This window comes from Ursus arctos, unplaced genomic scaffold (genome assembly GCF_023065955.2).
Source record: "Ursus arctos isolate Adak ecotype North America unplaced genomic scaffold, UrsArc2.0 scaffold_11, whole genome shotgun sequence".
In the NCBI taxonomy this organism is placed as follows: domain Eukaryota; kingdom Metazoa; phylum Chordata; class Mammalia; order Carnivora; family Ursidae; genus Ursus; species Ursus arctos.
Window position 1 is genome coordinate 34,798,197 of NW_026622775.1, and position 288,358 is coordinate 35,086,554.

General features: G+C 43.1%; 1 protein-coding gene across 1 annotated transcript; it reads right to left on the reverse strand.

The window, feature by feature from the left end:
- Positions 1-31,922: 31,922 nt before the first annotated feature.
- On the reverse strand, positions 31,923-193,538 carry ZNF827 (zinc finger protein 827). The gene is made up of 15 exons (XM_026499427.4): positions 192,950-193,538; positions 161,956-162,999; positions 152,748-152,920; positions 146,505-146,985; positions 130,634-130,867; positions 104,678-104,917; positions 102,300-102,357; positions 85,653-85,756; positions 48,329-48,466; positions 46,691-46,862; positions 45,450-45,616; positions 36,758-36,949; positions 36,295-36,472; positions 34,252-34,284; positions 31,923-32,771 (listed from the first exon to the last, which is right to left on the reverse strand). Exons 1-14 carry the CDS (start codon positions 192,990-192,992, stop codon positions 34,269-34,271), a joined length of 3,240 nt encoding a protein of 1,079 aa, XP_026355212.1. The 5' UTR covers positions 192,993-193,538; the 3' UTR covers positions 31,923-32,771; positions 34,252-34,268.
- Between the last annotated feature and the right edge of the window lie 94,820 nt (positions 193,539-288,358).

The following is a 288,358-nucleotide window of genomic DNA, read 5'->3' on the forward strand; positions in this document are numbered from 1 at the left end:
GACCCCACCCAAGCTCAACCACGACAGACCTACGCCACGTCACATCATAGTACAATTCGCAAATATTAGACCCAAGGATACAGTATTGAAAGCGGCCAGGGCAGAGAAATTTCTCACGTACCAAAGCAAAGGTATCAGAATTACGTCAGACCTGTCTACACAGACCTGGAATGAGAGAAAGGGTTGGGGAAGGGGCAATTTTAAAGCTCTTTCAGAGAAAAACATGCTGCCAAGGATCCTTTATCCAGCAAGGCTGTCATTCAGAATTGATGGAGAAATAAAGACGTTCCAGAATCGCCAGTCATTAACCAATTTCGTAACCACGAAAACAGCCCTACAGGAGATATTAAGGGGGGTTCTATAAAGGTAAAAAGGCCCCAAGAGTGATAGCAGAAAGTCACAACCGATACAAACAAAGACTTTACTGGCAACATGGCATCATTAAAATCATATCTCTCAATAATCACTATCAATGTAAATGGCTTGAATGCTCCCATAAATGCCACAGGGTTGCAGATTGGATAAAAAGAAATGACCCATCCATTTGCTGCCTACAAGAGACTCATTTTGAACCCAAAGATACACTCAGACTGTCAGTAAAGGGATGGAGTACCATCTTTCATGCAAATGGACCTCAAAAGAACGCTGGGGTGGCAATTCTCATATCAGATAGATTGGATTTTAAACTAAGGACTATAGTTAGAGACACAGAAGGGCACTATATTATTCTTAAAGGATGTATCCAACAAGTAGATATGACAATTATAAATATATATGCCCCCAACAGGGGAGCAGCAAGATTCACAAGCCAACTCTTAACCAGAATAAAGAACATATAGATAAAAATACATTAATAGTAGGGGACCTCAACACCCCACTATCAGAAATAGACAGAACACCATGGCAAAAACTAAGCAAAGAATCAAAGGCTTTGAATGCCATACTCGACGAGTTGGACCTCATAGATATATATAGAACACTACACCCCAAAACCAAAGAATACTCATTCTATTCTAATGCCCATGGAACATTCTCAAGAATAGACCATGTTCTGGGACACAAAACAGGTCTCAACCGATACCAAAAGATTGAAATTATCCCCTGCATATTCTCAGACCACAACGCTCTGAAATTGGAACTCAACTACAAGGAAAAATTTGGAAGAAACTCAAACACTTGGAGACTAAGAACCATCCTGCTTAGGAATGACTCGATAAACCAGGAAATCAAAAATCAATTTAAACAATTTATGGAGACCAATGAGAATGAAAACACAATGGTCCAAAACCTATGGGATATTGCAAAGGCAGTCCTAAGGGGGAAATACATAGCCATCCAAGCCTCACTCAAAAGAATAGAAAAATCTAAAATGCAGTTTTTATATTCTCACCTCAAGAAGCTGGAACAGCAACAGAGGGACAGGCCTAATCCACTCACGAGGAAGCAGCTGGCCAAGATTAGAGAAGAAATCAATGAATTAGAAACCAGAAGTACAGTAGAGCAGATCAACAGGACTAGAAGCTGGTTCTTTGAGAGAATCAATAAAATTGACAGACCACTGGCAAGACTTATCCAAAAGAAAAGAGAAAGGACCCAAATTATTAAAATTATGAATGAAAAAGGAGAGGTCACTATCAACACCAATGAAATTGGAAGGATTATTAGAAACTATTATCAACAGCTATATGCCAAAAAACTAAGCAATCTGGAAGAGATGGAGGCCTTCCTGGAAACCTATAAACTACCAAGACTGAAACAGGAAGAAATTGATTTCTTAAACAGGCCAATTAATTATGAAAAGATTGAGTCAGTGATAAACAACCTTCCAAATAACAAAACTCCAGGCCCGGATGGTTTTCCTGGGGAATTCTACCAAACATTCAAAGAAGAAATAATACCTATTCTCCTAAAGCTATTTCAAAAAATAGAAACAGAAGGAAAGCTACCAAACTCATTCGATGAGGCCAATATTACCTTGATCCCCAAACCAGGCAAAGACCCCCTCAAAAAGGAGAATTACAGACCGATGAGAATTACAGACCGTCCTAATGAATATGGACGCCAAAATCCTCAACAAGATCCTTGCTAATAGAATCCAACAGTACATTAAAAGGATTATCCATCATGACCAAGTGGGATTCATACCTGGGATGCAAGCATGGTTCAACATTCACAAATCGATCAGCGTGATACATCATATCAACAAGACAAGACTCAGGAACCATATGATCCTCTCAATTGATGCAGAAAAAGCATGTGATAAAATACAGCATCCTTTCCTGATTAAAACCCTTCAGAGTGTAGGAATAGAGGGTACATTTCTCAATCTCATAAAAGCCATCTATGAAAAGCCTACAGCAAATATTATTCTCAATGGGGAAAAGCTGGAAGCCTTTCCCTTAAGATCAGGAACACGACAAGGATGCCCACTCTCGCCACTATTATTCAACATAGTACTAGAAGTCCTTGCAACAGCAGTCAGACAACAAAAAGGGATCAAAGGTATCCAAATCAGCAGAGAAGAAGTCAAACTGTCTCCCTTCGCAGATGACATGATACTCTATATGGAAAACCCAAAAGAATCCACTCCCAAACTATTAGAAGTTATAGAGCAATTCAGTAAGGTGGCGGGATACAAAATCAATGCTCAGAAATGTTGCATTTCTATACACGAATAACGAGACTGAAGAAAGAGAAATTAGGGAATCCATCCCATTTACAATAGCACCAAAAACCATACGTTACCTTGGAATTAACCAGAGACGTAAAGGACCTATGTTCTAGAAACTATAAATCACTCTTGAAAGACATTGAGGAAGACATAAAAAGATGGAAAAATATTCCATGCTCATGGATCGGAAGAATTAACATAGTTAAAATGTCCATGCTACCCAGAGCAATCTACACTTTCAATGCTAACCCGATCAAAATACCGAGGACATTTTTCAAAGAACTGGAACAAATAGTCCTTAAATTTGTATGGAAACATAAAAGGCCCCGAATCTCCAAGGAACTGTTGAAAAGGAAAAGCAAAGCTGGGGGCATCACAATGCCGGATTTTGAGCTGTACTACAAAGCTGTGATCACAAAGACAGCATGGTACTGGCACAAAAACAGACACATAGACCAATGGAACAGAATAGAGAACCCAGAAATGGACCCTCAGCTCTTTGGGCAACTAATCTTTGATAAAGCAGGAAAAAACATCCGGTGGGAAAAAGAAAGTCTCTTCAATAAATGGTGCTGGGAAAATTGGACAGCTACATGTAAAAGAATGAAACTTGACCACTATCTCACACCATACACAAAAATAAACTCCAAATGGATGAAAGACCTCGATGTGAGACAGGAATCCATCAAAATTCTAGAGGAGAACATAGGCAGCAACCTCTACGACATTGGCCAAAGCAACCTTTTTCATGACACATCCCCAAAGGCAAGAGAAACAAAAGATAAAATGAACTTATGGGACTTCATCAAGATTAAAAGCTTCTGCACAGCCAAGGAAACAGTCAAAAAAACTAAGAGGCAGCCCACGGAATGGGAGAATATATTTGCAAATGACACTACAGATAAAGGACTGGTATCCAAGATCTACAAAGAACTTCTCAAACTTCTCAAACGAGAAACAAATAAACAAATCAAAAAATGGGCAGAAGATATGAACAGACACTTTCCCAATGAAGACATACAAATGGCTAACAGACACATGAAAAAATGTTCAAAATCATTAGCCATCAGGGAAATTAAAATCAAAACCACACTGAGATACCACCTTACGCCAGTTAGAATGGCAAAAATAGACAAGGCAAGAAACAACAATTGTTGGAGAGGATGTGGAGAAAGGGGATCCCTCCTACATTGTTGGTGGGAATGCAAGTTGGTACAGCCACTCTGGAAAACAGTGTGGAGGTCCCTTAAAAAGTTAAAAATTGAGTTACCCTATGATCCAGCCATTGCACTACTGGGTGTTTACCCCAAAGATACAGACGTAGTGAAGAGAAGGGCCATATGCACCCCAATGTTCATAGCAGCATTGTTCACAATAGCTAAATCATGGAAGGAGCCGAGATGTCCTTCAACAGATGACTGGATTAAGAAGTTGTGGTCCATATATACAATGGAATCTTACTCAGCTATCAGAAAGAATGAATTCTCAACATTTGCTGCAACATGGACGGCACTGGAGGAGATAATGCTAAGTGAAATAAGTCAAGCAGAGAAAGACAATTATCATATGATTTCTCTCATCTATGGAACATAAGAACTAGGATGATCGGTAGGGGAAGAAAGGGATAAAGAAAGGGGGGGAAATCAGAAGGGGGAATGAAACATGAGAGACTATGGACTATGAGAAACAAACTGAGGGCCTCAGAGGGGAGGGGGGTGGGGGATTGGGATAGACTGGTGATGGGTAGTAAGGAGGGCACGTATTGCATGGTGCACTGGGTGTTATATGCAACTAATGAAGCATCGAACTTTACATCGGAATCCGGGGATGTACTGTATGGTGACTAACACAATATAATAAAAAATCATTAAAAAAAAAAAAGAAGTTGTGGTCCATATATACAATGGAATATTACTCAGCTATCAGAAAGAACAAATTCTCAACATTTGCTGCAACATGGATGGCACTGGAGGAGATAATGCTAAGTGAAATAAGTCAAGCAGAGAAAGACAACTATCATATGATTTCTCTCATCTATGGAACATAAGAACTAGGATGATCGGTAGGGGAAGAAAGGGATAAAGAAGGGGGGGGTAATCAGAAGGGGGAATGAAACATGAAAGACTATAGACTCTGAGAAACAAACTGAGGGCCTCAGAGGGGAGGGGGGTGGGGGAATGGAATAGACCGGTGATGGGTAGTAAGGAGGGCACGTATTGCATGGTGCACTGGGTGTTATATGCAACTAATGAATCATCAAACTTTACATCGGAAACCTGGGATGTACTGTATGGTGACTAACATAATATAATAAAAAATCATTAAATAAAAAAAAAACTATGGAAGCAAGAAGAGAAGAGCATGAAATACTTAAAGTATTGAGAGAAAAAAAACCCCACCAACCTAGAGTTCTGTACTCTGTGAAATTATCTTTCCAAAGTGAAGAAGAAATAAATACTTTCTCAGACAAACAAAAAGTGAGGTAATCTATTGCCAGTAGATCTGCCTTGCAAGAAATGTTAAAAGTTCTATACAGAGAAGGAAAAGAATAGGTCAGAAACTCAGATCTATAAAAAGAAAGGAAAAACACTGAAGAAGGTATAGGTATAGGTAAAGTAGAAATTTTAGTTTTCTCATTTTTAATCTAACAGATAATATTTCATTCAAAATGATAATAGTAAAATGTATTCAACATGTAAGCTTATGAATGTGTCTTATGTATGTACAGTTGACCTTTGAACAATGTGAGGGTTATGGGCATTGACCTCCTGCACAGTAGAAAATCCACATATAACTATGACCCCCCCAAAACTTAACTACTAATAGCCTACTGTTGACTGGAAGCCTTACTGATAACATAAACAGCTAATTAACACATATTTTGTATGTTATATGTATTATATACTATTCTTCCAATTAAATAAGCCAGAGAAAAGAAAATGTTATTAAGAAAATCATAAGGAAAATCATACATCTATAATACTGTACTATAAAAAATTCACGTATAGACATATAGATCAATGGAACAGAATAGAGAGCCCAGAAATAGACCCCACATAAATGTAGGTGATGTCTCTTTGACAGAGGAACAAAGGCAATAAAATGGAGAAAAGGGTCATTTCAACAAATTTTGTTGGAACAACTGGACATCCACATGCCAAAAAAAAAAAAAATCTAGACATAGACCTTACACCCTTCATAAAAATTAACTCAAGATGGATCATGGACCTAAATGTAAATGCAAAAGTGTAAAGCTCCTAGAATACAACATAGGAAAAACCTAGATGACCTTGGCTGTGGTAATGACTTTTTAGATACTACACCAAAGACATGATCCATGAAAGAAATAATAGATAAGCTTGACTTTATTAAAATTAAAAATTTCTGCTCTGCAAAAGACAATGTCAAGAGAATGAGAAGCCACAGATTGGGAGAAAATATCTGCAAAAGATACTTTTGATAAGGAACTGTTATTCTAAACATACAAAGAAGTCTTAAAACTCAACAACAAGAAACAAAAAAAACTGACTAACAAATAAACCAAAGACTTTAACAAACACCTCACCAAGGAAGATATAAATATGGCAAATAATTGGGGCACCTGAGTGGCTCAGTCGATTAAGCATCCAACTCATGATTTCAGCTGAGGTCTTAATCCCAGGGTCATGAGTTCAAGCCCCACACTGGACTCTGCACTGGGCTTGGAGCCTCCTTAAAATGGATAGATAGATAGATAGATAGATAGATAGATAGATATAGACATTTTTTAGTAGGCAAATGGATAAATGGACTGTGGTACATCCAGACAATGCAAGATTTATTCAGCACTAAAAAGAAATGAGCTCTCAAGCCATGGAAAGACATGGAGGAATGTGAAGTGCACATTACTAAATGAAAGAAGCCAATCTGAAAAGGCTACATACTATACGATTCCAACTACCTGACATTCTGGAAAAGGCAAAACCGTGGATACAGTAAAAAGATCAGAGGTTGCCAGGGGCTGGGAAGGAAGAGGGATGAATAGGCAGAGCACAGAGGATTTTTAGGGCAGTGAAAATACTCTGTAGGACACTATAATGATGGACACATGTCATTATACATGCGTCCAAGCGTATAGATTGTACACCACCAAGAGTAAATGGTAATGCAGACGGTGATCGTGATATGTCAGTGTAGCTTCGTCAGTTGTAACAAATGTCCCACTCGGTGGGGGAATGGTGATAATGGGAGGCTATGCCTGTGTGGGGGCAGGAGTATATAGGAACTTGATGTATCTTTCTCTCAATGTTGCTGTGAACCTAAAATTGCTCTAAAAAAATAAAATCTTTTTTTTTAAAAAGAGCAGCATTTGAAAGGCTAACTATTTTAAGTTGGGAAAGGGGACATAGATAATTATTTTTAGCTGAATTAAAACTCAAGAAAATTAACAAAGACTGAAACACAGCCTCTACTTTAGGCTTACTTCAGCAAAACCTAATCGAGAAAGCCAAAGGACGTGTAAAACTGAATTATTTTGATAACATTTTTAAATTATAGGCTTATATAATTTCAGTGTCCCCTTAGCTGTTATCAATATGGTCTTCTTTTTAAAATAAAATTGAAATGTGTACCATAAAAAAATTACCTCCACCCTCAAAAGCTCCAAATTATTTACTATGAATTAACTTTTAGCCAGTTTCATTTTACCTCTTACTTTTCTGTTCGTCAAATTCTAAAACGAAATAAGGCATGTGTGTACAATTTGTTTGTATGGTATAATTGGGAGTGTAAGAGATTTTATTCTAACACTGGGTTTAATCATGGTTTTCCCTCTTTATATGCATGCAGGACTATTTCCTCAAATAAGCAGTTCTTTTAAAAATTCACCTGATGTCAAGCACAGTGTGGTAAGTCCACTATTTCTCAGCTGTCATTTACATGGAGAGAGCTTAAATCATTGTACCCTGTGCTTTTCATAAAAAACAAACCAGAGGGGGTTGGATTTACTGTTTAAAATTCTTATTTATTCATCATTTATTTATGAGTTCTTATTTTGAGTGTAGCTTTCTTTTAGGTGATGGGGATACAAAGATAAACAACGAAGGTTATAAATTGTTAACTGATGATGTTGTATCTTCAGAGTCACCAACTTCTCCTCTTTCCCATGTGAGACAATAACTATATATATTATATTGACTGTTTAAAAACAAAAACAGCTTTTCTCAGATTTTAAACTTTCAAATAATACAGAGGAATAGAGACAAAGGTAAAAATTATCTGAAATCCTTTCCCTCCCCCCAGGGATAATCACCATGAACATTTTAGTGAACTTCTTTAGACATGTCTCGCTACACTTATGCACACACGTGCACACACACACACACACACACACACACACAGAATGCATTGATGGGATCTACCGTCCTCGGATCTGCTTTAATCACTGAATATTTTCATGGACATATTCTTTCAGTGTTAACAATAATAGTTATCATTTTAATGGATATGTAAGATTCCATTGACTGGATATATCACAATTTAAAAATATCCCATGTTGCCAGGCATTTAGGTTTTTCAAATTGGCAACTATCATAAACAATGCAGTGATGAATACATTTAAATATAAATTTTTGCAATTGTACAATTATCTCCTCAGGGTACTTTCTCATAAGTAGACGTCTTGGATCAGGAGTTATGCTTATTTTAAATTTTGATATACAGCCAAATTGCCTTCTAGAAAACTGGCCTCATGCACCAACGGTCCTCAACAGTGCCTGTTTTCCTATATTTTCTCTAACACTGGCTTTAAAAAATAATTTTAATATTTCCCAATTGGATAGATGAAGATATTTTAATTTCCTTTTAATTTTAATTTCTTTGATTATTAGTGAGTTTGAGCATCTTCTATTAGTTATTCACAGTTCTTTTGTGATTACCGTCAATTCTCATCATTTGAGGAAGTTATGTTCTCTAAAGTCCCTACTAACACTGAATTACTGGACCATTGCTCCTAGGAGAAATGTAGGGCTGGGTTCCTGTGAGCCTCTGGTCACAACGTTTTCATCAACTGTAAATTTGTGTTTATGTGTGTTTCTGTTCGAAGAGAACCTTATTTCATAAGAATGGTTGATTCATTAATGCTGCACTCACAGCCAGCAGCACTCTAACTCATGCCTAAATGAAGTTTATCGAACAAGCGTGTTTTTTCCATAAGGCACATCAAAGTCTTCTTGAGCTCAGAATCATCACGGAGAATGTCAGCAGTACACTGGGGGCCATTTTAAACAGTGAAATCACTAACAAAACACATAAAAATGCAGAAAATGTGGCACTAACTAGGCCTCCAGAAGGACATTTGTTTAAAGATGAGACCTGAAACAAGAAGGCAGAGTGTCCTTTTGTTTGACCTTGGCTGAGAATATGCATGTCAGGTGACTCAAACTGTTCTCTGTTCTCTGAATGTCCTTGAATGCCTCAAAAGTGCTGCATATATTGACTCTGGTGTTACAAATAAATTTTATTGAGTAGGAAAACTGCAAAATCTGGAATCCATGAATAATGAAGATTGACTATATTCATTTTCCTTGCCCATATTTCTATTAGGGTGTTTAACTTTACTGCATTGATTTGTATATGCTATTTCCATATTAGAATAGTCCTCTTTTGCCTATCCTATTTTAGCAATATTTTCCCCAATTTTGTCTTTCTATTTTACTGTTAGTGTCTGTTATTACAATGGCTTTTGACAGCAGTATCAAAAACTGCCTTTTGAATGAAGAAGCACAACACTGGAAAAGGAAATTTTATTAAATATCTATTGTTGCGAAGGTAGTTGGTATTTATTTTTATCTTTCTTTTTCATAGGCACACCAAATTCTGTTTGGTGATTTTTCTCCAGCACCTCCAAATTATGAAAAATCATGTAAGTCCTGTCCCAAACTATCACTTTATATCATATTCTGCCTTCATTTTAATTATGGTCTTTATCTGATATTTTCCTCCCTTCCAGAGTCTGAGGCCATTTAAGGTCTTTGGCATTTCTGCTTCTTTCCTCCTGTCATGCACCTTGTTGCTTTGTTGTACCTTCCTAAACACTAAGGATGGCAGGATGCAGAAATAAAAGGAGGGAGAAATCCCAGAGAGACATTTGCCAGCAGAGGCTCTGAAAAAAAAAGGATACGTGTGAGAAGACTGTGGTGGTAGCAGAAGTCGGGTGGGGCTGGGGGTTAGTATGGTTGTGAGTGTTTGGAAATACTGATTAAAAGTGATTTAGGAATATCAGTAAATTTCATGTATTCATCCCATGGTAGAGTCTACCAGAAGCACTTATACATTGCCTGTCTCTACTAGGTATGAGAATTAAAAAGCCAGTATCTAAGAACCTGATGAACTACAATCAACTAAAGAAAGACTTTCTGAAGCATGTAAGAATCTTTTTGCTTGTCACCCAACAGTGGATCCCTGGGGTAGTGTCAGTAAGTGTGTGCAGTGTGGCAGTGAGGACGGTGGTGTGTGTATGTTGGTGTGAAGGTGAGCCCAAATTACAGTCAAGTGACAAACAGAAAAGCGGACCGTTCTGCTGACCATTCTTTCTTAAAGCATCATGAACATTCCCGTATAGATCTCTCCAGCTGTTGTGGAAGCAAGCCTCGAAGAGGCTTGCGGGAATTGGGAATTTCTCTTGTACTGCCCAAATTTTCATCCGCAGTAGCCGTGATTTGCTGGATTCTGCCTCTTGCAAAAAAGGCAATGAATTCTCAGATTGTCCTTCCTTTCTGGGTGCCCACTGTCCTGGGCTCACTCTCCTCAGATGCTTGTTCTGCCACCCGATATCTACCATCTCTGCTCCCCCTCACATGGCCCTCCAGAGCAGGGGCTTTGTCTCCCCTGGTCAGACTTTCTCAAAATCCAGTAATTTTTTTAACAGGGTGCTAAAATGGAATTCTTTTTATGTCTTAAGAGTTCTGGCAGAGATTCCTAAACAATGAGTTGAAAAAAAGGAATAAAAACTAGTTTCTGCAAGCACTCCACTGACTTCACGTCATTTAATATGCTATCTTCTTACTTTTGTTTAAGATTTATCTTTAAATGGACTCAAAAAAAATCCCAGCCTCACCCTAAGTAATTATATTTGTGACACCATGGATTTGGTATTCTAGTTGTGTGTATTAGGAAAAAAAACCAAAAAACCCCTGACCGTTAAAATAAGAAGCGTTACTTGAGTACCACCTAACATTATCACAAGAACCACCGGTTATATACACGTATCACTTTGGAAAATGCTAGTCTATGGGCACCAACTAGCTAATCTGACAAAGTTAGCTAATGGGGCAGGGTTGGACAGCCCACCTGGGTTCCCAGGTAACTGGTCCACTGAATGATGGCCTTTCAGGAATTGTGCACTTTTCCTGATGTTTCTGCTTTAGGAATTGATAACTTACCTACAGTGCATGGCAAGCGTGAGAAGGCAGGGCTGTAGCAGGGAGTTCTTTGGGGGCATTTGGAGTTGGGCAGTCTACTAAAAGATATATTGTGCAGGGGGCCAGGGACCTCCCTTCACTGTCGGGTTGCTGCATCCTTCTAGGAAGGGTAGATGATTTCCTGAAAGTATATTTACTGCTAGCTGGGCCTCCTGGGAGTTGCTTGGGAGAATCATTAACTATTGCTAAATAAATAAATCCCTCTTGCTGCATGGAGCTGTACTGGCGCCAAGCCGGTCCACTGCCAGGGGCTGCAGCTGTTCTGGGGAACAGTTGCCTTTCTCTTTGAGGTACTTCCCCAACCCCCTCCCCTAAAGTGATTTTCCTATCCTCACAGTAGCCTCTTCTCAGTCAACAATTCCTGACAAATTAGCGGCATTACATCCTACTCTTGTTTTTACGGTACAATAACAGGCTGAAAATACCCCCCCCCCCCCCCCGCCCCCAGCTCCCACAATGAATGTAGGGCACTTGTTTGGGAAAACTTGGGCCTGAAGTTCTAACCAAAAAAATAATAATAAATCATGACCTTTAATTTATTAGACAAGGCAAAATCTTAATTATTTTTAGAGGTGCTATATTTGGGGGGGAGGGGAGAACAAGCACTGAGATGTAAAATGCATAAATTCCCCCATCAGCAACAAGCAGGGATTGAATGACATTTTCAGCGACCAGTAAGGATTAGAGGGTTGAAATTTTCAACCATCATTAACACCATTCTCACTTTTTAAAGTATTTGCCTGGTGTCTAATGCCTTGGTAACCATCTTCTTAACATCGCTATTTCTGGGTCCTATCTTCAAGATACTCACGTTGTAAAACTGGAAAGCAGAGAAATGCACACCCTGGAATTCCTGCCTAAAGGAACAGTAGGGAAGGCAGGGGGAAGAATCTTACCACTAATGGATGATTAGGCAAGGCCCTTCGAGAAGCAGTGGTCGTTCTTTGTGATTCCACACAGTTCCTGCATTTTTTTCTCTCTCCTGCTAATGGGCTGGCCTTCCCGACAGAGGCACCATATATGTAAGAGGAAGGCTAACGGAGATGGAAGAAAATGCAGGGACAGTCCCAACTCCTGCTCAAGAATGAGGTCTCTTGGCTCCCAGTTGCGCGCACAGCAACCCGTGCGGACGGGCGAGGGCTAACGACCGGCCGTTTCTCTCCAGCTTCAGGAACAGGGTAATTCCGCGAGCAAGCCTGGCTCATCTGAAGACTCAGAAGGTGATCGGTACTCCGATTATAGTCTGGAAGGACCGTTGTCGTCACTTAGCTGAGTCGGAAAACCAAGTCCCAAAGGTGGAGGCCTGCAGTTTGCTTAATTAACGACTCTGAGGTAGGCGAGGGCCCGGCAATATCGAGACCTTCACAGGCTGGCTTTCTGGGACACCTTCCCGGGCTTCAAACACCCCTCCGCCCTCCATTTTTCTCTCGTAAATTGGAAGCGGGAACAAACGTTATCGTTACAGTCATTACTGGTTTTTTTAAAAGGAAGTACTTGGGAGTCCCACTTCTCCGCAAGCCCCACAGAAACGGTGCTGCGGCCCCGACAGCTGTGGCTCCGGCGTGGAGGAGCCAGCCCCTTCCATGTGGGAGTCCCGGGCGGGGAGGGCGGCAGGGGCGTGAGAAAGGCTTGTTTGTATTCAGAGCACTAGCCCCAACAAGGCGCAGCCTTCCGCGGCCCGCCTTGGCTCCGCGCGGGGCGCCGCGGGGCGACATACGCGCCCGCGCCGACACATGCGCCCGCGCCGTCGGGCGGATGAGGGCTACGCGAGGCGCGGCCGGCCGGGAGCTGGGGGCGGGGAGATCGCGGCCTTTCACGCCCCGGCTCTCCCCGGAGGAGCCTCGCGGCCCCGAAGCCCCGCCCACGGCCCGCCCTTCTGTCGGCCGCGGGCTTCCTCTGCCCCTCCCTCTGCCCCCTCCTCCCTCCACGCCCCGCCCCTCCGCAGCCCCCGGCGCCCGTCCGCTGCCCGCCCTGCCGTGCGGAGCGCGCTGGAGGCGGGGCTCTGGCGCGGCGACCGTGGAGGCGGCCCGGAGACCCGGCGCGCGGGAACGAACCTGGCGCGCGGGAACGAACTCGCCGCTGTCCCGGGTAGCAAAGGGCCCCAAAGGCTGGTGTCCTTTGAGGGCCGGCGGAACTGTGTGGTTACGAAAGGAGCTGCCTCCTACCCCTTCCTCCCCACCTCGCGCCCCGCCCTCTGGCCCCAGCTCCATTTACTTCCACTTACCCACACCGTCTTCTCCTGATTCCTGCTGAATAGAAAAGGTAATTCATTAAAAGTCGTACCACCACAAACCCTCCCCCCCGCCCCCAGACTCCTAGTGGTTATTTTTGTTCTTTAGCCCAGGTTAAGCTAAACACATTCCCGGGAAGCCATCTGGTCTGGTTCCCGGGATCCCTTCGTATGGTTTCCATTGAGCTCGCCAAACCGTGCGTTGAAAATGCAGCCTTGGAGCCGCTCAAGAACCTCCAGGATTTTTGCCTTTGCCAGCCTCGTTTAGAGAATCTCAGGCAGAGGGAGGAAAAAGCCTGTTTAAGTTCTGAGTCCAGTACCCTATGGTCCTGGTCTTACGCTGTAATTAATATGCTTTACTACTCCAGGGAAATACAATTCTCCATCTTAACTGGTATCATTCATTCATTCATTCATTCATCCATTCTTTCAGTATTTGCTATATGCGAAGCACTGCTTATTAGAATTCTGTTTTAGTTCTAAAACTCTTATTTTAACAGCTTTACAAAATAACCTGGCCACAGAAATTGAGTTCCACCAGCAACATTTGCGTGGTTGGGCCTACACCTTTTCCTTTGTTGTCTCCCACTCCTCTACCCACCACAGACAAAAACCAAATATTAGCTTGTGGGAAAATATTCCCTTACACATAAATTGGGGTTTGTGGTCCAAGAGAAAAGGAAACAGTCCGGTTCATAAAATCACAGTGTTATAATTGCAAAGTTCCTTAGAATTCATCAAAAATAAGCCTGTTGGTTTATTGAGAAGACTCAGAAGGTGGAGAGCCTCAGAGGAGGACACTGGGCTTTCACTGTGGCCTAATTTGAGGAGGAGCCCGAGACATAAGTGCCTTATCATATCCTGCAAAAAGGACTTTGATCAAACTCAGTTCAGTTATAGTACGTCCTCTCTCTCCTGCTCTTCCCCCTGCAGTTTTCCCTCCCTGCTCTGCTCTGGGTCTCCCCTGGGGGGGGGGGGGGGTTGGGTACAGCCCTTTCTTGCTTCCCCTAACCTAGGCTTCACTCCCTTCTTGCTCTTTTTCTTCCCTTCCCCTCCCCCCAGCCCTGGCCATGAGATTTTATTTGGGTTTTTAAAATGAAACCAGGTGCTGCCTAAAACAAAAGCAAAGTAATAACGAGGAAAGACTATCCAACGCCTAAGGAATGTGCTGAGTTTTATGACTCAGGCTGTCCTGGCAAAGAACTCCGACTTACATGGAGAGGTGGGTGGCACAGAGCTCGGACCATACATGGCAGCCCCGGCCTCCCCAGATAGGCACAGTCAAGGCAGCCTGTGACTCATTTTCATAAAACCAGAGACTCGTGTTCCTTGTGGGACAAGACTTCCCGGAGGCTAGAGCCAAAGGATCTTCAACTTTACCCCATGGGGCCGGTTCAGCCTGACCTAGCAGGGGCCACCTTGAAGTTTGCAGGGCAAGGGAGCCGGGGCTGAAGGCCCCCCTGGGGAAAGAAACAGGCTTGCTGGACTTGGGCAAGGGTTTTGGTGCACTGAGGTGATGAGTAAGGCATGTGCTGCAAAGTGACCTGAGAATTAGCTTGTATTGTACTGCAGACAATGGCTTGGGAACTCCAGGTGACGGGATTGTCACCCTGCCTTGGGGGAGGGGAATGTGGCCGAGCGGCTGGGAGCCCCAGGGGTGTTTGCTGTCTTTGCAGTAGGGAGTGGTGAAGCAGGAAAAGCTGGTCCGATTTGGCGCCCTTTGTGGGTGCCATTGCCAACGCAATCAGGAGTAAGAGCAGGAGTGGGGGGCTGGACATAAACCCCCGAGAGACACCCAGGCAGCACCCGTCGGCACATTCTGGGAATTCTTCGCACATGAGCATAGTAATGGGGTGAGGTGTGCATTTTTTCTGTTACTAAGAGGCCGAGAGCGCTCTGGAGAAGGTCTCTGCCGGCAGAGGTGGTGGGAGGGGTCTGAGCTTGGGTGACAAGGATGTGTTTGTGCTCCCTTCATTACACAGGCCTGGGTGCAAGGGGACTGAGAGCGCTCCTTCTGGCTTCCGCCACCTCAGAGAAGGCTGTCACTTTGTGAATGAGAATGAGTCTTGACTGGCACAAATGAGATCTCCGTGCAGCAGCCTCTTGGAACGGGGCCTTGTTTTTCCTTTTCTTCTTTCTTTTTTTTCCCCTTTCCATGGAATACCCGTTGAAAAGCTACAGTGACTATTCCATAATTGCAGGAAAAGCTCTGCTCCACTTTTTCATTACAGTCTACTTACCTGGAAAAAGAAAGTCTTTTAAGGACCATGACTTCATAAATATTTATAGTGTGAACAGCCGTCACTCTGGTTCTGCAGGAGAATGGGCTCATTCAGTTTTATTTATGATGTGACACTCGGGTGAGTGACATCCGTCATCTGGGTCGGTCCTCCGCTCTGTTCCACTGAAGCATGTTTATGGAGTGATTATGCCTCCAAGTATTTGCTATATTTAGTCCCTCTCCTCCCCTAACCCCCTCTTAGCCCTTTCAACTCCCCAAACCAGCCAAAAGCCAAACTTGTGGTCCAGGGAAGTTTTGAACCCTGACGACAAGGCACAGGGGCTTGAACAAATGCTGCAGAAGCTGGGAGGCAATTAGAGCGGGCACGATGGCCGTTATTATCGCATTCATACACTAAGGTGCTTGTGTCGGGCCTGCGTCTAGCAGGTGAGGGCTCTCAGCTGGCCACGAAGGGTTTGACAGGTGATGGGCACAAGCCTGAGTGACGGATGCAGACGGATCCTTCGGAAACTTTCCTTCCTAGGACGCTTTCTCTGAACACGCTCTCACAGCCCTCAAATCTGTCACTGTGCACCCTAGGGCTCTGGGGGCAGGGGACGGTAGGAGCTCTGTGACCTCTGCTGGGTCAAGGTTTCTGGTGTAACCCGAGGCTCTCCCCGCTCAGCCACACCTGGTCCCTGGCTGGGGGGTGGCAGCTGCCCTTCCTGGGCTGGGGAGGAGGGAGGGCCACCTTTGGCTTCTAGCTTTACAGCTGCACATGCCCCGACCTAGGCATTCCAGGCTGGCCCCAGGCCCGCTCCCGGGCTCAGTGCTCGCCTGTGATCAGCTTGGCCACCTATTGTTTATCCTGGGAAGGGCCAGGGCTTGGCACAGAGGCCTGAAGTGTTGCCAGCATTTTATTTTTAGAGACAGGAAAATGTTTGCTTTCTGGCAGCTGCTTTTTTTTTTTTTTTTTTTTTTGCATACACCGGGATGGCGTAAAAAAGTTCAAGTGGGAGATCGCAAGCCTTAAACTCATGGCGTATGACATAGGCGATAGTCCCATGAACCTCTCGACAGAAGCCTTTGTGCAGCGAAGACCTTTCATCAGCAGGCCTCTAGCTCAGAGTGAGTCCTCCCGCTGCACTGGGGCAGCAAGAGGCCTCTCATCCGCAGACCCCACGGCCCGGACCTCTGATGAGTCCCTTCGCGGTACGCTCAGCTGGTCTGAGATCTTGCAGTTCTTACCTCCGTTCATTTCCTTCTCTACCAATTCATAATGTAGCCCAGCTCGGTAGACAGCATAAGAAGAACCAGCAGCCTGCTGAATCTGATGTTTGTCACCCCTCCCCAGACCCACTGTCATTGTCATTGTGATGACTGGTGCAAAGCAGTGCACTTCCATGGCACGAAGTGCATTGCCGTGCTCAGAGAGCGCATTTCCAAGTCTTGTTGGAATTATTACTTGCCTCAACGTGGTCTCTCTTAAAACATATTTTTGTAGGTCCTGTGATACTAGCTACTGACAATTTATCTGAAAGCATCTTGTAAACTGTCATGACATACGATGCAAAGGTAAAATGGAACAAAAAACCAGAAACAGACTCATAAATATAGAGAACGAACTGGTGGTTGCCAGAGGGGACGGGGTGGGGGGATGGGTGAAATAGGTGAAGAGAATTAAGAGGTGCAGACTTCCAGATATAAAATAAAGAAGTCATGGAGATGAAAAGTACAGCACAGGGAATAGAGTCAGTAATACTGTAATAACATTGTGTGGTGACAGATGGTGACAGAGCACTGGGTAACGTATAGCGTTGCCCGATCGCGATGTTGTACACTTGAAACTGACAAAACAATGTACGTACATTATACTTCTGTAATAAAGTTCTTAAAAAGTAAAGAATTGAATTGTGTTTTCCACCTTCCTTTCTCCCCAACCTTTACAAAAATTACTTTTGCTTCACTGAAGTATAGTTGACACACAATGTTACGTTAGCTGCAAGTGTACAGCACAGCGAGCTGACGAGTCTGTGTGTTACGCTGTGTTCATGACAAGTGTAGTTACCATCTGCCACCATACAAGGCTATACAGTACCATTGACTCTATTCCCTGTGCTCCCCGTGATGTATTCATTCCGTAACTGCAAACCTGTACCTCCCATCCCACCCATTTTGCTCGTCTCTCCCCGCCCCACCATGGCAACTACCACAAAAATAACCTTTTAATTACAAAAATAAAACACAAATACATCCAGGGCACCTGGCTGGCTCAGCTGGTAGAACATGCCACTCTTGATCTTGGGGTCGTGAGTTCGAGTGCCGTGGTAGGCGTAGAGCTTACTTAAAAAAAAAAAAACAAACCCTGAATACATTCTTAATTTGCCACTCGATTACCTTTTATATTCATATTTCTTTTTGCTGGAGTATATCCTTTGGTAGGTTTGCTCTCTGTCTTTTCTCTGCTAGCAAGTGTCTGTGGATAATAGATTTTGAGAGCTTTAGTGTCTGAGAATATATTTTGATCTCTTTCTTGAGCGTGAGTTTGACTTGTTATACGACTCTGAGTTTGAATTTATTTTTCCTGAACATTTCTAAGGTGTCGTTCCATTATTTTCTTGAAACTTCTACGGTTGATCTGAATTTTACTCCTTCATAGGTCATCTATCTGTATCCTGTTTTACCTTTTAGGACTTTTTCACGTTGATGTTCTGGAGTTTTATTATATCTCTAGGTGTCAGTTTATTTTTAAAGGTTCTCCTGTTTGGGGACTGATAGGCTCTTTCGGTCAGAGAGCTCCAGTCTTTCTTTAGTTCTAGGATGTGGGGCAGTAAGGAAAAAACCAGAAAAGTTGCAGGGATCTCTATACTAAAGTGCTAAGGACGGGGGGAGAGGGACTGGATGGCCCGCGTGTTGGAAGGGGAATTTTAAGGGGTTCCAGAGAGAGGGAGAAGAGTAAGGTGAAGAAAATATCCTCAGAAGATTTTTAAGATTTTGCATGTACATCAAGAATATATTCCCCTCTTTGGTGTTTTATGGAGAGGCTAAAACTTGAATTGCTGTTTCTGCTTTTTCCATGGCACTGAACCTGAAGATTGCCTTGGATTCATTAGTTATAGAAACAATTATTAGTTATTATTAATTATTAAGCAAGTATCTTTCTTTCTCTCTCTCTCTCTCTCTCTCCCCCCCCCCCTCTCTTAACTTGTCCTACCCTCTCCAGCCCACAGGTTCTTCTTTTACACGATGAGGAAGTGGAATTAGGTGCTCTGAAGTCCTGCCATTTCTCTGACTCTCATTCCCTCTCTCTTCCTCATCTTTCAATTACCTACTTTAAACCTTTTTTAACGGCTAATAGCTTATAAGAGGCATAGACAAATAGTTCATTCCCTCATCTCTGTAATCTATTAGTCACTAAATGAGCTGTCATGAGTAGATCGTAGATTTGGACAGAGAAGACAGCACATGACCAAGCTTATAGCAGGTTAGGACTCTTGTGTAAGGTCTGGCGTGTGAAGCTCTGCCAGCCTCCCCAGAAGCTACTGCTCTAGCCTGAGGAATTCGTTCCGTGGATTCTCTTGGTCCACCCATTGGAGTTGGTAAGTGGCATAGAGGAGAGATCAGGGAAAGGCTCAACTTACAACAGCATCTCTGAGCAAACAAGGACAGAAGATGCCAACACAATTAGTCTTCTTGAAACCTATTCATTGAATCAGTTTGCGTTTTATCATGTGCCTGTCTTACCTCTTAGTACTAAAAATTGTGATTAAACTTTTAAAAGTATGAAGAATATAGGCGTCATCATTGAGGGTCCAAATTCTAGGAGATTTGGATTGCCGGACGGCTGTTTCTTCCACTTCTAAATAGACACATGAAAGTGTTTGATATGAAGAGACGGTAAACATATGTAGCCTGTATACTCTGAGTTACTCCCTCTCTGAGCTAAACGGTAATTAGGGCTTGAGCAACTGCAGCCCCACCACCCCTGACAAAGACTGAGCTCCGCATTGATAGACGTGGCTATTCTCATTAGAATTTGAGACATGCCTAAGTAGGAATGCAGCGTATCATATTAATACCATTTCGGTGTGGGCGTGGCCCTTTTCAGATGACTCCATACATCACGATTGAACGTTGGCACGTGGGTGCCTGATGGTCTTGGGTAGGATGGGAGAGGATGACGGGCATGAACTCTTAAAGTGCTGAGACTGTCAAGGTCAAGGTCCGCCGGCCCTCGCTGTTCTGGACGGAGGAGTTTGTTCCATAGATTCTCGAGGTGCACCCATTGGAGTTCATGTGGGACACAGAGGAGAGAGCTTTGGAAAAGGGAAACCCAGAACTGATGTTGAACTGACAATAGCATCTCTGAAGGCAGAAGAGCCACACAACACTAAGTTCAGGAATCCTATGAAAATATAGGGCAGCGGCGAAAGCGGTTCCCTTGCATCCTCAGGGAACTGGGTGTTTCTTCAAGTTGCCATCAGCATTTCTTCTCTGCTGGAAGGCAAGGTTTTCTCTACGTTGTGCGTATCCAGTGCTCTGCCCATCTCCAGAGAGGGTATGTGCTTTCCAAATTATAGATATCCCTGCCCTTCTGCAAAAAGTGTGACAGTCTGAGGTTTTTAAGACTGCGTTTTATGGGAAAAGAACCATGTATTTACTTTATAATCGTGATGCGGTACGGTATTCTCAATTTTTGGCTCATCTGTAATGGATCGTGTCTCCTAACTCCTTACATTTCCCGTGCTCTCCGTCATCTTCTGTCTAGTCTTCACGTTCAACAGTTAGCGCTCTACATGCTCTCCGTCATCTTCTGTCTAGTCTTCACGTTCAACAGTTAGCGCTCTACATGCTCTCCGTCATCTTCTGTCTAGTCTTCACGTTCAACAGTTAGCGCTCTACATGCTCTCCGTCATCTTCTGTCTAGTCTTCACGTTCAACAGTTAGCGCTCTACATGCTCTCCGTCATCTTCTGTCTAGTCTTCACGTTCAACAGTTAGCGCTCTACATGCTCTCCGTCATCTTCTGTCTAGTCTTCACGTTCAACAGTTAGCGCTCTACATGCTCTCCGTCATCTTCTGTCTAGTCTTCACGTTCAACAGTTAGCGCTCTACATGCTCTCCGTCATCTTCTGTCTAGTCTTCACGTTCAACAGTTAGCGCTCTACATGCTCTCCGTCATCTTCTGTCTAGTCTTCACGTTCAACAGTTAGCGCTCTACATGCTCTCCGTCATCTTCTGTCTAGTCTTTACGTTCAACAGTTAGCACTCTATACATTTGTATGCAAATACTTCTCTGGAATTTCAGGAAAGCATCCATTTTTAAAGGGAGAGATTCTGGAAGAATATCCACCCCTTGTTTTGAAAATGTAGGTTTTCACATAACAACATTAGTAAAAGCAGGCCTACCTCGCAAGAAACACATGACAAGTACCTAGCAGATGTCATTACTGCAAAGCATTCCCCTCCAAACCCTTAAATTTTCACTTCCTCTGGACTTGCTGCTTTTAATGGAAAAGTCCGCCATGGTGACACATACCCTGTGCTTCTCAAAGTGTGGTCTGCGAGGCCCTGCCAGATGGTCTCCTTCAGAATAAATACTTTTAATATGATAATGTTTGTATTTGTGTTTCTGGCATGAATTAATAATTTTCTCATGATATTTAATAAAAAACAGATTATTTCATTTCTACCTCATAAAATCCAGTACCTTTCTTCCCATTATGTCTGATGAGGGTGATTTTTCTCCTGTTGGGGGGAATGACAGCAAGAAGGGGTAGAATAATTGAGCTGTAGTTCTTTTTTCCCAGCCAAAGCAGTGTACAGCCTAGAAGGATTTGAGATCCGTTGCTCTCCACAAAGGTCGGGTTTGCAAAACCTTAGAAAGGGACAGTTAGTCAGGGCTCCAACATAAACAACCTCTCTTAAGCTTCAAGATTTACCCCCTGGGTCTAATATTCTGGAATTTGGTGACTAAGTCTGTGCTCTCTGGCCACATCCATCATGGTTTTTTTTAGAGACCTATCATATTCCCTTCTAAGCCTTCATCTTTCCGCACTGAAATCCGTATTTTATAATTCTAGCCACAGTAGAGGGGGGCTGGGGAGCGGCTTTCCATCTCTTGACCATCTTTTTTGCATTTCTCTCGACTGTTGTATTTAGAAGAAGCGCTACTAACTTTTATCCGTGCAGCCCATTTCCCGCGGTTGTCTTTGGCTCACAGAAACTGGTCCAGGCAGACCCAGCAATAGGGGGCATGGTGTGAAGACAGACTTCGTGCACTTCAAAAGATGAGTTATATCAAACGTGATATGGAAAATTGTGGAGTGTCGCTGGGGTTTGTAATGTCAGCAGCTTATGAAGGCCTGTGACGTAGGGAAAGGGGAAAGGGTAGATTTCCTTGAGAGAGAAGGGAAGATTGGGCCTCTTTTGGCAAGGGCCAGGCATACATGATTTTTTTCTCTCACTACCAAACTTAATATAAGAACAGTCTTTTCCTCTAGTCACCAGATCCTCACCATCAATTCATTCTTTTACCTACAGGAATTCGGTTTCCATCCCCAACCTATCACTGAAACCACATCCTCAAAGATCACTGAGGACCATCACATTGGTAAAGACTAAAATCCACCTTCACCTTACTCATCCCTCTGTCCAATGTCATGTCAAAGTCTCTCTAACCTTCACTTCTCTGACAATGCTGCCTTTGTCTATGACGTCTCTGCTGCTTTCTTCTAAGTCTCCTGAGTTGCTTCCTCCTACTTCTCCACTAAGTTGGCATCTCCCAACATCCTGTCTTTGGCGCCTCGGCCATTGTTTTGTTGGTGCCATTGCTACCCCGATGCTATCCCCCTGTCCACTGGCCCCACCTCTCATCTTTGTGTCCACAAGTCTGATCATGAACTTTCTTCTGAGCTCTGGAATAAATTGTTTACAGTCTTTCCTACGCAAAAATGTCCCATTCAGACAGGAAGCTATTGCAAGACACCTGGACCAGCACGTTAAGAGTGGAAAGACAGGATTGATTCGGGAAATTCTTGGCAGATAAACCCAACTCTGATGGGTGGGCTGACCAAAGAAAGCGAGGAAGAGAAAAGAGGAGAAGAGAGAAAAGGGGGCAAAGTGGAGCCCAGGTGTTACAGTTTGGGTCATTTGGAGGATGGTGTGCCCTTATTGAGCTAAGGAATACGTGGTTAAGGGTCGGGAGCAGGTCTGAGGGAGAGGATGATGGCTTCCCTTTAGGACATTCTGAACATATCACATCTCTCTGCCTTTTTTGTCTTTCAAGTCTTCCTTTGGTAGCGCTGCTAGAATCATCTTCCTAAAACAAGGGTCAGATCATGCCATTCTCCTCAAATTTTTTTTCTTAGCGCTTATTAACTATGGAGTGGTTTCGACAGTCCGTCTCCTTGACAAGGGGTTGAAGCCGTGCACAAGCTGGCTCTGTTTGGTTTCATTACAATCTTCTAGCACGACAGAACCCACCATGCAATTTCTCACCTTCTTGCCTTTTCTCAAGCTGTTCTCTCAATCTGGAATGCCCTCCCCACTTCTTCTGCCTAGAAAATTCCACTCATCGTTTAGATTGCAGTTTGCATGGGATTACATCCCTCAGAAAGCCTCTTCTCGCCCTGGGTGGAATTAGTAACTCTTTATTCAGTTTTTTCCACAGCAATGTATGTGTATTTTTCCTGGCGTTAGAATGCATTTGCTCAAACCTGCGTTTCTTCTATGGGTTGATAGACTCCTCAAAGCTGGGAAATGTATCTTCTATGTCTCTCTTTCATACCAGCTGCTTGCACATGACTTCCCACATATTTGTTGCTCATTAAATAATGAATGTGAAGCAGAGGAACTGGTCGAGGTTAGAATGCAGGGGAGTTTAGTGGAGGGGAGAAGTGATGGGTAGGATAGACTTGGACTTGCTTTAGAATCTGGCCAACTGGGATGGGCACAGTCTGTAGGAAGAATACGTGCGGGGAATAATAATGAGGGAGGCAATGGATTCGGGGTAATGTGAGGGGCTCATATTTAAAGACAGGATCTTGTGACACAAAGTCATGCATGTATACAATTTAGCCCTACTCGCAGGCAGACAAGCCAGTTGTAAAGTCCCTCATCAGCGGGAAATTATTATTCTGCCCATTTAAAAAGATACATGGTCTCTTTGTGTAACCAAGACTCCCACGTATTTAGCTCTTGTGTCTGCTAGGTCTATTGTCTGATGCCGTAAAGAGATGGGACCTTGACTGATAGTATGGTGATGACCCATTGCTGTGCCCATTTATTTAATTGTAGAAAAGATGGGCTAGGGGATATTCTGATTAATGGGATTTCTTTGACCCTTAATTATTCTTTTCATATGTTACTCTTTCATCAACCTGTATTTATTTTCAGCAGCAAAAAGGAAAAATGAAAAAAAAATCATCTTTTAATAATGTGAATCCCAGAATAATAAAATTCATGGCCTTCCTTCTGGACGCTCTCACACAAATACATTTCTATTACGTTTATATCTATATTATGTATATACTGTATGCATTCTTTATATATATTTTCTATGTATCTACGTAGCTATCCAGTGGTCTGGTCCACGCTTAGCCCAATCCTCCATTCGCAAAAGGACCGCTGGTTGTGGGTTAGAGATTGAAAGAAACAGAGATGACCCATATCCTATTTCTACCCTCAATCATCTGTTTTCCATGAGGACAGATACTTCCCTGTTGAGTGCCAGATGCTTGGGAGATGTATGTACAAAAGATAAATGAACGAAGACAACGCCAGGCAAACCAAATGTAATCATTTTATTCCTGAGGTCTGGCTACTGACCCCTTCGTTAGACCCCATTCATGGCAAGTTGGTACCTGTGAGAATTACCAGGATGCCTTCTGCTTGGACTTGAGGCTGGCTTCAGAAGGCTGAGGGAGGACTCCTCTCCTCTGGCCTCATTTGGGCTCTCATGTGGCTTCCCCAGGTCAAGGAGGCTCTCTGAGATGGGAGGCAGCCAGGGTCCTTGTCAAGTGGCTTCCCCCAATGGAGTCCTAAAAGAGCTCAATTTCATCACAGAAATCAAAAAGCAAACCCCAGAGGGCAGACTCTATCATGTAGAGCCTTCACCTCTTCTAATGTCCACCTCTTCCATTCCATAGCATCATGACCCAACACTGTCCTTGGCTCTACCAACTCCAACCAGGGGGAAAGAGAAGAGCTTTGAGCTAACTCAGTAGGTTGGATATGTAGCCAACATTAGTTTAGAGGCCAATGTGATGGCAACATTCTTGCCAAATATGATAATTTCATTGGATACCTATTGCTCCCCATCTCACAAACTCACCTTCTTAAGCCAGCCTCTGCTGTAGTAACCCGCTCTGGTCAGGTATCATTGACAGCACCTGAGCTTAGCCTCACCCTGCAGCTCTCGAGTTCTGAACCATTGGCTTCTTTGTCACCTTTGTGGCTGCCTATGGGAACCTACAGCCATTCTAAACCATGGCCAACCTGGAAGTGCAAGGCAGCTAACACGCTGGGGCTACTCTAGCCCCTTCTTTCTTCCATCCCTCTGTCTGTAGATTCTGAGATACATTTACACAGCTTCTCGTGAGAGTTTCTGGAGGGATTCCATCCCACTGGTTCACAGCAGTGACCAGCTGGCCGATACCCCTGGGGTTGACTTTCCCTCCTTTCTTGGGTCACTCTTTCTAGTATCCCATTTTGTTTCTGGAATTGCTTCCCAAAATAAATCTCAAGGTTCTGCTTTTTAGGGGGACCTAGAAAATAGATTGGTGGGGGGAGACTACAAGTGCGGATCAAACCCATTGCATGGAGAATGTTGTAACAGACGTTCTGTTTGGAGTGGGACACAAGAGGACAGGGGCTTGTTGGTCCTTTATAATACACACTGAAAAGTCTGTGGACCACTAATTAGGAATTTCAGTTAAAATAAGAGCACACTGAAACCAAGTGATGGCATCCCCAGTCTAGAAATCTTTAAGATCAGAAACACACTAATCATTCTGGGGTGGTTTGTGTGGAGTCCTACATTCAGGCCAGAGGATGGCTAGATAAATTTCCCTGGTCCTAGACCAGTGTTTTCTCTTGGCTTTAATCGTCTGCTGATGGGGATAGTTATTTCCCTGTCTCTGTAAACACGTGGAGCCTCTCCATCCAGAAGTCCCTGGGAGCTTTCATAATGTGTTTAGAGTTTTGGGGCTGAACGTTTCTTGGGTTTTTGTTGTTGTTGTTTGTTTTGCTTTGTCTTGTTTTTAGAGAGAGACAGGGGCAGAGGGAGAGAACGAATCTCAAGCAGGCTTCATGCCTACCCGGGAGCCCGACATGGGGCTCCATCTCACCACCCTGAGATCACGACTGAGCTGAAATCAAGAGTCAGACACTTAACCGACTGAGCCGCCCAGGCGCCCCCAGGGGCTGAGAATCTTTTTAAACAAGTGGCAGAATAAGCATATTTCGTTATATTCTTTCATTGCGTGAAAACTAAAATATCTTTTTACTTGTCTCAAGCAACCGTTTGCTGTTCTACAGAAAACATTTGAAACGAGGCGGCAGAGAGCTCAGCAGTCACAGTCTTGCTAGTCACCTGCAGGAGGCTGGAAAGAGCCAGTGGGCAGAAGGAGGGGGCGACATTAGAGGAATGGAGACCAGCCCTTTCCATCCCCATCTGGTTACCTCTAACTCATCTCACCGGATTCAGTCCCCACAGTTTGGTAAAATACGTTGAAGCCACCCTCGAGATGACTGCCGGCGATCCAAGCGTGACTTTGGATCTTTGGAAGAGGAGACTTTTAGACTTCCCAAACTCTGACGTGGGCAGAAAAATATTTTTAGCCATTTTTTTTTCCTCCATTGAGTCTGTTGTGGTTTGAAAACGCTGAGATGTCGTTTTTGCTATAACTGCCTTGCAAGGATTCTGCTTTGTGACCACTTTTGTTTCCAAAGCTGACTTTTGCTTGCTTAGAAAGAGTGACCGAATCATCGTGTATTCTGTGTTATCTGTTGGCGGGGGAAGGGGTCTTACAGCTCATTTAGTTCAACCTGTAGCTCCTGAGTCAGGCCTCAAAGTCAGGTGGTCCGATTCCACGGCAATGGCCTTCAGGGCTGGAAAAGACTGTAATGCAGACAGTCTCACTAACCAGGGTAGAAAGCCACCTGTTAGGGAGTGGCACAGGGGAAAAGCAGTTTGAGGTGTGGATTGAGGTGGACTCTGCTCTGGGTCGATAATTCTATTGAAAACTAAGAACTAATTAACGAATACTTATCCTAACTCTTACCAAAACAGAATTCCGAAGGGATACAGCAGTTGACTTTCTTCTTCCCCTTTGCGGCTCCGACCAACGTGAGCAACACTTGCATTTCCTGTTTTATAGACCCAGCTATCAAGAAAGAATTATGAATGGGAGATCTGCTACCTCATAAAGAGGTCTTGATTGAGAACCTGAGACCGTTCAGACCGGGACAGGGAAAGAATGGGTCCCTCAGTCCCCGCAGTCACCACACTTTATTTACCCCAGGGGCTGCTTTATGGATACCTGCTTTGTTAGTTAATGGCAGTTATTTGCAAAATAAACCTCACTTTGTGTAGGACTTTTCTGTTTTGAGACAGTGGTATAAGTAAGAATGTTGGCTGGGGTCTCTGGAATATTTGTGGTTGATGGCTCTTTAGAATGGAGTCCAAATCCCCAAGGGCATTCTTTTGTCCCGTGATTTTGCTTACAGGTTCTTAGGCACCTTCGGGAAGGATTCCAGTTTTACATTCCGTCTTCTGCAAGCACAATGTAGTCGCCCAGCTGCTAGCCTCTTCCTTCCCTCCCTCCCCTTTTATAGGCCTAGAGCTCCTCTTGGGTCTCCTTCCTCCCTGCAGACTGATAGCCGTGGGGGGACTTGAGTTCTGCTTCAGCAACTAACGAGATGTGCCTTCTCCTTCAAATTGTTCACAAGCCCCACGTCACCTTCAGCAGGCAGGAGTTCTAATATGGTGCTTCTGTGGGGAAGGAGGTACCTGTGCTCATCAAACCCTGATATTTCTCCCCGTGCCCCTGTGACCAGCACTGGGCCTCTGTTAAATCATCAGGGAGTTTTTGGTGGCCAAGGAAAGGAGCCAATCAGCCATGGGCCAATGTGAGGTAGGTGTGGGATCTAAGAAAAAAAAAAATACGTATACAAAATGAAAAGCTACTCTGGCCTGAAGTGCTAGCAAAAGGCAAGGAAGTCTGACTTAATGTTTTCAGTAAATATCAGCCGCCCCCAAACAAAACTGGTATTGAATCAAATGCGAGAACTTGATTCAATCACCTAAAAATAGCTATTGGATGAAAAAGTGAAGCGGAAAATAGTGTCTGTTTAGTGAGTGGTCATTTTCAAAGTGGTTTCTCCTACATCATCTCATTTTATGAAAAGTAAATTTGATCTTTTTTAGTGTTAGAGTGAAGCAGTTCATAATTTCTTACAAGGGGCAGAAGACATTATATTTATAAGCATGCAAGCTGTGAACTAGATAGAACATTCTTTTTTGCTACTTTATATTTTGTATCAACCATCGCAGATTCATAGGGAAGATCTCTAAGGAACAGAACTTGAAAATGGATTTTTAAAAATTATTGCTTGAACTTAGTGTGCTTTTCGTCTTTTGTTTTGGCCTCAGTTTCTTTCTCTGGTACCTTGCTTTGAATGGCAAATCATTACTTGCATTTGGATAGATTATTATTTAGCTTGCAAAATAGACCATTTCCCCCCTCATTAAAATCTCATAGTTGCCAAACTTCATTAGGATAAATGGAATTATTCATCTGTTTCCCCCCTGCCCTTTGGCTATGGGGTCAGTAAAATGATGTTAAGCAGGAGAGGGTAAGGCTGGTGAACACTTGAAAATGTCACTAAGTAATTTCAGGAAGGAGCCGGTCTGCAACTGTACTGTATGATGGATATGCTCTCAGCCTTAATGGCTATTAATGACTTACATAATGACAGTTCGCAGTATAACCGTGGCTGTTCAAACTTGCATTTTGCAATAGCTATAACTAGTACTGGACATTTCCTAAACTTATTTAAAATGCTCTGAGAAGTTAAGATGGGAACAAAGCAAAACAAAACCCTGAGACTAACAAGTGGTCAAGGATGGCAACCAAGGCGGGGGCGGGGGGGGGGGGGTAGAAAAAAAAAGAAAAAAAAAGAAACGAAGAGTATAGCCAACCTTTTTTTTTGTTTTAATTAGAGTATATTATACTTCCAAACTGGATACACTAGAAATTGGCAATGCAACATAAGATGCAAAGAAATATACCAGTTACTGTCAAAATGACCCTGTACAGCCTTGTAATGCAAAAAGCTTTATACAATACAAATTTTCAGTAATGTACACAAACCTTGACAGTATGATCATCTGAACATAATATGAGGAGTTAAAAAAAGGATAGAAGCAAGAAAGTGCTGAGAACTCTAGCAGTACTATATGGACAAATAAGCTAGCTCTCATTGAAGAATGCATAGTGAAAACAGAATTGAAGTTAGTTGGCAGGTGAATTTCTCAAAGACGTTAGTGTTTTACACGGAAAGGATATCTATGGAATAATCCTTCCCTGAGTATTGAACTGCAAACCAAATTCAGGGGTATATATTATCTCGGTGGAGTCTGAAAAATGCTGTAGATTTTTCTTTATTAATAACAATAATAATAATATAAAAAGTCAAACAAACTCCAAACACACCTTTTCTCACTCAGAAAACTTTTATAATTTACCAGAAAGATTGATGACTCTTTCCAAAGTGCTAAAAAAGTTGCCCAATTACATTAAGCATAACTAAGTCATTCAAATACAAGTTCAGTGGCAAGCAGTGAAATGCATGGCATTTGAGCAGTAAACATCTCCTTCCAACACCCCTCTCAATCTTGCGAGTTTCAACCGAGGACCTCATATTGCACAAGTGGCATGCTGTAAAACCTGCAGTCCTAACTGTCAGGGCCACCCGTTCAGGTTTTTAACCTGCTGGTGCTTCCATGCGATTCGCCTGTTCTGCCAGCCTCCATGGGATCACCGTGGCCCTCTTCTGTCATCACTGAACTTGTAATTTTGAAAGCACATTATTAGCCAAGTGGCACATTCTCCATTATATGGGGATAAAGACAGGACTTTTTAAAAAAACCAACCCACCCATAAGCCCAGTATTCTTGGAGTGTATTGTCCGTAACTGTCTATAGTGTCTTTTATCGAGACATTGACGAGGCGAGGTTGAACGACGCTTCTAACATAGCCAAGAACAAATGTCTCTGCCGGAGGATGACCGAGGGTTCAGGAGCTTCCTGCCCTAGCTGGCTCAGCCTCCCTGCCCCTGGGGACATCTCCTTAGTGTAAACAGGTTTGCCAGGGCTGGAGGACTGGCAAAGGGAAGTGTAGCACACCTGCTAGGTCTGGGGGAAGAAGGGCGGGTATGGGGGTGGGGGCGTCCATGGTGTGGACAGACGGTACAGTCTTCTTGGCTTCCTGTAGAGCTGTACCAAGTTCGAGGGGGCTTTCAGTGAAGGAAACTGACTAGAGGAGGAAAATTAGGGATGCTTTTATTTTCCCCTGGTGAAACAGATGAAAAGAAAAATCCCAACTCTAGGATAACACATGATGGAAAACAGCAACGCAGTAAGAAAGCATTCCTCTCGTACACCAGTTCTTCAACAGATAAATAATATATAAACTTTTATATTCCAAACTTTCTGTTATTATACAAAGCACATTTCTTCCTGCCCTTTCGGCCTGTTTCATACTGGAAATTCTGTTGTCTTACAAATACAAGCAATTAAGGTATTCGGCCAAAGATTTCTTTTCCTTTTCTTTTTACATCACCCATTACTTTTTTCAGATTTGCAAAGGGCTATGCAACCAATCCACATCTGCTTCTTGCTGCAATAAAGTGCTGCACATAAGTTGCCATTTTAATGACCACAAAATAAAAGCTTTAAATAAGTATAAAGTTAGCCTCCTAGCAGGTTATATCTACCAGGCGTTAACAAAATGGAATACAGAATTATTAATAACATGGAGAATACCGCTATAGCCAGACGATCTGCAAACACAGGGGAAACTTCTCAGGGGCATGAATTGAACCATAAGACTAAACAGCACCTTTTTGTTGGGTCGTTATATGTCAAAGAGGTTCTGACAAAATTTTCAAACATACAGTCTACTCATTCCATATAAAAGGTACATTTTCTTCCTTTTATTTTACTTTTTTTTTTTTGCAGATGAGAAACAAAAATTAGTGCAAGACCAAAGCACTGTGCAAAACTGCCGTTTTTTTTTTTTTTTTTTTTTTTTTTTAGTCTGAGCATTTATACCCAGAATTTATCCAAACCCCTTTAATCTCCTTGGCTGGATTTATCAACCATAATATTTTTCACTCATACGATTTTTTTTTCCTGCAAATGAATGGTAACCACTGAACTAATACATCATATATATATATATATATATGTGTGTGTGTGTGTGTGTGTATATATATATATATATAATCTGCCCTTAAAAAAATGATGCACTGTGTGTGTGCACCATACACATTGTATACGTACGGACACACACACACACACTTCAGTTTTGTGATATTGGCTGCAGTGCCGCGAGAGATTTCTTCCAGAGTGGACTCCCGGTTCTCGCGTCTTCACAACCAAGAAGACGTGAGCACAAGGTCTCTGGCACCCGGTCGGAAATCTCAAGCAGCACTGTGGGTGTCTACCAGTCCTTCATCGACTAAGCACCAGGCCCTACCACTCTGTAGCCATAAAATAGAGAGGGAAAGGTGATGAAGGAGCTCGGGGAGAGACTGTAATGGATGAACGACCCGGGAGGGAAAAGAACGTTCATCAGTGTTGAAGAAGCCAGTACGAAGAAATGTGCAACAGAAATGGCATGGCACACGACACACGGCTTTCTCTGTCCGAATCCACGACACCCGCACACCCCATTCACCCGACAGAAAATAAAACGCACCAGTATATAAGCGTCCAAGTGCTGACTGCTATTAAGGACACTCTCTTTAGGGCTTAACGAGACAAAATTCCTTCCAGATAAAAGTACGGAGAGGGGCTGAGAGTGGGAGGGGTGGCTGGGGAGGCATGCCTCTGAAGGTAGAAGTATGCGGTAGGTCACCTCTCTGAAGATTGGGTAAAGCAGCTTTCAGGTCAATGCGATAGGTATACACACAGAGCCAATTCTCTATTCCTTACTAAAGATATACAGTACACGTGGTTCAGACCCGGGGGTCTGTAGGTTTTGCAGCAACATACACCTGCTGGGGTTGTGTTTAAGTTTTGTGGGTTTCTGTTTTTTGTCTTTGTCTTTGTCTCTTTGTTTTTGGTACAGAACACGGCTGCCCTCAGACAGTCTCCGCTCGTTCTCTTAGTCCGAGATAGGCGAGGAAGGAGTGTTTGGGGGAGGGGATGCTGGGAGGCGCAGTCTGAGGTCGGGGAGGGTGGAATGTGAGATCCAAGTGGTTCTTGGGGTACAACATGGTCAAGGGAATGAGATGGGCAAAATCCGAGTTCCGGTACTTGTCAAAGCGCAAAGGGGAGCCGTCGAAGGCCAGAGCCTTGAGTGCCAGGTTGGGCTCCGAGCTGCTGCCGTGCGCAGCCGACAGGGCCACGGTCTGCAGAGCCTGGGACGCGGACATGACCGACAGGGGAGACAAGAGATTCCGGGAGCTCCCGACGACGAGCAGCGGGGCCCCGGGGCCGCCTGGTTCCTTGGGGGCCGGACACAGACCCTTCTTGTCCTCCTCGGGGCAGTCCCCACTCTGGTGCTTCTTGACGTGGCGGCTGAAGACGAAAGGGTGTGTGGTCTTGAACAGGCACTCTTCGCAGCTGAAGGTCTGGCGGGGCGCGTGCTTCAGCTTCTTGTGCAGGTTGAGATTGTCCTTGCGCTTGCAGCTGTAGCTGCACTGGTCACAGTGGAAGGGCCGCTCCCCGGTGTGCACGCGCACGTGCTCGATGAGCTTGTTGGCCGTCTTGGACAGGTAGCCGCACTGGTCGCACTTGTAGTGGTTGCCGAGGCGGTGCTCCCGGGTGTGCGTCTCCAGCTCCAGCTGGTTGGCCTTCACCGTCTGGCAGATCCGGCACTTGTACTCCATCTTGTAGTGGGTCTTGAGGTGGCACTCCATGGCAGCGGGGCGGTTGGTGGAATAAATGCAGAATGGGCACCTGCCGGGGGGAAGCAGGGACGGGGAGGCTCAGCCGGACAGGCTCGGCGGCGGCCCCGCTTCTACCCTCCTCACCGGCCTCCCCTCGCTCCCCGCCCCCGCCCCTCCAAACTCGGAAGGCCTGCCCCTGCCCAGCCCAGCCCTGCCGCCTCTCCCTCTCCGGGGGGTTAAGATGACCCTCTTGGCTCTCCCTGCAGACAGAGCCGGCCCGCTGAGGGGGGGCTCCGGCAAGCTGCGCTCGGCCTCCTGGGGGTCTCCTGACTGGATGAGCGGGCACCAGCCCACAGGAAGGGGAGCAGAGAAAGTGCAAGGACTCAGTAAGCCGTTGCTCCCCTCCGTCCTCCCCGCCCGTTCCCCTCGCAGCCCTCCCCGCTCCCCGCCCGACACAGCAGAGGTCTAAACCATGACCGCCCCTCTAGATGGGAGCAACACAAAGAATCGACTTTTCATGCACCACACCAAGCACACGCAGAAAGGCTAAGAGTTTTGAAGAACAGCTTATAGGGGGAGAGCTACCTCCAGCAAACAGAAAGTCGTAGGGGTCAGAATCGTGCTTATTAAAGGGTGGTTAGGATGAGAAGGCCTGTGTGTGTCTCTCTGTGTGAGTGTGTGTGTGTGTGTGTGTGTGTGTGTGTGTACATAGATCTGTACTCGTAAATCCTGTCTCCTACAGCCCTGCTTCTCCATCAGGGGAGGCAGATGAGGACCAGCCCGGGGCTGGGGAGAGGGAAGCCCACCCACCAGCCCATCACTAATGAGGGGTAAGGAGGGAGGGAGGCAACTGTATCTGCACTTCGAAGACATTATGAAAACATTATTCCATCGTGGAAGTAATAGTAATCCAACTGGATCATAAATTCTCGGGGGGGCAGGACCATATCTTATATTTCTTCTGTGTTCTCTGCAGTGCCTGGAAGGCACTGACTCATGACTGGATTGGTCTCTACACAGAATTTTGGCCGATTCTGGTCCCAGCTCCGTCACCTTTATCGGGCCATAGCTGGATATGCCCCGGGACAAAGCCCGGGCCTCTCCGTGGCTCGGTTTCTCCATCCTATGCAGTGAGGCTGTGCCACCCCCCAGCCTCCTGGCTGTCCAGACGGGCTAGGAGGGGCAGTGAGGGCGTGTTTACAAATTCTGCTGAGCTTCTCTTTTGGAAGCTGCAAGGCTCAAGTTGGTGGCTGAAATGATAGCTGTAGCGTGTTTGCTCTCTTTCCAAAAAGAATGCAAATGCAAAAGTGGCTGCCTCAGCTCTCACCTGGCACCTGCAGGGCAGGGCCCAGGAGTGAACTGTCCTCTGAGGGTCTGGAGAGGTGTTCAGCAGAGCCCAACACAACCAAGTGCACCGTGCACTGCTCCTCAGCGCCAAGCTCGCCGTTAGCCTTTGAACCTCAGCTCACAGAAGAGTGCACACGAGAGAAATATAAAGCCCATTCCCAGGTCAGGTGCACACACAACCCCTACGCCAAGCTGGGCCTTACCTAGAGGAGTCTGAAACTCACCACTGTCCTGAGCTACGGCAAAAGAAAAATAATAGTATAATCTTATTTGATCTGCAATATGAACAGGATATAGAGTACAAGCAGTTCCATCACAGAAAAGCAATTTAGACATCGGCAGTCTGTTTCATCTTAAGAACATTTCTGTGACCCACAGCTCAATCTTTCTTTCGCTGCTCAGGCAAAGTGCTAAGGGTTTTCCGTGCTCCCGGTATTTATCGTAAAGACACTCTCTCAGGCAAATTAATTCTCTGCTATGGCAAAGGGAAAACAAAACAAAACAAAACAAAGACTCACTGTATAGCCAGAAGGCATTATCAATTTTTTCAAAGTATTCTTCTACTTGGTCATCCTAGAACATAAACTATTACACAGGGGACCGTTAGCACCGCACCGGAAGTGTCTGGACTGGCAAAAGCATCAGCATTCACTGTGCGTTTTCTCCCCAATGGGTCGGAGGCTTGGGACTCGGTAGGTCCCCAAGGAACGGCTAACTGACAAAGCCGCAACTGGCAGGGGCCGCAGAGTAAACAGGTGTGACTGGGCTACTGGGAAGGGCAATGAGCGCTAGTCCAACCACAGAAATACATGGCTTTTTCTTTTTTTTCTTTTTTTAAACAAGAGTATACAAGTATTTAGAAAGGGACAGTGGGAACAAACCAAATCCAATTTCCAAAGAAGCTCTTGCTGGGCATTTCCCATTTACTGGTTGTCTTGCATTATAATCTCCCCTCCCCCATCCCTGCAGACATCCCCTCCCCCTCCCACTTAAGTGCCCCAAGAGTGAAACAAAATGGAATTTGACAGTAGGTGCTGCTCCCTGACTCCTCTGTTTGCGAAAGTTTTTGAGGAGGGTGCCTCCGACCAGGCAGGAGCCTGGAGGGGTCAACCCCAGACTACCCCCAACACTTGACTCCCCAGGGTCCTTCTGGGTCTCTCCATCCCTTACCCATTCCGGAGAGTCATGCCAACCTCTCTGGCAATTCGTGAGTTTCAAAGATAAAAGTGTTTAAAAACAAGAAGGGTTTTTTTTCCTTGTGTTCAGTAAAATATAAATTTTCATTCTTTTAATGACATGATTATTTCAGCTAAACATGAATAATTATGCCTTGAAACTTGTGTGTCTTTCTGTATTCAACGACATATGCTTCTTCTTTCTCTACTAGATCCTAAGTGCCTTGTGAACAGGGGCTGACTTCAGAATCACCGGGAAGATTAAATTCTGGTGGTGCTAGGACATACATCTGAGGGTAGAAATCACGTTTTCTTCCTCGTTCGCCCTCAAGCGCCTATTATCAAGCAGACACACCGTGCGTGTGGTAATAACTGACGGGTCTCACTTCAGACCAGAGGGCTTCTTGCAAATATTGGTTAATGATGATGCTTGTTGTCTAGGTCTTTGGGGGTCTGTGAGTAACGTGTGACTGGAAATGTCAGATCTCATGAAGGCTAGCCAGGGAGATCCCAATCGTGGTTCCCGGGAAGGAATAAGGCATGTTTGCAGGAAGACACGAGGCATGTGATGTCTGCCTGAAAAACACTGCCTCCTGCCTGTTCAAAAAGGCAAGGATCCAATATTTGGGGGTGGGGTGCGGGTGGGGTTGTCGCGACTCTGGTTTAAAAGATCCAGGGCAAATCCTCTAAAAAAAGAGAGACGGTGAAGGGCTGTGAGAGTGTAATGATTTACACTCGGGGACACTAAGCCTCAAGTCCATAAAATCAAGGCCGACCCAAACTCAAGCAGTCAGTGTAGGGTGAGTCTAGCCCTGCGGGCTGAGCTGCTCCCACACGTCGTCTTGCTTGCCGGGAATCCTGGGACGTTGGTGAAACGGATTCTCCGGCTGCGTCTGCTGACCGCCTGGGGAACAGGTGTGATTCATAGCCAGCTAAAGGTAGCAGAGGAGCCTAACTGACTAGCCCCATCCAAGCTCTCCCGCTCCAGGACCCCAGAACCTTCGGGGGGGGGGGGACGGGGAGGGTGTTTAATAACAACACAGTAAAAGGTTCTGTACTTGCTTTCCTTACTTGAGCCCACCGGTGGGGACAGTGTGGCATTTCTTATGCTCCAGCAGCTGTTCAGGTGTCTTCATGAACTTGTGGCACACGTCGCACTCAAACATCCGGGTGATGAGGTGTATCTGCAGATGGCGCTCAAACATGTTCTTGGTCTTGCAGACAAAGTTGCAAAAAACGCATTCGAACCCTGTAAGGACGGGAGCTGGGTGTACGGGTGTGCGGGGTGGAGGGGCAGGAGGGGGACAGACATCCCCCTGTTTCTCCTCTGCCCCAGCTACACCCTCTTAGGCACTGTTCCCTGCATCTCCGTGGATGCCCACCCAGCCACCCCATATGGGGATGCAAATCAAGCCGAAAGAGATACAAATCTGAGGCGATAGCATTATACTGTTCCCAGGCCTACTGTCTGTTTTCCGACATCACTCCCCTAGAGGGCTTATTTTTAAGCAGGCCGACCCACCTCCTTCCTCACCTTTCTCTGGCTTTTCCTCGCTGTTCACTGAGGGCTGGCTCCCGGGCACAACAGAGATGACCAGCAGGTTGTTCCCACTCTTGTTTTTCTGAGAGCTGTCTGAATCATCCTTGCTGTTGGCCGAATCACTCAGAGCTGAGAGGGAGGATGAAGAGGGGCTATTTGATTCACTGGGGGTCTTCCTGTCTTCTCCTGAAAAAACAAACAAACAAACAAACAAACAACCCCAAAGCCAGGTCTGTTATTCAGGAGATGATAACCCTCGAATAACAACAGTTAGCATTGGGGGGGGGTCTCATGGCTACATCATCATTCAGGGAACACAGGGTGAGGTTCCCAGCTCTCCCAGGGCACCTACTGGGATCCCAGGTCCACACCATCTACAGTGATGACACTCGTGGTACTTGGGAACTCTTCACGCTTTAAACACACTATCTCATTTTATTTTCTCAAAAATGCAATGAGACACAACTGTTATCACTCCGGTTTTACAGATGAGGGAAGGGAGCCACAGTCAGGGTAACTTGGCCTAAGTCACATGCCAGGGTGGTGGAGCAGAGATTTAAGTTGGTCTGGCTCCAGGATCCATGCTCTTCATGGACTGCACTCCCTCAAAACCAGGAGTAAACCACTCAGGAGGTCATTAAAATCCAGTGTCAGGAGACTAATGCTTCCACTCAAGATGAAATGTCAGAGACTAGATTTACCGTTGCTACTGAAACAACTAAAACAAAACCAGACAAAATATATCAAACAATAGTCTTTTTGTTTTTTTCAAAAAATAGTTTTTTACCACACTGGACATCAGGCACTGAAGAGTGATCTCTGAGAGACAGGAAAGAAAAGAGGTGGCCCACTTCCTGCTTGAAAGAGTTTACTTTTCAGGCTGCAGGGATGGGGAACTGCCCATCAGACTCACTGAACCAAGGAGATAGCGCTAAGGGTCTGGGGAGATCAACATGGCTGGACTTGGCGGGGCAGGGTGTCTGAGGGGGAACAGGAGTATAGAGGAAGAGCTCAAAGACCTGCGGGGGGTCCCCCATGAGTATTCGGCAGAGAAGGGATCAGAGCACATGTGTGCAAAAACACCCCAAGGCTGGGAGGGAAAAAAGCCATGTGAAAGGCTGAGAAAACACTGCTGTTTCCACTGGCCAGATTAGAAAGACTCACAATTCCTAGGGCATTGGGTAGGAAACTGAAGATGATCTCTTAGGAGTGGGTAATGATCGGCCCTCATCGGACCACTGCTCCAGACCTGCCTGACAAGTCACAAAAAGAAGACCCAAAGGAGTCAAATTTTCCAAGTAATTAACTGCATCCTAAAACAAAGGTCACGAATTTTTATGGGAATATAAAATATCCAGCACCAGCAAGGCAAATCACAATGTCTGACATCCAAAGAAAGATTGGCAGGCATGCCAAGAAACAAGAAAACACAGCCTAAAATGGGGAGAATAAGTAACCAGTCAAAACTGACCCAGAACTGACACAGTGGTTAGAATCTGCAGATAAGGACATAACGTTATTATAACTATAGTCCATATATTGAAGAAGTTAAATAGAGATATGAAAGATATAAAAAAGATCCAAATCAAATTTCTAGAGATGAAAATTACAACATCTGAGATGAAAACTACACTGGATGGGATTACCAGCAATGTAGACACGGCTGAAGATTAGTGAACCTTGAAGATAATAGTAATAGAAATTATCTGCAATGCAACAGAGGGAAAAAAGAATCATAAAAATGAAAAGAGCATCAGTGGATTGTGGGATGACTTCAGGTAGCTTAATATAAGTTTAATTGGAGGACCTGACAGGGTAGGAAGGGCAGAAAAATCTGAAACGCCAAAATTTTTCCAAACTGGGGAAAACTATAAACCCACACGTCCAAGAAGCAAAATGAACCCCATGCACAAGGAAGATGAAGAAATCTATACCAAGGGATGTCATAATCCAATTGCTCAAAACCAGTGATAAAGGAAAAAAAATCCCTAAAGGCAGGCTGAGGAAAAAGGATACATTCTGTGTAGAGGAACAAAAATAAGGATGACAGCAGATTTCTCACTGGAAACCATACAAGCGAGAAGTAGTGGAGCGCCATCTTTAAAGTGCTGAAAGGAACAGCTGTCAATCTGAGATTTCATACTCTGTGAAAATGGATTTCAAAAATGAAGCTTCCCTCCCCACCCAAAACGTGGAAAGAATTCATCGCCAGCAGACTAGAATTAGGAAAAAATGTTAAAAGAAATTCTTGAGGCAGAAGGAAAATGACACCAAAGGTAAAAATGGATCTATAGAAAAGAATGAAGAGCACAGGAAATGGCAACTCTATGGGTAAATACCTGAGCCTTCTTATTTAAATCTCTTTAAAAGATAAAGTAATTTTGTTAAAAAAGAATAATGTCATAGAGGGTTTATAACATAAATAAATATATGACGGTGATAGCATAAAGGCTGGGAGAGGAGACAGGGGAGTAGGCTATCATGAGGCTCTTACTCTGCATATGAAACGGTAAGAGTGTCACTTGAACGTTTACTGTAATAAATTAACGAGGTACTTTACACACCCCAAATAACTGGGTAACATTGTTCACCGTTTAGGAGACTTGATCTTGTTAAGATGTCAATTCTCCCCAAACGAGCTCAAAGCAACCCCATCGTTTTGGGTTAGGGTAGGAGATACGGGGAGACTGTGCGTCAGTTCCCTTCAAATCGGTCAGTTAAGTAATCTAGTGATTGTAAACTCTAGAAATGAACTGTCTTTATCAGGAGATTAAAAAATAAATCATATATTATATACAGGCATAAAACAGTCCAGACGTAAACAAAGCTGTAATGGTGGTGACAGCCAGTGCGTGAAATTATCAGTGGTATGTTTGTTTTCTTTTATTTGGTTTTTAAAATGTTCTACAGTCACCATAAATTACTCGTCCAATTTTTTTAAAAAATTTAAAAAGAGGAAGGAAAAAATATTTACCCTCTTGCAATGTTTCCAAGTCTTGTTCCTGGCAGAACTGCACTTATGTCCAGGGAAGACAAAGCTTACTTCAGTTCACAATTTTAAAAATCTTGTTCCTAGCAGAACTGAACTTGCTTCCTGGAAAGACACTATGTGACCTCACTCACTGACCCACAAGGAGGGATGGAATATGCCTTTAAAGTATAGACCCCCCACCCTTGGTACAAGGAAGCTAGTGAAAGCTAGCACTATCATTGCCAGTCTCTTATCTAAATCTTTAACCAGGTCAATCACATTTTGAGGACAAACAGAGTATGTTCAGTAGGGGCCCCGAGTCTATTGCTTCACCAGATCCATTCTCTAAGGTGGGTCTTATCCACAGAATCTTGCAAGCGATTATTTTAAATTAGTTCTTACAGTTAAAACCTATCATTTTAGGGGCGCCTGGGTGGCACAGCGGTTAAGCGTCTGCCTTTGGCTCAGGGCGTGATCCCGGCATTACGGGATCGAGCCCCACATCAGCCTCCTCCGCTGTGAGCCTGCTTCTTCCTCTCCCACTCCCCCTGCTTGTGTTCCCTCTCTCGCTGGCTGTCTCTATCTCTGTCGAATAAATAAAAAATCTTTAAAAAAAACAACAACAAAAAAACCTATCATTTTAATTACCATCTTTAACAATAGCTTCCAGTGCCCTCAGGCTTAAGGGAGAGTTGGGGGGAGCTGCCTAAATTAATAAACGTATAAATATACAGGTGCCATGGCAGCTGCTCTGTGATCTGGTGCGGAGAAATAGCCCAGTACGCCCAAGTTGTAATCCCTACCCCACACCGCTTCCTCTGCTCTCAGTCCTCATCTCCCTTTGCTCTGTAGGGAATGAGCCAGGGTGCCCTTGTCAACTGTGTCCATGGCTCACTGTGATCCAAGGGGTCATTCACTTTCGGCAGCACAAAGATTCTTGGTGAAGGACATCCGTGCACAGGTAATGCGACCTCACACATTAGCATAACAAGGAAAAGAGAACTTGAAAAAAACCTAAATATTTCATAATCTAAAATGACACAAAATGATAAATTGAGAACATAAAAATTACCAGTTGTCTTGCTGCCTCAATAAAAACACCATTACCTTTTTTATGTACTTCTTATTTTAAGAAGTAAGCATATCTATTTATCTTCAATAAAAACACCATTACCTTTTTTATGTACTTCTTATTTTTAAGAAGTAAGCATATCTATTTTAAAATTGTTGCCGTTAATTGCATAGTAGTTAAAAATAAGGACTTCAGGCCCAGAATACCTGAGTTTGATTTTTTTTTAAGGTTTTATTTATTTATTTGACAGAGAGAGAGAGAGCACAAGCAGGGAGAGCAGCAGAGGGAGAGAGAGAGAAGCGGACTCTCCGTTGAGCAGGGAGCCCAATGCGGGGCTCAATTCCAGGACCCTGGGGTTAATGACCTGAGCTGAAGGCAGACCCTTAACTGACTGAGCCCCCCAGGCGCCCCTGATTTTTTTTTAAAGATTTTATTTATTTATTTGAGAGAGAGAGAGAGAGAGTGAGCGAGAGAGCACAAGCCGGAGGGGGGAGGGGCAGAGGGAGAGGGAGAAGCAGACTCCCTCCTGAGCAGGGAACCCGCTGTGGGTCGCACGTGAGGCTCGATCCCAGGACCCTGAGGTCATGACCTGAGCTGAAGGCAGACACTTAACCGACTGAGCCACCCAGGCGCCCCCAGAATACCTGAGTTTGAATGTCACCTGTATCATTTAATGGCTGAATGACTTAAGACAGGGATTTAATTGAGTGTCTCAATGATCTCATCTTAAAAATTGGGGTAATAGCAGCAGCCTTATATCTTTATTGTGGGGGTAAAATGGGTTTTTATATATAAAGCACCAAGAACAATGCCTGGCTCACTGCAAGCATTATAGAAGAATGCATCACCATCATCATCATCATCATTTTATTATAAAATATAACATAATACTTATAAATAATAATAACAATCATTACCATTTTGTATTTTCCCATGCTGTTTTATGTACCTGGCACATAGTCAGCTCTCAGAAAATTTATGAAAATAATTATTAATTAATGGTTTTAAATAATAGTATTAGGGGTGCCTGGGTGGCTCAGTCGTTTAAGTGTCTGACTTCTGGTTTCGGCTCAGGGTCATGATCTCAGATCGTGAGATTAAGCCCCGAGTCAGCTCCCTGCCCAGGGTGAGTCTGCTTCCCTCCCTCTCCCACTGTCCCTCTTCCTGCTCATGCGTACATGCTCGCTCCCTCTCTCTCTCAAATAAATAAATAAATCTTTTAAAAAAATGATAGTATCATATCCATGGGGTAGATTTATCCTACACTATTTAAATATTTCCTTAAAATTAAATTTTAAGTGAAAAATAATATTTCAGGGGCGCCTTGGGTGGTGGCTCAGTTGGTTGAGTGGCCGACGCTTGATTTCGGCTCAGGTCATGATCTCAGGGCACTGGGATCGAGCCCTGAGTCAGGCTCTGTGCTCAGCAGGGAGTCTGCTTCAGGATTCTCTCTCCCTCTGCCCTTCCCCCTGCTCGCTCGCATGCTCTGTCTCTCTCCAAAATAAATAAATGAATCTTAAAAAAAGAAAGTTACAAATCATATGTAACTGAAAAAAAAAAAGAAAATTAATATTACATTGCTTGATTTTTTTCCCCGATGGCTAGACTCCCAGAAGGATTACTGAGTTACAGGCATTTTCAAGCCTCTTGGTCTATATACCTAAGTAGTTTTCAAAAGTTCTCCCACTCTGTGAGGTCACGGCCATGAAAGTATCAGCAGCATCCAATGACCATGGCTAACACTGGAAAATACATTCTTAATGCAATCGGTGAAACATAAGCCACTCTTTTGATGGCTAGTGAGGTCGAATATTTTCCCTTATGTCAAGTGGTTAGCTTTTATTTCTTTTATTGTGTATTGACTGCTTATGTCTTTTGTAAATTCTTCACTTAGAGACCTAAAGTGTTTCTTACCAGTTTATGTGAATTTTCTATGCAGTAAATATATCAGCCTTTGTCATTTTACACACACATTTTTCAGACTAGTTTTTCGGTTTTGTTTTCCTTCTCTTTTCCTTTTCTTTGGCAAATAGAAGAAGATATGCATCAAATCTCTTGATTCTTTTCTTTTGCCATTTCTTGAATCACTTAAGCTTTCACAAATCCTTCTCACTCTGGAAGTTTGATAAACATTCTATTTTTCTTCAAGCTTTTCTAGGGCTGATTTGTTAACGGGGATTGTGTAAGTCGTCTGATATTTATTTTGGTGTCGATGTGAGGTAAAGAACTGATGGCTGCATTTCCCAAATAGCTATTCCGATTCCTCAATGCTGTTATTGCAACATTTAAAAATTGCAGCAAAATTTGCACTGAGGACGTCAGGAGCACCAGAGGGAATATTTTTCCCTTGCTGATGTTCTCTGCAGACACGAGGACCCAGGGAGTGGGAGCAGGAGGGTAAGCAGGGGTCACTGGGAAGAAACTACCTAAATAGAGGGCAGCTCCTCGGATACCCACTCAGCACCCTGCTCACAGGTGTGGCCTGGGGAACAGTAGCCAGGAAGGAAGCATAGAAAGCACATGGATTCTGTGGGAGACCAAGCCCATCCTGGAGATCACAACTTCACGGCTATAACAAGAGAGCGCTGCAGATTTCCTAGGGGCTGAAAGGAAAGGCGTCCATTCCTATGACAGGTAAATCAAATCTGAGAACAAGGTCCACAGAATTAGAGAATCTTCTGCCTGTTGGGCATCTCCTGCACCTTCAAAAAGTCAAGGAATGGATGAAGGCCCAGGGGAGTTAAATGAGTTTCTCCATTTGCAGTGCTGTTTATGGTAACACGGGGTCTAGAACTAGGATCTAGAATTCAAAGTGTGCTTCCCTCCACCCCAAGTAACTTCTTCCCCATAGATGATATGCGTAAGTCAGTAGACTCTCAGGGTTCGGTAAGTGCCATGCTGGAATAATTTTCTTGCTCAGCACACACAGATTGTGTAAATGTGTTTGCACACATATACTCGTTCACCAGATGAACATTTACTCCCCACTTACACGGCACACGCACAGGGCCAGGTGCTCAAGGGACAGCAGCACCTTAGATAAGCTTCCTATTCGCAGGGATATGTGGCAGAATACGTATCACATAGCATCTATACTGCTTTGTAGCATAACTTTGTAATTATACAGCTTACTGACTAACAGATTTAGATCAACAAATCTTGGGTCAAATTCAAACACTTCAGAACAACAACTACATGCAAGAAACCCTTGCTGGGAAGACCATTAGCTTCTAAAAGGGGTCCTCTGGCCAAATCTGGCCTCCTGTTTTTGTAAATAAAGTTTTATTGGAACACTGCCAGGCCCGCTTTTTTGTGTATTGTCTGCGCTACTTTCAAATTCCAATTCATTCCAATGAATGTAGTGACAGAAACTGTATGGCTTGAAAGCCTAAAATATTCACTATCTGGCCCTTACATTAAAAAAAAAAAAACAAAAAACTGCTAGTTTCCCTGGCTAAAAAAAAACCTATAAAAAAGGTTATAACCTTATTCCCTAATAGCAGCAGTGTTAAAGGCTTCTACTGTATTAAAAAAGCAACTTCTTTAACGCCTTTCACTCTGGCTCTCTGTGCTAACAAACGAGAATATTCTTCCCAGGTAGACAAGGAGCCCTACCACCTCAGAGGGAACAAGATCTCTGTGTTCCTGGTGGCGGTGAGTGTGTTTGCATTGGTTACTTGTGAATGTGAAGTTTCCATCGATGACAATTAAGTGATTCTACATCCAACTGCTTTCCAGCCACTATGGTTTCTATGGTTTCCTTGAGGTGGGGTGGTGGTAGAGGGGCTGTGGCCCAGGGAGAAGGTTCTTGACTGGGCTTAGGCATACTTAGGGTGGAGAGGGTTAGAAGAATGGGAGAGTCACAGAAAAGAGGAGGAAAAAAAAGAATATCTGAAAAGCCAGTGGAAACGGAGGAGAGGTTGGCCTTTCCCTTCCTTAGCCAGTCCAGAAATGCTGACTTCAGTTTGTCTTTGACATGGGTTTCCCAGCTCCCCTGCTGCCCATGGTGCTTATGTGGTTGGAGCCAGATAACTGACTGTACAAATGGCACCTTCTCGCCCAGCGCAAGGGCTCTCTGCAGACCCCCAAGTCATAGCCGCTCAACTCCTGACAAAAGCAAGCTTTTATTGCTGTTGGCACCACGGAACCAAAGCAGCTGGTTAAAGCACCGAGAGATCCTTCTCGGCCAAGCACGTGGCCAGCACAACTGTCAGGGCGACTCCCCTTACCCAAGCCTTCAAGTACCAACGGCGCGAGTGGCTGAGCCAGCACCCAGGGCCGGCAGTTAGCAACACCAGCTTGTAATCTGTCAGCTCCCCAAACGTGGGGGGCGAGGGGCAGTGGAGGGGCTCCTCCTCATTCTCACTTAAGGACCGCACCTGGTGTGATTTGTAACCTTCGCTTGTGAGACGATGACTGCGTGGCGAAGTCACACTGCTAACGTCATTGCAAGGAAGACGTTACGCAGAATGGCAAGAGCCTCAACTGACAGGCGGGCCCGGGGCCACCTTCTCCCAGGCAAGCCCTTCCTTCGCGGGAAGGAGCGGCCCGTGTCGCCTGGTGAGGAGCATGCTTCCGCCGGCTGGGCAAGCACCCTGGGTGGTTGGGGGACGGAGGAGAGAAGGACCGACAGGGATGGTTACCTGTGTGCTTGGTGCCGATGTGAGCCTTCATCTCTGCCTCCTCCATGGTGACAAAGTCGCAGGCAGTGCAGCAGATGGAAAACATCCACTGCTCCTTGTCCACGTGGAGTGACATGTGGCTGACAAACTGCACATTGAGCTCGGTCTCGAATCCACACACGTGACAGCTGTATGAGGGCACGACAACAACAACAAAAAGAAGGGGAGAGAGAAGAGTGATCCTTTGTGGTCCATGCAGAAAACTGGACTCTTACACACCTTTTTCCTCCCACCAAAAGGTTTTGCATGAGAAAATTCTTCAGCTTTCTGGGATGCCTCTGACATGGTCACCGTGCCAAATGGATTAAGGGCCAGCCTAATGTAACAATCCTATACGTGCTACCGTGATGCTGAATAATCATAAAGTTAATTAAAATTTGTAGATTCCAGATGCCACACATCACCTTACTGATTCCTTTGGGCAAAGAGATGCGGTGCAGCTTTGCCAAGACATTAGCAGTGCTGATACACTGCTAAATTCGGAGCACCCAGCCTACCCCGTGAGCCTCTCCCTGGCTCTGGAAACCTTCTGGGGGGCAATGAAGGCACATGCAGGTCCTTGGGCGGCACTGCAAGCAGGAGCAAGTCCTGTCTGTGACAATTCCTGACAGAAGCCACCCATCCATGGAGACATTTCATGCAAAAGCCAAGTTTCCACCAATCTGTATGGACTGCCTGTTGGGCAAGATGCTGACCCTTGGGATTTTATGGCAACCAAACCAAATACCGATTCACGGTCGAATGTGGAAGGGAAACATAAAATTCCAGGTACTGAAGACAATACGACCAAGGGAAAATACGCAATGCTTTCAGGGCGATTTCCCCAGAGTTTTCAGATTTACTTTTCCTACTCTTCTTCTCCATAGGACAGTTCCCAGGTAGCAGCAAGGTGCTCCGTTACAAAGGTGGAAATTTCCCAGCTGCATACAAACCTAAAAGCTAATAATCCCCGGGGCCCCGCCGCTCTCTGGAGCTGCACTCCAGAGAGTCATCTCCAAGACCATTTCCCTTTCAATTAATTCTATTAGGGCCACCCAGGCCAAGAGAGGAGTCAGCGCAGCCCCTGGGTTCAGTCTAAGCAAAGCAAACACTAAAACGAAGGTTTGTGCCATGACTGAGAAGAGGGGTCTCGTCACATAAGCCCTAGCACACGGGCTAGGGGGTGTTCGAGAAAGTCGGGCACAGTCCCATTCACAGCTCACCTGTAATAATAAGGGTGCTTCTTCCCATCACTGCCTTCAGAGGTGACGGCGCTGACAATGTCCTCTGTGTCCGTACTCACCAGCTTCACCGAATGGACGGTCAGGTGCTGGTTCAGGTTAGCACGGCACTTAGCAGCATAGGGGCACAAGTGGCATTTGTATTTTCTTTCCTCTGCGGGGGAAGCAACAGGAAAAAACCCAGACTGCTCTTAAAACTGAACACCCAACACCTTGCGAGCAACCACTTAAAGCTATCCAGGAAAGGAGGGTTCAAATCTCATTTCAAACGGGGATCGAGGGAACCCCTAGGAATTATAAGTATCTAAAAGTCTTTATCCAGCAGGTCACGGCTGTATTTATTAGCACTTTCAAAGATTAAAGAAGGTTCCAGGGCAACTGGACCATCTGCTTTTTCCTAGACACCCACAGGTCCCTCTTCCTGAGAGGGGAGCCCTACAGGGGCTGAAAGAATATTGTGTATATGCGAGTGTGTGTGTGCACGTGCTCCCCACGTGTCAGCCGAGGGTGGGCGCTTAGCTGGGGAAAGGGGAATAGAACATAGCCTTCCTGGGTCTGGTGTAAGAGAAGCCCCATCATTTTCCCTAAGCTCCGGGCCTAGGTCAGCCAAGAAATCAAAAACTAATGAAATTACAGGGGGGGAAAAATGACTCGTGTGAAATAATTTAATGAGAAATTTTCATTTTACGCAAATAAAATTAAAAATTTCAATTAATTTCTTAATGAAACCCTCTCATAAAACTGACAACGTTTCAGGACTCTTCGCAGAGTGGCATTCTGAATTCATTCGACTCATCAAGCTAATTACAGTAAAAGGAGCAGCTTTGCTTTCCTTGTGCAGATAAAGGTGGCAGACGGTAGCAGAAAAAGCAAAGAGCAACTTCTTTTTCTATCCCTGATTCTTACTCTGTGTTACTGGGCTGGGCTTTAACAAATACCAGTCTTACCTACTTCACAGCAAAGAATGAGGAACGAGGTTTTTCTCCCACAAAATGTAAGGCATCGTCATTATTACTATAGGTGGTCCCCCACATCTGAAATGCTTGCGGCCCAGGGCTTGGTGGGGCTAGGGGAGGAGCGCCACGGTGCCGATAAAATACAGTTCTTTCTCCCGGGGGAGAAGGAAGGGATTTTTGTTGCATTAATTTACTATTTATTCCTCCTTTATCCTTTCTTAATTTGGTTGCCTTCCCTTTCGCAACATGCAGAATCAAGCACATTTCTCAACTATTACATGAAGGTAAAGATAGCAACTGTCTCTCTACCAGCTGCTCTGTCCCTCTGCTGCTCCCATTTACCATGCTAAGATGAGACCAATGAGATGGGGGGCAGCCCCATCCCCTGCACCCTCAAGATGAGAGCGATACGTTTCTTAAGAGCCCTGGAATTTTACTGGATACACCTACGTGTGTATCTTTTCTCACCAATCCTCCTTTCAATATAAATAAGACCTTTCCCAGGGCCTTCCTTGAACGTGCCAGGTGAAGTGGTTCGAAAGGTCAGGACAGAAACATTTCCACCACTTCCGGTTATAATTCTCTTAGAGAAACTCAACTTCTTGAGAGGAGAGGAGCTGGAGATCCAGAGTGCAGAAGGCATCGGAGTGAGCTCCTGACTCACCTGTGTGCAGCGAGAGATGTCGGGACAACGTCTGCTGTCGGCCAAACACTTTCCCACACACATCGCAGGGGAAAAGCTGGTCATTGAATTTCCAGGATGGCAATCCGTTTCCTGCCTCTAGTACTATCTTTTCTGTGTCTGGGCCAAAAGAGCAAAGCATCATGAGGGGTAAGCAAGGCATCGTGAACAAATTTCATTTTAGGCAATATTCATCAGGACTTTGGCAGAGCCTTCCTTCTGAAGAATGTGGGTGGTAACTGCCAGTAAGTCCCAGTAACCTCTGGTCTTCACTTTCATTTCCTGTTTCTAAGAAGGCTATTCTTGAAAGTTGTGGTGGCAAATGGATTCCAATTCTAGTCAAGTCTCCAGTGTTTTCTCTCTTTGTCACCAAAGGTCAGCCAACCAAACCCTCCAGGAGGTTGGTAGCATGGTTTAGCACGGTGCGCAGTATACAGTCGGTACTCAATATTTGCTAAGTGAGTGAATGCTTGAGTGGCATGTTAAAACACCAGACGTGCACACTCTTGCCACAAGACAGTAAATACAGAGTGCCAAATCTCGGATTCTGATGGGAAAACGAATAGTTCGCTCCCTTGAAGGAAATACACTTCCACTGCCCTTTATGAAGAGAAGTTTTGCCCTAGGTTCTGGATCGTGCAAAATCCTTAATGAGGAACCTAACGTTACACAGACTGGGTGATGACACCTGCATCCCACTTGCTATGTTTGTGTCCCCCCCAGTTCACAGGTTGAGACCCCAGTGCCCAAGGTGAGGGTATGAGGAGGTCACGCCCTGGGAGTTGACTGGGTGGGGAGGGTGAGCCTCATGAAGGGACTAGTGCTCTTAAAAGGAGACCCCCAGAGAACTCTCTTGCCCCTTTTGCCATGTGAAGACACAGCGAGCAGTAGCCAGTCTGCAACGTGGAGGAGGGCCCTTACTCGACCCTGCTGGAACCCTGATCTCAGACTTCCGGCCTGTGAACAATACATTCCTACTGTTGCTATAAGCTGGGCTGTCCGTGGTATTTTGGTATAGGGGCCTCAGTGGACTCAGACACTACTCCACATAAAACTCTCCGGGCAGGAGGGCACAACTAGGATTTCCCCGAAGGTCTCAGCCTATTAGGAAAGTGATGAGTGCTGCCAGTTATCTGCACATACTTCACAGCCACGACTGAGATGTGTGGACACGAATATACCCTCCTGTCATCTTAAAATGTTTGTATGTTCTCATCATCATCCACAGGATTCCCTCCGATTGTCTCATTTGTGTTTCTCCTCACTGAACTGTAATGGGCTGCACAACGTAACTTCTACAGTAATAGAAGGAGACGGGTGACAGAGAGAACACCAAAAAGGAGTGAAGGGGACACGCTGACGAGGACCCTTGTCTGGGCCACTGAGACGCCTTGAAAGGCCTCCCTCTGAAGAACAAGACAATTTACCGAGTTGCTAGCTTGTCTTTACCTCAGTACATGATGGCGGGTCTTCTGAAAGCGCACTAGCTGCTGCTTTATAGAACTGGTGGTAATTACTACGTGGTGGTAATTAAATGGTAGAAAGAACTTTTCGTAAGATCCATGCCAATGAAACTGCCCAGACCACCGGACAGAGACCTCAGAAGAGACAACTCTATTTCCCACAATTTGGTTAAAACTGCTTCCCAGATACAGGCTTCCACCTGCATCGGGGTGAGTGGGCGGGATCAGGTTTTGTTTGAACGCAGATTTGCCCGATAGTATAATCTAAGGACAAGCAGAAACAAACACCAGTGTGTCTAGGGGGGAGGGGTGTGGGGGATGATGGCGGAATCGCAGTCCTGTTTGCTCTGAGGCACCTGCCAGCAATCCCAACGCTGATAAGGCACATTTATTGATTTATCTGTGTTTGTTAAAACACAGCTCTTTGGGCCTCAGGGACAACAGCCACTCTTATTAAAGCAGGGCCCTGAGACTAAAAATGGGGGGGGAGGGGGAGGAGTTGGGGGGAGGGGAGGCAAAAAGGGAGGTACTAGCCATTGAGCTGTTGAGGACACGAAAACCACTCTCAGATGTCTGTCCTTGAGCCCAAGCAAGCAGTGGCCATTTCAGCCATGCGGCGATGAGAGGGTATTTTAGTCGTTCCTTTTAAGTGTGTAATCAAAATGGTGCTTCAAAGGAGGGCACCAGTCATAATTATAAGGAGAGGTCAAGAGGGTACAGGGTCTTCCAATAACATTCACAACAAGAATGAATTAATTGGGTCACATACCAAACAAGTTGATGCAATTAAAACTAAAGAAGTCTCCTAATAATTCTTTCAAGTATTAGTCACACACTTGAGAACTTGAAGCATCATAAGAAGGCCAATTCCCTCCACGGGCCTTAGAAAACTATTAAAACTATGAATATTTGCTGCAGCTCAGGCAGGAAGGACACGCTCCAGTCACAGGGGAGCAGCCAGAGGCATCGGGACCCGAGCCTTGTCTACACCAGCTCCTGTCCCCGCCTGCTGTCTGCGTTTCCAGCAGCCAGCCGTTTTCACTTCACAGGCCGGAACAAGGAACCGTAGGCCCTCTGCAGCTCGCCCACAACACGACTTGGAAATCGCAGCCAGGTGAGGCTCCAGGGAGTGGAGGGCAGTGCGAAGGGGAGCGTTATTTTGACAAAACAAGCACCAAGGTAACGGGCCTGCAGCTCTCCTCATGCACCTGCAAGGAAGCTGCCAGGGAGCTCGGCGGATGCGGCGTTCTTCCACGTGTCCTGGAAACGGGGCCACTCAAAAGCCACGTGAGAAACTGCACACGCTTTTTGGATTCCTCCCTCCCTCTCTTTTGCCACATCCAGTCAGTCACCAAAAACTGTCCATCTGGTTCTAGATGGAGATCTGAATGTGATGGGCACCTAGCAAGGACAAGCTTGGGAACGTCCACGGTCTGCCTTTTCGAAGCGGGACTGGCCCGCAGTACCCCTGAGAGCTGGCAGCTGGGGCCGCAGACTCTCGAGGGGCGTGCCAGAACACCGTAGCATGTTCTGGCTCTTGTTCTTGATGGTTGACCATTAACAGAAATATTTCCCCATACCGGGGTGCCTGGGTGGCTCAGCTGGTGGGGTGTCTGCGTTCAGCTCAGGTCATGATCCTGGGGGCCTGGGATTGAGCCCCGTGTTGGGCTCCCTGCTCAGTGGGGAGCCTGCTTCTCCCTCTCCCTCTGACCCTCCCTCCTGCTCCTGCTCTCACTGGCGCTCTCTCTCTCTCTCAAATGAATAATAAAAAAAAATCTTTAAAAAAGATATTTTACAATACTTAAATTGTGAGCTTATTGATAAATTTATAAAAACTGATACATAGTCCTGTACTAGTCTGTATGAATCAGCAATAATGACTGTAACCCTACAGTAAGGAGACCACTGTGGGGACAGCAGCCCTGAGTATCTTAATTCATAGACGCAGACACCCGCTTCAGCACTGTCCTGGGACCCGAACGAGTTGGCCTGGCTATCACTGGGGTCACAGGCTACAAGTTTAACAAAAAGATTTCATATTCTGGTGTGTGTGTGTATGTGTACAACATTGTGGAAGCTAAGACTGATATACTTTATGTAAAGTTTTTCTATTATTTGATTTTTAAAAAACTTAGGAAACAAACTAACGAAAGATCTCAAAGATCTTTCTGGGATCTCAATTCTGCCTGAACTGAGTCATCACCTCTCACCAGGATTGCTGTTAAAGCCTCCTGAACAGCCCCTCTACATCCCAGTAGCCCGCCCTCACTGGTTCCAGAATGGTCTTTCAGAGGCACAAATCTGATGTGTCTTGTCCTGTATTCCAACGGCCCCTCCAGGCCAGGCTCCTTCGAGTGCCTTCTGAGGACTGTCACAGTCCTTCACAATCCTCTAACCACCTCCCACCTCCCGCTCCCCACTTCACCCCCAGCCACCCAAATGCTCAGCAGACTGAGCTGCTTGTCCTTTTGGAAAACAAACCAGTCCCTCTGAAGCCGGCAGTGCTTTCGAATCCGTTGTACCGGCACCAGAAGCCCCACCCCACACCAGCACTTCCGCCGGCCCAGTCGGGCTCATTGTCAAGCCCTGTCCAGATTTCATCTCCTCGGTAAAGCCTTCCCCAGGTCCCAGGCAGAACGACTCATTTCCCCTTCTCTGTCCCAAAGCCCTTTTATGAATACTTTCATTGCACCTCTTTACCTGTTATATTATTTATGTATCTTCCATATTACATGTATCTTTTTCACGTACAGCAGCCAGTGAGTCCAACAAGCAGCGGTGCTCGATAAATGCGTTCTCTGGCCCCCCTTCCCTGTTAGAGTGTGAGTCATCAAGCGGAAGGGGTTCTCCGTGATTGACTTCTGCGTCCTCAGCATCAGCACAGTGCCTGATACACGACAAGTGTGTAGTACAGATGTGCTGACTACAGGAATGACTGGATGAAAGCATCTAAGTGAGGCAGGGAATGAACACTATTCTTCTTTTATAGTGGGAATGACTGAGGCCTGGAGACGGCGTTGGTTAAGGTTTATGGCCAATTCAGGGTGAAAATAAGGCTACCTGCCTTCCAAATAGGTGTTTTAACTCAACCCAAGAACTGTGATTTAAGGATTTTATTAGTGAAAATATCTGCGGGTCTGAGCCATACCCCAAAGGTTCTATATCCTTCCTTCCTCCCAATAACAACAAGCCAGGAGATTATTCTTTTCAAGACAAACTCTCTGGCTGACTTGGTTGATCAGTTAACCCAGCAGCCCAGCACCCCACGAGGAACTCTTCCCATTCATTGTCAGTAGCAACAAGTATCAGCCAGCTGAGCACATTTCCACCTCAACTGTCTTCTTCTGTTCTGCTCAAAAACAAAACTTAGTTTCTTTTAGACGCATAGAGAATTTGCATTATAAAACTTTTTATTGAAGTATAACACTTAAAAGAAAATTCCACATAATAGTAACTGCTTTTAAACAGTTCATAGTCACGAAACAGTTTGGAATATAAGTATTATTTTGAAACATTTTTGCTTTTCTTCACCTTTATTCCCATATCCCTTAGCATTTGTTTCATTATTTTAAGTAGCTGTGAATAATGATTTTCTTCATTTCTCTTAGAGCAAAATACTCCTCTAATGATATCTTTTGTACAGAGAGTCTCTGAGGATTCCTACAAAGAGTTTTACTTACCTTCATTGTCTTAGCCTCTGATTCCTAGTATATCCATTAATTGTTTCCACGAATTCGTGACTACTCAGTTTTATCTGATCAGCTGTGTCTCTCTCTACTTTCCCACCTGTGGCTTTTGTCTTGAATGTCATTTGGGACTTTCCCTCTTTCCTAAACTGGTTTCTGTTTTACATGAAGTAAATATGTATATAGGAACAAGCACTTTTATCCCCATGGTACAGTTGGAAAAACAGGAGCTGACGGAAAGGAGAGTCACCATCTTAGCAGTCCCAAAACGAGGCTCTCACAGTTTGCAGTGAACTGTGGCCCCTCATTCATAATGAGGCCTAATGACCAAGAGACAGTATGCCAAACTGTGCCTCTTATGACCTAGTGATCCAAGGGGACACGTTTCATTTCATGCATGGGTCCTGGGACGAGAACAGCAAGTGCTTCTCGAAAAATTTCCATGAAATTAATCCAGCTGGTAGAATCTGGGAGGGAGCCTGAGAGACTCGAAGGAACATTAGATCGAGGACAGGGCTTAGACTCCTTCGAAACCATCTCTTTCATTTCCATGAGGAAAACACCAAGGCATAAATTCCAGGCCCTCTCCCACAACTTGTACAAGGCTCAGTACCAGAACCAAGGTTTTCATAGTAACCAAGGCTCCGTCCTGCCCCAAACCTTAGTTCAGAGAGGAGTCTTAAGGATCTTCTCCTTCTGTGTTCTCTTCTTTCTTATAAGGAAACTGAGGCCTCGAGAAGTCAATTACCCCAGGTAACCTGGCTCATGACTCTGGGAGAGCAGAGACTTCAGACCCGCAGGCTCACTGAAGCTCCTCCAAGCCCTTTGGGATCAATGCCAAAGTCTACAACAAACAAGGAAGGGATTTTTCTTCTCCTCCTGTTCTTTGGCTCTGAGTTTAATATTCTTGGTTACAAGTGGACATGTGCGGATTTAGCAACAATTCACAGACACTAGGATTTCTTTCCATTTTTCTTCTTGAAAGTGTCAGCCTAGAATATTTCCAGCCACAGAAAAGTTAGAAACTGTAGTATGTCGAGTCAGAATAAAGAAGGAACAAGAGGGAGATGGGAAAATCCTAAAAGCCAGCTCCCTCTGAGGTAAACTAGTTATTACTGAAGAATATTCCCTTGGGCCTTTCATTGACACTTGGGGAGCATTTTTGGTAAACAAACAAACAAACAAGCAACCCCCACCCCCCACCCCTGGCAAACCATACCAAAAAAAGGACAAGCAGGGCAAAGGAAAGGACTTGAGTTTGCTTCTTTTCCATTTGAACACCATCTAGCCCCTGACTGGTGAACTGTTTGGCTTTGGTGGTGTGCTTTGCTGTGTGAGATCTCTGTATCTCCTGCCAAAACAATCTTCTCAAAGAACCATCTACCAACCTGACTTTGGCAAGAGAAATGCAGAGAGGAGAAGGCTTTATTTGGTTAAAGCCGTAAGCAGAAGATTGGCCAAAATGTGACCTCAGCGCATAAAGAACTGTCCAGATTGACTAAATCTGCATTGGCTGCTGCATGAGGAAGAGGCTCTGGGGCCGCCTGCGTTTTCCATTATGACAGATGGTATTTTGATCATTTCTTTCTTTCATTGTCAAGCCTGGAGTTTCAAGGCCAATCTCAACTGAAATTCTGAAATCCTGTGCATTTAGAGTCAGAATCCTGGATAGGTGATTATCTGGTTAGATCCTGGCCCTATGGGCTCCATCCTTTGCTTTCATGGGCTCTGCAGGCCTCTGCTTAAAACAAGTCACCGCCTTCTGAGGACTGCTTGTGAATTAAGGAGTCGGCTGTGGTGAAGGACTCTGGGGGAGTTGACACCTTTGCTCCAGTGCTTCCAGTTCTTCTATAGCCTTAATTTTTTTTATTTTTAAAGGTAACTTGGCAGGTCCTACCAGATCTATTAGGTTCCCTAGGGTCACCTCTGTGCAGGTCTTGGTGTAACCAAATCCCCTTTAAGGACCCCTGCAAACACTCTCCCAAAGCATGGGATTTTCTGCCGGTCAAGACGTCAATTCAGTGAACAGCTAGGGCAGCAGAATTTAGTGATCGTTTGGGTCAATCTGTGACCAATTAAAAACACCGGATGGTGATTCTTAGGCATAAGAGTTCACAGGCTCGATCTTCTGTAGGCTTATTTCAAACTTTACTGCTTAACAAACTTAGGAGAGTCCACGTACAGGCCCCAGGAAGATGAAGCCCATCAAGCATCCCTCCAAAACCTTCCATGAAATAAACCCAGCTGGTAGAATTTGGGAGGGAGTTCTAGCAAACTCTACTCAACAGAACATTAGATCAAGCAGAGGACACAGATTCCTTCGACTCCAACTCTTCCATTTCCATGAGGAAAAAACCAAGGCATAAATTCCAGGCCCTCTCCCACCCCAGGGTACCCCACAACTTGTACCGGAATCAAGGCTGAAAACCAGAATCAAGACTTCCACAATTATGAAGGCTCCATGCTGCCCCAAACCTTAGTTCAGGGAAGAACCTTAAGGATTCTCTTCTCCAAAGTTCTCTTCTTACATTTAAGGAAACTGAAGCCCAAAGTACTTAAGCAATTGCCCCACAGTCTCATTCAGGCTCCTTTCAGCCTTGAGGAATCAATGCCAAAGTCTACAACCATGAACGGTTTGTAAAACTGGTTCTTAGTAAACATCCTGGGATCAACCCAGAAAAGTGGGATGAAATTTTTCCTTAGTGCCGGGCAACAGTTAGCCTCAACTAAATCCTTACCAGTTGACTTGTAATCTCTCTTTTTTTTTTAATTTTTTAAAAAGATTTTATTTATTTATTTGACAGAGATAGAGACAGCCACCGAGAGAGGGAACACAGGCAGGGGGAGTGGGAGAGGAAGAAGCAGGCTCATAGCTGAGGAGCCTGATGTGGGGCTCGATCCCATAACGCCAGGATCACGCCCTGAGCCGAAGGCAGACGCCTAACCGCTGTGCCACCCAGGCGGCCCGGCTTGTAATCTCTTAAGCTGGTAAAGAATCATAAATGCTTTCTACATCTGTTGGTATGTTTGTTTGGTTTTGTTTGTTTGTTTTCTGTGCAGGGTATTTTAAGTCAATAGAAGAAAACTGGACCTCGAATACTCTGGTGACTGACAATGGCTAGGACTTGGTACCCCTAATTCCACTGAGGCTAATCATACAGAAGTTGAGCACTTCAGGAAACTTCTCTAAGCATCCAAACATGGAGCATCACAGCCAGCCTCTGTCACCTCTGTCTAAGTTAACCTTAAAAAAAATGCTTTGGGAATTTGGCTGCTGCTGCTACATTTTCCCCTTACTTGTACTTCCAAGATCAGTGGGTCCTCAACAAGTGCTTACTGAATACATAAGACAGTCACATCACCAAGATCACAACTGTTGAACTAAATGGCAACCTGATTCTACGTTGCAACATGAAAGCAAACTGACAATATTGATTCAGGAGTCACATCTAAAGGACTTTGGTTATTATCTTGCCAAATACACAGATCAGTGATCATCTCTCTTCTTAATGATGACAGTAGGACTTAAAGTATCAGCAGATGTCCTCAGAATGTCCTAATGTTGGGGACATGTATAAATCTTTGCTAGAAAACCATCAGGCCTGGGAGCTATGTCCTTCTTGTGGCTTTGTGACAGACACTGCTGACTGTTTACATAATATTTAACAGAGCTACAATTATTTTATTTTTCGGGTGGTTATGTGCCCAGTTAAAAACATGCTCTTCCCTTCCCAGCCTCCACTGCAGTTACAGGCTAGCCATGAAACACAGTGCGGGCCAATGAGATATAGGTAGGCGTTCTTGGGGAGAGAGTCTCTGACATTCCCCCACTCCCTGAAAAAATGACAGTCTTGTAAAAAGGCCATTCACCCTGGGCTCTTTGTCCTCAGATATATGGCGGTACAGCAGCCCTCTTTCAACCATGAAGATGAACACCATCTAATAAGGGCTGGTAGAGCAGAAAACTAGAAGGAGGCTAGGTCCTCAAATAGCTACACCAGCCCTATCCTGTCTATTTCTGAATTCCTTCTTACGTGGAAAAAACAGACCCCCATTTGGTTAAGTCACTGTGGTTAAGCTGAACATAATTCTAACAGATAAAGGCTTAAATTGTATAACCAGTTTCATCCCATTCTGGCAGTTTATCTCCAATATGCAAAACAATATCAGAGTCTGTTAAAAGTATATTAAGGAGATAATGCATAATTAACACAATAGTTTACATTTATGGAGGATTTACCATTGTGTGAGCTACTGTACTATGCAGTTTACACATATTACATTGAACCTTATAACCACACTATGCATTAGTTACTGGTATTACCATTCCCATTTTACCAAAAAAAAAAAAAAAAAAAAAGGAATAGCAGGCTTAAGGAGGTTGAACAATGAATTCAAGGTCACCCAGCTAGTAAGGGACAGACTATCGCAAACCCAAGTCTGTCTGATTCCAAAGCCCATATCCTTGATCGTTCATTACATTATACTATTCTTTACTGTGAGATCAAAGAAGAAAATGCAAGCGTTCTGATTTCTTTTACCAGAGACAAATCTGTTGCGGTTTTGACTTGTTCTACTTTAAATTTTCCTGTATTCACCGACCACCAAGAAGAAGCATCTGTGACCACATAAATTTAAAGGGGGCTTTACTGGGGCAACCCCAATGCTTCTACCCAGGACCTAAATGGACAGAGTGGTGGACTCAAAGCTTTGGCCTCATTTCTCTTGCCCACTTCCTCCCTCTGCTTCCTAGCTCTTGACTGCTGGCGGCTTGCTGCCTATCAAACTCTGAGCGCCAATTAAGTACATTTTAATTACCAAATTCCTTTTAGGTCAACTTTCACTTGCCCCAGAATAAGACCCTATATTGACTCTTCCAACTTTCCCCAGGAAAGGAAAAAACAGGCACTCAAGTGTGGAGCTACCCCACCGAGTACTGGGAGATGGGAAATCTGAGTTTTCTTCTATGAATTATTAGCAAGTATGGGCACATATGAGAACATCTTGGGAAAAAAACATTATCATTGTCTGGGCAAACAGAATTGGGCAAAAAGAGGGATCTTTTTTCTTTAGTGTTCCACTAGATGCTTAATATGTATTTACTGAATAGATGTGGGGATGAATAAACTAAAGGAAAACAGCAGAATATGATAAAATATGAAAATTCAGACTTCGAAAGTACCTCCTAAGGTACGAAGATTTTAACGTCCACTCACTCCTAAAATTATATGGTGCGCTATGCAACACACCTCTAGAGTATTTTAAAAATATTTAGTTGTTTCTTTTAAAATTCAAGTCACAGCCATTTCCCAATATTATTCAAGTAAGCCTCCAGGGATTCCGCACTTCTCTTCACTAAGATTGGAATCCACTGGTATTCTCAATTATTCTAGTCCTCTTTTCTTAGGGACAAGCCTTGATCATATCATCCATTCCTTTAAAGATCTCTAAATGTGCTTAAAGCCCTTACCAGCCCCCAGACACTGCAATATTCCTGTGTGACTGCATCCAGTTTCAAATTCTCAGTCTTCTTCTCTCTCTGCTCCTAATCTATTCAACTCTGTATTCACAGAAAATATAACTCTTCTATTTTGCCTTTCTCTTGACCTTGGGCTTCAGCACATTATAAAATTTATGTTAGTTGATGTCAGCTTTACCATCTTAAGGCAACACTGATCACAAATATTTTTCTCCTTGACCCAGATACGCTATCTATTTGATTAAACAGAGTTTTGTGTTTTCATACGGTGGAGATGTCTGTTTGTTGGTTTATTTAATGATTTTCCCCCCAGGCAGGGATCATAGACAGGATCAGGAAATACCTTGTTAGGTAGGAGAGGAGGGAAAGGATGGTTAGTATTTTCCTATGAAAGTATGCCATACTGACTGGCAGCACTGGTAATTTGTTACCAAGAATAATAAGTAACACAGTTGGCAAATATTTTACTTTTAAAATAACTATATCAGGCAATCTCCATAATAATATTATTGTTAAGAGGTGGAAAATCTCTGGCTAAGGTTTACTTAGCACTTACTTCGTTCCAGGCACGGTGCTAAGGCTAGGTCCTTTGCTTGCATTATTTCATTTAATCTTCACAACAATACATTGAGATTGGTCTCATTATTATCTTCATTTTATAGATGAGAGAAATCAAAGCTCAGAACCATTAAGGAATCAGCCTGTTCTCACAGAGCTGCTAAGAGGTAGAGCCAGGAGCTGAACCCAGGATACTCAAGCTAGAAGAACACGGGCTCTCCGGCTTCCCTTATGCTGCAGTAACCCTCTGGGTGTGTTCGTGGGGTGTGTCACTTCTTTTTGTGAAGGATCTTTAGTCTCTGTATCAAAGTAGAAAAAGGCTGACAAAGGCTGGCTTGGAGATCTTCATAGGCTGATGACCTTGGTTTGGGGCAAGTCCTACGGAGGCCATGGTCATGTGTTTCATTTTTCTCTTTCCTAGGTGGCAAGTGTCACTGCATTCTATGGTCTCAGAAGAAAACACAGTCTTATCAGCTGCCTTGAACACAAATGTTCCTGCTGAACACACTATGGAAGGCTTAACATAAATTTAATCCTATTCCAAACAGATATCCTATCGACAAGGGGTCTGAAGAATTGAACTCGTATATGAAAGTTAGGGCATTACCATTATCAACAGAAATAAATGGAAAATCTAAGCCACTTCTATTTAATCATTTCAGGATAGAAAGAATAAAAAATGGATTTTTGGCTCACAAACCAGACATGTAAATATCTATTGGCCTGAAAATATGTGAAGAAACAGATAATACTCAATGATACAACTCCAAAGTAGTTCAGCAAAAGGAGAAATCTATTTTTTTTTTAAAAATAGTATCTTCCATTTCGATTTGAAATTTGAATGGAAATCAAATAAATTAAATAGAAGATATCAATTGTAGTATTTCAGCTATGAATCAAACCATTAAAAAAAATCAAATAATACATTTGGACAAACAGTGGCAGTCCCTTCCACCGTACTGAAAATGCAATATATTCTAGCTATGTGCCCTATATTACTGTAGGTGGTATATATGTACTTTACTTACATCTTCTGACTTGGTCAACTTTGAAAGCATCTCTACTTCTCTACCTTTACACAGATCTTAAATAGAGTAGACAATAAATATTTGTTGATTTGATTAAGATTGCACTAAGTATAGGCAAAAGAGGGACCATATGCATTGATGCATGACAGATGTACATTCATATAATCACGTGCAAAGAGACAAAACCGAGACATCCCCATCTCTGTGGTGCCTCTTCCCACCCCATAACAGAAAGCCACCACCCTCTAACTTTGATGATGAAAGTTCAACCTTTTTTGGAGACTTCCCCTCAGCAGAATCTTTGCCTCACCTTCTGTGGACTAGGGAGAACCAAACAGGAGGCACACGATGCCTTCTAGTTTCGAGAGAGCCCGAGGTGCGGGTCAGCTCATTGCCTAACGTCACACAGTAAAATCCTGACTGGCAGTGAACCAGTCTTAGCCTAGTGCCCTCTTCACCTCCTCCCCCTGCTTGCCCACAGGCTGAAGTTCAGGTTCTTAATCACACCACAGACCGAAGGCTTTGCATAACTAATCATTCCCCAAACTGTACACTGTATGATAGAACATGTCCTATAGTGGAGAACAGATGTCACCATGAGAATCTTATTTTCTGCTTTTTCCCAATTTTGGCATGTGCACATTTGTAACCTTAACGTGGCATGAACAGAGATCCTTGCATTTCATATTAATATGGGGACTCACAAATGCTCCTTGAGTTGGAATGCTGCCACATTCTGATGAACAGCGTATGGCTGTTTTTCCAGCGTATGAATTTGCCTCAAGGTCCTGTTGGTGTGTTCGGAGCTGAAAATGTGGTCACATTCTAATCTTACAGGAGATAATGTCAGGTGAAACTCCTAGAGATATCTCCCTTTCTCACTTAAAAAGCACACACATACCCGACACCGTAAAGGCCAATGGAAAAGCTCTTTACTTATCAAGACCAAAGCCACAGAGCTATTTCTACTGTTAAGGAGACCGTAACATCCTCAGCAGAACAGAGCACTGAATCACACCACATCCCCAGTACTTGCCTGGCAGGTGATCCGGGGGAAAAAGTGAGTTTCCAAAGGGAAGGTTTTCAGACAGGCACACCTATTCTTCCGAAGTGAAGGTTTAACCCAAATGGCAAACCACGATGCCTAGACTAGGGCTGTTAAGCACACACGTGTGCCTGCCAAAAGATCAGGCACCACCAGCTGCTTACGGGGAGTGACCGTGTCTGCCGCTGCTTCCCTCGCTGCATTACTTAGAGATAACATGACCCCCTCACTAAGGCACCATGACAGGCGTTAAGTATGCCCTTTGAACCCATTTTTGTCCTCAGGGACAGAATGTGGAAGTGCTGAATCACGATTTGATTAGGTTCATGTATGCGGGGCAACGGGCACGTTTAAAAGAAGAGAAGTAGAAGCAGCTGTCATTTTTCGGAAATTCTTTGTACCTGTTCAGCTAGAGTAGGACGTCTTATACCAGGGGCTCCTCAACTAAGGCTTCCAACTGCCTTTCCATTTGGAGCCAGTCAACTAACACATCATATAAGAATGTGTAAAAGAGAATGGGTTGTCGATTCCGGGCACCCATATATGTGGCCTAGTAGTTACACAATCTTGTCTCCATATGGAGATAAAATGGCCTACTGAATGTAGTAATACGCTCCAACGTGACTCCATTGAACCACGTCTTTGGGCCTTGATGTGCCCTATCGAAAAGATGCTAACATTCTCTATATCCTGTTAAATGGGGAAGGACGTAACCATTTGATTCCACAGGGTGGAAAAACTTGCCATTTGCAGCCATACTTCATTTCCCATTTTAATTGTCAGCTTGAAAGGAGGCTTTTTAATCTTTCAAGTGGAGGGCTGCTTGAGAATAAATGTTCCAAAAATAAATATCAATACACACAGATATGTTTTCACTTGTCTGTATATACAATATCTCTGGAAGGATGCCATGAAAACTGGTAACACTGGTTGAGTGGCAGATAAGGGGGAGGGTGGGGGAGGGAAGGGTGGAGAGGGAGGGTGGTAGGAGCCAGGAGCAGTGCACTGGAGGTGGAAAGAAGGGTGGGAGGGACACTTCATTTCATCACTTGCCAATTGAATTTCTAACTAACCCTAAAGATTTGGTATCATCTCTCCATTTACCCTCTTAACACTTGTGCAGGAAATATGGCAACAGCACCAATAATGAAATCTACTGAGAGTCAACGATGTGCCAGGCGCTCTGTAACGTACCTGATGTACGTTATATCATTGCTTTTCTGAGCAACCTATATGGTAGGTGCTGTCCCCTTTTCATAGATCCTGAACCAAACCACACACGCTGATCAGAAGTGGACATGCGGGGGGTGTCCTTCCAAGGACAGCCCTGAGTTATACAATTCTGGGACTACATTTGCAATAATGATTAATCAATGGAATCCTAGTACGATCTCATATTCCAAAACAAACACTGAGGTGTTCAAGAGTCTCCCACAAACAAATCATATGTGGTTCAAGTCAGAGTAGGAGTCTCCGTGTTGGAGAAAAGAGACTCTAGAGAACAGAGTAAGTACAGATCTTGCTCTTAAAGGCAAACTCACTGCCTTCACGTAAAATTATTTTCAAAAGCTTTATGTTGACCTTTACAGACACTCCCTTTACTGCTCTTATATAATAATAGCCAGAGGATTATCTTTCTATCAAGTTACAGCTGTTCACCTGGTCACTCCTATGAGTCTTATGCTTTGTTCAAGTTGGCCAAGGAAAGATTTGTGAAGTCCCTGAACTTTTGGGAGGTAATTCGTAGCCCCCCTACTCACAAATGCCTGCCTTAGAGGAAATGGACTTTGTCCCCTTTCCATTGGAGCTTGTTCACCAACGTAAGGCAACAGTCTCATTCCCATGGGCTCCTATGCCTTTGTTTCCAGTATTCATTTATTTTCAAAAGAAAGAGGGAAGGAGTGGAACCCCAGTTTTTCTGTTCGGAGGAATTAATACTCTGAGACCTGTTTCTTCAAGTTATGAATAATTTTTCAGCTTATACTATAATATGTTGAGTTTTAAGAGATCAAAGCTTCTGTGGTAGAAATGGAAATGATTTCTCTGAAAATTCCCACTGTACTGTTGTTAAACCCACACGACTTGTGAGTGCTTACTAGTCAGCCTACTAAATATTTTGGCACTAAAGAATTTCGGTCTAAATAATTTTCATGTTCATATGACACTATGAAATTGTTTTCTTTATCATTTTCTGTTGGTAAAATAATAATAATTGCTATAGAGTAACCAAGATCCTTCTTCCCTGAATTTAAGATGAAATGGATACAGGATAAGCCTGTTAAGTTTTATGTTGTGAGGACCAATGGGACTTTGAGAAGAAAATCAAGACAAAGGTTTGTGTACTGGAGTTTGGTTGCTCACACTAACTTCACATTCACCCCAGAGTATGTTACGGCCTGTAGAAAATACATCCTGCCCTCAATACAACCATAGACATGATTTGCATTTCTATCACTTCGTACAGAAGTAAAATGGTGACGTGCTGTCAAAATTTACACTAGTAAAAAGTATGCAATGAGACCTAACAATGAACATGGGTGTTTTAGGGCCAAACTATACTATCATCAATCTAGGATTTTCTCTGATACACACACACACACACACACACACACACACACACACGCATGTTTGCAGCTTTAAAGATATTCTAACCTTATTTTTAGTCATTTACTTATTAGAGCTGAAGAGACAATGTCAGGGAAGGATATCTGCTACAAGATGTTGAAATATAGAAGTGCAGAAAGTAAGACAACTACAGCTATTTGCAGATCTTCTGAGTTTCAGTGTTTTTACTGTGAGTTCTTAAATTCCTTTACTGCGGAGTAAAGAAAACGATCAAGTGTAGTGAACTTTGTTGGATCAAACCAGAGATCTCTGACATCTGCTGAGATATCAACAAATGAGAGGCAAGGTTCTCTACTGACAAAGCAGCTGGAGCGTTAGTTGTCTACACTGACTAGCTTGTCCACTGATACGGTTTCATTGTAAGAAGCTGGCAACCCACTGGTTCATGAGTTAGCTGAAGTCTACATCAATCCCAGTTTAACCTGATATTCATTTCAAATCAAATCCCACTTTCTTTTTTATTGAAGTATAGTGGGCATACAACGTTACTTTAGTTTCAGGTACACGGCATAGAGATCCCACAACTCTGTAAGTTATGCTATCCTCACAAGCATAGCTCCCTTCTGTCACCATGCAGTGCTATTACAATACCACTGACTATGTTCTCTATGCTGGGCCTTTTGTCCCCACGACTTATTCATTCCAAAACTGGAAGGCTGGATCTCCCACTGCCTGCCCTTCACCCACTTTGTCCACCCCCTTCTCTCCCTCCCCTCTGGCAACCGGCTGTTTGTTCTCTATAGTTATAGGTCTGATTTTGCTTTTTGTTTGTTTGTTTGTTTATTCATTTGTTTTGTCAAATTCCACATTTTGATACTTTATTGGGTGTGAGGGTTAAAACTCAAAATTAGATCAAAGCAACCCATATTTATTGAGATTTTAAAACCAAATGAAATTAACATATTTATGTGCAAAAAATAAATTAAGGCTCAAATCAGCTGATATGAAACTGGTCAGGTGCAGGAACCCCCACAATAATAACAATGTTCAGAGCTCTTAGTCTAAGGTGCTATGTTAAGGACTGTTCTGAGTGTTTTCCATGTAGTACTTCAGTAATCTTTATTATAACCCTATGAGTTAGATATTATCATCATTAGCAATTTACAAAAGGAGGAAGTCAAGGCACAGAGAGTGGAAGAAAACTTGCTTAAAATCAACTCAGCGAGCAAGTGGCAGAGCTAAGATTTGAACTCTGGTGGTTTAGCTCCTGCCCTAGCACTGCCTCACATGTGATTTTGGATTAATGTAACAGAGTGAGAAAACAGGCCATGGTAGACACCATCGTAGTCTCTGACCTCTATCCTCACCAAAGGCCATCTGGAATTATTAAGCAGTCTTTGGGTTCCTTGCCTTGAATTAACCTAAGACAAGATATGTGAGGCAGAGACAGCTAGCCGTCCTCCAACACCCATGGGTTTCTTCTTTCTTTAATAAAGGCACATCTGAGTCTTAGCTGGACACGGGCCCTCCATAACAAAACATTGTCCGTCTCCCTAACAGGTGGCCGTAGCCACGTGACCAAGTTCTGGACAAGAGGATGAGAAGTGATGTGCATACCTCCAGACCTTGCTCATGCCCTCGACTTCCTTCTTGCTTCCCTGCTACTTAGGATGTGGATGGGATGGGGGGCACTGGTGCTGTCATATTGGACCACGAGATGGAAACCGTGTGCCAAGGATGGCAGAAGAAGATAGAAGGAAAGCGCCCGAGCACCCTGAAGCCACCAGAGGAACCCCGCGCTGTTTATACTCTGGCTGCTCTAGAAGAGAAAGAGAAACTTCTACTGACTTCAAGCCACTGATACTCTGGCGTTTTTACAGCCAAAACTTTATCCTAACGAATCTTGAATCATTTAAAGGATGTTCAGTTCGTTTACAGGGTGTAGGGCTCTCACTCTATAATGCGTATTTACTGTTTCCTGAGATTTTAATGATAATTCATGAGCAAGACTCTGTCCTGTTTAAGGCTTGTTTTTCAGACCTCTGTTCTACAGAAATAGTGTCAAAATGGACCAGTTGTTAATTACGAACCAAGCGCAAGAGTTAACAGAGCTATTACATAACCACACTGTCGCTTAGAAACTTGAAAATTTCTCTAGAAACACATGTTTACACACAGTCGAAGTGGTATCATTTAATTCGTCTATCTGGTCTACGCGTTTTAGCTTTCAGCACACCCTTGGTACACATCTGTCAACACCTAAGGCAGCCTCTCTGCCTCAGCGCTACTGGTATTTTGGACCAGATAATTCTTTGTTGTAGTCCGTTCCACGCATTGTAGGATATTTAGTAGCTCCGCTGGCTTCTATCAACTACAGCCAGTGGCATCTCTCCCCCTAGTCCTGACAATGAAACATATCACAGACACGGTGGAATGTCCCCGAGGAGGCAAACTCACCCCCCCGTTGAGAACCCTACAGTTCATGTATCCCAGGTGGCAGCTTTTGGGAAAGCAGAGGTTGTGACTATTTAAATTCTAGTGGGGATGCAGACAGGTGGATCCTTAATATACTTTTCCATGATAGTGGTGCCCTGGTGATTACCAGGGGCAAGGAGAACAAGCTGATTCTTTATTTTTTAAATGAAGAAGTTCACCAAGCTTTCAATAAGAAAATTTGCAGGGCAGTAAAAAAGTCATAGGCATAATTCCAAGCACATTTAACTATTAGTCCAACTTCCTCTATCCAAGGTTAAGATGGAAATAATGGTCTGTGTGAAGTAAAAAAGAAAAGAAAAGAAAAAACCCTGCGTATGAATAGAACTCTTTTATAGAAAGTCTAATGATAGTAGAAAATCTGACCCTTCAGAATTGAGAGCCTTGCCCTATTCAACTTTCAGTTCCTTTTAGCCTTTATATGTTGCCAGCACCGTCTTTTCAGACATTTCGATATTCTGTATGTGTAATAAGTGAGAAGGATTTGCAGGTATTTTCAAACATGTAGGCTTTTTTAGCCCCACCAGTCAAGTTCTTCTACCTTGATACCTCTCACAATACGTAGTATTGAGTCTATCTTGGCGAATGGAACTGTTCTATGTTCCATGGGATCTGCTCATTCAAAGCGAATAGTATCTTCAAAATCTCTGTCCTATTAGAAAGAGTGGGGGAAGAAGTGTACTCTGAAATGATACATCAGGCCTGTCACCTGTCCTGAGATGTAACTGTGGGGGTGAGGTGAGGGAAAAGCTGTCACCTTGCATTTCGTTTGGATCACTACACTCATCAGGAAGGTCCCCAGCACCTTTGGTATAATTACTGATTGTCAGGGTGTGGGAAGCCAATCAATTTGATGTTCATTTTCATCAACAAAGCAGAAGTAATGCCCCAAGGGTGGGATGAACATGACATTATGTTTTAATTGAGAGAATTCTCTCTTTGCTGATTTCTGGAGTGGGTGGAATCCAAGACATATCTTCTTTTCTCTTTGAGTATTACATATGCTTTTAAAAGCTTAGCTCATTGCTGCAATCCATCATTTCCAGCAACCAAAAACCTCCATTACTTCAATCCAAGCATTTTACCCTTCATGGAGGTGGGGGGGGGGTGGATGGCAGGAAGGGTGATCTATTCAGAGGAAGAGATTATTTCAAAAATGGAAATTAAAGGCAACACACTGGGGAGAGAGGGTTATTTATCCTTATCTAACACACTGAATAAGAATGTAGGCTGAGCATCGTCATGGCTACCTATATCCAAGAAGGTGCAAAACCAAAGACTAGTTTCAGGTATTAAGGATTCTAATAGTTCAATTAAAGGCAGAACTTTAAAAATTTCTTCTATCTTTTTCCTCCCACTTGAGTTCACTTTGCCATTACTTTAAGATTTTGAAAAGCCATTCAGAGACATTTGTTCTTCAACGAAATTCACTCAAATGTAAAACATCATTACTTTCCCTTTCTTACCTGGATACAAAGCTAAATATTACCAGACCACACTGGGAAAGGGTTTGGTTTCTTTTGTTTTCTTTGTTTTTAGTACAGTAGGGCACAGCTTCAAAGTCTGGTTCTGGAGTGATCCAATTATTTCAATATAAATGGGAATTTGTATTGGTGCCTGGCACAAACCAGCCTGCTGAGTCAAAACAAAAGATGGTAGTTCTTGGATTTGCCAGAAGGGAACTCAAAGGTGGGAGAAGACTCCAGGTATCCTTATCCATTAGCCCAGTGATATCCAATGTCTGATTGTAACCCACTGGCAGATCATGAAATGAACTTAGGGGTCTCAACCAGCATTAAAAAAAAAAGGTGAAACAAATTGGATAGATTAGAAAATATTAGATATGGTAAACGTGTGAAGATTGTTTCATTTATCTTTATCTATCAATCAACCAACCTCTCTCTGTATATTTTACATTGTCATTTAGCACATACAAACACATACTCCTATATAAACATGAAATTTACTCTGGGTTTTTGTCAAAAGAGCTTGAAAGATATACCAACTCAGTACATCATTCCATTTACTTTATTATGATAAAGTTTCTTAAGAGTCCAACTCTATCAAAACCAGTACATAAAACAACAACAAGTATCCTTTTCCTAGTGCAGACTTAACTTTTTCTTCCAGAAATTTCTTTAATCCCACCTACCTCAGCAATTAAAAAAAAAAAAATAGCCCAAGCTTGTTACCACGGCAAGAGGGTAAGAAAATCACTTCTTTGCTAGCAAACGGTGTACCAGAATCACCTCCTAGTTCTTCATTTACACAAACCAAGAGTCATGTTGGAATCCAGCTGTTGCAAAAGGTTTTGGAAAGTGTTATCTTTCCAAAAGAAAGATAATCTGGGAGGAGTTAATATCATCATCTCTAGAATGTCAACCACACTATCTAACCTGTGAGACATCTTCTCTGCCTGCCTTCTGAGAGGTTTTTCCAACTGATGAAAGGATTCCTTATGAATCAGTGTATATGACTCCCCAAGACTCTAAAAATGTAATAGAGTCATTTAGCTCGAGCCAGTAATGATTTCCCAAAGGTCTAACTGCAGGTTTATCTCAGTTCCCCAATAAAACAAAAATGACTTCAATGCATTCAGTGTGCTAAGCACACAGGAACATCCTGGTTGGGCTCATTATGCATACCAAAAAAAAAAAAAATCCAATTTCTCAAATAGATGCAGTTTTCCTTAAATTCATTTCTTTCTGCTCTAAATTGTTGTAATATATGGTGTGTGACCCTGAAGAGCAGCCACCATTGCTAGGGAACAATTAGTTGACTTAAGAACTTCTGTTTTTTTAACTATAAAATCTCTTCAGTGGAAATTTCTGTTTAAAATTGCAAAGCCCTTTTAGAGATATTTGACCAGTGTGCTTTCACATGCAACAAGAAAATGAACACACACACACACACACACACACACACACACACACACACAAGTGAAAACAGATATCGCTGGACCACTGGTAAAGGTTTGTCTCTCCACTCTCACCCCTTACCACAGTGAATTCTGAAGCTTGCATCATCCTGGAGGAAAGCGTAATTCACACTCACTCTCTAGCTCAGTATTAAGTAGCCAACCTCACAGCTTGCCAGCAAGGAGTGGACTATTTCTTTTATCATTGAAACATACTATCTCACTCCCTATCTCAGCAAACTGCCTCTGAATGGTAACAGGTCTAGACTAGAGAATCACCTACTCTATTCTGGTGGCAAAAAACAAAAATGACTTAAAAATGTAGCAGCTGAAAAATACATTTGTATAATACAAGTCTTGAAAAGTCTACGAAGAAGCTACATTTCCTCAGATATTATGGATGACGAATATTTTTTTAAAGGGATTTCAACATCCGAGGATTACGTGGGCTGTGGCACATACGCTGAAAGGTGATCTTGAACCCGAATCCATCAGTGATGGTGGCGATCTTACTTAGTAACCAGGTTTTTGATAATTTAGCACTTGGTGGTCTTTCTCAGTATGGAGGGCAAAGAAATTCCTTATTCAGTACTATTTCCATGAAAGGGGCAAAGGCGAATCTCCCACTCCAAAAGATTCATAGTATGTGCTAGCAAACATGAGTCCTTCTGATTGTCAGTAATGCATGTATGTAACAAATATTTAGGAATTCTGTTGTAAATAATGAATTTTATTGTCGTACACAATATAATTGGGTACAACATTTGTAAAATGCCATCATTAGTGGTTTTAGGATTGTAAATCACCTCTTCATTGCCAGAACTGGCAACACACACATATACAACAGCCTCTAGGCACGCTTTGTAAGCATCTGTTAGAGTAATTTGCAGTTTTATTGGCGAATTCATAGTTCCCTGACAAAGCTCTTTACAAATAACACGGGAGCAATTCTTGTGTGAAGCTAAAGTCACTCTTCTCATGAAGGCATTCTCTTTTCTACAATGAATTCTAAATAATGAATTTGTCTTGTTGTTTTCAAAAATTTCTGATCTCAAATTCTGTAACTTTCTGAGCCTTTTTATTAGGTTGAGTTTTGTAGACTTTTTCCATAAATATTCAGTTAAATACCTAGGTAACCATTTATAAATAATTGAGAAAGAAAATCAAAATTTCAACTACACATAATGACAATATAATCTCTTTTAAAAGAACTTAACAGTAAGAAAAATTAAATGAGACAAATATTGGACAACACTTACCATCACTAATTATTAAAGTGATATGCACAGATTCCATCCACTATAAAAATAATACTCAGCAAATTAAATTAACTTTCTTTGCCTCTCTTATCTTTATGCAGGGCCTCTCTATTTCCATTAAGCCTTTCAGGGGACTTTATTCTGGCTTTAAAGATTAAACAAGAAAGAGTCAGATTAACTTTTTAAAATGGAAGTCAGATTATGCCATTTGCTCAAAACATTCCATTGGTTCCTGGCATAGCTGCAGTAAAAGCCCAAGCCCTGTTCTTCACCATGAAGCCCTCCAAGCTATTCTCCTTTCCTTCCCTTCCAGCCTCCCCTCTCTTCTGGCTGTCACTTCCTCGTGCCAAATGCCTCAGGCCTTGTAGTTACTCCTCCCTTTGCCCAGGACACCCTACCTCACATGGTGTATGGTGTAACAAGACTGGCCCCAGGTATCTGCTTGATACCTTTTCTCTCTCTTAGCTTTCTCCACCACCCTACCTTAGTGACCTTCCCCCGCACTTGCTTAGTTTTCCCATGATGTGATTATACATTACATATAAATATATAGAACATGTTTTCAGGATGTTATTATATATATGTGAGTGTACGTATTATATACGGTCTGTATAATTAGTAGCGTATTGTCTGCTTCTCTCTGTCAAGTGTAAACCCCATAAGGACAGAAACTTTGTTTTGTTCACTGCTATTCCCCAAGACCTAAAAAGTACCTGGATTATAATATCTGCTCAATAAGTATATGTTGGATGAGTGAATGAATTTTCTTTTCATCCCAGTGGTACATACACCTCATCATGGCTTCTCACACTGTTCATCAGATATTTAATGATATGCCGATACTTTTATTTTAATTTATTATTATTATTATTATTTTAAGTAGGCTCCATGCAGGGGATTGAACTCGTGACCCTGAGATCAAGACCTGAGCTAAGATCAAGACTCAGACGCTTAGCTGACTGAGCCCCCAGGTGCCCCTAACTCAGATCCTTTTATACTTAATCCTCATTTCATAACATCTCAGTGTCCAACCCGGAAGGAGTACAATGCAAACAACAGCAAGGGAGAGTCAGTGAACCTGTTTGTAGCCACTGAGGGCGTCCTTGTAACTGACCTCTTCTATTTAGGAAATGAAAAAGATGCAACGGAAATGTGAATGCTCATTATTTTTTGGATAGAACTACGGCAAATAGCCTCCAGAGCAGCCATCACTGTATTAATTATACCTAAATGAATGACATTTGTGAGACCAGCGGTGCGATGCAAGCGTGCAGCGGAGTGTCCCCTGAAACACTATTTCCACGGCCAAGTTAAATGAGATGGTGTTCAGTCCTTCTCTAACAGTGGGTGCCCTAAGGTAAATTTAATTCATTCATCTTCCTTCTAAGGTTCAAAATAAGCAACCATCCTGAAGCTTCAACCGTTCCCTAAGTGAACTGAGTAAGGACCCAAACTGAAATTTATATTTAAACGAGTGTGGTCATATTTGTATCTCACATGAGGTTTCACAGCTCTTTGTTAGTAACTTGTAGGATATTTAACAGAAAATTTTGGAAATGACTCTGCCAACATTTGTTCATGGTAACACAAGATGTTTAGGAGCCCAGGACAAAAGACCCATCTTGCGTGTGACCATAATAATTATTACTGTGTAACTTAAAGCATGGTGAACCTTATCTCTGCACCTTAACACCTTACTCCCTCTAATAAACTAGTCTTCTTTCTTTATAAAAGCGTTCCATGGTCATGATAGAAAACAGGAAGAACAGACACAAGTGGGGAAAAAAAAAAAAAAAAAGAAACACAACCACAGATCCATCACCACTCAAAACAACTGCTATGAACATTTTGGTGAACTTTCGTTTTTATTCCTTTTTCATGTCCAAATGCCTTTTTAAAAAAACATTAATTACTATGAAAGGCATGTAATTCAAGGCAAGTCTTAGTATGACACCAGTGATGATATTTTTAAAATACCACATTTTCGAGTGATAAAAGTAACAGTTGGGAGATAGACCGGAGTGCTTTAAAAATTAACATTTTTCATAAAAATGAAAACCAATTTGGCCAAAAATAGTGTCAAAAATAACTTTCACATACCGAAAGCATGCCTACATGTTAAAAGCATTTGCAAGAGTACACATTTTTTTTTTTTCTGAGTAAAATTTTCCCCTGCTTTTCTTTTGGCAAGTACCTACACGGTACATACAAAATTCGTGAGCAAGAAAATAATTGGTATGAGTCATTTTGCCTGAAAGACAAAATAGTTACCTAAAATCCATATAACCAATTAATTTCTGCCGCCATACTCTAGCAAAGACTGGCAGCCAGAGTTTGGACCTAATCTTTTTTTGTAAATCATTCTCCTTTTGGGCTAGCTGACGCCCTAATTATTCTGTTTCCCCAGCCTTTCTCTCATTTCTAGAATACGGCGGATTTCCCAGATAACCTCACCACTGCCTTTCCTGGGACCCACCCATTCATGAATCTTTCAATCGAACGTCCCTGAGCCTAATTCCATTCAAGTTAAAAGAGAAGCAACTGATTGAGTGACTCATTCCTGGATACTTAAGGCAGGAACTAGATTCTGCAGATGGATGAGTCATTTTGACTGGAAAGCCTGGATGGGAAAAAGTACCCGAGCCTGCGTGTAACAGAAGATGGGGAAATCGTGAAGGTAGTAGGTGCCAATAAACACAAGACATGAAAACAGTATGCCTTAGCCTGCGGTACTTTGGTATCTTAAGATGGGTTCTACTTTCCAAACACCGCTTACGAGGTTTTTTTCCCTGACATTTTCATCTCTTCTAGCTGAAAATATTTCCATTCACATTTGTTGCTTTTAGGTAAGTCTACCATTTTTTTTCTGGGGTCACATTTAAATATGGTTCTGTGGAAGTTGATCTCCTTGTCCAAAGCTCCAAGCCTATATCCTCATGACAGAAACTTCCAGAAAGATCTGGTGTCAAGCATCAGCACAAGAATGTATGAGATAATTTCTCCTTTTTCAAAATGAAGGGAGCTTATTGATATTTTCTGATTATAAAAATAATTCATGCTTTTTGTAAAATGGAAGTCCATAAAATATAAGTAAAAATCCCTGGAAATCCTAAGTAAATGGAGACAGCAGTTAATATTTCTATATCCATCCTTCCTGATTTTTTCCCGATATGCACACATTTTATAAACGATGGGATCATACCATTCAAGGGGATTCGTCACCTGCTTTATATTCTCATGAGCTGTACGAAACAGTGACTTAACTGGCTGGGGTTGCTCACTGAAGGAAGATGGCTAAGAATCACTGCTTTGTCTCTATTTTTACTGGTTCATTTAATTTACAGATTATTCATTAGGGCTCAAGTCATCATATGTGTAAAATGATAGATTCTAAAAAAAATGATTTGAACACATACTTTACTTTTTTAATTTTGAGAAGTTATAAAAGTAATGCAAATTAATGGTAAAAAAAAATAGAACAAAGGATATATACTGAAAAATAAACGAATACCTCTTCCTTACTATCTCTTCCTTACTATCTCTGTCCTCCCAATCCCAGTCCTTCTCACTCCTTGATGGTAATCACTGTTAACAGCTTATCTGTTGAGAGATTAACTATGCACATGCAAGCATATTATGTGCACATAAATACATCGCTTGTTTTTTTTTTTTAACACAAACGGGATCATGTTACACAGGCTGTCTGCAGCCAGTTTGTGTGTGTGTGTGTGTGTGTGTGTGTGTGTGTGTGTGTGTGTGTGGTTGTTTTGTAAATCTAACATTATCTCTTGGACATCTTTTTTTAAATAAATTCCTACAGATTCCCTTCATCCTTTTTTAACGGCTGTGGAGTTTTCCATGCAATGTCCCATGGCTCATTTCATCCCCTCCCTACCTATGGACACTGAGTTTGTTTCAAATCTCTATGTAGCAAAGCACATCTCTGTTCATATACCTCAGGTCCTTGTCCATATACTTTAGCGTTCCTTGTTCAAGTCTATTTGTAGATTGAATTCCTAGAGCATCAGGTTCGAAGCTCACGAAATAACATGGAGCATCACAGTTCTCTGTAACTTAGAGAACTCAGTTCTTATTTACGTGTTTAAGAGTATTTGATGGAAGTCTTGCCACATGTAAGTCCCAATAATGGCTCACAATAGAAAAAAGGGAAGGAAAAGACTGAGACGAGATAGAACGCAGAAGCCCTGAGAGCACAGGTGGCTGAGGGCAAGAATGGCTATGCATGTGAGTTCATTTCCAGCTCTAGTAGGGCTGACTCTGTTGTCTTTTATAGAGGCGAGGAGAGAGGTGTAAGACGAGGGAGCTGTGTAGCCTGAGAGCTGTAGAAAACGGCTTCTCTCTTCACGCGTAAGAAGCGATTGAGGAAGTGTCAGAAGACTTGTGGAACATGTTTCCCAAGCAAGAGGAAAAAGCCATGTATAATTTTTTAATGATTTGAAAGGAAAAAAAAAAGATGTTTTCATTTCCAGGGAGATTAGACCTGAATTCAAATCTGTCTCACACAAAGTTTCTCTTTAGTATTTTTTTTCAAGATGTTATTTATTTATTAGAGAGAGGGAGTGCACGCACATGAGGGGTGCGGGAGCAGAGGGAGAAGCAGACTCCCCCGCTGAGTGGAGAGCCCGATGTGAGGCTCAATCCTGGGACACCGGGATCATGACTGAGCCACCCAGGAACCCCTCCTTTGTATTTATGAGACTCCTATGTGAACTTCTGCCCTATTTGGATCAAAATGTAACATTGTCCTTTAATAAAATAATTTACATTAAAAGAGAAGCTCGTTTGATAAAGCAGTTGGCTCATGGATGGGAAAAAAATTCTGTATGAAACAATTCCAAGCTTTTTAATATGAGATTAATGACCTAGGGGATTTTATGCCTGGGAAGTTTATTATTACATGTGAAAATCAGTGTAATAATAACCGTAATTCAACTACTGGCCTTTCACATCAAACCGTCTAAAGTTTTCTCGTACTTGCATTTTCTACTCTCTGCCTCCGGAAACGCGGCCCTAGAGTTTCTTTGCTGGTCGGCAGTTAGATCTATATCTAAGGTGAAAAAAATGAACACAACAGCCCAGCAACCTTTCTCTTGTCAAGTTAAACCATTTAATTCTAAAAAAGAGAGTGACATCATGGTAGTGTGCTACTCACATTAGATAGAGAGACCAACTATATTTGGAAAGGGCTTTACTGCACATCTTATATTTATAAAGGGATCCATTTTTATCTGTAGTCAAAAACAGATCTGTGTTATAATCAAAGCCTTATCAGATCCCTCGTGAGAACTTTTAACACTAGTTCTTACAAACAACATGGTTTTTCAACAATATGCTTTCGTCCCAAGATTTAATGAGCAACTATATTAGGTGCTAGCTTCTGGGAGATAAAATGATCAACAAGACAGTCTACGCCCGCCAAAGAGTTTGCAGTTAATCAAGAAGGTGATGAGTAAAAGGGAATTCTGAATATCCAAGGACCTCCAGGAAGTGGTGGCTAATCCCGTTTTGGAGTGGCAGGGAACGATTTCCAAAGAAAACACAGACTATTAAAAAAACAAAAAACAAAACGCACCCCAAACCAACAGGTAGTGTATAGGAGAATGCATGTGTGAAGTTTAGTCTTTATCCAGAGAGCCATGGGAAGCCAGCAGGGCCAAGGGTGACATGATGAGATCTGCCTTCTAGAAAGATTATGACTGCAGGATGGAGAGAAGGGCCTGGTGGGGGTGACCCTGGACATGCGGAGACCTGCCAGAGGCTGTTGTTGTAATCCAGGGGACCAAGGATGGAGACTTGAATGAAGTTACTGGCAGCTGGGACTGAAAGAAAAGAATGCACTGAGGAGAGAGCTGGGGTGGGGATGGGGTTAGAATCAGCACAGGAGGAAAGGTAACTGAGTGGAAGGCGGGGGGGAGGAAGAGGTAATCATGAAAGACAGGCAGCAAATGTGCCATCCTCGCTGTTCTTCCGTGGTCACCTGGCCTTTACTACTTCAATGCCTGCCTTCCCACTGCCAGCACCTGCATATGGTTCCCAAGGGCTCTCTCTGGCCACTGAAGCCTGCTTTGCCTACCTGTGCAAGAGACCAGAGTATTGGGGAATTGACTCTTGAGAGCAAGTTTGACAGATCAAACACCGACCACATAAACGTCCCAGCTCTCTGACCTCTCAGGAAGGAAAAACCAAGGTGTGCACCCTTCATTGCTTCCCAGAGCTCCCCAGTGAAATTAACCTCCAGCTATTCGCAGCAAGTGACCTGTTTGATGACATTCCCTTTACTGGCTGCCTTCTTTTCCTTGGCTCGTTTCCCCATTCCTCTCCTGGTGTTTCCTGTGTCACTTCCTAAAAAACTACATGCACTCAAATCTTTGTCTCAGGATCTGCTCCTAAGGAAACCCAAACAAATGGTGTCCAACCTTAAGGTTTATGTCATGGTGGGTGATGATGATGCTATCCACTAAGATAGAAAACAGCAGAAGAGAGAGGAGGGCTTTAATCAATTAACCAGTCAACTAATTAATTAGTTTTGGAAGATACAGGGGACAGTGGGGGAAATATTATGCTTAGTTTGGGACCTGTTGAATTGAAAGAGCTTGAGGGACTTTTCAACAGAACTCCAGCAGATGGTACAGGGAACCAAATATCATTAAGCAAATCCAAAGACTGCCCCTACTTTCGTGCTTCTAGTTAACTTTTCTTTCCTGGATGATACACTGAGAACAGAAATGGTAAGTACGCTAAAAAGGAAAGATGCTGCACGAGGGAGAATAGCCAAAAAATGAAGCCCAGGCCTGTCCTTCCTATAACGCCATCAAGAAAGGGCTGTGGTGTGATGTGGGGGTATCTTTCTTACCACGAGAGAAGCACTCATGTGGCCTACAGATGGGAATCCAGAATGGGTTTGTTTAAATGAAAATAGATGGTCTAGTTTGCAATGACTTTTCTTTTTTTCTACCCTGGTTACCGGAGGGCAGTTGCTGCCCTGAAAGGGAATAAACACAAAGAAGAAATTGCATGAAATGAGAATATGTATTTTTGATAGCAAAGGAATGGAAGAACATATTGTATATACAGAAAAGGCCTTGTAGATTGAATTAGCCAGTCCCAAACTGAAGCCAGAGGTTACTACATTCCAATTTTCAAACAAATACTCTTCATCATCCATTACACGTACTTGAGAATTTGGCCTTTTATTCATTCTCAAGGCACCTCAATAGTCTTCGCAAAAGTAAAATCACCACCACAGGCACCGCTGAGGTCTTGTAAATGGTGTGCAGAAAATTTTATGTGAGCACGTACACATTTGCTATGCTCATAGGAAGACACTGGGCCACGGCCAAAGTGGACACAGCCCCCTGGGCTTTTGGATGTTACATTCCCCACAAAGAACAAACATGAAAGTGTTGATGATTATCTTCAGTACCAAGCCACTCAACCCCTGTGCCATCTGGGCAGAGATAAAGAGGCTTAGCCAAACAACCACAGTTGGGTTGTCCCCCCCCTTCCACCGCCCTCCCCTGCTGGTCTTTGTGGCTCTTTACAAAGAGCTCAAGTGAGGCATCCAAGCTGCATACAAGTTTGTCCTTGGCAAAGCTTACCACCCTTAAGAAAAAGCAGGCCAGCATTTAGTGTGTGAACCCCTCAACTCTTGGTCTGCAGAGACCCCTAAACTATTAGTGATAGTTCTGAGAGGGCTAACTTGGACACCAAGCCGACAGCTCCTGATGCAAGCCCTTGCTCTGCAAGACGTTCTGAACGGAGTCCACAGCTCTCTTTCGGAACTCGCCCATGCTCTAAGACCAAAGGAGGCTGGCGAGGGACAGATGGGGCCAGGTGTGAGCACATCTTTTTTAGCCTCAAATAACACTCTCTGGACGAGGAAGACCCAGCACCACGACAACGTCCCCCTGTGGTAAGCAGCTGGACAGACTACAGCTCATCTATGGCAAGCACATCAAAGAAACGCTGTAAGCGGCACAGAGTAGCTTTCCAATCTGAAACACAACGGGAGGCAGATCTCTCAGCCTATATGTCATTTAGTTCAGGGCAGTAAGTTCGTGCTACAAATGGAAATGTCCCTGCAGACTAAAAGGTGGATAACTGAAAGACTGCTGTCCTCATCATCACTGTCGTAGTCTCTGAAGTGAGCGTGCACTCAGATTCATGGGTTGGAGGTGACTGCTTGGCATCTAGACCCACCTATTTGTGAATAAACCAATAAGCCCTAACAAGCAGAAATACTGCCATGGTACATGGCTTGGTGAATTTTCACAAAGTTACATATGCATGCAAATCAGCAGCCAGATAGAGAAACAGAACATCCTAGCTTCCTAGAAACCCTTTCTGCACCCCTTTCCTGGCGCTACCAACCCCTGTAATGAATTACTTATGGTGATTGCCCCTCCCCCAACTCCTAGTGGGGGTGGTGGAATTTTAGGGGTAGAGACTCTTTTTCCCCGGTTTTTCCTCAGTTCCAGCATTCTAGTTTGGGCCCTACAAAGGAAATCAAGGCACCGGGACTGAAGTTCCATATGGCAGAGTTTGTGAAAAAGAGGGGATATGGAAGGAGCTTAGAGGCCTTCTATTCACTTTCTACTGGAAACTGGGCTAGAATTACACCTGATTTTCCTGATTCCCAGTCTAGAACTTTTTCTTCTGCACTGCTGACCAGATCCCCACTACCTTCGGTGTTACCCATTTTACTTCATCAGGAGGTTTTTACAGTTTCCTGACACGATGTCTATGGCTTGGATGATCTATTCAAAATTACTGAAAACAAACATGAACCCTTTCTTTAATTTTCCTAACTGAAAGAAACAGTTTAAGGGACTATGATTACCAGATATCTAAGTATTAAACGAAGGAAGAAAGAAAACAGAGAAATGGAAGAGAAGAGGACAAAATTAGAATTTCATGAATAAACAGTATATTCTTATCTTGTAACTTCTTTGAAATATCTTACTAAGAGGACTACTTTTTATTTCTGGCTAAAAGAGGGCAATCCACCAGTGAGACTTTAAATGCTAAGTGTGGGTCCGTGGGAGCAAACCTGCAGAGACGCGTTCCTTGGCTCCCTGCCAGGGACACCACACCTGACTTAGCAGGTGGCAATGACGGGGCAGAAAGACAATGTACTGTGCAGTTCTGGGTTTGAAATCCAGTACTGCCTCTCACCAACGGCATGACTTTGTACAAGCTATTAAGTCTCTCTGCATAAGGTACAAACTTCCAGTGATAAGATAAGTAATTCATGGGGGATGTAAGATACGGCCTGGCGACTATAGTTAATGATATCGTATTGCTAATTTTTAAGTTGCTACGAGGGTAGATCTTAAAAGTTCTCATCCTGAGAAAAAAAATTTGTAACTATGTATGATGATGGGTATTACCTAAACTTACCGTGTAATCATTTTACAATATATATATATCAAATCATTATGTTGAATACCTTTAACAGAATCTTATATGTCAATCATATCTCAATAAAACTGGGAAAAAAAGTTATTAAATCTCTCTGAACCTCCAGTCACTTATTTGTAAAGGAAGCATAATTCCCATGTCTCAATGAATTGTTTTCAGAATTAAATGGGACGACATAGGTCCTGCACCCTAATAACTACATTTGACTCTTGAACAACATGGGGGTGTTAGGGGTGCTGACCCCATGCAGTCGAAAACCTGCATATCATTTCTGACTCCCGAAAAACTGAACTACTACTGTTTTACTGTTGACTGGTAGCCTTACCAATAGTATAAAGAGTCAACATATATTTTGTATGTTGTATGTACTGTATACTGTATTCTTTTTTTAAAGATTTTATTTATTTATTTGATAGAGACAGCACAAGCAGGGAGAGCAGCAGAGGGAGAGGGAGAAGCAGGCTCCCTGCTAAGCAAGCAGCCCAATGCAGGACTCGATCCCAGGACCCCGGGATCACGATCTGAGCTGAAGGCGGACACTTAACCGACTGAGCCACCCACATGCCCCTGTATACTGTATTCTTACAATAAAGTCAGTTAGAGAAAAGAACATGTTACGAAGAAAATAATAAGGAAAATACATTTATAGTACTGTACTGTATTTACTGGAAAAAAGCTGCATATCAGTGAACTCCTATTAGCTTCCTTCCCTGTGCACAAGGACTTTGTGGAATCAAAAAGGAGCTTAAGCTACAAAACAATACATACCAACAACACTCAATGTTCTATTGTTTATCCGTGACTTAGTCTGAATTTAAAAAGAATCTGCTGTGTTTGAAAAAGGATTAAAGAAAACACTTTGCTATATAATCCACAGTAGCTCCGTCTGTCTGTCTGTCTGTCTCTGAGCTGGTAAGGGTTAACATAAAGGAAGGTGGCCTGCACATCAGCGGTCTGAAAGAGGTCATCCCTACCTGGCCAGTAGCAGGGCAGCCTGACAGTCGGCTGCAAGGGGGAGAGGCGGAGCCGGACACTCAACGCAAGGTATGCTTTATCTAGATCTCAGCCAAGCACATGAGCTGGTACCCCTTGTATTACAGTGATGGGCCCAACAGAGGGCGGAAAATAAATCAAGAATTGGCCTGGTGACAAGGCCAGCTGCTCCAAACCAGTCTTTTTAACTTAACAGTAGATCCTGGTGGGCAGAGCAAGGGACTCGACTTTCCCCATGTTCCTTACGTCTTGTTTCCGTGTTATAAACCACGACGATGACAAAAGGTGCTGTTTTCTTTTTAAGGGGCGCTGGCAAATAATGAGGGTGGGGGTGGACAAATGTAATTGTTGGTACATTTTGCATTGTCTAGCCCTAAGCTCCCTCTGAAATATCAAACAGAAGCATCCGGAGCTCCACACTCTGAGAGAACTCCACAGAGACCCACATTTCCCTTCACACCCGCTCTGGTTGTGTTTTTGTTTTTTGGCTTAATACAGAGCAAACATACTGTGCCTTCAAAATCATAATAAAACAGAATGGAAGCTCCGCATTGTCTGAAAAGGGTGCTGAGATAGAAGTTCTCCTCTTGAGAGCCTTTCCTTCTGGAAGGACGCCAGGCCAACGGGTGAATGGCTGCAGGTCGGACGGTCACACGTCCACTCGCATGCAGAGTAGCCCGCGGTGCCCTGAGGAACAACTGACCCCACGCTCTTTCCTCTATTAATGTAAATCTTCTACAAAGTGAGACAACTACAAATTAGACAAAGTACCTTAGATTTCACACGGCCTCTAACTTCTACCTCCCCCGTAACGGGAAAGCGCTTTTATTTCTTCTGTAAAATCACCATCAGCGCCACCACCACCCAGGGTAACCTCAGTCACCTACTCATGGCTTTAAGGATGTTTGGTCCCCCCACCCGTCCAGCAGAAGGTGACAGCGGCTTTTAACTCATCATTTTCTTAAGGATTCCGGGTGTTACCTCTGTCTAAGACATTCACAGCAAGTAAAAATGTTAGGTCTTGGCACGTGAACATTCTTTGGTTCTCAGGAAAGTCAGTCTAGAAATAGTGGCGGCAACGAAGGCCAGGACACCGTGAAGCTCTGTGTTTATTCTGTTTCTCTGGGATGGTGGCAGCTGTGTGTCTCAGATACCATCTGCCGAAGGCAAATGCCTAGTTAACTGTGCTATTCTCGATTTCTTCACAGTCCACAGTCCTACCCACCTCTCCCCACTTTGCTATCCCCCATACTGCTGCTTCATTCTCCACAGGCCTGAGACACAATCGCAACGTGCGGGTTGGATCCCTTTGGTCTGGAGCTGTGGGGTCTTACAGAGGCCCTCATTCGGTGCACCCCCTCTGCCCCACGGTCTGACTCCACAGGTGTTTAGAAGAGAGTTTCATCCCACTGATCGAAAGTATACTAACACAGACCAATATATGCAGCCGAAGTAATGTTACGGGTCTTCAGCATTTGCAAGGGACTTTTCAGATTGGAACCAGGCATAGGGTCTGTCTTAACTGAGAATCTGAGACAATTCTTTGGGCTGATATTTATCTTCGCATTATCTCTCGAAAGAAGAAGTTTGCTAAGTAAATAGAGAATAGAAATAATATTTTAATGGTAATGCTTAAACTACTGAAGAGAAGATTTCTAAGGTCTCTGAGGCTTTTATTTACACACTAACAACACATTATTTTCTGCCTAGTCACTACCTGTCTCCTTCCTGGCTTCCCCATTTCTGCACAGACACTATTCCTCCCTAATTCAACCTGCTTCTCGCAAAGCTAACCAGTCTCCCAAACCAGTGAACTAGCCCTTTGTCTGCCTCTCCTACCCACCTTTTCCTTTTCTCTTTAACCCAGGCCCTTGTTCATAATAGTGCCTTAGCGTGGGAACATCCCCATTGGACTCTTCGTGCTTGCCACATCTCCAGTGATTTAGCAATCTGCTGCCCGTTAAGTCTTCTGGAATTTTCTGTAAGAATCCATGACTCTTATGCCTTCGAACCTTGAGATCCTCAACTGTAGCTTTAATTTCTTTGCTTCCAGCATGGCATTTAGCAGAGTACTGGAATAACTGTAGGACCACAGTCTCTATCTGAGACCCCTGGGCTCTGATGTATTTGGGGATTCATATTTGTTCTTATTTCAGAGTGCTAATACGGTGCCTAAGACACATTTTACCTAACACTCCAGTGGGCCTTCATAATCAAGCACGTTGATATTTCTGTGACCAAATGGATGAATTTCTCCCTTGGAGTACATATGGGCTATAAATAGCCTCCCATTAGGTTTTGCCACCAAGTAACTTATTTAAAAAATTGTGATTGGAAGAGCTTTTTGGATTTTAGAATTGTGGGAATGGGACTGGGGAGCCGCAGTAGGAATACAATGGCCATTTACTGTTATCCAGACTTGAAAGAAATGTTTTGTTGAAAAGTCTCCATATTGTAGTCTTTTGTTAATTCAGACTGGTCTTCTCCACAGTTAGTCCAAATTATTGAGGCTTTCCTTACAAAACATGTGTTCAGATTATGAGAACTTTGTGATTACAAGGCTGTCCTTGTCATTTTTAATTTTTCTAGTTTTGATTCCATTTCTAAAGTATTTTCACCTTGTCTGTTTAAAAAAATAATCCCTTTTTAGTTGTCCATTTTAGCAAAATCCCAGTTATGCTGACTTCCCGCCCAAAATAAAAGTTAACTTTTAAAGTGTGAGTTTATCTAATTTGTAATACGTCTGTCAAGCAAACCACAGAAACCTCCTCTATATGCAGTTAAACATACACTGATATCACTCTTTGAGGTCGAGTTGTAACTTGACCAATAAACCCTTCTTCAAATATAGGCCAGCCAAACATTAAGGCAGCAATGCAGGGTTTGTATATATATCACGGGACGCTGGCTGTATGGGTCACAGCACTCTGACAGGCAGTTCCTAGGCAGTTATTTTGACATTAGAAAGTCACAATCCATCAACTTAACAGCAGGGTGATAATTTGGGGACTAGGGAGAAGGCTATTCAAAATGACACTGTGGGAAGTAAACAGTAGTTCAAATAGCCCCTGTTTGAGAATGAAGACATCAACCAAGCAAAATTTCTTTCCACCTCTAGAACCAGATATTATGTAATGTGTTTTTGTGTAAGCATGTTATTTATGGTGTTTGAATAGAAAAGCCCTACAAAGCTAAAAAGCAGGTAGGTATCCGGACTCTTTGGGATGAGAAGAAATGGATCTGTCATCACAAGACTAAAGGGTGACAAAGAGTTGCCTTTCCCCCCACTGTTTGTCACAAACCACTTCCAGTGACCTGTGATACCCCAAAAACCAATATTCCATAAGATGCTACTTGGCTCTTTCCGAACTGCAAAATACTCAGATCTCCAGCCATCTGTGACACCGGCCTCCTTGGGGGTGTGGAGGACACTTGGACTTTATTCTTGCAGGGGTTCCTGCTCAACAACCCTGCTATGGGCTTCTCCTGAACACTCATAGCCTTGGTCTCCCACACTATCGTGGACAAGTGAATGGGTGGAGAGGCCACGGAGAGCTTCTGAAATTCTCTCAATGGCCGGAACTAAGGTTACAACAGCAGGAAGTTTCCTGGCCCCTGCACTGGTGTTGGGGGTGGGGGTGGGAGGCTGGTGAGGAGTATGGGATACAGTGCAGTGGTTCTCAAACGTTCTCGTCTCATAATAACTCTGGGAACACACACACAGCCCTGAGGGCTGGCCATGCCGTTGATAAGGGGATAGCAAACACATCTTGCCCTCTACTCTGGAAAGGAGAAATGAAAAAGGAAGAGTGGATAATAAATTAATTATGTATTGATGCTGAGATTGCAAAAAGGAGCATGAGATGGATATATGCAGACACTCTGATTAAGAAGAGAGGCGGAATCCGGGTGGCAAGATTATCTTAATGAGCTGTGCTGCTTCCATGGAAACCAGAGTGGTCTTTGTGGCCACCCACACCCCACCAGGGTCACAACCTTCCCTGCTGGCGATTAGTTCTCGCCACTGCCCTCCTATATCTTCCTGGCTGCCTGCCTGAAATACTAACAGTGTGTAAAGCAAATTATTTTCAGGTTATACTCCGGTATTTCAAAGAGGAGGAAATTTGCTATATGAATGAAACATCAGCAGGTAAAGAACAATAAGCTCCTAAAGCAAAAATGAAGCACTTTATTACTGCCTACACTTAATTTTAATAAACTTTTGTGACTGTTTAAATTGAGTTTCTCCTCTTTTTAAAAGCCTAGCTTCATATGAATAACGTCCACATCTAAGCTGAAAGTACCTGAAAATTTACACATTTCAGAAAAGTAATTTTAAGCAACCAACAGTAGAAGCAAAGTCAATAATGTTTCCATACCTGGCGTGGATATTCTTCCGTGAAGCACAGATTCACTGGGCAGCAGGTCTTTTGAATTAGAGGTGAATGGTGATTGTCTAAATGTATCTTCTGAAAAGAAAGGGCTGGGGTGGGGGGAGGGGGGTGAAGTTTAGTAAATTAAAGTTATTTACATTACCCAGAGCATCTGGCCCCAAATATATATACACAAACACACACAAATGCGGGATAAGGTATTTTCTTTTAAATGGTGTTTAGAGAATGTAAGAAGATTGTGCTTAAAATGGAGAAAGAGAAAATATATAACCTCAGACAAGTGCCATCTGTATATTCTGCTGGTTGGTTTTATATTTAAGGTGACTAGATGAAACATCATCTTTGAAACATTGTTAAACCCACAGTCAGGACAGCTGAGCTGTAAATTTTACTCTTGCACTCTGTGTCCTGCAAGTGTGCTGTGCCCAAATGAAGCCCAACTGCCTGACTCAGAATCAGAAAGGCCTATTCGAGGTTCTTCCCAGAGGGGCGAGACATCTGCCGAGGCTCACCCACATTTTGTCACCTGAGCTCTCAGGACCAATAGCATGCATAAGGACAGCAGGCAGGCCAGAGTCAGGGGCCACTGCCCCCAAGGAGACAACTCACTGGTCCCCACGGAAACCGAGACTGCATCCTAGCAATGTCTTGGTTTGGAAGGGGTTAAGCCGGCTAACTGGGGAGATCTTTATTTCCCATGAAACCGAGCCTCTGACTTGAGTGATTCTATGTTTCCTCAGTGACTCAGCTAGAACTAGAATCAGATGTCAGACACCCAGCCAGGGTTTTGCTCTAAGACCCCCACGACTGCGAACCTTTGCATGTTTTAAATCAGAGGATTTTAACCCAATGACAGCATCCACTGTCCATGTCTCTAAAGTAAACTGTAAATAAGTATTGTGATCACATGTGAGAATACTGCAGTTCTCAGTAAGTCCAACCTGGAGAACAGAAAGCCTAATGTATTTACAACAGAGAAAATTTAATGGAGGGAACTGGGTACACAGGCGGTGGGAGGTCCATAGGGGGCGGTAATGCAGCCCAGAGCCACGAAGAACAGGAGGCAACCACCACACTGAGGCTGGAGGGACAAGAGGGGGCGGTAAATGGAGACCAAGGGCTGGGGACACCTGTGGGAGCTAGAGCCATGGGGGAGGTGCAGCTGCTGCGGCAAATGGAAAGGGAGTGGTCTTCCTTAAGCCCCACCTCCATCTCCCACCAGGGCCTCTGATTGGCCCAACCTTCCCAGAAGCCCGGGAGAGGCAGCCTGCCCGGATCCGGTCCCCTGCAAAACTGCCAATCAGGGGAAGGAAAAGACCCGACGGCATACAAGACTAGGACCACCATGACTGGTGTTGCTTTACTAAACATGCGGCAAGGCTATCGTTACTCTCATTAAATCTTAAAAGGAAATATTAAAATAAAAATGGGAGACATCTATTTATGAAAAAGTAAAACAATTAATATGATTTTATATGACTGTTAGGCTAGATTTAATGCAACTTTGTGTGGCATGCTTTTTAGTTATATCTTAAACATAAAACCATTTAAATAGGCTTAGAGAGCGAATGGGCTATAGGCTAGTAGGTGGTGGGAAATGGGGAAACATATTGTTTTACGCCAAACAGCTCATCACCTGCAAGTGATACAGAATATTCGAAAGGACAAGGCAATGCAGTACGGTGGCTAACAGCACGTGCTCAAAAGTAGGCAGCTCGGAGTTCAAATTCCAGCTGTACGGCGTTTGGCTGTGTGACCTTACACATATGACTTAGCTTCTCTGAGCCTCTGTTTCTTGTCTATAAAGTGGGATGGTCACAGCACGCACAGCTCACAGAGAAGCTGCTGGCACTGAATAAGACGGTGCAAGGAATATGCTTTCCTAGTGCCTGGCAAGCATGAAGTGTTCAATAAATGTGAGCTGTTTTTTTTATTTGTACCTCTAACTCAAAGAGGAGCATAAATGAACCAACTTTTCCTTACAAGTTGACCGAAAGTGTAGAGTTTTCTTGTATAAAATGAATGAAGAGAAAGTCACTCTGATTTTGAAGAGTCGCTGACTTCTGGGTGATGAGGTTAATTTCCAACTCTTCCAGTAAAAAAACTGTTTACGATCAAAGGACTTTAAAGGACATAGAGAACGTGGAGGATTGTGGGCCTAACCCAGAATGTAAGGTTTCTCGATTCCCACCTCGTTAGCCCTGGAGTTTCCATACAAGGAGGCAGAGCTATCCTGGTGTCTGAGCAGACAGTTCAAAAGGGAAACACCAGGGGCTGGTCCCTGGGCACAGAGTAAAGGTCAGGCGATGGGCCTGCATGTTACCATGACTTGGGCTATAGAAAGCACTGGAAATCTGAGAGTTCAGGGAAGCCCAGGAACTGTTTGGTCTGAAATGTGGAGACTTCCCTCTGAGAATCCCAAGAGGGGTCCCCGAAGGGGTATCTCAAAATATCACCCTTCTTGCCACAGAGAAACGTGTATACTTCCCTCATTCCCTTGGTCTGAGAGTAGCCATCTAGTGAGTGCCTGTGACGTATCAGGCCCTGGGAACATAATGGTCAGCCAAACCGGCTACGGCTGCAAATCTCAGGGAGAGGAAAGACCTGTGTGGGGACATGAAGGGGAACTGCATGGAGACTAATGCTGTGGAGGAGAGGGTGCCAATGCAGGTCTTGCCTGGCCAGGAAGGCCAGCCACGGCTTTCCTGCAGAAGCCACAGGTGAGCTGACACCTGAAGGGAGGGTAGGGTGGTCGGGTTCCAAGAGGCTGGGGACACGTCCCCTGCACAGCCAGAGAACACAGCCTGTCTGTGGAGTTGGCAGAAGGCGCACTGAGGAGGGACATGAGGCCAAAGCCTTGGGCAGGCACACTGTGTGCAGGGACCGTGACTTTGTCCCACCAGCCGCGGGAAGCCCTGCTGTACGTTAGGAAAGTGGCGGATGGAATAAGATTCCAGTTCCAGGAATCTCTGATGGGGAGCTTGCAGAAGACAAGTCGATGGCCAGAGTAGCCGTCCACATGGGACACTGCAACGCTGGTGACCGATGCTACAAACCAGCAGCGACACATGCAGATTGAAAACAGTTTAAGAGCTAGGGCAGGTAAAGACCACAGGTACATTTAAAACCAAGCCTCAGGTTTCCAGGTGAACCAGGCCGAGGCTGCCGCGCTACATGCTGGGAAAAGCCTAGGTTTTGCTACGAAGTGGAAGCGGGCTCGCTCTGCATCCTCACGTGTTCTCTGCAACAGCACAGATGTCCATGGATGGGAGGAGAGAAGCCCTTTTATCACCAAGCCACTCAGAAGAAATCGAGTCGAAAGGGAGACAATCACTGAGGGCAACAACACTCCAAATAATTTTCTACCCCGGATGCAGCTTTATCCTGCTTAGAACAGAAAAGGTTTCTTGTGAGGGAGAGGGAGTCACACTGACTACTAAAAGGGCACAAAAGGACGAGCAATGTTACGGGGCAAGGAATCAATGAAGACACTTTCACAAGTCAAGGCAGCAGAAGCCTGGTGTGAGGTCTTATCTAGAAAGAGATGATATTAGGATAACGGAGAGCACGAGTCTCAGGCCACATGCCGCTGCAATGCTCTGCATTCGTATGCGTTCATTCCAGGGGAGTGCAGGGGTTTGGCACACGGTTTGGCATCAGAAAGATCTGAGTCTGAATTCCATAATGGCCATTTAATAGTTAAGTGCCTCCTGGTCAAGTCAACCACCTCTCTAGCCTCAGTTTCATCATGGAAAAAGGCTTAAAAATGCCTTTAAAAAAAGGATAGTACCAAGGGTTAAGTAAGGTATTTCCCGTTCAAGTCTTCAGTACCTAGTACTTAGTACACGCTCAGTAAAACGTAGCAACTGGCGCATACATTGCTACGGAACATCTGGCACTGTTCTAAAGTACTCTGTGTACCTTAACTTCACTTAATCCTCACAAGGGCCTTACTACAATTATTATGACCCCTGTTGCAGGGATGAAGAGACTCAGGCACAGAGAAGTGAAGTGACTGTCCGTGCCCATGAGCTGAGCCCGGATTTGAATACAAGCAAGTTGGCATTGCATTCTGCACTCTTACCCACTAAGCTACACTGGCTCTCCTGTGATCCCTTAATATCCAGGCAGCTCATGGACAGTATGGAACCTTGCAATGAATGAGCAAAAGGAAGAGACAGAGGAAGGAGGGCTGACGGGATGAAAACAGCCATTTCAGGATAACTAAACGTTTTCAATGGAGAAACAGAGCAAGTGAAAATGATTCAGCCTTCACTTCCCTCTAGAAGACAGGCCCTAATTTTCTGAAACTTCTGCAACCCTGAGGTCAATTTGCAATCCTAAACATTCCCCACCGCCAGCACACACTGCTTTTGAGGGCAAGCTCATCTCTGTTATTAAGCCCGAATGAAGAGGTCAGAGTAAGGAGGCCATTAGGTGCTCAGATCTGCTTCAGCACAGATATGAAGCTCCTGGTGGCACTATGGCCACACGGACATCTGTAAATTCATCTTGCAGCCACTGAGATTGCCATCTATGTTTCAGGAAGAGGAAGAGAAAAACCGAACTTGGAGCATGCCCTACATAGCACATGCTTGCTGTCCTCATCTAACAAAATCCCCACCTGCCACAGCATATCTCCCTTCGGCCTCAGGCAGAGACAGGCTACCTGGAGGACTCAGTTAATGCGTATAAATGTTCAGAAGAAGCTGCCCGTGTAGACTCCCCCATTAGTTTTCTTGCCTTTTGCTACTTAGAAAAGACAAAATGATTATCTATTCAAGTTTCTTTTTTTTTTTTAAAGAATTTATTTATTTGACAGAGATAGAGACAGCCAGCGAGAGAGGGAACACAAGCAGGGGGAGTGGGAGAGGAAGAAGCAGGCTCCTAGCGGAGGAGCCTGATGTGGGGCTCGATCCCATAACGCCGGGATCACGCCCTGAGCCGAAGGCAGACGCTTAACCGCTGTGCCACCCAGGCGCCCCTCTATTCAAGTTTCTTTTCTGGATAAAAGTGAAACGAACATTGAATGTGTATTTTCATTTTTCTCTTGCAGAAAATCTAAGGGTTAAAATATGAGGGGGCACCGCTGTCACCGTGGCTGGGCAATTCCAGGCATCAGGCGGCATGAACCGTAGGGTCAACAGCACGGGGCTGCGAGAAGGAAAGATTTACAATAAATAATAAAACAGTTCGTAAAAGATTATGGCTGTAAATAGTGATACATTTTGCTAAGTGCCGATTGTGGCACAAATATTTCCACCTTTAACATCTGAGTGCCAACAGGGAGCTGTGCTTCGCGCAGAACAGAAGCCCATCTACTTAAAAACCACCCCTCCCTGTGCACCAGCATTGAAACCAGCCTGTTACAGGAATTCTCGTGTTGATGACACTAGCAAAATAAAAGAAGGAAAAGGAAAAGAAGAAGGTGGATACAGTATGTAAGAGAAAGTTGGAAAAAGTACTTTATTTTTTAAAGATTTTATTTATTTATCTGAGAGAGAGAAAGAGAGAGCACGAGTGGGGCAGACTGATGGAGAGGGAGAAGCAGACTCCCCGCTGAGCACGGAGCCCATTTTGGCGCAGGGCGGGGTGGGGGTGGGTGGGAGGTGGGTTGGGGGGGCAATCCCAGGACCCTGAGATCATGACCTGAGCCGAAGGCAGACGCTTAACCAACTGAGCCACCCAGGTGCCCCAGGAAAAAGTACTTTAAATAAAGACACAGTTATTTCAAAGGAGCAACGGAGAAGAAATATATTTTTTTTCCTTTCTAAAAGACAATAGTAAGTCTTAGGACTGAACTTGGGAATGGTCAACAGAAAAGAAGGATTAAACAAGAGAAGAGACTTTGCTCTATAGTGAATTTTTACTCAGAACCCATAAGGATCTATATACTTCGGGGTAGAATGAAATTCTGTTAACGTTGGAGTTTCAGACAAATCACGCTGAAGTGATATTCTGACTTCACTTGCATATTCACAAATTTTTCTTTAGTGAATAAAAAAGACGGTGTATTGTCAAGTAAAAATACTTGATTATCTATTCCGCTACGTATCATACAACAGAACAGGGCCTCAGGATTCTTTCCAAGAGCTGCATCAAATACGTCCAAAAGAATCTGGGTTAATTTTTGTTTTGTTTTACTTTAAGGAAATCTTAAGAATAAGTGATGTGACTCAGATACTTCTGAGAAGTTATATATTGGGAAAGGAGAGCCAGAAGTCCCGTTCTGGAGGGAGACCTTCTGTGGGGTCAAGGTCTTCACTCTCTGGCTGCTACCCACTTCCCAGCAGACCCCAGTCCCTCGGCCTCTTCACCAGATGGCCCTGTTTCCAGGGCTTGCCTCTTCTCTAAGGCCCAGTACAATTCAAGTCAGTAAAAGATGAGCTTTCTGTATTGATATATCCTGTTATTTTTAAAGGACTGAAATTCCATATATTAATCTAAAACCATTGTACTGTTTTTTTTTTTAAAAACTCTGACCTCTGAATCACTTCAACCTTGAGACACACCCCAAGAGTGACACACCACATTAACATCTTGAAGTGAGCAGGAAGCACCGGCTGCAAAAACAATCTTCCACGTCTCCAGAAGCCTCCAGAAAAGATAGGCAAGGGAACACAGTGATTCCAAGAATAAATCTTACTCTAGTTCAAGGACTTTCTGCCCGTGTGGAATATGGATGTGACAGACTGAAATGGATACAGGTAACTTTCATATGGAATCTCCATGCGTAGATAACGACACTAAAGGAAATGAGAGCCAACTGGAAATGTTTTCTTTGAGCCAAACCTAGACCTGGCTAACAAACACACAAGACCATCCTTGCCCAAGAACCCAGAACGAAAGGGTTGGTTTTTTTTTAAAGCTTTTCCCACTATCAAATACAAAAGACAGGATTATTCTAAGATAAAGAATAGGGGAACTATTTGGATTAGTTATAACTATCTTCTCAACATTTCCTCAAGTACTTTAAGGTCAGAAGAAACCTTCTGAGAAGCTGGAGTAGCTTGTGTGAAAATATGCCCACAACTGAACAACAGAAAGAACATCACCACGCTTTATTTTTGAAATTTCATTTTTTAAAAAAGGTCAAGTAACATTATTTCATTTTCAACTTAATTTTCATGATTAATGCATGAATTTTTGGGAAGTGCTTATTTTTTATCTCAAATATCACTGGTCTTGATTAATTTCTTTGCTAATAATTTATAATGGAATAAGAGATGCTTAATATGTTTTTATATATTTACATATCTACATGTTTTGTAACATTTATAAATGATTGTATTTGAAATACATTAAATGCTAAGTTCTACAGATCTCTGTGAAAGAATTTTTAGTATTGGGGCACCTGGGTGGCTCAGTTGGTTAAGCAACTGCATTCTGCTCAAGTGATGATCCCCAGGACCTGGGATCAAGCCCCGTGTTGGGGTCCCGGCACTTGGTGGGGAGGCTGCTTCTCCCTCTTCCTCTGCCCCTCTCCCCTACTTGTGCGCTCTCTCTCTCAAATAGATAAATAAAATCTTTTTTAAAAAATCAAAAAAAAATTTTAAAAGCAGTTTTTTTTTAAAAAAAGAATTTTTAATACTTTACAAAACGCTGGTTAGGTCATTTTGCTCAGGTATAACAATTGCTCTATGTCACCTTGGACAGTATGTGGGCCTCCCAACTTCCAGCTTGGGCCCTCAATTTCATTTTGGATGGGAGAATAGCTGCTTCTTCTGAAATGGGCCCAGATATTAATATTTTAGGTATAGCAGTCAGTGCCAATTTTCCTATGAATATTATAGCAGTCCGTTAAAAAAGTAATCATCTATAAGGAAAGAAAACAGTTTTCAATGGTGTTCACCAACACTGCCCTTTTCTTTGCAACACCACAGAAATAAGGACCCCCGATTCTTTGAATGATTTTAATGTATTTATTTTAATAAAAGAATTTGAACATGGGGGTGGGGAAGAGTGCTCACGACTAAAACTGACTGTAAGCCTCTGACCCGAAGACAACTCTGACCATTCAAAACAGCAAGCTCCTGATTCAAGCTTGAAAGGGACACAACAGAGGAGACCACCTGCAACCCCAGTGGGCAGGTCTGGAAACCCCGTCGTTGCTCATGTTGGGTGCACACATTTTCAAAGAAAGAAGGACTATACTGAATCAAACGTGAATTAATCACTATACATTGGCAGGCTTCAGCCAGGACATTTATCTACAAATTGAGGCTGGCACTGCAGACTCAGTGGGTTTCTAAATGGGGCTTGTGGGCAGATGGAGAACCAAGGTCATTCTACTACTCATATGGGCACCAGATTTTCATCTTTAATTTTCAGAGTTGACAAAAAAGCTAAGACGTGTCTTCTTCTCCTAGTCCATTGATATGACCGCATACTTGGCTGGTGCAACTTTCTCAGCAATTAAAGACACTCAGATGTGTTGTTGATTCTGTACGATGTACAATGGCATTGTGGAAAATATTCTTTTTTTTTAGAGATACATATCAAAGCATCTGAGAGTGAACGTTATGATGTCTGAGATGTGATTTAAATATATTTTTTTATTTTTTTTTTTATTTTTATTATTTTTTTTTTTTAAAGATTTTATTTTTATTTATTCGACAGAGAGAGACAGCCAGCGAGAGAGGGAACACAGCAGGGGGAGTGGGAGAGGAAGAAGCAGGCCCCCAGCGGAGGAGCCTGATGTGGGACTCGATCCCGGATCGCCAGGATCACGCCCTGAGCCGAAGGCAGACGCTTTAACGACTGCGCTACCCAGGCGCCCAATGATTTAAATATATTTTTTTAAAGATTTTGCTCACTTATTTGAGAGAAAGTGAAAGAGCACAAGCAGGGGGAGCAGCAAAGGGAGAGGGAGAAGAAGTCTCCCAGCTGAGCAGGGAGCCCAGTGCGGGACTCAATCCCAGGACCCTGGGATCATGACCCAAGCCGAAGGCAGACACTTAACCATCTGAGCCACCCAGGCGCCTGGGACATGATTTAAATTGGAGGGAAGAAAAGGGTCATGAAATAAAGCACGGCAAATGTTTTCTCAGTGGGTGATGGGACCGTAGTGGTTTATTTCATTATTCCTTCTACTTTGTTTTGAAATTTTTCATAAAAAAAAAAAAATCAATAACAACAATCAAACGAAAATTCCAATCCAGACAAACCACCAGAGAAAAATAAATGGCATTAAAAGAAAATATACAAAAGAACAAATACAAATGTTCCCTGTGAACAGAATGCTTGACATCAGTAGGAATCAACAAATAGAAAGATTTTAACTATAAAATAGAATTTATAACCTCCCAATTGGTAAAAAAAAAAAAATTTTTTTTAAATGATAACGCACAAGACCTTTGAAATATTTTCTCTCTCTATCTCTTATTAGCTTCTGGTAGAATTATAGGTTCAACTTTTTTGAAAGTCCATTAGCCCAATCATGCAAAAGCCTCAAAACTGAATGTTTTTTTTAAGTCAATTTATCCCAAGTTTATTTATGTCAGCAACAACTTGGGAAAACAGAACAAAACCAAACCCTTGATATCCAATAATAGAGGACCAATTAAATACATTAGGACACATGCAAACATTGAATACTATGTAAACATTAAAAGAGTAATATTATGTTTACTGATATGGAAAGCAGTTCTTAGGATATCGCTAGGTGAAAAGAGAAGGCTGCAAAACTGTATATATAGTAGGATCCAATTTTTATAGGAAAGTATACGTATACAAACAGACAAAAATTCAGCCAGGAGATACACCACCAACTTGGCAGTGGCCGTCTCTACATAGCAGCATTGATTAGAAATGACTGTTTTTTCTTCTTTATGTTCTCCTATATCCTCCACCAATAAAAGTTCTTTTTACAACTTAAAAAAAGACTTAAGTTTTGCAGTTTAGGACCCTTTATTTTTAAAGAGACTCCTAGTCTTTTAAAGAGGAAGCTGAGGGATGATATAACCCACGGCAGTGTTAAGACCTAGGCAGGCGCAAGTGTATGTAAATTAGGATTCCAACAGGATCAGTCAACTTCAGCTGGAGAAAGGCCAAAAGCTCTGGAAGGGAGAGGCCGCTGCAAATATTATAGAACAACAGAACATCTTACAAAGAAATATTTACTGGTAACGTGTTCTTATTTTCTTCTTTCAAAAGCACAAATGCTTTCTATTTAGGGCTGTCTCAGAGGCGGGCCTGTCTGTACAACCTAACACCAAGTTTTCAAGGAACAATTCCTGTTGCTCCAGCTCGAGCATTCATCCACTGTGGGGCCAGGAAACTTCTCAGGACAAGAAGCACAATGCCAGGCCTTGTGGAGGGCTGCTGCGGCGGGGAGGCCAGGCCCGGGGAGCCGGAGCCAAGCGCAGGCCACGGAAGTAAACCTGCACGTCCGGATCCACGAAATGTCAGCTTGTGAGGGACCGGGATCTCCCTCAGGACTCTGACTTCATAAATAAACAAGGACAATGGGCTTTCTGCTGAGGTGAGCAGAGAACAGATGCACTCAGTCTTCCTTGCAGTTGCAAAGACTCTGTCCTGTGGAAGCTGTACGTAACGCCAGTGAAATGCGGCTGCTCCCTGGCCTGCTGCATCACCCCAGAGGGCTTTTCACCCCTAAACAGAGGTCAACCCTTCTAAGTCTGATATGCTTCTAGTAACAACCATGGAGATGCTCTTGAGAGAAAATCCCAGATAAGAACAGGATTGAGCTAGCACCTAAACCACATATACCTTTGGGCATGTCACCCCTGCCTAACTTGTGAAAGATGGCTAAGGGAGAAAGCTAGATATCTACTCAGAGAGACTAACACATTTATACTTCATCCCTGGCTATTCTGAGTTACACAAACAAGGTGGACCACCACTGCAAGCCGGTAGAAGGAAAGGCGGCAGAGCTCGTGGGAAATGAAGAAAAGGCACAGCCCTCTTTAGATCCTCAAAAGGAGATTTAAACTCATCTCTTTACAATAACACAATACCAAATGGTTCTGGAAGCATATTGTTTCAACTTTAATGTTCGATATAGGCATCACAGATGGAAAGAAAAATGGCAGGGGTGATACTTACAAGACAATGGAGTTCAGGAATAAAACATACTGAGAAAGGTCTGGTGAAATAAGAAGGAAAAAAACCCAAGTGGCAGCAATGGACAAAATAATTTCAGGCTATATGTAAAGCAAAATAAATATATAAATCTACTGTATTCAAGGGTGAGTTTAATTTCTTTGAAAACTGAAAACTCAAAGATAAGTTGAAAAGGATGTATTGCCAATGAAAAGACACTCAAGTTAACATTTGTGTCAGAGCAGCTGTGGACAGTGGTGCAGGTTGTGTACTGCACCAAGGTACCACACATGGGGGGGGCCTACTTAACGTCACAGATATCAAAAATTTATGTATTTACTGTGACAGTATTCCAGTAGGTGGCAGTATCTTGAGGAAAGGTGTCTTAAAATTTGCAATGGCACCATATAGCCCTCTAGGAGCTTTGCCTTCACCAAAAAATGCACCGAATGTTTTAACTGAAGGGACTCCATGAAATTAGTAGCAATTTCCATTTTTTAGAAACGGAATCTCAATGCATTTAATTCTTAAGTCCTAAAATTTAATGGGTAATGAGAAAATGTGGAGAGCTACTCAAAAATCACCAATTTCGTGTGCTCTGTTTCTTGTTTATTTTCTTAATTGCTTTTATCTAACCCAGTGTTCTTTGTAAGTAATCTTTTACTTTTTAAGGTAATAGAGCATAATTCTCTTAGGCCTTCTAAAAAATGAAAAGAGGAAACTGTACAAACTGATGCTTTCCCAAATGTGTGCAATTTCTATTACTGAATCATAAATATTTAAGGACATGCGTCCAAACGATCACACAGGAAAATTCTACATTGGACACTTCCAAGTGCATACGTCTTTTAGTGAGCACTGTAAGTGCCATTATCGAAATCATAACAAAGATTCCGCATTGCGAATTCTGAAAATCGGGCAAATTAAACGTTGGTTGGCACAGCGTGATATGAGTCTACCTTTCTCCGATTGTCCCACTTCTGCTTTTTGTCTTGTAAGAGGAAAAGGACAATTTGGGTAAACACTTCCTTACTTTTGGAATAAAGTAAGCCAGGTGCGAGAAGTTTTTCTTAAGGCCTGCAATCTTATATCCCCATGGACACTGAATTATTAACGGGTAAAAGAGAGAACAAATAACCAAGAGAGGGTTCTTGGCAGCCATTGTTTGACGTTCATGGTGTTACACAACATTGAGCATGTCCAATTCACTGCCAGGAGCTATCTGATTCTTACTCTAGGGTTCCATTTTCCTATTTCGATCTTATCCAGCATCTGGCGGGGTGATGGTCCATGTCAGAAGATGTAGATCTTCTTTTTATTCCATTAAACTTTGGGATCTGGTTATGATATCATGCCTCATATATTTTCATCAACAAATGATCATATTAGCTGGTTATCTATTCCCTGCAGAATCTAGGCTTGTGCTATGAAAGGAAATAAAAAATCAGGATTTTATTAGTCTCTTAAGTGTTCAGTCCTTCTGTTCTCCTGGGTCTGGCTGGACTGTCTCCTCATCTCATTTATCAGGTAGAATGGCATTAAGAACGCTCCGTCCACACACTATCTCAAAGGAGATGCACAGCCTTCTTTACACTTAGATTGAATTTGCTAGACTCTGGGGTTAAGCAGGCAAAAGAACTGCTGTTTTAGCATTTACGGTGAAGTTCCAACTAAAGGACTGATTCAGTGGAGGTGCCCCTAGGAGGGCACAAACAAAGGTGGAAGGGTTAAGGTCAAGGCATCGGTGAGCAGGACCCCACGATCCAATCATTCCAGCTGTTAAGTAGATTGATTTTTTTGCCTGGCTACACGGTGCACTTCCGTAGATTGTTTTTCTCCTTCACTTTTGGGAAGATGATACTAATTTAAGCACCTGAGTCTCAGTTCTTGGGGTGAAAGAAAAAGTGTTCTAAAACAAGTTCTTAAAATGATATCTGGGATTTGCTTTAAAATAATTTAGGGGGAGGAAGAACAAAAGGAGGGGACTTCTCAACAAGGGTCATGAGATGATCGTTGTTCAGACCGAGTGATGGGTACTTTCTCTACTTTTGTGTATGTTTGAAATTTTCCATTGAAAGAGTTTTTTTTACAAATGAGGTAGAGAGCCAATGATCCAGAAACTTGCTAGTTACTTGTTTCAACCTTTAGCTTCACCGAAACCATTCTTTTTAAATTGCTACAAGGAACGCTGTCTAACATCATTTTCTCTCTCCCTGTCTGCCCATCTTATAATAGAGATATTAACAAACAGCAGCATTGTCAATGGAAAGGATCTGACCAGGAGGGAGGTACCAGCAGCCCATATGGGATGGACGGAGAGCTGTACACACATCCCCAAACTTCATGCTCTCTTGGTGCCCAGGCATGGAAATCCGCACCCCGCATCTCCTCTGGTTGGTAAGCACATACTGGAATGCTAAGCTACAGTGTTTCTTCCTAGGCTGCTACATTTTTCCTTAGTTCTTGTGGTTGGAATGAGAGTCAAGACCAAAAAATGACAAACAACTGTGGAGAAAGTCGTGGGTTTATACAGAACAGGAAGAATCAGTTGCTTTCTTCCAGGATTGCACATCTCTTCTCTGCTCTCAGCCCCCTCGATACCCAGACTCTAGGAGCAGGAGATCTCGCTGAGTGGAGGAGCTGAGGCGCCCCCGGCATCTGGAAGAGCCTGACCCCAGCACGGTGCTGCAGCCAGCGTACCAAAGCCCGCCCTTCAGAATTAAACTACCTTTAGTGTACCCAGCAACTCTCAAACATGGCAGATTATGAGCTGGACTGCCACCATTTTGGACAGCCAGCTTCTTCTGGAAAACCTAGAAGAAGATTCTACTAAGTACCTAAAGATCGGAGATAAGGAAATTTGGAGGCTTGATGTCAATCTTTTTGAAAAGTATCGCAAATCCTACCCTAAAACGTAACCCGCCTGAGCTGACCTTGTGCATACAAAATATGAAAGAGTTCCTTCTAAAACAGGAATCAAAAGAGAGAGGGAGCTGGCATTATTTCCCCTGCTGTCCCTGCTATCAGTTAACTGAGGTTAAAGAGGATTTCTTGGCACAAAGCCGCTCGCTCATTCTATTCCACCTGAAGTAATGAGGTGAGAAAGTAAAAAAGAGACCTGTTTGAGGAGAGGCTAATTGAACAAGTTCCTACTCAAAGGAAGAATAAAAACACACCAAGGATTCCATAGAAGGAGAATAAACCCAGAACTCTGTAACACGGCTATATGACCACTGTACCATATTGGGGGCTCATAGCAAGCACCTCTCCCTCTGCTTTGGGCAAAAGATCTGATTTGGATTTCTTCTTACTCATAATCTCCCAGCAAGAGAAGAATTTAAAGATTGCCTCATTTTTGCCAAATGGCTAAAAAAATTTCTCTTCTATCCTATAATTATGCCCTAACTCCAGCCAAGGCAATTTAGGCTATGAGACGCATTTTGCTCATTTGGGGCTGGTTCAAACCTCCTCTTAGTCTTCCCAGAGAACACCTGAAAAGCATAAAATAACATGGCTTCGCAGCATACCTTTCTGTTATATAAATATGATGATGTGATCTTAAAGATCCAGCAGAAAACCACCACAGGGAGTGCTGTCGGTCCCGCCCATACTCCTTCACTGCATTAGCGCGCTCACCAAGAGCGAGCGAGGGAGCGAGTGGCTGGCAGTGCTGGCCGCTAACGGTGAGCAAGAACGGCCTTCACCCTTGGAGCCCCGGCAACTAAGAGGCTCCATATCCCTTGCTGGCGGGGACCCAAACTGGTGAATAGCATGGGGGTCCAAAGAGCTCGCCCCTTGCCTCCTGGCAGAATTTACCCTATGGTGCAATTCATGCTCCAGAATTCTCCGTGGGATTGAGCTGAAGCCAGAATCCAGCGAAAACTACGTTCTTGCTCCACAACTTCCCCGTCCCTCTCCTGCCACCTTCATTGCCCAGCAGAGTCCTCTGAGAGCACTCCCTCAATAAAGCCCCTTACAGGAATCCCTGTCTCAGGCTCTGCTTCTAGGGAACCTGAGCAGTAACACTTCAAGAAACCTACGGGACCAAATTAAAACTAACATTTTATTATTTTTAGTCTGCTGTCTTTCATTGTCTCCCAGTCAGGACAATTTCATGGGTTTAGAGCCATGGACACAAGCACAGATACTAAATAGTCTTTTACATGTGGAAGGTCCACTGGAATCTGTAATCTACGTAACATCTCCTATTCGGGCAACCAACTGAACAGACAAACAGCCCTCCCAGCCCCAAGATCCATTTCCCAAAACAATGCGCAGCCCAGATCGCAAGACCCGTTTTCCATCTGTGTACTTAATAGGCAGAAGCAAGGCTGGTACCACTCTTCCGTTCTGCTACAGCAGGTTTCGTGTTCCTAATACTATCTGAACTTTGTGTGAGGCCAGCTGGCTCCGTTTTAATTACTATTTGACATTTGATATTCCTAGATTCCAATTCATAGAATTAAAAAGAAAAAAACAACTCGGGTTAAGGTTCAGATGAGCACTGTTTACGTGCCTGACGATGCTCTGAGGTTAACTCACACCACCTCAAGAAAGACAAACCTCATTTATCTTCCACTGCAAGAATTAAAAACACAAAACCAGTCAACTGTTCCCATTAGCAAGAATCCAAGTTTGCTCGGGAAAGCATAGTTCCTTGATTTAAAACCTTCTTGGGAGCCCACATCTCATTCTCCCTGTTCCTATTTCATCTGGTGAAGCCCACATCTTAGGTTCACTCAGGAACTGGAGGGTGGTCTGAGGGTGGGGGACGGTCCCTGAAAGCTAGAGCGCCTATCTCTCCCGGGGTTCCTTTTTCGCAATGGTGGGGCATGTGAACCACAGTTCACGTGTGCACGGCCTTCCAGGGGGGGATGAGTGGCGGCATGGGCCGGTCCTCCTCCTTCCACCTGGCAAACGCATGGGCATCCCACCCTGGCTGACCTCCTCCAACTGCCTTTGGCAAACGTACAGCATCCTTATCCACCGCTGTTAATGACAAAGGTTTTCCTGCAGCCTTTTAAAGCATTTTCTCTCACTTTAAAATGTTCTGCCCTCCTAACAAGGCTGTGAGGTGAAAAGCTGGGCTATCCTGGGTGACCAGTGATCAGCCCACACCTGTGGAGCTACTTAGGCACACAGCTGCCGTAAGAACCTTGGTCTCCTGAGCGGGTGATGTCTTCCTGAGGTATGGACCCAGCTCTCGATCCCAGCTGTGCCACCCATTTAAACTCCCAAGTCAAGAAACTTCTGCAAAGAGAATAATCATATGACCTACTTCACGAAACTATTATAAGGAATTAAAAACAAGAACATCTGGAAAATTCTCCAGCCAAGTAACAGCTATTAGATGTTTGATAAATATTAGTGGTCTTTCCCCTTGGCGCTCTTGCTTTCTGTATTGTTTCCACAAAATTTCTAACACAAACTAGGGGCAAAAAGGCATGACTCCTTTGAACCCGGTGGGAGAAAATAGTTTGGGGAACAGTGTGCAACACGTGACTGGAGCCTAATGGCCCACACAGGGGGCGCAATGAGGGGACACCCCCCCCCAATAAAATGGCGTACCTGGTGGTCGTCCGAATGGTGTTTTCTTTTGTGTGATTGTGCTCTTTGCTCACTTTTTCTGTAAGGAGAAAGAATGAAACATCTCTTTTAGGTCATTTGTATTCAATTTGTGTCTCTAAGGCTTAAACAGAAACTCCCTTAACGTTTCTTTTTCTCTTGTGGTTTTCTTTTGGTTTCCTTTTTAAATATTCAAACCCTCCCTGTCTTATTCGTAAAGACAATCATTAAAAGCATATAGACAGCAGCCACAAAAATATTTTAGTAGAAACCAATCAAAGGGAAACAGTCACTGACAAATTTCAAGTGTGTTGTCTGGTTTTAATGAGGCCTTTATAAGTACACATACACACAGAGAGATGTGCGCAGAACCCGTTATTTCTACATCTTTCCCCAGCTGAAAATTTCTGCTTTCCTCTGATTCAGCATGAAAATCGCAGTTGCTGCAACTGTTACGCTTCTGACTTTGATGACAACCTTTAAGCATTCTGTATTGTCAGGCCCCTTTGTGAGAGGGGATATAAAAACAGCCATAAGACCTCTGGGTTCTGCAGTCATCGAGCACTTATTCTGATAAATGTCACCAGGGACAAAAAAATATCATTAGACAAGCAGAGGTAAACCCTCCCTTACTCTGTCTTGAGGTCTGTATCTACCAGCTGTCAGAAATTATTTAATTAGCTTTCAAGAACACAAAAGTTGAACTCTGGCCTTCCCAATCCAGTTCAAATGTGAGGACTCTGTCCTGACTGTCACAGCTCTCAACGGCTTCACCATGCAGAGAAAACCTGGCCCATTCGGCAAGGGTTTCAGATTTCCAGGGCAGGCAAGTAGAAAACTCCTGATCTTAGGGATCTCTGAACAAATTTAAACAGATATTTGGAAAAATGAAAGGCTTACAACATTTGCCCAGGACTTTGTAATGGCGTGCGAGTTGGTGTGGACAGTTGCTTTCTGTCCACTCAACAATGACAATGGGGCTGAATTTGGATTCACAGGCAGTATTCTTCCAGAGAGCAGGAAACCGGGGCTAAAAGACTTGCCTGAGGTCACCCAGGCAGTGAGAGTGCCAGGGTGAGAACACTCAGACACAAAGTTTGTCACTGATAGTAGACAGTGATAACGTACTGTGAGAGACAGAGACTTTCTGAAAAACCACACTGGCCTCACTTTTGCAAATTCTAACTGCTAGGTAATTTTCAAAGTTATATTGTTTTTAGATATGCTTTCAGCCGTTTAAAAAAAAAAAGCATCTTGTAGGATTTGGAGCTTTGGGAAGCTTGCAAAGATCCACGTGTCCTGTGAAGTTTACAGAATTTACTGTTTCCATTACTGCAGGGCTTTGCACAAAGAACAATCCTTGTTTGAGTACTCGGAGGCCACCATTTTTGGGACCAACTGATAGTTTCAAGCTCTGGGCTGTGTCAGCTGGCCAAGAAGAAGGTGAACTATCATGATGGTATGCAGATTCTAGCTTCTTTTCCCTGATATTTTTCTTAGCAGGGAAAGCAAGTGAATACTTAAATAATGAGGCATCTCATGGAGTTTTGAATATGTTACCCGTAACAAAACAGAGTTTATCAAACATTAGTAACAAACTTTACTGATACATGAACTGCTGTATGTAGGCCAATGCTCGGCTGTGGACAAGCTGTGTGTATTTCATATGAATCTGAATCTTATATGTGTATACATCTTTGATGTCAATCATGTTCAGTAATAACAGCATGTTAAATTTATTAAGGACAAACACTCTGCAGCTTGAAAGAGTTAACAACCAAGAGGACCCTCAACCGTTCTATCAAGACACTTAGCTGAGCTGGTAATTCCTACACCTGTGAATTCCAAGTATTCAAAGTAGAAACAATTGGTTTACAGAAAAATGCTCTGCAAGGGGAGAGCTGGAAAGAGTCCTCACATTTTCATCTTCTCCCTTTGCTTGATTTTTTTTTTTTTTGGCAAGATACAGTAAAATCTTAATTCAAACCACACTAATTTGGAATTCAAGGTAATTCAGTCACTGTTGGAGTAAATTGAAGTTTATCTTTTGAACATTAGAGAAAAAAAAAAAAGGCTGTTAATCAGATCAACTGCCTAAGCAAAAGTAGAGGTGAGATGTTTAGCCTAGTCAACAGGGATCATTGGCACAGAATTGAATAGAGTTCTAATTTCAAATGATTCTTAACTATTTATTAAAGAAAGTTTGGCAGGAGTTCCACTTGGCAACATTTTGTTAACTGTTAGTTTGAGTGGCAGGATGCATGTTAAAGTAACAAAATTGATTTCTGTCTGAAAAATCCTATAAGGTGTTTTTACTTTGTTAGAGTGGCTTTCCTTCCAATGATTCCCAATTATTGACGTTTTCCTGCACAGAAACGTACCTGACAGTTGAAAGAGAAGCTCCGAAGCCATCTTCACAGAGATATCCTGACTGAAGAGGCTTCTCTCTGGGGGCACTCTGCCCTCTGGCATCTTCTGTAAGGGTTCAGTTTTCTCTCGCCCGATTAAAGTGCTATAGCCAACATTCCGGCTGGGTGATACCGAGACATGCGAGTCCTGAATGTCAACCTCCATGGGCTCCTCTTTAATCTTCACCATCTGAGTTTCCTTGTAGCTTTCCGCTGTAAGCAGGTGAACGAGGAGAAACCAGAACACCATCGTTTTAAAATTCTGAACCAAACCCAGTTTCTAATCACAGGAAGAACCACGAGGATCATGTCTGGGAGCAGGGGAGAACACCACAGCACAGGGGCACACAGATGGGAAGAAGACTAGTTCAGCCCACCTGGTTTCCTGAAAAGGGAGGGAACTGAAGCCCAGAGAAAGTGACTTGCCCAAGGCCACACCCGAAGCAACAGAACCAGGCCCAGCCAGGTCTCTGAATCTAGCACTTGGCCGGTGACTGGGGTCTCCTGGCCACTCCCCCGTGCACTCCATCCTCTCTATACCGTGCTGCTTCCAGAACTAATGGAGAACGTGGTGAACGTCTGTCCTTGTTTCAGAACTTACTCAATTTCAGCGAATCAAATCACAAGGAACATCTTAATATGACAATTGTCTCCCTCTATTTTTAAAGCTCTGACCAATTTTTTTTCTCTCTCTCTTCTAGGGCACCTAAATTAATAAAGGGTAAACAGGGTCGATTCAACCAAGACATTTATACCTTGCTGGGAGCTAGTAATCCTCAAGACCACCTACGAAGTTAATTGTAGCCCAAGGACCAACGCTTAGAAAAACAGCAATCTTACAGGTTATAATAATGGTTCAATTTACTGACTGTTGTTGCTTTAGGTGTGACTATTCGATGTTTGATCTTTAGTCTGAAACATACATTCGCCTTGCAAAGTCGGACTGTCTTTACGGTCCGTGCGTTCTGTAGAGCTAATGACAGAGCATCTTTGAAACTAGGTGGGGCAATCCGCCCAGCCATTAATTTGGGTCACTTTAAAATGAGCACACTTTCAAATCAATAAGCATTTATTAGTAACTATAGTGTACTCAGCATTCTGGAAAAAAAAAAAAAGAGGACACAGAGAGAATAGTGGGTTGAATCGTGACCCCTCAAAATCTGTCTATGTCTTAATCCCAGGAACATGTGAACATCACCTTATTTGGAAAAAGTATATTTGTAGATGTGATTCAGTTAAGGATCTCAAGATGAGATCCTTCTAGATTATCCAGGTAAGCCCTAAACCCAATGATGTGTCCTTAGAATGGACAGATAAGGACGAGACACAGGGGAAGGGCGCATGGAAGCAGAGAGAGTGCTCTGGACTGAATATGTGTTCTACCCTCTGCCTCAAAATTAAGACGTTGAAACTTTATACCCAATGTGATAGTATTTGGATGTGGGGCCGGTTAGTCATGAGGATGGAGCCATCGTGAATGGATTAGTGCCCCTATAAAAAAGACTCCAGAGAGCTCCCAGACAGCAAAGATTTGGGCTCTTTGATTTTGGACCTGCCAGCCTCCAGATCTGTGAGAAATACATTTTTGTCATTAATAAGCCACCCAGTCAATGGATTCTGTTATAGAAGCCTGACCGGAGCAAGACAAGAAATTGGAGTCATGACGGCCACAAGCTAAGGATTTCCCAGAGCCACCAGAAACTAGGACAGGTAAGGAAACAGGCTCCCCTAGAGACTTCAGATTTCAGGCTACTGGACTCCAGGTTGTGAGGGAATAAATTTCTGTTGTTTTAGGTTACCAAGTTTGTGGTAATTCGTGAAGGATGGATGGATATAGCAATAAGAAGCAGTAGGAAGCAGACAGGACAGATGTGAAAGGGGAATCTCATTGTTGTAAGCTGGGTGGTTAGAGAAAACTACGTTTTCCTTACGAAGCATAAGACAGGGGAGAGCCAAGTACGTGTGTAGTTTATTGAGTTGTAGTAAAGAAGATGGAAGAGCACTTTTAATTAAATGATTGCAATTAATATAGTGTTGTCAATAAAAGCTATATAAGAAGTGGGCTAATTGTTCTTTTCTCCTTCCCGACGTATTACACATGGTTTTCAGGGTAAATGACTTGGTTTTTTTTTTGTCAGCAACTAAACTGCCAAGCAACTGTTATATTTAATTTAGATCCCCTCCCTCTTTCCCTATTCCCTCCAAGCTGTTGTTTCTTCGCGTATCTATGAAGCTCATAAAAACCAAGTTGATTCAGTCACACTAAAAAAAAAAAAAAGAAGAAAAAAAGAAAAGAAAGAAAAAAGAAAAGAATATGAAGCTTTCAAGGTTACATGCCTCGTTTCTTTGCCTTGATTTGTAGTCAACCTGATTGTTTCCGGAGGATGGACTGCACCCCTTGCAACCTCCTAGGGATCTGATGGCCCGACAGCCACCCTGACCTCTAGCTACCTCACCCGTAGGTGCAGTCACAACACACATTCCCTCTTTGTGCTCCCTCAAAGTACGTCATATTTGGAAAATAAACAGTGGGGTCAGTGACACAGGTATGTAATGATGTCTCTCAACCCTGCAAGTCATTCCAAGGCTTGCAGACAAACACAAAAACATACTAGGAAAGGATTCACTTCATTCCACAAAAATCTCAATGATCTGAAGAGCACAGCTAGGAAGAAGCTCCATTATCTTTATGTTTTTCCATCTCCTTTCCCCAGCTTTACCCCTGGGTTAAAAATCATCTGGCTATGTGTACCACTGGCTTGAATGGTATCAGGTTTTGAAAGCTACTTGGGATAATTTCAAGTATGATTTACATGAAGTGCTTTCTGCCCTTTCTTATGACAACTCTTGACCTTTCACAAATGCACAAAACACTGATTACTGATAAAAAAAACCTTTAGCACTTTTAATCTACCTGATAGATTCCAGACTCACAGAGAAGAGTTTTCAAGCTGACATCTCAATGGGCAAGTGAGACATAATATAAGAAATATATAAGAAAATATTTGCCAACTGTTCTCTTGCCTTTTTTTGTTAAAGCGGGGTTTCTTAACCCGAGTCAGCACTGTTGACATTTGGGGCCAGATCCTTCTTTATTTGGGGAGGCTGAGCCGTGCGCTGTAGGAAGGTTAGCAACAGCCCCGGTTTCCACCACGAGATCTCAGTGGCACCCATCCTCCAGGTGTGACAAACATGAACAACTCCAGATGTTGCCAATATCCTCTGGGGGCAAAATCACCCCAACTGACAACCACTGCTGTAAAGTTTTTGCCACACTTCCGTTTTCAAACCCCTTCCCCCAAACTGAATCAGAACCCAAGGCAATGGGCGCCTGGGTGGCTGAGACGTTAAGCGTCTGCCTTCGGCTCAGGGCGTGATCCCAACGTTCCGGGATCGAGCCCCACATCAGGCTCCTCCGCTGGGAGCCTTCTTCTTCCTCTCCCACTCCCCTGGCTTGTGTTTCCTCTCTCGCTGGCTGTCTCTCTCTGTCAAATAAATAAATAAAATCTTAAAAAAAAAACAAAACACCCAAGGCAAATAAGAAAGAAAAGCTCCTCTTAAGTTCTAGCTTAAGGCTCCCCCACGTATTATGCACCATCTCAGCCTGGTGCCTGGACCAGCTGGCCTAGGAGGCAGGAGGAAGGCTGATTTGGGAACAGATCGTAAGTCGCCTACAGATCCCACTGATCCTCTCTCTCCTTTGCCTGAGGTGTCCTGACAAAACAGTGGTTGAATTAATCATTTCACTCACTCTTAGCTTTGACTCCCACACCTAGGGACATGTCTACCCATCCAGGGTCTTTACTCTTTCCCATCACCTTCCCTCTCCACACATATCGAAAATCCTTTTAGAATCTCTTCCTAAAATAATAGGCCAAATACTAATTTTACCCCGAGTGGCCTATACTGCTATTCCAAGAAAAAAACTGGCACATGGAAAAAGATGAGAGACAGTGTTAACAGTAAGGTTTTGCCTGGGAAGTGGGTTGTAGGTGACTGTTTATTGCAATGCTCATTTGTATCTTTTAATTTTTCTATGATCAATACAGATATTCTGTCATTTACTTACATTTTTAAAAACTAAAAAATGACTACATATGCCCATAAAAAGATGATTATTCCCTCTTTTAGAAGCATTTAGAACACTTTTTATGCCTGGTGGCATTGGAAGAGTGGGTTTGCAAATCAGGTAAGTCCGATTCAAACCCTGTTTGACAACCGCAGGTGAAAATCATGAGAATATCATAATACAGTCTTTTCTACTTTCACCAACACAGTACACATAAGTAATTATCATGAGAACTATTTCATTCATCAGTCATTTGGTCATCCCACCATTTTTAAAATGTCTACTGGGTCCTATGTACTAGGACGGAGGAGATGTGGGATGCAGAGGCAAAGACATGGCTCTTGCCCTCAAGCACTTTAAATCTACATGAATGATCAAACAAGTATAGACAGCCCTCTAACAAAAGAGGTAAAATTAAAATACAGTGTGGGAAGAGGAGTCAAGGAAGACCAGGAACCAAAGCACAAAGGTGGAATTGTACTCTGCCTGGGGTGTTTGGGGAATACCACCTGGCTGCTTTGGCTGGAGGGCCAGAATTGAGAGATGGCAATGGCACCTTGAGTAAGCAAGACTCATAGGGTGTAAACATAAAAGCGACTCTACTTCTGTCTTCCACTGTCTCTTTAAGCCTGCCCTGCAGGAAGAGTTCCTTTCCTGTCCCTGGGTGAAAACTTGGGCAGGCCCATAACCTGAGAATTCTTAGAGAATACAAAGCTGTATGGTCCTTGGTCTTGATTCAGAATCCAGAAGGTCCAATCCACGTGTGAGTCTACAGTTCCACCTCCTGGGAGGGGAGTCTTTGCCCCTCCATGGAAGGGTCTACAGGTAGCCTTTTGCGGGGGAGGGGACTGGTTCCTTCTCCCTCTCTTGTTGCCTTCTCCCCAGCACAGAGCTGTCTTTTCAGACCCTAGAAGAGAGCTAGAGGAGCAGGGGGGAGAGAGGGAAGGAGAAAAGATGGAAAGCTCTCTGCTATCCCGTTCTAGAATGGTTTCACCCTGTTTAGGCCAGCAGGAGTTTCTCTCATGGGATTCAAGCGTGGGGTCTTCAGAGACCTGGAACTTTGAAGTGATCTTTCCCCCGAAGTTCCCTTTATGTGGCCGAACTCCCTCTTGTCTGGGGTCCCTTATTCCCTCCACTGCCCTAGGAATCCACTTGTCCACTTCCATCCCCCTTTGTCATTGTGCAACCACCAATCGGCTAGGCCGCCCCACTAGAAGGCATTTAAGGCCATACCCATGCCAGCCCTCCTGCGGAAAAATGGTCTACACTGGGGCTACGGTTGACAGCTGCCTCTGTACTTGATCGTACAAACAGCGCAAGCTCAGCCCCTCACAGCACAGCAGCGTCTCTCACACATGCAGTCCCCAAAGCAGCTCGCCATTTCCCACCCTCTAGCTTTCCCAGGCAGGCATGGGACACCAGAGCACGAGGCTCCGCACCTGAGGAAAACACACGACAAACGCCCCAGGGGGCATCTCTTAAGCCGTGCTCTCTAGATTTGGGGTGAGGCTGGTACCCCTTCTCTCATCCCTGCCACCCTGTAGTGGGGGGATCACAACACAGTTGTCTCCAAGATTCCCTCACCTCCATCTTCAACCGCCTCTCACTTTTATACTCTCAGTTTGGTCAAGAGGTCCAAGAGTTGTGTGTGTGGTAAAATTGACCACTTCAGTCATTTTTAAGTGTCCAGTTCAGTGGCATTAAGTACATTCACCTTGTACCATCATCACCATCCATCTCCAGAATAGTTCATCTTCCCCACTGATGCTCTACCCACTCAACTCTAACTCCCCATTCCCCTTTTTTCCCACAACTCTAACCACCTTTCTATTTTTGGACTCCAGGATAAGAGTTTCCTTCCTTCTTCCCTCCCCCCTCTCCCTCTGCCCTCCCTTTCTTCCCTTCCTTCCTTCTTTCCTTCACTTCCCTCCCTCCCTTCCTTCCTGTTCTTCCTGCCTCCCTCCCCTTCCTTCCCTCCTCCTCTCACTTCCCTGCCACCCCTCCCTTCCTTTCTTTCCTTCTCTCCCCTTCCCTCTCCCTCCTTCCCTCCCTTCCCTTAAAATTCTTCCTGCTGGAACCTTGGTGCTGAAGCCAAATCCTCTACTGAACAATGGCTTAACAAAGAGAGTCATATTAGATTTCAGAGAAAGAAAACCGGAGAGGTAGGTGGGGCAGAATGTGGAACCTTCGGTGGGGGCCCGGAAGCCTCAGGGCATGGGGGGGCGAGCGAGGAGCCAGCACCCAGGAGGTTTGCACAGGGAAGGAGCACGATCAGGTTGCACTTCAGAAGGGCCAACCTGGCAATGACACTTGGAAGGCCTGGGAGGAAGTGGAAATGGGGGCAGTTGTTAGGAGCTTAGGGTGGTAATCCAAGCAAGGAGACGCTGAGGGCCTGAACTAAAGGTCACGGGGATAGAAAAGACACAGGATATTCTAGAGGTTGAATGGCGAGGAACTGGAAGCCACTGGCTAGGAGTCTGAATAAAGAAGGAAGAGACCAATGTGAGAGAAATTACAAAGAAAAATTGTACACGGCCTGGGGTAACGTGATTTAAAAAATCATTCTATGATTCTAAGCCTTGAGATTGGGAGACGCTCTCAATAGGAGCAGGAAAAATAGAAAAGTTGGGTGGTGGAGAAATACAGAGGGACATTTTCAGTTCTATTTTGGCTACGTACTTAGGATTCCTGCAGGAAGTGGAGGTTGGGATGGCTGTGGGCAGTAAGAGGGACGTCACCAGTGACACACAGACCGGAGGTCATCCGACTCCAGAGGACTCGGTGAGATCCAAGGGCAGGTGAGTAGAGAGCAGCAGATGGGGTGGAACTGTTTCCTCTACTCTTAACTCCTCTTAGGGAGGAGGAAGAAAGAGTGAGGAAAAGAGGAGAGGGAGTGGCCCAGCATGGTGAGTTCATGGAAACCAGAGAGAAGGAGAGAGACACCTCAGGTACTTTTTCATGACAGCCTCCTGCTTCTAGCCTCCAGGCTTGTCGGAGACCCACTGTGTTCCTGCCCTGGGGCTCCTGAACCCTTCCGTGATTCCTTCCCTTAGTTTCTGTCCCTTGTGAAGCCCCAGCCCCACCCCCCATCCCTGCATCATCCCTCAGCACCCCTCCAGATGCCTTCACGGTCCTGCGAGACCGCAATATTCCAGGTACTTCAACATGCCATGCTGTTCCTCACCCTATTCCCTTCTGAAACACCCCAGCAACAACCTGTTCAGACTTCAAAAGTTCACTTGGCCCTTGAGTAATGCGGGGGTTAGGGGTGGTGCCCCTCCTCCCCCCACACAGTCAAAAATTCACATGTAACTTTTGACTCCCCAAAAACTTAACAACGGATAGCCTACTGCTGACCGGAAGCCTGACTGATCACATAAGCAAGGAGCATGTGTTTTGTAGGTTATATGGGTCATAAACAGTATTCTTACGATAAAGTGAACTAGGGCAAAGAAAATGTCAGAAAGTCATGAGGAAGAGACATTTAAGGCGCTGTACTGTATTTATCGAAAAAAATCTACACATACTTGGACCCGCATAGAAGTGGACCTGCACAATTGCAACCCGTGCTGTTCGAGGGTCATCTGTATTCGGGTGTTCCCTCTGCGAGCAACATTCCTTTATCTGTGTCCAGTGACCCTTTCTCCCTGCTCTATCCTACCTCTAGACCGTTCAGCCCCTGCAGATCCCGGAGCACGCCGCAATTACTACTCACATGCGCGTTTCCCCTCTGCACCAAATTCTCGGGGGCGAGCGAGATTCTTACTCGTCTTTCATTCCCAAGATGTCGCACAGGGCCTGGCACATTCGATATTCATGTGTATTTGTCACACGCGTCACCTGAAGCACAGCACACAGCCTGTGATGCTATTCTCTGTCTCTTGACTCCTTGGTCTGCCATAGATGCTATGAACTCATACATGCTCTGAACTCAAAAACAAAACAAGAGGGGCGCCGGGGTGGCTCAGTCCGTTAAGCTCCTGCCTTCAGCTCAGGTCATGGTCTCAGGGTCTTGGGATTGAGCCCCATGTCAGGCTCCCTGCGCAGTGGGGAGCCTGCTTCTCCCTCTTTCTCTACCTGCCACTCCCCTTGCGTGTGCTTTCTCTCTATCAAATAAATAAAATCTTTAAAAAAAAAACCCAAAAATCAAAATATGAAAGGATGAAACATTGCCAACGGCACTGAAATAGACAATAAAAATTGACCTTTCTCTCTCCAGGTGGCTCATGGTCATGATCTTGAACTAGCATCTTAGAATAACAAGAAGCTTAAAAGAATGTGCGTAGAAGCAACACCAACTATGCCATGTGGAAACAGTACACTTTTTAGACTGATATTCGTGTCATTAGATAAATTAAAAATCTTTCATCTCCAACGGACCATCCTCAAAGATACAAAACCCCATTCCTGTAGACCGCGGGTTTATTACCAACACTCTGTGAACAACAGCGCAGGGCAAGGGGACCAGGTGGGGTGAAAGGAACAACCAGGAACAAGAAATGAGATCACATGGTGGCATCCTATCGCAGGGCCTGGCACCCGCTGGCGTCTGATAAAGGCGGCCACCCCCTGCCTTTGCGTTCTCTTGTTTGACTTTGCTCTTGCCAAAAGCAAAATGAAATGAGGAGTTGGGCTGGGTTTCCTGGGTGGCTCAGGGAGAGACGGAGACCCAAGCCTCCCTGAGCAGAGGCGAGGATGGAGGCCGAAATGGAAATGTTATTCCACAGAATTCTGAAACCACGAGTCGGACTCTTCCTCCTCGGAGGGGAGCAATGTGGTAGTGAGAAAGCCTTGGCCTGGCGGCCACTCCCTCACCAGGTGACTGCAGCTGGGTCCCCCGCGAAGTGGAGAGAAACCTAGCCCCTTTCTTCGTATGGGAATGCAGAACCCGAGTCTGACACGCTGAAGGGTATTCTTCCTTTCCTCTTTTTCAGCCTACCCCGTCTCTCTAAAGTAGTGATCACACGGAATACAAGCTCATGCATCCTGACACAACTTTCCCTTCTTTAGGGGACTGGGTCGGTATAGGATTCTCCTTGGGAAGTTCTACCTTAAGTTTCATTTTTCTCCACAGCGTGGCCCTTGGTTCATTTCCACAATGCCTAGAGTGCGGTGGACCTCAGCGGGGAGCAACTCCCCGCTCCTGTTCCGAGGAACGAAATCCGAGGTTGCGGCTTTGCCACACCCCAGAGAGAGGCAACACACACTCAGATCGGTTTGCTACTCTCCCTATGGACAACGGCTCATCTGTTCCTGGGGGAAAATGAGGGCAAATGTTCACCGCGAGACCAAACGGTGGGGCAGCAGATTCTTCTCTGCTTCTTCTAACAATATACAAGAACCTTCGAGAACCGTACACTCCAACACAAGAGCCCCACAGTGACCTGCAGTACGTACACACACACACACTTTTAATTCCTAAAACAATTTCAAAGACATTTGATCAGAATTGGCCTTTTGAGTTGGCTCACCAAAACTGTGAGTTATTTCCCCTCTATCGTACATTACCTGGCAACTCAGGAAGGACAAGTCACAGACATCTGAAGACTTAGCTATGCAACTAGAAATCACAGTTCACGAGACCGAGGTAAGCAGGGGGTCAACTTAGAATCAAGTTTTTAAAAACCTACAGGGACGTCGGGGTGGCTCAGTGGGTGAAGCGTCTGCCTTCAGCTCAGGTCATGATCTCGGAGTCCTGGGATTGAGCCTCGCATTGGGCTCCCTGCTCAGCAGGGAGTCTGCTTCTCCCTCTCCCCTGCCCCTGCTCATGCTCTGTCTCTCTCAAATAAATAAATAAATAAATAAATAAATAAATAAGTAAGTAAATTTTAATAATAAAATAAAAACATACAATGAGGAGCACCAGGTGTTCTATCTGAATCTGCAAGGAGCAAATATGCCCTAAAAAATGGAACTTGAACTTTAAAGGTAATAAAGAGTTAGTGAGCCCTGGAAATTCTCTTTCAGGGGTCCAAGAAACATTATTTTCCATCAGAACAAAGTATTGGAGGCTTTATCCTTTGGTCGAGTTTTAAACTTGCCTTTGCATCCTCCAGACCACCAACAATTGCAACAGGTCCTTGCCCGAGATAGCCCAGCTGGGCATTTGCTGGTGTCCTCAGATTGGCCACAAAACTGGGCCCACGGCTGCAGCACAAGTTTTAGACTTGATTCTGGGTCTGACGTTGCCTAGTGTTAGATGACACAGGAGGCTCACGGGACCGAAAGGAGGTCCCTCCATGGTCACACAGAAGATGATCACAAGTCAGAATACGTCCATCACACTAAACAAATTCTGCATTCAATTTCACTTGTGTCCAATGACAATCAAGAGTAAAAAATCCTTCGGTCACCGAGGGCCCCAGGAGATCAGTTTCTCCAACCAGCAGATGATGTAGAGTGGCTCAGTCATTATCTGTTGACCTCTGAGTGTCCCGGTGTTAATGTAAAACCTCTCCCAATCATCCTGTTTTCTTTTCATTTGATGATTTCACTAGAAATTAGCTAAAGAGGCGCATTTAAACTGTATGTCCGCCATTTGGTAACATTCCAAATGATCTCATTTTTTTAAAATTAACCTATTTTTCATCTTATGTCCAGAATATACTTTGGTTGTCTCACATTAAGAAAGAAAGAAAGAAAGAAAGAAAGAAAGAAAGAAAGAAAGAAAGAAAGAAAGAAAGAAAGAGAGAAAAGGGGTCAATTAAAGTATCTGATCTAACCTTAAATCTATTTAACATTATTATCCTTTGCCATTTAATAAAGCTAAGCCCTATCCACCTCATTTGCTGTGATTAATAGGCCTTTATATATCCTTCTATGAACCCGAATGTTGGCTGGGGGTGGCAGGGGGAAGAGGGTGCGTGCTTAGGTTTTAAACAGAATCCCCGCAAGATTCAGTAGAATTCCTGCTGACATGAAAATAACCAAAAAGCAAGGTCCATCTCTGTCAAGTGATCAGTTGGTCACTGCTTTATGCACACAGAGGAGGGAGGACAGAGAGAGTCCCTAATACCCAAAGACAGGAAGGAGCAAGTGAAGAGTTCCATTTCAATAGCTGAGAGTTTTCTAAACAAGTATTTTCCACTAAAAGATGGTAACAGGGTATAAGTATATGCAGACAAGTTTAATGTTTTCCTTGGGTGGTGCTAAATATTACTAAATAATGCCCCAAGGCTATCTCTGTTGAGAAGCCTTGACTTATTACTCTTCCATTGGTTGATGTTTCCAGCAGGCAGGCAAGGGCTGGTGAGCATGGTGCCAAGAGCAGAACATCCCATAACAACAGAGATACTAACCCAGGCACTAACTAACTGGTGAGGGAGTGACATATGGGTAGCGATAGATGGGGTGGGAAGAGAATGAAGGACCCGTACAAGAGAGGGCACTGTTTTATTTCCCTTTGTATCCCTAGGACTTAAAGCAGGGCTTAGAAAATAGTAGGAGCCCAAAAAATATTCGTTGAAAAAATGAATAAGTGAAAGAAAAAACAAATAAGAAAGAAGGAAGACTATAAAGAAGAAATGGAAAGATAGAGGAGAATTAAAGTACTGAGTTCATTTAAGCCCCAAGAAATCTTTATATACTTGGGCCAGAAATCAAATCCCTCATAGCCAATGATAAATGAGCGTTTACTTTTGCTAGGGCACTGTCCCTAGCACCATGCTTGCGGGAATCCTTAGCCCGGGGGTGAGACCATCTGATGGTGGAAAATGGTCCCTCTGGGCTCTTAATTCCCCTTGGTTCTTGGAGACATGAGTGCCTGGGTATCCTCATGATGTATTCTGGCTGTGTTTCAACCTTCTCTTCCAAATGTTTTTGAAATCAAAGCTACTTACAAGCAGCAATAAATGACTCATTCGAATTTCCCTTCCTCTCTCTGTTTCTGTGTCCTCTCCTATGCAGGTGCTGAAGAGCAACAAAACAGCCAAACGGCGGCGGCAGTGGGGGGAGATGGAGGAGGTAACCCCAAATCTGACAATGAGGCCCTAACGCTTGAGACTCACTGTTACCACAGGATGAACACTTTAGCTCTGGATGTCTCCCGGAAAGCCGAGAAAGACTCATATAGGAAGAGCTTTCTAACATAAACAATGTGTTAAGAGAATATATTTTAAACAGCATTAAAATGGGATAAACAGGGCGCAAAGGCTTTAGCACAAGTAACTGAGAAGAGACCACCATCTGTCTCCGTTAAATTATCCTCCTACTCCCCAGTTTTCTTTTTTATTTTCCACAGCTCTTTAAAACAAAGTGGAGGAAAAAAGGTATTCTCTACATATTCAGTCTGTGAGCTAAATAAGCATTGATGAATTCCAACTGAAGACGAGTATCGATATTCAAAGGTACAGAGATGATTCCACTCTCAAAGTTAAGTCCCACAAATCACTCCAATCTCACCTTCCGTTCTCATTAATCCTTTGGCTTTGCTGAGAGCCTCTTTCCCTCTCGACCAGAGCGGCTATGAAACAAACCTTTGGCTACATACATGTGGACCACAGGAAGCCCCCAGTAAGCCTATCTCCATGAATGCGTCCACCCCAAAACACTAGGAAGAATTTCTGGTAGCAATAGGAGGGAACTGTGTGTCTATGTTTAGGTAGGTTTATGGGGATAAGAACGGTAGTAGCAGGAAGTAAGGAAATGAGTTCATAATTCATCGTTTAAACGACAACCCTCACCACCTGATTTTGGCCCTAGGATGAAATGTGGTGGGTCACAACTATATTCTATCACTTCCCCCGTTTCTCCAGCTGGGGAGATAACTGATCCAAGCACATGGCAAGTCACAGGAAACCAGGAAATGTGCTGGAATCCAGCTGCTATCCCAAATTTAGAAAATAGGAAGTAAATCACCTCACAGCACAAACTCAGGATGGTTCAGATTTGGGAAAAATAGATACATGGGTGGCGTAAATAGAATTACGAGGAGAGAAAACCAAGATTCCTTCAGAAAGAATGGCATTGGTCCTCGCATTTGGATAAAGCAAAAATGCCCCTCTCAATCCTTTGTCTTCATATAAGAATAATGGAAGCCTTAAGGGAGAAATAGAAACAAAGCCTAAAGTGAGTAGAAGGAAAGAAATAATAAAGATTAGAGCAGAAATAAATGAAATAGAGACTAAAAAACAATAGAACAGATCAATGAAACCAGGAGCTGGTTTTTTGAAAAGATCAACAAACTGATAAACCTTTAGCCAGACTCACCAAGAAAGAAAGAAGACTCAAATGAAATTAGAAATGAAGGAGAAATAATAACTGACACCACAGAAATACAAAGGATTATAAGGGAATATTATGAATATTATGAAAATTATATGCCAATAAATTGGACAACCTAGAAAAAATGGATAAATTCTTAGAAAGATACAACCTTCTAAAACTGGATCAGGAAGAAAGAGACAATTTGAACAGACTGCTTGCTAGTAATGAAACTGAATCAGTAATCAAAAAACTTCCAACAAACAAAAGTCCAGGACAAGATGGCTTCACCGGTGAATTCTACCAAACATTTAAAGAAGAGTTAATACCTGTTGTTCTCAAACTATTCCAAAATATAGAAGAGGAAAAATGCTTCCAAATTCATTCTACAGGGCCAGCATTTCCCTGATACCAGAACCAGATAAAGACATTACAAAAATAAAACTATAGGCCAATATCTTTGATGAACATAGATGCAAAAATCTTCAAAAAATATTAGCAAACCGATTCCAACAATGCATTCAGAAAACCATTCGCCATGACCAAGTGGGATTTATTTCAAGGATGCAAGGGTGGTTCAATATTTGCAAATTAATCAACATGATACATCAATCACATTAACAGGAGACAAGATAAAAACCATATGATCATCTCAGTAGATATAGCAAAAGCATTTGACAAAGTACAACATCTATTCGTGATCAAAGCTCTCAATAAAACAGGCTTAGAGGGAGCATATCTCAACATAATAAAGGCCATACATGAAAATCCTACAGCTAACATCATACTCGATGGTGGAAAACTGACAGCTTTTCCTTTAAGATCAGGAATAAGACAGAGATGTCCACTCTCACCACTTTTATTCAACACAGTACCAGAAGTCCTAGCCACAGCAATCAGACAACAAAAAGGAATAAAAGGCATTCAAATCGATGAGGAAGAAGTAATACTTTCACTATTTGCAGATGACATGATACTATATACAAAAAACTCTAAAAACGCCACCAAAAAACTACTAGAACTGAAATATGAATTCAGTAAAGTCACAGGATACAAAATTAATATGCAGAAATCCACTGCATTTCTGTACATTAATAATGAAGTAGCAGAGAGAGAAATTAAGAAAACAATCCAATATACAATTGTACCAAAAATAATAAAATACCTAGGAATAAACATAACCAAGGAGGTGAAAGACCTGTACTCCAAAAACTGTAAAACACTGATGAAAGAAATTGAAGATGACAGGAAAAAAAATGGAGAGATATTTCATGCTCATGGATTAGAAGAAGCAATATTGTTAAAATGCCCATATTACCCAAAGCAATCTACAGATTTAAGGCAATTCCTACCAAAATACCAACAATACTTTTCACAGAACTAGAACAAATAATACTAAGATTTGTATAGAACCATAAAAGACCCTGAATAGCCAAAACAATATTGAGAAAGAAGAACAAAGCTGGAGGTATCACAATCCCAGATTTCAAGATATACTACAAAGCTGTAGTAATCAAAACAGTATGGTACCAGCACAAAAACAGACACATAGATCAAAAGAACAGAATAGAGAGCCCCAAAATAAAATAATAATGTCCATGCTTATATGGTCAATTTATCTATAACAAAAGAGGCAAGAATGCACAATGGGAAAAAGACAGTCTCTTCAATAAATAGTGTTGGGAAAACTGAACAGCTACATGCAAAGTAATTAAACTGAATTATTTTTTTACACCATACACAAAAATAAACTCAAAATGGATTAAAGACCTAAATATGAGATCTGAAACCAAAAAACTCCTAGAAGAAAACATACGCAATAATTTCTTTAACATTGGCCATAGAAACATTTTTCTAGATATGTCTACTGAAACAAGGGAAACAAAAGCAAAAGTAAACTACTGGGACTGCACCAAAATAAAAAGCTTTTGCATGGGGAAGGAAACATCAACAAAACAAAAAGGCAACCTACTGAATGGGAGAAAATATTTGCAAATACTATATCCCATGAGGGATTACCACCCAAAATATATAAAGAACTTATACTACTCAACACCGAAAAAATTAATAATCTAATTAAAATGGGCAGAAGACATAAATATTTTTCCAAAGAAGACATACAGATGGCCAACGGACACATGAAAAGATGCTCAACATCACTACTCATCAGGGAAATGCAAATCTAAACCACAGTGAGATAATACCTTCTGTCAAAATGGCTAAAATCAACAACACAAGAAACAACAGATGTTGGTGACAATCTGGAGAAAAAGGAAACCTCTTCCCGCTGTTGGTGGGAACGCAAACTGGTGCAGCCACTCTGGAAAACAGTATGGAGGTTCCTCAAAAGATTAAAAAATAGAATTACCACTACTACTGGGTATCTACCCAAAGGAAATGAAAACACTAATTCAAAAATATATATGCACCCCTATGTTATTTATAATAGCTCATATGTGGAAGCAACCCAAGTGTCCATCCATAGATGAACAGATAAGTAAGATGTGATGTGTGTGTGTACACACACAGACACACACACAGAGACACACAATAGAATATGACTCAGCCATAAAAAAAGAGTGACATCTTCCCATTTGTAACAACATGGATGGACCTAGAGGGTATAATGCTAAGTGAAGTAAGTCAGTAAGAGAAGGATAGATACTATATGGCTTTACTCACCTGTGGAATTTAAGAAGTAAGTGAACTGAAACAAGAAGCCATAGAAGAGAAATAGTTCACCTTACAAAATTTTCCCATTCTTGGGCCATTCTGGACACTTCCCTACCCAATGGAAACAGAGCCCATGGCTCTCAGATTGTGGGTATCTTCTGGTGCTCAGTGCACGGAGAGGCCCAGGCACTACCACTCACGTGAGCCCCTGTTCAGTGGACAGGCTAGCTGGCAGTGGAGAAAGGATTCCCTTCTCCAGAGGTAGATCTGTGATACCACTTTGTACCCAGATAAGCACAGAATCCATGGGGTCTAATCATACATGTGAATGTTCCCTTTCCTTGACATGAATAAGTGAAAGGTGAAAGGTTAATATGGCAATGAAGAGAAAAGCTACTGTGGAATGAGAATGTTTTAGATTTCTCGTTGAGGGAAATAATGGTCGTGGCTCTTCCTGACAAGACTATAACTGTGATAACATATAGCCAAAAAGGCTGGGACAAGAACCATAAAAAGCTAGAGCAGTATAGGAGATCCGAAGGCAGAGATAAGGCACACGGCTTCTACCTGGCAGGGACCTTTGTCCTCTGTGTGAAAAATGGAGTAGAATGTTTGACTGGTTACTCAACTATCTGCATCCACACTGCAGTTGGATCCCTCAGACAATAAAGCTTCTTTGTAGAGTTGTCACCATCGAATAGTATTTATCGTGGTCTCTCTGTGCCACGGTTCGTGTTGCGGATAACACCTGTAGTCATTTATACCAGGAAACCAAAAACAACACAGCAATCAAGAGGGCACACTATCCCAACCTCAAGCACATTTTCTAGGTGTCATTCATTTTTTTTGCTGAGTATTACCAAGGAAGATCTGGAACTCCTCCATATCATCCTACCCTGCCTGCAACCTACCCCCCCCACCCCCGCCACAGGCCTACCCTCAACCCTTAGAGCTGTGATCAAACCCCTCCCTCCCCCAGTTCAGCCAAACAGAAAAGGAATTTATAACGAAGACGGAGCCAATAGAATTCCTTTCAGAGTTCTTGCCTGGTTTCTGGAAACACGTGCCAATACAAATTTTCGCGGCTATATTAATATATGCAGCTATGCAATAGGGAGATGATAATAAAACAAGAGTCCTTTTGAATCCAAGTCCTTCTGAGTCCCAGGCCTTGGTGTGGGAGGTGGAGGAAGCCGGGTCAAGAAAGCAAAAGGATGACCAGAGGGGTGAGGACTCTATGGGGAAAAGGAGGTGCAGAGGCGCTGGCCCTTGGGGATGAGTCAGAAGAGCTCCCACATGAGGTAGGGGAGCAGCAACAGCCATTAGGTGTGTGCCTCCAAGATCTGTAAGCTATGTGTGGAATAATGAAATGAGTAGAAGGGTGCTTACTAGTCAAAAAGTGAGGGTAACACCAGTTATGGGGGGAGAATCCCTCTTCTTGCTGGGAAAAGAATGGTCCTTCCAGACAGCACACAGCTAGGTACTACTCTGTGCTGTCTGAACAGTCAGGTAAATAACACCGCTGTATCTCCGTTGAGTTTAACAAGATCTACACCTTCAAGAAAAGGATTCTTTTTGGTATATAAGCATGTCACATTTTTATCTTATTAAAGTGACCTAGTCCCTGTTTGTATAAGACATAGTTTTCATACTCCATATACCTTCAAGTCTGAGTTTTCAAGAGAGTCTAATTCCTTATTTAAGATTTAATTCCCCCAGTTATGGGTTTTCTGTGTGTGTGTGTGTGTGTGTGTGTGTGTGTGTGTGTACATACATGTACATAGACACATACATATCATATACACACAGATATTCATATACATATCCATCCACATGCATATCCCCAGAGTTGCTTAGGATATATAGGGCATGAGGAAAGTGATGTGGCCATTAGTTGTAAGCCCATTACTAGTCACATTCATTGTAAGTCATTTAAAAAGTTGACATATGGGGCGCCTGGGTGGCTCAGTCAGTTAAGTATCCGATTCTTGATTTTGGCTCAAGTCATGATCTCAGGGTTGTGAGATTGAGCCCCACAGCAGGCTCTGTGCTCAGCGGGGAGTCTGCTTGAGAGTCTTTCTCTCCCTCTCTCTCTCTGACCCTCCCCCAAGCTCGCTCTCTCTCTCTCCCTCTCTCTCTCTCTGACCCTCCCCCCAAGCACTCTCTCTCTCTCTCAAATAAATAAGTAAATATTTAAAAAAAAAAGTTGACACAGATATTCTTTGCCATTAGCTGAACTACAGAATGCTATTGCAAATACAGAAATCAGACGGGTCCATTCCACTAGGAGGCCTGTAGTGAACAAATTCGTTTTCATAGTATTTATGTCTGAAAATTAAATGCTGCTCTCATATAAGAAAAGACAGGCTTTCATTTTATTCTTAAACAAATCTGCATTTTTACTTAATTTCTGGAATTATGGAAAATGTGATGGTGCTCACAAGCAACAAAAGAAAAGAGAGATACGCTGGACTATATCAAAATTAAAACCTTTTGTGCTACAAATAATGCCATTAAGAAAATAAGAAGACAATCAGCAGAACAGGAGAAAATATTTGCAAATCATACATCTGCTACGGGGCTTATATTCAGAATACCTAAGGAACTGTTACAACTCAAGAATAAAAGGACAAATAACTCAAAAACCAGGGAAAGTACGTGAACAGACATTTCTCCAAAGAAGATACACAAATGGCCAATAAGCACATGAAAATCTGCTCAGCACCTTAAGTCATCAGGGAAATGCAAATCAAAACCACAGTGAAATACTAGTTCATACCCAGTATGACGGTTATAATAAAAAAGACAGACAATCATAAGGTTTGGCAAGGATGGGGAAAAGTTAGAACTCTCACACATTGCTGGTGGGGATGTAAAATGGTGCAGCTGCTTTGGCAAACGGCTTGGCAGTTCCTCAAAATGTTAAACATTGAGTTACCATTTGATTCAGCAGTTCCACTCCTAGGTATACACCCAAGAGAAACTAACCATATGTCCACAAAAAAACTTGTACATCAACGTTCACAGCAGCCATACGTTGGGCAACAACCAAATGCTCGTCACCAGACAACTCAATAAACAAAATGTGGTATATATCCACTGTATACCACGTGTGAAGTTAGCATTACATTATTGGTGTATTTATTCCAATAATATCCAGTGGAATATTATTCAACCACAAAAAGGACTAAAGTACTGATACATAGATCAACTTTATTTTTTCATTTTTTAAAAAGATTTTATTTATTTATTTGACAGAGAGAGCGAGCACACAAGCGGTGGGGAGGGGGGCAGAGGCAGAGGGCACAGCAGCCTCCACGACGTGGGGCTCGACCCCAGGACCCTGGGATCACGACCTGAGCTGAAGGCAGACCCTTCACTGACTGAGCCACCCAAGGTGGCCCCAGAGATGAACTTGAAGAACATTATGCTAAATGAAAGAAGCCAGTTACAAAAGACCGTACATTGTATGGTTTCATTCATAGGAAATGTACGAACAGGCAAATCTACAGAGAGAGAGAGATTAGTGGTTGCCTAGGGTGGGGGAGGGTGACGTGGAAATGGGTAAGGAGTGACTGCTAATGGGTGCAGAGTTCTTTTTGGTGTGACGAAAATGTTCTGTGACTAAGATGTGGCAATGGTTGCACAGCTCTGTGAATATCCTGAAAACCATTGAACTGTACGCTTTAAACTGGTAAATTTTATGGCATGTGAATTATCTCTCAATAAAGATGTTTTTAAAAATGAAATGGTGCTTAAAAATCAGTCTAGAAGTCCCCTTGAAAACATAACAAAGTGAAATACATAAATTCTTAGAAAAGTAGTAGACCACTGGATTCAACCAATTTCTCCAGGTGCTCAAAAAAGCTGAAGTGAAAAAAAGAACTTCTCATTTCAGGCTGAGTAGACTATGCCACTTGACATTTTTATGCTCTCAGATTCTTTGGTACCATGCATTTGACAATGTGATAAACAGGCAATATTAATAAAATAAATAAACGAAATGCTTTTCAACAGATACTTCACGATTATTCTTTACATCTTTTCCGTAACTTCGCTACCATGTCCACCTGTTCGCTTTAGGACTGAGTAAGGAAGTAGAACCACCAGGAGCTAGGTGCGATTGGGCCTCCCATGTTCTTTCCACCAATTAATTAGGTAACGTGTAGGTCTGAAGGAGACCAGTGCAAGCTGACATTAATAGAAAACAAAAACACCCACTTTCCGTCCTTGCAGATTATTACTGAAGCCATCCCACTTATCAAGTTTGATAGACTACAATTTTCCAAAGGAGAAATCTCAAATAGAACAGTGAATAGTTATTGCCCTGAGAAACAATTTAGCTAAAATCTCATATTTATCTCCAGGAATTCTTTAGAATAGGACAATCTCTGACATGGTCTTTGATTTGCTGGGGAGGGGGAGAGGAGGAGCTTTTTCCTCTTAAAAACAAAACAAACAAAAGCCAACATCGCCCAGGAATAATCATGAAACTTAACACCAAAGAACACTGAAAAAAGCAGTATTATTCTGAGGCTCACAAGCAACACTATCTTGATTTATTAGATACATGTGCCCTTCCAAAAAAAGGTTCCCAGATACTATTATTTCATAATAAGTTAAAAAGAATCTCTACTGAAGAGATGGTCTTTTTTTTTTTTTAAGATTTTATTTATTTATTCGACAGAGATAGAGACAGCCAGCGAGAGAGGGAACACAAGCAGGGGGGGTGGGAGAGGAAGAAGCAGGCCCATAGCGGAAGAGCCTGATGTGGGGCTCGATCCCATAATGCCAGGATCACGCCCTGAGCCGAAGGCAGACGCCTAACCGCTGTGCCACCCAGGCGCCCCGAAGAGATGGTCTTTTAAAAAGTAACATGTACATTTGATAGAGCACTATTCTCTGTCAGCTTTAACCTAAGGCATTCTTCTCAGATGGACAAAACTTATTTCTTTAATTAACCATTTCCTCAGCACGGTGCTTCTCAAAACAGCTGTCAGGATCACATGGAGGGCTTGCAAAAACACAGACGGCTGGGCCTCCAAGCTCAGAGTTTCAATGAGGTCCAGAGTAGAGTTCAAGAATTTGCATTTCGAACACTTCCCTAACCTCCTCCACCCATGCTGATTCTGACAGTCTGGGGACCACACTTTGAGGAGCCCTGCCTCAGCTCCTACAGAGTTGAGAGGCTAGCTGGGCAAAGTCCTGGCTGGGCAGGTCTTCCCCAAGACTCTACCAGAAAAGAAAGGTCAAAGTCATCCAAAGGCCAAAGCACATTTACATTCAATATTTAAATAACAGCAATTTGCTCCTCAAACGTTTGTGGTTCATACATATCGTTTATCTTCCTGGTTTCATGCCACCCTCATTCTTGCCCACCGAAGATGGGTTTCTGGTTGTTCTTCTCCCTCCCGGCCATCCTATATGACCGCAGCCATGTCCGCCCCACATGCCCTCAGCCCTAGTGGCAGTACAAGTTTCCACTGGTGGATCCCAGCTGCAGCTGAGGCAATCAGGTGGAGTTTGGAATTGGGACTAAGAAATTTCTGTCTGGCTCCTCTTTTGAACAAGAGGCAAACTCAGAAGCTTCAAGAAATTGCCATTTTCCACCATGTGAGCTGGGTAACAGAAAAGGTCCATCTGTAAGCACAGAGAAGCAGGGATGAGGTAGGGAGTGAGAGCTTCCTGGTTTCCACGTGGTCCTCCAGACCCTGGCTTCAGTGAAGGACTCAAGCCCTTCTGCATCCCTGCCCTGGGGTTCCATAAGTTAACCCAAACCTGCACCTTCAACTAAATTCCCCTAGCTTGCCTAAACTGGCTAAAGAGGATTTATTATGTACAACCAAAAGGGCCCTAATTAAAACTGCTAATAAAGTCAATTTTGGGGTCTCTTTCCTCTCTGTTTCAGTTCACTGCAGAGATTAAAGTCACCTTAAACTTCATTTTACCCACGTTTACCTGCTTCTAAATATTTCATAGCTATGGGGTGCCTGGCTGGCTCAGTTGGTGGAACACATGACTCTTGATTTCGGGGTCATGAGTTCGAGCCCCACGTTGGGGGTAGACATTACTTAAAAAGAAAATTTTTATATATGTAATATTTATTATAATATATAATTATTATATATATTTCACAGCTGAAGCACTATCTTCTTACTCAGGAGATTCCCTGAACCCTACATCTCTATGTATTTCAAATCCAGGACTGTTCGGATTTTTCTACATGAGACAATTATAATTTATATTTCTCTCCAAGACTAGACTGGGATAAATGAACATAAATCAGAAATTAATAGAAATCTACTTGGTTTCCTTCCTTGTGCACAGAAGTAAGAAAACCTATAGAGGGTCTCAAATTGAGATCTAATGTGAAGTTTTATCTACCATGTTAGATAAACTTAAGTGCTTAAGTTTTCATTCATGTTTCTGAAATAACTTCAGCTTTTATTTTTGTGGAATTCACATGTTTAAAATGGCATTCTTGACCTGCCGCTTCTAGGTTCAACCGCGTACATGATACATTTTATGTATTCATTCCCACGCAAACATGTGGCTTCCCAAAAGGAGAAGGGGCATTTCTTTATCTCTGTGTGTCTAGATACTCCTCCTACGGAACAACAGAGACAGAACAGATCAAGTTTTGTGTCACCTTTAGCATTGCATCCTGTCCGTGATAACACATCTGTTCCAGAAGTTTGGGAGGTCACTCGATGTTGCAAAACCAGGGTTTCATAGTGACAGGATTCTCTTCATCTGTCTAATGTTACAGATTCTCTGTACTGAACACTTCAGGATTTTGGCCTCCTTGCATCAAGGCTTCTGGGAATTATCTTTGGCAACTCTGCACTTTAGCAGAAAAGTCTGATTGTTTTGGCTGCCTTGTGTCACATAACAACAGGTAGTCACAGACATCCAGCGGTTTCCTCAGAGTGGGTTGCTTTCTTTATGGTAATCAATTTACTTGGCCCAGCTGTCAGGCACTTGACTTCCCAATTAACAACTGGAAGTAGAACTTGAGCCCCAGGAAGGAAGAAAACGCAGATTTTCCCAAACACACAGTTAATGAAAAACTTAGCCTAGCCTCTACCTCATCTGTGTTTTTCCCATAAAATGTAAATGTCAATTTGGAAAACAATATACCTACAGACGTTTCTCCACCCGGGAAAGTTTCACATCATGTTTGACTGGGCCCAGTGACCAACATCCATCGTTAAGGAGTTAACATAAATTAATTTAAAACTGGAAACGAAGCAGCCAAAACTGTTCACCAGTTTCCTCTTATTAATTCAGTGAAAAGACTAAGAAGGCCTAACACTACAGATCACAGCTTCTAATCTCAAGGAAAGAAACAACAAAGAGGAAAAATCCTTTTATTCCACATCTTAGCTATTCGTTTGGTCAAAACTGGAAGAAGAAACAAAATGTGTATAATGCATGAGGCATGCTTTTCTTACTCACCCAACTCTTCCTGGCCGAAAGGATTTTCCTCAATGTGGCAGAAGATTATACATGAAAATTAACAAGGCAGAAAGCAATAGGGACTCGTGTTCATGAGAAGGCCCACAGCCAGGCTTTGGGGTATCAGCTGAGGTGAACCTGAGGCAGCCCTGACTAACTTGCACGGCTGCTTTGGGAGATGAATTACCCCTCTTGTCTATAGAGGGACAGGAACTATCATGGAAATAGGGACTCGAAGACACTGACAAGTCCTTTACGTGGATGTCTTCCAGGACATGAATATTGAAATTGCTAAACTGCATCTTGAGGAAGCATGGGAAGTTTTTCCCTCACATCCTTCTTCCAAGAGCACTGATCCATCCATGATCAGAAACTCTAATATCCACTCTAAACCCAATAAAGGGTAACTCCCTTTTACCTTGGGGCTTAAGAATGAAAACACACCTGTTTTTAAGTCACACGTCTATCTCTAGGACTAACTTGGAAACTTCTTCACGGTTTACCTGACCATAGTCTGCTAGAGTGCAGAAGTATGGAGTTCAAAGCACAAAATGTTTATTGAATGGATTCCATTGCCCTGGACTACTTCCGACTAGACCATACGAATCTAGAGGACAGGGGCTAGGATGCTATTTCTTCGGCCTAAGTCTCTCACACAAAAAAACTTTGGGGAATTTTTTTCAAGGCAAAGAAAATAATTATCTTAGTCTTTCAAACAAGTTTTCATTTTCACACTAGGAAGCAGAGCAGATGCCCTCTGGAAATACGACTATGTCATCCAATCAACTGTTGTGGAACCCCACAGCACATAAACTCAACAAAAGTCAACAGAAACACTTAGAAGGGCCATTGCTGTCCACAAATATCATTAAATGTGCATGGTTGTATGGCCATATTCTATCTGAGGGATCCCATTATTATCTAGGAAATGAGTTCATACTTCAGGGTCCAAAATCACATCAGCTAAAAGGATTAGGACAAAATGTTTTCCTTAAAGAAAATCTTCCCTGAAGTCTCATTTTTTGCATATTATCTTCTGGTACCACCCCATCTCTCTCTGCTCACGGTACTGGTTGCCCAGCAAACTCTGAAACAGAAATAGCACGCACTGGGATCCTACCGACCGGAGTCACTGCTGGAAGAGGGTCATTGCAATGTGAAAGCCTATGCAACGGAAGAAGATTCAGAGAGCTCTGTGACCCCTCTGACTTGATTGGAAGAACAACAGACATATTACTCTAGGTCACTGAGCCCTTTTGCCACAGGAAGGAGGGCTTAAGTATAAGAAAATATGTTGGCCTGAACATCATAGTTTTAAACTTTCAGCTTTCGGCAATCAGCACAGTCTTGCTAGGCCTCCCATCTGCTAAAGAGAAGCTGTACTATCACTGCGAAGTTTAGAAAAACAGGGCTATAATAAGGATGTCATAACTGTACTCTGCTTTATCTATCACAAATCACGTTCCCCTGAAGTTTCAGTGTGCTCTAAATTAACATCAAAGGAAAGAATTCTTAACCCCACCAACTGGCAAATACAGGAATTTCAACTGTTCTGATATAATGGCTCTAAGTAAATCACTATTAATTTCTCACTTTCCAACCTACTGGTCAACCAGAAACACAGTCAGAATTGCGGAGGAAATGACAGGGAAGGAGTGTTCTAATGTGTCTCTCGCTTTCATCCTCTGAGCACAGCAAATTACAAACTGAAAACAGCTTTTGATTCATATTAGCATTTTGCATATAGTTTCTAAAAAATTATCTTTAATGAGCTGAGGCTGGGATATGACTTGGTAAGTGTATTATTATTGATACAACTTTTCTTTCCATGCTCTGAAAAGTCATACTTTTGAATTTAAAAGACACTAAATTTTTACCTGTTCTGAAGGGTCAGACGGGAGACTAGAAAGGAACCCAAAATACATGAATTTCAAATTATAACCTCCTTTCCTACCTCTGACAGGCGGATTGCATTTAGATACTACTAAAAAATTATCCATTCATCGTAAGAACTTAGATTAATTACTGTAATAGACCACTATGAAATTTTCTTTTGGTAAAATCTCTTATTCCTACTCTACTGCTAATTACTACAAGCGCCATCTCAACTGCTTATTAAGTTAGGAAAAATATTTGTGATGGTTCTTAAGGAATACAGCATAAATACACACAAAAAGAAAGGTCCTCCATTAAGAAAGAATAGATATTTTAATCAATTAGCAGAAGTGCTTTGAATGTCATTAGAACACACTTAAGATTATGACCTGCATCTTAGAAAGCAGCAGTGTTTTCCAACAATTTCCAGGAAAAAAAGGCTGTATTTAACAAGACAGGTACACAGACAATATCTGCAAACAAACTCATACACACAACGCAGGAAGGCAAGCCAAGTCAGCCAATCATTCCTGAATTCGCCTCAATAATGTGATATTGCTACCATTAGACTAATTATAACCCATGCAGGAAGCAGCCCAGTTGGCTGCAAATGAAATGATCAGAATGTGAATATTTTAGAATAAATCAAGTACCTGATAGTTTCATGAGAAGTTCAGACGCTGCTTTGACAGACATATCCCGCCTTAGCACATTCCCCTTCCCTTCCTGGGGCTTAAGGGTGTCCTCAGAGATGCTTGGGGCTGGCACTTCCGATTCCGGGCTGAACACATAGCTGGACCGAGGCAAAGAAGCACTTAAGGCCTCCTCTTCCTTGGGCTCCTCTTTCACTTTAAAATTAAGATTCATGGGCTCCTTCTGATTTGCAGCTGTCAAAAGAAGAAAAGCACTGTATATATATACATATACAAAAGGCCACTCCCCCTCTTAGCTGCCCCCGGACTTAACGAAATATGGAATGCACGATCACCGTGCGCTAACAGCAGGAGGGACCACAACCCGATCAAAATAGGCTGGGACCTGCACAGAAAAAAATACAATACAGTCCATGAGCATAGGACTCTGAAGAATGTGGGCTTCTGAATCTTTGGAAGCTATCATATTTTGAGAAGCGCTGCCTCTACAAAGTGGACATTTTCTCTCTGGTCTCCCTAAATGTCTTCTTTCCTCTATATGCCGCTGCCTCCCTGACCTATGAGGCTTCTCCCCCCACTTAATCCTATTACCAAATAATGCTTTCAGGCAATTATTCTGCCATAAAATACTCAATAGAAACATGAGTCAGAGACAATACCCAAAGCAAAAACCTGGGGTGGGGTGGTAAGGTGATGAAGAATTTGCGAGATAGAACCTGACTAGAGATATCCCACTTTGCCTTATTATGAACTGACACTCCTGACCCACGAACACTGGGGCATGCACTTGGAACTGTTTTTCCAGTCACGGTGAATAAATCCGTATCTATAGTTCAAGTCATGTCTGAGTCCATGATGAGCATTTTTTTTTAAAGATTTTATTTTTAAGTCATCGCCACACCCAACGTGGGGCTCGAACTCATAACTCTGAGATCAACGGTCACACGCAGCACTGACTGAGCCAGCCAGGTGCCCCTCACAAAGGGGCATTTTTTAAAAAGAAAATCTTTTATTTTGAAATAACTTTAGATTTACAGAGAAGTTGCAAAGATGGCTCAGGGAATTCCCATGTATTCTTTGCCCAGCGTGCTCCGATGTTCACATCTTACATAAGTATGGTGCGTTTGTCAGAACTAAGAAATTCACATTGCTATGAGCTAAACTCCAGATTTTATTCAGATTTCACCAGTTTTTCCACTCATGTCCTTTTTCCATTTTTAGCATGGTTGGTTGGTGTGGAGTATGTGGTCAGGGCAGAGCTAACTGGCCTATTATGGGATGGCTTCTGTGGCTTGGCTACACCATAGCCTTCACCCACTGAGCTACACGCTCCCTGGGAAAGATCAAGAAGGAGGACAAGCATCCTCAGCCACCACTGACCACTTTCCCAGGCAGTTTGCTCCCCTTTAATGGGCCATGCAGTAGGAACTTTAGGTTGGTTATATTAGATGTGTTTGTCTTTTGAGAAAGAAGATATCACCCTAATACAGAGCAACACTCATGAGAGGGAACCGGAAGCCCATTGCTGCTTAACCAATAGAAGGATGAAAATAAATCTCTTCTAATCTGCTATACCACCACCTACCCTAGCCAGCACACAAGCACAAGGTCCTTTCTCCCTTGTGCCCTCTAAGGGTGTACGTTCTGGAATGACAAGTTCAGACAGACCAGCATATTTAGAAACTGGACCCTGAAGGACTAAGGTGACATTTGGAAGTTTTACCACTGGAAAGATGCAGAGTTGGGACTAGAACCTAGTTCCATGACCTGCCCACCCTGTGCCTCCACCTTACCTACCTCCACCACACCATTCCTCCACTTCTGGTCCCTGTGCTGGGGGGACAACACTTGAATGTAACTTGACCTTCAAGTGCCATCTTCTAAATGAAGTCTGTCCTGACCATCCTGTTCAGAACTGCAATCCCTATCCCATGGTGCTCCCAATCTCTCTTACCTTACTTTTATCTTCTTTTTTTTCCCAAAACACTTACCACCTGATAACTTCTGGTTAAGGACTGAATTGTGCCCACCCTCACCAATTCTTATATTGAAGCTCTAACCCACAACGCGGCTGTGTTTGGAGATAGGGAGGTAATTATGGTTCAATGAGGCCATGAGGGTGGGGCCCTAATCCAATATGACTGAAGTCCTGTAAGAGATACCAGGGATGCAGGTGCACAGAAGAAAGATCATGGGAGGACACAGCAAGAAGGTGGCCATCTTCACGCCAAAAAGAAAAGCCTCAGGAGAAACCAATCCTGCCAACACCTTGATCAAGCTTCCAGCCTCCAGAACTGTGAGAAGTCAGTTTCTTTTGTTCAAGCCACCAAGTCTTTGGTATTTTGTCATGGCATCCCAAGCAAACTAGTTACATACCATATAATTTTCTTATTTATTATATTAACCATTATGGTCTCTTCCCCTAACTGAAAGGTAGGCTTCAAGAAGGCAATGATCTTTAACACTGATGTACCTTGAGTGCCTAGAACAGTGCCCGGCACATAGCAGGCACTCAATATATATCTGTGGAATGAATAAAATATGTTGACTACAAATCAGTGACATCTGATGGTGCTTCACTATTACCCACAGGAAACAAAAACCAGAAATCCCAAAATATTCCACCAAAGGCAATCAGAAGTGCTTTCCCTAGATCTGATCTTTAGACTGGGAATAAGACCTGGAGATAAAAGCTTTGCTATCTGCACCACAGCACTTACTGAGGTGTCTGTGATAATCAGTCACTTGGACTCTGGCATTACTCAAGGAGGAGTCCAGAAAAATTTCAAGAAAAGCGCTTAAAAGCTGGCCCTTTGGGGTGCCCAGCTGACTCAGTCGGTAGAATATGTGACTATTGATCTCGGGGTCATGAGTTCTAGCCCCACATTGGGCACGGAGATTACATTAAAAAAATAAAATAAAATAAAATAAAATAAAATAAAATAAAATAAAATAAAATAAAATAAAATAAAATTTGGCCCTTTGGGGACAGTGCCATCAGAATCTGAACCAAGGAGAACAATGATGATCTCTAGAGCAACCCTCATGTAATTCTGGCCTCAGAAAGGAAGGTAGATCCTAAGAGGACTTTGTTTAGGATACTTCTCCCCTTTCAACCCTTTCCGGGGAGAGGGGGGTTTGGGGGGAGTGCGGGGTGGGGGAGGGTTGCTGGCTACCTCCTAAAGCTTCTCTCACTCTACGTCTTTCTTCCAGAACCCTTTATAAAATCCTTTTCCAAAAGCATCCTAGTTAGTCACAATAAAATAATTAAGTGGTGTGTTTTCTGTTTAGCCTGAAACTTTGATTCTTTGAGAAGGAATAACAGAAAGTTGTGTACTTTTAAAAATGCTTCTGCATCTTTTATTTTAAAACTTTTTAAAATTCCAAGGTGAGGCTAGGAAAGAGATAAGAAATTCTTGAAGCCCTAGAAGCAAATCCCAATTTCTAGAGAGAGCAACCTTATGCTGATGCTCTCTGAAGATGTAAGTAGCTTCTAGAAGTATTCGTCACAATAAATGTTACATAAGATTTAAGAAAAAAAAATTAGCATTGTTAGTACAACCCAGATTTAACAGAACTTCAAATAAGACATTTTAAAAAACCAACAGGCAAGCTAGCATGTTGCTGGATTATAAATCTGCAGGCATTTCATACCTGGTTTTCGTGCTGACAATGTCAAGAATGACATAAAACTACTCAAGTGCTGAGGAAATGTAAATATAGCTAATAACAGATCACCAAAAAACCAGTGGGAAACACTCGTTTGCCCAAGTTTTAATTTCCCAAACACTCTGGGTCTAAATACCAGAAATATTTATACTAAAAACAGTACATAAAGCCTATATTTTAAGATTAATATGTCTGAATAACTGCCATAGTTTTTATCTTACTTTTGTCTTTTTATCCTATTTTTAAAAAACCCATTCTCTTTCTATAGAAAAAGGTAGAATTACAGATGTTTTATTTTTTCTTTGGGGAAACTGCTAAGAAAAAAGGAACCAATTACAATTCACAGCCTGGTCTTTACTTCATTCTTACTAACATAAAGATCTGTGCATATATGGAACTCCATTTGTAAGAGACTTTCCCAGCCCTTACCTGGACTTCTGTTTATGTATCTTCAAGTTTCCAGATACTCCACTTTTAACGCAGGGAGGAAACCCCACTAATCAAGACACCCCTTCTCCGTTTGTTCCAAACATTTTAGGATCTGAGCCACTTTGATCATAAATTACATATATCTGGGCTGCCATTTAAAGGAAACAAATTGGCTTTTTGCAGATTTACACAGGATGCAAGATAAAGGCTCAGATGGCAAAAAATGGGAAAGCCACTGGGATAAAATGATTCCAAGTTTCCAATTCAAATGGGCAGGGATTAATTAACTAATATTTTAAAAAGCCCTCTTTAGAGCAAAGTGTCATCAGTTCACAGTGAGATCCTTTCTAAGTGCTCCCCTCCCCCCAGGTCTATTCTATAAACTTCCTTAATAATAATGCACACACCCAGCATTTGCATAGTTGACAGAAACTGGCCCTTCCATCGATCACAGGAGATAGGTATTACTACTATCTTCATTTTATGAGTGACGGAACTAAGGTCCCAAGAGGTTAACGGACCAACCCCTCCCAATCGCAAAGACAGACTCCACAGTTTCTGGCTGAAAATGCACCCAACCTCTCTCCTTTCTCTCCAAGCACCTTTGAGACGGATGCTACCCTAAGCAGTTGGACTACAGGCTTTGGAAATAAGTGGTATGGAGTGAACCAAGCTTTGTCAGTGAGCGAGGGAAAGATGGGACACAACCTGGAGGTAAAGGGCAGAAAACATCCTTTCTCTGTAGGAAGGAGTTTTGCGACGATCTAAGAAGGTGGAAGAGGAAGAACGGGCCGCACCATGACTGCTTCCTCGGTGTTCCATCCGTTCCCTCTGGTGAAGGAAGAGGACACTTTCCTGGCATTTAATAAGGCAGAGTCCTCTTTCAGCTCAGAATCTAGCAATTTTGTGAATGCTGAAATGCTACATGAAAAAAAGTAGGCCATTAAGAATGTTATTTCCTACCTCATGCTAAAGCAGAGCCAACGACTCTTGGACCTGGAAGGGGCCACAGATTGGTGGTTCTCAAACGGTGTTCTCAGGAATCCTAGGATAAGCTTCCGGGGGCCCAACAAATGTTTGTTTCACATTTAAGTTTTTAAAATTATTTAAGGCAACGGATATTTTATTTAAAAACATGTACCCTCATCTGTGTTCTCATGGAGACAACTAACGTTTACTTGTGTTGACGAATGAATTCACTTGGTTTCACGGCAATGCAGTTCCTCCGTTATCACAGGAGTGGTAGAAATCTAGTAATATGTCATTAGTAAGGAGGTGGCTGGCTATGCACCGATCTTTAAAAAAATTCAGGCCTGTGCACCTGTGTCCATGTACAACTATACAACTGAGATCCTACTCGAGTCAATGTGCATGTGTAAATCAGGCTTTTTCAACCTCAGCACCACTGACGTTCTGGGCAGGATCGTTTGCTCTGGAGGACTGTCCTGTGCATGTACTATGTTGAGCAGAATCCCTGCCTCTACCCACTAGCTGCCAACAGCAGTGCCCCATCATCAGAACAAAAATTCTCTAGACACTGCCAGCTATGCCCTAGGCACACCTCTGGCTGAGAACCGTTACCTTCAGTTAAATGCCAGCGTGGCTTCAATGTATCTGCTTTGGTAAAGCTTCTCATCATGGCTGACAGACAGACAGACGCAGATATATAGGTCTATCTGGGTCTATCATTTAGAAAGCACTTAATAGGGGCCAGGAAGTATGCTAAGTGTTAATTTATTTGAAATAATTTACTTGATCCTCACAACCACCTTACTATTACCCCCACTTTGCAGTTGAGGAATCTGACACTAGAGAGAGTAAATAAATTTCCAAATACCAGTTAATGGAGCAATACCGAAGTAGTTACTATAGGATTACCGGGGGCTTTACTGCATATCGCACGTTCTGAATGCTTCTGGTCTTAAGACAAGGAATGAGGGCAATTGCTAAATGCTGTCGACTTTGAAGAAAAACTTTTCACTATTGTACTCTTCTTTTGAGCAGCTAAATAAATTTAGTTAAAGGCATCTTGAGATTGTAAGGTGAATTGTTACAACTCTACTCTCCTTTGCCACAACGTCCCTGTATAAATGGTATTTCTGGAAATGCAATCAGCAAAATAAATTTAGAAATATACTAGAGGCTGATGCTGCTACACGACCTCCCCCCTCATAACACTAATCCCATGTTTTGTGCTTATGAAATAGCAACTTTGCTCTGATTGCTAGATTTTTTGAATAAATAAATACGATAAATGTGAACCTAAAAAATAAAGCTATATTAAAAAATACACATTCTATGTGTTTTATATATTGAGTCGGCACTTAAGATTTTGTTTGAAAAATGAGTTTATCATTTAAAAAAACTAAGTGAAAACCATTATTGTTTTTACTTTGCTCATTTCACGATAAGTAAACACAGGCTCAGAGAGTGATACGATCTGTTTAAAATCACACAGCTCATTAACGATGGAAACAGAATCAGAGCTCAACTCCCCACATTACAAATAACTACCCATGTTCCCTTGTAAGTATATGTAAGTGTATGATCTGGCAGGACCTGGGGGTTATTTGACAACCCGATGCACTTTAGGTGAGAAAAAACATAAATCGCCTTCTAAAATTATAAGGGAAGCCAAGATGTAATTAAATAATTAATTAGAGTGGAGCGTTGCTTTTAGATGTTAAGCATATTATATTCAAATAGAATGTTTAAAACATTAGCTAAATATTTTTAAATCTTGCTCTCTAATAAGGTAAACTACTTAATTTGCTGTAAGTAGTTTTATAATTAGTGTTTGGTGAAGTTTGAACCATCTCGTATTTCTCATTAATCCCCACCTGGGCTAATCTTTGGCCACATTCGGTATCAATGTCCTCCAATCAGGACCACACAGGTCCCCGATGACAGCTACCACCACTGTACACACAGTGACAAAGGGAAAACAACACAGGGCAGGGTCAAGGGTAATAACAATGAGCGGTACCTCCAGAACTGTAAAATAAATAAATAAGGTTTTCCTCCATGAACTAAACTAGCAAAATCAACACATAATGAGCAAAAGTCGCTATCTGCAGTAATCCGCTTAAGAGACAGGATATCTCCCTTGTCAAAAGCAGGAAGGACAAGTCCTGGAAAACCAATCAAGTCATGAGTAAATGCGAAAGAAAGCTGTATTTGAAATTCATTCTATTAACACGTACAAAGAATGAAATGTATGAACAGCAGTGAAGTGATTTGTATGTATGAACAGCATGAAGTGATTTGAGACTAGAAAAAAGAAAACCTAAAGATTGGATAATATATTTCCGACACTTTTCAGGGAAGTTGGTGACCATCTGCCCCAAATGACATCTCCTCTTGATTGTTACACTTGTCATTTTAAATTACCATGCTGACATTCTGGTGTATACATCAGTTTTTAAATGATTTTTGTCATTGTGGAACACCCTGAGAGCCTGAAGAACTCTTGAGTAGACTATAAAATGGCCACAATGGGGGTCACCTGGCTGGCTCAGCCAGTAGAGCATGCAGCTCTTGATCTTGGGGTGGTGAGTTCAAGCCCCATATTGGGCACAGAACTTACTTAAAAAAAAAAAAAAAGCCATAACAATTCCCCTCCCTGAAGTCCCACCCCTTTGTAATGTGACTTCGAAGCTCCTCCCATCAAGAGGTGGAGTACATTTTCCCACTCCCTGAATCTTGGCTGGAGCTGTGGCTTGCTTTGGTCCACAGAAGGTGGTGGAAATGATGTTGGACCAGTTCTCAGTCTAGCCTCCAGAGGCCTCCTGCACTTCTGCTCTCTCCTTTGGAACCCTGCCTGGCTGTCATGTGAATGAGTCTGGGCTAGCTCACTGAAGATGAGAGACCATGGAGAACAGGGAGAAGTCATCCCTAGCTAAGGCTATCCTAGACCAGTCCGCCCCCAGCCCATGCAGCAACGGACTTTAGATAGATCAGTCAGCCTGGAGAGACCCGAAGGAGTGCTTCTTGGCCCAAAGTGCCAATCCACAAAATCATAAGCTAAGTCAATGGCTATTATTTTGAGCTGCTGAACAGTAGAGTGGTGTGTTACTTAACTAACTGCGTGACAGACTCCAGTTCCTAGACTTGGCCCTCCAAGCTGAGGGCCTAGAATGTGGGACATGAGAAGACACCAAGAGATTCATTGCCATCAAGGCTCCCTTTGAACAGCATGCTTACTTTCCACAGACCACCACTCTGCTCCATTTTCTTTCTTATAGCACTAAGGAGCTGGTCGCAAATTTGCAAGTCTTTTTTAAGTAAAGGAATATCACCACCTCAGAAAACCTGACTTCCAGAATATCACTAATGGAATATCTTTTTTATAATCCATCGTGGAATGCACCGTGGATGGTATAAAGATAAAGATGTTATAAAAGAAACACTATCTGCCCCCCCCAACATACACGCCATAGCAACCTGAAATAGTTCAAGAGACAGATTAATCATACACAAGCAATAGAATGAACTATGCGATAATACAACTACAGCCTGCGTGATAAAGACTCTAAATACCACTGGAATTCATAGGGGGTAAGAGGGTCTGGCAGAAAAGATCAGAATAACAGGAGAAGGTTTTACTGAAGAAGTGGGAACCAAAGAATTCTTTGAAGGATGACCAGCATTTGCATAGGCCAAACAGTAGGAGAGGGTATCACAGGAATGGGCCCCAACATTGCCAGAAATTCCCTACAAAGATACGGAACCACTGTGGGTCAGAGGAGCATGAAAACAGTTCATTTCGTTTTAAGAACATTATTATTCTTTTTTGAAAAGTTCTGATTTCTCCCCATTTTACCTAACAAGAGGAAGCTGCATGGGACTCCACAGTTCAAATGACCAGACCCCTGGAACGACATGAGTGAAGGCAGAGAAACAGCAATGAGAGGGTGTAGATTTGAGCTGGTGAAGACGGTCCACATTGTTCTGGAGAGCAGTGAGGATACGGTTCCTCCGGAGAAAGGAGCCCGACGGGCAGAGCCCGATACAAAAGGTATCAAAAGAGGAGTCCGTTAGAAGGTGTTGGAGAGCCTGGCGGGGGACGCTGGGGTGGAGAAGGTACCAGGGAGGGAGCCAAAGAGCCAGGCTGCCTCGGTGTGAGCTGATGGCTGGGAGAGGCTGCACGCGGAGGGCTGGATTATAGATACATTTTCAAGACACAAAAAATTTAACCAGATTAGTGACCAAATTAGCATGCATTAGAAATGATGCCGTGGTTTGAAGCCAAGGAAAATAAACAGTGAAGCAGACGGAGGTCAAAAGACAGTTCGCTCAACTGAGAAAAAAAATTAAGTAATAGCTAATTAAGTGGTCATGAGCCAAGACTTTGCAGCTCGGCAGAGACGAATCTTTGCTCTCTCCCTTGTAGCCAAAACCTTTGAAGCCTCAACTTCCTCGTCTGTAAAATAGGTTTAATATTATTGACCCCCCTTAGGGCTTTTAAGAGGGTTAAATAAGAAATTACGAAGTTGTGGGCACAGCGCCCGGCTGGCTGTAGACGCATTTGATTAGTAAGTAGAAGTGGTAACAGTCGTAACAAACGGCATTAAGTAGAAGAAAACATACTAATGAGAGAAGGAAGAAAATGACTTGGATTCAGGTTTGCAGAAACACAGACTTTGATAAATCTTCCCAGGGATCTGTCAAGATGAAAAATTATTCTCAGCGCAATTCTAGAATGAGGTATACTCTATCCAACACAGTGAGGAAAAAAGATCTAGATTCCAGTCATGACCCTTTTACAGCTACTCTCGTTGATTCTTGGTCTTTGTCTACATGCTTGTCATGAGGCAATGTATTTGGAAATACGCCATACGCTGTAAAGCCCTACGGAACTGAGTTGGCCTTACTGTTATTACTATTTGCACTAAGTAATTCCTGAAAAGCCGAAAAGAATTAATGCAACTTTCAATGGTGTCTACCATAAAGCATTAGAGAATGGCTCCATCCTGCGGGCTCTAACCCCACACCAGCACAGCGAGGCAAAGAACAGAGCCAAATTCAGTCGCGTTGCCTCCTTATTTTGTGATTAAGGGTACAGGTAGCCCAGGGGAGGAGGAGGGAATGTTGGAACCAGGCCCCCTGGATTAGAAACCCGGTTCCACCACTTATTAACAGCATAAACTTGGGCAAGTTTCTTAACCTCTGTTTCTCAGTTTTCATCTGTAAAATGGGAATCCTAATACTAAATACCTATAGAGCTGTTACGAAGTTCGAGTTAAGTGACACAGAGTAAGCACTGTATCTGTATGAGTGATTGTTAAGGAAAACTAATCCACAATGAGTAGATGTCCCCAAGTCTCCACGGAAATTTCAGTACATGGGTGTATACCTCCAGGCCCCGTTTTCTTGTAATGCCACCTGCTCCTTTTGTGACTCAGATCAGTCCTTGTCTCGGGGAGTAGCAAGTCACTGAAAAACAGGAGTCACACTCTCCCTCTCATATGAATCACCACCGGAGTCAATAAAATCCAGGATTTCTAAAGGGCATTCAGGCTTGCCTACATGGATAAGGCCCTAAATGCTGCTTCTGACACCAGGAATCTCAGTCACATGATCAGTGAGTGCCCATCATGAGAGAAGCAGGGCAGGGTTAAAAGAAGGGCTGGGTGCCTGCCTGGTTCAGTCAGTGGAGTGTGTGACTCTTCATCTCAGGGTGGTAAGTTCGAGCCCCACGTTGGGTGTGGAGATTACTTAAAAAAAGATAAAATCTTAAAAAATAAAAGATATAAAATAAAATAAAATAAAATAAAATAAAATAAAAAGGGCCAACTGAAGGGGTGATGGAAGGTGGTTAAAATAAAACCAGTGGGGAAGGCACGTTTCGGGAAGGGAAGTGGGAGCCCCTGGCTACTGGCATGGAAGTCTTGTGGCATGACTGGCACAAGGCTGGTATTTACTTACAAGAAAGCTCATTGGGAAAGATGTTTCACAGAAAGCCAATCAGAGCCCCCAGGCAATAAGGACCACCTGGTTTACCGTGCATCTCATCCCTCCTTCTCCAGCAGCCAAACAAAGGCTTCACAGGACAGAGCAGCTGCCATTTACAGACCAACTGTATTATAAGTGCGGAGCAGAAAACTGTGTGAGATAGATGGGAGCAGTAGAAGAAAGGCCCGCAGGAGACTGCAAGACAGTACACAAGCATAGTCCCCAACTCACCTGGCTTTGTCCGAGAAAGCCTCTGCTACGTTACGGCAGAGCTCTTAATAAATCAGAAACAGTTCGGCCTGCACCCATTTGTAAGTCACTGCTTTAAAAATGCCATCTCTCCTAGTTAAAATTATTTTGGACTCCATTTTACAAAATTAATATAATGTGGGAGACAGTATGAAATTTTTTTTTTTTTTTTGCCAGTTTCCAAATTAAAAATAGTTGAAATGACTTGTATCTTTTATTTTGGAAAACCAGGGACAAAAAGATATTCCCAGCCTCCAATGGAGGTGCCAAGTTTCTGTCAACTGCTTGGTTACAATGTGGAGAGTTAGAATTAAATTTTCTATCTTGAAAAGTGTAGCTCTGAGGAAGAGGAATGATGTAAAGCCTGTTGCAAGGAACTTTTAATCAGGCATCTAATGATGAAACTCCCAGCTGCTGGATGCTCTGGATGAGTCTTGAGACTCTCTCGTTCTCACTGGAGAACACACTAAGATGCTTCTTCTAATTCTCCCGTCATGAGGCCCCACAAGGAAAAACAAGGGGCTCAGTGGCCATGACTCACCCAGGCCTCTTATTCATGTCAACCTTGACCTATGGTGAATGCCTCAGACTCATCTCACACCACCCACTAGGCCCTTTCCATGGTCTGAAATAGAAAGTAAGGAAGGAGAGCTTTACTGAAAAAACAAAAACAAAATAAAAAAACCACCACAGAACCATAGCTATACTGAAGAAACTGTATCAGGTACCAAGTGCACATTCCACATCGGTGGGCCTCAGTCCCAGCTGCATATGAGAATCATTGGAGGATTTTAAAGAAAATGCCACTGACGAGGTCCCTTCCTAGACCAATGAAATCCTAACTTCTGGGAGTGGGGCTGGGCCCTGGCATTTTTAGAAACTCCCCAGGTAAGTATAATGTGCAGCTGAGTTTACACTTGCTGCTAGTGAAGGGAGAGAAGGCTCAGAAGCAGCAGGAACTTAGGTGCTCCACGGTTGAGTGAGGGCCTCTCCCCTGCATGCCCCAGTCATGCGACCACTGGATCACCTGCTCGGACATTCCACGATTCTGCCTGGGTTTTCCGGGTTCCAAGAAAGATCTATGCAAATATGTAGGGTTACAGTCCTCCATGGCCTGCCTCTGAGGCTGAAACCCTGAGCGAAGTTTACAAAATGATTTTTTCCATCGGCCCAGAAAGCCAGCAGCAGGGGCTTCCCCATCCTCTTCCCTGAATCAATTACGGTGCTAAGCCTGGGAGCCTCGGTTCTAGGGGAGCAACATTAATCCCGAAGGACTATGGAATGTTAAGTGCGGGCTCAGCAGAGTATTCGTTGATAGATCAGAGAAGGGGCTTGATTTCACAATCACATAGACTGGGAAAAACCTTAAAACGGAGACTGGGGGGGAAGGATTTAGAGTCTGTTGAAAACAGCATTCTACCAGCGATTTTTTAATCCCACTGGGTTCCATTAAGTCATCTTGATGCTTAGTTTTAGTTGAAGGAGCAAGAAAGACCTCCCTTAATAACCAAGCAAGAAAGAATCAAGTGTTTTCCATCTCTCTTTGGGAACAAGTAGGTATGTGCACGCTTGAATCTGTCACTGTGCTCCAGTTCTGTAGTGATGTGGCTGGCACAGAGACTCGCAGACTTGGTGCCCACCAACAGCTGCACCCTACAGTCCCAGCAGGTGCACGCACAGAGCCCGGCTCAAAAATTCGCTGCAAGAACAATGGCGCCGTTATGACGCCGAGGGACAAGGCCCGATACTAACCACTACGGCACCGCATCTGATGATGGCAAGAGCTAGAAACTCAGCCACAGCTCCCTGGGATCTGACCTTTGGGTCCCAGGATCGTATTCACAGACACAGCCAGGCGGAGCACCACAGTGACAGCAGCTATCAGTGATAAGGCCCGACCAACCAGAGAATTAGTGGAAATTAAAGAAAAAAAAAAATCCCCCCAGAAAATGTATTCCTTTCCTTTTAATATATCTTCTCCTCCTGTGGGCTGCACAGCCACAGTTACCAAGTTTACATTTACATCCAAATATGCACACACAAAAAAAATTACCCATGCATCTCACTCCCCGGTGACTTTGTAACAGGTTGCTAGGTAACAGTGCATACAAGTCAGGTTTCAGGACCTCTAGTAAGCCAACAGAAAATAGCTGCATGGGCCTTTTGCATAAATAGTGTGCATTTGTTATCTGTTTTCTTACGCCAATTGATCAGTCAGTAAATACTCCCACTGTCAAACTGTAAACAAGTCCCATCAATAACTAACTGAGAAAACAGATCACAGTGTAAGGCTTCTGTGCAGTCTTTCACCCCAACCTACCCAACTGGCTTCTCTTGAGTCTCTCCTGTTTGCAGTGCTGGCTCTCAGCAGGCCTGATCTTAAGCTCCCTGAGATTGGGTTGGGAGCTAATTACAGCCTGAGCCCAGCAGGAGTAGTGTATCATACACCAAGTGTCTTCTCCGAAGACCAATCCTTCCTCATCCCCTCTCCCCTTCCTCCTGATTTAAAAACTTCTTGCAGTCCTGGAGTAAAGGCAGTAACCCCATACTAAGAGCTACTCACCGCCCCCCTCCCACTTAGTCTCCCCTGATCTGTTAAGTAAGGAAACGTCCCATGTTTAAACCACACCAGTTGAACATGCCATTTGCATTCCTTCCCTTGGGAGTGCACTAGAAGAGCCCAGAAAAGGAGCCCTTTTGCTATAATATTGGTGGGAGAGACCATCCAGGAAAAACCAGAGATGTACACCCTGTACCCTCTCCCGCCCCGCCCTACCCCCCTGCCGTCGGAGGTGAAGCCTAAAAGATCAGCAGTGAAAGGAAAACTAGAAGTTTGCATTTCCCCCACATTTTCAAAAATATTTAAAGAGAAAACTCGAAGACTCTACAAAAACATTTTCCCCTAGATTGGGGTGGGAGAAGGCAGGCGGAGGGGTGAGGCAGGGAGGGGCGGAGAGGAGAAGGGAGCCCCCCTCCCCAATTTGCGATTTCTTCAAGGCCACAGACAGAGACACTTGGCTTCCTGTGGCCTGACCAGTTCCAGTGGACGACTCCGCACTCACACTGTGGGCTGGCGGGTTGGAGCGCCTGGCTGTTACATTCCCTGCCCTACCTGACTCCCTGGGTCATTTCTGACACCTCATGTCCTGTCCCCTACCTTTCCTCGTTTCTTCCAACTAGTGTTGCTCGCTCCTGAGGGGCAAAGATCTGGGGTACTGGGGACATTCCAAGACACCTCACTGAAGTGTCACTGAGCAAAGGGACTTCCAAGCGAGTGAAGCTGAACCTCTAATTCACCTGGCAATGACATTTAGTGAAATGCGACTCACAGTCCATTTAAAGGAAGGCGGTGACCAATTATTCTCCATTTAAAAGGGTATTGTCAATCTCCAAAGAGCTGAAATGGCATTTGGAAATCATCGTGGGGACTGCCATCTTCACTGAAAGACAGAACCAACTCTCAGCCGACCTTTCCCCACCCTCCGCATCTCTTTTACAATTTAAAATCATACTTTTAAAAATGTAACAAGTAGCAGCACAATCCCACGTCATGTTTTATCACTCCCAACAGTCAGGAAAAACAGTCCTCCCTCAGTACCGCCACACCCCCTACTCAACTCCACAACTTATTCAAAGAAACTGGGGGGAAAAAAAGGACAAAAATGAAACAAAGCACCATGTATAATCTGATGATGAACATGATGTCAATAATAATACATTTTTATAACATATTTCATCTTCTTTCCAAAAGGCAATGGGGTAGTTGGGAAAGAATTTTTTTTTAAGTTTTTTTTTTTTTTCCCACTTTACATGAGGCACCTAAAGTAGTTAAATTCATAGAGGCAGAAGGTAGACTGGTGGTGACCAGGGACTGTGGGCAGGGCAGAATGGGGAATTATTGTTTAATGGGTATGAGGTTTCAGTTTGGGATGATGAAAAATCTGGAGATGGATGGTGGCATTGGTTACACAACAGGAATGTACTTAATGACAAAGAACTGTATACTTAAAAATGGTTAAAATGGTAAATTTCATGTTAGGCATATTTTATTACAACAAAAATTTTTCTAGTGGAAAAAATAATGTAAAGATAATTTCTATCATTTGCTCAAATTTTAAAACTATAATTCCTAACAGTAGTCTCTGTATATATGTCCTTAAAAACTCTTTCAAATTAAGGCAATAAAGAACTTGAATAATGCAAAATGAGACATTCCGCACGAGCACTTTAAAAGAACAAATGCAGAGACAAGTTAAATATGGCCCAAGGTCACACAAAGAACTGTTACCAACTTGGCTCACCATGTGACCTGTCCCCCACAACAAGAACCCATAAAGGGGAAAAACCAGAAGGAAATCAACAAGTTGTTTCTAGACCCAAACCACAACAATGACTACTTCCAAAGGACTGGAAAAAAAAAAAAGGTCAAGGAGAAAATTTATGAAAGTGCAAATGATTAGAATCTAAAGGGACCTTGAAATCATCTAGTACTACCAGCTCATTTAATAGATGAGAATCCTGGTAGAGAAAGAGAGAGAAAGAGAGAGAGAATACAACCCTATTCAAGTACCTGACAGCTTCATGAGAAAATCAGACGCCATCTTAACAGAGATGTCCTGGCTGAACAATGCTGACGCACTGTTGGCCACATACTCGGAGGGGTCTTTCAGCTTTGTGTGGTTGGCCGGCCTGTCGGCAGCATTCAGAGTAAAGGAGGTTGGCAGGCCGTTATCTTCCTTGGGTTCCTCCTTCACCAGCAAAGGCGAGACGCCAGCCCCACCCTGGCTAGTCCTCTCTGGAGTGTTGGACGTCATCATGGTCCCCACTAGCTCTGTCCCTCCTCCTTCCCTTTGCTGCCCAAGGCAGGCACTGTCACTGAGGTGGGGAGATCCCTTGACATCTGGGTCTGGGATCTCCTCCTTCACCTTGGCTTCTGTCCTCAGGAAGTGCTGATGGCAACGCATGTGGAGTTTCAGGCTGAAGTGGCGTGAGGAAGTGAAAGGGCATAGCTGGCACTGAAAGGTCTCTCCCCGGTCCTGGTGCTGATGAACCTGACGAAGAAGCAAGAAGAATGAGCTCTCCACCATGTGCTTACGGAAAATGCCTCGTTGTATATGCAGGCTATTCATCAACCATTTCCTCACAGTACCAAGGGCTGGCCCAGGAAACAGAAAGACCAGAGGAGCATTTCGTTAGCCTGCGTTAGGTGATGAGGTCTGTCCCTAAACAGAACGCGGGTCTACGTAGGTTAAGAGCCCATGATTAGAGCCACACTCACAATGGAGGACGCTGCCTGCCAATGGAGGCTGTTTTCAGGAGAATCCTCCTAATATTCTAGTCGTCTCATCTCGGTGGGTCTTCAGAGAAAATATAAACCCAGCACAGTGCGAACTTACATAATTACCAGCTGGGGGTCAAAAGACGCAACCTGTCAAGTAACTCCTCTCACAATAAGAATAAGTTGCACGCACCCGATTATTGTCACTCAGAGAATTAGCTCTGTTTTGCAAACGTAATTTCAATTTTCAGAACGCTTCTCTAGGTAATTAAGAATGTGGAAAATGATGTCTCCGGGGTATTCCCGTTTCATAGACGGGGAGACTGAAACCCCAGAGTCAGTGGCTTGACCAAACGTCCATACGAAGCAAGCAAAGTAGAGTGGGAGAAAAACCAAGGTCTGATCCCCGCCAAGTATTCTCGGCAAGGTGAAACCAATGTTTTCCCAAATGTGGTTCCAGTGGGTTCCAGATTCTGATGTCTGCCATGAAAGAATGCAGACTTTTAAATCCAGTTCCAGTCCTGCATGCACAATACCTGTAAAAATTGGAAGAAGCTTTTTCTTCCTGTCCCTACCAAATTTAGTGCTTGAAAAAGTGAGGAAATCATTGCACTGGACTGAGCCAGGCTGCGAGCTGGCAGGTGCTCGTCAGCTTGTAACTTCCACATTCAGCTCTGCCAATGTACTTCAGTGCTGACCTGCTACACCCTGCTATTTCAGGACTGCCCCTCCCTTGCGTAGAAACTGCCAATTGTGTACATTTGGGCCAAATGATTCGGGGAGTTGTGGGATCTGGACAAGCAAGTGATTGGGATTCAAAACCAAAACAGAACTGACACCTCATCTTCCAGTGGTGACCTAAGCGGGATTTGAACCCAGGTCTAAGAAAGGTTAAGGGCTAGTTCCTTAATTCACTGCCCCACCTGGCCCCTCTGCTAGGCTTCCTTTCCAAGAGAGCAAGTTTTACTACAGCTGTTTATGCATTCTGAATGCAATCCAAAAGCATTATTCACCAGCCAAAACATACTTTTAAATAATGTTAAGTGACCAACAAAAGCAAAGAAATTAAAAGTTAATGGTGAGATCCTGTCGCTACAGCACCCCACTGTGGCTTTTTGAAAAAAACAGCCAAGGAGATTCTGGGTCCCCCAAAGCAGGCATTTCTCAGAAATAACCATATAAACTTCAATTCAGTTGCAGCAAGGCCTTGCTCATTAAAAAGGCTTCCCCTCTACCAGGTGGGGAGGGGCTGGGCGTTAGGGACACATTTGTCACTGGTGGTTAACATCACCTCTCTCTGTTCTTTCACAACAGAGGGATTTCACTCTGGAGCTGATCACCTCATTTTGCTTTCTCACAGAATCGTGAAGATACCCCACCATCTCCTCCACCCAATTCCCGCAGGAGCAGGCACCATGGGGGCTCGGGTCACAGCCCCACAGGCCCCTGACAGGTGCTGACTAGAGCGTGCCCAGGACCAGGTGGCAAGGGTCACGAGGCAGAATGCTTCCGTCGTCCCGGGAGCAGTGTGGTGGGGTGGATTCCATTTCAGAAGTGTCCTTACATCTATTGACCGGGACAGGAGAGGAGCTAATCCAAGAACAGAAGTTCCGGAAGCAGCTTCTGGAAGAAGGAAAACGACAGAGAGCGAGCCCAAGTTCTAAAGTCGAAAGGGAGCCCTGGACTGAGAAGAGTCTGGGCGCAAGTATTTTTACGTGGCTTCTTTTCCACCAGATCCTGGCTTTGCTATATTTAGTTGTGGAAACCTCAGTGTCGGTTTAGAGGAAAACAGGGGCCGCGGTGTTGACTCTCGCACCTGTCATTTTATTTGGGCTACACCTTCCCAAAGGGGCGAGATGTCTCACTGGGCCTTTGAGAGAAGGAGTCCCTCTGTCCTCCCGCTGCAGTTTCTTCCCTTCTGTCCTGACAGAAAAGCATTTTCTGTGATCGTTTTTAATCTCTTTAGCCTAAAATTGGCTTTAAAGTCCCTCTAAGTCCGCTAATGTGAAGAAATGCTTGTCTAAAGCATATCATTCTTTCCAGGCCACGGAGAGGCACGCTGACGGACCAGTCATTTTGCACCAGGAGCACCTAAAGGCGCTGTTACATCATGAGGTCCATTCCCTGGTGGCGGTGGGATGAACGTGAGGAAGCCTTGGCACACACCTGCTCCACCCCTTAGGGGACCCGGCCCGGCAGGGAAGGGGCTTCCTCAGACTCCTTAAGTGGCAGGCCCCAGACCAGCAAGACTCAGCACTCTGACCCTTGCCCGGGTTCTTGCCATTGCTTCACCAATGTTCTTTATTTTAGCAGTCCTCACCTTTTCTGTTCAGTCTTGGCTTATGAATTTTGTATTTAATTCCTATATGCTCACTCATCCAGGAAAGTTGTAAAAGACTTAATGGAAATCTAAGATAACCCTGAGGAAGCTGGAGGCATTTACAAGCTCCTTCCTTGGCTGCCCATAAAAACGTTTGCGAGATCTACGGAGGAGGAAGGTCAGGTTTAAAAAATAAAAAAAAATAAAAAATGTACAGTGCCCAGCACTGAGTGGGAACACAGTAAATACTGTCCTTGTTGAACAAATAAAGTAGAATCCCAATTTGTCTTAAATAAGTCCATATTATCAATATGGAAGGATATACGTTAGAATCATAATAATCGTTATTTCTGGGTGATGGGATTCAGGGTCGATTTTATATTCTTGCCATTTACCACTTTTCCTAAATTTTCACCATTAAAGATTTATCACAAAAAAAGGCAATAAAATTTAGAGTCCTTTTTTATCCCACATCATAACTTTATTTCCAAATGTAAACGCTAGCTCCGAGAACTCTTGGATGGTAATGACCGGGCTAGCTACATTTCCTGAGTGTGCTCCTTGCCGGGCCCTGTATTCAGTTGCTTGATGTCCATTATCTCATTTAACCCTTCTAATGACTCCGGACTCCAGGTGACAGATCGGATGACTATCTCCAGGAGTGGAAACGAAGGCTGGGAGAGGTTAAATGATTCGCCCAAAGTCTCACAGCTACTAAAAGTCGTGGAACTGAGATTCTAACTGAGGTCTTTCTGACCGCACGCAGTGTGAGATTTTAATCTATAGGCGACACCTGCCCCCACTTCACAAGCTGGATTCGTTGTGGAAAATCCATTCATATTTTTAGTCTCTCGTGAATGCAGCAGAAGATGTCTATTCGCAAGACCACCGCCACTATCCTCCTATGTAGACCGTGTTCACAAAAATGTCTCAAAACGGAAGTACGTCAAATCAAATCAAAAGCATGAATTGTTTAATTAAAGAAAGAAAACAGCCCATCCGTGAGGTGGAGAAGAGAGAAAAGAAAGCGTACACCATTTGATAAAATTAAACTTGCATGAGCCCTTCTCACACTTCCCTTATCAAAAGCTGGAGTCGTGGCTCAACAGGTGAGGACACCATGAGTTTGAATAAAGTAGTTATTTCACACAACTGCTTTATTGTACTGGTTATTGATTTGTTCTGAAAGCATTCTGAGACCCCGCGACCCGCAAAGCCCTTGCAGCTCTCATCTGTAACACTGTCATGGCCGACCGTCTGTATCATCAAGGCACCCAACTCATCTCCCTGTAGTTTCAGGGTCAGTAGTTCCTGCTATTGAAAACCCAGCTTTTTTTCCATGGATTTATAAATAGGTTGTTTTATGTGACCCTGAGCTGAAACCAAGCTTACAAGGTGTCAGGCTAGATGCAAGTTTTCTGCTCACTGAAGCTTTAAATTTGCCAGACCTGATTTCTAAACACAGCGTAGGACACAGAAACGAAAACAAATTTTAGTTTTAAAGGCATTCCTTTTGAAGTCCCATCCTGCTAATGAAATCCACTTTGCAGGTGTAAAATACGAGATTTTGCTTTGGGAAGAGGTGATAGAGGATGCGGAGGGGAATGGAAAAACTAAGTAGGCTCAGTAAAATCCAACCGACCAGAACTCCTGGTTCAATGGATTCTGAAGATGAAGGGCAAGCTACTCCCAGGAGAAAAAAGCAAATGATAGGATACAAATTACATCGTGGATTTAATTTTTCTTTTTAATCTTCTACGCTTAAAATCAGGAGAGGTTCTGTCTGATCACACTTTTTTAGAGCTGCAATTCTAAATGGAGATCACTGATCTATTCAGATGGATTAGACTACAAGGTTTTGAAAACAAGCAAATACCTTAATTATGTACCTATATTACATTTCTTATGGCAGGAAGTAAAAATGTTATAAACAATGTCAACAGCCAAGCCATATTGAAAATATCAGTGGGAAAATAAAGGTGTTCAAAGACAGTTATCGAAATTAAATAACTACTATTGAACATTTCTGTGTCAGACACTTTGCTAACATTATCTCCTTAGGGGCGCCTGGGTGGCACAGCGGTTAAGCGTCTGCCTTCGGCTCAGGGTGTGATCCCGGCGTGATGGGATCGAGCCCCACATCAGGCTCCTCCGCTATGAGCCTGCTTCTTCCTCTCCCACTCCCCCTGCTTGTGTTCCCTCTCTCACTGGCTGTCTCTATCTCTGTCAAATAAATAAATAAAATCTTAAAAAAAAAAAAAAAAACCATTATCTCCTTAAATAGTCATGACAACTCTTCCAGATAAACATCATTGTTCTTGTTGAACAGAGGAGAAAATTGAGAGCCTAAAGTTCATTTGCTCAAGGCCACTTATCTAGTAAGTTGCACAGTAAGATTTAAATGCAGGTCTATCAAATTCAAGAGCCCATGCTCTTTTGATCTTGTGATTTTCTTCCTTGAATTTCAGAGTAAACCTTTATTAGTAATGGGGTCTGCCAGAAAGATTTCGAGATGACTAAGTTTTCTCCATCTCACATTAAGAGCGAAACGCAGTTGTTTTTAATAAAGACACTGAAAATGATGTCCTTAGATGTTTGTTAAATGTGATCCTGGAAGTTAGGACAGCACACACACACAGACAGCCTCGGGAGGGCCCAGTCTTGTCAGGAATAGGTCCCCCCCAGTCTCACACAGGGCAAAAGCTAGAGCCCAGGTGTCTTTCAAGGTCCTCACACCTCCTAAATGAGCCTCTGGGTGTTCCTGTGGGTTTGTAAGCTGGAGAGCAAAGCAACAGCAGAAGAGGACGGACCCCTCTCTGGGCCTCGGGTCCAGCAGCCCGTCCTGGTCTTTCCCACTTCTTGCTCTTCCCTAAGTCTTCCTCCCAGCACCCCAGACATGCATTGCCATGCAAGGCCAAGGTAGGCTGCCGCTCCCCCAATAGGAAAGGGCTCTACATTACATCTATCATTTGGATACCGAAGCTTCTCTTTGCCTTTAAGTTCTGGGTTGTAGAAAGGATGGGAATAACATTACAGAGGAGACCCTTTGCCACATGCTTCATTGGTGCTGCACACGACCTTGGGACAACGAACAGCTGCATTCCGTCAGCTCCACCGGCGGCCCCTCTTCTGCCTGGAAGCCTCCTGCACTGGACCATGTGCAAGAGCTCGGGCTGTGCCTGCCTCTCTGTGAGGCCCGTCCGCAGGTGGCTTACCTTCATGTGGGATTTGAGATTGTCCTTGCGAGCACACCGGAATGGACAGAGCGGACACTGATGACTTTTTAAACCTGTGTGAATCACCATGTGCCGTTTCCAGTAACTCTTCCTTTTGATAACCAAACCACATATCGGACACTGGAAAGGCTTTCCGCTTTCCTCTTCTGAGGCTTGGAAGAGGGAGAAAGAAAGAAAAATTGAGGAAAACAAAAACGTACACTGCATCCACTTATTCACATGCATTGCTATGTAAAGAGCACTAGAAGTGATGTGGTATTTTCCGTAGGCATTTCCAAGACTTTATCCACGAGGAAGTTTCATCACTGCTTTTCTTCAAGTAGAAACCCACGTTCATCTCATTACTTCCACGTGGGTTCCGTCTTTCAAAAGCTGCCGCGGTCTTGCTCTCAAAGGCCATCCCACCCCCAGGAAGGCGTCTGCAAAGGGGCTTTGCCTGGCCTGGCCTAGTTCAGCCCAGAAAAGCTTGACTTCAGGGGCTTTTGTTTCCTGAAGGAAATCTCCAGACTTGAGGCCATACCTGAATTTCCTAAACTTAGAAAACAGCAAGAAATACAGACAAATCAAATGGGATGCCCTGCACCACACTGAACACCAAACAGCCATCATAAACCTCACAAACCGAGCTCTGATGGAGACGACTTTTAGGATCCCACTGTCGACTTGTTCAGTTACGTCTTGAGCAAACGCTACTGCCCATTTGGCCATCAAGGGGTCTTAAGGTCAGGGGTTTTCACCTGCTTCTTTCTGTCCCTCTGGTTGTCGCGAACGAGACCCACTGCCTTCCTCTGCCCTGGGCCCCAGCACCCGCTTTGGGAAGGGCTACCACAAGGCAGTCACAAACGCTTCAGTTTTTCAGGAAAGCAAACAAACCAACTACTTCCTCCAAGGAAAGCTAAGATAACTGTCTCCTCCTCCACCCCCGCAGGAAAGGGTCTCTGCTGTGACACTGTGTTGCTACATGTCTGGGCTATCCCCTTCTATCGCTCAGTGCCACACCAGCTTCTGTAGTCTGGGGATACGGGAACTAAAGTCGAAGACTCAGACTTTCCTTTCTTCATCATGAAGGATCAGAAATATTTCCAAACTGATTAGATAAGTCATCATACACTCATATAATAGAATATATGAAGCCATTTTCTAAAATGAACTAGATCTAGAGATGCTGACATAGGAACATGTCCAAGATATTAGAATTTGTGGATAAAGCAAGATAGGAACCTCTATGTCTAGGCGGATTCTATTTTTGTTTTCTAAAAAATGAGAATGAGTTGTTGCTAATACAGTGAGATAAAAGGCTGACAGGAAACTTTATAAAGGATGGGTCAAGCTGACAACACCTAAAGCCACTCATTAAGCTTAACATCACTGAAAAGGGGACAGACATCGTGGGCCTTCTGATAAGCCACCTATGAAATATTCCTACAAAAATAATTCAATCAAGCCTCTATGTAGAAGTTTACCAGAAATACAGGTGGTTAAAATAGCAACAACACAGTAAACCCACATGCCCAGGGGACAGAATCAGCCAAATCCAGAATGTTGGAAATTCTACAGAACAGATGACAGTCTCTTCAAGGAAATGGCTCTGGGGAAAGGCACCCGGTTATGGAGACATATCAAACAAATACAAGGTGTGAAGCTGATTTTGATCCTGACTCGAGCAGAGCAATTATAAAAAGACACTTCCTATACGCAACTAATGAATCATCGAACTTTACATCAAAAACCAGGGATGTACTGTATGGTGACTAACATAATATAATAAAAAAATATTATTATAAAAAAAAAAGACACGTCCGAGATAACTGAAGGAATACTGATTGTAACCCAGGCATTCCATAAAATCATGAAACCATCGTTGATCCCGTTTGATGTGATAATAGTTACTGCGTTTTGTTGTGTTTTTTAAAGTTTTTCTCTGCTGGAAATAATATACATGGTAATACTTACAGGCAAATGTATACAAAACCTGGGATTTGCTTGAGCAAAAAAAGACAAGGAGTAGAAAGAAAGGGATGAGTAAATGAAACAAAAGACGATATCCTTTTATTTGTATGAAAATGGTCCGTAAGCACACCCAAGAAACCATTAAGCAGTTACCTCTGGAGAACTGTGGATTAAAAGGAAGGGGTCGGAGAGGGAAACTTCTGTTTTTATTTTATATTCTTCTATACACACTGGATTTTTTAATGCTCACATTACTTTTATCATTTTAAAAGGATATATTCTCATGTGTAAACTTTAAAATCATCTTATTATTTATTCATCGAGTCAACTGAGTCTCTGTATGCAAAGGACCACTTATCATGGATGGAACCAGAAGAGTTCTGGAATACACTTAGGGCATTCCAAAAATTCTGTTTCACTATGACAGGTAAAATAAGCAATACTGGTTACCCTAACCAAGCAACCTGAAAAAGAATCTGCTAAAAATATACCTTCAAGTCTGGAAAGTCTACTTGTGATGTTTTCGTCCCAAGCATTTCCTTTTCTGATTGGGGGATGGGGTGGGATTGACGGTTCTTTCACACTTTGTAGAGGCCTATAAACATGCGCTTTTTTTATTAACCTGCCTTTAGCTTTCCTGGTGTTTTTGTTGATTGCCTCTGCTGACCTGGAATCCTGTCCCTAATCTGGCCTCTCATTTTCTATCCTTCATCGTCATTTCTTCCACTCCAGTATCTTGATCACAAAGACTACACATTGAATCACAGATTTGAGAGAAAAGGCTGAACCAGGCCTCTAGGTGAGATTATTGTCATAAACCAGAGAGGAACAAATGATAATGATGTCTATTTGGGGTTGTAAGAACATCAAAATAGTAAGAAAGACATACACAAACAGGCTGCCACTAATCCCCATTTTCCCAGTATCTATCCGGCCTAATTTTACAGAATTGTCGGGAGAGGACAGAAAAATGGAGATGTCCTCCACTGACCTGAGGTTTCCTGGCACATCACAGGAGGGCAATAAAAAGGCATTAACTGACCAAAGGAACATGGCCAGCGCCCCCTGGACACCCCACTTTGCTGAATATGACCAAAATCTTCCTTATTTGTTCTGATCCCCCCACTCCCTAGTGTGCATTACAGAGCCCACTACATTAAATCGTGCATAGTAGCATTTCATATGAATCTATTTTATTTTGGAGCTATGCTTCCTTTAATTAATACCAAAAGATACACGAATCGTGTACAAATTAAGGTGTCCTTGGATTGACTGGGAAAAAAATTAGAATACTCATAATGAAGAGAAACTAACGGCATGAAATGTGCCGAAGCACCACACTACTATAACTGTTTGAAATTTTTAACTGATCATGGCAGGAAAGGAAGAAGACAGAACCCAAATGATAAAAGTCACCGTAATACAAGGATCGATTTTCAAAGTTGGCCATTAATCTCCCCTGGCAACATCTGCATTTTTATTTATTAAATGTTTTTTGATATTTTAGTAGGATGTCCTCCCTGTCTAACGGAGGAAGTGAGGATATAGTCTAGTTTGTATGCCAAACTATTTTCAAGGAACTGACAGCTGTAAATTTCACTCAAATTTAGAGGCTAAGGAAATACAACCACTTCTTCAGACCAAACCACACATTCTTAAGGCAATAGGTTGCAGACGTTCATTATTTCACCTAGTTTACAACTGTCTGATAAACAATTTCCCCAAAGGTATCACTAGCTGGCTAATATCACCACAAACAAAATTAAATCTCACCAAATGCTAACAGACCCAGTGGCATGGATAGTTACTACTTTGCTTCTTTGGAGAATACACATTCTCCTCACAGACAACAGTATTATTGGAATAAGAGAGATACTAAACGCGTGTAAAACGCCTGTCACACAGTAAATGAAAGCTCCTGGTAGTAGCTGTTGCAATAATAGTAGTGATGATAGGCTCTAGTCGTACCTTCCAAAGCAGGAAACTCAGCAGGACAGCAGATGTAAATTTAAACAACTGACATCACATAAATTCATAGCTCAGGGCCTGGCCCAAAAGGGTGGTTTGTCACAGAAGCCTGGAGAAAATAAAGGAGCAGGTGTCCACTGTGCTACGCGGGTAGGGTCCAGCTCAGCCTAGGCAGAACTCTGATGGCCAAGTTCAGCTCAGCAGGGAAAAGAGAGAGGTGGAAAAGAGAAGGGGAGGAAGCGGGGGAGGAGGGGCTGGCTGGGGCAAGACAAGAGGTCTTTACCCGTGTGTCTGCCGCACCCAGACAGCTCTGGGTGTGATGTACAATTCAATAAATGTGTGTTGGACTGTAATGAGAGTAATCAGAAAGGGCTGGGTCAAGAGAGTATCAAAAAGTGAAATGAGTGCTGGAAATGGAAGAAAAAGGTGCAGGAAGCGGCCAGCAGGTCCCAGTGGACGCAGTGTCAGCCCAAGAGCACATGCTTTTCACCTAGCACGCCAATACATGTCTCAAATGAATGGGTGTGGAGAGATGTTCATGTACTTACATCTCACCTATTTCCAAAATGAATTTGGAGCAGCTGATATTTAAAAAGCATGCAGTATGACTACACCATTAGTAAGGTACACAGTAAATGTTTAAACTATTTACAGTGGACAAGACCTGCACAAGGCAGAGACAATCTTGTGGGAGGTTTGAGGGTGAATTTTAAGAAGCAAGATAGTGAATTCAAAAAATAGAAAAAAAATTATGTTTGTTTTGAGTTAACAGATGAGTTCAAGAATAAGAAAGGAAAAGCAAGGAATCTTAACATAAGGAATCTTGGAGACAATTCCCAACTATCTCAGTTTATAGATGAGGCAGCTGAAGTGAGGTGTAAGCTAGTTAGTAGCAGGGTTGGGATTAGAGCCAATATCTTCACTTCCGGTTTGGTGTTCTACCTGTTGTTACATATAAATCCATAAAGCAATAACAACACATATCACTGGGGGAAAAATCATGGAGGCTTTCATGAACTTGCTTGCTTTAACTCAAGGTAGAAATTTTTAAAACCAATGTAACTGTTTCGTAGGCCTTGATATCAAGCTTTCTCTTATTAGAGCCTATGTGGCAATTTGCAGAAAATCGAGCTAATCTGCAAGTCGTATGCAGGTAGTATCCACATATACCCCTTATCATACACATCAAAGGCATTCAAGATGTCAGGTGACCCTGGGTACGTATAACCCTCATCACCAACTCCACTCCAGGCCTACCAGCCCACTGGTGCACATCCGTGTAGGATGACCCATCCTCCTTCCTAACAATATACATGGAATTAATATCTTTTAAAAGAATTTCATGGGCATGTCTCTCAAATGCTATTTCAGGTTATAAAAAAACATGTTAGCAATGGGTATCACTGGGTTTATCTGTTGTTATTGACCTTGATGTTATTAATGCATATTTTAACAATTGCTAACTATTCGATAAAACTAAGAAGTTTTAGATATCTGGATATCTAGACAAGAGGCAGTCTAAGTTTAAATCGCTGGGGAAATATAATTGAGGTCAGTGACAGATAGTTCTGAATCTTGATTAAAAAGTGAATTTTCTAAACAAGTTCCTGCCTTGTGCTCATTCCCAGATTATGGCTCTAATAACCATAGACCTAATGGGAGTAGAGGACGAGGTTACCTCACTTTCTGGACTTTCTATGGCTTTGCAATAAATTTTAATAGCATCACGTAAATATGAAAGAAAACAGTACCCAGAAAACTTCTCTCTCTATTGACCCAGGAAACAGTCTTAGCCTTCAGCTGTATGACACCAGTTTGCTTCTAAGCATATTTAAATTTTGTTTAGTAAAATAAGTTTCGGAGACCCTCTCTCTAAAACTCTCCTTGTTAGTTCTTTTAACTAGGAGCCTGGCATCCTGGGAATCTTGGTGGCCATTTACAAGAAACTTTGTCTTTAAAATAAAAACCATTTACTTTATTCTGAGAGGCAACAAACAGTAGCTTCAAAGAGAATTGAGTCAATGTGTGACATTTATCTTTATAGCAAACGGACATAATCTTCTCTCTCTCGTGTCCCCTTTCAGAGGAGCAGTGCGGCATGTGCTGGGGCACGGGGTCACATGAAAGAAGCCTCCTCCTCAAGTGTCACGTCTCTCTTGCAGGGGGGAAAGGCTACCGAGGGGTGGACTCTTTAAAGGAATTAAATACACCATGACCTGGCAACAACTGAATCCTGTTCAAAAAAGAGGAATAAGGTCAGACCTAAAAGGCACTTTTTTTTTCCCCATGGTTTGGACTTCCCTTGACCTAAAGAAGGTCAAAGAAATGCTGGTGTCTAAATTACTCAATACAGGATTGGCTTTTCTAGCACGTATCTCTTTGTAACTCCAGAATCCACTTTCTCTGCCCTTTTTGCAACATTTTGGGAAAACAGCTTCAAAATGTAAGCCCTGCATGAAATCAGGACGGTGTGTCGTTATTTTTAAGGATCTTTTTTTGCTGTTATTATTTGTTTATTGAAATGATTAGGCAACAGACACCCTTTCCCTGCTGCAAGAAGCCAGCCTATCTATCTATTTTGAATTCAACAAAGATTTCTTTCTAAGGTAAAGAAAAACAACAATAAAGAGAGAGATGTTTAGAAACAAGGGTGACAGTTCTCACCACATTCTCGTAATGCTTATTCGGTAAAGCCAAATTACATCTGAATCTTGCCCAGGGTTGCCCTGAAACTAACAGTCTAGTGTGTACAAAGGGAAGTGGGGGGAGGGCAGATGGAGAAGACCCACCTCTCCTTCCATTCCTCAGATTCAAAAATCTGTAACAGCCACCAAATCATCTCTCCATGATATGAAGATAAATAACAGAATGAAATAGTCCATCAACTCCTCCTTACTCCATCATCTAGCTAGCGTGCCACGAAGGGACGACATTCGCTTTAACCGAGAGGCGCGCACAGCCGCCCTTTCCCCTATTGCCGACCCACGAGGTCAGACACAGAACGGGAATTATGGTGCGTCCACATGGAGACACGGAACATTTTCCAAGGGACCATGTCAAGAGCCCTCGTGGTGGTCCTCACAGCGATCTTCCCGCTTGTGTGAGCTTGACAAAATGAGTGACTCGTCCGCGGAGCTGCTTCCCCACCTCTTGGCTGGTGCCCAGGGGCATGTGGAGAACAGGGGCCACGGGGACCAGCCGGCCAGCAGGGGGTTGCAGAGACACAATATCCAAGAAGTTCCTTTCTCCCCTCTTTCAATGTGATCATTTTGAACACTCGTCAATTAAAATATTAAGGGTTTTGGCAATAAAAGAAATTCAGGAAAAAGAAAAGGAAAAAACAATTGTGGATAGGTCTCCATGTAAAATTCTGCTGAGGAGCTCGTGGAAATGTTGGCATGGATTAAGTGCACTAAACCATAAAGGGAAGATATCTTTTCCCTTGGGTGTATATCCTACAACAAAACAGGCAGAAAGTCTCCCGTGCACTGGAAGTTCATGGCCTCTCTTACATCTTTACATGCATCGAAGCACTTGAGCGGGAAAAAAACTATACTTCACCGCTATTGCTCGTCACACCCAAGACACTTCACAAAGATAAAGGTGCTACTATCTGCATTCAGGAGCCACAGTTTCGTCAGTTACCTCTTTCCAAGTCTTCAGCCAACTAACACTGATTATTAATTTTATATAAGCTTTCCCAAGTAACTAATGTCCAGATGAATTTACAGTGTAAAAACCATAAATACACCCATTCAATTACCAGATATGGAGAATATTTACAAAATTACATGTTACATACAGCCCTACCTCTCTTTCTGCTGCTACCCCTAAATGAAATTTCTCTAAACGAGGAGTGATTTATTCCATTGCAAAATTACCCAGCTCCCTTTGCTCTTCTCCTGGTATCCTAATTTTAGCCATTTCTCGCTTTTATTTCACCAGATGGCAGGTAAGAAGTGAGGAGACATGAAACTCAGAATTGATAAACATTTCAGGATTTTTATGGACACTTCGGAAACTCTAGAGTTAATGGTTTGGATCACTCAGCGTCATAACAGTTCCAGATAGCCATTCCCCTAGTTCTATTCTTCTGTTTACACAAGTTCTAAAATAATTAGAATTAGCGCATATAGCCCACTCAGCAATTTAAATGGAAATTTGTCAGAAGTGCGTCAAATTGATGCTAGCTGCGATCGTTCAATTATTTGCCATTCTAAGCACTCTTCATCAATGTAGCTGCAAATAATCAGAAGTTGGCTAGACACACACAACGGCAGTGTTTATACTGATGAGGACACACATAGCCTACTTCCTGTTCCAATCTGACAGGATATCCTTGGGAGACATCTGAAGTTCCATACATCCACCCCGGGACCATGAATTTATCATACACACAATTTAAAAACAAACCAGTACAAGAAGTGATGCTTCCACCGTGAGAACTCAAGTGACTAAATTTCTCCCTCAGATGAATAACTTGTGAACGTCAAGGCTCCATAAGACAAGCGACTTCTCCTTTGGAAAGTCTGCCCTCACAAGAAAAACTTATGATTCAAATTTTCCACATGCACATTCCTTCAGAATCTGATTGGATTTGAATTTTTTTAAAAAAGCATTTGCAGGAAATGCTTTGATTATGTCTGAATGACAATATTCTTTAGAGTTCTTCTATGACAAGAAATTACAGAAGAACAGGATAAGTGGGAAAGGCTTAAATTCCACACAAAAAAAATAATAAAAATGCTAACATAAAAGTGTATAGTGTGATAAATTAGGGCCGAGTAGTTACTGTATACAAAAGTCCATTTGTGATGGGAGGCAGCAGGAGGGTGGGCTCTCCCTTGTCCACTGTTTCAAAAGCAGCGGGGGTTTTTTCTCCCCCTATGTTCAGTGATGCCATGCACTCCATGACAAAGATGCTTTGATCTTCTCCCATTAAATATGTCTTGTATGGACCCAGCCTGCACTTGGTAAGGAAAAAAAAAAGATCATTTATATGAAAGGGAGGAGTACTGTACATCTCTAAGATTATTCATTACCTTTCAAAAATGAAGCTATTTGTGAAGTCTTTGTGTAATACATACATGAAAGCCCACTACTCTGCTTACTTAAAGTATTTTCTTGTGCTCCTGCTTTTTTATTCCTGCCTCGGATCCGATGGGGAGCCCAACCGAATAAAGCAGTGAAGAAGACATGGCAATTTACAGTAAAAAGGGAAAAAAAAAAAAAAAAACTTACACGATGGTGGAAATAAAAGATTCCATACCTGAATTGGAGGGTTTAGAAACTCTTCCCTTAGGAACGGGGAGTAACAATAATTCCAAGGACTGTGGCGGTGGTGGCGGAGGTGGTGGCGGGGGTGGCGGGGTGACTTTTTCTTGCTTCTTCTCCGAAGGCGGTGGTGGTAGAGGGTCCTCAGGCACCAGTGATGACTTCTCAGCCAGAAGACTCCCAGCAGCCCTTGCTGCTACCTCTTTCAGAAGGGCAGCCGAGGAGGTCATGGAAGCCAGGGAAAGGAAAGAGCTGGCCGGAGGTGGGTGCTCCTGACCAGGAGTCAAGCTTCTCTCACTGACCTTCTTGGATAAGGCTGCCAAGGTGGAACTGGCAGACTGGGAGCTAAAAGGGGAGGAAAAGGACTCAAATCGCATGGTCTCCTCAGTCCTGGTGAGAGATTTGTCCTGCAGAACGGCATTGGCTGCAGCTTTCAGTTTTAGGATGGCTGAATCCGGGGACAAGCCGCAGGTGGTGGTTGAGTTGGACAACCACTTACCTTGGTTCCATATAAAACGGTTACTTGGAGTGTATTGGTCATTCTGTTCCTGCTTCTCAGCCAACTTCCTGGCAAGAACACTGAGCTGTTGGGCATGGTGGGACGGTGGGGAAAAGGAGATATTCGAGCCCACGTTTACCGGGGACTCCACCCTGCCATTGGCCGTGGTCGTGGCATCGAGTTTGAGGGAGCCGGCCTCCAGCAGCCGCCTCAGGTTGCTGCTCAAGGGCTTTGTGGAGCCTGGGGGGTCATCTTCACACAAAGAAGACACGCCAGGGGAGAGGTGGTCTTGACACTGCAGGGAGTCTCGCAGGACCTCACCGTCAAGTCCCACCAGCTCCAACGTGTGACTGCTGGGGGTCGCACTTCCCAAGGAGGTGTCGGGGGAAGTGGACTGCTCCTGGATCCGGTCCTCCAGAGACAACTTATAGTTCTCCTGGACTTCTCCATAGGATGCTTCTGACGGAGTCTCTGAAGAGTTTCCATACCAGTGCTCTCCTTCACTGAGCTCTCCCTCCGCCTCTTCCAGCCTACTAACATCTGGGGGAATTAAGAAGATCAGGTTTACTCCCCAGTGAGCAACGAGCAAGTCTGAAGACATTCAAATGGAGTTGTTGACATGCTTCCTCTTCCCCTCCCCCACCCCGAGAACCACAAGAAAGACAGCAACAGCCTTACTAGATAATGTCAGGTGCTGAGTCAGACAGACTTGGCATAAGCCTGAAAGAAGGTAAAATACTAAACAGGCAAAGGTAAAAACACACCCACCTACGAAACATATTCATCTTTCTATAATTATTCCAGACAAGTTGAAATGGAGAGGGGGGAGAGAAAAATGCATCTGGTAAAAAAGTAACTACATGAAGAGACTGCTATTCTCAGTGGTGGGGGAAACGGAACGACACTCGCTCCCTTGGAAAAAAAAAAAACAACCAGCATGATATCTTTAGTGTCTCATCAGAATTAGAGAGGAGGCCTGGCAGGGTGGGAAAATGTTGTCTGTGAGGCACAAGACAGTGGGAAGCTGCTTCCCCACTTTCTGATTCCATGACCTCCGGAAAGCCGCTTAGCTGGTTTGATAGAAGATGCAACTGATTTTTTTTGAAAAGTTTATCCAAAAATGTAAATAATACCTACTGTTATATATTGCAACTTCACCCAGTTGTTAGGAAGCTTAAATCATAAGAAGCATGTGGCTGTAATTTGCAGACTGTCAAGTTCTACACAAAAATCAGACCTCATTAGCAGACACTATTCACATTACTGATTTCTTAAAGTGACGACGTCTCCCATGTTATGCACGCTACTTCTTTGAGAGTCGTGGATTCCAATTACCAACATGCCTGCCATCCTGTCACAGGCAATGATTAGGAATTTGTTCCCTTCCTCTACTAAGAGTCCCCTTTAATGATTTTCCATCTATTAATTTATCTATCCACCACTACCACTCTGACTGCCCCCCAAGCACCACTCAGCCGGGACTCCCTGCCATGCCAAGAGCACCCAGGAGCTCTGTCATTTTTTTACCTTTGCTCAAGATAGTCCTTCTATCAGGAATGTCTTTCTCTCCTCCAGAAAACCTGACTGTCTATTTATCCTTCAACTTGCTACCTCAAAAGTTTCTTCCTTGTGATTGTCCCCGGAACTCTCAAAATTAATCTCTCCTTCACATCCACTCATTCACTTATTCAACAAATAATTGTGAAGTCCCTGCAGCATGCCAGGCATTGTTCTAGATCATTCTAGATTGAACCACATTGAACAAAACAAAGGTCCAGCCTTCTTGTAGCTTATATCCAGTGGAGGAAGATAGATGTCACACAAAACTTTAAAAACTAGTAAATCATAGAGTAAGCCAGAGGGTGATAAGTGCTACGGAAAAAGATACACAGCAGGACAAGGAGGTTTGGAGGTAACGGGTAGTTTCAATCTTAAATAGAGTGGTCAGAATGGGGCTTCACGGAGGTGGTGACATCTGAGCAAAGACGGAAGAAATGGGAAGTTGTTCAGGCAGCTACCCCTGGGAGAACGTTCCAGGTACAGGGAGTCTCTGTGAAGTCCCTGATGTGGGGACATGTGTGTTCGTGACACAGCAAGGAGGCCAGTGTGGGCAGAGTGGAACAAGTAAAGGTTAGAGCAGTAGGAGAGGAAGTCAGAGAAATAACATTAGAGAGAGCGAGGGAGGGGGGAGAGAGAGGGTGGCTGGGAGTGTGTGGTGCGGCAATGAGGCTACCAGACCCGCACAACGCTGTAAATTGCTGAAAGGTCTTTTGCATCTGGTGAAATTGGAACTACGGAGGGCTTTGATATGATGCGACTTACATTTTCAAAGGACTCTTCTGGCTGCTATGTGAAAAAGAGGCTGCAGACACAAGGGTGGGGGCAGGGAGACCAGCTACGAGGCTGGAACCCAGGTGAAGGATGACAGTGTGAAGTTCAGCTCAAGGTGACCGCCCACGGTGAGAAGCGGCCAGATTCTGTGCATCTTCTGAATGCAGAGCCCACAATCCCGTGTTTTGCTCCTATTGATTTTATATCACTCTAAATTACCTGTCTACTATCTGCGTATCTTCTAGAAGGTAAGTGGTGGTGTTCCTTGGAGGCAGGGATGGAGTTTTTGGAGGCAGGGATGGAGTTTTATCATCCACATCCCCCACTGTGCCTAGCACAATGCCTGGACCCCAGCAGAGTTCAATGAATGTTTAGGGACTAAGCCCAAACTCCCCATTGTGCCAAGTTTTGCTATATAACATGCTGTTTCTTTTCTGAATAGAAACAGCTAGAACTAGTAATGCATGAGCTACAAGCTAATACATTGATCTTCCCATGGTATTTAGAGAAGAAATGTCACAAATGACAAATTCTCTTTCACTAAGCTAAAGTTCTGCAACTCCTTCCTGAGATTCTTTATTAAATTATCAAGAAAATGTAAAATATCAAACGGAATTTGCTGAAAAAAGGCAGATAGAATTGAATTTTCTCTGTTAAAAACAGTCTGGTTCCTTGTGATTTGCCACATTTCCTTCTTCCCACTCGATTTCAACATTTTTCATCTTTGCTGAAACCGGCAGGACCCTGAGCTACTCATCTCCCCGATGGCTTCTCGAAGAGATGCTTTTTACCAAACACCAAGCAGTCAACATCAATTTCAACAATAGGGCTAATTTTAAGTTCCTTTGGCAAACCACCTTTCCTGATTTCAGTTTAAATATTTCATCCTTTAGAAAAATCACATGGGAATGATCCTGTAAATAGTAAGAAAAGTAAAAGATTAAAAATCACTACAAGAAGAACAGTTGACTTATTTCCTCAAAGAGTCTCTTTCTCTGATCTTTATTGACACTCACTAAATGAACATAGGAAAATAAATGATTCAAAAGTAAATACTTCTAGGTTATATTTTTGTCATATGAGAGTAGCTCCAGATAGTCAAGACTGGTCTAGAACCAACGTGGCAAGTGTCGGAGAACAAGGTACAGAAAACCAGGGTTTTCAGAACCACAAAAAATCATAACCACTTGCCCAGGCTTGTCATTTTACTGAGACTATGAAATACTCTGAGGGGCTCCCTGCTGGGATTTTGACACACAGCTACCTACTGCTAATGCCAGAGCCAAGAACCCAACTCTCACAACACCCGGCCAGTGCTTCTCCGCACAGTCCCACGTCACCATCTGCCAGGTGCCCTCTGCACGGCAACTTCTGGAGAACTTGGAGCAGCTGCCCTCCCATCCCCAGTCAGCCATCCTTCCACTCTTGAAACAGAAAGAAGCAAGAGAATTCTCATAGATACGGACGGTGTTCACTCCTTATCCTGAGATACACCATTAAGAGGTAAGTATCCTTTATTCCCATACTCCAACCTCTCCATTCCCTCCCTGCAACTTCTTTCTTGCAGCGGTCAAAAACTGATTCAAATGCCTCAAGATTTCAGCACTTCTACTGGCAAAGCCCCAAAGGCAAAACTTAATTTCCCAGCCCCTCCACAGCCTCAGCAAGGAAGAAGACTCTCTCGCCAAACGTGCTGAGGTCGTGAGTACATCAAAAACTGAAGTTGCCCATTCAGGCTCTAATCCTATCAAGCAGTGATAAGGAGATCTGAACATTCTTGAATGATACAAACAGCTGATATCCACATGGAGAGCAACTTTCCCAACCTTTCCAAAACGGCAGCCCCAAACAAGCAAACAAAGCATTTCTTAAACAGACCAGTTTCCGTCCTACAAGATCCCTGGATATGTCTCAAATACCCAGTCCTCGGTTCTTTGCAGACACCTCTGAGATCCACTCTCTTCTGGACTGCAAGAAAACTCGGGTACATGAAGCATATTTTTAAACTCCCGATGCTCTATTAGTCGCCTTTCTGAAGACGCTGCTCCTGAAACTGAGTATTACTAGTCAAGTAATCACCCAATAACGCTAACGCGTGGCCTAGGAGCAGCCAGACCAGACACCCGAGGAGAAGCATCTCTGAAATTACTCTGGCATCCCGTGAGGTCAAGCGAAAAGCGGGAGCAGCTTTCAGAGAAATGAATGCCAGAGAAGTGGAGACCTGCAGAGGCCGTAGAACAATCCTAAGAGGCTCACACCAGCACGCTCTCAGTTCACAAAACAGCAGCCACAAGCATTTTCTCCCACAAACACGGATTCTCTTCCCCCTGCTGGGCTGCTCTGTATTTCACGTTGGATCTCAAGCGGGAGATGTCCTTGAAGGCTGCACGGGTCCACTGACGGGGAGCTCCCCGTCAGCGGGGTGGGCAGGAACCTCTGGAACCTTCCACAGGACATTCTGAGGAAAGACGGTCTCGCTGGCGAAGCTCAAAACAAGGCATTCCTGCAATCGAGGGGATTACTTTGTTGGACACCACGAACTTTCAGAACAAGCTGGGCTTGACTTCGGACTCTCTTTCACAATTCGAGAAGCCCCCGGGCAGCGAGACAGCTCCACCTTCCTGTCTGTCACCAGCACGGAATCGTGGCACCTCCTCGCCGAGCCCCCCACACACCGCGCCGTCCCGGAAACGCTTCCTGCGCACCCCGACTGTGCGGTTCACAGCTTTCCCGACTGAGGCTCCCGGGGAAGCCTCTAAGCGGCCAATGTAAATAACTTCCTTCTAAATACATTATTTTTAACCTCCAGAATAGGAAGCTTATTTCCATGGCTAATTTTACAACAACCTATGTCTCTGACAGCCAGGTTCACACTCATTCCTGTCAATTTTACACAACAGTCTGTTTGGGTGTTTTTCACTTTAAATCATAAACTCAAAGAATTAAGAATAGAAATGGTACAATTACAGAATGAAAATATGCTGAATAAATTTTGTTTCCATGTGGTGAATATTTCTCCTTTGGGGAAAACAAAACAAAATTCCACTACCTAACACATTTATTTATAATTCAGTTCTCAAGCAGAAAATCGGTAACTCGATATCCACAACTCTTGCTGCATTTTTTTTTTCAACTCACTTCCTCTTCGGGTTGACAGTTTTAATCAGATGCTTTTAATTGGACAAATACTCAACTCAGAAGATCCTCGATCAGAAAGACAGGGAGTGAAAAAAGGGGGAAAAAATGCAAGACAGAGATACCTATTAATTTTCATGCCTTTGGCTGAGGTTAAAATAAGTGGAGATGGAAATCGAGAAGCCCCGTTTCTAAATCGACCCACCACCCATCCCACCAGTCGGTCTGCTGTGAATCTAACCAGAGGGTTTGAAGAGAACAAGGTGGAAATTCTTAGGACTCGTCTGGGATGGTATTGATTCATGGCCAGTCCTCTGGCAGTCAACACCTTCTCTTGATAACAGGTGTCTTCACTGGTATCTCCCAACTAACCATCAGGCTCATTTTCATCTAAAAATCTTCCAGTGTCCTTCCTTTCCAGCTAACACACATTGATAGCTAAAGATCTATATTTAATTTTAAGGTCATGCATCCCTACCCTATGAATCACTTGTACCTGTAATACCTACCTCAAATCGGACAACCAACTTTTCCACACAATTTTATACAAAAGTGGTGTGTAAAAAAAAGTGGCTTGAGGAGCTCTGTATAGAAACTATGAGCAAAGCCAAAGCTAATAATGGACTTAATTCGACAAACATCTCCTGAGCATTTACTATGTTCAGGGAGCTATTGTCTGCGAGAGGGAGCCCCAGGATGTAGCAGTCTCTTGCCCAACGGCTTGCAATCATCAGGGAGCCAGGGCTGCCCAAGCGTCCGAAGCACAATGGCTGGTTCCATCACAGAGCAACCGAGCAAGAGCTGTGTGTGCATAAATCAATTCCAGTGGTGCAGATGGCTTTGGCAATGGACCTCGAAGGGATGAAGATGACTTTCTCAGATGACCCTGGAAATTCAGGTATTGGAGGGCTTGCTCTTCTCAAACTATCTGGCAGGAAACAGCCCTGTCATGGAGTAAGCTAACATTCAGGTGACATACATTAGCGAAACTAACCTCATGAACTGGTTTTTATATTCTTAATTCTTCACATTTAAAAAACAGACCATCTATTGATTTATTAAAGTGCAGATTTTACCAATTTTCTTAACCATACCCATTCGTTTTGAAATCAGACCATTAGATTATGAATGCCTGAGGCGGGACCATAAGTTGGTCATTTTCATATTCCTGCTCGATGCTCTGCCTAGAGTAGGGGAGGGCCTCTGTGTTGTAGTGACCACCAGGACTGCATGAAGCGACAGGTAAGGCTCTCAGCCCTTGTACTAAACCCAGAGAGGGGCACGATGGAGCTTGGATCTGAGAGGATGTCAACGCACCATCAGGGCTCTCTCTCTTGTTGCTTCTCGTCTCTTCTCGGAGGTTAGCCTCCTCCTCTCAGGCCACCTTCCCCTGGAGGCTGAAAACCTGGCTTCACTCTCGATCACTTACCACCTAGAGAAAGGTCTTTCCCCTTGGATGAGCCTGCTGGAGGTCAGGTTCCGCTCTCTGGACTTAACACTGAAGCCAGAGGGCGGGTTCTACAATTGGCTTAATGTGAGTCACAGAAGAAAGAAGAGGGAAGAGGCACCAGGAAGACAAGGATGACCTCTGTAATGTTAAATAAAGGTTTGGCATGCTGCACATTAGGCTGTTCTGAACCGATCTGATGATTTTAAGCATAAAACATATCCTCATTTAGGCCGGTCTTACCTGCCAATTTTTAAATTGTCCCTCTGAAGCCGGAAAGCCTCAGCATGTTCCCCACACCAGTTTGCCTGACACTAAGAGACCTCTCAGGGGTTTGGGGCTCCAAGGCCACAGTGTGAGTGAAACCCACGGGCGGGCAATTGGCCCCACGGGCCAGAGCCTCAGGGATCACAGCGAAATACCACGATGCCCAGGGTACCCAACTGCTGTCAGCAGGGCCAGAAGGAAAATTTAAGAACAGCTAGTTATTTAAAACTGCCAGGGTGGAGAAGACAACCAGACTCCTGTCACCAGTCCAGCTGGGGAAAAGGTGCCGTGAGGGCACAGGGGAAATGGGAGGAAGTCTGGAGAGGATAAGAGTCCGCAGACTGAGATAGCACCAAGAGGCCCTCCGGGTCAAGACACACATTTTGCGCACAGCAGTATTTTCCAAGTGTTGTTGTAAATGTCCACGAGTAAAACAAAGGTAACACAAATGAACACATCACTCCTTATCTTCAAAGAGAGTTGCCAACGGTATCTCAGCTGGTTTCAGTATTCTTATACGAAGTTGCCAGATCTTCCAGTGACCGAGGAGCTACCCAACCTCCTCCATCAAACTGCCCATCTCTTGGGACTCCTGGGTGGCTCAGTCGGTTAAGCATCTGCCTTTGGCTCAGGTCATGATTCCAGGGTCCTCGGATCAAGCCCCGTATCTGCCCCTTGCTCAGCTGGGAGCCTGTTTCTCCCTCTGCCTCTGCCTGCTGCTCCCCCTGCTTGTGCTCTTTCTCTCTCTGGCAAATAAATAAAGAAAATCTTTAAAAACAAACAAACGAACAAACGAACAAACTGCCATCTCAACACAAATGTTAGCTCCTCCATCCCTATGATTGCTTCGACCAAAAACCCTGCAGCCAGCCTTGACTCTTCGCTTTCCCTACATGCCTCATCAAATTCATCTGCATATCCTGTTGGTTCTCCCTTCCACATGCATCCCAAATCTCGCCACTTCGCACCATGTCTACCATTCCCGCCCCGAGCTACAGCGCTACCAGCCCTCACGAGGACGATGGCAGTAGCCTCCCAGCTAGCCTCCTACTTCCAATTCTTGCCCCACTATGCTCAGCCAGCCTCCAAAATGGCTTCTCACGGTTCTCAGAATGACATCTAAAACCCTTACCTTGCCCTTAGGGTCCTACATAATCTGTATCCCTCTGACCTCATCTCCTACTCCTTGCTAGTAAATAATAAATACATATCAAAATTTCCCCCGAATAGCCACAGGGATGACTCCTTTACTTCCTCAGGTCTCCCCTCCAACAACACTGTTTATTAGAAGAACAGCTCCACGAGAGAGAGGGCTTAATTTTGTTCACGGCTGTACGCTCATCACTTAGAATGGGATGGAGCACAGAGCAGGTGCTCAGTTATTATTTGTCAAATGTATGAATGAGAGAGAAGAATGCGCTTAACAATCAGAAAGGCAGCACTTGTCAGTCTTGGAAATGAGAACGATTTTCAAAATTACAAATGATAATCCTATTTTTCTCATGTGAGTCAAACATGAAATAGGGAAAAGAGCTTGTTTTGCAAACTTTTCCACCAGTCTCCCTAGTGGCCAAAAAAAGAGAAAAACACCCCAGGGGAACCAAGGACCCAAGCTGAAGCCCCCTCCAGGTAAGCCCCAAATTTCTTTGGACTCTTGGCTTAACGTGCCATGTGAATTCCACTTTCTACTCTGTACTATAGCCGGGCTTGTTCTTACTAAATACTACAGGGGTGTATCTCACAAACCCCTGAGGGTTTCTTCTCTGCAGGGATGCAGCACGTTTCTCTGATTTCCACCTGCTCTGGAGAAACATGTCCCCTATGTGGGGAAGCAAGGATCTATGAAAAGTATCTAGCGCAGTGTCAAGAGCTCACTAAAGGCTGGCTACCCTTGTTACTATTCTTACTATCAGAAAACAGAGAGTACTAGTCCTATTGCCCCTACTTCAGACAGAAAGGCTAAATCACAGAGGGTAACTTCCCTGGACCACACCATGGATCTGTAGGAGACCAAGAACTGTAACTCTATTTGCTAAATTTGAATTTTGTGTCTGAATTAGAGATGGAAAAGCCTTGGAGCTTTAGTCCATATGGCTAGTCTCTCGGCAGAGGCTTAGATAGGGCCAGCGATTAGCCCATGGTCCCATGGTTGATTTACGAACATAGACAGGACTTGAGCTCAGATGTCTCACTCCAAAGGCCAGGGCTTCTACTACTACATCATGGTATAATCATCATGAAGTGAACGAGTGAATTCTAGAACCAGCCCTGGAACACAGGAGCCTCCCAACAAACACTGGTTGAATGAATGAACAATCATGCATAAAGCACTAAAAATGTACAGGGTGCTTTATTAGATGCTTTAATATTCACCAGCAAATGTGATCCTCACAATGACTTTATGTGGTAGACCATAGTCTCTTCATTTTACAGACCAGGAAACCAAGATTCCACAGGTTCATGGCTTATCCAATATACACACGTAATGAGAGACAAAGCAAGGTTCAAGCCCAAATCTTCCGGAAATCGAAGAGTACAAGTAGCCTGACAAAAAAGTGATTTTTCAGGTAACCAAAAAGTACCACAGTACCTTCAAGTAATCAACATTTTAAGCTTTATTTTGTTGGGATTTCAAATACATACACTCTCAGAGATGAGTTCCCTCCTTGTAAATGTGTGGCGTTTTGGCTGCCGGAGCTGTAGTAACCATCACCCGGCTTATTAACACTGCGTGCAAACCAAGGATGAAAACCTAGTGTTGAACTGTGTCCCTGTGAAGAGATGGTCAAGTCCAACCCTCGGGACTTGGGACTGTGACCTTATTTGGAAAGATGGTCTTTGCAGATGATCAAGTTAAGATGAGGTCATTAGAGTGGACCCGAATCCCCTATGATGGGTGTCCTTATACAAAGGGGAAATGTGGACACAGAGACAGACACGCACGCAGTGAAGACTGCAGTGACACTGTCACGCCAAGGAAGAGAGAGGCCTGGAACAGATCCTTCCTGTGTCTTCCTTGTGCCTCTGCAGGCAGCCTGACCTGGGACTTCTGGCCTCCAGAGCAGTGAGACAATAAATTTCTGTGTAGCCACCCAGTTCGTAATCCTTTGTTGCAACAGCCCCTGAAAACTAATATACGTAAGCCTGAATGAAGGCCTGAGGCATTTTTTTTTTCTGGATCTGCTCACCTCCGGCTTCTAAACTGTAGCCTTGGTTAGTGCGGTAGTTTCTGTACAAGCAGGCTATTACCGCACAAACTGACCACCCTGCTGCTCGTGTGAAGTCCTCTGAGGCTTCGAGGACTGTGAGCAGACTGTGAAGTTATTTTTACCTACCTCTACATTTTAACCAAATTTTGTTCAAATGAAAGATCTGGAGAAAGACATTAGGGAAGAGAAGGCTTCTAGGACTACAGGTACTTCAAAATCTCCGGACAAAAATACACTCATCACTACGTATGTTGTGGCAAATTAGTAAGAAAGGGATCGTTCAAAATACGGCGTGAATCCACGGGCCAAAAGGCCAACCTGGAGACCAAAACACTCCTGGTTAGTCCACGGATTGATTACTTTGCTCCCTTCACCCTTCCATGCACCTCCATGTTACAAAAAGCATATAGAATGTGTCCCCTCAAGCAATCAGGAGTAAATTTACCATGGCTACCATGGCGTTATCAGAAAAATTGTCTGTTAAGGCTGATAAATCGGTCGATTATCTGCTTCCTTGACTATTATTTCCTCTCGTATAAATGTTTTCATCCCAACATTACCAATACCTGTTATAAGATGAACAATATATTACCAAACCACTGAAATCACCAGGAAATTCTTAATAGATCAAAAAAGAACTTAACTACGAAAAAAGCCCTAATAACATAATAATGCACTCTGTCGTCTATGAACAGCACTCTATAGAGAGATAAATGGCTACTTATTGAAATCTTAGCTTATACATAAAATGATACATTTCTTCCCAGGCACATTTGCCAAGCACTGACATCACGTACCTTGTAATGAAACAGATTATGCTTATAATCATTCTGCCTGCCAAAGGAAAATTTCACACAGTAAGTCCTTTATTTACTAAAAATATATGTCTATACTGGAAGAAAATGGGCCTTTGGGGATGAGAGATTTACCAAAGGAGAGGAGATGGAATTGCTTTTTATTTAGCGCTTAAATACATATAAAACAAAAGCTGCAGAGAAAGCAGCTCCCAACTCCCCTCCCCCCATCCCACCACATTTTCACGAAAGGATACTGGTGTAATGAATTGGGAGAGAACTATTTTTTCTTCTTTTTTTTTTTTTTGGATTAACCACACAAACCCATGACACTGATTACAAGGACAACCCTAACTCAAAGTTAACTTTAAACGCTGATTTAGGCCAACAACTTTAACCTGTACTCTGACCAGGCTTTGTGCCACGGCTGCTATCAAGTGATCAAATGTATTCTTATCCATTGTCTCCTTTTATTTTCCCTGCCCACCTTCTGGCACACACACAAGACATGAATGATGCCAAAGACAATGAAAACAACAAATATCACAACCAACCAACAAACCTGGGGCAATTCCAAGGGTCCCCTGTAGCTAGATGACCGTCACCTCAACAACTGGGAATCCTATGGTTTCACCCACCTAATTCTCTTCGAAGACTCCCAGGGGTGGGAGCTTTGCACGGGCTTGTCCACTTGGGGTTTCACCGAGAAACCTTCCCTAGGTCTTTTACTCGAAAGACCTGGCACTGCTTCCTAGCCACCTATCCCCGTGAGCGATGTTCCGCAGGGGAAAACATCCATGCCACTCCCCCAACAAAGCTCAGATGCTTCCGGAAACACATCAAGTGTTAAGGATGACGTTAGGAAAATGTGCTTTACTGATCCCTGCTTCAATGGAGGCTCATCGAACATTACATCAAAAACTAATGATGTATTATATGTTGGCTAATTGAATTTAAATTTTTAAAAAATGAAAATAAGCATTTATAAAAATAACAAAAAATATAAAAAACAAATGGAGGCTCAACTCCAAGGCAGAGGCTCAAGACAATAAAAATCCCTCTGGCACGCATAGGTACGGCCCCAAAGTGACCAGGAGCGATTCACACCACTCATACTCTTGTTCCTCTTGTTCTGAACCTTTGTTGGGGGGGGGGGGTCTATAAAATGTACTAATTTTGCATTTAAATGTGCACACCACTTCCTTTGCATTTTCTAGGACTTTCAACTATAGGCAGCCCTTGGGCTGCAATGTTTCCTGCGTATTTGAAGAACTTAGTTAACTAACCTTTCTCCACCAAAACCTGGTATTTGTAAAGAAGGATGAAGAGGTGTTGGACCATTTAAAGAAGCTCATTTGAGGAATACAAGTTTGAAAAGCTCTTTGATGTAAATATGCTCAACTAATCAGGCTTTGTTTTTAAATCTACATGTTTTGAAGTTACTTAGAGAAAGCCAAATTCTTTTGGTATTTCCACGTTACCGTCAGCAGTAGTGAATCCAATACAGCAGGGTCGGCAATCTTCTTCTGAGAACGGACTGACAGCAAATATTTTAGGCTTTACAGGGCACATATGGTCTCTGTCCCATATTCTTTGTTTTTTGTTATTGCCATTGCTTATTTTTTGTCTTAACAAAATTGTTTAAAAATGTAAGAACCATTCTTAGCTCAAGGGGCTGCACAAAACAGGTCAGAGTTTGCTGACACCCCCCCCCCCCCCGCTCGAAAGAATAGGTACTTCACTTTTTCTTTATAATAAAAGCAGAATGGTGCTTAAAACAATATTGGAAATTCAGATACATGACAACAAGCTTCCTCATCATCTTAATCCAACCACCTCTGTGAGTCACTGAGCACCTCTGTGCCTCGGTTTCTTCACTATAAAATGAGGGGTAAGAACAGACCAGTGATTTTTAAACCATAGCATCAAGGAACCCGAGAACTCCAGGGAAGGCATGGTAGCATGGATCCAGCCCTACCTCCTGCCTTAGCACACATCTAAGCAGCACAACCTGGCTTTGCTCTCGTCTACATACTGGAGCTCCCCTTAAACTCAAGGGTTCCACTATGGTTTTTTTTTAAGTTGTGAAAAATACTGTATTAAATGATCTCAGGAATCCTCCTGCTGTCAATCTTCTATGAATCCATTATTGGATAATCAATCCTTTTGAAGTCATTTTATTGGGAAGTGTCAGGTAGATAGGAAATTATTTAAAATCCTATGTTGAGGTATTTAAAGAAGAGAAATAAGAACAAGAGAGTTTCTTCTAAAGGGCCACCTGTACTTATTTAGAATGGTGGAAATTCACCAGACAGCCCCACCAGAGGGTTCCCGGTCCCACAGATGAGGGCTCCGGGACAAGCAGAATAGTTTAGCAGTGGAAAGAGCTCAGAGTTCAGATGCAGGGACCTGGATTCCCGTCTGAATTTGGAACTTACCAGCTATATAACTCTTCATGTTTAATTAACAAAAACCAGGGCCTACTAAATACTAACCCACAGAGCGGGTGTTAGGAATACGGAGATGAGCCAGACAGATGTGGAACGTTCTGCTTCCCATCCCTCCATCCCTCATCTGTAAAGCAGGGTAGTAACACCTATTCCCTCTCCCGTACCTTGTGGTCCTGCAGAGATGGCAAAGCATTTGTAAACTGCAAAACACAGACAACGTTAAACTAGCAAACTACAGATCTCTTCCTTTTAAGTACATAAAATAAATGCAACATCAAGAATTCACCAAATTAATAAAATAAGGCCGTGATAGGTTTTGAAGAGCAAAAAAACATTTCTAGAAGCTGAAGCAACATGACAAAACAGAAAAGGCACAAGCTTAGACACCAGACACTCCCACTCTGCTTCCTAATAGACCCACCCAACATCCATCCACGGGCCTATTCTCTCCTTTATAGAATAGGATACCTAAGACCTATTATTTCACGGGGTTATTGCAAAGGTAAATCAGAATTATGTAAGTAAAGCATCTGGCACAGAGTTAGCACTTAGTGAATAGTAGTGTCCCCTTGCCCTCCCTCCCAAGCACCTAGAAATCTCAGATGAGAGAACATGAGGTTTCAAACAGTAGGGCTTACCTCAAAATTGTTGATACTGCTACCCAGCTCTATATCATAATCACCTCAACCAAAGAGGACAGGAAACTTCTGGTTGTTATGACCATGGAATCCAGATGTAGATTATGCCCAGTCATCAGGAAAATCTTACAGTCTTGGCACAGTTTGAGGACAGAGAGCGAGCACCAGCCAATAGCTGAGGGGAGACTCTCCAGTCTGGAATGTGCCACAGACTTCCAACCACAAAAGTTCTCTCTGCACTTCGACTGTGGTATCCCCCTGTGGTGCGGGCCATGGCCTCTGCTCTCCTCGGCAAGTCTCCTCCGGAAGCACATGACTTTCCCGAGGCATCTCTAGGCCGCAGCCATGTGAATGTCTGTGGCACTGTTCATCACCTCCCACCCAGCCCAGCTGTACAGTTTAGGCAAATCATGTTCTCATTTCTGAGAAAGGATGACAACAGATGTTCTCCAAAGTCCCTTCCACCTCTAAAACCCTTTGACTATGGGACCCACTCTGAACTTCATTCGTTCAACTCATTCATTCATTCAACAATGTTAATGGGACGCCGCCTACTTCTTTGATCCTGTGACCCATTCTTAATTTCATTCATTCATTCATTCGTTCAACAATATTTGACCACCTAGTATATACCAGGTACTGTTACATGCAAGAATGTACAAAAATGAATAAGGAAGAGTCCATGCCCTTAGAAAGCTCATGGTCAATGAGGACATAGAGGAATAAGGAATTACAATGTAGCATGGGAGGTATTATGAGAGCCTGATGGGAGCCAGTGGAGATGCCTAATTCTGCCCAGTAGGTGAGACAATAGTCGGGGAGGTGGGGAAGCAGGAAAGGCTCCCCCGAAAACTGAGTGCTAATGGATAAGTAGAAGGTAATCGGGCAAATATGATGGGTTGAAGATATCACAGAAATAGAGAGAAAGAATTCCAAAATAAGGAAATACAAGCATGGTGGTCTGTAAAATAGATAATTCAGTATGAATGAAACAAAGGGTATATACAGCAGGGCAAAAGAAAGGGGGCTCAGATGATGAAGCACCTTCTATACTTTGCTAAGAAGAGCAAACTTTATCCTTTGGGGAGATGTCTAAAGGATCCTAAATAAATGCATGAATGTTTCAGAAAGCCTACTGTGGAAGCAGTGTGAACACGGGGCTACATAGAGGCTAAGGTAGAGGGAAGGGGACAGGACGCTGAGGCAAAAGGAAAAAAAAACAAAGATACGAATCCTTACAGGAGAAAATAGGAGTGTAAACTATAGCAGTAGCAGGGAGTGGGTGTGATGAATTCTAGAGATACATCGACAGCGGACTCAACAGACTTGGTGATCGGTTTGATGCGGGAGGAAAGGCAGAGCACGGCACCTAGGAGCGCACTCAGCTTTCTTGGGTGGGGGGTCAATGGTTGGTGAGGACAGCAGCCCAGAGAGAGAACACAAGAAGCCCAGCAATACTGCCAGCTCCCCAGACCCAAAACCCTTGGCCATCTGTCAGACGCAGCTATGTACTCTCCATGGTAAGGTGTTAGCCCGTGGCACTCAGTGGAGTTCTTCCCTAACAGGGATACCGGGAAGTCACGGTAAGCATCAGGTGTCTTCACTGACCAATGATATTACATATATATATATCTGTCTGTCTGAGAAAAATTTTCTGTTGAAGAATAATATTAACTGCTAAGTTTATTTAAAACATTACTTTTATTTCAAAACGAACAGATATGTTATAGAGCAAAATACATATTTTCATTCCCATTTGCAGACAGAACAAGAGACTTCAAAGAAATCCCAGAGAAGCTGAGAACACTTGTGAGCAAAGGGTTCCCTGTCTTCAGGGCTCTCTGCCTTTTGGGTTCTTCAGTGCAAATATTCACTAAGTGCTGCATTATAACATTATCGAGCAAAGCTGAAGAAAGACAAACACCAAGACCGACATTTCCATGCCTATGTAGACAGCTTAGATACTGGTTCTCGAAGTGTGGTCTGCAGACCTCTAGTGGTCTCTGAGACCTTTTCAGTGTCCTCAAGATCAAAACTGTTTTCATAACAATTCTAAGATGTTATTTGCCCTTTTCACTCTATTGACATTCGCAATGACGATACAAAAGCAACAACGGGTAAAATGCTGGCACCTTAGCTCGAACCAAGGCAGAGGCACCAAACCATCCTAGTAATCACTGTAATCTTCACTGTCACAAAATCATAGTAACACACACACACACACACACACACACACCAAAGTAAGCAACCCTGTCCATTTCACTTAAGAATGTCTTTGATGAAGCAGCAGTAAAAATTATTAATTTTATTAAAGACTGACCCTGAGTAAACATCTTTTTAATATGATACGTAATGAAATGTGTCCATGAAGTACTTCTACCGTTACTGAAGTGTGATGGCTATCTCAAGGAAAAGTAAATCTGTGATTTAGTTGGCAGCTGAACTAGGCACTCTTTTCATGGAACATGACTTTGAATGAAAGAAGAACTGATGACCTATGGTCATTCGAATTTGGGTATCTGGCACACTATTTCTTGGAAACGAACAAAGTAAGGCTGATACTTCAAGAAAACACTGACAGTATTGGTAGCCAAGGATAAAACTCAAGCTTGCAAGCAAGAATTAAAATATTAGCAAACCCATACCCTACACTATGAACTTGACAGTCGCTCAAGACAGAGTGATTTGCACGTGCACGTGCACAGCAGCACTGTTCATCACAGCAAGAAGGAGAAACGAACCATACGTCCACTCTGGTGTGTTTGGTCAGTGTACCACCCGAGAGCAGGGACAAGGAGACCACAGCTACAAGTGTCAGTGTGGTTGTATCTCCCAAAGATAATAGCTGAGTGGAAAACCAAGGTACAGAATGCATCCGTGTGCTACCATTTTTATAAATCCCAAAGACAAGCAAAAACAGGGTAAAGTGAGGGGAACGATCAACAGAAAATTGAGGATAACGGGAACAGGTAGAGGAGAAGAACACCTCAGAGGTTCAACAGTGTCGAAATGTGTTAGATTGGGCAGTCGGTTTACAGATGTCCCTTTCACCACTACACTTCATTATCTGTGTATAAACGTTAGCTGTATGGTTTTTTGTAAATAGCACCTACTTTACGAGCCTCAAAGGGAAGCACTGCATTAGAGCTCTCCTTGCCAAGGAAAACCGAAGAGGTGAGGAAGGAGCAAGAGGCACGAGGCAGCCCTGGCTGAGGGTCTGCAGCCCCGAGCGCTGGCCCCAGAGAAGCCCATCACTGGCAGGTCTCTTCCAGAGACACCTCCAAGGCGGCAGCCAGGCCATTCATCTATTCTGGTTTTCAACAGCCCTCCCTACTTAAAAAGGCTCTTTTTTTCCTTTCAGGCCATCATCCTCCATCTCCTTTGTTATCACACTGAAAGAAACTACTACATTTCACAGTTGATTTTGTATTGTATCCAAACTACAAAATTTAGTAATCGTAATCTCTTATCATCTGGACCAGCTCCTACTACATTTTTCCTACCTCCTATCCTTCCACCACCAATATAACCCTTCTGATTCAGCTAAGTTTCTTCTCTTAGTGTCTCCCACATACTTTTGGCTTATTTCAACCTCTTTTGGCTAATGCCATTTCTTCTGCTTGGAATGTTCTCTCCTCTCTTCTCAAGATCTAAATCCATCCCTTCCTCGAGGACGTTTGAAGTATCACTTCTCTCCAGGAATCTTTTCCCCATCACTCTCACTCTGAGTTTCCTGGAACATTTACACATCTAATTCATATTATATTGTCGTGTGCTCTTGTTAGCATATTGATTTGTGCTTATCCTCCGTGATTGTTTTGTGTCAACATTTGAAAGAACTGTCAGCAGGGACTGCCTTCTCTACAATTTCTACCAGGCAGGTAAATGCTCAAAACTTTTTCTTAATGAATGAGCACCCAGTAGGGACTACAACTCCCAGCGGATCATGTCCTCGCTGAGCTAATGTGACACCATGTATGTTGACATATACCCTTATTCCCTGAAAAGGCTTTCAGTTCAGTATACTGAGAGATGTTTTCCTCTGTTGTAGGAACAGATTTCGACTTTGTGAGAGAAACCGAGCAAAGCAGGCTTTGCTTTATAGAATTCTTTTTCATAATATTAAATGATTTCAGAGTTAAACATGTCTCCTCCCATCCCAGTCCTCTTTACCTGAAGTCCTTAGAAAATCACCCCTGCCAGGTGGTTGAACCAGCTTCTTTGTAAACACAAGATCTTCTGTGTCATTTTTTGCACAGTTGTATTTATTCAATAGTCCCTCATCTTGAAAAAAAATCAGTTATCTTCCCTGTAACTTCTACCTGCTTAGTCCTAGTCCCTGTTTTCCACTCAGCATTTCATAAATCTATGAAAATACCTTTCAAGCCAAAGTTTAATTATTTGTTTCCATCTCTTTCTCTGCCCCCTTGGCTCAAACCCCTTGCAAGTAGGGACCATGCTCTAGTCAACTCCACTCATCCCCAGTCCCTGGTACAGAAGCCCAAAGTTACTGCCGATTGAATGAATGAATGAATGAATCAATCAATCAATCAAGTACCAGTTATCAGACACAAACTACAAATTTAGGAGGAATGGCAATTCAGAGTAAGTTTACTCCCTTTACCACTTGACAAAACTTTATATTTCTGAATGTAGTTACCAGGCATGACTGTTATCTTTCTTCACTCTTAGCTTCAAATTAAGAACTCCCAATTGTCACAATAATTAATTCCTCTGATGATGATTTTGAGAGCCGAGATTCTAGTTGCCTCCCTCCTGGTGAGTAGTTTATCAATTTCCCCCTTTAAATCAGGGCACCCGATCTGGCATTCAATGTACAGATGTGATCTAATCAGTTTACAAGACCAGTGTTGCCACCCTTGTTCTGAATTCAGTACTTGCATTAACTCAGCCAACTCCGCTGAAATGCATCCATTTTTCGAATGAAGGCTGAATTTTAAATGTGGCTTGTTATCTTTCTGCTTGTTGTCTATGAATGTGGTTATCTCTGAGGATGGAAGTTGGGAAAGGGGGCTTTCACATTTTACTTTAAACATTTCTACATAGTTTTCATTATTTATACTAAGCATGCATTATGTCTGCCATTAAAAGCCAATATAGACTCTTAAAAATAAACGAATAAGCAGCATTCATATCTGTGATTTCTATGGTTCCGTTTCATGGATACACTTAAGTCATATTTAAAATACTTGTACTTCTTTTTTTGGTATATATTTTCTCACTTATCAGCAAGTATTTGAGTATCCACTGTGCCTAGCATTTCTCTCTAAATATGATCCAGTGGTCTAGCCAACCCAAACCCCACTTCTAGATTGTGGCATTTCTCTTTTCCTAGCAATGTCAGAAAGCAGCTCACTATAATTTGGTTCCCCTCTTTCTTAAGGTCAGATTAAAACCCAGTACGTTATCCTTTGAGGTTTGCTTTCCCCTAGAAGGGAGAAATCATGTAGCACATTTCAGGAACATTTCCTGAAGCAGAGGGTGTCCCACACTTTGTTTCCTTCCAAATACAGCTGTGTTGCATGCTCTGGAGAGGACTGTTGGGTTAACAAGTAGGGCCAAACAAGCACAGATTAGAAGACAACTATAATTCTAGGCCATTACACGAAAGCAGTGTTCTCCATATGGAGCACGTAATTCAGACCCCAGAAAGTGTCATTGCATGTGACTCTAATTCTCTTACCCTCAGCTTAGTCTGACGTCAAAATAAATCTTTGAGGAAAGAAATATATTATTGGTGGCACAAGTTCTCGTGAATCACAGAGCAACATGCTCCATCAGCACCTAAGGGTTCCTCCCATAGAGCAGGGTCTCTGAGAAGGAGTGCAGGTGGCGAAGGCATGCCCTCAAGTGCGGGGCCCCACGAAGGTTTTGCAGTCCTCAGAGATGCAGCAGGCCTCAGGAGACCAGCAGATGGTCCCTGACAGTGCTGACACTGGTGACCTCAAGCAAGTTTCTTCCTCTCCATGGCTCAGTTTCTACTTCCGTCCAAGTGGTGGGAAAAGGAGTCCTTCCTGCCTGCTTACAGGCAGATGTTATCAGTGAAAATGCTTTGTGAACAATCCAGTGTAACATAAACAGAAGGTGTGGGTAATCTACGATTATCCATTTTACAAGATGGTGCTACTAAGAGAGGTTCAACGACTTGCCCAAAGTCACAAAGCTAGTGAGAAACCCTGGTGATTATGGTGGCAAAGGGTGAGAGAAAAGACTGGGGTCTATGCCCCCTGCTGAGCTCAGGTCCCTCCCTGACCCTCTGGTTTCAACTTGGAGGAGTGGAAGTCAATGAGTTATTTCTAAGGGTTTTTTGTTTTGTTTGTTTTGTGTTTTTTTTTTCTTTTTTAAGATTTTACTTATTTGACAGAGAGAGAGGCAGCAAGAGAGGGAACACAAGCAGGGAGAGAGGTAGGGGGAGAAGCAGGCTCCCCGCTGAGCAGGGAGCCTGATGCGGGGCTCAATCCCAGAGCGCTGAGATCATGACCTGAGCCGAAGGCAGACGCTTAACGACTGAGCCACCCAGGTGCCCCTATTTCTAGGGTTTTAAAAGTCAAGCAAATTATCGTCAATAGGCTGCCCAGGCTCAACATGACATGTCTTTATTTTTGGCACAAATGGCATCAGCCCAGAGTGGGAGACCCAGTAAGCTCAGGGGTCCTCAACACTGGCTATCCATTCAAATAACTCAGGCAGCCTTTTCAGAATGCTCATGCTCAGGATCCATTCTGAGCCATCACATGTAAATTGCTGGGGGGGGGGGTCTGCATTTTTTAATCTCCCAGGTGATTCTAATGTGCAGCCAGGGTTGAGAATCACTGTGCTGCCTAATGGTGATCAGAAACTTACAGGCAGCAATAGTTGTCTTTGGTCGATTACACGGCAGTTAGAGCAATCCTACTGAGATCCTTAGTTGAAATGAATTTACACCTCCCATCCAAGAATGTGCCCGGCATTTCCCGTGCACATACTACGTGCCAGACACGAGCCTGCGTATCAACATGTAGGAACTCAGTTCACGTAAACCTACCGTGTTCCCCCATTGCACGGATGTGAAAACAGGCAGACAACTGCAGTCACTTGCCAAGGTCATGGCCAAAATGTGGTGCAGCCAAGACGGGTCTCATACATCTGGCACCAGGATCTTAATCCCCATCCCCACCCTTTACGGCTTCTTAATACTGCTGTAGAATGAGGTTTGCAATACCTTAGCCTCGACGACAAATTAAAAGCTCACAGGATGTTGGAAAATGTAGAACAGTCTCTAATCCAAATGCCTGCAGGGGCCAGGAGGTAATATACATGAGGGAGGCGGACAGGTGTACATGCAGACGGGGACGTGGCAGCGGAGTGGTAGGAACCGTGGCAGACTGACGAGCACATGCCCGGGGAAGGGAGACAGCCGCCACCGACTACAGCAGATTGCTGCCATGTGGGGAGGTGGGTCCCGTGCTGCTGGCTCTTCCAAGTTTTCAAAAGAAGCTAGAAATTTGGATTTTTATGTGAAACCGCCCATTTCCAAATGCTGTCTCAAGTTTTTAAACATACTGTGTAGGGTAAAACACATCGGTAGGCCACTAGCTCGTAACCTCTGATGCGATCTATCTCACACACACAACACACACACATACACACACACAAAACACACCCTTGAATCATTCATTTAAAATTAATTTAATGTGTTCTCTTGGCCTGGTTCTCTGCAATTAGAAACAGCAGACCCTGCCTTTCCTTCTTTGGTGCAAAATTTAAACTATTACCTAAACAACACATGGAAAAACCAATATAAATTTCCCCTGGGTAATTTTAATCAGTGGACTGACTGTTGAATAAATGAATAAATAAACATTTATTAAATACCTATTCTCTCATTTGAATCTCACTGTAAGTCTGTGAGCAGGGATTTATTGTCCTCACTTTATAGTAAAGCTCAGTCATAATTCATATGATTATTACACAGTTTAGACATAATTCAGGCCAAGTCACAAACACAGAACATATTCCGATAGTAAAAGTCTAGTGTGATATTGTTGGCCTATGAAACAAGTATTAGTCAAGCCCTATTTTAACAGCCTTATAAAAGAACTTTACCATATCATATTATTACTCATCGTTCTAATGAAAGATATGGAAAAAAATGTTTTAACACAGAAATCACGAAAACGTCCTGGGTTAGAAATGCCTGTAGTCTAATCGCCATCTAAGCAAATGGAAACTGATTTCATATACATAATAAGAGCTAGTATTTCTTCAGCTCTTTCTACGCAGGAGGCACTAATTAGGCATGGTTTTATGTGTGTTTATATGATGGATACTTACCAATATTGATGCTGATCTTTATCAACCAAGCTTTACAATAACCCTATGGTAGAGGAACCATTAGCACTACTGAGAGATGAAGAAAGCAAAGACAGGGAAGTTCAGTAATCTCCCCAGGGCACACAGCAAGGTGAGTGCCAGAACTGGGTTCCCAAAAGCCTGGTGCCAGAGTCCACACACTTAACCACTAGGAACTTAAAAAGCATGTGTGTCCTCTGTTTTCAGTTAAGTCATACCATATACAGTAGACATAGTGAAAAGAGGGCAAAGTCACACGATTATTTTCTCCCTCTCCTTACAAACAACAAAAGCTTTTTAAGATACACTACCAGCCAACTGAAGATTCTAGTGCTGTATACCTTCAGAAAAATCTATCACCCTCCACAAGTCCAGTATCCAAAGCTCAGATAAGCAGAGAGCTGCCGATCAGTCATGCAGACGGTCATTTTCCCCTGGCTTTCTCTGGTCCCCTCTGAAAGCCAACTTCTTCAGAGCACTCAGACAACTTAGCCTGGGATACTCCTCTCTCCCACTGCTTGTCTTTTTTCCTCCACACCACACTTCTAATGGGGTCTAACCACTTGTCTGACCGTGCAGAAATTACAAGAGCGAGACACAGAGAGAGAGAGAGAGAGATTATTTTAGGGTCTGCTTTTTCAGGCTCGAGGTTCAGAGAAGGCCCATACATTTCTTCCTTGCTGATTGAGAGAACTTGGCTGAATTTGGACATTCTCAACATCGAAGCGTTAGGACCTCAGCCTTCGTCATTTAAGAACTCTAGAGACAGAACTTCAGTGGTGCAGGTTGTTTTTTAATAAGAAGGGAATGGACGGCTGGAAACAATATCCTTTTTAGGCACACAGAATCTCCTGCATTTAATATAACCCTAGGTCAGTCTGTGAAAAGCAGAGTTGCTAAAGGCCACATGCTGATCTCAGACCGTGGGCGTGTATCACTGTACATTTTATAAAATTAGCTACAGTGCAGCCTTCGTGTGTGTGTGTGTGTGTGTGTGTGTGTGTGTGTATACATGGCAGTGAAGCTAACTTTTATAAAATAAACAGCAATATGCACCCATGCAGCTAAAGATTAGTATCCAGCCAAAGTCTGATTTTACTTTATGAAACTACCTTGTAACTACAGCAATTCTATCCCAAAGGTGGGTCCTCGGGGAATGATAAGAGTCATCTGAGAGGCTCCTGCTTCCGCACCTATTCATACACCATTCTTTGATATCATAAAAATGTAATTTACAGACAGAGGATAGAAATACAAAACTTGCTCCTACACAGAAGAGGGAAAGCAGCTAGTAACTGCAGCCCGCCGAGTACTCTTAGCTCTTTCTGGTCTCTACTTTGCACATTAGTTTCTTATAAAATATGGCAGAAGACATTTCAGCGACCATGAACCATAAAGTATTTTGTACGCTTGGCCCTAGATGGCATGAATTGCTAGCTGCACCTAGCAAGGTAGGGAACAGAAAAGAATACATCAGCAACCGGACACAGCACCTTCATTTATAACCTCTATCTCTAAAATGTGATTCTCGAGTATTTTACCTAAGCCAAAATACAGTAGTAATGAAATCTGATGGGAAAAAAAAAAACACGGTTCACCATAGCTAGGCCCGGTCTGGATTTCCTTCCAGTAAGAGAAAACTCAGAATCTATTCCTTCGCCACGAAGCTCGTGGTCTTGTAAAACCTTATGCTAGAAAGCCTTTAACGCCCCCAAACGTCCTCTTTTGTAGGTCATACCATCATTATCTTGTTCTGCGATCGGTCTGATTAAATTATAGAAAATTACTAATACATCACTCAGAATGGAGAGATCAGTTCCAGCCTGTTGTGTTTGCGTTTCGGTCCTCCTGTCCTAATGCTCCCGCAGATACTTAAAAAAGGATGGAGGAGGGACAGGCAACTTCACACAAGGCAGGCGAAAGGATACCCGAACCTTCTCTCCGGCATAAGCCTGCAGCCCTTCGGCTCTCACAGACGGCGCTGCCGACCAGTCACAGAAACCAATGGAGCTTCCTCGCACAGTGAAGTTTCCATCACACCTTATCACCGTTGCGTCCAAAGATGCCACATGGTGTGCAAGTGACCAGGGTGAGTGATCCTGGGTGAGTTTTTCTCTTCTGTCAAACTGATCCAGACACAGTCTTGAACTCCAAAGACTGGGATCACTAAATAAACTGGTTTACCAACCCAGCCAGGCAGCACACATTTCAAACCCAATCTTCCCTATAGGACCATCTTGACATTAATAGGACTTCTTATATTTTAAGCCACCTTTTGACCTCAAGAGAAGCCTGCCTGGTTGTGCCACCAACACAACACCTTCCCTTGGGTGTTTCCACGGCCTTTGTCCATCTAATTTTATAACACTCGCAAGACAGAGATTTTCCACACCTCCCTTGGACCTCTCGTAATAGAGGCCATTCAAAGGCTCTAAAAACTCAGATGCACAGTCGGCCCTCACGCTGGCCGGAAGCTGTCCAATTTCTACTCCTCCGGCATGATTTATTAACACTTTCTGCCGGAGACTGGTCAACTCACACCAGCTGTGTCATCCCCAGAGCGAGAAGGCAGCACAGAGATAAATTAAAAATCACTTTTTTTATCAGAAACTTTTTTAAGCATTCGGAGGAATGTGATTTTGAACTCTCTTCCTTATTTTAACGGGAAGGCTCAGTGTACCCTACTTGCTATATTAGGAGTACACGGATTTCTTTTAGGAGAACAGATGAACATTATTGCCTAGTATCAACCTAGCCTGCTACGCAGTACTTCAGAATCATTAGCTCTGCCTGACAGGAGCAGTGAAATATTTTATTGCTTCAGACTCAAAAATTTTGCCTGTAGTTCCTGTCATAGTCGGGAGGAAGTGCCTCGTCACTGAAAAAAATTAGTAAGAGTAAGCAGGGGAAAGAGTTAAACCTTCGACCCTTTCTCTTCCAACAGATGTATAAAGACATGGAAAAATATAAATATAAGGGCTCCTGTTGGTTTCCTGTCATTTTGCTTCCCACATTTACTAGAAAGCAAGAGACGGTTTTTAAAGTTTTGTTAATGAAGAACACAATAACCTGTTCTGGTCTTGACCCACAACTGAGTCAACAATGAAAATACTAGAATGGCAAAACAACTGTTCTATTAACGTTTCCTTTGTGCTCCCCCTTGGGAACAGGCATCAGGCAGATTTCCAATGATAAATATAATAGGATCTGAACTCATACATGTTCATGGGTAAGTTGCAGCTAATGAGGAAATCTTAAAAAGTGCGGATGGCGCCAATGGTAAAAGGCTTTACAGATGTAACCAACAGAGGGGAAAGCCCTTCCTGACCCTCTCCCTCCTCAGTTAGTGACCCCAAATGTAACGATGTTCATAAAGTGCTGAGCCCCAGGCCTGGCAAACCCACACAGTATCACTTTCCCCCTCTTCCTCTTTCTTAGACTGATAAACATTTTTAAGCCATGCAGTTTGGGATTCTGCTACAGATAAGCACATGGTATAGTTCAAAGGATCTCTAGGACATTTTTTTGAACATGCTATTGGATCTTCCTGGCGGAAAGAACTTCTAGAAAAGAGCCATCAATAGCAGCAGAATCTTATTTAAATTCCCAGATGATAATATTGCTCTAGGCCAAGAAGTAAAGGCTTTATTTGGGGCAATAATTTTTAAAGCCACTTCTCAAAAAAACAGTTTAGGTTTAACACCCTTTGTTGGAGGTCTCCTCCAAAAACTAGTGCAAAACTTCTTTTTGATTTGTGGCCAGTGGAATCACCACGCAACTCTGTAGGACAGGCCATTTTCTCTTCTACATATGTATGAGGCCCATATAACAAACTCTCTCTCTCTCTCTCTTACTTCAGAGGCCCAGGAGGAAATGACTAGGTAGAATTTTAAATCAGAAATCTAACGCTTAGGTTAGTAGTGTCAGGTTAAAGGCTCTCCCATCCCCAAAGCTAATTCAGTTCTGAACAGTCCCATGGGCGTCTCGTGGAACAGAAGGAGCTAGGAAACCTTAGCAGGCCGAAGCCCAGCCTGGGGAATTGCTAGAACTCCGTGCCAGGGGCTGAGGCGCACCCCAGACTCGGTATCAGATAATACCAAGTGCTAGTCTGGATTTCCAGGACTAATCTACTCGAGGATGGAACTTCCAGGTTCCCTGGTGTCTGTGCCGTAGAGTGGGAGGACTTTGTCCATCCAAACTGTGCCTGGCTAGTATTATATTTTATAACGGAAAAAATAGGTTCCACACATAGAGTCTATTAGTAGCAATGGTTTATGAGAGGGTACAGAGGCAAGGGGGGTGCTACGGGAAAGTAGAAAGCACTCTGAAGTTTCAATAGATTCAGTTTTCACAAGTTTCTTTTTTGTAATCTAATTTGTATTCTACTTCTAATTTTAAATGTGCTTACAGGTTCTCTAGATTCTTAAAGCTCTATCAATAGTGGCTATTAGCCACTTTTGTGTTTACTCAGAAGGGTTCTTTGGTTTCAAAAGCAAGTTTCCCCATCACGTTCCCCTTCCAACCTCTCTCCTCCCCCCCACAAAAAAGTATACACATCTCTCCTTTGTTTTATTAGGGTCAAGTTTAAAATCTAATGCTACATAACTTCTTAATACCCCAAGATGACCTTTCAGGGCAACCATAATTCCCAGAGTGACTTTATTTTAACTTTATACAAAAAGGTTCTCCAGGTTAAGAAAAAAACCCTCCCCCACATATAAATTAACAAAGAATTTAGCATTAAAACTGGGATTTAAGACTACAAGTATATTCCACATTAAATACTAATTTACACTCATTTTACCAAAGTCAATACTTATTACCTCTCCCCACCACTGCGAGTTTCTTTAAGACTCACACAGCACTTAGGAAGCCTTGGGTTACTATGTCTGAATTGCAAAACACACCATTTGCCCAGAAATTGCTCTTAGTCCAAATGCAAATTGCTTACAAAACATGTGTAAACCATGCTTAGAACAGGCAGCACACATTCACAAAAATCCATTCAATGGAAAGGTAAGTGGGAAAGCTTTTGCAAATTAGGCTTCCCTTTAAAACTGGAGGGACATTTACAGTGTTTCCAAAAGGTAATTGCTTCTTACTTCAGTAAAAGTGGCTTTATGTGACTGGAAGGAGTTGATTTTTTTTTTTAAGTGAGTGGATAACAGTATTCAATTAGAGAACAGGGTAGGAGAGCCCACTCTTAAAATATAACTTAATCACCAGGCACCAGCAAGCAGGAGAGGCCCACCGAGCATAGGAGCTAAAATGGAGCCTGAATTTCCTCTCAGACTGAGAGGGTAGTCGCACGAGGTCAGGGTCAAGGTCACCAGCAGGGCAGCCTGCAGCTGCCCGAACGCGCTACACACAACGGGAGGGAAGGCGGTCCATCTCCGTCAGAGCCGAAAACAGATAAATCCCTTCTCCTCTCCTACCCTCCCTCTAACCCCGCCAACATTTTTTTTAAGCAGGGGGAGAAGAGAAGAAAGGAAAATGACCAAATAACCTCACCGCCCTGGTTTTCGCACACAAGCTCATCAGCTCCCAAAGTTGCCATCTAAGGGCAAGTTCGCAGAGAACACTGAAGCCCATTTTGTCCGAGCAGGGCAAGCCTCCCCCGACCCCCCCAGGATTCCTGCCTCCTCTCCCTCCCCCGCCACACGCCCCCGAAAAGAGCTGGGAACTGGCCGGCCGGCCATGTGCACGCACACACTCTTCCACCAACTGCTGCGAGTTTTCTGTGAATCGCAGCGCGGAGCCTCCCAACTCGCCCTCCCCGACTCCACCGCCTTCTCTTTCCTCGCACAAAATTTCCCTACACACGCAGCCGCCTGCGAGTGATTTTATGTGCATATATATTACATATGTGATATTATCCTCAGAACCTCTAGCGGGCAGGCGAAGAAAGGACTGCACAGGGGCATTTTTTTTTTAAAGGAAGGGGAAAAAAGCACAACCCAAGCCCTGTGCGTCGACTCCTGCGTACCGGGAAGGGGAAAGAAAGAGGAATGTTTGCGGAGCGGGCCGCCTGCAAGTGCCCTTGCTCGCCACTTCGGCCGCGGCCCGGGTGACACGGAGCCGCGGGGGCGCTCGGCTCGAGCAACCCGCGCCCCCTGCCCGGCCCCCGGGCAGGCACCGCCGCGGATATTTCGCGAGGGGGAGATCGATCGCGCTGCCTGTCTGCAGCGGAAACGCACAAGCTCACACACAACCCGAGCCCGAGACACCATAACCTTAACCCTTCCCCCACCCTCCGTGAACTTCAGGTGACCGACCACGTCGGCCTGACACCCGGGCGGGCGGGCGCTCCGGCTCCGCTCCCGCCCCCAGCCCGGGTTTTGCAGGATCGGGCTCCAAGCAGCGCCAAACCGCCGGGAGAGGGGAGCAGTGCGGGGGGAGAGAAGAGAAATTGACCCTCGGTCTCCCCCGACCCCTCCCTCCGGCGCCTCCGGCGTCCCCTCCTCCCCGTCACCCCGCCCCACGCCTTCTCCCCTGCCCCCTCCTCCCTGCATTCAAGGAGCCGGGCGGCCCCGGGGGATATTTTTAGTTGCTTCTTTCTCCTTCACTTTTAGCTTTAGCAGCATCTCAGAACACTCAAAGCGGAGAAAGATTGGGGTGGGGGGGGGCGGGAGCTGGAGAGGGAGTGGGGGAAAAGTTAAGAGTCTAGCAAAGAAAAGCCAGAGGGAGGGCGGAGAGGGACCGGGGGCGCGGGTGGAGGAGGGGAAGGGGACCGGGCCGTGCCGGCGGGTGTGTGTCTCCAGTTGGTGTGTGTGGCTGCAGCCGGGGAGGGTTGTGATGCACTTTAGTCCTGGACTCTGCTCAGGCTCGCCGGGGAGGGGGGTCTGAGAGCCCGAGTCTCGCCTGGCTCCGTCTGCTCCGACTGACCCCGCATTTTATTGCGGCCAGGAGCCCTGCTCGTCCCTCCCCTCGGCTCTGCAGGGACCTCGCGCGCCGCGAGCCGCCCTGCCTCCTGCCTCCGCCTCGGCGCAGCTCCCGCACCCCACATCCGCCCGCCGCTGCCCGGCCTCGCCCCCCGCCCGGCCGCCCCGCGCCCCCCGCGCCCCGGCGCGCCCCCTCGCCCGGGCGCCGCGGGAGCAGCCGCCCGGCGGCGCGTGTGTACCGGTGTGTTTGTGTGCGGTGCCCCCACACCCTCCCCAGCCGCTCCCGCCTCGCCCGCCCCCGACTCCCCTCCTCCGCCGCCGCCTCCTCCACCTCCGCCTCCTCCTGCTCCTGCCGCCGCCGCCGCCGCTGCCGCCGGCGGCTCCGGGGCCGACCAACCCCGGCGCAACCTTTAGCCGGAGACGGACCTCTCCCTGGATCCTGTACCCGGCGGGCGGCCGCGCGCCCTCGCCCCGACACCCCCAAACGCCATGTCACGGCCCCCAGCCCTCCGCACGCCCCGACGCCCGCACCCTCAGGCACTGGGATCCACAAGGAATTTTTTTTTTTTAAGATTCCAACCTCTCCCACCTCCCCCCCCACTCCCCGATTTAAAAAAAAAAAAAAAACCCGGCATCCACACTACTCCCCTCCTCCCGTCTCTTGCCCCCTCCCCCCAGCAACCCGGAGTGAGGAGGGGGAGGGGGAGGGAAAAGGGAAAAAAGCCCGATCTCAAGGAAAAAAAGAGGGGGGGGAGAGAGAAAGAAAGAAAAAGAGAGAGAGAATAGAAAGGGCACGGGGCTGATCATCACCAACATGGCTGCCTCAGCATAGACCCAAACGAGGAGTAACCCGGGCTGTGTCTTTGTCAGTTTCACCTCTGTAACCCTAAACTCATGCAGAAAACAACGGAGGACGCTGCGGAGGGGAAAGAGGAGAGGGAGGGCGAGAAAATGGCACGAGAGGAGGTGGAGAAGGGATGACTTACGTGAGGGAAGGCGCTTGGGCTGCTCCTGCTTCCTCCTGGGCATTTTCCCCCTTTTCTCACATTCTCCTCCTTGGTTAATGTGAGATCAAATAAACCCCCGTGGGGGCAGAGAGGCAGACACTGGCAGGAGCGGGGAGGTAGTTGGGGGGCGGGCGGGCGGGCAGGGGGAAACCCCTTCTCTCCGGTGTGTGCAATGGGTTGAAGCTTGTTTCCTGGAGCCAGATGAGGGGTTCTCTTCTTTTCTTTCCTTTCTTTTTTTCCTTTTTTTTTTTTTTTTAATTTTTGGTCGTGCACCTGGCTTGTCCCCGAGCGTAATATTCTTCAATGGAAACGGATCTAATAGGTGTGAGTGTGTGTGTGTCCTATGCTCGCGTGTGTGATGGGAGGTATAAATAAATGAGTGCCGGTGCGGCGGTGTCTATGGCCGCGCTCTGTGTCTCCGAGCCCCTAACACTAATGTCGGGATCAAAGGGCAGCGGCGGCGGCGGCACAGCTCACAGCTCGCTCTCTCGCTCTCTCTCTCTCTTTCTCGCTCTCTCTCCTCTCGCGCTCTCTCTCTCTCTGTCACACACACACTCACACATACACAGAGGCACAGACTGAGGGAAAGAGCGAGAGCTAGACACACACACACACACACACACACACACACACACACACACGCAGAGCAAAGAGGAAGGTGCCCTAAGGCTCCCAGGGCGGACTCAGCCTGGGATTTGCAACCGCTCGGTCTGGAAAGAATGGGGGGCGCGTGTGCGGGGGTGGGATGGAGTTCTTCGAATTTATCCCGCTATTCGCCAAATCTAGGGGGGAAAAAGTTTTCCCCACTCTTTAAACAACGATTAGTTCATTACTCTTGCTGATTTTTTTAAAAAAGAAAACAAGATTTTTCTCTTAACTTTCTTTTGTTTATTAAACTACATTTTGTTCTGTATAAAATTCTTCAGGCTTTTTCACTGCATGAATTACTCTCTCACCGCATCACCCTAAGTTTGTGGAGGTTACAGTTTCCCACACACTCTTCCAAAAACATCCCAATAAAAATAATTTTAAAAAAATAAAATGATAGCATATGGTGAAATCGATAACGAGGTTGATGGAATAAGTGCCCAGTTTTGGAGTGTTCAGTGGAGTTAAAGCTGAAACATGCTGCCGAAATGAAAATTACATCCCCTTGACGAAGGGGGGGAAAAATAAGATTCCGTCACCCCCATGGTTGATTTCACTGCCACATGATTCTCCTACAGTGCACAGAGAGATCTTGACTTCTGAAATTTACTTTTTTTGCTGCTGTCGTGCAGGTATGTGAAGCTTACCCTAAAGCAATTCTAGTTTGCATTATGAACCCAAATATAGCAGTTTTCATCAACTGATACATACTTTCATTACTTTACAAATCACACATCTTTCTTCAAAGAGAGACATAAAGGGGAAAAATAGAAAAGGATGGTCTCACTAGCACAAAAGGTACTTGGTGAAAGAGGACTGTTCTCTTTGTGACTTGCAGTCATTTGGATAAAAGTTCACTCAGAGGTTGTTAATGATTTAAACTCCAAAACCTGCTACTATAATTGAAGTAAAAATGGTCTGAAGAAGAGTTGTTTCATAAAACTCTCTTTGTAAGAGGAAACTTTGAACTTAGCAGAATACATTATATGTCATGAGTCAGATGTAGCTAAAAAATAAAAAAGGTGAATTATTTAACTACATCTTCCCTTTTTAGCTTTTTAAAAACTCTGACTCATCATCTTATTATGTTAAATATTTTCTTACCAATTTTAAAATAGACTTTTTCATCAAAGAAGGTGGAGGCATGGTGGAGATACAGAACGTTAAAATGACACTCTGTAAGCTTACACGGATAGCTAATGCCTCTTGGAGGTTCTAGCCCAATTCTCACAACTTGCGTGGTGTTAACAACAGCCCTGGTGGATAAATCCCTACATCCCCCTTAAAAGTAACAATAAAGCTTTATATTGCATACTTTTATTAGGAAGCTTAAAGAGTGTTGAATCTCCCATAAAATGTTTTTCATTGATAATGAAATATCAGGATGAAACCCTCCTTGCCAACTCCTGGAAAGATCCAGCTTCGGCGTGTGACTAGTAATGCTATCCAAAGCAGGTTTTGAAACACCTGCTTGAATTCAATCTAAAACCAAAACAGAAAGCAGTCAAGTTTAAAATGGAGCATCATTCTTAAACCAATTCTTCCCTGAGTGTTGGCGTAAGTAAACCGGTTATCTGAGTTTCCCTGGGTTATAATTTGAAATGGAACGATTGTCCAACTCAGACCAAACTCAATTTACCATGACTTTGACTATTGTCAGTAGCATTGGACTTGAAATTAATATATGAATGATAAGTCAGAGCCCATCCATTCCAAGTAGACTCATTGCCCTGGGTGTGCAGGATCTTTAAACCTAGCACAGGGTAATCAGAATGGTCACAACACTCTATGCCTGCACCTTCCAAACCTTTGGCTAGGATTCGAAGGACGATTACTCTGCATAGACTCACCACCCCTGTTTTCCTGAATTGCTACCACTCTTTACAATGCTTAGTACACTATAATCGAAAACACACTTTAGGCCTTTCCTCAAAGTAGAGTACATTTCCTTCAACCTTTTAAAGGCATGCAGGCAAACGCTGTCAACTTTTAATTATATAGGTATTCTATCAACAGCCAAAAGCATTTTTAATTGAATTTATTCATACCACTACCACTTTCCAAAAATTATTTGAAGTAGTACACAACAATAGAAAATGGAAATAAGGACAGAACAATTTCTGTTTAAATCTCAGCTTGGTATCTGTCTGCTACAAAGCACTCTTCAAGGGCACTGGCATCTCACCCTAAATGGCTATATGTTCAGAGAACACAAACTAATTTTAATGTTGGACCGATCTACAATATTAGGACGATAAATGGCTGGAAGTTGCTACAGTGGACCTCAAAATCAAATGAATAAATGATTTTGGGAATGTGTGTCTTTGAGATGCACATACTCATGAACCTTTAACTTGGATTACTGTTGACCATAGTCATTACACTGGAATATTCCATTTGGTTCACCCCCACAGTCCAACCTTTTAAAAGAATATTTTATTGGGGCGCCTGGGTGGCTCAGTCGGTTAAGTGTCTGCATTTAGCTCAGCTCATGATCCCAGGGTCCTGGGATGGAGCCTGGCATCAGGCTCTCTGCTCAGCGGGGAGGCTGCTTCTTCCTCTCCCTCTGCCTGCTGCTTGTGCTCTCTCTCTCTCTCTCTCTCTCTCTCTCTCTGTGTCAGATAAATAGATAAAATCTTTAAAAAAAAGAATATTTTATCTTAATAATTATAGTACTCTCTCCACCCCCATCTACATCACCTCTCAAATGTGAGATTAGAATAGATTTTCTCAGAATTGTGCATTTTAAGAAGATGTTTCATAAATGCTCGCTCTCACAGGAGTACATTCTAGCCTAGTCCAAGTATTGCTAGAGAGGGTAGGCAGAGGGAGCACTTCCCTTAGAATAACGTGTGGTCTCTAGAGGGGTCCTCGAGTATTTTCATAATAATACTAAGATGTTATTTGCCCTTTTATCTGTGTTCATATTTATACTGATGATGCAAAAGCAATGGGAATAAAACGCTGGCACCTTAGGAGCTCGATTCAAGGCAATGGCACCAAAATGGATTAGCAGTCATTCTCCACCACCAGGCATTTAGAGGGGGAAAAAAAAAAAGGAAGATTCATTTAAAAGTCTCCTTGATGGAGGAGTAAAATTTACTAATTTTATGAAATCTTGACCCTTGAGTACAGGACTTTTCAATATGCTTTGTGACAACATGGTAGGTACATAGAAAGTACTTCTAGTGCACACCGACGGACATCAGCTGTGGCAGGGAAAATCACTTGTGAGATTGGCTGATATGGCTGCGTTTTTCATGGAATATTATTTTCATTTGAAAGAATGACTGATAGACAAACTGCAGTTACACAGAATGGGGTATTTCTCAAAAGTGAATAAAGTAATCCTGTAACTTCAAGGAAAGCAATGCACGGTATTTTTTGGCAATGATAGTATTTGTACTTACAAGTGAAAATTAGAATTTGAGATAACTTGTATCCATCACTGTGAGTTCACCAGCTTCCTCATACAGGCTTTTCTGATGAGACCCATGGGGAGGTTGATGAATATGACTTTTATACATTGTGTCAACGTTTTGGAGGAACAGCAGAACTCAGTGAACCAGTATTTTCCAAATGACCAATAGGTGATGTTACAAATCTATGGTGTAGTAAAGGATCCGTTCAATGTACAAGGTAGACCAATGGATTTTAGTGTAAGAGTATAAAACGTTCATCAATGTGGTTTCAGATTTGACACCATAAGTAGTTTTTAAGAAATTGCCACTCATCAATTTTTGGTGTAGTGTCAAAGAAGAATATCCACAATTATCTGAAAAGGTTATTAAAATACTCCTCCCTTCCTCCAACTACATATCTGTACGAGGTCTGTTTCTCTTCATGTGTGTCTTTAACCAAAGCAACATATCATAACAGATTGAATGCGGAAGCAGATAGGGGAATCCAGCTCTCTTCTGCTAAGCCAGACATTATAGAGATTTGCAGAAATATAAAACAAGGCTACTCTTCTCACTGAAATGTTGTTTTGAAAAATATGGTTATTTTTTATAATTGTGCAATTTTATGTTGAGTTTATTATTGTTATTATATGTGGATTAATAAGTAAATATTTTCTCAATTCTGCAGTTGTGATACACATCCATGGACATGACCCACAGACGCAAAACTTCTCTGGAGGCCTCGATAACTTTTAAGAATATAAAGGAGTCCTGATTCCAAAGGGTTTGAGAACCTCTGCCCTAGAACTTAATTAAGATGCAGTCGAAGACCTTCTCTGGATGTTCTACCAGAAGGCTAGGGATCCCATTGTAAATATGTTTCAACTTCTCATATAGTGAAACACACTTAGCTTCAGGAGCTGAGAGTTGGTTTTGTGCGCTCCAAGATTGGCTCCTCTGATGAGCTCCCTTACGAGACACAGAAAGGATGTATCAGACAGGGTTTTCCAGATAATATCAATAGGGTATGTATATGTATATATAGATATATATATCATATATATATAGATATATATATCATATGTATATATGATATATATATCATATATATATAGATATATATAGATATATATATATGTATATAAAAGAGGAGATTTATGGGAGGAATCAGTTCATATGGTTATGGAGGCCAAGAAGTCCCATGATCTGCTGTTTGCAAGATGAAAACCAGGAAAGCCAATGGTGCAATTCAGTCCAAGTCCAGAAGGGCTGAGAACCACAGAAACCTATGGGTGAGCGCTGGAAAAGATGGATGTCCCAGCTTAATCAGAGAGACGGAATTCGCCCCTCCTCTGACTTTGTTCTTTTCAGGGGCCCTCAACAATTGGTTAATGTCCACCCTTATTTGTGAGGCTGATTCAAATGGTAATCTCTTTTGGAAAAACCCTCACAGACACACCCAGGAATAACGTTTTACCAGCTCTCTGGGCATCCTTTAGCCCAATGCAAGTAGACACATAAAATCAACCATCACAGGGGAGAATTAGGTATTCAGCAAGTCCTACTGGACTATGTCCAGCCATGTGGACAAGCTGGTTAATCTGAACACGGGGCCCAGGCCTCTTCTGGCCTTAGGCCCTTTAGGAAAGTGAAACCGCTAAGGGTCTCTCTCTTTCCCAGGGCCTAAGCAATCTGCCTCAGGACACTCTTTACCCCCAAAATCCTCCACATTTGACATTTTAAATAATTAGTGGCTGTCCCAAAGCAGAGAAATGGGTCTGGCGTCTCTCCTGGCCTGGACCTCACGTGTTGTAAATCAGTATCTGGTGACGATGACCAGTCATCATTTACAGAGAGAGAGGCATTTGCTGTAATCTGTACTTGTGTTCTTAGGAGGCCAGGGCCTGGCTGGGATCAGCAAGTTTTGTCACAATTCGGAAAAACCATGCTTTAAAAAGCATATGACCTGACAGAGAACCTGGCACAGGAAACACTTCAGAGCATTTTGGGTGTCTTTCGTCCAAATTCATGTACATGGGATCTTTCCCTTAAATATCTTACCAATTGTTTTTCAACTCTGCATCATCTCAGAGTACAAGTCATATTCAGATTAGGTAAATTCCTGATCCCTGGGATCCATGTTTCCCTTACCTGGTCCATCCTGTCAGCTCTAATGATTGGGTTGCTCAGTCCTTCCTTATTCATTCCAAACTTGAACCCCAATTGGGACTAAATCTCTTGTCTCTACAGCCTTATTTGCCAGGATTCTTAGCATCTCTATCAATTTAGCTTCCCTGGGCCCTTTTTTTTAATCTACATGGATGAAAAATCCCCTAAGCAGCTGCTCCCCACTTTCATGCATTTTTCCAACTGATTTGTCTGGTTGCTTAATGTACTTCTTTGCTGCCTGACCCAGTCACCTTCTGACCTGCCTCAAATCATACTGCTGTCTCCTTGCAAGTCCCCTCGTGCCTTGTGGCTCTTCTCCCAGCCCCTCTCTCTGGCTGTGATCAGCTCTGATTCTGTTTCTCTACAATGTCTATCTTTCCCTTTGGCTATTCTGTTCCCCATCCCCTTTACCCACAATAAGGCACCCACTGGGACATCTTGGCAAGGATGTTTACCCAACCCACATGTCAAACAACTTTTGACCACGGCATTGTATGGCATAATACCATCAAAATAACAAAAAGCAAAACTATAACACACCAAGTATCATAATTTTTAGTGACCAGCAAATAAAATGGGAGCAGAAGCCAATCAAAAAGCTTCCTGTGGGTTTCCCGTATATACTCTTTCCTCCATGATTCCTATCTCTTCCGTCTGTAGTCATGCCAGTCTGCCTCCATCCGTTCTTTGCCATATTTCATGTGGTTTGATACCTCACAGAGGATAAGGCCAAGTTACCTTGAGCTCCAAATGTGTCTTTTCCATGGCTGAGGGGTTGGCTATGCCTTTTTTATTGGATTAGAAGTCCTTTCATATATAATAGCACATGATAATGCCATGGGAGTTAGTGACTCTGCTCCCTCTCTTCCATCATTTACCCACATATTTTAATATTTTTAATAAGGAAGGAAAATTTGAACTTCTAATTAAAATCACAGAACTTTATGGACAAAAAGTGCTAAGCAGATCACATGGTTTAGCCCTGATATTTCACAGATGAGGAACAAGAGGGACTGAACTGTTGGATGATGCTGCTAGCTGGGCTCTGACCGGTGACTGTTTGCTATTTCAGAGAACTAGAGCTCAAACATAGGATAATGCAAGAGCATATTTATGCATCCTAATGGATTTAAACAAACCAATTTTGCAAACCAGGACTTAGAAGCATTTGATATAACAACATAAAAAATTAAGGAATTTAAGTATTGTACCTCGTAAATTCAGCATTGGTTTGATATTATTTAACGAGTTTCTGGAAGGTTCTTTTAAATATGAACAAAGGGTAACTATGGGGGCTAGAAAGAAACTTTAAAAAATTACCAAAAAATTTCATAAACCATAAAAATAATTCCTTTGAGAATATAGATACTATTTTTTAATAATTTAATTTTATTTATTTTATTAAATTTTTTATTTTTTTATTTGAGAGAGGAGAGAGAGAATGCGCACGAGTGCAGGAAGGAGCAGAGGGACAAGCAGAGGCCCCGCTGAGCGGGGAGTCAGACGCAGGGCTCCATCCCAGGACCCTGAAATCATGACCCAAGCCGAAGTCAGACGCTTAACCCCACTGAGCCACGCATGCGCCCTGAGAATATGGATACTATTGATTAAAAGCCGGAAACCCTTTAAAAAAAAAAAAAAAGGAGAGAGGAGGTGCTACATCTTCTGAGCAGAACCACTGCAGACATTTCAAAATAAAATGTCTATACCTTCACAAAAAGAGTTTATGAAGCCCAACTTTTGATCCCATTCCAGTGTTAGGCAGCGGTACCCTTAGGCTTGGCCAATTGTCTTACAAAAGTCTTTCAGTGGAGTTTACAGGTACCTTGGAAGAATGTCAATGTATCCGTTCAAATCTATTCCTCTTAAAGCAGAAACCATGAGTCACCCAGCCCCGCTCCCAGACAGCAGGTCAGCAGGGTCATTTTCACGTTGGAAGGATGGGCACTCTTAACAGCAGCTGCTCCTGGAACCTAATCCTTCTTCCATGTTGCATTCAGGATTACATACCTGAGGGACAATGGGGAAAACGGAGCTCTGTGAAATGTTCAGGACAAAAAAAATGATACCTACAAACTGCTCAAAACAACAGGAAGGAACAGAAGGGATAAACTGCAATATACAAGCTCGTCCCAGGATCTGAGCACAACTGGTTCAGCAAGTGTCCTTTCGGTAAACAGACGCTGGTGAAGGGATTAGCAAATTAGTGTGGAGTTACACTCGGATAGAGGAGCTGCTCCATGGACACTCTATTTGTAAAAGCCTCCCAGACCAAGACTCCCTTTGGCATCTGTCTTGTTCCCAAAGAGCACAGAGGACTGGCTGCCATCTAGTTCCTATTGGATGTGCTGAAAAACAGAAAGCGGGCATGGAGGGAATTACTTAATTTCCAAAGGTCATGCCTTTAGAAATTTGCACCCCAGGAGGTTCAGGCTTCATTTGTGCCAGTTCGTTTGTTGTTTTAGAGAAGGTTAGGTGGCTGGCTGGTTTTTTACATATTCTGAGTCCTTGGCGAGTTTGCTTCTTTGTAGGGTGTCCGTGGGAAGTTTTGTTGTGTCTTTTGCATAATATAAGTGGTTTGTTCAGCAATATTTCTGTCTGAATGTCAACACAGTTACATATGGGGTGGGGGGAGAACATACTGTATCAGCAAGGGCTCCCTAATTCATTTTCACATTAACTTTTTAAACCATTTCTACGGCGGGGGAAGCTGAGGCATGGCTTCGGCAAGAAGTTGCTCAAAACCATGTTATTAAACCACTTGCACTTGGAGCAATAGATATTTTAATTCAATGACTAGTATTCTACTTTAGCCCTTAATGATCTCTCTATATCAATCAGGCAAAAGCCTAAGGAACAGATGGGCCATGTATCATGCCCTAGAGGCCTAGAGACTCCCAGCATTTATCTAATAGGGAAGGAGTAAACCCAGATGCCCTGCTTCTCTCCCCAGGAAATGTTGCTTCCAATTGCTTGAAAGAGTGTGAGCTCCCATGGAGATATGAATTGTTACGTTACTAAAAAGAACAAAGTAATTTCTAAAAGTAACCAGAACGTAGATAGGCAGAAATGGACGCTGAATTCCCTGTACATGGTTGGTGGGTGGTTCAACCCTGCCGGTTGGTTCTCTCAGTTCTCCTCCGTCCTCTGTCCTGTTCTGTGCCCCAGGAATTGACCTCAAGTGACTGCATCACCCAAGCTCCCTGGCTTGATCTACAGTTAGGTCCAGCCAACAGAGGATACTCGTAAGAGGAAAAAGAGCGAGGGAGAGGCAGAAGGATAGGGATATTTCTTCTTTCCTCTTTCCCTGCTTTGATGTCTTGGCTGTAATTCTGTCCTTCCATGAATATAGCTTCTGAGCACAACTCAGACTTCACTGGACTTGGGATATACTTTACACCCGTTGTTCCCTCAGTCCTAGAGGTGGTAATAGCCTCCCACCATAAGTAGTCCCTAGATGTCTCACCAGTCCTCATTTATTCCCCATAACCTTACCCATACCTCTGTAAGTACTCCCTTCATTAGGGGTTCTTCGTTTGACCCATATGAGGTGAATTCTGTTCACTGACTAAACCTAGATTGATCAAGCTCTATTCATTAATGAATTAATTAATTAATTCATTCATTCATTTACCAACTGTTTAATAACTACTACTGCATGTAAAACATTGCACAAACCACTGGGAATACCACGCTGAGCAAATAGTAATATTATCTATTTTAGATTTTACAGAATTCCAAGGCTTATTTTAATTAACCCTTCTTTGTTATTTTGCATAAAACTGAAATGATTAAAAAACAAAAACTGAGGGGCGCCTGGGTGGTTTAGTCAGTTAAGCGTCTGCCCTTGGCTCAGGTCCTGATCCCAGGGTCCTGGGATCGAGCCCCACCATGAGCTCTCTGCCTATCGGGGAGTCTGCTTCTCCCTCTCCCTCTCTGCTCATGCTTTCTCTCACTATGTCTCTCTCACTCTGTCAAATAAATAAACAAAATCTTAAAAAAAAAAACTGAGATGATTTTTTTTTTACTTTTAAAGTACAGAAATTCTCCAGGTCAGCTATGTGAGAAGTAGTAGTAATAGACCCAGACCAATATGAGAACAGGAAATGAAGCTATGTGAGAAGTAATAACAGACCCAGACCAATACGAAGCCAATAATTAATAAATACTACAGACTGAATGTTTGTGTCCCTTCAAAATTCAGATGTTGAAACCCTAACCCCCAGTATGATAGTACTTGGGGATGGGGACTTTGGAAAGTAATTAGGTTTGCATGGGTCACGAAGATGGGGCCCCATGATGAGATTAGTGCCTTTATAGGAGGAGATACTGAAGAGCGCTCTCTCTCTCTCTCTTTCTCTCTGAGAAAGGCCCTGTGAGGATACAGGGAGATGGCGGCCATCTAAAAGGCAGAAAGAGTGGCACCTGGCTGACTCAGTCAGTAGAGCATGTGACTCTTAATCTTGAAGTCATGAGTTTGAGACATAGGTTGGGTGTAGAGATTACTTAAAAATCAATCGATCAATCAATCAAAGCCAGGAAGAGACCCTCACCAGAATTTGACCATGCTGACACCCTGAACTCAGACTTTCAGTCACCAGAACTGTGAGTAAATAAATTTCTATTGTTTAAGCCACCCAGTCAATGGTATTTTGTTATGGCCACTCCAGCTGAGCAACATAGCAGATGATAAAAATGTAAAAAAAAAGAGCAAGCAGAATCAGTTGCTTAAAGAAAAGTCTTTGTCCCCAACCCACCAGGATCAAGGACCATCTCAGTCCCATGCTCTTAGCAAATACCAAGTGGGCAAGGTTTCCACCAGGCCCAACATCCTTGCCTCCTCCGTCCTTCTCCCCTTCCCCTGGCAGCATGTTCAGTGCCCACTTGTGCTCTCAGCAGCACTGTTCCTTTCGGCATGTAGAATAACCACTGCACGGCCCATCAAACCCGCCCTCTCCCAGCAGGCCGGGCTCATCATCTTTCTACATTCAAAATAACCGTTTCTGTTTTCTCCCAGTTCCCAGGGCCACCTCATGCTTTCATGCTCCAAAAATGATAGCCAATGGGATAATGAGAGCTGTTTGGTTTTTTTCTCTTTTATTGTCCACAATATTGAAACATATAGCTATAATTCTTTTAATTTAAGAGTTAAGCATTTAAACACAGTAACAATGATATATTAACTACTCAATGCTGATGTCTTGGGCAGTACAAATAGCTTGCTATCATGTTTTTTCAAATAGGAATATCCATAAAGCAGCCAGCGAGTCTAAGATATCATTGAATAAACATGGCCGTCTTTCTGGAATGCTCCTTTCACTCAAATATTTGTTGGGGGGAAATTAAGTAATTTAACATTCAAATAATTTGAGACATACTTTTATTAAGATATCTTTGGATATACCAAGTATCTTGGTTTTCCTTATGGAAAATGGGGGTAATGACTTCAAATTCTTTACCCTATGAGGTTGGTGTGGGATTGCAGTGAAACCGGTGTGTGAGGCGCTAAGCAGTTAACTGCCCCTGACGGCATGGACTATGCCATGAAGTCCAAACTCGGCATAGAGTTTAAGTCAAAATGCAAGGTCTCAAAGAAGTTTTGCCGGAAACCTCTTCCAGCTCTACCCCCTAGACTCCCGTGGGATAAGTTTTCATTTTCTTTGGCTACTAGAGGCAAAGTTTACATATATTACCTCTGCTTTCTGGATTCCCCATGCTTTATCCCAGAGCAATGACTTTAATAGCAGGGATTTTAGGCACTGTGGCATTCATTCAGTTATAAATTTCACTTATAAAACATTTATTGAGGTTTTCATGATTTGATTTGTTTTAAACCAACCTATTCTCCCTCCTCCACCCCCATTGTTGTGCCTGAAACAAAATAAATGACCCAGTATTATTTGGCATTCATCTGACATAAATCATAACCCACATTGGATTACTTTCAAGTCTACATTATAGTCTTAAGGAAAAGTATAGTTCTGAATGAGCACTACCCTTTCCCTTTTAGCACTTCTCTGTGTCCAAAACAAACAGATAGGCAAGCAAAAATTTTTTAAAAATAATAAGAAAGAACAAAGTAAAAAACAAAATATACTTTATAAACTTGGAATTTCTCTGAATTCAGAAAGAGGATTTTTAGACCAAAAATAAATAAAATTGAATTTAAAAAAATGCTCATATATATAAATTTTGATAATGTTTAACCAAATCCTAGTTTGGAATTTTATCCTTGAAAGGACTAAAGTCAGGAGACAAATTTAGTTGTCTCAATGTACTTTGAATAGATGAATGCTTTTTTTTTTTTTAAAGATTTGTTTATTTATTTTAGAGAGAGAGCCAGCATGAGCAGGGGGAGGGGCAGGGAGAGTTGAAGAAGAAGAGAATCTCCAGCAGACTCCCTGCTGAGCACAGAGCTGGAGGCGGGGCTCTATCTCAGGACCCTGAGATCATGACCTGAGCTGAATTCATGAGTCCTACACTTAACCAACTGAGCACCCAGGTGCCCTTAAATGAATGCTTTTAATTACACACTCTTTTTTTTTTTAATGATTTTTTATTATATTATGTTAGTCACCATACAGTACATCCCCGGTTTCCGATGTAAAGTTCGATGTTTCATTAGTTGCATATAACACCCAGTGCACCATGCAATACGTGCCCTCCTTACTACCCATCACCGGTCTATCCCATTCCCCCGCCCCCTCCCCTCTGAAGCCCTCAGTTTGTTTCTCAGAGTCCATAGTCTCTCATGTTTCATTCCCCCTTCTGATTACCCCCCTTTCTTTATCCCTCTCTTTTAAGTACCTATGTCACTCTGCTAGTTACTATGTTGGACAACTGCATTCAACTCACCACGAAATACACTCAATACGTAATAATAACATTGCATGCGTATTATAGCTAGTATCCACCTACACCAAATATGCTTTGGGTGTGCAGTGTGAAAAAAGAACCACAGTCCCTGCTATCACAGAGCAAATATCACAATGACAAGTCATGATCCTTTCTGTAAATCATGTTAATTTTGGTACCTTAGATTTTATCCCGTTAATTTACTTTAAAAACTAACAAAATAATCAAACATATGAACCCTGGAAAAAATAATAAAGGCAGTAATGTCTCATTTCACATGCTTTGGTCAAACAGCTTGTATCTCATTGAAAGCTCTGTAAGTACACAGATCACTGAATTCACTGTGATTCACTTAATACATTTGTGATTAAATAGCTTGTCTCAATGGACAGGGGGGTTGGGGTGGGAGTGGGCGGGCTGCACGCTGTTGAACAGGGCAGCCAGGGCACCTCCTGCTTCTCCACTCCAGGGACTACAGACCCATTGTCATATCTTCCCATCTTCCAGGAGAAGCGGGAAATCTAAACTGATTGAGAAATCTCCAGGTCTGGGGACATATGTATTAAACAAAGTACATCTGTAGATCAGATCTGGGGATTGCCAGTTTGTGATCTCCCCTTTGTCTATACATAACCCCCAATAAGTCCTTGTAATTCATACATTACTCTTATGTATATGAACCAAAAAATAAATGAGGCCCTCAAGTACCATTGTGTGTTACAGATTCATAGATTCTCAATTCTGGAAGTGGGTTAGCACTTCTCAAGGCTAGTTTCTGACTTATCAACCCTAAAAATGGGGCAGACTCGAATCAGACAGGTCTTATTGTGAGACAGCTCCTTCTTAGAGTCCATCAAAATCTGGCATTTCCCTTCACACCACTAGGATGGCCTTTATCCAACAAACAGAAAATAACAAGTGTTGGTGGGATGTGGAGAAATTGGAACCCTTGTGCAATGATAGCATGAATATAGACTAATGGAGCCACTGTGGAAAACAATATGGCATATCTTCAAATAATTGAATTAAAATGATCAGATACTCCAGCATTTCCATTTCTGGATATATATCCGGGACAATTGAAAACAGGGACTCAGCAGATATTTGAACCATCATATTCATAGCAGCATTATTTGCAGTGGCCAAAACGTAGAAACAAAGCCAAACATCCAGTGATGATTGAATGGTGGTGTAGACATACAACGGAATATTCTTCAGCCTTACAAAGGCAGGAAATTCTGGCATGTGCTACAACATGGATGAACCTTAAAGACATTTTGTTAAGTGAAATAAGCCAGAGAGAAAAGGACAGATATTGTACAATTTGACTTATATGAGGGACCTAGAGTAGTCAAATGCATAGAGACAGAAGGTAGAATGGTGAGTGCACAGCATTGTGGGGAGGGGGAATGGAGAGTTTTTGTTTAATGGGCACAGAGGTTCAATTTGGGAAGATGGAAACGTTCAGGAGAGATTGGGTGGTGATGGTTGCACGGATCATGTGAATGTATTTAATTCCACTGAACTGCACACTTAAAATTGGGTGAAGACGGTAAATTTTATGTATGTATATTTTACTACTATAAAAAAATGTGAAAAAGAAACCTAGCATTTCTGCCCTCTGCTCTTTCTTCTGCTGTCTGAAGCCATACTCCAGGTCCGCTCTTTTTCAGGGCTAGGCTCCAAATGTTGGCCGAGAGCAGCCAGTCTTCCTTTCTGCTCTCCCCTGGAGTCCTTCCAGTCTGTCTGGGCCCTGCACACAGGCCCAAACACAGTGCGTGTGCGAAGGTAAGCAGGAAGCTTGCTTCCCCTGCTCTAAATGCAGGCTTTTCGGAGGCCGTCTCCCATGAGTGTGTTAGGTTTATATCATTTTTCTTTGGGCCCTCAGAGCTTGTGTCTCCAGCATCACTAGGATGGCTCACTTACTTGCTTCCAAGGAGAAAGGCAGAGAAAATAAGACCTCCAGGACAGTGATGCCCTTGATCAGGTATCTTCAAAACTGATCTATAAGAAATACTTTCATTTCTTTCTGGATTCTGGAACTGCAGTACGAGTGGATTTGCACTTCCACTGAAAATTCATCCGTAGTTGACAAAGGCACCAAAGGCGGCTTTCTGGTTCGTCTATGGACTTTTCTGTCTGGAAGCTGTGTCCATCAGAAATCAGATGAGGCTCAAAGAAGAGAAGTGCTGAAAAGCTAAGACAAAACTTTCCCCCCCTACTCTGTGCTTTGCCATCACCTCTTCTGACACTTTACTACTGAACAGTAAATGTAGTCTTAAAAGCTTACAAGTTCAATTTCTAAGAAGGGTTCTTCCCACCTTTAGGTATCAAAACAACGAATTGTCCTTCTTCCTGTAAAGCCCTCTCTAGCCCCAAAATACAGGGGTCCTTTTATATTACTCCTCATTTGGTATTTGCCCATGCAGGAGAACATAATAAAAAGTGGCTTCCTGAAGAAATTCTGGCAAAATCCATGAGCCCTTTGACCTCGCCGACTTTGAGGCATCCCGACTGATTTCCTTCTAAGAACGGAGGCAGAAAAAAAAACCTTCCTTGCTCCAATGGCTAGCTTTGCAAAGGACCTTGAAAGATCTGGGGGTATGTGGAGAGCGCCTAGCTTGCCGGCTCAGGCTCCGTTCTACTAGGTCATGTTAAATATGAGAATGCACACTAACGGAGGGGGATGACCTCAGTTGTCTCAACAGGGTGCAGGACAGCAAAGGGGCGATGCAGCAAGTGGCCCAGGACTTCACTATCAACAGCTTTCAGTATCACTGGTATTAGTCCATGAACAGCTATGAGCAGTGCCATAAACTTTATGAGTTTGCAACACGGTGTGACAAGTCCTTCTTGAAATATTGATGGTATTCCTGATGGTGCTGGATATGGACACAAGGTAGGCGAGCCAGCAAGAAAGGTCATTTGTCTCTAAGCCAAAGTCCCTCCGTGGACAGAAGCATTATTCCTTATTAGTATTCACCGCAATAACAAGAATACGCAATCTGACGGCATTTGAATACTGCCAAGTGCTTCCGCATTGTTCTAAGTTATCCGTGCCCCACTGGGGAGCAGGTAGAAAGTCCGAAGGAAAGCAGCAGGCTCAGATGCAGCAGAAGCTGATTTCAGGATGCAGGAGGAATGGGTAACCCATCTGAAGTCACTTGTTTATATTGCTGAAAAGTTGAAAAGTCAATAGAAGTCCCTTGCTTGAAATGGCCAGAAATGTTCCATGTTCCACTCGTGGACTTCAACAAAATTCTAAGCACTGGGGCTTTTTCTTTGCTCCCCCTTTCCCTTTTAGCGACCCCCTCCCCAACTTCTAAGTCCAAGCCAGGACCTGAGATTCTCTCTGGCATATCAGCTCCCTGCCATCCCCATGGAGTGCCCCCACCCAATACCTTACCTCTCTGAACTCATTTTCTGCCTGTCCCTCCACTCTGACTCCTGTGCTCACACAGTCCCGTTCTTCTTCCAGAAGGCCCAGCGCTTTCCTGCTCCGGGGCCCAGGGCTGCATTGTGACTTTTGTGGGCCTGCTCTATCACTGAAAAAAAAATAAATAAATTTTATTTCAACACAGCATTTCTATAAAGATGACTGTTAATGTTATACATGAAATCATTTCCTTTGATCTGAAAGTTCTTTTCTTTCCTTCTGATTTTAAAAGAAATGAAAACATTTTGTGGTCCTCTCGTTTTGTCAAGGCTGATGAAACACTCAACTTTATCAAGACCTTTGCATTGCTGTTCCCACTGTTTGAAATGCTCTTCCCCCAGATGGTCACCCAACATATAATCTCACTGAACTCATGCTTCTACACGAGCAGAATCTTTTGAGAGAGCCTTTTTCTAGTCACCTTATCTACAACAGTGCCCCACCTCAACTCCAGGCAATCATTTTCATCCCTCAACCTGGCTCTACTTTTGGTGTGAGCGTCTCACATCATATTAGACATTTGTTGATGTTTTACTTGCTTGTGGTCTGTTTCTCCCACTAGAATGTAAGTTTCCTGACATGAGGTTCTCTGTCCCCAGGGCCCAGCACGCTGTCAGGCACACCGTAGATGCTCATAAACGTTTGCTCTATGGTGAATGAATTTGATCTGAAGTATTTCTTCTATATTCCAAAATTCCGTCTTCCAATATACAAAGAGAATGAACAGTGAGCATGAATGAAGTAGGAAAATGTCTTCTTGCTCAAATATTTGACCTTACGAAGATCTTGGACAGGCTTGTGGCAATGCTGGGAGGCCCTGGCTCTTCCAATGGGGCCCCCTGCTCTGTGTCCTCTACCACTTTCTACATTTTCCGATCCTAGAACACGCCCCTTTTTTTCTGTGATCAGGCATGGTTGCTGAGGCTTCCCATTCCTCACACCTGATTTTATCTTATTTCGGTAAGAATACTTAGCATGAGAGTTACCCTCTTAATTCTTAAGTGTAAAATACAGTATTACTAACTATAGGTGTAATGTTGTACGACTGATCTCTAGAACTTATTCATCTTGCTTAACTGAGGTGGGTTGAGGAGCAACTCATTTCTATTCCACTCTTTAATTCTATGAATTTGCCTATTTTAGATACCTCATGTGAATTGAATTATGCAGTATTTGTCCTTCTCTAACTGGCTTTTTCCACTCAGCATAATAACTTCAAGTTTCATTCATGTTGTCACATATTGTAGAATTTCCTTCTTTTTAAGACTGGATTCCATCCTAGGTATACACCACATTTTCTTTATCCATTCGTTGATGGACATTACATTGTTTCCACATCTCAGCTCTTGTGAATAATGCTACAATGATCATGGGAGTACAGATATCTTTTCAAGGTCCTGATTTTATTTCTTTTGGATAAACACCCAGAAGTGGGATTGTTGGATCATACAGTAGTTCCATTTTTAATTGTTTGAGGAACCTCCATATTGTTTTCCATGGAGGCTGTGCCACTTTACATGTCCACCAACAGTGTGCAAAAGTTTCAATTTCTTCACATCCTCACCCACACTTGTTACGTTTTTTTGTTTTGCTTTGTTTTTTTTTTTAAGATTTTTATTTATTTATTTGACAGAGATAGAGACAGCCAGCGAGAGAGGGAACACAAGCAGGGGGAGTGGGAGAGGAAGAAGCAGGCTCACAGCAGAAGAGCCCGATGTGGGGCTCGATCCCATAACGCCGGGATCACGCCCTGAGCCGAAGGCAGACGCTTAACCGCTGTGCCACCCAGGTGCCCCTGTTTTGCTTTGTTTTATAATGGCCATCCCAACAGATGGAAGGTGATACCCCCTTGTAGTTTTGATTTGCATTTCCCTCATGCTTAGCGACATTAAGAGACTTTACATATGTCTGTTGGCCATTTCCATGTTTCCTTTGGAGAAATGTCTATTTAAGTTTTTAGCCTATTTTTAATTGAATTATTAGGGTTTTTTTTTTTGCCATTGAGCTTTAGAAGTTCTTTATACATTTTGACTATTAGTCAAATTTCTCCCATTTCTCCCATTCCTCTGGTCATGTTTTTACTCTGTTGCTCCTTTCCCTTGCTGGGCACCTACTGACTTCAAAAGCACATACTTAGTACTCAATAAATGGTTCCTGAATTGAAAGTGAATGAAAAGAGAGAAGAGAAAGATACAGAGGATTCTGCAACAGTGTAAAGAGTTTATGTTTCAACATTGGCTTGCACGGAATGAATGAGGACGGCTTCAACAAAATGCAGAGCCCTTGCCAGGGGACATTTGTCGGATAGTACAACAGAATATTTTAGCGTGCATAAAAAGAGAGTTTATCAATGTAGCGGGCATCTAGAAACAGGTGCCGGGAATGATGCTTGGAGTAGCAGCTCTGACTTTTTGGGTTGCAAAATTCTCTTTTCAGGAGAAAAGAGACTTAATGACTCTTTGAGAAGTCCAGAGATAGGCTTGCTTCAGGCCTTCTTGGAGTCCTGGCTCTACCCGTGTCACTGGGCTGGGTTCCTCTCTCCCCTCAGCTCCTTCCTCCTGATGGGGTGACTTTCATCTTAGCTCTCCCTTGTGGCAAAGTGAAGGCACAGCTCTAACCTCCTTGTCCTCTCAAATCCAACATGCGCAGAAAGACGGTCTCTTTCCCGGAAGTATCCCTTAGGTCTCATTGTGTTGCATTGGCTCTGGTTGGGCCATTTACTTACCTTTGGCCGAGTCACAGCACCTCAGCGGAGCGTGACGGTGCACTCACCGTCTTAGGCCTGGGTCAGCTGCTAGAGTGACTTGTGGGGCTGGGGAGGGTGATGGGACCAAGAGTGAGTGGAGTAGACTCCCCTGATCACAGTTACAAGAAATAGGGTGTATGGACGCTGAGTGGCCAAAAAACAAATGTCCACCGCTCTTGGCTCCAGAAGGAAAGTGTAATGGATTGGTTTGGCATAAAAGGCCTGGACTTGATCTAAGAGGTTGCAGGGAAGTATGCTAAGTATTGGATTCCCTAGGGACAATGAGAAAAGATCATTAGCAAATGTGGAGGAAAATTAGATTTCCTTCCTCACAATTCTTGTGTCCTGTTATGTAAGCAATTCCTATGATTTAAGACATGAGGAGGGAGAGGCTCATTTTGTTGAAACTTTTAAAAAAAAAAAAAGGAAGAATTTTGTTTTAACCCAGCTTCAGCTTCAGCTTGAGCCCTGGTTGTGAGTATGGGTGGGGCGTGAATTACCTTTTCTTCAGGAAAGGGGAAGAGTCTGTCCTCTGGGGATGCTGCTTTATCGGAGGAGTAGGTGGTTTTTCTCCAGCTGCTCTGACTGGACTATCTTAAGTAAGTCATTTCTGGGCCTAAGAGAAGTTGGGTAAATGCCAGATGCCTTTCGGCCTGGGCTTAAGTGTTAGGCAAGAGAACTTGGTAGATGTCTTATTTTATCAGTTTTCAGAGGGGAGACAGTCTCCCCAGCTCCCCTGGTAGCCACAGCCCACTTACAGGAGCAAACCTGCCTTCCTCTCAGCTTACGTTGTTGGGGTCAGAGAAGAGAGAATGTTTGTGTCCCTGAAGTTTTCTGAAAATCCATTGACTCATAGGCCACACCGAACTGAGAGGTCTGCTCACCTGTCTGTGTACTGGAAGTCAGAGCGGCACTTAGGATCAGATCAAACAGACGAACCCTCCGTGTGCTTTCCCTCAGCGCTTCGAGTGGCTGTTCCATGGAGTAGCAAGCGCCACTGAGCCATTATCAGAGTATTTTGCCTCTTTAGAAAAAAAAGAGAAACACAAAACACAATAAATAAGAACATTTAATTCATTTCAGATTGCAAATATCCTATTTCATGGCCATCCTCTTTTTTCCCTAAAAAAAAAAAAAGTGTCCTTTCTATTCCAAACTTAAAATATCATTGTAAAAACAAAAACCTTAGAATTTGGTAAGTATGGGGGTGCCTGGGTGGCCCAGTCGGTTAAGACTCTGACTCTTGATCTCAGCTCAGGTACTGATCTCAGGGTCGTGCGTTCAAGCCCCACGCTGGGTTCCATGCTGGGTGTGGAGCCTACTTTTAAAAAAAGATCTTGAGGACACTTGGGTGGCTCAGTGGGTTAAGTGTCTGCCTTCAGCTCTGGTCATGATCCCAGAATCCTGGGATTGAGTCCCACATCAGGCTCCCTGCTCCACGGGGAGCCCTGTTTCTCCCTCCACCTCTGTCTCTCAGGAATAAGTAAATAAAATCTTTAAACAATTTTTAAAAATAATAATAAATTAAAAAAAAGATCTTGATAAGTATGTTCTTTTTAGAGAGTGGGCGGTGCCAGGTAAGGAGCTGTGTTTTCTGCTGATTTATCTCACAGGGTAAGAGAGCCACATATATGTAAAATACTTGGTAAGCCTTTGGCTCAAGTTATGTAACCAACCAACCAACCAACCCTTTGAAATGATGCTACGTTAGTTCTCTTTGGTTCTGGCCAACTAAAATGCCACAGAATGTCTTCCTTCCTCTGCTTTCTTCCTTCACTTAAAAGAGAGAGTATGCATCTTCAATTAACTGACTAACTTTATGTACTAAATACTGATATCCTCTTATTAGGAGGAAAATATTGTTTAGAATTTTAGACACGGATTTACAGTCTGGTATCATGACGTAAGCGTCTGCTATTAAGCTCTGTGACAAACCTCTGAGACAAACCTTCCTTGTCTTTCACGTTCTTTCCTGTCCTCCGCCTTTACCCCAGCCCTCAGCATCAAAGGAAAGGAAACTAAGGAGACAAAGTGATGGCTCCACACTCCGAAGCAACAGAATGTAAAATCTTGACACCAATCTGCACCAGCCAGCATCTACCCTTCCCTCCTCCCTTGAATGAATGAATGAATGAATGAATGCAAGAGTGAGGGATCTTCCATCCTATCTTCTAATGTTATCCCTCGGAAATACTGCCCTACACAGCTCTCCCAGCAAATCGCTATTCCCACATCCATTAGCCGGATTTCAGTACGACCTATTATCCAACTGCACCTGCCTCCACGTGCCTTTTGCCATATGGGGAGTCCCTTGATCTCTTTTACAGTTTTAATTTACTCCCCCATTTCATCAATTTAACTGAAACCAGGATTTCTGTCATGATGCAATTCTCTTATCAACTTTCTCCACCAAAAGTCACTCTTCTTGCTTATGGGCTGAGAAGAAGGGATCCCCTCCCTGAATTCTGCTAATTGCAGGCAACAGCTCCACTACCTTCTCTTCTGAAGTCTACCATTCATGTATGCCAGCCTCTCTTTATTCTTTCCGCCATCGTTTCTCATATTAGAGAAAACTTCTATCTTCCTCAATGACTTCAGATCTATGTCCCATATACGGCCAACATCCACTGGTGTTCTGGTATTCACATTAATGATACAACAACCCTTCAGTTTCTTGACCTCTTAGACTCTAAAGAAAATAATCTCCACTCTATGGAACCACTGATGTAACCTCATCGTAATCTTAGACTCTGTTTTCATTTAGGACTGCTCTTTTCTAAGCCTTCATGGTAGCTAGCCTCCAAAAATGGCTCCCAATAAGTCTCTCTTCCATGTACACTCAAGCTGCCCTACACACCAAGATGTACAATTTATTTATTCTCCCTTGGAATCTGGGCTGGCAGTAACTTACTTTGGTAACTAGAGTGGGAGGGAAGTGACATCTGTGACCTTTGAACGCAGGCCTTAAGATACTGGAGCTTCTACTTCCTCCCTTTTAGAAATCGGCTAGAAGTCTGATTACTCTGAAACAACCATGCCGTGAGGAAGCTCAAGCTAGCCATATGAGAGCCCATATGGAGAAAGAGAGGCACAGCCTGCTCCCAGCTATTCCAGCCATTCCAGCTGAGGCTCCAGAGGTATCAGTGAGGAAGCCATCTTAGACATTCCCCACCCAAATTAGGAAGTGTGGGAAGCAATATGTTATTATGGTTTAAAGCCACTAAATGTGGGGTGATTTGTTATGCAGGAGTGGACAGCCCAAACCATCTGGAGTTATGAAGTTTCTCTCTAGCCACAGTAGTGCAACTTTCCGGGTCTCCCACAGTTTCATCACAACCGAACATCTCAACCACCAGTCTTCAGAGAGCTCTTTAGAGGTTACAGCCCATCAGCCTGCTACCATATGCAACCTGGATCCCTCTAACATGTTCATATTGTAGATATCCCCTTTCTCTACAAAGTTCCCTTCCTTAAACTCTGGGACATTATTGTTTCCAACTTATCTCTCCTTTCCCCTCATCTACACATTTCTTGAAAGAGTTGTCTGTTTTTCTTGACAGTATTTCCTCATTACCTACTCGCTTTTTGTTTCAATCATTCAACAATCATCACGGAGCACCCACTATGTACACCATTTCAGGGATACAGCCGTGACTGAAATGGATAGTATCTCTCCCCAGTCTTTATGAAAATGACGTTCAGGGGAGGGAGTCACAAGGAGATGGATGATAACAGCAGTGAAAAAAATCAATTTTATAATGTCAGGTGGTGATTCTTGCTTTGGAGAAAAAGTGAAGGAAAGGCAGGGAGGTAGGGAAGCCACCACCCCGAGTCCCGATCTTGGTTTCCTCAGCTTCGTGTGAGCACTGTGTCTTGCTTAGGTTCCCGTCCCTGAGCAAGAGGCCAGTAAATGCCTCCAGGCAGAAGGCTCGGGCTCTATTGGGCTTCTTCTCGTGAGGACAACTGCCAGGTGTGCAATGGCTGATGTTGATTTGTATGTTTTGTCCAGGTTTCTAGTTGTTTTTGGTGGGAGGACTAGTCTGGTACTAGTTACTTCTTCGTGACCGAAAGTGGGAGTCTTCTAGCTCACATTTTAGAGGATGGCTCTGGCTGCTGTTCTCAATTCCTGCTAATGTCTACCCTTGCTGTCCTAGCTGAATTGCCTTCAGATCAGTTCTAGGCACCATATAAGTGGGCTTTTCATAGGCTTCATCCTTCTGGATGTTTCCACAACATTTGATTCTATTGGTTGCCGTCTCCTCCCTGAAATTCTCTCCTCCTTTGGCTGTTAAAATACTCAGGGTTTTGTTTTGTTTTGTTTTATCGCACTTCACTTGCTGTGCTCATTTGAATACACACCATCTTCCCCACTTGACTGCCAGCTCCTGAAAGCAGAGACACGGATCGTTCATCTTTATGTACTGATGCCTAGTGTAGTGCTCTTGACTTCAGCAGGGGCTCAAAAAGTATTTACTGAGTGAGTTTGAAACACGGTAATAAAAAATGCATATAGGAAGCACCCTGGGAGGGGCACAGAACTGATCAGAACTTTCTCCGCATGATCAACAGTCTCGATTTGCCAGGGGTGTTGAACTTTCAGTGCTGAAACTGGGGAAATCCTGGGCAAACAGGATGGTGGGTCACCATAGCATTTTCCAGCCTTGTTCAAGTCACGGACATATTTGTAAAGCATCCTGGAGTGATGGGTGAGACCAGCCTTGGCAGGAGATGGCCTGGGGGGTCAACCCCTCAGCCCCATAGGGACCTTGGGAGGCCCACAGGGATTTACCAAGGGAGCTGTCTTCTAGCCAGGCTGGGAAAGTGTGTCTGTACTCAGCAGTTGGGAAGCCATGCTAATAGCAATCCCAAGAAGGAGGTGGTCCGGTTAGCACGCTGGGTCTGAAGCTGGAAGGCTCGAGTTTGAGTCCCCACTCTGCCACTCATTCCTCGTGTGAGTCTTAGTGAGTCAGCTCACTTCTCAGGGAGCTAAAAGTGCGAAAACAATAATACCTATTTTCTAGACTGATTGTAAAGATTCAAAGGAAATTATGTAGCAAGAGCATTTTGTACACTAAAAATACCACACAAATGTTTCATCTGATTGTTGCTTCTACCACATTATATGCATGTTGAGAGAGAAAGGAGCTGGTTGAAAGGATAGAGCCACAGAAGAACTCTTCAGGACAAAGGTGGAGGGGGGAGGCTGGCACATGAGAAAGGGCACTGTCTTTCCTGAGATAGGAGGGGAGAAAGAAAGGCACCATGAAGAGATGAAAACATACTGAGTTGGGAAGGTTAAATCTAACCACTTTGAACTTCTCAGGAAAGTTAAAAATAGTGTTGTCTGTTCAAACTTAGGTGACACTGGGAGCTGAAGGCCCCTGAAGAAGGTTTGGACTAACTTTCTTTTATTAACACAAGTGCGGTGGTGGGTGCCAGGGGAAGAGACTGCAGCTGTTTGTGGGATCAGTGAATAAGGGGGACCTCCACAGGTGTTCACGTGGGGCTGAGAAGGGAGCAGCGTCTGGGAGGAAAAGCCACAACTGAACATGATCATCTGATTTTCTCTTCCTTCTTTCATTTCCCCGTCTTCCTCATGTCTCCTCTTTACCCCTCAACTGACCACAATATAGCCAGCTTAAAGACGTTAGTCTTATTACTTGTATTTATTGAGTTCAGTATTACTTTAAAAGCTTGGAAGTTGAATGTTCTGTCTTCCTTTCTCTCTCTCTCTCTCAAAAAATTAATAGTGAGAGGGTTTTCATTTCCATGTGGCCAAGAATGATTTTTTCAGTGGATCTTTTGTTACTCTTTTGGGGGGAAAAAAATCTGCCTGCCCTAAGAGTATTCCTAGGGTGCTAAAATACGTGGCATTAATGGCTCTTCTTCAATATCCATTTACTACATAGTGTGTCATTTTCAACTTGTATTTCCTGCACAACTTCCCTTCTGGAGAAGCAAGATCTCTCTTCTGACCTTCTTTGCCTTGATGCTAAGGGCATGCAATGGTTAGATTCTCCCAAGGTTGTCTGCCTTGCAACCTGTCCTGGAGCCAGTGCTATCATATGAGGAGGATTCAGGTTCCACAGCTAGTGAGCTCTACACCCCAGCTCTTACTCTGCTTTGAGTAGTTGTGATTATTCTAATAAATAATGGATTTCCTTAAATTATTGCCTTGGTCCTCATGCTGTAATTTAATTTGTCCTGATCTTGGTGACCATGCCCTCCCTATTTATTTATTTATTTATTTATTTATTTTTAAGATTTTATTTTATTTATTTGACAGAGATAGAGACAGCCAGGGAGAGAGGGAACACAAGTAGGGGGAGTGGGAGAGGAAGAAGCAGGCTCATAGCGGAGGAGCCTGATGTCGGGCTCGATCCCATAACGCTGGGATCACGCCCTGAGCCAAAGGCAGACGCTTAACGACTGCGCCACCCAGGCGCCCCCCCCCTATTTATTTATTATAAATACCCTCACACAAGCACACTTTTCCACATACTTTCTGGAACCATCACGGCCACATCTCTATCTTTGGCTTACAACAAGTGAAGGATTAACCCGCTGCCATTTCTCTGTTTATTGAAGTCTGAGCCAAAAGATCATTTCTAAAGTTGAGTTTACTTATTTGGCTTTGCTGTTTGAAGTTAATTTATGATATGCCCAACTAACTTGTTATCTCCTTACCAGCCCACAATGATTTAATTTTTCATCATGGCAAGGGAATAATACATAAGTATAGAATGGTCTTAGACTTTCAGATGTTATATTTATCTTCTCTATTATGGCTTTAAATATCAACCATCAAGTCAATAAGTCACAATTTGGCATTATTGTTCTATATGCAAATACATCTTCATCCATCTGGGCATTTCTCATGGCTATTGAGTATATTGAGATACTAGGCTATCTGCTGAATTCCATATTTACACAGAAAACAGTCCAAGATATTAATTATATGGGGTTTTGAAATACCCAAACTCAGATGTTTGGATAAAATTTTTCAGTATAATCCATGATTCTCTATCAATAGGAATCTCATTTGGTATCGAAATGAATGACTATCAAAAAGTTAGACTAAACGTTTCTCATTGCAGTGTATTTGGTTAATCACAATACAGCCAGTTTAAAACATTTCTCCTGAGAATTTGAAGATTCATAAACAAATTTATAACAACCTTGCCCCTTCTTCCCATCATTATTTGTTTCAGTCTTCCAACCTTCAAGTGACTCTCCTGCTCTTGGGAAGCACCTGGGATTCCTGCTGGTTATCTTCCTCTCCAACCCAATGCCCGGGTTACAATAGTGTCTATCTGAGGATCCATGGAACACCAGAACTGACGGCTTCTTAATCTCTTGTAGGTCAGTGACCTTGATCTCTATTTCCCCAAATGTTTACCAAGACCATACCTTAGATTTTGTTATCATCAAGAACCCCCCACCTTTGAAACTCCACTATTCTCTTTTTAGACTACACACCCCCTTCCTTGTAGCTTTGGTTCTCTTATTCCATACCTTACAGGGCTCCTTTCTCAGTCTTCTTCACTGTTGCCACTTCCTATATTTCTTAATCTGCTACTGAAAAACAATGCAATCGAGTATAAAATACACCCTTATTTTATATACCACTAGGGAAAATAATGGTGCCAATTAAGCAGTTGCACAATGATTTCCTAGCACTTAGACTTGTTTTTTATTTATTGAAACAGCTTTTATAGTCTTATTTAGGTGTAATTTTTACTATTTATCACTCTTGTGAAAAAGTGTCTGAATTTCCTGAATTATTCTTCAAATCTGAATCCTTGATATCCATGGTTTTCCACACAAAGTTGTCCTCTGTGCTATCCGTAGCCCTGGTGATGTAGCATTTTTTAGGAGAGAACACCCATTATTGTCTATTTTCTGCAAGATTATGACACCCATTCTGCAAGTTTTGATGCTGACACTTTATTGATCTGGCCAGAAAGTCTCAATGGAAGGTTTCTGACAACGATAAGGGTTCATATTTCTTCCTCAGATGGTCTTTAAATGATTTGTTGACGGAAATGTCAAGAGGATGCTGTTGTCCAGTCATGACTCCTGAAATAACAATCGTATCACCACCGTACTTTCTAGCAAGCTCCTCTTTATTATAAAAGTCCACAAAATGCATCGAGAATATACTGGGTGGGTGCTATAGAGCTCATGGAAAGCTATTCCAGATGACATTCAGTGACTGTTACCCCTTTCCTTTCCTCTGCCCTGAGGGGCTTTTGAACCAGGAGAAATCTTCCCTTTAACTTTCTTTGAAAGGACCTCTGATGTCTGTGAATTCCTTTCTCTTAAAGGTCAATCCCGTGCTTAAGCAATGTACCCAACTCAATTAAAATGATACAATATAAATAGCTCTGATTACATTTGCGCAAAGACTGAAACCACCATGTTGTAATTGCAGCCTGACTGACAGCCATTGAAAGACAGCTCCTCATTTAGAAAAGTTAAAATATATATCTAAAGACTTCTGCTTCTAGAGACTTGGAGTAGATTAGACATAATTTTCCCTATTCCGCCTGCTTAGTATGGCTAAAAATCCTAGACACTATAAAACAAACACAGCTGACCTACCCTAAAGAAATGAGGAATTTTTCTAAAAAGAAAGACAACAGTGAAAGAAGGTAGCTTGGAACATCAGGAGGTAAGAAAGAGAATCATAAGCAAAAAAGATGGGTAAATATAATAAGCTTTCCTTCTCTTCTTGAATTTTCTAAATTATGTTCGATGGTTGAAGCAAGAATTATAACTCTCTGATATAATTCTGAATGTGTGCAGAGGAAAGTTTAAGACCATTATATTATAAACAGGGAAGGGAGAAGGGATTTAAAAGGGGTTAAAGTTTTTATACTTCACTTGAACTGGGACAATGATGACTGTCCTAAGTTACGTATATATGGTGTAGTATCTTGAGCAACCATTGAAAAGGCTATACAAAGAGATGCACTCTGAACACTTTAGATAAACCAAAATGGAATTCTAAAAACATATTTAAGTAATCCACAGTAAGGCTCAAAAAAGGAAAAAGAAATAAAAGAGAATGAACAAACAGAAAGCAAAAAATAAAACAGCAGATGTAAGCCCTAACATATCAATAGCCATATTAATGCACATGGTCTAAATATACCAATTAAAAAACAGCAGATGGCAGAGTGGATTAAAAAACATGACCCAACTATATGCTGTCCATAAGAAACTTACTTCAAATATAATAACACAGGCAGGTTGAAAGTAAAAGCATATAAAATATACATATATAATGTAATCATTAATCAAAGGAAAGCATAAGTGGCTATATTTATATTAAATAAAGTAGACTTTAACACAAAGAAAAATTTTCAAAAACAGAGAAGGACATTATATAATGATCAAAGAGTCAATCCACTAAGAAGACATAGCAATTTTAAATGCATATGCACCAAGCAACAGAGTTGCAAAATATACGAAGCAAAAACCAATAGAACAGAAGGGAAAATAGACAAATACTCAATTGTAGTTAAGACTTTAACGCCTCTCTCAACACTTGGTAGAACAACCAGACAGAAATTAGCAAGGGTTTGGTAGAGCTCAACGACGATGTCACAACCAACGAGCTCTAACAAAAACTTATAGAACACGTCCCCCAACAACAGTGGAACACACATTCCTTTCGTATGTCCATAAATTAGATACCAAAGGCAGACCATGTGTTGGGTTTTAAAACAAACCTCAACAAATTTTTAAAAATGGAAATCATATAGTGTGGGTTCTCGACCACAACGGAATCAAATTAGAAATCAATAACAGAATAATAAAAAAAGTCTTCAAATACTTGGAAACTAAACAACATGCTACTAAATAATCTGGGGGTCAAAGAGGAGGTCTCAAGGGAAATTAAAAAAATACATTTAACTGATATAAAATAGAACTTGTTAAAATTTTGGGGACATAGCTAGCACATGCTGAGAGGGAAATGTATAGCACTAAATGTACACTTTATAAAAGAGGAAAATTTTCAAATCAATAATCCAAGCTACTACTTCAAGAACTAGAAAAAGAGCAAAAATAACCTAAAGCAAGCAGAAGGAAGGAAATAACAGAGTACAAATGAATGAAATTGAAAAGAAAAGCAGTGGAGAAAAGTCAAAGAAACAAAGAGTTGGTTTAAAAAAAAAATCCATAAAAGTAACAAGCGTCCAGCAAGACCGACAATGAAAAAAAGAGAAATGACAAAAATCACCAATATATGATTGAAATGGGGTATCGTTACGGACCCTGCAGACACCAAAAGGAGAATAAGGAAATGCTACAAACAACCCCACATATATAAAGTTGATAACTTAGATGAAATAGACCATTTCCACTCAAAAAGCACAAACTACTACAACTTATCCAACATGAAAAAAGATAATTTGAATAGCCCTGTAATTATTTAGAAAGTGTGATTAATAATTCTAAAACTCCCAAAAAAGAAAGCTCCAGGCCCAGATGGTTTCATTGTAGAAGTCTACCAAAAGTTTAAGGAAGAATTAACACCTACTTCACACAGTCTTTTCCAGAAAATGAAAGAGGAGGGACCACTTCACAGTTTCTGAAAGTATTATTATCCTGATACCAAAGCCAGACAAAAACAGTACAAAAATAAAAATACAGAGAAATACCTCTCATGAATGTAGATGCAAAAGTCCATAACAAAACATTAGCAAATAAAATATGGTGATACATAAGAATTATACACCATGACTGTGGTTTATTATAGGGGTGAGGTTGATTCAGTATTTGAAAATAAATCAGTGTAATCCACCACATTCCAAGGCTAAAGAAGAAAAGTTATATGAGCATATTAATTGTGGGAAAAACATTTGACAAAATTCAACACCTGATCATGATAAAAACTCTGAAAAAAATAGAATAGGGTAAATTGCCTCAACTTAATAGGAAATATCTACAACAAAAAAACCCTAAACCCATCTAAAACAAAAAATAGCTAGCGTTATATTTAATAATGAAAGACTGAATTCTTCCTCCCTACGCTGGGAATAAGCCAAAGATGTCTCTCTCACCATTCTTATTCAACACAGTGCTGGAATTTCTAGCCAGTGCAATAAGGGAAGAAAAGCAAATAAAAGGCATAGCAATCAGGAAGGAAGAAATAAAATTACCCAACTGACAAATGTCATAAATGTCTACATAGAAAAATTCCAACAGTATACAAAAAACCTCCTAGAATAAGTGAATTTAGATTCAAGGTACAAGAAAAAGTGAATTAGGATACAACATAAATGTACAAAAATCAATTATGTTTCTATATACTAGGAATGAATACATGGGCACCAAAATTAAAATACAATACCGTATAAAATTGCTTAAAAAATAAATACTTAGGCTTTAATCTAACAAACACCAACAGAACTTATATGACAACAGGCACACAAGGCTTATTACAGGGGGAAAAACCATAAATAATAGAGGAACAGCCTGTGTTTATGGACTGACAGCCTTCCACATTGTAAAGATGTAAATATCCCCCAAACTGACATACAGGTTTAACTCAATTTGTATCACAGTCTCCACAAGTGGGGTGCCTGGGTGGCTCGGTCAGTTAAGCTTCCGCCTTGAGTGCAGGTCATGATCTTAGGGTCCTGGGATCAAGTCCCACATCGGGCTCCCTGCTCAGCAGGGAGTCTGCTTCTCCCTCTACCTTTTCCCCTTGCTTGTGATCTCTCTCTCTCTCTCTCTCTCTCTCTCAAATAAATAAATAAATAAATAAATAAAATCTTTGTAAAAATTCTCCACAAGATTTTTTTTGTAGATAAAGGTAAGATTATTAAAAAATTTTATATGGAAAAACAAAGAAAGTAGAGTAGCTGAAACAATTTTGAAAAAGAAAAACAAAGTGGGATGAATCAGTCTACCCAATTTCAAGAATTTCTACATAGCTACAAAAACAAAGACTGCAGTGTTGGTGTAGGGATAAGCACATAGATGAATGGAACAGAATAGAGATCCTAGAAATAGATCCACAAAACTATGCTCAAATGATTTTTGACAAAGGAGCAAAAGCAATTCAGAGGAGGAACGACAGCCTTTATAATAAAGAGTTCGGGAGCAACCAGGCATCGATAGGTAAAAAACTAAATCTCAAACTCGACTTCACACCTGCTATAAAAATTAACTCAAAATGGATCACAGACTTAGATGTACAAATGGAAATGACAAACCATTTAGAAAGAAACATAAACTCAAATCTTCAAGATTTAGGGCTAGGTGAAGAGTTTTAGACTTGCACCAAAAGCATGATCCATAAGAGTAAAAAGTTGATAAATTGAACGTCATCAAAATGGAAACTTTTGTGCTACAAGAGGCTGTGTTAAGAGGATGAAAGACAAGTTATAGAATAGGATAAAATATTTACAAACCATATCTCCAACAAAGGATTAGTATCTAGAATATATAAAGAGCTCTCAAAACTCAACAGTAAAACCCAAACTATCCAATTGAACATGAGCAGAAGATATGAAGAGATATTTCATTAAGGACGATATACAGACGGCAGTAAGTACATGAAAATATGCTCAACATCTTAAGCTGTTAAGGAAATGAAAATTTTCATCACATTGCAATATCATTCCAAACTTATCAGAATGGCTAATATGAAGAATGGTGACAACATCCAATACTACGGAGGATGCAGAGAAACAGAGTCACTCATATGCTGTTGGTGAGAATGTCAACAGTCTGGCAGTTTCCTAAAATACTACATGCATTATGACAGGAGCTAGCAATTGTACTCTTAGGCATTAATCCCAGAGAGAGACGAACACTTACGTTCACACAAAAAATTCTACATTAATGTTTAGAGCAGCTTTTATGGTAATAGACCCAAACTATAACCTACCCAGATGTCCTTAACTGGGCGAATGGTTAAACAATCAGTGGTATATGCATATCATGGAATTTATTCTGTGTCACAGAATAGAAAGGAACAAAATGTTGATACGTACAGCAACCTGGACAAATAACAGATGGATTATGCTGGTAAAAAAGGCTGATCCCAGAGTTACACACTGTACGATTCCATTTATATAACATTCTTGAACCGACAAAATTATAGAAATGGAGAACAGATTAGTAGTTGCCAGGGATTACGGAGGGGATGGGAACGGGAGAGAACTGGTGTGGCTATGACTGGGCAACACGAAAGACTTCTGCGGTGATGGAAATATGCTCTATCTTGACTGTACCAATGTCAATATCCTGTTGTGATTTTTCTAAGGTGTTATCATTAGGGGAAACTGGGTAAAGGGTACATGGGATTTTTTTCTGTATTATTTCTTAAAACTACATGTGAATCTACAATTAACTAAAAATTTTTAATTAAAAGACGTACGTCTTATATCTGATCAAACACAGTAGCTTGCTCAAGGGCACAGAAAACAAATAGCAGAGCCTGGTGGAACTCCAGCCTTTTGTGTTATCCCCTACGCCATAGTGCTTCTCAAAATATCTACTTAACATTTCTCTCTTCCTCTCTCTTCCTTTCCCCTCTGTTCCTTTCTTTTCCATTCTCTCCTTTCCTCTTCCTTTCCTTTCCTGAACAATTTGGTCATAAAGCTTTCAGGTGGGGCAGAACCGAAGGTGGGGTAAGGGGTGGGGAAGGATTTGCTGTGTTCCAGAATGGGCTATCAGAGCCTGAGTAGGCTGAGGAAGGCACCTGTATGGGGTGGGGGGCAGTCCTGCAGGAAGTGTCTGAGGCTGAGTGGCATGGGGAGGGCATCTGAACCAGGGAGGGAACAGCAGGAGAGCTGGGTGGGGTTATATATGGTGGTTTGGTCAAAAGTAACCAGAAAGCCAGCCTTTTTACTACTGGAAATTGAAGTTAGAGGTATGGAGAAAGAGAAAATTAGAACAAACCCTATGATGTTAGGGTTGGCAGTATGAACTCAGGGTTTTCAATAGGTAGATAGATTTATAAAGAAATAAATGTGTGTCTGAGTCTCTGTATGTTTGTACGTGTGCTTAGATGTGTGTACACAAATCCACTCCCTAGTTCTGTCTTCCGAGAGGGGCTGGAACAGTGACATTGCAATAATACGATCCAGCTCCCAGAATGCAGCTTCTAAATAGTATTCTCCACTAAAAGGAAACAAGGCTCCTTAGAGAAATGACTGATTTCAAGGCTGGTAGGAAAAGTACAAGATGAGTCTGGAACATCTTATTTATGCCAGAAAGCAAGGAAGTGTTTAAAGAATGATAAGAACATGTCAGAAGGACACAAACCAGCCTGAAGGGGATCCCAGGGGCCAAATCTAGACCAGCTAAAGCACATGAATAAATGACAGTCATGGATTATAACCCATTGAATAAAGAAGTCCCAAATCCATTCTGATGTTAACTAATGAATGAATAAACTGCAAGTTTGATGAGCAACAGCCAATTTGCTTATTAATTACATAAGCAAAAGAGTAACGTTAAAGTGGAGCAAACTGGCAGACACCACTTTAATCAGGCGATCAAAGCACACATCATCAGTAGCAGGATGAACCGAATTGTGCCCCACCTGATAAAATGCAATAAGAGGGTAGCATCATTTCATTGATTTTCCTGCCAAAGATGCATAACCTGAATCTAATCATGAGGAAACACCGGACAAACCCGAATTGAGGGACGTAGAGCAAAATGACCTGTAATCTGCTAGGGAGTCAAGGACAGGAAAGGCGAGCAGAGGCGGGGCCCTGTTCCAGACTGAAGGGGACGAAAGAGGCCCCGGCAACTGAGCATAGCCTGTGATTCGGCTCGGGATTCTTGTGCTAAGAAAGATTGATGAAACATTTGGCAAAACTTGACTGAGGTTTGAGGATTTAGGTGGTAGCGGTGTATCAAGCTAATTTCCTAATTTGTGCTTATCTTCCCATTGTGTGGGAGAATTTTCTTGTTTGTAGGAAATACACACTGAAGAATTAGGAGGGCATCAGGTCAGCAACTTACTTAGACATAGTAGGGCTTAGGGGTATAAAGCGTGGGCTTTTTTTCTTTTTTTACTCTATTTCCAGTTTTTCTATAAGTTTGGAATGTTCCAAAATTCAAAAGAACACAAAAACAAAGAAAAAAAATATTGCCAGCTGGTTAAAACCACAGGTATTTAAAATTTGGTACATCGCACGCAGAAATGATCACTCTTCCAACTGCTCCTTTCCTGAGTCTCAATGTTGACAAATGTATTTTCACCTAAGCGCTTACTAACGCTGGAAACCGTGGGATCATTCTTAACCTCTCCCCTCTCTTACTCCCATAGCTAAGCTTTATCTCTTCTGCCTCAGAAATATCTCTCAGTTTTAACCCATCTTCACCACCCTCATCGCCACCATTTTGGCCTCTTTCTCGGGCTCTCACATCACCAACCAGCCTTCCTGCCTCTGGCCTGTCTCCTCCAGAGGCCCGCTGGTAATTATCTTACTGAAAGAGAATCTTTAAGTCATCTCTCTGCTTAGAGTGAGTGTCTGGCTCGCCAGGATGCTCAGGATAAAGTCTAGTGTTAATCAAGTGGTTTTCCAAGCCCTCCTCCATCCTAACCAACCACGAGTCATCTTACCTCCTGTCCCTCCTGAAAAACTACAGCCAGCCACCCAGACTTCTCAACCCCCGCCCTTAACTTCCTGTTTCTGTGCCTGTTGTCCCCACTGCCTAAAACATCTTTAAAGTAAGGGACATAAATTAGAAGGCCCACACGTGGAATCTGGCCTCCAGAATATTTTATCTGGCCAATACAGAGGTTTCTCGAAGGGCAAGTGTGTATCCTTCAGGTGGAGCTTTCCCTGCAGTTCATCATGGAGCCCTCCACATCTGGCAACTTCACACGTTCATTTGAGTTGGATCTTTCAACACCCATCGCTCTTGAAGCCTTTCGTGACTTTTCCCTCATCAAGGCTCTATTCATAACCCTAAAATAGCACCTATCACATTATCTTGAGGTCTCTGCAGCAGACTGCTCAACTCTGAGAGTTTTCAGCAGGAACTGTGGCACCCACCGAAATTCTACCGAGGGAAACACAGACATTGGAAAGCACTGGTTAGGGCTCAGGATGGATTCTCTCCTTACTTGGAACGTTTCCGAGCTTGAACAGTATATTCTGGAACACTCATTTTCGTATGATCCCAGGTCATATATTTTTTAGAGGAAAGTTCCAGAGGGAAAATGGCTTTGAAAGTTTCTTTCATCTTCTTTGGGAAAGCGGTTATCCTAAATGTTTGGACTTGACTGCATATTTTGTTTAATTATGCTTTTTGGTGGGTTGTGAAATAGAAGGAGAGCTTTTCCTACCTTTGGTGCTGGCTAAGTCCATTTGCTTCACGTCTGCAGGCCTTGGGACAGAGAGCAAGCAGATGAAGAGGCATCATCACTATATATGATTATCCCAATCCATCAGGGTAGCAAACACAGTTCTGTTACAATAATTAAAAAGCTTTTTGGTTATGTGAATAAACATTAAACTTTAGCTCAAATAGAAATGAGCAAAAGGATTTGCATGATTCTGCCAATACGGTATGAATGCTTTTTTAATTTTTTTGGTAATTAAAAAAATCGTAATTATGTTCTTCCACCACACATCTTTAGAGGGTTTGACAAATTAAGACGCACAACAAGCAGGCACAGAGAAATGAAGAAACAACAAAAGTGCTCACCAGGTGGATTCCCTGGGTGCATTCAGAGTTCTGTTTGTTCCCATCTGAAATTAGAACTTATAAAAGCCAGTTACCACAGAGATGGCAAACAGATGCCAGACACATGTGGTTCCCTTTGAGAACGATCTTCAGTGGGGTGGTCTCCATGCTTCTGACAGTCGCCTCTGTCCAGCTCCTGGATCCCTTAGATTAAAGCGCGCTCCTTGACTCCTTAATGGCAGTGGGAAAGAGGGAGACGGGCTACAAGAGGAAGAGGCGTCTGAGGGTGTGGCTTCTGTATTAATAATGGAGTGGCACTCAGTTCCTAAATCAGATCCCTTGTCTATCTACCGGAAAGCAACACGTTTCTAAGGCAAATTCTGGTGAGAGTCAAAGCTAGCAAACTCTATTTCTTCATTTTACTGTTCTCTATGGGAACTTCTCAAAATCTAAAAAAAAAAAAGGATTTTAAAAAATCCATGCCATAATTAGGAATGGTGGTGGTAATACCCAACTACGTTTAAGGTAGGACAATCTGTATAGACCTTTTTGTGACAAGTGGGTTCAGCCCCAAAATGTTGAGCTCAAATGAACATAATAAGCCTTGTCTCTTCATTTGGTTCTTTAAAATTACCTGGGCTCTCTCTCTCTAAAATAAATAAGTAAATCTTTTTTAAAAAGGCGGGGAGGGGGGCACCTGGGTGGCACAGTCGGTTGGGCTTCCAACTCTTGGTTTTGGCTCAAGTTGTGATCTCAGGGTGGTGAGATTGAGTCTATAAGGAAGTGTGCTGAAGAGTCTCTCTCCCTCTCCCACTGTCCCTCCCCATGGAGTTCTCGCTCTCAAATAAATAAATCTTTAAAATTACCTGGCCATTTGTGATATATATATAAACTCTCTCTCTCTCTCTCTCTCTCTCTCTCTCTATATATATATATATATATACATATATATATGTATATATATATAGACTCTAGATATCTCTCCCTAGAAGCTATTAGGACCGCTTTAGCTGGGGAACAAGGGAGTAAATAGCATGAGCTGACCAACCTGGCTTACTTCCTTTATGTTCTGTAAGCTTAGTTTCTGAGATGCTGTCATACGCAAGATGCACCTTCAGTCTAATAACCTTTCAAGGGGGAAAACTCTTATTATATTTAACATACATACTGATTGTATGATAAATCCTATGATATTAGAAATTTTGTAAAGTGGCAAGGAAGAGGAGGGAGACGTGTATCCTAAAAGTGGGATAGAAAGATGAAAACTTGGAGAGTTCGTTCTTACCAAACTGGTTCACCTAAAAAAACCCCCCAAAACCTGGCATTTATTTTAGGGATAAAGGAAGTTCTAGACGCGGTGTGCAGGAAGCACATGAAGACTTCACAAGTACCAGGCGGTCACTAGGCACCATGATCTCCAGTGCTGGCGTTGTCTTCTCTCTGCACGTCTCTGCACTTCATCTAACTGCAGATCTCCCCACTTGCCCCTCAACTTCTGCTCCCCCATAGTTTCAGCTTTGACTTTTCAGGGAGCCAAGTTTAAACTCAATTTGACTGTTATACCCATTGCTCAGACTTATTCTTAAAGAGTTCCAATTACAAACTTCTGTCGGAGAAATCTGATTGGCTGAGCTGGTCTTAGGCATTTCCTCTTTGTCCAATCAGATTTGGCCATAGAGTTCGGGTCACCTAAATAAAGCATGGACACACAGACTCACTTCATCAGGGTATGGGCGGAACTATGGTCTCTGAATATGGGAGGGGAGATAATGTTTGTCATTGTGTGAAAAACATGGATGTGTAGGTTAGTTCTCAAATCTATAGATTTTGGAGTTAAATTAAGGGTGGTGGTAAGAACCTTGGCTTATACGTGAAGATAACAAAATTCTTATGTTTCCTGCTTACCTAACTTATTCCTATTGTTTTAAGTTGTGAGAGTCTGTTCTCTAGGCTATAAACTAGGTACTCTACCATCTAAAATGTTAGGGATTTAAAGCTACAGAACATTGGGTTTATGCAATATACAGTTTGTGTGACACCCTTTTTACTTAAGGTTTTAATTTAATGCAATACATACAGTGAAACAGGGCCTTTCTTACATTGCTTGTGGGAGTGCCAAGTGTAATTATCCGTTTAGAAGGCAATTTGGACATGTGTATCAAGACCTTTAATGTGTCCATAACTTCATTCTGAATTTGGTTTGAGGCTTATTTGAGCTGGTTACGTAGTTGGAGCTCAGTGAAAGCTTGTTGAGAGGTTAGCTTACATTTAATTTGCTTTTTACGTCATGTCTTTTCATGCCTTTCTGTTTAACTTGCTGTACTGTTTATGGCATATCAAGCTTATGTTTGAACGAACAGAACAGCATTCTTGAAAGCAGGTTAAAATGTGTGCCCGTAATTTGTACAATGGAACATAGACTGCATGAAAGTGGAGCTTTGTGTCCAAGTTGGCCTCTGAATACAGGTTTATAATGTGAGCTTTGGGATGTGATGACTGAGGTAAACGTGGAGAAAGGGCACTGATGAGAGGTTGAGGTTTTACTATGTCCACTCTTGAGTGAAATTTCACCATCCCAGAATTTTCTTGGTCTGGCTCAACTCAATTCATTGGCAGCCAGAACTCATCACCTTATCCAACGTGCAAGAGGCCCATCTCTTTCCTTCAACACTGGCTCTCTGTCAGCAGTTGGCAAGAAGGCCGTGTAGTGTGGTAGATCCTTCAAGCTATAGGCTTGAGAAATCCTCCCCTTTTCCCATTCACACTCCCACATATTTTATGGTATCTACCTAAACCAAGCTGTGCCTATGGAATTTTTATTTACAAAGTCATCCAAGAGTGAGGTCACAGGTTGGTTCTTCCAGGCCTAGTATAGCAGAAGAACTTCTTCCCTCCACTTTTTTTTTAAAAAATAGAATTAACATAACATTGCCTGAGTTTCAGGTGAACCATGTGATGGTTTGATATATGTATACATTGGGAAATGATCATCAGCATAAATTTAGTTAACATCTATCACTTCATATAGTTACAAATTTGTTTTCTTGTGATGAGAACTATTGAGACTTCGTCTCTTAGTAACTTGCAAATATACGATACGGATTGTTAACTGTAGTCACCATGCTGTACATCGTGTCCCCAGAAGTTATTTACCTTATAACTGGAAGTTTTTCCCTTTTGACTATCTTCCCGCATTTTGCCCGCCCCCTACCCCCTACCTCCTGCATCTGGCAACCACCCGTCTGTCAGCAGAAAGTCTTCTCACCTGGTTCTGGGTGTCATTTTACAGAATTGCACAAAGATGGTCCCTGATCTTGGAGAGAGTTGTCACAACACATTCTGGTTGCACGCATCAAGGTGTAGGACGTTCCTTGTTTACTTTAGGACTGTTGTTTTCAAGACAGCAGTGGGGATTGGTGAATGCCAAAATTCTACTTCCTCCTTTTAGGCAAGTTCAAGTAGACTGCCATCTTTACCTGTTAGATAAAAATCTCACTTGAAATCCCCATACTTCAAGGGTGTGCAGACACAGACATATGCCTGGTAATAGCATTTTTTATCTGACATGTTGAATTTTAGATATTTTTAATGCCATGTTATTCATCACTGAATAGAAGAACTCAGCATTTGACTGTGAAATTATTTAAATAATTTAAAAATTCAGTATTAACTGAACTCAGAGGTTTTTTATTAGGTTTCTGAGATTCCAAAGAAATTGTTAACAACATCTGTCAGGAGAAGTGCCAAGGGCTTCGCCCAGGTTTGCATGATCTATACTAAAGAATATTTTACTAAAGGCTGCTGCAGACTTCACACATCTACTTCTTCCTCATCAAGATTCCCATACCAGTACGTTACAAAAAAGCCAGTTAGATTGAGTTGTGAGGGTGCAGGAGAACTTGTGAGGAGTGAGGAAAAGCAGACAATGATTTTGCCTATATTGGCTGTGAAACAGAAGTTTTGAGTAGACCCCTGCCAAAAATCAGAGTAAAGGCGAGTTGTTGTAGGTCGATTTATTATCAGTATTTAAATTGTAATTCTAACTCATTTCCCACGATTTCCTGCTAAAATTTGCATTTTCTTTTCCTCAAGATTTTTAAGTCATCTCGTGCCCAACATGGGGCTCGAACTCACAACCCCGAGATCAAGAGTCCCATGCTCCACTGACTGAGCCAGCCAGGCGTCCCCAAAATTTGTATTTTCTAAGAATTGATGATAGAGTGACAGGATGAGTCTTCCAGTATCCAGTTAGTTCTACACCTCAGCGTGCAAAGGCCTTTTCTCCCAAGGCTAAGGGGGGAATTGTAGGCTTATCTCCCCATTCCAGACTCTTCAGGGTTCCGGGAAGCCTTGGCCTTGTGTCCCTTTGTCCATGAGCTCCCACAGAACTGCAGACGAATCTGGCCACTGGGTCGTGATGCAGAATTCCGGCCCGCCAGGACGACAGGGAGACTTCCTATTACCTACCTGCTTTTGTTGTCAATTCCTAAGTTCAACAACAAAGGGGACCTTTCCGCTCTGTCCCTGGACCTCATTCCTTCCTGGAAGTGAGAAAGCTGTTGGCAATAGTACACACATTCAGAACAAGGGCAGCCTGCTTTCCTTGAGTCTTATGCTAACCGAAGGTCCAGAAGGGAGCCACAGAACTTTCCCTGGGAATCACTCTGAGGCACTGAGGCAGATTTGAAAACAGACCCTTTTGTTCAAGGTCAGGATAATGAGAGAGATCTGACGCTAGTGCCCAGGTGCACAGGTAAAGTACTGTCACCCCACATTCTGCATTAAGGGTTGTGTGGAAACAAATTGGAATCTCGAATTTCATATGCCACATTTTAAGTCTTGCTAAAAAAAAAAAAGTGCTTTTGGAAAAGGTAAATGTTTTCACTCTTTCTGCCAAGGGCAAGGTGTTTCAGTTTTTCCTTTGTGGAAAGTGCAGCGAGGGACAAAGGAAGGGCCAGTGTTCAGCCTGGACAGTTGTTACACATCTATACTTAAAGCCATTACCCTGTCATCATGCAAAGTCATAACAGAGAACATTGGACTTTTTATCTTAACTGCCTGATAAGCCACAGAAATAATTAAAATTCATATAAAGATATATTGATGTACACAGCTTTATGTTTGTTGCTTGTTTGATCTTAACCATTATCTTACACAATATCTTATATGTGGAAATAAAACAGCTCTTTTGTATGCGACAGTGTTTATCCTCTGGAAGAATTTTAAATTAATGCTTTCCTGAGTTTTATATATTTCAACGGTTTTCTGAGCTTTGTATTTTATTTTGCAGAGGAAAGCTCACCACAGTTCTGCAAAGCATTTCTTTAACTTGCAATTGGCTGTGATTATTCAAAGCTTACTTATTTTTCAGTTAAATGCATTAAATACTATTGTTTCAATGGCCCTTGCTGTGTCAAACTGTTATTTCTGGCATTTCAATATAAGCATCAGGTCAAGAAGAATAGAGAACACCAAATAAATTTCTCAGCAGGAATTCCAGCTTCCTTTCTCCTATATTCATACTTCTGATTTCCAGGAGAAAAAAAGAAACCTTATAGGCAGATAAAATTGTCTGAATTCGGCTATCATTTCTGCTCATGGTTTTAGGAACACTGAACGTATAGTATTCTATACTGTGGGGGGTAGTTCCGTGTAGTCGATGCTGACTATAAACCTTCTTGGTTCATATTAGAGAATAATCTTAAAAGAAAATATGTTATAAGTCCTGAACTTACATACTCTCGGGTCCTTCCTTATATAATGCTTCTACAGGAAAATAAACCACCATGACATCTCATTTCCAGAACTCTCGTTGACTGGTGCTTTCCAAACTTTGATGTCTGGATGTCTTTAAAAATGTTTAATCATCGTAATGCATAAAACAATGTGGAGCAGTCTGACATTGTTTGTCTTTGTGTGGTTGAAAAAAATGCAAAAATAAATTGTTTGTATAGTGCTGAAAATGGAGGTTGGGATTAAATTGACCTAAGGTTAATGATAGGATGAAGATCAACTGTCAAGAAGCAAGAAAATGCTATAGCCTTGGCAATAATTAATGTTGAACAATGACTGGAGTTCAGATTATTGTAATGAGAGATGATATGCTGTTCTAACTGTCCAGAGGTCAATGTTACTTGGTTTCCTATGGTTAGGGGTAAATAAGGAGGACTTCCTAGTAAAAACAATGTAACTGGATACAATGAGCCTGCGGTGACCCCAGGTTCATGGGAGACATTGTTAGTATGTATAAAGAGTTTATAAAATATGTAGCAACCAATGTTTTATGGAATTTGGTGCCTGAATGGAAGGGGCGGGGGAGTCTCTGGAACAAGGGAGCTGTTTATCTAACCAGTAGAAAACAGACCAAGATTGCAGTTTCCAGAGTCCCATATGTTGGCTATTATCCTGTAATTCTAATGAATCTTTTCTTGAATCCTTCATTTTCTGAATGGCACCATTACTTCCCATAATACATCATCAGTTGTCCTTGCTCTGATAATGTATTACATTAATATATCATTAAAGCAACAGATGTATTAGAGTAATACATTATCAGAACAAAGCGCTCTGGTGGTGATGTATTTCACAAAAGATGGCTCCACCCTGGACAGAACAGATCCAGAAGCAGAGTCGGTTCAACAATACAAAAGGTGAGCCCATGGCACATACTCATTGGCACCTAACCTTTGGCTCCCGCTGTGGGTTGTGACCTGAGTGGAATGTGTATTCCTGTTTCGATGGAATCATTGATCTTCAGAAAAATCCTTGGATATGGTGAATCTCATTTCTGAAAAAGAAACAAAAATTGAATGAAAGTCTTCTATGAGAGAGGATCATTTGTAGGTGATGAATTGTCCAACGCTGCTTTGTTTCTGGGAAGTCCAGTTCATCCGGCAGTGCAAACCTAAGTCTCACTGGTCAGGGTGGCGTATGTACCTCTTGCTGGTTCAGAATGACAGCTGTATTTGCTTTCCCTGCCACCTCACCACAAGCATCATTTTCCCTCAACACTTTATCACGTCCTTTAACCTGGGACAGGTGCTTTTTAAATCAAACATTTGATTTATAGGTAAGGAGAACAAGTTCTAAAGATGCTGGACACTTCCAGAAAAACCAAAATAGGAAAAAAAAAAAAAAAGGTAAAGAGAGGAAGCAGGTATACTTCATGTAAGATGGTCATATATTAGTTCTGCCAAATGGCCAGAGCAATGGAGCCCAGATAGAAGCAAATATGAAGCACTTTAGCAGTGTTTAGGGCACTTTCAGATGAAGGTGAGTTTTTGTTTTAATGGTTTGTCTATCATCAACTTTAATCCCTTTATAATTGATTTAGAAATTCAGGATGTGTGCGTGTGGTGGGGGGATTCGACTTGCAGGGTGTTCAGACCACATATGGTTATGTTGACATGTTTATATGCAGAGAGGACCATGGCTAGTGCCTTGATCGGTGCTGGGATTTTTATGACAAAACCCCACTCACATTATTACTTTCACTGTGCAGAAATGAAATTTCTTGTTCACTGTCACCCTTTGCAGCTACTAGACTTACCTGCAAAAAGTCCAAGGAAAGGAACAGAATATTTATGATAACTCAAAGGCAAACTGGCTAGAAGCCACAACTGATGGGAAGATGTCCATCAAATATGGCGTGAGCGAGGAGGGGGTAACACCTTCTACGTATGCACCCCTTCCATTTGAATGAGCCCGAGAGAAAGGGTTATTCACTTAAATTCTTTCCTTTTCCTCTCACAGCTGGGAAGTTACCAGCCCCTTGGTCCCTCCCACCTAGGAGAAAGCAATCATCACGTCCCAAGAGCCTGCAGCAGCAGCCAACACCTTGAGAAAATAGCCCCAGTGTAAAGAATGACATCCCATAGAGGTTTTCTTTGGCACTTGAAGGAAGGATTTGGACATGTACAAAGGGAGGAGCATATATACTTGCTAATGTGATTTTATAGTAATTGTTGTGACTCTTTGCCACATGACTTTTTCCTAGACTCTTGGTATGAGATATTCATTAACTAACCGGCCATTTTCTAAGTGGATGGCTTAGATGAACAGATGGATCTATCCCTTAATGGATTGCCAGGTATCCCAGGGGAGAGAGGTGCAGGGAGAGAAGAACTGTTGTTGTCTTGCTAATTCTAGTTCCTTGCCTGGAAGTCACAGGGCAAAATACACGTGAGTAATATGCCTGAAAGGGAAAAGAATTTGGAGTGAGACTCAGGGCAGAATGCAAACAACCTTAACTAGAAGACACAGCAACAGGCTATCAAAAGAGACAATTATCTCCCACATGAACTTGGGTCCTGTTATGTGTGTATTTACTGTAACCTTGCCACTGTCACTTAGTACTGAATGATATGAGAAATAATTGAGTGCCATTTTTTTTTTTTTTTTTACGTTTCACCAGAATAGACTTAGTTCCCACAAGGGAACTGATACATCCAGTCCCTCAGGCACCCTAGATTAATTCATTGATTTTAAATATTTTATAAAATACACCCGTCAAAAGGCTAGGAGCATATATCCATCAATTAAAAATTAAACAATCAAGGCAAAACAATACACACGCACACACACACACACACACACAAACTCAATCATGCTCTCCATTTCTATAAATAAGCCATCAACAGGAGACCAAGGAAAGACAAATAACTTACATCAGGCCTGCAAGTGAGATACATTTATCAGCCCACTTAATAAATGCTTTTTGACATTTAAGAGCCTGTTTCTATGTGGTCCTGTACCAAGAAAGATTTACGCATACATAATCTGTGCGTTCTCAGAGCTTCTGGTCTAAGAAAGACAACTGAGCAGAGTCCGCTGAGCGTTGCTATACCAATAGGCAGTGATTTTTAAGCATAAAAAGTGAAAGTGGGTGCCTTTTATGGGTTTTCTTATATCACACTCTGAAATAGGCAGGTGGGTGAATAAGAAGGCTCCCGTCAGATAAGTACGCAGGGACTAACAGATATCACTGAGGGGAGTGCACATTCTTTCCAACTTCCTGGGGCAATTTGGCAATGCATATTTAAAAGCCTTAAAATTTTCCAGTCCTTTTGGTCCAGGGATTTGTCTTTTCAAAAATAGTCATGGAGATTGCAAAGGTGTAGCAACAAGAATATTCATTTCGGCATTGGTCACAAAAGCTCACATTTGTAAACAGTCTCAGGGTCCAAAAACGCAGCATTATTTCAATCTCTTATGGAACACTTACTTACATCATGGAAGCCTGTCAAGTTTTATTTTTATTTATTTATTTATTTATTTATTTATTTATTTATTTATTTATTAAAGATTTTATTTATTTATTTAACAGAGAGAGAGACAGCCAGCAAGAGAGGGAACACAAGCAGGGGGAGTGGGAGAGGAAGAAGCAGGCTCCCAGCAGAGAAGGGAGCCTGATTCGGGGCTTGATCCGAGGACCCTGGGATCATGCCCTGGGCAGAAGGCAGACGCTTAACGACTGAGCCACCCAGGCGCCCCAGCCTGTCAAGTTTTAAACAAGATAATGAAGAATAGTTAATTATATCATAAGATGAAAGAAATACGCTCCAGAACAATATTTACCAAATCATCCTGTTTGGGCCCCCCAAAATATGCATACTCTCATTTCTGTGTACACGTAGGTAGCGCCAGACCTCAAAGAAACACGCCCAAATATTAATGATGATTACCTCTGCGTGATGAAATCATGGGCGACTTTATTTTATTTTTGCTTATTTGTATCATCTTCATTTCTAAATGGAACCCTTTGAAACTAATGCAAAGGTAGTGAGGGGCGGGGAAAACGAGCGTCAGCGTGGCTGGGGATGGGAGTAGCGGGGAGATAAAGCTGGAGAAGTCGGTAGGAGCCAGAAGAGTCTTGAATGCTAAGCCAAGAAACAAGACATGTTCTGCACGCGTGGGGCATTTTACTGAGGTTATGTAGGATGGAACTACTGCTGTGTAAAATATTAGCAGCCTCCCTTTACGTTCCAAATCAAAGGTAACTTAAATTCCCCCCCCCCCCCCATTTAAAACCTTCCTCAAGAATCACACCCCATCCTTGTGGGCGGGCGGAGCGGTCGGGAACCATGTTTGCTCTGTGGCCACTCAGCCGCGCCACCTTAGCCACCTGTCATTCTTTGTAAACACGTGGCGAGCCACAGCTGTGTACCTGCGTGGGAACCCCTATGAGAGACCCGATGGCTTCTCCTCTGTTATTTGAACATTTGCTGCCATTCGAATTGAAAGTCTTGTTTATATCCTGCCTATAATCCCATAACAAGGTCACCCAAGAGTTCGTGAAGCGGTAGAGCTGTAAAACACTCAGGCAAGTCGGGGACTTTGGAAGAGAACTTCGATGTGGTAAATCTCCATCGAGAAAGGCCAAACAACCACCATGATGCTCTGTAGTGTTAATTTAAGAGAGAGCACTTCAAAATATTAGAGAAAATACAGGGAAAATAAAAAGCCGTCTTAAAGCAAATATGTATTACAACGTTTGCAGATTTATGCACTCCGAGATTGCGTCCCCCCTTCTGTATACACTTTATATTCAGTCCTTTGGGGAAAGCGGGATTGAATTATGGAAGTTTTGAATCAGAGGAGGTCTCCAGGAATACATTCTTCGCATAAAATGTACAGTGGGGACGGGGTGGGGTGAGGGCGGTGGTGGTGGAATGGAGGGCAGACAAGATATTGAAAAGAGGGCAAGAGGAGCACAGGGTTTTTGAAACCTCCTCAGCCTTCTGCTCAGGGAGGAGAAGGAGGGTAGTTGAAGATGGGGCCTGGGAAACAACAGTTTGAAAGGGGCAAGAAGGAGTTAAAAGTGGCTCATTCAAGGCACTGGGGGAATTGATTTACATAGATCATGTCACTTAACTTTTACTACCGCAAGACCTTATTTCTTCTTGACAAGAGAATATAAAAACAAAACACCAGAGACCCCCAAAGAGGCTTGCATGGAAAGTCTCCTTTATTTATTCATCCATTTGTTTTTCATTCTTTTGATTTTTCTAAAATGAGAATTTTCATTATAAAAGTGATGTATGCTCTTTAAAAAACAATGATTCAAATAATGAAGAGGTATTTAAAATAGAGAGTGGAAATCCACCATCCAACCACTTCCCGCTGCCCCACCATTGAATTCTGCTCCTTAGAGAGAACCACTGTTAACCATATACTTATGACCTTCGAGACTTTTTTTTTATTACTAAACTTTATTTTTCAGAGGAGTTTTTGTTTCACAGCAAAATCAAGCAGAAAGTACAGAGAGTTCCCCTAGAGCCCCTGTCCCCCACACACGTACAATTTCCCTCACCATAGACATTCTGAAGCACAGTGGGACATTGGCATACTCGATGAACCTACATTGACACATCATTACCCCCTAGAGTCTGCAGATTACCTTAGGGTTCAGGCTTGGTGGTGTACATTCTGTGGGTTCGGACAAATGTATAATGACATGTGTCCCCCACTCTATGTCATGCAGAATAGATTCACTGCTCTGAAAACCCTCTGTGCTCTGCCTACTCGTTCCCCCAGCTCCTGGCAGGCGCTGATCTTTTTACTGTCTCCATAGTTTTGCTTTTCCAGAATGTCATATCCTTGGAATCGCACAGTGTATAGCCTTTTCAAGATTGTCTTCTTTCACTTTGCAATATGCATTTAGGGTTCCTCATGTCTTTTCATGGCTTGATAGCTCATTTCTTTTTAGCACAGAATAATATTCCATTGTCCAGACGTACCACGGTTTATTTACCCATTCACCTACTCGAGGACATCTTGGTTGCCTCCAAGTTTTGGCAATTATGAATAAAGCTGGGGAGACTTCTGGTTTCTGATTCCACATAGAAGGAACTTGGAAGTTGCCAGTCCAAGCTCACAAGTAAAAAGCCAAATAGACTAAAATATCAACAACTCCTCTTAGTTATATAAGAGAGGGGAGGACACCAGGCAAACCCCTACAACTGGAGAATCAGACAAGCGAGGACAGCTCACCAGAGCAGAGATTCACGAGTCAGTGGGAATCTCAGTGGTAACCAGTGTCGTGGTCAGAAAACCCGAGCTGTAATTGCCAACTGTTGGAAGCACAGGAGTTAAGACACCCCAGGGGTACCCAATCACGAGGAGGCCTCCACAATACCGTGTGCTTTACCTCCAAGAGCCTGACCAAATTCTCATGGAAAGTATCAGGGGGGAAAAGTCCCCCCATCCTTCCTGCAGAGGAAGGGTAAAAGGAATGATTTTGAAATAATGCCAGAGCACCTTGTTCTTCGTAGTCATACTTGCCCTCAGGAGAAACAGGTTAACCTAATCTGCGGGCGTATTATCAGAGCCTGACTGACGGAAGGGAAGTGCCCTAACTCAGCCCACTCTGGCCATCCTGACTCACCGAAGTGGGGGGGGGGGGCAAAAAAAGGAGAAACACTCTTGAAGTTCACTGTCCAGAGACACAGGCTCACTAAAAGACCAAGACCTAATCATAGGGTTATAGAACACTTCTATGTGTATCTTTATATTTAAAGTGTGTTTCTTGCAGATGATGTTTTCTTGCTTTTTCATCTGCACTAACAATGTCTATCTTTCTATCGGTGAATTTAAACCACTGACGTTTTAAGTGATTATTTATAAAGTTGGACTACTAATCACCACATTGTTACTGCTTTCTATTTTTTGCCCTTTTCCTTTGTTCTTATTTTTGTTTTCCACACTTTTTCTGTCTTTCGTGGTTTTTATTGAGCAATTTATGATTCCATTTCTCTCTCTTCTTAGCACATTACTTATACCTTTATAAAAAACGTTTTTTAGTGGTTGCCCTAGAAACAATACACATGTACAACTAATCCAAGTTCACTTTTGAATATTATAGCACTTCACAAGTACTGTAAGTACCTTGTAATACAATAATGTGAATTTCTCCATTGCCCCTTATATCATTCGTGTCATTCATCTTACTTATAAACATCCATAAGCGTATGTATATGTATATATATATGACACATATGTAAGCTTACATAATCAAATACATTGTTGCTGTTATTATTTTGATCAAATTATCTATCAGATCAGTTAAGAATAAGGAAAATAAAAGACTTATTGTACCTTCACTGATTTATTCTCCAATGCTTGTCCTTTGTTTCTGTAGACCCAAGTTTCTGGCCTATGTTATTTTCCTTTTGTCTGAAGAACTTTTTACATTTTTCTGCATGACATGTCTACTTGCAACAAATTCTCTCAATTTTTGTCTGTCTGAGAAAGTCTTTATTTCTCCCTCACTTTTTAAGGATAATTTTTCAGGGTACAGAATTCTAGGTTGGTGGATTTTTTTTCTCTTAACATTCAAAAAATTTCACTCAACTGTCCTGTGGCTTCTGAGAACAAGTTGGATATAACTCTTACCTTTGCTTCTCTTTCGGTAAGGTTTTTTTTTACTCTGACTTCTTTCAAGATTTTTCTTTTATCTCCGAATTACTGTAGTTTTGAATATAGTATGGGTAGGTGTACCTTTAAAAAGTTGCTTATCTGTTTGGGTTTCTTTGTGTTTGGTTATATATCCTTCTCGGTTCTCTAAGCTTCCTGAACCGGTGGTTTGGTGTCTGACGTTAATGTGGGGGAAATTCTCAGTCATTATTGCTTCAAATGTTACTTCTTTTCCTTTCTCTCTTTCTTTTCCACCTGGTATTCTGACTACACATATGCTACATCTTTTCTCGCTGTCCCGCAGCTCTTGGATATTGTGGCTTGGGGTTTTTTTTCCTCAGTGCATTCTCTCTTTGCTTTTCAGTTTGGGGAGTTCCTGTTGTCCTAACCAGTTCAGAAAGTCTTTCCTCAGCTGTGTCCAATCTACTAATGAGCCATCAAAGGCACTCTTCATTTCTGTTAGTGTTTATTGCTACCGTCCCTTTTCCATTCTTTCTTAGAATTTCCATGACTATGCTTACATTGTCTCCCCGTCTTGCATATTGTCTACTTTTCCCATTAAAGCCCTTGGCGTATTAATCATAGATTTAAAAAAATCCCATTATGATAATTCCAAGTTTCTGCCATATCTGACTCCTGGTTGTGATGATTGTCCAATTTTTTCAAACTGTGCTTTTTGACTTTTAGTATGGCTAGTAATTTTTTGTGTAGAGGTGGACATGATGTCCTGGTTCAAAGGAACTGTGCTAAGTAGGCCTGTAGTAATGTAGTGGTAAGGTAGGGGGGAGGGAAGCATTCAGTCCTTGGTGAGATTGTGTCCTGGATTGTAAATGTTACCAGTGCTTCTCATCTCCCATTTCCTCTTAGGTGGAACAGGACAGGCCGAGGGGATGCAGTTGGGTATTTCCCGTCCTCTCCAGGTAGGTGGGGCTCTGTGAAAGCAGTTCTGCTCTGGTACGTTGCAGTTCTCTGTATTCTCATGTCTGTCTCCGGCTTTAGGGGCAGCAATTTGGCCTGTGACCTCCATCGTTCAATGGATCTAAGAAGAGTTGTTGATTTTTCAGCTTTTTACTTGTTGTTAGGTTAGAGGGGCAACTTCTACTCTTCCAAGTTGCAGGTTGAGAAACCAGGCATTTCCACCTTTTAAAAATAGCTTCACAGAATCTCAGTTATGGTTGTCCCATACTTTAACCAGTCATCTGGTATCATGGACACTTGTCAATTTTTTTTTGGCTACTCAGCTTCTGTGGCACCTTGGTTTCCTTGTATTTAGTCTTGGTGGGACTTAAATCCTGTGTCTGCCTCTCACTAAGGGAGTCAAAGGGGCCAGTCTTTCCTCTCCTTGCCCTAGATACAGACAGAGTTCACCCAGTCAGATGCTCTCTGCTGGGACTTAGACCCGAGGAAAAGCGTTGGAATAAGCTGTAGGAGATCCTTCATCCAGGCAAGCATGTCCTGATTAAACATCCCTGTTATTATTTATTGGCTGTGGTTCCTGCTTCCATGGGCCTCAGAATCACCTGGGTTTTCACGTAGGCACTTCAGACCCTTGTTGATCTTTAAGTCTCTGAGAGCCTCTAATAAGTAGGCCAGACCTGATTTCTTTTCTTTCTACCCAAGAACCCTAATCTGGCCTCCCACCTTTTCATGTCATGCCCCACACAAAAATTTATATGAGAAGTATACTTTTATGGCTCCTTTGGATAAACCGTAGACCCCTGCTAGCTGTCCTATGAGCTGAAGTAACCAGTCTCAACACACCCGCACCCATTCTCAGCTCACCAGTGGACAGGCCCACTGGGTGGCAGCTCTGCCCTCCCTTACCTGTTGATGTATATCTGGATTTTTTTCCCATTTTGCCCTACAAGAAACTATATTAGAATAGGTGTCCTATGATGCTCTTTTAGTTCTCAATTAACTTAGTGCATTTAAAATATCCCCCCAATTTAAGCCACGGTGGATTTTGAGAAATGCACTTATTATAAACCAAAAAGGTATCTGTACTTTCTCCCTGGCTCACCAAGAATATTCCTACTAGCTGTAGGCAAGTAGCCTGTACCCTGCTGGATGATGGCAAATGTTTTGCTATCCTCTGTGAAAACGGATGGACCACATCACACAGAGGACTCAGGGTGCTCTGTCTGGCAGTTACAGGTATCTATCAGATCGTCACAGACTCCCGTGTCCTGTCCTAGTTGTGAGGCCTTTGCAGAACTGTGGCGGAGAAGTTAGGGCCGCACAACAGTTATCAAGGGCTCACTGTTTGTGGCATGGTCCGCTCTGGTGCTATCCCTGTCCCATCAGCCCTCTGAGGAAGATCACCTTATCAGCCCACATCGACATATGAAAAATGGAGCTAAGAGAAAGGAAACAACTTTCCCAGGGTTGCCTGGATAGGCAGTAGTGGAGCTAGGAGTCGAACCCAGAACTGTCTTGTTCCACAGCCCTCAGGAACAAGTGGTATAGACAGATAGCTTTAATTTAGCATTTTAGGATCTATTTTACCCATTTTACATCTCTCAGACATACAGTATTGGTACCTGTTTTGGTTTCTCAATGAAGACATAGCAGTTGTTATAAAGATAGAACAATGTCATTCCTTAAAAAAAATGAAAAAAAAATCATAGGCAAGTACTAACAGGAAAGAAAAGGAAGAAAAATATGTCACAGTAATCCCATTGTTCCAAGATAACCATCTCTAACATTTTGAAAAAATTCTCACTTGTATTTATACTAGAAATACAATTATTTATTTTATGGAGTTAGGACATACTGTAGATACCGTTTTATATCTTCTATTATGCAAATTTTTGTTATAAAATTTTATTTTATTATAAAATTTTTACTGTATTTTAAAATAATGTTCAAAGCTTGATTTTTAATGACTCCATATGAGCCCACAGACTTGGGTGTTCTATCATTTATTTAGCACTTCCCTTTTGTTGACATTTAGGTCAATGTGGATTCTTTGAAGAAATAACTATTGCTGTGATGAACATCCTTTGTGTTTTCAATCCTGGTTTTCTGAAACTCTAGTCAACTCAGAAAATCCTGAGCACCTGTGCTCATGCCAGTCCATGCTGACGACAAATTCTGGAGCTGGGTACACATAGCCTAACAGGCCCATTCCCTTCCCTCTCTAATGAAAATAAAAACCACGAGAAAATGAATGGGGAGACATATCAAACAGATGTTCACATCGAAACCCTTACACTTAAATGGCATTCAGTGCCTTCTCATTACCACCCTTCTGCAGCTGAATTGGGTACATTAAAGGTGGGTCCAGGGATCATACATGAATTCAAAGAAATGCATCAATTATAGATATAGTTCACAATCAATGGTTATCATATGTTAAAATTTCCTTTTACTGCTTTGCTCCATTTTAAATCTTGAAACTTTCATCATCATCATCATCATCTTCATCATCATCTTCTTCATCATCATCATCATCGTCATTCCATAATGTATTCTCATGTGATTAATCTGACATGCCCTATTTTTTAAGTGACATTTGAATTGTGTTTTGGAATCACTTGGAAAAAAATTTTTAAAAATTATTATTATTATTATTTTATAGTCTTTGGAACTCAAAGGCCCAAAGTCTGTTTTTTTTGTGATTGAAAATGGTATCATTTTCCAGACTAATCATTGTATCCTACCTGACATGGTTTACTTATTGATAGAACATTCACTGGACCCTGGTCCTTGGACTCTGGTTTACTGGTATTGGGTCACAAACGGTTTTCTTCCCTCAGAGCAGTTTCTGCAAAGGAACATGGAGGACAGCCTCCTCTATCTTCATTCACTGTGTCTTTTTTTTTTTTTTAAGATTTTATTTATTTGTTTATTTGACAGAGAGAGAGGCAGCGAGAGAGGGAACACAAGCAGGAGGAGTGGGGGAGGGAGAAGCAGGCTTCCAGCGGAGCAGGGAGCCCAATGTGGGGCTGGATCCCAAGACCCTGGGATCAGGCCCTGAGCTGAAGGCAGACGCTTAACGACTGAGCTACTCAGGCGCACCATTCACTGTGTCTTTTTTTTTTTTTTTTAAAGATTTTATTTATTTATTCGACAGGATAGAGACAGCCAGCGAGAGAGGGAACACAAGCAGGGGGAGTGGGAGAGGAAGAAGCAGGCTCATAGTGGAGGAGCCTGATGTGGGGCTCGATCCCATAACGCCGGGATCACGCCCTGAGCCGAAGGCAGACGCTTAACTGCTGTGCCACCCAGGCGCCCCTCACTGTGTCTTTTTATTGACACATTTGTAGGAGAAATTCTCTGAACCCGTGTTTCCTAAAGTGTGTTCATGGAATAATTTTCTTTTTTAAAGCAATAAGGCTCCAAAGACAGGATGCTCTGTGGTGGTTGGCCTTGCTCAGGCATTGGAGCCAGGCTTTCCCAGTCTGCACACTTGCTCTTCCTCTCACAAGCTTCAATGTCCACATCCTCCAAGTGAGGGTAATTGTACTTACCTCTTACCATTGTCGTGAGGACTAAAGGAGGTAGCAAATGTGTGTGTGTGATGAGTAACACCATGACTGGCATGCTGTGTGTGCTAAGTTTGGGAAACTCTGCTTTGTACATTGCAAGCATTCTCAGGACCTGTGGATGGGCCAATATGCTTTCTGAATCTCTAAGAAGAATTCCCCTCAAACTGGACCAGAAAACCCCCTTCGAGGAGTGTTTCCCAGGACTCATGTTGCAGAAGACCTTTCTGGGAAGCACAGCCCCAAGCAAAACCTGTGATGTTGGCCAGGACTCGGCTTCTACACCCAGGGTGCATAACTTCAGATTACTTGTAAGTGCTCTGACTGCAACTCCACCTGTTGTCCTACCTCCTTTGATGCGGTTCACATCTTCGAGGAAGCGTGTGGGGATGAAGGGAAAACAATTTACCCACAAATGAGCCAACAGAGGTGCCCGCGTGCACACGACCACACGGTCAGAGGGTTAGGGTCCATCCGCATAGGGCAAGTGTCAGTAGGTGGGGACAAAGTTTTTAATTTTGTTTTAATTTATTTCACAGTTCTGCAAGAGGTTCTCTGTTTAGAACCAAATAGAAATCCTTCCAAACATTTTATTGGGACCAGCATCTCCTTATAATCAGTCATATATGGCCTCTGTGACCTTCGTAAGTATACATGATTCTCCAAACACCATTTCAATTACTTCTATTTTTTAAAAACTTTAAGTAGAGTTTACACATCATAAAATTCACCCATTTCAAGTATACAATTTAATTGTTTGTTTGTTTAGTAAATTTACTGAGTTGTGCAACTGCCAGCATAATCTAGCTTTCATCACGGCAGTCGGGTCCCTTGTGTTCATCTAGACGCCCGTTCAGTCCCCAGTCCTGCCTCCAGCCCTGGGCAACCACTCATTGACTTCCTGTCTCCATAGATTTGCCTTTTCTGGACATTCCATACAGATGGAATCATACAGTATGTGGCCTTTTGTGTTCACCTTCTTTTAATTAACCCCAATATTTTTGGGGTTCATTCATTCTATTGCATGTATCAATAGCTTGTTTCTTTTCGTTGCTGAACAGCATTCTACTGCATGACTATACCGTATTTTGTTTATCCGTCCATCAGTTAATGGACATTTGAGTTGTTTCCATTTTTTGGCTGGTAGGAACAATGCTGCACGTGAACCTTTGCGTGTATGTAAGCTCTCAGTTCCCCTGGGTAGGTACCTAGGAGTGGAATTGCTGAGAATCAACTGCTTATCTGACTTTGGTAAGCGTATGATGAACAAAGAAATCCAGTAAAAATAGATCCATTTCTACCTGATCTACTGAATACAAAGCAATGTTAATGAGGACAAGGAGGAGAACGTTAAGCACGAAAGGATGCTGATTTCCTTAGGACCTTTATGTTGCCACAGGTGATTTGTTATAAATCTCTTATCCCTTGAGCAAGCTAGTAGATCCGGCGACTGCCACTCAGCATGTGCTCCGATGGCCCCCTTCTCGTGCCTTCCTGTACCACACAGGCCAGAAAACAAAAATATTCCCCAGACTCTCTTCTAGTTGGGTTTCTGGTTGTGAGTTAGGCTCTTCTGATTAGGCCCTGAGACTTGGAGAGTAGAAACATGGCAAGACCTTATTCTGGTTATTTGGCTATTGTTCCTGACCAGCATAGGGGGCCCACTGGATAATTCTGCAGCAATGTCCCTGTGTCCAGGCCCATTTTACACACGTGGAAGAGGGCAGCAGTAATAGTGACTTTCTGGCCCTTCGAATACAGCCAGGGTGTTCTTGTAGTCGGCAGTTCCATCTTCAGGATTATAGGAAGTACCCCTTCCTGTGGGCTAGTCTAGTGATGTGGTGCAGGGAGTCAGTCCTGTAGACCCCGCCTAGAACCAACTTCTGAATGATTTGTAAGGGCCTCATTCCTTTATTAAATTCCTTCTGCTAGACACAACTAGGGTAGTTTCTGTTTCTAGCAACCGAATCCTACTAATTCCAAAACCTCGAAAATATTACTTGGCCATACAAATAGGGTGTCTGATTCCAATTCCCCAGGAACAATTTTTTCATGAGATAAGAATTCACATTTATCATATGGTTTCTCTCATCTATGGAACATAAGAACTAGGAAGATCAGTAGGAGAAGAAAGGGATAAAGAAAGGGTTTTAATCAGAAGGGGGAATGAAGCATGAGAGACTATGGACTCTGAGAAACAAACTGAGGGCTTCAGAGGGGAGGCGGGTGGGGGAATGGGATAGGCTGGTGATGGGTAGTAAGGAGGGCACGTATTGCATGGTGCACTGGGTGTTATACGCAACTAATGAATCATCGAACTTTACATCAGAAACCAGGGATGTACTGTATGGTGACTAACATAATATAACAAAAAAATATTATTATAAAAAAAAAAGAATTCACGAGCAAGTGATTTATTAAGAAAGTTTTCCCAGGAAAGACTAGTAAGGGTACGGGAGAAGCAGAGGGGTGAGGAGAAGAGGCCAAGTGTGGAGGTTATCTCAGGAAAACCCTGCAGAAGCTAGTTTCCAGCCGATCCCACCAGGGAAGTGATGGTAAATACCTCAGATTTGTCCGGATTTAGGGCAAAGGGCCTGGGGCTTCTACTCTCCCGCTGGTCAGTCATTGGTTAAGAGCTGCCCCAGGGGGTGGGGTCTTCAGGAGCTTCCAGCTCTCTGCCGTTTTGGTCAATGTAGTTCTAGCAGCAAGGCTGGTCCTCCAAAGACCTTCGGGTGCTGGCTGTTGAAAGTGACAGCCCATCAAAGAGGAGAAAGGGGCACAAAAACAGCAGGAAGGGAACCGAGGGAGTCTGGGCAGTGCTCAGAGCTACCTGGGGGGGCTTGTTGCTAGCCCAGGGCTGAGATTCTAGAGTGCTGGAAATCCTCGGGTACAGCTGGTTTCCTTTTATCTTGGTGCAATTTGGGGTTAATCTGAAAAACAAAATTGACATCAAGAGGACAACATTCATCATCCACCAGCTAGTTGACTCAATCTTCACTTTACAACTAGTTAGGTTTTTCTTAACAACGAGGGTTTGTTTGTCTTTCTGTGTTGGTCTCGGTTACCACTCACGCTGAGTGGATTTCTGCTTTTATCAAGGCACTGTGAGGTGTAGGCGTATGAAGAGACGTAGAACCCAAACTCATCAGTGAGGCCACAGAGATCATCAGGCTTCGACCCTGTGTTTCCATTTCCCTGCTCGCCTCTGCGGCTCCAGCCATGCAGAACGTTCGTCAACATTAGACTCTGTGTTTCTCCTCCTCTCCTCCTGCCTTCTCGTATGTCCTTTCTTTAACTTGCACGCATGCCCTTCCTTGTTTCTTTGGCTGTGTGCTGCCTGTTCACCAGGATCCAGCTTATGGAAGATGCTGTGGAACGGACCCGACCGCGTTCCCAGCTCCTTCTCCCTTGTTCATTTCCCCTGTCAAGGACAGAAAGGATCCCTTTTGCAGTCTTCCTCTGCCTCCATGGTTGACCATGTACTCAGTGCTAGCCAGAGAAGCAAGGGGGATATCTAGCTACTTGGGGCTCATGCGAAAGTGTTTGCTTTTTCATAAAAGGGACAAGCACAAGAGGAGAGAAGCTGGGGCTGCCTCTTCCCCATTCTTCCTTTCTTGAACGTGGATGGACCCGGTGCTAGAGCTATTCAAGTCATTTTGTGTCATGAGAACACATGTGTGAAGGCAGGCAAAGCAGACAGATGGAAAGAGCCTACTGGTAGCCAGGAGCTTCTGAGCCAGAACCAATAATCACTCATCTCTGAGTTCCTTGTCATATGTAAGAAAAATAGACTTTTATTTGTTTAAACCAGGGACTGACAAATTATGACCTTGGAATTGCTTGCCTGTTTTTTAATTTTTTTTTTCTCTTCAGCCAAAGCATTCTTAATTGAGACGTGACTGGGGGATCGCCTCTTCGAGATCTTTCCTCCACTCCTCCATGCTACTAATGGATAAAGTAGATTTGTGGATTATTTTATTGCGCTTATCCCACAGCGCTAGAAGAGCTGCTTTCTCTCCTTTCCTATAGGCTGTGAGCGTGGGACGGGGAGGCCTTTGTGTTATTCATGCTAAATTTTTAGCACCATTCCAGCCCGGTGCTCCAGTCTCAGAAGATGATTGTCGAATGAAGGAAAGCTGTGGTCTCCCCTCTGCAGCGGGTGCTGAGGACTGCCTCCCCAGCTCCCGAGTCATCCTGCGCTGCAGTGTTCTTTCCAGCCGGCTGTCCGCCTCGTGTGGCCACCCTCCTTCCTCCTTCCTTCCCCGAAGCGCCACCACCATCAGGCCACTTACAGTGAAAGTTTGAGGGTAATGGATAAAAATTTTAGCGCAGTCCAGAACAGGAGCCAACTGAAAATGAAGTTTAATATTGGACATTACTGCCTGAAGTTCTTTAGTACCAGGCACCGAGGAGAATCTGGGTGAAATCTCACATCGGTTGTCTTTGTGCCCGGGCCCTGGCCTGCTGCCATTTTGCTTGCTCTCTTTATTTATTCTGAGACCTCTCCCTTTTCTGCCCCCTTTGCCCCATTCCAGAGCTTGCTACCTGCAATTCCCCACCTCATTTCACAAATACGTTAACCGATTTAACTCTCAAGGGTTTCCTGAACTGACTGGACACTTACTTTTGAGTATCAATGGTATCTTGCTACACAAAAGTGTGAGCTATCTCTGATGACACTTGGCAGAAGGTTTGCAATTTATTTTTCTTCTACTTCCGCAACATCAATTTCTTAGGCAGGGTTTACGGCACCCTAGAATCTGTGGACTGGGGCGGAATGGAGGTGGAGTGGTTCTTATTCTTGCTGCAGATGGGGAAAAAATGAGATGATTTATCCTAGAAAAGAGTAAGCTGAGAAACAATTTAATAGTCTTCAAATAAAAATTTTATTAGTATCTTGAGGGAAGAGAGTGGTAGCTCTGATAATCCCAAATTTATGAACAGTATTGAAACACACATGTTTGCACACCTGACTTAGCTAATTTATAATGAGTTTGTATTTGCTCGCCTTTTGAGAATACACTAGCTGAGTCACAGAAGGACCCGGTACGATGGTAATGTGTCAGATGTCAGGGTAACTTAACCTAGGATTGAAAAAAATGTCACCAAGTGTAGAATGAAGAGCTAACTATCCATGAAGAGATATTCTGTAGTAATTCTTCAGCCCCAGGAAAGGAGGAAGTGAGAGGAGGGAAGGGAAAGGAGGGAGAGAGCAGAGGGGACAAGCTAACTGCTCTCTCTCTTCAATGCTCATGGTGCTAAGATTTTCTGTCATCTCTGTTGGGGGTCTTTCCTGTCCCTTTAAGTAAGAGTCACATAACTTTTCCATGCCGACTTGTGACAATCTTAGTTCATTCTGCTGAAACTATGGGTCTAGAAGCTGGTAGTGCAGTCTAGACATGCATAGCCTACTTCAGCCAATGCCAGTGTTCCTTGGAATAGTTTCTACCTAGCATCTGGAAATGAAACAGAGACCAAGTCACCATGCACTTGACTTTCTTCTTACCTCCTCCCATATGTTGTTTTCCTGAGGATGGCATGGAATCAACACACAGCTGGAGGGAGAAGGAAAGGAAGACCAATCCGTTATCTCGCGAGAAGAGCAATGATAAAAATCCCAGGTTGCAGGGCCATTCAGGACCCCATTCCCTCCAACACACTCACTGCCTTTACCCCCACATGTCTACCTGGTTTAGGAATGAGTGAGCCAGGGCATATCCAAAGTTTGTCTTAGCATGGGCCTGAACTCTCCTCCATCCAAGACAGCAGATTTTCTAGATCCTAGAAGAATTCAAGAGACAAAATTAGGGTTGCTTTGAGTGGAGGGAGACAAGGGAATCAGGTATGTGTGTGGAGAGGAGGGAGTGTGGAGCCACATGATGCATTGTGATAAAGGCTATTGTTAAGGTCCTAGCTTTGGTTCGAAGTGGGGTTTCCTAGGTGCTTATGATATTATTAAAAGTAACTAATTGGCCAAAGAGGTGAAAGTAGGTTATGTGTGAACCTGCACTAATGAGAGTGTATCATAAATTAAGGACTATGACCAATCTAATGCTGAGTTCCAATTGGAGGGAAGGAAATACCATGGATTGTGGTGGGTGACCCTCACAGTGAGTTCTATGCATACACACACAACACAACCTCACTCAATCCTTGTGAAGAGTCCATGGACCTGGTATTAACGCCCATTCCCCAGAGGAGAGAACTGAAGCTCAAAGAGATTAGATGGTGGGCTCAAGGTCAGGGAGTTAGACAATGGAGTCATCAAAGTTTGTAACCTGGGCGTGACTCCCAGAGTCCGAGCTCTGCCTGCGCTCTACCACGCAGCTGGCCAGTGGGCCCGTGGAGAGTAAGAGCGGGGTGAGCCAGGAAGGGGTCGCTCCTCTCTCAGGGCGCCCACTCTGGTGCCAGGTTTGGGGACAGTGCTTGTGCTTTTATAAAGATTCTGTCCTAGGATGAAGCACAGCGACAAGGGTGATCCCGCTCCACGCTGCAGACAGGCTCCGCACACCACATCTCCCAGAAATCTTGTTCCGAGTAATAACAGTGCTTTTCCTAGGAACCAGGTCTTACAAGTCTCTGATACTAAACAGTATTAAAACCATTGTACATGATCATCTGTTACGCACAATGTCAAAAACAACAACAAAAATAACCCAGTGAAGTCCCAGAGTGGGCATAAGGCACTCTCAGGACTTGTAGGAAAAAAATATGGGGACAAACAAGACTGGGGACACAACCCAAGGTCATGTGACCTCTCTGCACAGGACTCACAATAGTGAGTCCTTTAAAACAGCCAGTCTTGAGCCATTCCTGCATTTTGAATCAATTTAGTAGGTCTCGGCCAGTATTTAAAAAAATAATAATAAAAAATAGACTTCCTCTATTTCGTTAAGAGTGAGTATTGTTTTATAAGGCTTTGTTTCGGCCACATAGGTGTATGTGTGTGTTTGCTCGTGTGGGCACGTGCACAAGTACGTGCATTGAGTTGCGGACCTCTTCCTGTGGCTACTGGTTAAAAAGCTTGATGGCCCTTCTGCATGACCAGAGCATTGATGGGCGCCTCTAGGTGTTAATGCAAAGACAGCCGAGAAGGGCCCCTGATCTGTGTGCGCACGGGGAACACAGACTGGCTCACACACAGGATTTAAATCCATGACCGGTGCTTCACAGGGTTAGAATTAGATATTGAAGCAAATCATGAATGTGTGCCATTTTCAAGATGGCAGCTGGGTGTAATTTGGAACTTGAATGGTCAGCTAGAGAGTTGGGCTGGACGTGGCCATTTGGACCAAGTAATTGCATGAGTCATAAGACTGTAGAGAATTGCAGGCCCTTAGAAGTATTGTGGCCTAACGGCTACCTCACAGCCTTTAGGTAGATTGGGAAAGAATTTCTTCTGTTTATTATAGATGGTGGTGGTTATTTATGGCTTCTTGTAAGAGTAATTCGAGACATGCATGATTATATCCAAAATGCAAATAATAACAACGACAGCAATAAGTCCCATGTTTGTTGTCTACTAGGTGTCAGGCGCCCATGGCTGCTCTGCTTGCATCTTCTTTAATCCTCGCAAAGACCTCATGAGGCGTTCCTATAGGAACATTACATACAAAAGGACAGCAGCTCTCTGTGGCTCCCAGTTAACAGGAAGCTGGTTGCCCAAGCACAGGGCTCCCAGGATACCATTAATTTGGTGGCTTTATTTAACCCAGTCCTCAGCTCTGTGTGCTCAGATGCCCGCTTCTGTCAGCCAACTGGTAGGTCTCTGAGACATGAGTCATGACCTCCAAGCTCACAGTGGAGGTGCGGACACCTGGAATGCCTGTTGATTAACGTACAGTGAGAACTATGGCAGAGCCTGGACCCCCAGAGGTAAGCCTGAGCAGCCCACAGGAGCTCAAACCTTATTAGAAATCTGCTTAGTGAACATGGCCTTAGAGGAGGGGGTGAGAGATAACTAGCAGGGTTTAATGTTATCAGGTCAGGAAGGCCTGAAGCCTTTGCAGATGAGGGTTGGAGGTGAGCGTGCCAATCCTCCCCTTAGCCCAGGTGGAGTTCTCCGTGTGGAGGAGAACACAGCCAGGGAACTATTAGGGATCGAAATAGTAGCCTGTGCCCTCTGAAACTCCCGTGCCCTGAGCAAGAGACCTCATCGTGGGCTTGAAGCCAAAGTGCCGATCTTTGAGGACCCACCCGAACTGAAGATGCGCAGAGCCATTCCGACGCACCCTGAGAAGCTGGGGCAGAGAGAAGGCAAAAGGCAGCTTCCTGGAGATGTGAGGCTTAAGTGCCCCAGTGCTGGGCAGGCTGATCCGAGAAAGCAAAAGAGTAGGCCACGCATGAGCCATGCCCCCAACTCCATGGCCCCGTCCCCTGAAACAGGAGATCCAGCAGTTGACGGGCTGTCCCCAGTCTCATTACCTCCTCCTCCTTTGGGGAGAAAAGAAGAAAAAGGGGAAGGGAAAGATTGCAACTGTTCTCTACAATAGAGTCTGCAAGTTGGGTGGGGAAGGTCCCCTCTTCCATGAGCCTGAGATAGGAATATAACATGCATGGCCGCAAAGGGGCTAGCACTGCCTTTGGCCTGAAATGCTGGACGTCCTTGACCAAGTTGGTTTTTTCCCCTGAGTTGTTCATAGATGACTCTGTGCGTTTGGCTTGGAACCCCACAAAGGCAGCGTAAGTGCTTAGCAGTGCTTAGCAGACTCAAAATGTGGACGGAGTGCACGGATCTGCTTTCTCCACTCTCTCCTTTCCCTTGTCGCATGGTATCCAAGCACACTCCGGATTGACCGCTAGTCCTTCAGCTGTGTCAGTACCTCCAATCAGATTACCACGCTCCACGCGATGACTTTGCACATCTCTGCTCCATACGATCTGTATCGATCTTGATGCTTAGCTCTTGGAGGACCATCTCATTTTCCTTCGTTGCTCATACCAAGTTCTCTAGGGGGACCTTTCCTGTAGATGTCAAGTCTTACCAGCTCATTCCATTCTCCGGTCACTTGAGAGCAGAGTCAAAGTGAAGATCCAAGGTCACAGAGAAAAGAAGTGCCTGGATGTACTGCTCGAGCCGCTCCTGTTCGGCACTAGTGTTTCAAGAGAACTTATCAGAGACATCCAGGTCTTCCCCGAATTCTGTATGTGGCTCCACCTCCCACTGCCATCATCTTACCCAAGAGACAAAACTGCCTTCAATTTACACATGGTAAAGGGCACCTCTGAAAATTCTCCTTTGGGCCTGGAGTTTAATCTTGCCGCTGGTTGAACACTTTTATTTGGGTAGCTCCTTTTCCTGAGGATGGAGGCAATACTTCTTCCACTGTCACTTTCTTCGTTGCTGCGAAGAGCTCTGGTGGGGCTGCTGTGGTGACAGCCTGGGGAAACCCAGTTAGATGTTGCTGCTGGAGAACAGAGGCGTCCAGTTCAGGTCCACCCACTCCAGCCCGGAGCCCCGCGATGCCCAGCCTGTCACAGAGCCCAGCCTCTGTCTTCCACTTCCTGTCCTTCCACTGCTTCCATGGCCTTCCCACAACTAATCTGGGCTTTCCCCTTCCTTTTGTCTTCTCTTTTATGTTCTCAAATGACAGGATAACTTTTCAAAGCCTTTCTTTCTTTCCTCACTCCCTCCCCCACCCCCTCAGCCACTCAAATGTTCCAAGTTCAGCCTTCAGGGAAGAGAAGGAGTCGGTGAGACTTTCCCAGCCCAGAATGCAGCCCCCCCCCCCCCCCCCGACTTCCTGGGACTGGCTCCCAGCCTGAGACAGTCATTTCATTCTTTGCTGCCTGTGTTTCTGCATCTGTAAAATGGGGGTGATTCGAATAGTACTTAGTTTATACGGTTATTATGAGAATCAAAGCAGTTAATGCAAGTACAAAGCTTAGAAATGTTGCTTGTCACATATAACAGTGTCTGTTGGGGGAAAAGAGAAAACCCCAAATATGTCACAGGTGGGTAAGAATGAACAAGAACGTGAAAATGAGCCTTAGGACGTGGATCGTATTCCACACACTGCTCCTCTGATTGAAGACGGGGGTTTGGCTGCATGGGTGTTTCTTTTGCTAGAACACCCATCTATTTAACCCTGAATCTGTTCTTCTCATGGAAACGGAGCCGAGTCTAGAAGTGTTTGCTCATTTCCTTTTTTTTCCGTTTGTTCCTCTTTGCTACCATTTCCTTTTTGCAGAGTGAACAACCTGGTCCCCTTTGCGAAGAGATACCTCTGGGCAGTTTTTAAATAGTGTTTATATTAATGACTATTTATTTATGCTCCTGTGATGTGAAGGCTCAAGGGCTGCCCGTGCATTATATAATTCAAGTCCCAAGGTACGGGGAGAAAAATGTCAGGAGAGCATGGAGCAGAAAGAAAGTACACATCACCAAACCCACCAGTAAGCCCCCCCTTCCCCATTCGCTCTTTAATTACAGAACTGTATTTATGTACACATTTAGATAATGACATGTTTACATGTCTTGTCTCCCCTAGATCGTAAGCTCGTGTCTGTTCCGTATTATGTACTCCCAGTGCTCACATCAGTGCTATACTTACCTATGGGTGTAGAAGTACAATTTGCTGACACACTGAGGTTGTTTATGCAAATCAATATAAATATACCATATATTAAGCTAGTTTTAAAAATATGGAGTCCTTCAAATCTATGAGCCTTAAATGACAAAAATTAAAGGAAAGAATGAAAGAAAATGACAGCAATTTGCATTTTTCTGATCACATTTTTCTGCAGAAAGATCCGAGAGGCAATCTTAAGCACACTTTGGCTCTCACATGTGCACGGAGGGGATATATACAAGGTATGCATTTGTACACACAGAGAGACACACATCTATATACACATACCTACCTAACATGTACATTACAATGTTTGTTTTGCGGCGTGACTTTTAGACATACCTGAGGCTTGTAGCTTTTCCACGTGAACAGAGTTAGGGCTGTGTCTGTGCTGTGGAGTCTCTCTATAAACCAGACGGGAAGAGGACTTTTGGTCTCAGTCTCACTGGCATCATACATCAACCAAGTCACTTTACTTACGTGTGCCAGGGGTCACGGTGGGAGCTCGCAGTGTAGGGGTATGGCTGGCTCAGCTCAACATTTCTTGTCTCTCAGAAATGATTCTAAGCTCGAAGCCTATGGCTGGAAGGCAATTGGGTTATATTCATATGAGGGCAGCCCAATTTCCTTCCACGTTATCATTTCTTTACAAAACCAAAAAATAAGGTGCTATGCATCATCACGAAGCATGGGCAAATTGGTACGGAAGTTATAAAAGAACATAACTCTTTTGTGAGACTCATCTCCCACTTATTTTTTATAATTTAGTAATTTTCATGATCTTTCATAATTTAGTAGGGCAGAAATTGCCCAAAAATTACTATCAAAGAATCACTGACTTTCTCGCAAAGGCAAATGGAAAATTTTTAATTTTTACTGGATATGGGGTTACAAATTGAGAAGTTACTGAGGAACCAAGGGGAACCTATGTACCTGTTCCAAGCCGAGAGATTATATTAAAATAATTTTGACATTAAAAAAAAGAGAGAATCAGGGGCTCCTCGGTGGCTCAGTCGGGTAAGCATCTGCCTTCAGTTCAGGTCAAGATCTCAGGGTCCTGGGATCGAGCCCCGTGTCGGGCTCCCTGCTCAGTGGGGAGTCTGCTTCTTCTTCTCCCTCTGCCCCTTCCCCCCGCTTGTGCTCTCTCTCTCTCTCAAATAAAAGAGAACCAGTTACCTGGCTGCATTAGATACATGGCTAAAGTCAAATAAGACATCCCCATGTCAGCACGTAAAGCAGGTTTCCACCTAGTTCCTACTCTCAAGGAGTCCATTAGAACTTACTGCATATTTTATAAGCGATTGAGCTATTAGGATTATTTTGAACAGTGAGGTTATCTGCCATGGCAGGTTATTAAAAAATCTATATCTATATATAAATTAGCTAAATGCGATATTAAATTTGGTTTCTATGAACAAAATGCAAGAGTCAAGCTGAGAATGACATGGGCACATTGTGCCTACTCATTTAATACAGAAACGCATGAGAATGAGTTAGGTACGTCCAAGCCGCAAACAGTAGATGAATGTATTACCGATTTATTTCTGAGCAGAAATGAGCAGTCTTTTGCATAAACAATGACCTGTAAGATCAGAGCATGAGAAACGTCACCTCTTAGGGAAAGAGCACTCACTCTGGGCAAGACTCAGTGGGGAGTGGTTTACCTCAATGACTTGCCGAATAATGAAATTGCTGCTGCTGATCAGTCCTGAAGGCCCGTTAGACACTTACTCATTTTCTCTTAGCTTCCAAATAAATTTTTGTGGAGCATCTCCTAGGTGCTAAGTGCTATGGGAGAGAAATAGTTAAGCGGACAATGACTCAAACCCTAATCCTGTCCCTGGTGAGCTTTCTCTCAAGTCAATAGGAGAACCACATTATCTACTCAAGTAAACACAGTTCAAGAAGAATGTGCTGAGTGTAACTAGTAGAAGTTATAGTACAGGTATCTTTAAATTTCACGGCTGTGGGAGTTTGGAAGGAGAGATCATCAGTTAATTGGGTTAAGACATTAAGTCGTCTAGGAGGGCTACCGCATTGACAGGGACTAAATTGTTTTTGAGTAAATCACTCCCATTGTCCTTTGTCTTCAGCGACTACAGCGATCGTGTCTGAACATTTTTGACTGCACAGGCCAATAACTAATAATGTTTTGTGCAGCAACTCCCAAGCATGCGTATTTATATTCTGTTCTATATGTGGATCGCTAGATTAATACATTAACACGAAACATATACGTTTAAAGGATGAGCTAAATTTGAAATACACACAATTTAAAAATATTTATTTTTATTCGCGGCATAAAATTTTTCGCCCAAATTCTATTTTTAATCAGTACAACGTGGTTAAATATGCCTCGTTATTTTTGAAAATTGTAGTTTAACATTTTGTGATACAGCGATTTGAAGGTCTGCTTCTGAGTTCCATTTGCTTTTTCGCTGATTTGAATGTTTAGCATAGTTGAAAAAGACATTTCACCGACACAATGTAAACAGGATAGTTACGCGTCACGTGAGTGAGGGTAGTAGGTACCCTGCCGTACAGCTGGTAGTCTTCTTGATATTTTCCGTTTGGTGGGAACAACGTCTTATTAGATCTGATGAGATCATCCTTGTTTTTACTGGGTGACGTGGCTGCAGGAATCCTGTCCCAGTGACACCAGCATCAGCTCTGCCATTATCTGCTTGCCTTAGGAAGATCCTCAATTAGAAGATCCTTTTTTTTTTTTTTGGAATCCTTTTTAAGTCATTTGTATATTTTGTGAGGGCTAGTTTACATAAAATTAGATACTTTGAGGTATAAATCCAGTAAACCTGGCGTAGAGAAATGGCCATGAGTTGCCAGACGCTGGAATAGCGGGAGGGGTGGGATGCCCCCATCGATTCCCCCCCACCCGAGGCGGGGAAGCCCCTGCCTTTCCGGAGAAATGTCCCCGAGGGGGAAGCGAGGCCTGGCCATCTGACATAGCTACGTGGTGTTGCTGCTTCTGTCAATCCATATACTGAATATCGGAAATGCATATTTCCTTATTTTTAAGATAATCCATTTTTAAAGGTTCTAATATTTTCTTCTCACACCCCAGTGATCACACTGAGACTCCCACTTCATGCACATTCACACCCCACTTGGGAGACCTGCAGGCGGTCTCTCCTCTCCACAAGAAAGCTGGGGGCAGGGGAAGGGCTCGACGTCCCAGGATGGGGCCCTGAAGTGGCATCCTTGCCCTGGCAGATAGAATCCCACCTATTTACAGACACGGATAACCATTATGTTGCAACTGCACCACTTTTTTTTTTCTTCCTTTTGGGACCCTTTTGACAAAATAATCATTTACCCTGTTCTATTTCCCAAGTCTCTTGAACGTCTTCTTAAACCTGTGCTGGGGGCTTCATTACATTGATGGATTAGAGCTCTCCTCCCCCCACATATCAATAGTACAACACAGAACATGAGGATCCTGTTTGTAAATTCTCAGCATTGGGAGCTTGATAAACAGTTTTAATACTAAATGCCAAATCACTGTGTTTGTAGATGTGTCAAAACAGATGGTCCAGTGTTGTTCTTTTCTTACTTCTCAGACTCCAAATGAAACACTGCCCTCTCTAGGATTTCACTTATTCCACGGACAGCCCCTGCGGCTCAGTCTCCGGGGGCCTTGCTGACGGACCACGGCCATTCTGCTCCGCCAGAGCCCAGACAGCTTTCTGCTTGCCTTGGACCGGCCTCTGGACTCCAGCCACGTGGCCCAGCTCTCTTGACTCCGTTGGGTCGTGTCTCACATCCGGAATTTCTGTTGGCCTGAAAATACTTGTAGGACACCAAAACCCCCAATTCAGCTCTGAGTTCCATTGGATTTGTTGCTTGGCATCTTCCAAATGGGCTCAACACCTAGGTCCATGGTTATTAACTCTTTTGGGGGGGGGGGATCAACCTGTTTGAAGATCTATGAATGTTTAATCAGAGAAATGCTCAAACACATAAATTATATACAAAATTTCTATTTTATAGATATCTCTTCTGAAGTTCATCTTAAACGAGAGCTTTTTTAAAAAACTAATTTACTGAATTGCTGTCTTATAAACCAGTTCATAGTGGAACTGATTGTTTTAGCTTTAAAATTTTCATTGCAGATTTTTTCAGTGGGTTTGCTTTGAACAGTTATAAAATGTTTATGGTGTGCCTATTTATATGGGCTTGAACAGTTAAGGACTGTTCATTATGGCATAATGTTTACCCTTAAAGACATAGTTACAAAGGCCCTGGCTTTATAATTTGGTTGTCACTGAAGCCTGTACACAGGCTGCTAGTTGTTTACCTAAAAGCAATCTCTCTCCTTCTTCCTCACCAAGAGAATGCTGATTTTGTTGGGGGTGACAATGTGCTCAGCTGAAAATCTACATTTTCGAGCCTCCCTTGTGGACAGAGGCGGCCATGTGGCTAGATTTTGCCAATGCCAATGTAAGGAATGCCCCTTAAAAGGGCCGACTCAGCTGGAATTGCTCTTTTGCCTCCCCATCCCCACCCTATTCTTTCTTCTTCTTGCTCAGAATACAGATGTTGTGGCTGGAGTTCCTGCAGCCATCTTATGGCCACGAGGCAACCTTGGGAATGAAAGCCATGCTCTCTGCACGTGGCAGAACAGAGTTAGAAGGAGACTGAGATATGTATAACCTTGAAGCCTCTAACCAGCCTTGGGCTTCCTTGCTTTGGTCCTCTGGTCTTCAAGTTACATAAGAGAAAAAAACCCCGACCCAAGTAAATAAATAAATAGCGATGTATGTATAAACACACACACATACATATGCATAAATACATGCATCTATGCAGCTTATACATTTCTTGACTAATATAGCCTCTTACAGATTTATTTTTTTAATTTTATGAATGTTAAGGAGCAGATTATCCCTCATAGAAAACTGATAATTTCAGCAAATTCAGCAAAGTCTTCTCAAAATGAGTTATCAAACAATCTACTTGTGAAGCATCACCAAAAATATATATAGTGGTGGATAGCATACAAATAATACATTTTTGCAAAAATTCCCAGTTTAGAAGTATTCATGTCTCTTGATGTCTCCTCCCACTTCCTTTCCCCCCCAAATTTACTTCCTAAGAATAACCACTCATAACACTTTCCTACTGCTGCTCTAATGAATTACCACAAACTTAGTGGCTTAAAAAAGAACCCCACCAATTTATTATCTTACATTCTGGAGGTTGGAAATCCAAAATGGGTCTCATTGGGCCGAGATCCAGCTTCTGCCAGGGCTGAGTTCCTTTGTAGAGAATCCAGGGAAGAATAAGTTTCCTTGGCTTTTTCAACTCCTAGAGGCTGCCTGCATCCCTTAGCTCCTGGGTCCCTCCCATCGTCAGAGCCAGCAGTGGCTGGCTGAGTCCTCTCACATCACATCACTGGGACACTGACCCTTCTGCTTTGTCATTTATAAAGACACGTGTGATTACATTGGGACCACCCGGATAATCCAGGATCGTCTCCTCACCTCAAATCCTTAATTTCATCATGCCTGCAACATTCCTTTTGTGATGGGGCTCTGGGAATTAAAATGTGGGCATATTTGAGGGTCATGATTCTGCCTAGCCCACCACTCTTATAGGTTGGGTGCATCTCCATGAACACTTTAAGGGCAAGTATTCAATTATACTTGTATTTTAATATATTTTACCAAAACGAGACTTCCTGCTCTTCTGCAAATTGCTTGTTTTCACTTAAAAACATATAAAATACAACTTTCCACACGAGAATCCAATAAGGTAATGTTTTAAAGGAAAGCTTCCTTTTGAAATTTTGAGAGAATGTTTGTTTTTCTGTGGAAAAAATAAAAAGAAGGAAAAAAGAAAATTCTAGGAATCTTTCCTAAGGCTAAGTGAAGGGAAAAATGAAAGTAGGGGGGCACCCGGCTGGCTCAGTCCGTAGAGCATGTGACTCTTTATCTCAGGGTCATGAGTTTGAGCCCCACATTGGGGGCAGGGAGCACTTAATAAATAATGAAAGTAGGAATTTCAAGAGACACATTCTCATCTATTTACATATTGCAGGTGACTGTGCTATTTCAGGAGGCAGTTGATACCCAATTTCGTTCAGCTTCGCTCTGTTGAAAACACTGGAAGTTGTCTGCGGTGTGTATTCATGGTTATTTTATCGCTTCACACCCATGCCTCTTACCAAAGGCATCTGAATTCCCTTGCAGAATTACCATTTCCCAGTGGATAAAGTTTGTTGGGATCAAAATAGGTGTCCTGCCCACCTCTCAGCCAACGGTGGCCGCATGACCACAACCAAGCCGGTCAAATGCTCCCTCTTCAAAATCTAAATTTTGAACAGAGCACTATGGACTAAACTCATAGTTAAAGCCCTAACCCTTGATGTGATGGCATTTGGAGATTAGGTGCCTTTGGGAGGAGATTGGGTTTCGATGAGGTCATGAGGGTGGGGGCCCTCACAGTGGTATTAGTGGCCTTATAAAAAGAGGAAGAGAGAGAGTATCCCCCTGCCCCACACCCACGTATCAAAGAAAGGCTATGTGAAGGCCCAGCAAGAAGCTGGAAGAAAGTTCTCACCAGGAGCCAAATCTGCCAGCACCTTGATCTCGGACTTTCTGGTCTCCAGAAGGGTGAGAAATAAACCTCTGTTGTTTAAACTACCTGGTCTCTGGTATTTTGTTATGGCGGCCTAAGCCGACTAGGCCGGAGAACGACAATGAAACTGAAAATGGCGGACATTCATGTGTCGCTCAGAGACTGTAAAAAGATTAAAAACAGGGGGAGTACTCAGTGAAAGAGAAAACAAAACCTCTAAAAACAACATTGAATCAGGTCTCCAGAATTGTAGCAAAGGATGATGTTAAGAATTGTCTCTCCTGCTGTGTGGCAGACAAGAGCTATTTGCTGAGATCTCTTGTTTCTGTCATTGGGATAAAAAGGTCAGGGTAGTCCTCGGAATTGCTTAGGGACTCCCGAGGACACTGGGTGCCTTCGCTTTGGTAACCTGATATTATAATTTAGGGAGGTATGTTCCCTACTGCCCCTGAGGGGTGGTGCCCCCCTGCCTTTGTAGTCTGTGGCCAGGCCGGCAGCATTTCACAGGTCGTCGGTGTCTGAGCTGGGGGCTGGGGGAGGGCAACATGGGAGAAAAAACTCCGGCAAGGGAGCATAGAGTCCTTAGAAATCAGTGATTGAGAAACCAAAAAGGAAAAGTAGCGGAATGCTTTGCCTAATTAAGCAGTGCTTTTATAGCTATTTGACAACACAACACGAAGAGTAAATAAAGGCATTATATCACCAGAGCTCTTGGTTGTAAATACTGGAAACCCCACTTGACTTACCTTGAGCGGGAGAGAGGGCTAATAGGAAAGGTATTAGAGCATTAGAGCTCTCAGAATGGAGAGGAAAGGGGGAGGACCAAGCCGCAGAGGCAGCGGACGCCAAAGAGAGCTTTGGGGACCCCAGGACTCCACCCTTTGGGTCATCTACGTCTGCAACTTGGCTTCATCCCTTGAGACCAGCTTGCTTCTGTGAGCCGGAGTTAGGCAGCTGCTTCAGGCGTCATCGCCAGCAAAGAAAGGGCTCTGCCTCCACTCCTAGCTCTCCTTTGAAAATCCCGGAGAGGGCTTCTAACTGGTTTAGCTTCCATCGCCTCTTGGAGGCATCGCGAAAGCCGGTGCATAATACATGATGATTAACCACATTCCTGCCCTTGTGACAGGAACAGAGAAGTCAGGGCTCTATAATTAGCCGTTCACACCAGAACCACAGGGTTGGAGTGGAGAAAGAGCAGTTCCCTCTGAAAAGTGAGGGAGTTGTTATCAGGAAAAGCGATAAGCAGGACTGGGTAGATAAAGAGTCAAGTAAACCTGTATGTGGGGGCAAATACGCCGAGGAGTACGTCTGAGTGAAGTTCGACAGGCCTGTGGGAAGCAAGAATCTGTGTGTCATTTGGTTTCAGAAATTAACATTCCATCAAAAGAGAAGACAAAATAGAATTTATTCAACAAATATTTATATAGTTTAAAATGAGCAAAGATGGTTTATTCCTGAGTTTTGATCACTGACTGGTGTTCTCAGGACAGCGCTGACGTTTTTCTTCCTCTGCACTGAATATGGAGCCCCTTCTAAATTTGGCTTAGTAAGATCACTTTTTTTTTTTTTATTCGACAGAGATAGAGACAGCCAGCAAGAGAGGGAACACAAGCAGGGGGAGTGGGAGAGGAAGAAGCAGGCTCATAGCAGAGGAGCCTGATGTGGGGCTCGATCCCATAACGCCGGGATCACGCCCTGAGCCGAAGGCAGACGCTTAACCGCTGCGTCACCCAGGCACCCCAGCAAGATCACTTCTGGAGGGTTTTGTACCATGTGCAGGACAGAAAGGAAGAGCCACCCCACAATTGACCCCAGTGTGGATTTCTTTGTAACTTGCGTTCTAAAGGGACTACTGCATACATTACCCAAGTAAAACCTAGAGTCTATACAGTTCCACTTTGAAAAATGTTTAAAATACCAAGAGGAGTGTGTATATGTGTGTGTATTTGTATGCATATATATGAAAATTCTTCTGTAAAGTGAAAGGTAGAGGGAGCTTAGTAGCCTAATAGCTCAACAACTTTGAAAGGAAAAAAGAATACCTATTAAATTGACTTATAACATTTATTTCTCCTGCATCATGCAAATGTTGATTTCATTAATCATAGTAGTTGGCCAATGATAGCAATTTCAGAATAATCCCTTGATAGTTGACAGCCCTGCCAACTATTTCTATAGTTATTAAAATATTCCTCTTCTTACAGTGTATGTATTACTGCATTTTTTTTGAAATTCAATTTTCGCAGTCTTTATAAACTAGTGAAAATAACTTTCTTTTACCATTCTTCAGATTTTTACTATTACTACCAGTATGTATTGCTTGGGCCCATCAACTAAAATTTTATTATTTTTCTCCACAAAGTTATTTTTGTAGCAAGTAACAAATAAGTATAGGTAGACAAACTTGGTTTTTTTTTTTTTTAAAGATTTTATTCATTCATTTGAGAGAGAGTGCAGAGAGAGAGAGAGCACGATTGGGGGGGGTGGGGTGTGGGCAGAAGGAGAGGGAGAAGCAGGCTCCCCGTTGAGCAGGGATCCTGACTCGGAAGCTCGATGCCAGGACCCTGGGATCATGACCTGAGCCGAAGGCAGACATTTAACCGACTGAGCCACCCAGGTGCCCCGGTAGACAAACTTATAATGAAAACTTACCATCTTTGTTTGGGCTCCCCAAAGAGCAGACTCTGAAATAAGGACCGGACTGCATGTGGTTTAGTTGGTGATCTCCGGGGCTCACGGGATAGAACTGGCAAAAGAAGAGGAGGAAAAGAGAAAAGTCCAAAATGCGTGCTTTAATGAGCAAGCTACCACTCTGGACAACTGGGGCTCACCTCCACTGGGGGTCCTCTGCGAAACTATGTGGAACATGTCTCTGAGCCAATCCTCCTGGAGGGGTGGGGAAGTTGGAGAATTGCTCTTCTGATTCTGGAACCTCAGTGGTTAAAAGTTGACTTTGAAGGCATCGTGTCTTGGCACTTCCAGGTTACCCAAAGTGTGGGCTGAGAGGGGCCTCCGGCAGAGAAGCAGAAAGTTATGCATTCCAGGCAGGAGGCTGTCCGGTGCGTGGAAATGTTTGCTCCAGTTGCAGGGGAACAAGGAGGTGGACCAAGGACATGAACTGTGTGTCAGTGGTGATTACCATGTTTGCTCCTTGCTCTGATAGACCCCGTTATACCCACCTTGAGTTTACTGTGTTACTGACATTTCAAGGTTGTACCTGGCTGCAATTTCCAAAAAATACTGAAAAGAGCAGAATTAGTGGGACACTCCACAATCTTCACTGCTGTACCTGGTCCCATGGCCATGCTCCATACTTACCATCTGTCTCTTCTCCCACCTATTCTAGATTGCCCTGACTCTGAGCTAGCAGTCACTAGGTTAAGTTGCTTGCTCTGTAGGATGACCAGACCTTTATTTCTGAGCAATGGAGGCCTGGTATCCTTGCTGTTGTCAGACTCTGGTTGCCTCCATCACCCTTCTACTCTTACCACCAGGCACTGAAGCGCTAAGTGGTACCATGGTGAATCCCCCAAGTTCCGGACATCTTCTTCCCTGCCCCCTTTGTGTTGCAGCAACTTCAACTCCTCAAGATAATCAGAGTCAGGTATTCCCACAGTAGGGTAATTCCAGTTTCCCTGCTGACCTAGCCACACGAGGACCCCCAAATCAAGCGGTGGCAGTCAATAGTCAGGGTCCTGGGATCGAGCCCAGCATCCGGCTCCTTGCTCAGTGGGGAGACTGCTTCTCCCTCTGTCCCTTCCCCCGCTTATGTGCTCTCTCTCTCTCTCTTAGATGAATAAATGAAATCTTAAAAAAAAATAGTTTATATGTGGTGAAACCATTACTAGATCCCTATGGGAAGTGTTCCCCTCTACACACGTTTCCTGAGATCAAGGTCTTTGATCAGGAACAGCCTGAAGTTATAAGGATTAGAACGACAAATTTTCACTAATGGGTCATTGGGAGTATGGTGAATAGGGCCATTCCTACTTGGATTCTTTAGTTACCATCCCTGTGTATTCTAGATATTGGGGACACAGAACATACAGTCACACACACACACACACACACACACACACACACACACACACGATCGCTGGTTTAACACATAAGCCACATCCTTGAGAACAGCCACGCAATCATGTGAGGAGTCATCGCTAGGCTGATAGTTACTCTGAGTCTTTAAGAGGCTATTTAAATACTCCCTCAAAAGGTCCCCTCAAAACCAACAATGTTCTAATAAATGGGTCAGAATCGTATTTTCAAGGGCAGTAATTTTTGCCTCAAATACCCAAAGTGGCTCGTCAAGTGCTCTACCTCTTTCTTGGGGGTAAGAAATGCAATGTATCCTTTTAGACGAGATGTGCGGGACCCTTGGACCCCTCTCTCCACCTCAGGCATGAAGTATTTTACTAAAGCAACCCGCGCACTGGCTCCTTCCTAAAAACCAAGTCCAATTATCATGCCGTCATTCATATAATGGGACAGTATGGCGTTGTGCAGAATGCAAAGATGATCAAGGTCCCTGGAGACAATACCGTAACAGGAAGGACGGAAGTTAGCACACTCCTAGGGCCAGGCAGCAAATGGGCAGTAGAACGCACCCATGAACCACAGCCTTCGGCATTTAGCGGAGGCAGGTGCTAAAGCAGTGTGCATTCACAAGGGAAAGAGCAGGGCTCATTCACTCTCAGCACGAGGCTCCCCCTAAAGCAGCCTGTCCCTGCTCTTCATGTGCCTTGGCCTTCTGACAGCGTGGTGGCCTCAGGGCAGTTGGTCTTCTTACATGGTGGCTCAGCTTACAAAGGCAAACGTCTCCATGAACAAGGCAGAAGTTGCATCCTCTTTTATGACTCAACCTTGGAAATCGCACAGCATCCCTTGTGCTGCACACTGTGGGTGAAAGCAAGTAAAGTCCAGCTCGGATTCAAGGGGAGGGGAATTAGACTCCATCTCTCGGTAGGGGGATGGCAAGGTCGCATTGCAGAAGAGCCACTGGGACGCGGGATATTGCTGCAGCCCTCTTGAGAAAATAAAATCTCTCACATCTGTCACAGCGTGACTCCGGCTATGCCGAGACCTGGCCCTCGTTTTTGGTGTAGATGCCGTGAGGGGAAGGAAGGGCAGACGCTGGGGTAGACAAGCATAATCGGTGAGGCATCTGCTTCTTCTGCTTCAGAGAAGGACTTTGGAGGGTCCCTAGGCGGTGGGAAGCCGTCCTCTTCAACTGCCAGGGTAAAGGATACTAGCCTGGCTGGTTCAGGGACACCTCGGGGTTTAGCGTTCTCTAGTGCCTCTCCCCACATGCCTTCACCTCAGGCCTGAGGGCCCATTTCCTCCCTCCCCGGGCTCTGACTTTTGCCTGAGAGGCCCATCTGTCCTGCGTCTTCAATCTCCTTTGCAGTTTCGTAGTCCTTACAATTAGCCCCGGGGCCAGGTTTTCAGAACAGTCTGCCTTCTGCGGGAAATGGGGATCTCCAAGGAGGCTTTCTGGCTCTCATTGCCGTGTTCTGAATTGATAGTTGGATGATGTAAACCTGTTATTTTCTTTCCTCAATGCTTCTGGCCCGTGAACAAAAAGCCAGACACCTCGGCAATCCCTATGATTACCACAACCCTGTATCTTTCAGGCATAGCCCTACTGCACAATCCCAGCGTCTCCTTTATCTCATCCCGGGACACAGCAGGTGAAAGCTTTGGTAATTGTGATTTTTATGAAGTGCCAGGGGTTATCACTACCTAACTTACCACCACCAGTGGGGGCTTTGTTGCCTCCATACCTTTGAGAATATACTTTTCTGGGGGCACTTCCGATACCAGTTGTCTTCATTTGAGTTCTTGCAAAATCAGACCTTGACACAAGGCCTTCGACACAAGGAACTTATTTTGGAGAGCATCCCAGGAAGCATAACTGAGAGAGTAGAAAGTGAGAAAGGAAAAAGAAAAACGTCCAATTGAAGATTAGGTTACTCGTATGGGCAATTTAGGCTCAGTCCCTCTGGGGACTTTTGAGGAACTAGGCAGAATGCCTCAGAAAAGTCCCACCAGGGGAAGTTGGCTGTGAATCCACTGATTTCTCTTCTTCATTAGTTGGGGTGTTAAATCCCCTGCAATTCTAGGATACCTTAGGTGAGGGCTGAGCAAACTTTTGTGTTCTGGAGAAAATCCTCGGTCAGAGAAGCAGAGCGATGCAAGAGCTTGAGTGGGAAGCTGTTAGCATGCTCAGAAAATGCTGCTTCCTGCAGATGCAGAAGTGAGTCAAGGGGAGATGGCGCAGGGTGTCTAGGGTGTCCGCTATACTTACTTTTCAGTCGCTCAGATGAGACAATCTGGAGGAGGTCTCTGTTGAATGCATGCACTCATCACACCTCCGTCCCGAAGCCTCTCTAAAGTGACTGAAGATAAACAGGACAGAAGAAGCAACAGAGACAAGAGCTAGCAATAAAATGTGGGAAGACAGAAGGCAGATGGGTGAGTGGTAACAAAGTTAACAGAGTAGCAAGAAAGTTGGCTTCGCTGTGGAAACCATCCAAAAGCAAATGCATCCCTACTATAAAACCTTGTAAAACCCTGTAAAGGCTCAGAAACTGGAGTTAGCTCCATAGGAAGGGGTACAGGGTAGAGCTGGGAAAAAAAAAAAAAGACTATAGTTGGATCCTCAGAATTCCTGTCCTCTCCTGAGCAGGCAAGGGCCAACACCATCACTAACTGAACTGGCAACAAGAAGTTTAATTTCTGGACAAATGGAGGCAGAGTCTTCAGACTGAATGATACCAGGTTTGGTAGAGGAGTAAGCCTGATAAAGGATTAGGTAAGGTCAGCATACCATGTACTGACTAGCGAGAACCCCCCCCCCATCCTATTTCCTTCACAGTGTCAGGCACTGGCAGCGGGATTCCTTCCTTCCTTCCTTCCTTCCTTCCTTCCTTCCTTCCTTCCTTCCCTCCTTTCCTTCCTTTCATTCAGATTTTTAATTTTTATTTATTTGAGAGAGACAGAGATAGTGACAGAGATAGTGAGAGAGATAATGAGAGAGAGCAAGAATGGGGAGGAGAAGAAGAGGCAGGCTCCCTGCTCAGCGGATTGGATTGCAGGACCCTGGGATCATGACCTGAACTGAAGGCAGACACTTAACCGACTGAGCCACCCAGGCACCCCGTCAGGTAGATTTCTATTCACCAGATAGAAGATTGGAAGATTCATCTCTGATGAAACCAACTGGTTGGAGAAAAGACTTTATATACTTTTGGAAGTCTCCCAATGAAACAGCCAGGGAAGTGCCTGACTGATAATTCTACAGTAAATAATAGCAATTGACAAGCACGCAAATATACACAGAGCTTTCAGTCTGCTAATTTTAGTGCCCTATTCTTAAATATGAAGTCAGTCAAGTATCATTTGACATGTGGAGAAAGTCTCGAACACTAACTGTAGAGAGTAAAACTAACAAGCAAATAAACAAATGAACAAAGGTAATAGAATAAACAAAGACAATGCAGTAAAAAATCATTTAAATACCTTGTTCATAATGACCTTAGAAATGTAAGATAAAATAATTGCATCGATGAAATAAGAACATGATAAATAAAAAAAGGAACATTTAGAGAATAGGAAATAGCTCTTGGAAAACAATAGAATTTCAAAAAAACTAGATTCAGTAAAAGGGCTGGGAGATAAAGTCTTCAGGAAACTAAGCAAAAGGACGAACAGATGGAAAAATAGGGGGTCAAGTAAATTAGACAATCAAACCAGGGGACCGATCATTTACTAATAGGAGTTCAAGAAAGACAGAATGTAGAAAATAGGGAGGAAATTAACAAAGAAATGACTCAAGAAACTTTCTCAGAACTGAAGGATATGAGTGTCCAGATTGATAGACTGATGATATGAGTACAAGGAATGAAAGATCAACTTCTGGCTCACAGTTGCTCTCTCCAGTATTAATGTCCTCATATGATTCTTAGCAACTCAATATCTATGTAGACATTTCTTCTAGAGCCCTGGCCTCTCAGCTCCTTCACCTCCTTTCCTGCAATTATTTAATTAATTTCCACAATTTTCCAGCCATCTTCTTCTCTCTCATCAGACCCTAGACTTACCAATACCAATAACTGCATTGATATTAACTTAATTAAGCAACTTCAAGCTTCCCATGCTCTGGCCACCACTGCCTGTTTTTCCAGTTCACTCTCACTAGCATCCCAACTCCAAATATATTTCAAGTCCTTTGAGACCTAAAATCAGTTCATCTGATTCTACCTCCTTTTCACCGTCTCTCCTCCACCTCACGTCCGCACTCAGCGAAGAATCCATGCTCCATCATTATAAATATTCCTTTGCATATTTTCAGTGCTCTTGTTCCTCTCTCCTTTCATTGTGTTTTCTTTCTTTTTTTAAAAAAGATTTTATTTTTAAGTAATCTCTATACCAATGTGTGGCTCGAACGCAGCCCTGAGATCAAGAGTTATGTGTTCTACCTACAGAGACCGCTAGGCGACCCCCCCCCCCCGTTGTGTTTTCTTGATAAAGACCCAATCCTAGATTAATAGTTCAATCCTACTCTCCACCTCTTATGTTCTCATATATGCGTGCAACTTAATTAACATGAGTGGAGGAAAACCCATATCCACACTGCGTGGTCCCACTCATTATCAGTTACCTCCAGTGAGCCTTTTGTACTACTCAGAAATCCTACCATATTTTCCTAGTCTGTTCATTGCCCACTCTCTTCGTTTATTCCTCTCCCACTCTCTTAAATAACTATTAACATCTCTCCTACCCTCATGTAAAGGTAATGAGCCTACTTCCTAAATCACTGAAAAAATGAAAGCTATCTTTCAGGTACTTTTCAAGTATCTCTGCTCATTCCCAGAAGCACATTCACCCGCATCTGTTGGTATACTCTGTATATAGACTGTCCATTCTTTGACTTAAGATAATCCCTCTAGGTGCAATCTAGATTCTATTCACTTGCTTGCATGTTCTAGCAATTGTCCCTTCTCTCTCCTGTATTATCAGTTTCCCCCTTTCTTGTATTTTTCTCACCAGCCAACAAATGAACTATAATATCTTCCATTTAAAAAAATGAAAACCTCTTCCTTATATCATATTTCTGCTTCCTTTCAGGACAAAATTTAAAGAGTTGTCTATGTTTGCTGTCTCTACTTCCTGTCTTTCACTTCCTCTTGAACCCACTCCAATCATGTTTTAAGTCTTGCAGGCAAATCTAATCAAAATTACTGATGACCTCCATGTTGTGAAATCCAAAGGTTAATTCTCAGTCTTTATCATGATCAGCGAGCCATTGGTCACCCTTTCTTCTTGAAACTGTCTCCTGGTTCTCTTTCTACCTCCCTGTCTACTCTGTTCTCAGTATCCTTGCTGGCTTCTTCCTCTGAAACCTGGTCTTTAATATATTGACATGCCCCAAATCTCAGTCCTCGGACCTCTTGTCTTTTCTGTATTCCCTTATTCCTTTGCTTGTCTCACCGGTTTTGTCATTATTTATATGCTAATGACTTCAAAGCTTATACATCCAGCCTGGCCTCTTGCCCTAACTCCAGGTCCCCATTCCCAGCCGTCTTGGTCTCCACTTGAGATCTCCACTCAGATGTCTACTAGATATCTCAAACAGAGATGTCCAAAGCCGAGCTCTTGCTCTTCCTACAGACTCCTCCATTTTAATAAACAGCAATTCCCTCCTTCCATTTGCTCAGGATAAAAACATTGGTGTCATATTTGATCCACTCTGTCTTTATTCCGCATATAATCGTTAGCTTATCCTGTTGACTATGCACTCAAAACATAACCAGAAACTGAACACTTTGAGCACTTCACACTGCTAACAGAACACCCCAGCTGGGTACCAGCTCTTTATTACTTGCCTGGTTTACTGCAGTCATCTTCTCTCTGGTCTCCCTGCTTCTGCCCTTAGCCCACTCCGTCTATTCTCAACACAGCAGCCAGGATGATCCTTTAAACATATAATTCAGATCATGACATTTCTCTGCTCAAAACCCTTCATTGCCTCCCTAGCTTATTCAGGATAAAAGCCAAATCCTTATGAAAACCTCCAAAGCCTGATATGATCTGGCCACTGACTATCTCTCTACTTCTTACCTCTCTCTCTTGCTCGCAAACTCTGCCCCAGCCCCAGACCTTTATTGTTCCTGACACTCACCACACAGACTCTTCACGCTAGACGTCTAGTGTCTGTCTAATACTCTTTCCTCAGTGGCCCGTTCCCCTACTTCCCTGAGCTCTTTTCTTACACTACAAGAAAAAACAACACCAATACCTTTAAAAACTTTCTGGGAAAAGATTTCCAATCTACAGTTCTCTACATATCTAGAATACCAACCAAGTTTGAGGGTAGAAATGATATTTAAAGGCATGCAAAGTCTCAACAAATTTCCCTTCCATTTCTTTTTCAGGAAGCTCCTAGAGGATGTGCTCCACCAGCATGACATAATAACCCAAGAAAGAGGAAATGGCATCCAACACTGAAGAGAGGCACTGGGAATTCCCAGGGTGGCGGTGATGGGAAGTCCTGTGCAGCCAGCCTGGAAGGCTTGCAGAGAGAGGGTTCTGGCAGGAAAGTACCAGCGGGGGACAAAACAGAACTAACCACAAGATTGCCTGCTGTATTTGATCATAGTAAGGAGGGGGGTGCAGGTCTGGAGTTTGGGGATGACACATGGGAGTTACATAGGAAAACACATAGTTTTCAACATGTCTTCACTGTTAACCAGATTTTCATAGTCATGAAAATGAATTAACCAAAAATTGTGTAATAACTATATTGGGAGGACATAAGAAGAGTATGTGGAAAAGAAGGTGTAGAAAAGAGCTAGAGCCTTAACAGATTTAGAAGCTAATGCATTATGTCTAAAAGTTTAAAAATTAAGATAGAGCAGTGGGGTCATGCTATTTAAGAATATGGAGGTGCATACTAGAAATGATTGCTGGGGCGCCTGGGTGGCACAGCGGTTAAGCGTCTGCCTTCGGCTCAGGGCGTGATCCCGGCGATCTGGGATCGAGCCCCACATCAGGCTCTTCCACTATGAGCCTGCTTCTTCCTCTCCCACTCCCCCTGCTTGTGTTCCCTCTCTCTCTGGCTGTCTCTATCTCTGTCGAATAAATAAATAAAATCTTTAAAAAAAAAAAAAAAAAAAGAAATGATTGCTAAAAGATTTGAAAATGGTTCCCTCTGGGAGCAAAAATCAAGATAGAGAGGGAAGGGCTTTTCCTTCTAAAATTACAAGCCTTATAATAATTGATTTTTAAAAACTAAGTTGCGATGGTCAATTTTATGTGTAAACTTGACTGGCCATGGGGTGCCCAGACTGAACATTACTTCTGGATGTGTCTGTAAGGGTGTTTCTGGATAAGATTAGCATTTAAATCAGTGTATTTAGTCAAGTAGATTGCCCTCCCCAGTTTGGGTGAGTGTCATCCAATCCCTTTAGGACCTGAATAGAACAAAAGGCAGAGGAAGGCAAAACTTGCTCCTTTTTCCTGCTTCACCGCTTGAGCTGAGATGTCTCATCTTCGCCTGCTCTCAGACCGGGATTCACACTCTAAGCCCCCCTGGTTCTCAGGACTTCAGACCTGGACCCAATCACACTACTGGCTTTCCTAGATCTCAGCCTTGTGGATAGTACGTTGTGGAACTCTGCCTCCATGCTAGCATAAGCCAATTCCTAATGACAAATCTACATATATGGCCTACATTCATCTCCTGTTGGTTCTGTTTCTCTGGAGAAACCTGATTCATATGTAAGTACAGTAATTTCTCTGTGAAAATTCAAGTAAAAGAAAAATAAAGTAAAATAAATAAATAAGCCCTCTCCAAACACTCTCCCCACACAAATCATGAATTACACAAATTATACATAATAAACCTGGAAAGCAAGTAGTACAAATTTCTCATAGAAAAAAGCAAAGGAAATTATCTCCGTGTACTATAACCCTGTGAATGGCTAGTCAGCTAACATTCCTTCTTTTTTCTGGGAAATGAATCCTCTTTGTTTTAGGGAATTTCTCCTTTCTCCAACCCAAATACCCATTTTGGACTCACCTTTCGCTGCATACTACGTCATGCACACAGGGTCAGGCGTATGACTCAGGACAATCTGAGTCCTGTCCTGGAAGGTTTTGAATTGAATAGAGAAAGGGAAGAAAGGGAGCTCTGTAAGTGCACCCCCAGAGCTGCCCGCGAGTATGTCTTCTGTGTGCAAAATCCTGTCTAGTATGTCTGCTTTATGGTGCTGCATGTAAGAAGCTTGGAAGTCACCACTCCATCCTAACAACAGGTAAAAAGCTGAGTAGACTGAAAAATCAACAACTCTCCCTGGATCTGTAAGAGAGGGGAGGGCACAGGGCACACGGCACGCCGCTGCCCTCAAGATTGGAGAGTCAGACAAGAGATTATAGGGAGTTACAGCTTACCAGAGCAGAGACTCATGAGCGAAAATCAGTGTGGGAATCAGTGCCAGGGTAGGAAACCCTGAACTGTGATTAACGAACTTTCTGGAGGCTCAGTGTGGACAATGCTGAGAGTTAGAAATGTCAGGGTTCTCAGCCATAGTGGGCCTCCCATATTTTTGTGAGTTTTCCTTCCAGGAGTTCAACCAGCTTCTTATAGTAAATACTGGAGAACAGTCCCTCCGTGGTATCAGCATGGAGAGGAGAAAAGAAACCATTTTGGAATATGCTGGATAACTCTATTCTTTTTAACAAGGTTTGACCTCAGGAGAAACTAGTTAGCCAGAGCCAACCTGCTGGGGAATTATCAGAGCTTAACTGATCTGGGATAACGGAAACACACAACTCCGACCCACTATAGTTATCTTGTTCCACTCAAGGGGGAGAAAAAACTGAAAAACAATTGCGAAGTTCACAGTCTAGAACATAGGCTCACTACAAGACTGAGATCTAATCATAAGAGTACAAATCACTTCCCCTCCCCTCCCCACCACCACCGCAGTGCTAAAGGTCTATTTATAGCAGTTCTTTTCACCTAGTACATCATGTTAGACTATCAAGAAAAGGTAACAAGACATATTTAAAAGCAAAAAACACAATTTGAAAAGAAAGAGCATACATCAGAACTGGATGTGGAAAGGATGTTGGAATTATCAGATCAGGAATGTAAAACTACGATGATTAATATGCTAAGGGCTCTCTCAATAGAGCGGACAGCATGCAAGAACAGATGGACAGTGCAAGCAGAGAGAATGAAACTCTAAGAAAGAAACAAAAAAGTGCTAGAAATTCGAAACACTACAACAGAGTAAAGAATTCCTTTTATGAGCTTATTGACTGGACATGATCGAGAAAAGAATTTCTGAGCTCGAGGATATCTCAATAGAAACATCAAAATTGAAAAGCAGAGAGAACAGAGACAAAAAAATAGAACAGAATATTCAAGGACTATGGGACAATCACAAAGGGTGTAACATACACGTAATGGGAATACCAGAAAGAGAAGAAAAAGAGAAATAAACAGAAGAAATATGTGAAACAAAAATCACTAAGAATTTCCCCAAATTAATGTCAGACACCAAACCACAGATCCAGGAAGCTCAGGGAATGCCAAACAGGAAAACCCAGGAACAAACAAACAAACAAAAACTACAGTTAGGAATATCATTTCCAAAGTAACAGAAAAATCAAAGATAAAAAAAAATTCTGAAATAAGCTAGTTTGGGGCAGGGCATCTTACTGATAGAGAAACAAAGAATTACATTCAACTTCTCAGAAGCCATGCAAGCAAGAAGAGTGTGGAGTGAAATATTTAAAGTGTTGAAAGAAAACAGTACCAACCTAGAATTTTCTACTCTGTGAAATTACTGTTCAAAAATGAAGGAGTAGTAACGACTTTTTCAGACAAACAAAATTTGAGGAAATTTGTAGCCAGTAGACTTGCTTTGCAAGAAGTGTTAAACATCTGATAAAGGACTGCTATCTAAAATATATAAAAAAACTTTTCAAACTTGGCAATAGGAAAACAAGCAACCTGATCAAACAATGGGGAAAAGATCTGAACAGACAACTCACCCAAAAAGATACACAGATGGCAAATAAGCATATGAAAAGATGCTCTACACCATATGTCATCAGGGAAATGCAAATTAAAGCAACAATGAGATACCACTACCCACCGATTAGAAGGGCCAAAACTGACAACAGAAAACTGACAACACTAAATGCTGGTGAGGATGTGGAGCAACAGGAACTCTCATTCACTGTTGGTGGAAATGCAAATGGTAACGTCACTTTGGAAGACAGTTTGGCTGTTTCTTACAAAACGAAACATACTCTTATCATACAGTCTATCTATCATGCTCCTTTGTATTCACACAAAGGAACTGAAAATTTATGTCCACACAAAAACCTGCACATGGATGTTGATTCATAATTGCCAAAACTTGGAAGCAACCAAGATGTCCTTCAGTAGACGAATAGATAAATACACTGGTACATCCAGACCGTGGAATGTTATTCAGGGCTAGAAAGAAGGCCATGAAAAGACTTGGAGGAAACTTAAATGCATATTGTTAAGTGAAAGGAACCAATCTGAAAATGCTACTGCATGGTTCCAACTATCTGACATTCTGAAAAAGGCAAAATTATGGAAATAGCAAAAAGATCAATGTTTGCTGGAGGTTGGAGGCTTGGGGGGTGGGATGAATAGGCAAGGCACAGAAAATTTTTAGGGTCATGAGAATACTTTATTTTATACTATGCTGGTGGATGTATGTTATTATATATATGCCCCAACTCATTGAACGTACAACACCAAGATTGAACCCACATGTAAACTATGAATTGTGGTGGTTATGGTGTGTCAATGAGCATCATAACTTGAAACAAATGTACTACTCTGGTGAGGGATGCTGACAGTAGGGGAAGCTATACATGTGTGGGGACAGAGAGGATATGGAAAGGTCTGTACCTTGCTCTTGATTTTGCTGTGAACAGAAAACTATGCTTAAAAAATATCCTCTTTGCCATAGGTAGTAGGCAACCATGACTGAGACATGCTGAGAAATCTGGAGAAGAGAGGAAGAAAGAGCCAGAGGATGGGAGAGAAATAAAAGCCCAATAGCATTCACGTTCCTGGGTCCAGTCATCCCAGGTACTTCCCTGCGTTCTTAACTCATAAGTTCAAAAGCCCTCTTTTTGCGCTTAGGCTGTTACAGGTAGGATTTGTAGCAACCTCCAAAAGCACTCAGGCAGAGGTAGCATCACCAACAAACATTTATCCTTCCCCGACTAAGTGTGGGGGTGCTGTGCTTGACACTGGGTCCACTCTCAAGGAATTTATGCAGTTAGGACCCAAAGACAAATGGAATCTTGCACAGCCTCCATTGCCGGAGATCAGGGTGGGTAGCAAGCGCATGCCGAGGAAGGTATAGTAATCCAGGAGTAGAGGACCAGATCAGGAAAGGAGGCGGCTCTGGAAGGAAGAGGAAGAGTGGGAAGTATATTCTGGGCAGGGGGCAGGGAGAGCTGGGGTTGCAAACTCAAATGCTCACCAGGGCCAGGCATAGAATGAGTCAGGTTGGAGGGGATGGTGGGGAACCTCAAGGCTCCATCTGCAAAGGGCTGCTGTGCCCAATAAACGAATGATGCTAGAGGACACCCCAGTGTTAGCTGGCCTTCCAGTTTTTCAGGAAAAGTGAGGAATCTTAATTTTGTTGCGAAATGTAATACTTTTAAACATTGACAGCAATTTTTAAAAATTAAAACAGTATGTGAGCCCAACATAACACGTGTGTTGACTGACTCTGGATTGTGGGTCTTCTATGAGAGACCGATGCTGTCAGCAAAGGCAACACGGGGGAGGCGCGATTGTTTGTGAAAAGGAGACGTGGAGCAGATGGTTGTATAGAAGAATAGTAGGAGACTTTGGGGAGTCAGCTGGGGTCTTAAGCCCCGTTAACAGGTTATTCAAGAGGAACGTGTGCAGAACAATATTTTAGGAAGCTTTATTGGTAACGAGGTGAGGGATGAGTCAGACATGGGAAAGACTAGAATACGGTTTTATTTAAAGATTCGATTTCTGTGTTTTTTATTGTAAACTGAAGTCCAAGTTATTTTCATAGGAAACACTAAGGTTTTTGTCCTGTGAGTCTGCAGTAGAACCGATCTCTTTGTTACCTCCTGACAGCACTATTGAAATAACAGGTGATTTCGTGAGGAGGTGGAGGGGAAGATTTACATTGTACAAAGTCCTGAAGTACAGTCTGGTAGAATTCCCATCAGGTATTTCTATACTTCTCCCAAAGCCCTTCTTTGATCCCCAGCCACTGAGTCTCCTTCTCTTTCAACTCCGTCCCCTTCCATCACTACCTATATATTCCTCCTCGCAGATAGAGTTGTGGTAGCCCTGGGATCACGCTACCCAGTTCTCCCTTCCAAAGAGAATCTGCTGGGAGGCAAGCGAGCCCACAGCCTCCAGCTGCAGTACCTTTGGGGTCCGTCCCCGGCACTTGCTGAAGTCATGCTCTCCACAGGCTGCTCTCAGCCAATAACTGAAACTGAGACCCTTCTAGTGGCCAATATTTACTCCGGGGTTCTCCGTTGGGCTGGCTGAGATTTTCTCGGAATTGAACTTCAGCTGACACCTCTTCCTACCCGAGCTCCCTTCCTTCCTTCCCCATTTCCTTTCACAGAGTCAGACATGCGTCTCCGTCTCCAGGTTTTCTCTTGCCCACTCCTGCCCCCTCACCACTGTATCATTTACAGTCTTTTCCCCCAATAAATCTTTTACGCTTCCAATTCCGTCCTGGCACTGGCTTCCCAGAGGAGCGAACTGACACAGTTGAAATAAGAATTAGTCCAAGAAGGAGGTCAGTAAGAGGGGCTTGGGGACGAGATCTCTCACTGCCTGGCTGGCAAGGAAGACCCCATCTTGTATGGAGTGAGGGGCGTGGACCATCTCCGGCACAAGATGGTAGTCTAGTTGCAAAAACTTTCATTGGCGGTGACCTGAGAAATCAGACCTGTGAAAGTTATGGGGTGAACAATGAATAATGGACCTGTGGGATTTTGCAAAGTTTTCCTATGTCCTACAAAGGAATTTTGAAAAATAAACAGGTAGAAACTATGCGTGAAAGACAAAAAAACAAATTTTTTTTTGAATCAGGAGGAGATACAGACAGTTCCCCAAAGAAGAGAAATGGATGGCAAATAGGCCTGTAGAAAAATGCTCAATATCATGTGTTATTAGGGTAATGCAAATTAAAACCGGAATGAAACATAACTATATACCTATTAGAATGGCTAAAATTAAAAATATAGGTAACTCAAAGTCTTAGCAAAGATGTATAACAACCGTAAGTTTTATCTATGGCTGATAGGGATGCAAACTGGTACAGACACTTCGTTAAAGTTCGGCAGTTTCTTTTATAAACTTAAACATACAAATTATCAGATGACTCAGTGATTCCACTCCTAGCTACCTACCTAGGAGAAATGAACACGTAGTCTTTATCTAAAAACCTATATGTGAACGCAGTAACTTTACTCATAATCACCCAAAACTGCAACAACACAAATGTCCATCTGCTGGGGGAGCAGATAAGTATATTGTGATCTAGCCACACAATGGAATACTGTTCAACAACAAAAAAGAACAAGCTACAGATACATACAACAATGTGAATGAATGTCAAATGGGTCATGGTAAGTGAAAAAAAAAAAAAGCCTGATGCAAAAGACCTCCTGAATAATTCCATGTATATGACATTTTGTAAAAGTCACGGGGACGGAAAGAACAGTGGTTTCCATGGTCTGGGGTTGGAGAGAGGACTGAATACAAAGTGACATGATGGGGAAACTTTTTTGGGGGTGATGACAATGGCGTGTATCTCAATTGTGGTGGCTGCTACGTGACTATTCATTTGTCAAGACTGATCAAACCATTCATCTAAGTTTTACTATATGTAAATTTTGCCTTAATAAACCTGAATAAAAAAACAAACCTAAGTATGAAAGCCAAAGACCCTTTTTGGTAACTTACAAAGCAGCCCTTGTCTTCAGCAGTAGAAAGTTGACACAGCAGGAGAGTAAAGTCAGCACTTAGCAGCATCACAGAAGCACAAAGATAATTGAATGGTCAGGCAAAGCACGTCTGTTATGCTGAGATCAGGGCTCTGGTTGAGAAAGCTTGGAACCCCAAATCCCACCCCTCCATATTGGGAGCTAGCACTTTCCCCAGGCAGGAGGACACTGTAGCGGCCTCTTTCCCTTAGTACAACAAGTAACTCCTTGGGGCACAGCCTCTTCTCCTGGTGCCAGGTAGAGAAATAGGGTCAAGTCCCAGCATCCCCCTGCTGAGATGTGCTGGACCTGGTGAGAGAAGAAAGAGAGTATATTCTAAAGGGGCCGGAAGCATTAGCCAGCATGGACTGGCAGAAGCCAGGGGGATACTCATTTGATGATGAGGGTATTTGATCAAAGAGGCCAGAACATAAGACTGAATAAGCAAGAATTCACTGTCTTGGAGACACTTTAGCATCCTGGCAAGGACCCTGGGAGGTGAGGTGAATTTGTGACCAGCTGGTTCTTCAAAACATGGTAAATACCAGAAAGTATTTACCATGGAAGAGGTAAATTTGCTCTGAACAAGCAAATACACAAAAGGACTTGGTTAGTTGATGTGGCCAGAATTGGCATGACTGGCGTATAAATGGAGGGGCCATTGAAACAGAGATGGCAGCCACGTATGGGCCCAAGAGCATGAATTTCCCACAATCTAGCTGTTACTGCCTCTGAATGTCCAGTCTTCCAGCAACAGGTACCAATGCTAAGTCTGCCATAAGACCAAGTTCCCACTTGGTGGCAAGCTGACTACATAGGATGCCTTTGGGGACAGGATCTGATTCATTCCCACAGTTAGCGAAAGCTCTTCCAGTCTGAGTTTGCATTTCCTGTCCGCAGAGCCTCAGCCTGCACCACTGTTTGGGAGCTGATGGAATGGCTGGTTCACAGGCACACCATCTGTCACAGTATAACATCTAACGGGAGACCCACTTCACATTAAAGGAAGCCCATGACAATGGGTCACCTGGTTGTACCAAAGACCACATCATGCAGAAGCAGCCACCCCAAAGAGCATCGGAAGAACCTTCCAATGGTCCACCTTCAGTGCGGGTGCAGATATAATAGTGTGTAAGAGTGGGTGTCATCCTCTAGGATGCACTGTGTGCACTGACTCAGAGACTTTTTTACGGATCTGTGTCCCTACCAGGAAGCGTAGATGGGCCCCGGAACCAAAGAGTGGAAGCAAGAGGACTTTCATTTCTACTATAGTTTCTTAACATTGTATTGTCCTTTCTAATAACTCACAAGGGACATTTAATTTCCCAGCCACTCCACCGTGGGCTCCACAGAGTTAGAGCTCCTGGTCCCCAAGGGGTGCATTCTTGTCTGGGACAGAGCCAGAATTCCACTGAACACAAGTGAAGGCTGTTTCCAAGGCACCTTGGGCTCTTTGTCTCCAGGGAGCAGCAAGTGAGAAGGGAAGTCACCTTCTTGATGAGGGTAATCAATCTTGATCAATAAAAGGAGGCAAGACCATTGTACATGATAGGCATGGGAAGTATACATGTGGTACTCAGGGGATCTACTCGGGTGTCTCTTAGTACTGCCTTGCTCCTTTGTACTGGGAAAGGCGATGTACAGCAGCCCTGGCCAGAGAAAGGTACGCTTACCCAGGGCTCAGACCAGGTCCCATCCCTACGTAAGTCTCCAAGACTTGCAGAGGCAATAGCTGAGGGCGAAGGGCACTTACGGTGGCTAATGGAGGAGGGAACAAAACGAGTACCAGTTGCAGTGATGGCGGCCAAGGTTCATCATGCTACCTCCCTCCTCCTGAGTTTCTCCTCAGGAAGCATAGCCCACGACAACTGTACAAGAGCTGCCCCCTCGACCTTGCGTGGAGAGGGCGCTCACATGGATGAACGGTGGTACTTTATCAAACTATTTTAATTGGAGTGGTTTTATTGGCATCTTAGGTTTTCTTTGCTCACAATCGTATCACAAGCAAATGAATATGCTTTGGTCTTTTTTTTACGTGATATGCATACCAGTTGTTTTATTTTCTTTTCTGTTCCGTTAGCTAAATGTTCCAGATAATATTGAATAATACTATTTACATTATGTACAGGGCACAGTCAAGATGTTTCACAGAATGTGGTCTCTGGACTAGCAGTATCCACTATCACCTGGGAATTTGTCTGAAATATGACTTCTTGAGTCTCACTCCAGCTTACTGAATTAGAAACTCTGGGGGTGGGACCCAGCAGTTTGTGTTCTCGCAAGCCCTCTGACACATAAAATTTTGAGAACCACTGGTCTGGAGAACAGGGCAGAACTCAAACAGGCTGTTTTATTTTGTTTATTTTTAAATTTAATTTAATTTTTTAATTTTTATTTTATTATTTCATTTATTGTTATTTTTTTTAATTTTTAAAATCTTCTTTGATCTCAATTCTCTCACCAGCTATCACCCCATTTCCCTTTTCTTTTCAGAAAAAAAAACTTCTTCAAAGAGTTGTCTATGTTCACGGTCTCCATGTCTTCTCTTCCCATTCATTCTTCAAGCCACCTGGGGAGTGGTTTTTTGCCCACACGCATTGAAACTGCTCGTCAGGGCTCTATGATCTCCATGCTGCTAAATCTAATGGTCATTTTCCAATTTTCAACTCAGTTGACCCATGAGTAGCATTTGACAGTGTTGATCACTCTTTCTTTTTTGATATACTTTCTTTTCTTAGGACATCACATTTTCTAGGCTTTTCTCGTACTTCCTGGCTGCTCCATATCTGTGTCGTTGTTGTTAGCTTCTCTTTTACTACTTAACCTTTATTTATTTACTTAGTAATCTCTATACCCGAGTGGGGTTCAAACTCATGACCCTGAGATCAAGAGTCATATGCTCTTCAGACATTGCCAGCCAGGTGCCCCACTACCTCCCCTTTAATGCTGGAGTGATTAAGGGGTGAGCAACTGATCCTTTTCTATTCTCCTTCCCACTCACTTCCTTGGTAATCACATCTGCTCATTGCCTCAAACGCCATCTTCGTTAGAGTTGCCCAATTTAGCAAATACAAATACAAGATGGACGGTGAAATGTGAATTTCAGATAAACAACAAAATTTTTTTAATATAACTTTGTTTCAAATATTGCATAGGGCATGGAATTTTGACTATATTAATAACGTTAATATTGTTGTTAATTATTAACAATAGTTATAGTAATTCATAATAGGTATGTTAGGGGATTAATTATATGTCCCAAGTAGTATTTAGGACATACTTGTACTAAAAAATTGTTTGTTGTTCATCTGAAATTCAATTTCATGAGGTGCCTATATTTCATCTGAAAATACTAATTGATGGGCCGAGAAACTCCAAAATTATGTCTCCAACCCAGAGCTTTTTCCAAAACTCTGGAAATGGACAACTGTCTACTTGACATCCCCACTTGGATAAGCCAATAGACATTTCCAACTCAACATGACTCAGACTGTACTCTGATACTTGCCGTCTCCTGATGTGCCCTGCCACAGCCTCCCCTACCCCACTTGGCGGCAATGCCTTCCTTACAGTTTATCTGGAAAAACACTTGGAACCATCATTTCCTTTTTCTCTTTCTCTTGCAACCCACATCCAATCAGTCAAGAAGCTCTGTTGGTTCTCCTACAAAAGGTACCCAGATTCCAGCCATTTCTCACCATCTTCACTCCACTACTATCCTGGTTCAAGCCACCATCATTTGTTTTTTTAATAGAGGGAAGTGGGGGCAGAGAGAGAGAGAGAGAGAATCTCAAGCAGACTCCCCGCTGAGCACGGAGCCCAATGTGGGGCTTGGTCTCACGACCCTGAGATCATGACCTGAGCTGATACCAAGAGTCAGACACTCAACTGACTGAGCCACCCAGGCGCCCCACCACCATCATTTCTTGCTTCCGATAGCTTCCTAGCTGATCTCCATTCTTTTTTCTTTTTCCTGCTACAGTCTGTTCTCATTACAGAAACTACAAGGATTCTTTTAAAATGTAAGGCAGATGTTTGTCTTCTGCTCAACCGCCTCCAATAGCTCACTCTCCTGAAGAATAGAAGCCAAACTGTTTTCAGTGGCCTGCAAGGTCCTGCATAATCGAGCCCTCCTTACTTCTCTGACGTCATCTCCTAGTGCCTTCTCTTTCATTTACACTCTTTTAGCCACACTGGCCTTCTTACTATTGTTCGCCTGAGGCATGTTCCCCCCTGAGGACCTTTGCACTGGGTGTTCTTTCTGCCTGGAGGACTCTTTGCCCAGATATTTATGTGGATAATTCCCTTACCTCCTTCAAGTCTTTGCTCAAGTACCCCCTTCTCAGTGAAGCTCGAACTAATCAGTCTACTTAAATCTGTGATTCATTCACTCTCTACACACCCACGTATCTAACATCCGTTACTCTGCTTTATCTTTTCCATAGTGCTTATCATTTTAACCCAATTCAGCTTATACATTGTGTTTACTACTTATCGTCTGTCTCCTTTTCCTTACGGTAGCCCAGAAGGGTCAAGGGAAGTCAAGGGAAGTTCTTGCTTCTAATTCTTTGAGTGTACTTGCCCCATGTTCCTTACACCTACTTCCTTAACGCACTTTTCTTAATATGAATAAGACACTTTAATTTAGCTCGGCCTTCCGTTCCAGCGAGATAATGCAATTCATTCAAAGAAATAAGGTGCTGACAGGTGTTAATCTCAGGTGAGCGCTCTGCATCTCCCAAGACCTCAAGACTAGGTGATGCCCAATACATTTGGCTCCAGCCAAACTGGCAGGATTCCTATAGACATTTCTTCACAGAGACTTACATAAAATAATATACTTCCCCCTGCAGAATTTGCTTCCAATCTTAAAAGACCCTAAATGCCTCACTACAGGGTTTGTGTTAATAAAATATTTCAGCAAATTAAGTATTATGAGGCAATGCTTTATAGAGTTCATGGCACATGGTAGGTACTTAATAACTATGTTTAGACACTCTCACATTCTCTCTTCCTTAAAAGGTACTACGTATTTAGTCTAACATCTTTCTCCTAAGAGCTCTCGGCTCAGCATAGCTCAGGTGAGTTTATAACTATGACTCCATTAATTCAACTTGTGAAGTAGAGAGTTACCAGCTGCTAGTACCCTCATTTTATGGAATGGGAAATGGAGTTACAGGAAGTCAGAGTGATTTGCCCTAACTTTTATGTGTCATTGTCACTGGTGTTTTCATCAATTCTTGGTACCTTAAAGCCAATATTTGGTTGCAGTTTCATGAGAGCCTTTAAGTGAAACGAGCTGTAAGAAATCAGTCTAGCAAAAATACTTTATATTTATTACCCTTCCCTAGGACCCTTGAGTATTCAGCATCTCAGAACTCAAGAAATGAGCAGTAAATTCTGAGGTCCATTTCATGCTGAGTGAAGTGATTGAAGTCATCAGTCATTAAAGGTGATGAAAGTGATAAATTCTGCTCCATATTTCAGCTGTTTATCCTCACTGCCTACGCTCATTAATCAGCAAATTAGAAGATAGCCTCTATATTGATATTGGTATTCATTCAAATCATTTATTTAACCACTTTCATAGAATTTTAATGTAGCAAGAGGGAGATTTTTTAAAAATTCCACCAAATTTACTAAAAAAAAGATAAATATGAATCCAATTCAACATGTTAACAGCCTCACAAATTACATTTCTAAGAACTCTAAATGGAAGCTATGAATATCAGTTCAATCAGGAGTTCCCCAACCTGACCATATCTGAATCATCTGGAAGACAAAAAATAAATAAATAAATAAAAATCATGTACCCACTCCTCAAACATTTTGGATTCAGGAGGTTTGAGTTAATGGCTCAGCAATCAATATTTGAAAAACGTCTCCCCACTGAATCAGGTACAAGCAGGTTTGGGACTCACTGAGTTAAATGAAAAAGGATGAAAAAGAGAGTCAGCCTAGACTTCTCACCAACTGGCTGTTTATTAATGGGCCCAAGTCGGACAAACCAGTTTCACTGGGAATTCTTCATTTAGGATGTCAGACAGATAACTTAGCACATTGGATTTCCTTTACAGATGCTGACCCTGCCATGAAAGGCCAGGGTGGCAACTTTTGTAAATACGCAGGAGAAAGGCTGTGTTAGACCCCTCTCTTTTCAGCTCCCTCCCTGTGAGCTCACAGGTGCCCTGGGTTTTGCTTTTCCTCTACTAGTCATTCTCTCTGCCCAACGCCCCCATCTCCCCACTCCTCAACTCCCTGCCCCACCCCCTGGCCCCAGAGCCTTGTCCCACTTCTCGGAGTGAACCAAGCCCAAATCTGAACTGAGAAGGTGTGTGTGCGA

Excerpts from the sequence above, each read along its gene's own strand:
- ZNF827 (XM_026499427.4), bottom strand. The coding sequence starts at position 192,992 with ATGCCCAGGAGGAAGCAGGAGCAGCCCAAGCGCCTTCCCTCAC. Across the intron at positions 163,000-192,949 it reads GCCCAAGCGCCTTCCCTCAC|ATGTTAGTAGGCTGGAAGAG; the intron begins GTAAGTCATCCC and ends TAATTCCCCCAG. Across the intron at positions 102,358-104,677 it reads GCTTCTCTTTCAACTGTCAG|AAAAAGTGAGCAAAGAGCAC; the intron begins GTACGTTTCTGT and ends TTCTCCTTACAG.